The 288358-nt window shown below is 33.1% G+C and overlaps 6 protein-coding genes across 6 annotated transcripts; 3 read left to right on the forward strand and 3 right to left on the reverse strand.

Moving 5' to 3' along the window:
- The first annotated feature begins 501 nt into the window (after window positions 1-501).
- LOC123657475 (guanylate cyclase 32E-like) lies at window positions 502-103472 on the forward strand. Its single transcript, XM_045593018.1, has 23 exons — window positions 502-505; window positions 3895-4472; window positions 8229-8374; window positions 10193-10304; window positions 19080-19265; window positions 25135-25252; window positions 39966-40112; window positions 55393-55483; window positions 57478-57562; window positions 68409-68561; window positions 73496-73633; window positions 75218-75472; window positions 75862-75999; window positions 84817-85114; window positions 86150-86341; window positions 91314-91491; window positions 92976-93116; window positions 97198-97321; window positions 99460-99528; window positions 99769-99928; window positions 101818-102020; window positions 102950-103025; window positions 103255-103472. Exons 1-23 carry the CDS (start codon window positions 502-504, stop codon window positions 103470-103472), a joined length of 3810 nt encoding a protein of 1269 aa, XP_045448974.1.
- Window positions 103473-105861: 2389 nt separating this feature from the next.
- On the reverse strand, window positions 105862-107899 carry LOC123657323 (oxidoreductase-like domain-containing protein 1). The gene is made up of 3 exons (XM_045592891.1): window positions 107753-107899; window positions 106794-106916; window positions 105862-106156 (listed from the first exon to the last, which is right to left on the reverse strand). The coding sequence occupies exons 1-3, from the start codon at window positions 107756-107758 to the stop codon at window positions 105959-105961; spliced, it is 327 nt and encodes a 108-aa protein (XP_045448847.1). The 5' UTR covers window positions 107759-107899; the 3' UTR covers window positions 105862-105958.
- Window positions 107900-109138: 1239 nt separating this feature from the next.
- On the forward strand, window positions 109139-128253 carry LOC123657324 (rho GDP-dissociation inhibitor 1). Its single transcript, XM_045592892.1, has 5 exons — window positions 109139-109328; window positions 111923-112123; window positions 117403-117512; window positions 123184-123298; window positions 125057-128253. The coding sequence occupies exons 2-5, from the start codon at window positions 111931-111933 to the stop codon at window positions 125254-125256; spliced, it is 618 nt and encodes a 205-aa protein (XP_045448848.1). The 5' UTR covers window positions 109139-109328; window positions 111923-111930; the 3' UTR covers window positions 125257-128253.
- Window positions 128254-128504: 251 nt separating this feature from the next.
- Window positions 128505-131845, reverse strand: LOC123657476. Its single transcript, XM_045593019.1, has 5 exons — window positions 131727-131845; window positions 131084-131202; window positions 129577-129753; window positions 129303-129488; window positions 128505-128692 (listed from the first exon to the last, which is right to left on the reverse strand). The coding sequence occupies exons 1-5, from the start codon at window positions 131843-131845 to the stop codon at window positions 128505-128507; spliced, it is 789 nt and encodes a 262-aa protein (XP_045448975.1).
- A 3539-nt stretch (window positions 131846-135384) lies between these two features.
- On the reverse strand, window positions 135385-161446 carry LOC123657477. The gene is made up of 10 exons (XM_045593020.1): window positions 161442-161446; window positions 161268-161331; window positions 149641-149798; window positions 148632-148736; window positions 140741-140890; window positions 140288-140420; window positions 138780-139046; window positions 138053-138217; window positions 137467-137632; window positions 135385-136876 (listed from the first exon to the last, which is right to left on the reverse strand). Exons 1-10 carry the CDS (start codon window positions 161444-161446, stop codon window positions 135489-135491), a joined length of 2601 nt encoding a protein of 866 aa, XP_045448976.1. The 3' UTR covers window positions 135385-135488.
- A 475-nt stretch (window positions 161447-161921) lies between these two features.
- Window positions 161922-164334, forward strand: LOC123657478. Its single transcript, XM_045593021.1, has 2 exons — window positions 161922-161955; window positions 163727-164334. Exons 1-2 carry the CDS (start codon window positions 161922-161924, stop codon window positions 164332-164334), a joined length of 642 nt encoding a protein of 213 aa, XP_045448977.1.
- The last annotated feature ends 124024 nt before the right edge of the window (window positions 164335-288358 follow it).

Genomic DNA, 288358 nt, shown 5'->3' on the forward strand with positions numbered 1-288358 from the left:
TATTAAATTTCTAGTTTAATTGAGTATATCTCTAAACTATTATATTAGGCTTGAATACAATATTATTACTTCCAAAACTTTAAAAAACTATCTATCCCTTTGTTCACCTTCAGATACAAAATATCTTTTTTTTGCTTCACACTCAACGGTCTCCAGTAGGATTTTCTTCTGTGTCGGGGATCTCTAAAGGTTTATAAGTATCTGTTAGTCGATTTTTTTTCTCACTAAATATTTTATGTAATAAAATGTTCTCTAAAGTCAAAATCAAAATCAAAAATATCTTAATACAAATCGGCTTCAAAAGCACCTTTGACACACAGAGGCATCAAATGAAACCACAAATAGTACGTACCGATTATAAGCTCATAAAAAATTCAATCAAATAGAAGAAGTAGTTTAATTTCAATTGTAAGCCTACCATGTGCCTACACTGTTCCCTCTTTTAGATCGATTTTTTTTCTACAACATAGCTTCTAAATGCTATGTAATCATGTGATTAAAATGGGTATGTGGTTGAAGTTGTGTTTTACGTGCAACATCAGAAATTTTACTGTATTAGGTGATGTAATGTCTTCTAGTGTAGTCTCTGATAGCCTATCTGTCTTGTTTGCTAGATAAACTTTATTAATTATTTTGACTGAGGTAGGGCACAGCAGGAATTCCCTGCTCAAAATATAGAGCAGCCCGACTGGAGTAGTGCCTCGACCTTACAAAAGATCACAGCTAAATAATACTGTTTTCAAACAGTATTGTGTTCCTGTTGGTGAGTATGGCAACCAGAGCTCCTTGGGGGATTGGGGATTGGGGCGGCAACGCGCTTGCGATGCTTCTGGTGTTGCAGGCGTCTATAAGTTACGGTAATCGCTTACCATCAGGTGAGCCGTACGCTTGTTTGCCGACCTAGTGATATAAAAAAAAAAAAATTACAAACACACCGAAAGGCACCGTGGAACGTCCGAAAACCGGAATGTTTGGTGCGAGCTTGGGGAGCCCTAAGTTCAGCAGTGGACTTTGATATGCTGAAGAAAAATAGATAGTTGCTATAGTAAAGTTGAGCTCAAGCATGTTTTAGATGTCCACATCATTATTACGCTATTGCAGACGGGGTCAGTTCAACGAAATATCATATGGGAACGGTGACCCATATAATTGTTCGGAATATTCCCAAATATAATATCATATTTCGGTTTCTAATATACTATCATTTGATATATTCCATACATATTAACTGAGGTAGGGCACAGGAGGAAACTTCCTGCTCAAAATATGGACCAGCCCGACCCGAAATATGGACCAACCTTATGTGTGTGAGTGAGGAAGGTGACCAGAGCTCCTGGGGGGATTAGGGGTATGGTTGCAACGCGCTTGCGATGCTTCTGATGTTGCAGACGAGTATAGATTATAGTAATTGCTTACTATCAGGTGAGCCGTACGCTTGTTTGCCGACCTACTCTTATATATAAAATTCTCGTGTCACAATGTTAGTTACAATACTCTTCCGAAACGGCTGGACCGATTTTTATAAAACTTTGTGTGCAAATCGTGTAGGTCTGAGAATCGGCCAACATCTATTTTTCATACCCCTAAGTTATAAGGGGAGGATGAAGGGGGTTAATAACATATATGGCAAAACAACGGTTGCAATGGGTTAGCTAGTAATATGCAAAAAAAGGAAATTTTATACAAAATCGAAAAAGTAAAGACTAATTTCTGTTTATAAAAGAATAATTGTATTATGTGACTAATAGAAAGATGACAAAAAGCTTAGTCCGGTATTTGTTCGTGAAAACTAATGACATCTCGTTAAAAGTTATGTCTTATAGTTACGAAGCAATAAATTTAAATGTCAATCGCGTACAAATATATCACGACGTGATCAATATGACATATAATAAAAATTTTAATGTAATATTTTAGTATACTACTTTACTACTATACATTATAGTCTACGTGATGATTGTTATTATTATTTCAGTTTGCTATTATTATTATATCATTCGATAATAATTATTATATTTTGTTAAAAATCTTTGTAAATAAAATAAAGGTATTGAGATAATTTTGTAAAGTAATTTTTTTTATCGATAAAAATCATAATCAAAAATGTATACCCGAATAATTATTTTCTACATACGTCGAATAGAATTTGAAATTAATATTTTATAATAAGGGACTTCATTTCTATCTGGTTCCAACGACACCACACCCTTTTTTTTTCAAATACAATTGATGACTATTGAGTTCATTGAAATGAACAAACTCTTCATCTCAAATTGTATAATAATATAAAGTTAAAAAAAAAATCAATTTTTTGTCATTTTTTTTGTTATTATATTTTTATATCATTTATTTATATTTTTTAAATATATATATTCTATTGGTATATTTTTTTATTTGTATGTTTTTATAAATTTATTTTTTATGTATTTACATATATGTGTATATGTTTATGTAGGTATATATCGTTTAAATATATGAATATTATATTATATAACTACGTTTAGTACTATAAATTGATTTAATTATTTGTAATAAACTTGCGTTGTTGATTGCGCACTATTAGCGACATATTTTTGTTATACTACTTTTATTAAAGGTTGCCTGGAAGAGATCGCTATAAGCCTTTGCATACATTATTTGTTTCTGTATCTAATCGTAATTCTAAAAAGTATCTTCTTTTTTGTGTGTGCAATAAAGTTTAATAAATAAAAAATAAATAAATATTTTCTACGTTTTACAAACAAATCTCACAGGATACATTGTACATTGATGATAACACAATAGCTTTAGGATTATTTACCCAAGATGGCGGCTCGATTCCACAGACATTGAATCCCGTAACAAATTTAATATTTAATACATTTTGTAAGGAAAAACCATTTATAATGCCTTAGTAACTGATAAAAGATTGGTTTCCATGGTAAACATACTTTACACTGGATCTGATTGAATGTCGTATAAAGTAAAAAAATAATAATAAATAATTGTGTTTGCTCGCAAACGAAAAAAAACCGACTTCAATTACATCGATAAGTAATACAACGTAGATCGACGAAAAAATAGTCAAGCAACTACGCGTTATCAAAGATTACTCAAAAAGTAGTTATCAGATCTCGATAAAATTTATATGTGACCACATGATAAACATCAGCTTTCGATTAAATTAAAAATTATCAAAATCGGTACACCCAGTAAAAAGTTATTACGGATTTTCGAGAGTTTCCCTCGATTTCTCTGGGATCCCATCATCAGATCCTGGTTTCCTTATCATGGTACCAAATTAGGGATATCCCCTTTCCATCAAAAAAAGAATTATCAAAATCGGTACATCCAGTAGAAAGTTATGTAATAAGTATTAAATTTTGTTCGCGTTAATCCCCGTGTGAACATTAAAATATAATAATGCAACGCGAAAGTTTAAAAGTTGTTATGCACAGATATATATAGATTTTGCCATATTTCCATTTCTAGATTATAGATGGCGTTTGAATATCGAATTTACATATGTTTTAATAAATTATAATTACTGAGCCACAGCAAAGCGTGGCTGGGTCAGCTAGTTATTTTTAAAACGTCTAAACATTTTAGTTTAATTAAAATTTATAAAATGCTTATGATGCATTTTGTGAAGTAAAATATAAATAAAATAAAAACGAAAACGAACTAATCTAGAGATACATTAGTTTTGTATGTTACATTTTAAACATATAAAAAACAACTAATTAAAAATTTTAGTTTTAGAATAACAGTAATATATTTATTAACATTATCCACATTGACTCATTTTTATCATTCATTTTTCGCGTACCTCTATGGCCACTAAGTTTCCCTTCTGATTTAAAAATTGATTAGATTCTGAAAACTAAAAATGAATACAAACATTTCTTGTTACAGGACACGAAGTGAAACGAGGAAGAATATGTAGACATAAGAACCAATTAACGGAGAAAATGGCTAACGGAGCTACGTTAGTTTTCGTAATTACCATCGTGCTACACGTGGTAGTGGCTAAGTACGTAATTAACACCAAAAGTGATAACATATCGTACAATGAAAGTGTGGATTATGCCAATGCCATTAATATTACCAATATAATCATAGACGAAAAAAATTATACTGAAGTGACTAGTGCAACGACTGTTATAGATATTAATGTAAATGATGATGTAAATATCAGTGACATTCATTTTAATAATAAAAAATGTGAACTATTAAATGCGACAGCCGATGTACCAACATATGAAACAAAGCAACTTGAATCAACGTATCTAAATAACATGTTTACCGGTGAAACAATGAAACTGATACACGACAACGTTTCGATTGATAATTTAGAAGCAGATGGTGTAAACCTGTACAATCTCGTCAAGAGCAATTGCGGTAGTGCGAAAATTTGTCACAACGTCAGGGGAAATAGGAACGACACAAATACAATCACTATTGGATTTCTGAGTGCTTACGGATGGAGTCAGGTAAAATTTAGTATATTTTTCATTTACGTATCATAAGTTTATCAATTAAGTAAAGCCTGATTTCGTTTTAATTACTTTTAATAAAAAATAGGTGTTTATTATGAGATATTTCTTTTTTCTCTTAACTTGGGACTCTTCAAGTTAGAATGTTACTTTCAAATTTAAATTCGGATTCACCTGGAGCATCCCGAGTGGGGAAGCACCTCGATCTTACAGAAGATCACAGCTAAATAATACTGCTTTCAAGCAGTGTTGTGTTCTTGTGGTGAGTAAGGTGATCAGATTTCCTGTGGGCGATTGGGGGTAGGGTCAGCAACGCGTTTGCGATGCTTCTGGTAGTGCAGGCGTCTATAAGCTACGGTAATCGCTTACTATCTCAGTCGAACCTTACGTTTGATTGCCGAGCTAATTATAGTTATAAAAAATACTTGAGTATAGCTTTTTAAATTAGAAAGATACAATAAGATCTTTTTTGCAGTTATCGAAATCACTGAAACGTGACTAAGCCGTTGTTAAAGTATATTTATCAGAAGAACTTGTTTTCTATTATAAGCATTTTCAACAATCTGACAGCAATTTATATTTAGAGATATCCCGAATAAACAACAGCCTTAAAATCCACTGCCTTTACAAAGGAGAGGTAAACATCATGTAGGGCTGTACAAACTAAAATTTATGTTACGTTTCGTCTTTCTAGTTAAGGTCAGTTACTCGTACACACGTGTAAGTAACAATGATTATTATATGTAACTCGTATATAGAATAGAATGCAACTCGTAGTCGAATTGAGAAACCTCCTCATTTTTTGAAGTTGGTTAAAAGGAAATTGCATATTATATTTCAAATGCTAAAAATCTTAATTAAAATACATTATAATTCAAATTAAATCCAATATAATGTAATTTAAAACTTCTTTATTCAAGTGAGCTTCGAGGGACTTTTGAATCGTCATTTTATAAAGTAAATATTTTGTTTTTAATTAAGTTCAGATAATACGAAGCTACAAACGAATCGTAAAGTAAATTTTGTTCAGATAACGCGGCAATAGACTCAATTGTTTCTCTTTTGAAAATTTACACCACCTTCCTCTATCATCAATAATGAAACAAAGTCGCTTCCCGCTGTCCTATTATGCTTAGATCTTTAAAACTACGCAATGGATTTTGGTGCTGTTTTCTTCAGTAAATAGTACGATTCTAGAGAAAGGTTTATGTATAACATCAAAAGTTTTTGCAACCGTGCAAAGCCGGGACGGGACGCTAATAAAATTATATTCATTATATAAACTTAAATATGTATATTATATTTTTTATTTTCGTTAATTTATTGAAAAAATTACAATTTTGGAATATTAATTATTTTAAGGTAGAACATAGAATTATAATAACACTATATGTCTATATAATCCATCATTACAAAACCTACATATACATTTTCCTCTGGAATCACTCTATTTACTAAAGAAAAGTAGTTTTTAAGATCTAAGCATACAGGCACCAGGAAGCGACTATTTTATTATATGTAATGATACTAAAAAAATTACCAAAATTACTTATTAAATACAAAATTAGTAATTTTGTCTAGCCCGTTGCCGCAGTTTGTAGTGACCCTGCTTTCTGCTCCGAGGGTTGTGGGTTCGATTCCCACCCCGAGTCTGGGTGTAATATAAATATGTATTTATATATTTATATATGTAATATTTATAAGTATGTTTATCGAAAAAAAAATGAAGCTATATACCAGTAGGCTGTTACCTATAACACAAGCATTAAGTTGCTTACTTTAGGAACAGACGACCGTGTGTAATACACAAATATTTATTTATTTATTTATTACGTATTATTTAAAATGTGTAAAATACGCTAAAAGTTTTTCTTAAACTTTAATATCATTGGATAAACACTTACGACAAAAAATAAACAGACATGTTCGATTTTTCACTTATTGGGAAATAGATTGTTATTTAGAATTTTACATGTGTAGATGTTTACTTAAGCCTATAAAAATATTTGTTGGGACTAAAAGATTTTTTTCAAGAATTTCTGTTGCGCTGTGTAAACAGTTAAAGTTACGCAAAAAATATGTATGACGGAGTTGATCGCCATCACAAGTTCTAAAAAAAGTCTGCGTAAGGTTAACTCAATATGACCTTTTTTTATGGTAATCTTTGTTCTAAAATATTGCATTATACGCGAAGATGATTTAAGTTTTTATCCAAATAAAATGTTCTTGACATCATTTTATTTCAATGACTACCTTAGAATATATCATAGTTTCAATACCGTACGGTATAAACTAAACTAATAGTACAGATAACCACTCGATTACTAATGTTTTAAATGTTATCTAACTATATACATTATATATTAAAAAATGAGACAGACTGTCGACGAAAACCTGTTCAAAGTTCGTTTCTGTGACATAATATTAATATTATTTATTATCATTGGACATATATTCATTCTATTCTCAGACAAGAATAAAAGTAAAACTGAAAGTAATACAAAAAAGTTGTCAAGTATATACGTCGAAGAAAAGTACATGATGCGGCTCAGTTGAGCTGTCGGAAAGTTTAATACTGTTTTAGTATAAAACTTTTGTTAAAAAGAAAAAAGTATATGTGTGTGATATAATATTAATATATATCTTTTAGTGTCTTGATCAATTTTTACTTGTTATTCGATAGTCTTGGGTATTTTGAGAACGCCGTTAACGAGGTCAATTCAATGTTCAGATCATGATTATTATTAAAAATGAAATGAAATAAAATAAAAACATTTATTTCTCCATAAGGTGACACACACACTTAACGAAATTCCAAAATAATATTATTTACTAAAAAAAAAATGAAAAAAAAGTTATGTCAAAACGGTTTTTATGAATCACGAAAATTAAAAAATCCAAATAAAAATTAATAATTAAATATGCTTTAAAAGCAGTTATAGGCTATTTTCCCTAATATATATATTATATTTATTTTTAGAGAGAAAGGTTCACGTTAACAATTTAATTTGAAGTACCTAATAAAACAATATAGTGTTGTTCCCAGTAAATTTTTTCTATTATATATTCCTAATTAATGTAAAGAGAATCCTTTGTACGAGACCCACCCTCTTCTTAATATCAAATTACTGTTTTTAGGAAAAATTCTAACAATGTAAAAAAAAAAAAAAATAATAATAATAACATACTTTATTGCACATTTAAATAAAGAACAAAATTAAAATTACAAGCAATTATAGTAACAAATTGTACAACCAGGCATTTTAAAAATGTTTGTGACAAAAATTAATGGAAAATACATGTTCATTACGTTATTACTTAGTCTAGTAAAGGATCCGCGCGGTTTTATCTACGTTTATGCAATGCTGTTCTCATCTTCTTTTTATACAACAAGGTTGACAAACAAGCGTACGGAAACCTGCAAAACCAGAACCATCACAATCGCGTTATCGACCTTACCCCAAACCTCTACCAGGAGCTCTGGTCATCTTACTCACCACAAAAACACAACACTGCTTGAAAGCAGTATTGCTTATCTTTTGTAAGGTCGAGGAACTGCCACAGTCGGCCTGCTCCAGATTATATATATATTTCCTGCTGTGCCTTACCCCAGAGATGTCTTCGTTTGTATCGTAATAATTATTGCAATTGTGGCATGAACAGTAACAAAAAGACATTTCTAAAAATGTAATTTATATGTTTATATGAATTCACACTTTGTGTAGAATATTTACAAATTGTATTCCTTTTCAGACGGTACTCGGTGCGCTACCGCTAGCAGTAGCTGCTGTAAACCTGGAACCAACACTACTAGCCGGTCTTAAGCTGCAGTTTGTAACTGCCGACATCGGTAGACCAAGACCATCGCTATCAGTGGACAAGGACACCCTTTCTTTAAGGTGAGATTGACTAGCTTGCACAGCAATTTACATAGGAATTTTGATAAAAAAAGAAACCGATTAACACCAAAGCAAGTAACAGTAGATAGACGATTGATTTAAGCCATCTATTATCACTTTTATTGGAAGTTTATTCGAAGTTAATATTTGAATATCGTCGTAGTTCAGAACGGTATAAAATCATAATCTTTAAAGAAAATGTCGTTTTATCCCTGTTTTAATAAAGTTATAATCGCTCAAGTGGAAAATCGACCGCTCGGGATCGACTGAGAACACCACGGTTCAAATAATGGTTCATATTTTCAGTTCATATTTTTTATTATTATGTCGGCAAAATCGGAAAATACTATTCATATTTTATCAATATGTAATTCGTATTTAAATATGATTTCCAAAAAACACGATTTACTAAAAATAACGAGCTAAGCTCGGTCATCCAGGTACTATGTATAATGCATGCATAATATAGCAGAACACTGATACTTTTGCAACCGTGCGACGCTGGGGCGGGTCGCTAGTTAATGATGTAACTGTATTACCATGTAGGTATTTTGTTTAAAATAAGAAGTATAAAATTAATCCGCTACGCTACTCTATTGTGAATAAATGATTCGAACATGTTTCGAACTTCAAAGTCAGCGGAACATTTACATAATTAATAGATACATATTTTTAACATACTCACACGGTTATCTCTTCCTAAAATAAGCAAACTTAAATGCTCGTGTTGTTAGAAATAGTCGCATAATATACACATATACATATTATATTTTTGATATATAGCACACCCAGACTCAGGCCAGGAATCTAAAGCACCTGCCCCGAAGCAGAAAGTATGGTTACTGCATACTGCGTCAATAAGCTATTAATAAAAAAAAAATCAGCAAGAACTAACACACGATTTGATTATAACTGTTAAATTCTTCCAGCTACTAATCTAAATATTCAAAAAAAAGATGCATCTAGTTTTATGGAAATTTGAACAATAAAGGGCCGATGTCAATGCGAGTCAGATGTAACTTTGAAATAAAAATAAGAAATCTACCCAAAAAAAAAATGTAAACTGTTGATTTTTTTTTATAATATCTTTAGAAGTAAGAATTAGTTTGATACAATTAAATAAGAATATAATATGTTAAGGGACATATAATACGTCTAAAGAAGTGTTATGTGTACCTTAACATACTCGTATAATAATTTTCAGAATTTAAACATACATATTTTATATCAATATATATTTTACATTTATACACGTATATTATACTATCTTGATTATTTATGTATGGATACTTGTATATGTGTATGCGTATGTATTATTGAATCTATCATCCACTATTTTTATCCATCCTTAAGAATGAATATGAGAACACTTCCTATCTATCTGGAAGAAATCGTTCATCAGCGATAAGATCGCCTTTGTACATTTTTTTACTCACTACTGTTTGTTTATATTTTGGTGTACACTAAAGAATATGTTATTATTATTGTTTTCTAACATTCACGCGAATTTCACTCATTATAATAAAACAACTTTTAAATATAATTTTTTGTTCTGAAACAAAAGAAAAAGACTTCAAATAGAAGGAACAACTCAAAAACTACTCTCTTTAGGCTTCGCTCAACGAAACCACATGATAAGCACCATGAAATGAAGTTAAATGAAATGAAATGAAAACACGACGACTCCGATAACTGTGTGGCATTTAACGAGTTGTGAGCCCCGCTAGCTGTTTTTCTGTTATCCACGATAAATAACTATATTTTGAAATATATAACATTAATAATATAACAGCTTTTAGTCATTATTTTATTTTCTAGGGTTATGACACAAATGAGAGATCTGGGCGTGGTGGCGTTCTTTGGACCTGAAAGTACTTGTCACACAGAAGCCAAACTAGCCGCTGCATGGAACTTACCCCTCATCTCACATGTAAGTAACAATGCATATAGGTATCGCGCATAACTCGAGAATGGTTAGACCGCTAATTTTTTTTTGTATGCTATTTAAGGCCCACGGAAAGTTTTAATGCTAAAAAAATTGAAAAAATATATTTTTACTATTAAATTAAATATATAAATAACTAGCTGACCCGGCGAACTTCGTATCGCCTAACACAAACTTTATCGTATGGTATTAAAGTTCAAATTGACTTTTAAGTATTATCACAAATCTTTTGTATGGGAGTATAGAAAAGTGTTGTTTTTAGACTTTTTCAGGAAATTTAATTTTTTTTTTAATTTTTCTCTCCGTAAGAACCATCCTCGTACTTCAAGTAATATTTAAAAAAAAGAATTAGCGAAATCGGTCCAACCTTTCTCGAGTTTTGCGCTTAGCAACACATTTTGCGATTCATTTTTATATATAAGAGAAGATACATTAGTCTATACGAGTCAGAAATAATTTACCAAGCCGATGTTTCTTTACCACTCAAAAGTTTATAAATATTTATTAATATTAGAGACTAAACGAAGTCAGAATATCAAATTATTCAATTATTATGTTTAGTCTAAACCCAAATTTCTAGAAATTCAGGACTTGTATAAGTTATATACGAATCCTTCTAAGAAATATACGACGAGTAATACATAGAAATTGCTATTTGTTTTTAACCGACTTCCAAAAAAGGAGGAGGTTCTCAATTCGACTGTATTTTTTTTTTTTTTTTTTTTTTTTTTTTATGTATGTTACATCAGAACTTTCGACTGGGTGGACCGATTTCGACAAATTTTATTTTAATCGAAAGGTGGTGTGTGCCAATTGGTCCCATTTAAATTTATTTGAGATCTAACAACTACTTTTCGAGTTATATCTAATAATGCGTTTTTACTTGACGCTTTTTTCGTCGACCTACGTTGTATTATACCGCATAACTTTCTACTGGATGTACCGATTTTGATTATTCTTTTTTTGTTGGAAAGGGGATATCCCTAGTTTGGTACCGTGATAAGGAAACCAGGATCTGATGATGGGATCCCAGAGAAATCGAGGGAAACTCTCGAAAATCCGTAATAAATTTTTACTGGGTGTACCGATTTTGATAATTTTTAATTTAATCGAAAGCTGATGTTTATCATGTGGTCACATATAAATTTTATTGAGATCTGATAACTACTTTTTGAGTAATCTTTGATAACGCGTAGTTGCTTGACTATTTTTTCGTCCATCTACGTTGTATTACTTGTCGATGTAATTGAAGTCGGTTTTTTTTTTCGTTTGCGAGCAAACACAATTATTGTAATACGAAGTGCTTTTATTGTTAATTAATATTGATTACAAATTTCTAAGCTAACTAACCGGTTTCCATAATTAGAGATGGGAATCGCTAAGTACACAAGAATATTACTTCAGTTTAGAATTCATTAATAGTCTAAAATCGCGTTTTCAATACACGATCACTTTTCTATATTTGCGTTAAAACGCAATAATAAATTCTTGCATGGACTGTAAATATTCTCATTTCAATTTCGTTATTCCCAAGTCTTTTTTTAATGCTTTTATTAAAGTGCCATGTATGTAAGTATATATACATGACATGCATTATATATTTGTTAGGCTGGAATATTGTAACTCAGTTTTGAAGCATATATATTCAATCGCTAAGCGTTTACTTTGGATAACAACGCATGGTAAGCTACGTGACGTCATTCTAAATCCAACATGTCGTAACACCCAATAATAAAATTAAAAAAACTATTTAGAAAAACGTTTACGTAATATGAAACTGTTGTTGGGACATCCTTTTAATAATCCTTGTAATAGCAGAGAATAAATAACCTCGCCAGTGTAGTAGTGAGAGTGTCGGGTATGCGTCTAATCATCGGCGATTTACGTTTTCGATTTGTATTTATCTGAAATATATTTGTTTCGAGTTTTGAATATTTGATACGATTATGCTTTAAATTAAAAAAATCTGTTAGTTAAAACTGCCCCAGAGCCATACAAGTTGTATAATACGGGACCATTATAGAACTTATAAGTTCTCTGGGGCAGTTACACAGCTTTCATTTTACTAATCCATTATTTTTCATAAAATTACGTTTTATATAGATAATGATGATCCAAAATCCGTAAATCAATTGTTCTAGGATCACGTATTTGGTTGAAATTACTTTAAAACTATCACTAGTTTACCTATAACAATGGGACTGAACAACCGTTATCTTGTGTTTTTGATCAATTCCATCATCCTGCCCCTGTTTTGGGGCCGACAGTATCAAACGTGCAGCCTATACTACATAAATCTATCTACCACAACCCATAAATAAATTCTTCTACTTCTTTAATTGAAATTGCTTCAGACTTTCCTCAGGGGCTCAAATCGCGAAATTAGTTTAGGGTATATTATGAATTTCTCATTCTGTTCACACATCTATCTTCACTGACTAACAAGATATACATATAATAACGCTCTTTATATAAATCTAATATTAAATATTTAGTGTTGTGTTATTGTTTCAATTTGAGTTTCTTACCCCAAGGAGTAACATGAAAGTATGAAACGACCTCCATTCTGTTATGTCGTCTCGAATACGGCTTTGAATATATCATAATTATCCATCGAATTTATTATTAATTTAATAAATAAATATCTTTGTGTTTTGTTTTGTGTTTTGTTATGTTTTTATAGCATTATAGCAATATTATTAATAAAAGATTTTTGCTAGAAAATGGAGGCTAAATACAAAATGGCGTACACTTTCAATGTTAATAGAATATATCGAACACAACAAATGCATTAGAGCCGAACCAATCTTTATAGGAATGCATGTAAATTTAACAGCATTTAAATAACAAACATTTAATTTGCATCAATAACCAGTTACCCATAAATACCACAATATAACTTACACTATACTCGAGTAACCCTAATTTTCATCTCTATTTATTGAAGTTATGTGACATTACCATAAATATTACTATCGATATTACTTTCGTGTCTTATTTCATATGTATAATTATATATAATAATTATATATATACATGAATGAAAACGTAAAAATATTTATATAACAATGTGTGCGTGGACTATCAAGCTTCAGTACACGTATATTTTTGTGCAATTTTTTTTAAACTTAAAATCATAACATTTTACAGTCCGTTTTAATATATTTACATTAAAACGGAATATATATTATACGTTTTATATAGTTTTGTTTAATATACAGAATCCTCCTCGCCAAAACTTTTTGTTTGTAATGAAACCTTCATAATATTATTTCTTTATTGCTATAATCAGTCTGTGTTCTTTTTTAAACGACTTCAAAAAAGGAGGAGGTTACTCAATTCCGTATATATATTTAATGTATGTTCGGAGATAATTTCGTCGTTTATGAACCGATTTTGATAATTCTTTTTTTGTTAGAAAGGAGATATCCAAAGTGTGGTACTATGATAAGGAAACCACGATCTGATGATGGGATTTCAGAGAAATCAAGGGAAACCCTTGAAAATCCGCATAACTTTTTACTGGGTGTACCGATTTTAATGATTTTTAATTTAATCGAAAGCCGATGTTTAGCACGTGGTCTCACATTTAAATTTTATCGAGATCTGATTACAACTTTTGGAGTAATTTTTGATAATGCGTATTTACTTGACTATTTTTTCGTCTACCTACGTTGTATTACTTGTCGGTGTAATTTAAGTCGGTTTTTTTTCGTTTGCCAGCAAACACAATTATGTATCGCCAGTCCGTGGGTTCCGTTAGAAAATGAAACATAATTTATTAAATTAAGATACAATTTTAAGAGGTACATTATAATTTGTCTTCCAACATAATCAAATTACGTAGACTGGAAAACGGTATTTATACATTTATTACGAGTAAGCCAGCGCTTACTTTTTTTAAACGATGTTAACTTCATGTGATTTCTCCCATAAATAACATACATGATTTTATTTTTAGTTCAACTTGACGTTCCTAAAATCAACATGTCTAATTAAAGGATTTAAGGAAGATTATTACGAGCTATGTACCTATAATAATCTCTTATATACAAAATTTTCGTGTCACAATGCTAGTTACCATATTTCTGAAATTTTGTGTGTATATCGGGTAGGTCTGAGAATTGGCCAACAGCTATTTCTCATACCCCTAAGTTATATGGGGGGGGGGGGATTAAGGGGTTAATATATGGTGAAAAACGTTTGCGGGGTCATCTAGTCTAATATATAAAGTTCTCGTGTCGCGGTGTTTGTAGTTAAACTCCTCCGAAATGGATTGACTGATTCTCATGAAATTTTGTGTGCTAATCAGGTAGGTCTGAGAATAAAACAACATCTATTTTTCACTCCCCTAAGCTAACGGGGGGGGGGGGGGGGGATTGAGACGGTTAATAAAATATATGGCAAAACAACATTTGCGGGGTTAGCTAGTAATATATAATATTCTTTTAAATATATGGCAAAACAACATTTGCGGGGTTAGCTAGTAATATATAATATTCTTTTTGATAAGAAGGATGCCAGTAATGCTTTTGGAAGGCAAACATGCCTTGCTAATAATTATTAGATTAATGAAACTTTGTTTAATAAATTTTCGTTAACATTGCTTGAGTAAAATTATGATTTTAATTAATTATTGAACTAATGAACAGAAGCTTACTTGCTAGAAATTGCCTTTCTTGAAATAGAAACAATTATTTTATCTGCTTTCCATTGCGTTAAGCCCAGTACATTTAATAAGTTAAGATTGGTTTGAAATGTTTTTTAAGTATAAGTAGTTTTGGCTGATATACAATATTGTTCTTTAGCTTACCAATTCTTTATTCTTTCGTTATTGGGTTATGGGTTAACGAAAAAGACTGACGTCTTAAAAATTCTATTAAAGCCTCTAAATCGACCAATTCCCTTCGAGTTTTCAGCGTTCTACGTTATATTGCAAAATTATTGACAATTAAGGACATACATTTAGGTTAATTATGCGACACCCCGTTATATATGTATCTATACATTTTAACTTACATTCGATCTCTCTAGAGAATTTAACTAAATTTTGTTCTTTAGATCACTCGAAACGTAAACATACATACATACGCGTGATCATACGAAACGTAACTCTCTGTATTTTATATTCATTAACTTATATCTCCCTTTCAACTTCCGTTCGCCTCGCCCGATCACACTTTTCGTAACGCTCTCGTCATGCATTCACTAGCTTACTACTCAAGTCAAGCGTGGTAAAGAAGTTTTACTTTACTAAAACTACTCAGTGGTTTACTTTGTGATGTCAAGTCATGGTGTCAAGCTTATCATAAGTTTCAATCTCCGTGTACTAGTTTTAGCGTAACGTATGTTCAAGATACAAATAAACGGACAGACAGAAATGAGAAGTATAACAGTGCAATAAAAAAATTTTTAAAATTTAAAATGTTTTTAAAATATCATCAAGATGTATTGAACCTATTACAGTTTTGTTATACTCTACACACACACATTTACACTCTACACACATTTTTATTCAGATATATACATTATTACATTTTTAATAAATGCTACTAAAAACCTCCGAGAATTGAATATTCGCCATCGAGAGTCTATTTAAATATTATTTAATATAGACTAATTATATCTATGTGTAATAATAATATATATATTTATGACAGACTAATAATAATACCAAGCGAACTCAAGGTCAAATGTACAAAGTTGACCTAATAGTTACGTCTTCTAAAATTTTCCAATTTTTTTGGATGCTTTGTTAATTTTTTAAGCATTGTTAGTACCTTCTACAAAGTATTAAAGAACTTAAAAAAAAAAAATTGTGATGGCTCAAACCGTTCTCGAGTTAGCTCTTAGCCACACATTTATTTTTATACAGATAAAATAACGAAATTGAATGTGATAAGCAGGACAACAAAAATAACACATAGTTTTACAGTGTCAAAACGTAAAATTATTACAAATACATTACGTAATTGAATGTGTGTATATAATACTACAAAAATAAATAAAATCATCATCATGATCATTATTTCAGTCTATTGCAGTCCACTGTTCAACATAGGCCTCCACAAGTTCGCGCCAAAAATGCGTGAACTCATGTGTGTGTGGGTCATAAATAAAATATCTAATACATAAATAACAAAAAATAACTAACTCAATTTTTAAATGTACAATATTTATTTCAATTACCTTTTTAATTATTTATATATAATTTAAATTACAAATTATTACATAGTACCGTATTACATAGAGCAGTACAAATGAGCGTAGGCTTATTTTCTCTTTTAAATAAGGCTTAAAAGGATTTATGTGTATTTCGTTCAGAAATAGCAAGCTTAAAAGGTTTTAAATTTATCGGCTAACTTGTAAAAAAAGACTGATGATGTACAAAACAAATTTGTATGTACTATACAGATCTTTATCATGAGTGGGCTTGGACTCTAAGACTGCAGACAGAGTCGAATTTTTGACCACTACACTAACAGTCGATAATATTCGTTAAATTAATAAATAAATGTAAACATTTTTTTAATATCATATCAAAAATCGACCGTTCCTAGAGCACCGGCACGGTCAGTAGGAGATGCAGGTTCGATCCCCGCTGGAACGGTCGATTTTTGATATGATATTAAAAAAAATGTTTAGAATTCCTAATGTGTGGGTGGTGTAACCTAACACAAAAATAAAATCATACAAATTAAATAAATGCTATTAAAATTAAAATAGCTTTGATATTATTAAACAGATACTACACTATCAAAGTTCTCAGCGAAAAAAAAAACGACGTCAATTTGCTTCGTCAAATTTAGTACAATACACATTATTAGGGGTAACTACCTACCAAACCTACTGAAAAGGTCTCGCTCAAAACTTAAATGAGACCACACGACCAGACGAATACCATAATCAGCAGAAAAAATAATCAACAAAATCGGTACTCGAATACTCGTAAATCTGAATTCAGTCTATGGAATTGCGTATACGAACATACGATATTTTTTTTTTTTTTTAATTATTACAAGAAAAGGAATCATTAAAACTCATTCATAATTTAGAGAGTAATAACGTAACGAACTTACAAAAAAGAACGTACATTCGAATTGAGAACCTCCTCCTTTCCGAAGTCGGTAAAAAAAGTATAGTAAGTAGCTAGACTTAAGTGAAGAAAGTAACTTTTTTATTTTATTAGCTAATATAAACTATTAACTATGAGACAGCAACGCTACGGTACAATGAAACATCTTTTTCGTATTTTACTGCAATAAAATCAGAAAATTTTGTTTCTTATCGTGGCACGTTCCGCGTTTGAAGGTCGTATGGTACTAGGCAGGCTTGAAAGGGCAATTCGGATCCAATTTATTTTGTAATTATAAAATATATTACAGATGCTACCTTATATTTTTATGTATACCTTGTTACCCAAAATAATTTACTGATATGAGAGAACATTTCTCTTTTAGTCTGTAATTATAAAACCGCCTTGGTAGATGTTAAACCTCGAAGTTCTTATGAAATTTCATATTGAATAGCACATTGACAAGAAATTATTTGAACGTCTTTTATCGACTTTATAACTTTTTTAATAATCACCGCGAGTAGAAATATAAATAAAGCCATAATTATAAAAAAATGGCAATAAATGCAATGGCTTCACTTTTTTTTGTGTTTCCATAACCAAGAAGAATGGTAATATAAACTTGGAAATATATTTGAAGACTTTTACAGTACTTTAGCAGTATTCGGAAAAATTACACACTATCTGAGTCATCTTGAGTTTTATTTTTATTTTTTATTATATTTCTAAGTTGCACCAACAAAATGAAAACCATTATATTTAAAGTTTCGTGTACGTTTTAAACTTGCTGAGTGTCACCTCAATTTTAGGTGCATACGGCGGTTCCAGATGGCAATACAAAATTACATTTTAATAACATAAAAATTTTATACATTAAAGTATTAAAAAAAATTTCAAACAAACATTGATAACAAAAAAAAAATTATAATTGGTGTAAAATCTAAAGATCAAAAATCAAAAATTATTTTTTATAAATTTGTACATTAAGAATTAAGTTAATGTCAATAATGGTTAGTAAAAGTGATTTAAAATTAAAATGTCAACTTAAGATTAGTAAATTATAATAAATCATAGTTAGCTATTATTGAAATTCAGCGATAGGTAAATTTACAGAGTCATAAGCTAAATCTTAATATTTTACTATAACGTCAGCCCAATCTAGTTTTTGAATTTCTGAAGGGGATTGGAGAAAATATTTATATCCTTTGATATTATATCCTCCGCTTGAAATATTATTTGAAAAATTAAACAACAGGAACGAAGTTCCTTCGGATAGTATGAAAGCAATTTAAAAAATGTTGAATTTTATATATGTTTTCTAGTTCTTGATATTTTTTTTTTAATTTTGTTGATTGGTTTTTAATTAAGTACATAAAAGTATTTAGGAAATTTAGTATTTTAGATAATAACAAATACTGTAAAATAAAATTAATCAAACAAAATAATAATAATAATAATAATTCGAACTATTAAGTAAAATAAAAAAAAACATGTGTCTATTTATTTTTATCGACAGTATAAAATTACATAAATATTTAAAAAAAAGTTTACCAGTAATATTTTAGTTTTACTTTTTTTCAGTTCGGTCGCCCAGCCAAATGTCAAGCCTGCCGTAAGGAACTTCGTTCCAACTTCGTTCCAATAACTACTAAAATATAACTCATTTACTAATAATTTGTCAACAGAAATGCGCGGAAGCTCAACGTCCAGAGGTAGGAGGTCTGGGAGCGACATTTGCACGAACATTGCCACCAGCTCATAAAGTCAGCAAGTCTGTCGTTGCTCTGCTGAAAGCTTACGGTTGGACCAAGTTCGCTATTATCGCCGGAGATGAACAGACTGCAGCGGAACAGCAGATGCACGCGATCAAGGTAAAATAATTATAACTGTCATCTAGACACATAGATAGGTGAATTAAATAAAGAACTGTGCCCCATTTAAAGGTGGTTTTGGGCCATGGGCGTGCAGAAGTAAATTGTATGCTAATAAAAAGTACTAAATTAGCACAATATCAATCAAGTGTTCTTTTATCCTTGCGTCGAATGCGTGAAGTTTTAGAGGCGATCCAATTGTATGTTACTGAGACACCAATAACAAATTAAAAAACTATATTTGTGTTTGTTCACTAACGAAAAATAAAACTTCAGTTACATCGACAATTATACAACGTACCTTACCAGACGTACCGGTACGTTACCCATAACCTATACGAAAAACTAAACAAGTAAATTTATATGAGAGATAACTTAATAAGTACTCATTAGATATCGAACAAATTAAAATGGGACTAAATAACAAGTACCAGCATTCGATTTAAAAATAATTATCAAAATCATTTTAGTTATTCTTTTTTTGAAGTCGGTTTAAAATAACTATAGAAATGGCTTTGTGAAAATTCTGCATGTTCATTTGTCTAACATTTATCTCGTTTTCTTCAGCGCACACAGAGTAAATTGTTTATTTAAATCCTAATGTATTTGTTCGCTATCTGTGTTTATCGAATAGGATTAGAGTAACTTTAATGTTTGGTAAACATTGTGATATATAATTATTAAGTTCCTAGACATTAAGTTTATAAAACAACGATAATTAGAAAATTTAAATAAATAATACTCAATCCTTTTTCGGGTTGTCTGGAAGAAATGGCTAACTAGCCATAAGACTGCCTCTTGTACTACACATTCTTAAGTTGTCTGTATTATTATTTTGTATCTGCATATTGTGGTGTACACACTCACACTCACACACACACTTCAGCCTATCGCAGTCCACTGCTGGACATAGGCCTCCCCAAGTTCGCGCCAGACATCCCAGTCTTCCGCAATCCTCATCCAGCCGACACCGGCAATCTTACGTATATCGTCGGTCCAACGGGCCGGAGGACGTCCCACACTGCGTTTGCCAAGACGCGGTCTCCACTCTAGGACCCGTCTACTCCAACGGCCATCGGTCCTGCGACACAAATGACCAGCCCACTGCCACTTCAACTTGCTAATTCTGTAGCTACGTCGGTTACTTTCGTTCTCTCGCGGATAGTCTCATTTCTAATCCTATCTTTAAGAGAAACCCCAAGCATAGCCCGTTCCATTGCACGTTGAGCAACCCTAAACTTGTGGACCAGTCCCTTCGTCAGTGTCCACGTCTCGGCTGCGTATGTTAACACAGGCAGGACGCATTGTTTGAAGACTTTTGTTTTCAAGCATTGCGGAATCTTCGAAGTGAAGACTCGACGAAGCCTGCCAAACGCCGCCCAGCCCAACCGAATCCTCCTATCGGTCTCTCTCTCGAAGTTGTTGCGGCCCAGTTGGATAGTATGGCCTAGGTAAATATAATCCTGAACAACTTCGAGAAGGGTACCATCGACCGATACCGGTATCGGTATGACTTGGTTGTTAAACATGACTTTCGTCTTATCCAAGTTCATACAGAGACCGACACGTCGGGAGGACTCGTTTAGGCCGGCCAGCATTTGGCCTAACTCATCCAGCGTCTCCGCAAAGATGACAATATCGTCGGCGAAACGAAGGTGAGAGATGAATTCACCGTTGACGGTGATGCCTCGTTCCCCCCAATCTAAGGTCTTAAAGACATCCTCTAGCGCAGTGGTAAACAGGTTCGGTGATATTACATCCCCCTGTCTTACCCCGCGCCGGAGGGAAATAGGTCTTGTTCTTTGGTCATTGACATGAACGGTCATCGTCGCCGCGTCGTACATAGATTTCAGTACATCGATATATCGCCAGTCGATATGACATCTCTGCAGAGAGTCCAGGACAGCCCAGGTCTCGACAGAGTCGAAGGCTTTCTCGTAGTCCACAAATGCCATACACAGCGGTTGATTATATTCTTCCGTCTTTTGAATAATCTGCCGAACAGTATGGATGTGGTCCACGGTGCTGTAGCCATTTCGAAACCCAGCCTGCTCCGGTGGTTGGAATTCGTCGAATCTTCTAGCGAGACGATTCGTAACAACCCTCGAAAACAGCTTATAGACGTGGCTCAGAAGTGAGATCGGTCTGTAATTCTTTAACAGAGACTTATCGCCTCTCTTAAAGAACAGCACCACCACACTCCTGGACCACGCCTCCGGCGTGGTACCTCGGTGGATGACGGCGTTAAATAGTCTTGCCAAGGCTTTCAGGACTGGTCGCCCTGCGGCTTTAAGGAGTTCAGTGGTAACTCCGTCATCCCCCGGGGCCCTGCTGTTTTTAAGCTGCCCGAGCGCTGCACCAATCTCATCCTCTTCGAAGTCCGGGATACACTCCGAATAATGGCGCAACAATGGTGCCCGTGGATCTTCGGTGTCCCAAGTCGCAGGCTTGCGTGCGCTCAACGAGTACAGCTGTCCATAAAATTTCTCAACCTCTCCTCGGATCTGAGGGTGAGAGCAGACGGTTCTGCCATCCGCTGTTTTTAGCTTCGCAAGAAGGCTTCTCCCCAATGGTCTTTGGAAAACTTTGGACACCAGTAGCAATCTCTCTCGTATTTGAGCAGCGGAGGTCTCGGCGTACAAGCTTCCGTATCCTTTTGGAAAGAGCCCTCTGTTCTGGCGGAGCAGCCGGCAACTCGCGCCTCTGCCGCATCAGATCCAAGGCTTCGGGAGAAAGTTTGTTCTGCTTCATTGGTTTTGTTGGTGGAAAGTGCCTGTGACCCAGTGTACACACCGCCTTCACCACGTTGTCGGTTATCTCGTCCACGTCGCTAGTAGTTTCCAGCGAATCGAATCGGTTTTGGAGTTCCAACTGAAACTGCTCGGAGCCACATAGTATTTAGGCAGCGTAGGTCGGAGAGTAGATTTCATCAAGCGGGTCCGCTCCTTTCGGAGACATATATTCAGAGTGCCCCGTACTAGCCGGTGGTCGCTGCCGGTGTTAAACCTGTTAACCACTGAGACATCTCTGAATATATGCCTTTTATCCGCTATGATGAAATCTATCTCGTTCCTCGTCACAGTATCGGGGCTTTGCCATGTCCACCTCCTTTGGGGCTTCTTCTCAAAAAATGAGTTCATCAAGAAGAGCCCCCCCGATTCGAGGAAGTTGACAAGCGTCTGCCCCCTGTGATTCCTGTGCCCCAATCCGTGTGGTCCGATGCTCGATCCGTCGCGGCCTTGTACTCCCACTTTAGCGTTGAAGTCTCCCATAAAAACGCTGTAGAAGGTCGAAGTAGTGCCATGTATGGCCCTTGTAATATCTTCATACAAGGCTTCGACTTCATCGTTAGAGTGTGCCGAGGTCGGCGCATATACCTGTATCACTTTCAGGGAGTACCTGTCAGTGAGCTTAAGTACAAGGTACGCTACCCGGGTCGACACACTACTGACTTCCACAACGTTGTTAGTGAGAGTCTTGTGGACCAGAAAACCGACGCCACCTTGGGAAAGCCCATCACCTTCACGGAAGTAGAACAAGTGCCCGGAGTCCAGGATCATCGTGTCCTCTCCCTCTCTTCGGACTTCAGACAACCCCAGTATGCTCCACTTAATGTGACTAAGTTCTACCTCAAGTTCGGTGAGGAGATGGTCCAACCGTAGCGTGCGTCCATTATACGTAGCCAGGAATATTTTTCTATGGCAGCCTCCCGTACCCCGGTGATTCTTGGCACCCTCTACCCCACCGTTACCACGGCCGCTGCCGTAGCCGGGAATAGTGGGGCTGCCGGGAACTGAGGGCCTTATTTTTAAGTTCGAACTCATGGGGGTTTTTGCCCATAGTCACCACACTGGGCACGGCGGGTCGGTGACCGCAGGGCTGACTTTGTCGCACCGAAGACGCTGCTGCCCGTCCTCGGTCTGTGCATTTGAGAAGCCAGCAGTTGGATGGTTATCCCGCCATCGGTCGGCTTTTCAAGTTCCAAGATGGTAGCGGAACTGCGTTATCCCTTAGTCGCCTCTTACGACACCCACGGGAAGAGAGGGGGTGGCTAAATTCTTTAGTGCCGTAGCCACACAGTCGATTGTGGTGTACAATAAAGAGTAAATAAAGAAATAAAATAAATAATTTCCAGGAATACGGTTTAGATTACCAAACGATTTTAAGCGTCCATTTTGTTACTATTACCTTGTTGCTTGTGTCTAGACCTGTTTGTTGAAGAGGGTCTATAAGACGCATATGCTATCGACTTTATAAAGTATGTGTTTTAGCTCCAACGCACGACTCGAATTTACTCCTTCAGATCGACTATCTAAATAGGCACTAAAAGGCTTACTAGTCTAAGAAAAAGATTAATACCCATTTCAAATGGTAAACAAACGAATCAAATGACGCTATCTATCGGAATTCTATTGTGTTCCCATAGATGGCATATGACATCTTAATACTCACGCCTGAAAAGTGAAAAGTGCGTAGAATAGGCTGCGCACAAAAACATCTAGTCTTTACTCCAAATATTTTTTTCATAACTAAAATCGATTCTTAAAGAGTTAACTCCAATCATAAATATATAAATAAATGCTTCACACTTATCAGCTCTAGAATTTTCTCTTGTGTCGGGAGTACGCAAACAAACATAATACAAATGCTCAGACAACGACAGATATATGGCCAATACAAATATTCATCGTGATCGGAGCTCGAACCCGCGACCACCAGTGCAACAGTCAGTTCTATGACCGCTGCGTATATTGAACACCTTCCGATGGGGTGAAGATCTATGCTATGGAATTGTAATCAACATAATAAACAGAAACGTCCAGACTACGAAAAGCATATATATCTAGTATAAACATTTGCCAGAGGCAAGATCAAACTCGCGATAGCTAACGCATTACCCACTCGATTTGACCACTATGCCGACTCTAGTTCTAATAATGTTGTATTCAGAAATAAGTAATAACCAACAAAATTTCTGTCTCTAACCATAGTCATAAGCAAACTCTCCTCCTCTTCTATTTTGTTATTAAATAAATATAATATTAAATAAATTCATTTATATGAAGAGTGAAAGACATCTGCTCGACATCACTCAATAATATTAGTTTCGTTGAATCTTGTAACTGAGATTCTTACAATTCTAATATATTATAACGTTATACGTAGTTCAAAGAGAATGTTCTTATTTGTAAAGCTTTTCTGTAGCCTTACTAATTAAACACGATTTATAATTAAAAAGATTTATTATTTTTTTATAATATTCGTAAATTCGAATACCAATATTCAAGAACGCAAGAACTTCTTAAGATTTTTTTAAACTTTTATCAAAATAATTTTTCCAATTTGAATTGTTTTAAAAGCTCGTATCCGTTTAATTAACCTGCCTCATTCGACACAAAACTTGCCGGTTTATATATAAGTTCAGATCAACGGCAACGTCGTTAAAGTTTTAAGTAGTAAATCTGCTTAATATTTAATGTTACGAAGTGAAAAGTATAAGTAGAAATTTTAATTTTAGACGGACATACTGTAAAATAACTGGGCTGGCTGTAGTATCTACACTTATATTATAAAACTGAAAAATTTACTGATCCGATTTAAAAAATGATTTCAGTGTTAGATAGACCATTTATTGAGGAAGGCTTATAGACTAATATAATCACGCTAAAACTAATAGGAGCGGAGCTCCAATGAAGAATGTTTCAATATCGGTATTATTTTCCTTTTGAGAGAATCCATTGCGTGCGCTACGTAAACAGTTAAAGTTTCGCAAAAATCATGTATGACAATTGTTCCCCTTTAAAATTTCCACGTCAGCGAAGTTGCGGGCAGAAGCTAGTACCTGTATAAAAATTAAATATTGTTGCAGGAACTGTCAGAAAGCAACGGATTGACAATTACAGTGGAGCAGCGTTTCGCAGATTACATTCCTCGCCACATATCTCGTATGGAGCGTATCGTCGACCAGACCTATGACAAAACTAGAGGTACGTAATAATTTTTTTTATTGTCACTGGGTCGGTAAACAAGCGTACGGCTCACCTGATGGTAAGCGATTACCGTAACTTATAGACACCTGCAACACCAGAAGCATCGCAAGCGCGTTGCCGACTCAATCCCAATCCCCAATAAGCTAGCAAAAGTTTCATATTCAATGGGCCTTATTAGGGTAAAAAAAAAATATATATTTAATGGGCCTTATTAGGATATAAAATGTGTGTCGGGGATTTGGAAACAGGCGAGATGGTATTATAAGAACACAAGCATACAGACTAAAAGATATATCTGAATAAATTAGACAATATTTGTGGTAGACCGCAGCTGGGACTGCACAGCAGTCTACTTATAAACATTGCACCAATTTTGAAGCGTGTGGACGTTCACACACCGGGAATTTCAAGTTCGAGTCCTGCTCAGGAAGGATATTTGTATTTGTACCTATTATTATATTTATTTCCGGTCTGTTTGTCAGTCCTTTTGGGTCTCCAACCGTGCTTTGGTCAACACGTTAATCAGTCGGTTCTGGTTGTTATCACAGACAGCTGATAGCAATGGTTACTTGTAGTAGGGAATATATCCGACAACCCGCAGTGAAGCACTAAGCTCCGATCATTCTTCTACATAGAGAAAGAGGCCTTTGTCCAATAGTGGGATGTCACAGACTGAATCGTGGACAATAAACATTATATACTCTGTTTTCAACAAATTTAATTTTTTATTTTACATTTTATTATTCTGACGAAGCAAACCTTAATCAATTGGATTATTACTAAATATTTTGATGATCTCAATAATAATAAGACCCTCTAATTATTTCTTATTTAATTAATTTAGTTTTAGACGTAACGGAGTAAATATTCCAATCCAATTTTATCCAAAACTCCTTTTAATATCTTCTAGTTGGGTTTTAAGACAAGAATTTAATATCGTATACTAAATTAATATTTTCTATTTTAAGCCGAATTGTCAATATTTTCTGAGAAAGAATCTTCGAAATGTCGTTTGTAACTGACAGTGTCACAAATTGCGGTAGAAAATTTTCAACGTGGACAGTTTTATGTTGACTAGAATTATCTGAATAATCTAAAAGTATCGTTAAAAACAAGCGTCTTTTGTGGAGAATGTTAAGATTATGTCTCATAATATCACTTTTTCAATTACACGTCTAATAGGGTATCTCATTAATCATGTTTGCGGTTATCCACTTCATTAGATTATTCAATTAAACATGAAACATTATTAATTGACTCTGTAATTAATCACATGTGCAACGAACCATTAATTTCAAACTGAAAATAATTATTTAAATAAGTAATAAATTTCTGAGTCATTCTCTGATAAATCGGACGTTTTTTTTCTCCAAATGTTTAAAAATTTATTTCAAACCAATATAGATTAGTAGAAACAATCCATTAATAGTTATATAAAAAGTTGGTATATATGCATATCCTATTAATATTATAAACGCGAAAGTTTGTATGTATGGGATGTATGGATGTTTCTTCCTCTTTTACTGAAACAACCGAATGGATTTAAATGAAAGTTTACAATAATATAACTTATATATTAGAATAGGCTATAATTTATAAAGATAGTGTGTGAATTGTCCAAAATATAACGATAATTGTCAAGTAAGTCGGAAAAAAAAAAAAAAATTTGCATGGAAGTCCATTTCTGAAGTTATAAGATTGAAACTTTTTCTTAGGCTTTTGGTCACGAATATATAAATATTTATTTAATCATTTTCAAAATTGTGAGAAATCACTTACATATAAAATTATTTGCTATTTTGTCAAAATGCGTCTTGTTTTTACAGAAACCTTCATTACTGGTCTTCTTTTCAAATAATATTATTTTAACCTTCCTTCTTAGAGTCGGTTAGCTGTTGATTAAAGCTAGACTAGTAAACAAACTCGAAACTAATTTCAGAGACTCAGAGATCATTAAAAAAAAACCGTAAATCATATATCAAAATCTGATTCTGAGCACCCTGGACGGCAGTACTGGCAGTGCACTGTATAAGCATGTATGATATTTTGTTACCTATACGGTATGATTGTATTTAATTTATTGTAAACCTTATTAATAATAAATAAATCGCTTCAGCCACATATACCACTGCTGGACATAATAATAAAAAAGATTTATCAAAATCGGTTCATAAACGACGAAGTTATCTCTGAACATACATAAAAAAAATATATGTATATATATTCTATTTTTTTGGAAGAGTCCTAAATCGTAAACAAATATGGCGTACTTCCGACCACAGATAATAGAGTAATATTGTAAGTATAGTAAAGTGACACAAAGAGCAAATGAATGAACAATATTAATAAGCCATAGACGAAAGTAAAATTCATTTTATGTTCAAATATTTAACGCTAACATATTGCTAAAATTGTTTCAAAACCTAATAATATATTGAATATTTTTTCTAAGAATTAGTAGAGGTACAGAATTACGAAAAAAATATATATATATTAATTGAGCATCGAGCATAAAAGGCCACAAATTTATATTTCGTTTATGTAAAATAGTCGGTAAAAAAGACGTCAAAAATAAAATTTACAACAAAATAGGGCCGCCTGTATCTAGAAAAAAAAGTTGACCCTATTAGTATTATTGTTACATTATTTGTATTCACTATAAATATAAAGCCTTGCGCCGGCGGCACACTCTATAACATGTAAACAAAAGGATTGATAACACTGTTGCTCACGTAGCTCTCATTGGGTAATCCTAAGTCTCATACTAAAGTCCCACAAAATTTTCCTGTGAACTACAATAAACTTTTATGCCAATGCTATGTGCTTTTATATTATATTGGATAGCGTTAATTCAGAGTGAAATTGATATTCAGAAACATTCATAATATAAAATAAAACCCTTACAATAAACACTTTACTATAAAAGATTGACATTTATAATATTTTGTCAGCATTTTTTACGCTCAACATAAATTAAAAAAAAAAACAATATCTAAAACATAATAACAAATCGCTTTACGGTAACATTGTTTTATAACTTACTATCAAATTATGATTCGTGAAAATTTAAAATATAAGTAAAAACACGGCCCATTTTATCGCTCATGCCGTTCATTCTCTTATACTCATTCACCTCTAAAAATATTATGACCACATTCCTATTTGCGTCACAAAAGAAGATATTAAAATGTCATTTTCGAAAATATTAATTATCTGTACGCTCGAAATTCGTATTTTAATAATTTTTATGTGTTTAAAATCATAAATTGATATTTGTTTTTAGTGAAATAAATAGTAAATGGAGTTTTACAAGTGTCCGTTAGCTAATATGTTGTGAAAGTGAGTGATAAATGCGTGAAATACGATTGACAGGGGTTTGTTTACCAAATAAGACTCTTCCAAAAAAACTGAATATACATATATACGGTCGAATTGAGCAACCTTCTCGTTTTTTGAAGTCTGTTAAAAAAGATGTAAATGTAATCTCTCTTGAAGGTCTTGGACAAATTTTATAGGAAAATTCCGTAAAATTTTCGAGAAAATTTTAAATTTACATAATTCTAGGAAGGCAAGGTAATAATAATAACACCTCGCCTTCTTTGAAATATATAAATTAACATAGTAGTAAAATTCTCTCTGTACTTGATGGCTTAATTTACAAGGACTTCATAGTTAGCTTATATTATAGTTATAATAATATTAATATTTCTTGTATCTTTTACACTAGAATATATATTGAATATGTAATAATAAAGGGAAAATAGGTAAACATTAGTCAAGCAACCCAGAACGCTTGCTAATCATTCGTTTAACGAATAAAATCGGGTACTTACTCGTAATCGTCATTTCGCTTGGATATTAACTCAGACTCGTTTGCAAGCTCCTCTACTAACTTTGATGTTATTTACATTATAAATAAACTAACTATTTACCTATGGTCGTGGTATAAACTATGTTCTTGTAAATAATTCCGCTGCAACGCAATTCCGATTCCCTGAGCAGAAGATTGCTCTCTATTAATGTTATCTATCAGAAAATGTCGATCTCTGTAAATTTTGTTTCTTTGTTCATCGGATTGGTGATTTTATGTTTGAATAGGTAATTTTATATATTTACAATTCAAAACTTAAGAACTAAATATTTACAGATAGTTTTGGTATAAATCATGTCCGCGTGGAATTGTGCCAAGAATGCTGGCAGCATTTCCCCGTTGAATCGCTATGCCGATTCTCTGGGCAAAAAATGCACCAGCCCTCTTGTCACCAGTGGAGGCAATAAGGCGAGGTGTTATCTAATTTAAAAAATTTTTAGCACTGCTACTCTAAGGTCCAAGTGTTTCGACTGCAAACAGCACAAAGATGTAATTTGGAATTAGTGACGAATATTTGTGCCATTTAGTCGTTTCAGCTTTTTCCGCTGCGGCTCCCGCTTTTAAGGCTGTTTCCCTGACATGAGACGGAGCAAGTGTGTCAACGCAGGTTGCGTCCCACAAAAGCGCCCGTCCCCTTTCCCAGGGAACCAACGTCAATCCATCAGGTCTCTTGCCATCATTGCGACTAATTCCAGTTGGCTCGAAAAGAGCAGGAACGTCGATGGTGGCAAGAGCTCTTTTTATGGTATCGTTTAGGGAACCGTGGCGGGAAAACCTACCTGAACTCTTGTTACAGGAAAGGCCGTGTAGTCCGAAAGAATCGACCTCTTTTCCGCACGGACATCTGTGTTCAAAGCACAGTGGAGCTCCCAACCGGAGACCGAGAGCAATTCTAAAACTTTCATTGTCTAAAAGTGTCCCAAGATTTTTTGACGGCATTGCGTGTAACCAGTGACCTGACTCTTTATTTGACACAGCTAGAAGCCTGGCACGGTTTTTGTCACTTGTAAGATTTTGCGTCAAACTTATATGAATATTGTGAACTATTGGTATATCCCAAAGTTTTTGTTTTGTAACGTCCTTCGGGATATCGCCATTAGGACACATTAACTTCCAGTTTTCTATTGCGTCTGTAGCATCTGTAATTTGGACTGAATTAGATTTTAAGATGTCAGAACATAAACCTTTGATACTATGCACAGAAGCAAGAAACGCAGGAAGAGCGACACTCGAAATTTTTCTCACGCCGATGCCACCATCTCTAATTGGTAAAGTAGCTTGGGTCCATGAATTTTCATCAAAAGATAAATTTAGAATTTTTTCTAATGAATTTTTTAAAGTGGCATCAAGTTTTTCGGTCATTCCAGGAAATTTCCAAATTGGGCTTGCGCGTAAAATATACATAAATTTTGGGACAAATAGACAATATTTTAATATAGTGTAGGCAATATGAGAATTTAGAGTGCCCAATTTGTCAGTGTTTTCAACAAATATTTTAATTTTATTATCCAAAATGTGGCTAAATGGGTGCTGTGTGGCTACGGCACGAAAAAAAAAGAATATAGCCACCCCCTTTCTTCCCGTGGGTGTCGTAAGAGGCGACTAAGGGATAACAAAGTTCCACTACCACCTTGGAACTTAAGAAGCCGACCGATGGCGGGATAACCATCTAACCGCTGGCTTTGAAACAACAGGCCGAAGACGGGCAGCAGCGTCTTAGGTGCGAAAAAGCCAGCCCTGCGGTCACCAACCCGCCTGCCCAGCGTGGTGACTATGGGCAACACACATGAGTTCACGCATTTTTGGCGCGAACTTGTGGAGGCCTATGTCCAGCAGTGGACTGCAATAGGCTGGAATGATGATCCAAAATTGGCTGTATGCCTTCATCAAAAAGTGGTGCACCTAGAAGACAAAGTGTACTTCTTTGAAGTATTTTTAAATTAGGAGCAATTTTATTAAATAATTCCGTTGCCAAATTAATTTTGGAAAGTGATAGAAGATCTGTGAAAAAAATTTCACATTTTGAAAAATTTAATTTGAGACCAATTTTATCAAACTCGTTTTTAATTTTGATTAAGTCTTCAACGACATCGTCCACTTTACCTCCTATGGTTCCATCATCAAGGTACCATATGTTCAATTTTGATTTTAAATTTGAGATACATTTGTGGATACCTAGACTAAAAAGAGCTGGACCTAGTGGGTCTCCTTGCTAAACGCCGACATTAGAAAAAATTGTATTCTCGCCAAAAAGTAGCTTAGATGGTGAATTGTAACATTGCCAAACATAAGGATAAATTTCAGGAAGATGTAATGAAACTTCGTTAAGCAAGGTTGCTCTGTCTAAAAAAGCATTCTTTACATCAACTTTCAGCAGAACTTCAGCCTCATTACTTTTTAAAAAAGTAAAGGTAATTAATATATATATTTGTATATTTTACCAGTACACGGAAAGTCTCATCACACTCTTTGAATGTAGCTAAAATAATCTATACATATAATAAAATGGTAGGAAAGTCAAAACTGTACATTGAATATTTTTTTAAAAGAATACTTGGGGTGTGATCTACAGTCGATACCGAAGCCAAAAATATAGTTTTTAGAATTTTTGTCTGTTTGTCTATTTATCTGTATGTATATCCGGGATAAACTCAAAAAGAACTGCATGGATTTACTTCAAATTTGGCACGAATATTATTAAGAAGTCGTGTCAACATATAGGCTACATATTATCACGCTATCACTTACGGGGAACGAGCAGTGAACCTTTATTTCTTCAATGCATTCTAACAACGTGTAATCTAACGACGCATATTTGAATGTTGTTATTATGTTAATAACCAACCTATAAAGCTAGCTTCATACTATAAATAAAGACATTCTGTAGTATATTTAGTATCAGCATTGCACCCGTGCGAAGCCGGAACTCGCTAGTTATAGAATAATTATAGCTGTGTGGCTACGGCAGTAAAGAATATAGGCACCCCCTCTCTTTCCGTGGCTGTCGTAAGAGGCGGCTAAGGGATAGCACAGTTCCAGTACCATCTTGGAATTTATAAAGCCAATCGATGGCGGGATAACCATTCAACTGCTCGCTTTGAAATACACAGGCCGAAGACGGGCAGCAGTGTCTTCGGTGCGACAAAGCCAACCCTGCGGTCACCAACCCGCCTGCCCATCGTGGTGACTATGGTGACTACTAGTGGGGCAACACACATGAGTTCACGCCATTTTTGGCGCGAACTTGTGGAGGCCTATGACCAGCTGTGGACTGCAATAGGCTGAAATAATGATGATGATGAAAATAATTATAAATAAACTTCATGTGCACGTAAGGTGATCGTTTAATCTTCAATTATACTTCGATTTTCATCCTCAATATTATCTGTACTAATATTATATTATTATTATCAAGCTGAAGAATTTGTTTGTTTATTTAAACCCGCTAATCTCAGGAAGTACTGGTCTGATTTGAAAAATGCTTTCAGTGTTAGATAGCCCATTTATCGATGAAGGCTAGGCTTTATAATGTTTTAGTACCTCTTTTTCTTGAATTAACGTAGGTTAAGTCGTAAGGCACGTCTAGTGACGGATATGTTTACATATTGAGAGCAATGAGTTATGAAAAATGAAAACAAAAAATTATATAAAAAAAAATCTAAATGTAATTTAAAAGTTTTAATTTGTAAAAAGTTACCAACTTTCTTAATTGTTTCAAACAACGCAGCGGTGAAATGGGTCTTCAAATGGTTTAATTTGATTTAAATGAACTTAAACAATTTTCTTAAATGGCTTTAGTGGTCTATTAAGTTAGCTTATATCTTCGTCAAATTGACAAATTTAATAACAATAACGATTTGGAGTCAAATTAATTAAAAATATAAAAAATACGGATAATCTGGCTCACATTATGATAATAATTGTTTATAAAAATCAAAGCACTTTCTTGTGATGATTACGATCATTAAGGCGTCTTATGCGCTGATGTCACTTATCTGTCTTACTAATTCCTAAAGTTTCCGCCCTCGTCAAAGCGATTACTTCATTGGGTAGTTAATTGTTCGTTATTTACGGTACTTAGAATTGATTGGCTTTATTGTATCTACGTACTCAATTAATTAAAACTATTATTTGTACTGTTAGTTAACTCATGTACGAAGAGTCATTTATATAATAAAACATAAGACGAACAAAAATTAATCGAATTTCCACATAAAATATTTTTAATTGTAAACATTTACAAACTGAAAGTCAACTGTCTCATAACATTGTTGTGGATCTTTTCATTTCGTTGAGATCAGGTTTAATGTCTTGGATTAAGGTTTGAGCAGTGTTGTCGGCTAAGCTGTGTAGTTTACCTTAATGGAAAATGATTGTAACACTCTGAGATACTTATAGATTTATCTTAGTTAGTATTGTTAAAACTGTGTGTAAAAATTGAGTAGCAGCCTGTAATATCCCACTGCTGAGCATAGGCATCTTTCCCCACGTAGGAGAAGGATCAGAGTTTAATCCACTACGCTGCTCCAATGTGGTTTGGCGGATATATTCCCTACTATGAGTAACGATCGCTATTAGGTGTACATGATAACAACCGGGACCGACGGTTTATCGTGCAACCCGAGGCACAGTGGGGAGACCCACAAGGAATGCACAAACACCCAGACCATGGCAAACATTTGTATGGCCAATACAAATGTTTATAATGTGCGGGGATTGTGCGGGAACACGGAACCGCCAGCACAACAGCCACAAACCAATTTTGTAATCGTTGCGTTAACGCGTCGTCAACGTATACTACCTATGTCCAATTTAAAGTTTGTGGCATAAAAAAATAAGATTGGTCAATATCGCGCTTGCAATGCTTCTGGTGTTGTGGGCGTCTATAACCTAACATATACAATTAAATAAGGCTTCAGAAGCACTTTTGAATCATAATTTTACAAATTGAAATTATGTTAATTTTTCGTATTTTTTTTTCAATTTAAATTTATAAAACAATTTTTTATATCAGGTTTGACTATGATCGTTTCCTAACTTTATTATTTCGATAGTCACGTATCGACAAGTGCGTTTAAATAAGCACGACCTAAAAATAAACTAAAGGATTTTCAACGAAGCATATGTTTTCAAGCGTATGTTACAATTGTATTGAATTCCTGAATATACTTTCATTAGATGTCTATTTATATATCTCTATTTATTGTGATATTTCTGTGGATGTTTTCCAATGAGACTTGTGATAATAAATGTAGGATTGCAAATTTATTTACAAGTATCATATAATCCTAATTTATATATAAATAATGACTATTATATAAAAAATAAAATTAATAAAAAAAATTATTAATTATTTATTAATATAAAAATTATAAAAAAAAAGTTAAAGAAAATTACGAAAATAAGTATCATCTTCAAAAGTTTGATGGGGAGTAAAGCAAGTTACCTAACATAAAATAAACAATGGAGATAAGCCAAGTACGTTTAAATATAAACGAGAAATATTTTAGGGCGCTATAAAGTAGACTGAGGTAGTCGGAAGAGTTACACACACTACAGCACATAGCTGTATATTCATCTAACTCAGTATGATAAAACTAAACCACTTTCTTGATATCAAGTACTTTCTGTTAAGTGCAAATTAAATAAAAAATTACTTGTATTTTAAACTAGCTGCCCGGACAGACTTCGTTCTTCTTTGTCAAAAGTTAATAGCAAAAATTATTTTTTAATTATTTCAATTTTTTTTAGTATTAAAATCTTCCATGGGCCTTAAGGAACATTAAAAAAATAGCCAAATTGGTCGAGCGATTCATAAGTTATGCGCTTAGCAACATTCATTTTTATTTATATAGATTAGTGACTTTTTTTTTAAATTAAAATCTTTTGAATCGTCATGTCACAAAATTGAATTTATTTTCCATTATGAAACGTCATCTTGAAATTGGTATGTAAGTAGATTAGGATCCCTAAAAGGACAACGGCTAACTGTATAGCTACCATTAATTTCGCCGGCCGATTAAACGGAAAAAGGTTTTTGCCTACCAATGGAAGATTACAGATTGATCGAATCAATACAGTCGTAATCTAGTAGTAAGCCACGTAAAACAGTCCTCTGCCCTGATTGCTATCATAAACGCTTCTAACAGGTTAATTTGCATAAATTATCCCTCAACCCGCAGCGAAACAGAGCGGTGGATTCAACTCCAACTCTTTTCCTATACAGAGATATTTTCCCAGCAGTGAACGTATACGAACAACTCCGTTCAATATACTCTAGTAACTGAATCAATGAAAGAGCCTTTTAAACGAGCTAAAATAAAAATATAATTTTAAGTCAGCTACATGTAAAACTAATAAACAATATAGAAATACCTTTATTTGAAACTCTGTCATAATAGGTTGGGGAAAAAGACTTTTTGTATTTTCTAATAAAAATTTGTCAATGTGTAATATAATCTTTTTGGTTGTATTGTTTGTGACTGGCTGGTTTTGATATAAAGAAAAGGTAACATTTTAAAAAGGAAATTAAAAAGTAAAAAATAGTTTCCCGCCACTTTAATTTGTTTCTGTCCGCCAAAATGGGTGACTCCGACCAAGTGATTTGGTACATTTTAAAGTTTTTATGTTTTATTTTCTTTCTTAAAGAAAGAGAAAAGTGCCATACAAGCTGCGAAAATAACTTGTAACGTTTTTGGACCTAATGTAGTTAGTAAGATTAGCACAAAATTGTTTTAAGCGTTTTCAGTCAGGAAATTTAGATGTCAAAGATATATTTCGCTCTCCCAGTTACGAATTACCGTAACGACATTTTTGAAAAAGTTAAGTTAGATCGAAATTTGAATAGTTACGATATAGCTAAAGATCTGAGAATTGACCATAAAACAGTTTTGACCCATTTGAAAAAGGCTGGCTATACAAAAAAGCTCTATATGTGGGTGCCACATGAACTCACTTAGAGAAACTCAATAGACCGTGTACTGATGATCACTGGTGACGAAAAGTGGATCATCTACGTTAGTGATGTATAAAATAAATCATAGCCAAAAAGTCGGTTAAGCTGCACAGACTAACGCGAAACCCGGGTTGACAGGTAGGTTGGTAGGTAGGACAATAAGGTGATATTGAGTGTATGGTGAGATTGAAATGGCATCATCCCTTATGAACTTTTACCTTCGAGCAAAATCGATTCGAATTTCTAATGTCAACAGCTGATGAGAAAAAAAAATTTGAAAATAAATAGCCAGAAGTAATCAGCAGAAAAGCTGTGGTCTTCCATCACGACAACGCCGTCGGGCGTACACATACTACTTACGAGATAGCGCCAAGTTATTAAACTAAATGGTACATAATTATAAATAAATAAATAAATAAATGCTTCACACTCAACGGTCCCCAGTAGGATTTTCTCCTGTGTTGGGGGTCCGGAAACACAATACACATGCACAAACGCCCAGACCACGATAAACATCTATACTGGCCAATAAAAATCTGTCGTGAGCGGGGATTGAACTCGCGACCGCCTGCGCAACAGTCAGTACCTGTGACCGCTGCGCCAACGCGTTGTCAATAATTGAATATTACAAATTATTTAAATGAATTTTGTAAAATCTCATCTTGAATTTCTAAATGAAATACAAAAAAACTTTTTCCCCGACCTAATATGAAATGGTAACATCTGCTCAACAATGAGATGAATTCCGACTAATAAAAGCTTACCGTAATAATTTTTATAAAAAATAAATCTCTACAAAGTATATTTTTTCATTTATTTTAGTTAATGGCTTACAAAATGTATATCATTTATAATAAAAATAGGTAAAAAAACTTTTTAAGTTAAACGGTTTTATGTTAAACATACATTGCAATGTTTAAGATAAATGTACTAAAAACCAAAAAATAATAAAATAGATACAGTCGTGGGAATTATAAACATATGCATAGACTAGACTAAAATAAAACCGTGGGGCACGTCAATTGTCTTGTATTCTGCTTGTTGAGCCCTTTCATTTGATACCCATATTGATGGGATTAATAAAACATAAATTATCCGCCATTTTGTAGCGGCGGCCATCTTGAATTTATAATGATAATGAATAAACTTAATTGTATTGTCACCAAAATCCAAAGTGTATACAAAATTTCAGATTAATCGGTTGACAGGAAGAGGGTGAAATTTGAATTACTAAATTTGACCCAAGAATAATAAAAAATAAATAAAACAAACGGGGTGAGCTAAATAAAACCGTTTAATAAAAATAAATCTCTTTTTTTCATTTATTTTAATTAATGGCTTACAAAATGTATATCAAATACTTTTTATTAAAATCTTTTCAAATTCAATGTAGAAAATATCACGGGCACTCCTAAAATTGTTGTTTTTAGAGCGACAAAGTATTTCTCTTCGCAGTTCTTCATCACATCAGCCTTTCGCAGTCCACCACTGGTCATAGGTCTCCACAAGTTCACGCCAAAAATGGAGGAACTTGGGCAGGCGGGTTGGTGACCGTAGGGCTAGCTTTGTCGCACCGAAGACGCTGCTGCCCGTCTTCAGCCTGTGTATTTCAAAGCCAGTAGTTGAATGGTTATCCCGACATCGATCGGCTTTTTAAGTTCCAAGGTAGTAGTGGAACTGTGTTATCTCTTAGCCTTAGTTAGTGTGTATGCGTCGTGTATGTAGTGTCTGAAATTGATCCATCAGATGTTCCGTTAGTACATGACGAAACATTCAACAAAATAATTTTTTTATTGGAATAGCATTTTTACAATTTTTGTCTGTCTGTCAGTATATTCTGGCTAATTTCTGAAATGGCTGGACCGATTTTGAAGGGACTTTCACTGGCAGATAGCTGATGTAGTAAGGAGTAGCTTAGGCTACTTTTAATTTTAGAAATTTATTTATTTTACAACTCCGGGAACTTAACAAAAAAATTTATGTTAAACTCCATGCGGACGAAGTCGCGGGCACAGCTAGTATTTAATATAATCATCTTTTAAGTCAATAATAACAAAACCGATAAATTGTATAGAAATTATATAAAATATATCATTTTTATTGATGATTTCGATTTCAAGAAAGCTTCGTTAACGACATCAGACGGCTGACTTCCGTTCAAAGCGGATATTTGCCAAAATACACGTTAAAATACAATATTAATAATTTCGGTACGTATATATATATATTTATTTATATTTATGTCACTAGGTTGGCAAACAAGCGTACGGCTCACCTAATGGTAAGCGATTACCATAGCTTATAGACACCTGCAACACCAGAAGCATCGCAAGCGCGTTGCCGACCCAGTCCCCAATCCCCCCCAGGAGCTCTGGTCACCTTACTCACCAACAGGAACACAATACTGCTTGAAAACAGTATTATTTAGCTGTGATCTTCTGTAAGGTCGAGGTACTACCCCAGTCGGGCCGCTCCATATTTTGAGCAGGAAAGTCCTGCTGTGCCCTACCTCAGATAAGATAAATGTCTGATTTATATGTTTGGTCTAACGTGTATCCCATGCCTTGAAGAGTACTTGATTACTTGGTTAACAACACTTCGTAACAGTGCAACAGTATTCAACGCATTTCATCTCTCCTATATCATATTTTATTTCAGGTCCAAATGTATTTCATACAAAAAAAAAAAAATGGGACAATTAATAATGTTTTTAGTCTGTAAGGAATTTTAAATGAATATTCTAACAAAATTAAGGCCCTAAGACTCGTTTTTGGTAACTATCTCTTTTTTGGGAGAGAAAAAATAAGAAGATAAACAACTTATTAATTAGAAAACACAACAATAATTGTGTTTGCTCGCAAACGAAAAAAAAACCGACTTCAATTACATCGAAGAGTAATACAACGTAGATCGACGAAAAAATAATCAAGTAACTACGCGTTATCAAAGAATACTCAAAAAGTATTTAACAGATCTCGATAAAATTTATATGTAACCACATGATAAACATCAGCTTTTGATTAAATTAAAAATTATCTAAATCGGTACACCCAGTAAAAAGTTATTGCAGATTTTCGAGAGTTTCCCTCGATTTCTCTAGGATTCCATCATCAGATCCTGGTTTCCTTATCATGGTACAAAACTAGGGATATCCCCTTTCCAAAAAAAAAGAATTATCAAAATCGGTACATCCAGTAAAAAGTTATGCGGTATAATAAAACGTAGGTCGACGAAAAAAGCGTCAAGTAAAAACGCATTATTAGATATAACTCGAAAAGTAGTTGTTAGATCTCAAATAAATTTAAATGGGACCAATTGGCACACACCACCTTTCGATTAAAACAAAATTTGTCGAAATCGGTCTACCCGGTCAAAAGTTCTGATGTAACATACATAAAAAAAAAAATACAGTCGAATTGAGAACCTCCTCCTTTTTTGGAAGTCGGTTAAAAAGTTTACAATCACAAAAAGAACTTTGCTTCAGTCTGTAATATCCCCCTGCTGGCATAGGCCAATTCCTCGTGTAAGAGAAGGATCAAAGTTTAATCTACCACGCTGCTTCATTGTGGGTTGATAGATAAATAGGATTAGCATGTAGTTATTACGTCTATTAGAATGCACTAATATTCGTGATTTTTGAAACTAAAATACAATATACCATTTTTATTATTCCATTCAATATAAGCAATTAATTTATCCAATAAACGAGGGAATCGTTATGTTTGACGACATGAAAGTAATTAATATACTTAACTTTTACTTACAATTAATCTATTTACATGTCCAATAATATAACATTCAAAACATTAAAAAAACACAATCGATCTATGATAAAAAAACTTTTGTTTTTAACTCAAATTTAAATTTGTATTTTTTTTCATCAGTATACGTGTTCCTTGGCGAACACATTGCGTTGGTGGACTTCGTGAACGTCCTGCAGCGGCGAGGACTGCTAGCTGGCGGCGATTACGCAGTGATCGCAGTAGACGATGAAATCTATGACCCAAATGATGCTGTCATTACATATGCTGGTAAGTGATAATAATATACGACTCTAAATACGAGTCAGAATTACTATATAAAGTTTAGTTATTCTCTATCCTTGTTACTCTCTGTATGCAAATTGGTTCAGATAGTTTGTAAATATTTGGTGTTAGATAGGGCTAATTCTTTCATTAGGGTTAATTTTGGTGAAATTGACCTCTAGGTCCATTATTTGTATTTGTAATACGAAACTAATTAGATTTTACTTAAACACTGATTATGAGAGCAGTCTCGATCGTCACCTTAAAGCCAACACTTTGTTACGTCAAGGAGAAAAGGTTATTGACCCTGAACTGAATTAAAATGTGTAGTCACGATTCAAAGTTATTTACTTGTTTACTTACATTAAACTTATGTCTGAACCTAAGACGTAAGATTAGTAAAACGTGTATATGTGAACTAGAAAATGTTATCAGTAAATCACGGTCTCGAAGGTCGTAAGCATCATGTAAAACGCGTCGCTCATGCGTTTTAAGCAATAATGTATTCTATCTCATTCTTTCCTATACATTTATGTGCTTACTTCTTTATCGAGACGCAGTTACGTTTTACTGAGTTTCAAATCACGATTCTAAAAAAGTTTCAATCCAAAGAAAGTAAGATACAATGAGAACTTTTAACTTTGTAGTGTCTCGTAGCGCTTCGTAGCGCACACAGTGATTCGTAGCGGAGCGTAGCCGTTGTTTTAGTTACTGCCTGTATGTGCAAACTCATGATGGTTTCAAAAGGAAATCTATTTTAAAATAAAAAACAAATAAATAAAATAAAGTATTTTATTTACTACCGAAATGATTCACTGAATTTTTAACAATCAATGTAATTCTGTTACATAATTCTTATTATACAACTTTATATATGTAAAGTTTTTATAATTGTAAAAGAATCTTTTTATAATTGATTTGATCTTTAAGAAAAAAAAAAAAATTGTATCAAAATATCATTAACATTAAAATTTTACGACGTTACGCGGTGTTCCCAAACGGTCACCAAATCCGAGTACCGATCGTTCCCGACGTTGCCTTCATTTGAGCGATCGGACCAGAACTGAGGTAGGGCACAGCAAAAAATATCCTGTCCAAAATCTGGAGCAGCCTGACTGGGGTAGCACCTCGATCTTACAGAAGATCACAGCTAAATAATGCTGCTGAAAACATTGTTGTATTTCTGTGGTGAAGAAGGTGACTAGAGCTCCTTGACGGGATTTAGAGGCATAAAGACCTAGTTTAACGTGACATAAAGTGTGTTTCTATATGTGATAGCTTGTTATTAGCTTTTATTTTATTCATAATCTGTATGAGTTATAGTTATAATAAGCTGTAAGCTATCCAAATAAAATAAAATAAAATAAAGGCTCCTCTCATTGTAGTCTTCCAGCTAATAACATTTCTAAATCATAACAGTATTCCTGATGTGAATATATTTCATTTAAATCTAGCTAGAGATTCTTAAGATATGTACTTTCAAACAGACACAAAGACAAACAGACTCGCCAGCTTTGTGAAATTATTAAATACTGCGTTATTTGCGCAATTTCAACTGCGCTACAGTTTCATTATATTACCTCAGTCAACTTTCGTCAAAAGCAGGCTCTTATACCGAAAATTATAAGAATAGTTGTTTGCTCGCAAACGAAAAAAACCGACTTCAATTACATCGACAAGTAATACAACTAAGTTGACGAAAAAAAAAAATAACAAACGCACAAGTTGTCACTACGACTTCCGAGGGTTCCTGTTCCTTACCATGGTAACAACCTGGAGATATCTCTTTCCAACAAAAAAAGAATTATCAAAATCGGTTCATAAACGACGAAGCTATCCCCGAACCTACATAAAATAAATAAATATATATACTCCTTCTTTTTTAAGTCGGTTAAAAAGGTTTTCCTACAAAATCAATTTGAGTAAAAAATACGAAAAGAAAGAACATTTATTTATAAAACCATCCACAGTATCAAGTCACAAAAATAGAAATTCTATATCCCATATTCATTTTCACCCAAGTGGTAATAATAATGGAGACATGACGGAGATAATGTAATTTAATAAATAATTATGACAAAAGAAACAAAATTGTACTTGGAAATTATTTCCACTGGTAACGAGAATCGCTTCACTAAATTATAATAACTATGTGTACTTATACTAATTATAATCATGAAATTTTCGAGTGAATTTAGTTTATATATTTTCAACAGATGGCGCTGTTATTTTAAATTGACGTTGTTTTACTTACATGCTTCATATGTTTACTTGTCGTGGCCCTAGTATAGTTTATAGTGGCTCTGCTTTCTGTTCCGCGGGTTGCGGGTTCGATTCCCGCCTGAGTTTCGGTGTAATATTTGTATTTATTAACTAATAGCGTCCCGCCCCGGCTTCGCACGGTTGCAAAAACTATCAGTGTTACTCTACTATATTATGCATATATTACACATATAAACCTTCCTTTGGAATCACTCTATTTACTAAAGAAAACAACATCACAATCCATTGCGTAGTTTTAAAGATCTAAGCATACAGATAGCGGGAAGCGACTTTGTTTTATATTATGTAATGATGATGTATAATTATTAAAAATATATATTTAGTTATATCAATTAGCTATTACCTATAATACAAGCGTTAAGTTCCTTACCGTAGGAACAGATGATCGTGTGTGTATGTTATAAAATACATATTTATTTACTTCATAATGCCTGAGCCTTATGGTAAGCCAATATCGCAGCTGTCAATACCAAGAAAATCGCAAGAGCATTTCCAATTAGTTTAGAGGTTACAAAAATTATTTATGACACGTATCATTTCATATCGTATTATATCGTATCGTACGTGAAGCAAAAACTTTGTACCCCATTTTACAAAAATTGCGCGGACGAAAGAGTATTCATGAAATTTCGTACACTTATAGTTTATATAGAGAAGGAGTGTAGAATGCTTATACTTTTTTTAAATTATGTATAAAAATACATTAAATCAATTTTATCTATTTACTAGCGGGCCCCGCAAACGTTGTTTTGCCATATATAGGTATGAAAAATAGAATTTGGCCGATTCTCAGATCTACCCAATATGCACACAAAATTTCATAAAAATCGATCCAGCCGTTTCGGAAGACTATGGTAACTAACATTGTAACACGAAAATTTTATATATAAGATTTGACTCCTTATTACACGTAAATAAATCTACATACAATATCATATGTTATATATTAACTAATATATAAAATTTTCGTGTCGCGGTGTTTGTAGTTAAACTCCTCCGAAACGGCTTGACCGATCACACGAAATTTTGTGTGCACATTGGGTAGGTCTGAGAATCCTAAATGGCGTTCCACAGGGGTCGATTCTGGGTCTATTTCTTATTTTAACATATATATATGATTGCCATTTTATGTTAAATATATTTGTGATATAGAGTTATTTGCAGATAACACTTCTCTAATATTTAAAGTTGATAGGAAAAAAGTAAATTATGATGACGTGAATGCTTCTTTGTCGCGAATTCAGGATTGGTTTAAAATAAACAACTTGGTTTTGAACGCCAAAAAAAACCAAGTGCGTTGTGTTTTCGTTACCTAATGTTAAGCATCCAAATTATAATTTTATAATAAATAACGAGAGGCTTATTGTCAATGATGCTACAGTTTTCTTAGGGATACATTTGGAGTCAAAACTTCAGTGGAATTCCCATTTGTCATCCTTGAATGGTAGATTCAGCTCCGCAGCATTCGCAGTTAGAAAAGTACGACAACTGACCGACGTTGCAACTGCGCGCTTAACATATTTTAGCTATTTCCATAGTGTTATGTCTTAGGGCCTGTTACTGTGGGGTAATGCTGCAGATATTGGAACTATATTTATCTTGCAAAAAAGGGCTATTCGCGGCATTTACGATCTTTTAGCTCGAGTCTCCCTACGGGATGTTTTCCAAAAGGTAGACATATTAACAATTGCGTCGCAGTATATTTATAACAATATTATTTATATTCACCACAATATTCAATTTTTTGAAATAAATAGTAATAATCGCATTGTAAACACGAGAAGGAATAACAAAATTGTAACTCCAAGTTTCCGACTGCGCAAAGTAAACTTTTCCTTTCTTGGTCATGGTATTCGCATGTATAATAAAATACCACAAACGATTTTGGAATTGTCTCAACATAAATTTAAAGTTTTTATAAAAAATAATAATAATAGATGAAACTTATTACTCGGTGCAGGATTACATAGTTGATAAAGATATGTGGACTTAGTGACGCTGTATTTTATGAAACATGTTTCTAATTTTGCACTAAAACACAGATTATATATTATTTTTCAAAAGAGTAACTGCGTAGTTTCTTGCCAATTTTTTTCTGCAGAATCTACATTCCGAATCGGTGGTAGCTTTACTTCTACAAGTATAATAATTGATTTTTAAAGTTTTAATTTGTAAAATGACGATTCAAAAGTGCTCTTGGAGCCTATTTGACTAAAGTTATTTTTGATTTTGAATTTGATTTTTGAATCGAAAAACATCTATTTTTCATCCCCATAAATGTTAAGGGTAGTCCCACCTCAATTTTTTTTAATTTTTAGATAATTTTTTTATTTTTTATTTTATTATGATTTGGCGTTGAAAAATAAAACCTAAATTTTCATCCTTCTACCACCAACCCCTATTTTTAAATAGCGTTTAGCCGCAAGACAACGTTTGCCGAGTCAGCTAGTAACCAAATAAATATTGATCACTGAAATGTTTGTACGCCCGCAGCTTCCGAACGAGACTATTAAATTTGATATCTTCTTTTTTTTGTCGTTGTCATCAGAATGAGGTTTGTATAATAGAAAACTTAACAAAAATCGAACAAAAAAATTTGACGAAAATAATATAGATATGTATTTTACCGGAAAAGCTAGTATTATATAAAGGTTCAAAGCATTGCTATGTATGTACTCGTATAAAGGTATGCTTATTCTTGAAAGAGAATACCCAAGAAGGAAACATTACCTACAGAAATTAAACAAAATAAATATTAAAATAGAACCATTATTAGAGATTCCATTATAAATATTAAATTTATTGAACTTTTACAACAGTAAAATTTGACTTATAATTCTAAAAACAAAATTATTGTGCTTTCATCCATAACAGCGAATAATATTGAACATTATTTACATCTGTCGTCCCTTTGTCTTTTACAAAATGTAAGCCTGAGTACCATTTAAAATAATAAACATACTTTTGTATAAATTATCGAACAAATTTATAAATTTTATTTATATTTGATCTAAATAAGATTACATGACGCAGACTTGTAACATCAAATGTTATTTTAAAAACAATATTTGTATACTGAGTTTCAGTGTGTATATTCAGAATAAGTCAACCCTGGCTTGTAATCGTAGCCTCTTTTTAGTCTTTAATATGTAAATAAAGATTCAAATAGAAAGTTATATTCACGGCTTGTCTTTGATATAATCGTGTTTCAGCTCGACAAATTACATTGATATGATATTCAAAAATGTTTAGAATTCCTAATGTGTGGGTAACACAAAAATAAAATCGTACATATTAAAAATAGCATGGTGTCGTCTCCTGTCAAAGATTTTCATTGTAATATAAAACTTTGAATAGTTACGGGTTTCTGTAAAGAACTCACTATAGACGGCGCCACGGTTCGCTTAAACTGAAAATAAAATCATCATATCAAAAATTTCGAGCTAGCGGGTACATCGTTCCATAGCTTAATTGGCTAGAGCGCCGACATGGTCAGTCGGAGACGCGGGTTCGAACACCTCTGGAGCGGTTAATTTTTGATATGATATTCAAAAATGTTTAGAATTCCTAATGTGTGGGTAACACAAAAATAAAATCGTACATATTAAGGTCAGTTCTTATATTTGTTTACATGTTATTGAGATACCATTGTCTCATACATCTTTGGGTATATCATGTTACAGGTAAAACATCTTGTATTGTTTCGTATTTATACACTATCACTACTTGTCATTTTTCTTTCAGATATTTTCTATCATTCTATTGTTACTTGACTTTAAGTAATTAAATATTACAATAAAGTAGAAATTAAGTGGGATTAGGAATTCCATTTAGTATCAAATGTTTTAGAATATAAATTTTATGTAACGTCAGTAAAACACAGTAACAGTAGTAAATTAGTTAGGTTCAATAATAAGTGACACAGTTTTATTGTGAGTTGGTGAATAGATCCTATATCGTGTTAAAATTTATACAATCCCTGTGGTGCCTGCTAAATACAAATGTATTCACAATTGACAACACTCTTAATAGAATAAAGATTGAACTCCCAACGCGACTCGACTTCATAATCTACATTATTTAGTATTAAATTACGTCTTGCGACCAGCTCTTGGTTACAAACTTGTATGATTTTTTAATTTTTTTTATTATAATAATGGTAAAATAGCTTCTCAAAATAACGAATGTTGATATCTTAAGGTTCCTTTTTTAAATTCTAAAGAATTTTTTTTAGGGTACACTTTATTGTACCCTAAAAACAAACGAACAGCAAATATAAACAAAGATATACAAAGTAAAAAAAGTTTCTCCGATTTTTCAGCTATTTAAACTTGTATATCAGTTACATGGTTGTTGCGAATATCCGCATCCGCATTGGTAAATGTGGATCATCCGCATTGATTTAGACATCTGCATCGCATCAGTATGAATTGATGCGGATTTACACCGGCGTATTTGAACGCGATGACATAAAAAAGGCACATCTTTGTGTCAAGATCTTACGTTTTTTTTTTTAGTTTTTAACCGAATTACAGGAAGACAGGAGGGGGTATCAATTCGACTGTATTTTTTATGTACGTTTTCTTATAACTTCTTAATAGGTATACCGATTTCGATAATTATTCTTTGAATCAAAAGGTCGTGCTCGTCATATTTCTTAACTTATCTCTAATAATGCGTATTTTACTGAGATTAGTTTTTCGTCCACCTACGTTGTATCGTACCTTATTACCTAATACTGGATGTGCCGATTTCGATGATTCTTATTTAAATCAAAAGTTAATGCTTTTTATGTGGTCACATTTAAAGACCGAGATTTGACCAATGCTTTTTGAGGTATCTCTAATCATTTACTTGGCAATTTTTTCGCCTACCTGCGTTGTACTACTTCATCTATGGCCCATGTAATTGCAGTCGGTTATATTTTCGTTTGCAATCAAACACAATTATGTTTCAATTATGGATGTAATTTAAATATTTAAAATTAAACATTGAGTAAAAAATTGAATGAAAATGTCGGCACCAACAAAAAGTAGTGGATGGAGTCATTTTTATCATATTATTAGAGAGTAAAACAAGCTGGTGTGAATTTTTTAATGTAAAAAAATATTGAACATACATTTCTCGCAGTGGAGTGAAAGTTGAGACGGAGATATAAGATAGCGGAGATAGAAAGAGAGAGTTACGTTTCGTAAGTTTTACTTCAGTCGTGTGGTCTAAGGCACACACGTTTTTTTTTGTTTTTTTTTTTTGAGTTTTTATATATTTTATTTCTTTTATACTTTTTTTGGCCGCAAAAATTGTCGTATTAAATAGAATAAGTTTGCTTATTTCATATCTATCTGGGCGGTAGGTACTTGCGTGTGGTAAACGCGGGTTTTCCCACTTTAAGTCCTGATTTCGCAGGAATTCCTGGACAAATAGTATATGTGCTGTACACAATCTCCTCTATCTTCCAGTGAAATTCCCATAAAAATTGGTTCAGCTGTTCCAAAGATTTGCCCGGACAAACAGAAAGACAGACAGACAACCATTTTAAAATCGTTCGTTTGAGTTTTAGTATCTTGCAAGTAACTATATGCACTTGAAATAACAAAAATATTTTGAAATAGCAGACAGACACTTTAATTTTATTTATATGTATGGATGAATTACAAATTTTTATAAATATCTATTAATTTTTTTATTTCATTCGCATAGAACTCTATTCTTAAAATACTTATATTAGAAAGAAAAACTATTTTAATTTTATTCTCAAAATATGATTAAAGAAAGCATATTAAAATTTAATCCATTTGTTGAATCGATCCGCGAAACCAATATTAATTTGTTGCTAAAATATACCTTTCGAAAAAAATATATCACATGTTGTTTTGAACAAAATCTTTAATTTAAACCAGAATTACAATTTACAAATGCAATAATAAAGAAAATTAGTTAAACAAATTGAGCCTATTTCGCTTTAAAAATCCTGTTGCGAGTTAATTAAATTAAAATTACATTTTTGTAAGCGATGGGGAATGGAACTTGGTATTGAAAATATTTTTAAGCCGAGTAAGAATACTGCCTACTTTTACGTAATTTACAAGGTATATATTATTTATAGTTATATATTCGTTTCATTTCGTATTACCACCGCCTACGAGAAAGTAAATATTTTTATGAAAATTCACGACAAAAAGTACCTAACTTTCAGTGTTTAAACTCTTTTGTTCTGTGTGTTTTAATACTTTATATAACACAATTCTAGTCACAAAAAAAATTATAAGTGTTTAAGCATTTACGGTTACTACTAGTACTGTCACTTAAACGGAACTTACCGCCACAGGACACCCATCTTTAAGACCTTGAATTCGGGAGACCGAGGCATCAACGTCAACGGCAAATTCATCTCTCATCTTAGATAGATAGATAGATAGATAGATAGATAGATAGATAGATAGATAGATAGATAGATAGATAGATAGATACTCTTTATTGTACACAACAACAATCAACATAATAACATATTACAAATAAAAAAAACAGTGTACAAAGGCGGTCTTATCGCTAGAGTAGCGATCTCTTCCAGACAACCTTTACCTTCTCCTTTCTTTCACCTTTATTGGACTACGATAGGCTGAAGTATTAGCACCACAAGAACTTTGAGATTCCCGCTATTTTGGTGACATTGTAATTCCCAAAATGAAAATTATTGAATGAATAAAAAAATCACCTCCAAGGCATTTTTATACTAAATGTGGTAAGCAAGCGTATGTCCCGCCTGATGGTAAGCGGTCACCATAGCGTATGGACGCCTGCAAAATCAGAATTATTACAAGTTAGCTACTCGCCGTACGATCAACAAAGCTCAAGCGGGAATTGTGCGAGACATGGACGAATGGTTGTTAAGATGGCTACTTCTTATGTATGATTGGTGACTGTTGATTTTTATACATTTTAAATATGTTTTTTTTATATATTGGAATGTAACGCTTCTTTTTGCATGTGGTGTTCACCTTAATAAATTGTAACACTTAGCTCTAAAGTATTTATTAAGATTAGGTTTACGTTATTATGTAATTAGTGTTAACAGTTACTGGTGATCCTAAATAAATAAATAAATAAATAAATAAATAAACAATCACAAGGAGCGCTGGCTTTCTTTATAACCATAGAAATACAACAATTTTTGAGAGCAACAATATTTGATTGTGATTTTCATCATTCGTCACTTGTATGTCGTATGTCGACGTATTGGCAAATCTTCCGTTTTCTTGTTCTCGTCTTCGACAAGAAAATAAAAATTATTGTATAATTCAAGGTGCTTAAATAACTTGATGACAAAAGAAATTCTTTCATTAACTAGGTACAAAACAAGTACAAACAAGCGTACGGCTCATCTGAAATTAAGTAAGCGATAACCTTAGCTTATAGACGTCTGCAACACGCGAAGCATCGCAAGCACGTTACCGACCATATGCCCAATTTCCTCCAGAAGCTCTGGTCACCTTACTTACCAACAAGAGCACACACTGCTTGAAAGCAGTATTATTTAGCTGTGATCTTTTGTAAGGTGGAGGTACTACCCCAGTCGGGCTGCTCCATATTTTGAGCAGGAGTTTTACTGCTGTGCCCTACCCCAGTTACGTCACTAAGACATATTATTTTAAACTCAACTACATTAAATAAATATGCATTTAATCTCAATAAAGATTAAATTAAAATTTGTTATTAAGTTAACAGAACAAGTGTTGACTCTGAGTCGGTATAAAGTTTTCCGGGTCAGCTTGTACCCAAATATACAATTGTAAAATTGTAAATTAATTGCTATACCTATTATTTACCTACCTAATTATTTATGTTTTGCAATTACGGCTCGTACCCTCACCATGGCTTCGACTTAATTTTTATTGGAAATGAGATATGTTAAAGATCAGATAACCCATCCCTTATAATTTTGAAAGCAGGTTTCTGAGGTGACCTAATAGCGTTCGGACCTTTTTAAATAAAATTTAGTCTGGACATAAGCCTCCACAACGCGTGCGCGTGTGTGTGCGCGCGCGCGTTAGTGTGTGCGCGCGCGCGTTAGTGTGCGCGTGTGTGTGCACGTGTGTGTGCGTGTGTGTCCGCGTGCGTGTGCGAGCGAGTGTGTGTGTGCGTGTGTGTAAGCGTGTTTGTGTGTGCGAGAGTGTGTGCGTGTGCGTGTGTGTAAGCGTGTTTGTGTGTGCGAGAGTGTGTGCGCGTGTGTGTGTGCGTGTGTGTGTGCGAGTGTGTGCGTGTGTGTGCGAGTGTTTGAGCGAGTGTGCGCTTGTGTGCGTGCGTGTGTGTGCGCGCGTGTGTGTGTGCGCTTGTGTGTGCACGTGTGTGTGCGTGTGTGTGCGCGTGTTTGTGTGCGTGTGTGTGTGTGTGCGCGCGTGTGTGTGTACGCGTGTATGTGTGCGCGTGTGTAAGAAATCAAGTTTCTATTTTCGCAAAATAAACGTCTACCTTGACATTGACATAGAATAGGGCAATGTATTCGTACGAGAAGGGTTTAAAAGTGCTTTTGAAGCCTACATGACGAAAGTGGGTTTGAAGCCTACTCAAATAAATTGTGTGTGATGTTGAAATTTATCCATTTTCATAAATTACTAGTGACTCTTCCCGGCTCCACACGGGTGCAATGATGATACTAAATATACTACATATTGTCTTTATATACAACGTTCACTTGCCCCGGCCGGTACCGCCACAATCGCTAAGGCCCAGCCTTTTAAATTTGTAATATCTTCGAAAATATTCATTTAAATTACATGCTGTTTAGGGCCATATTGATTTATATTAAATGTACAATGTATTTATTTAATACAATGTAGGTACTTAATTGTATAGAGATTAATGCTGAATTGTTTTAAATAGCTTCGTAAATGAGCCATTATTTCTCGTAAAAAGTAAAGGATAAAAAGTAGTTTCGATTCAGGTTCGATACCCGCTGGAACGGATTTTTAATGTGATATTTAAAAAACATGTTTAGAATTCCCTAATGTGTGGGTAACACAAAAATAAACAATAAAAATCACATTATAAATCTCTAAAATTGTTTCTTTTTACTAAGATTTCTTCCTCTACTATATTATGCATGTATTGTACATATAAACCTTAAATTACTTTATCTATAAAAAAAACGCATCAAAATCTGTTGCGTAGTTTTTAAGATTTAAAATTATCAGAATTTAAACATACATACGCTTCAGCCTGTAATATCCCACTACTGGGCATATGCCTCTTTCCCCGTGTAGGAGAAGGATCAGAGCTTAATCCACCACGCTGCTCCAATGTGGGTTGGCGGATATATTCCCTACTATGAGTAACGATCGCTATCAGGTGTGAATGATAACAGCCGGGACCGACGGCTTAACGTGCTCTCCGAGGCACGGTGGGAAGACCCACAAGGACTGCACAAACACCCAGACCACGGCAAACACCTGTATGGCCAATACAAATGTTTGTCATGTGCGGGGATCGAACCCGCAACCGCCAGCGCAACAGGCACAATCCATAGCTGTAACCGTTGCGCCAACGCGGCGTCAAACATATATATTTTATATCAGTATATATTTTATATTCATGCACGTATATTATATTATCTTAATTATTTATATATGGATATTTGTATATGTGTATGAATTATTGAATCTATCATACACTATTTTTATTCATCCTTAAGAATATTGTACACTTCCTATCCGCCTCTAATATATCGTGTCCTGTGCTCAAAGGCTATCGGGAAGAAATCGCTCTTCAGCGATAAGATCGCCTTTGTACATCTTTTTTTTTAGTTACTACTGTTTGTTCAAATTTTGGTGTACAATAAAGAATATATTATTATTATTAAAGATCTAAGCATATATAGGGACTGAGAGACAGCGGGAAGCGACTTTCTTTTATACTATGTAGTGAAGACGGTGACATGAAAAATACTTCAATTGTCGAAGGAATTTTACCTAATGTAACTATAACTACTATTATAGTCAAGGGCAAAACAGGTTTTTAAGCTTTCACAGACAATCAACAATTTTACTTATACTTTGACATTTTTCTCGATTGCCATGCGAGAATCGCCCATGACTTTAACCTCATCGTCGAGACATCGGGAATTTCAAAATGAAAACTCACAACAATCACAGTTGGTCCCGCGTAAGAAAACGTGTATTGACAAATATTCCACAATCCCCAATATTCTATGATTCGTTACACACTCGTTTGGGTTATTTATATTTGCAATAAGCACTTGAAGCTCTCGTACCCAACAACCAGCTCCAAATTGCTATCCACTGAGGTACCTATGTAAATAATATTTATTAAGTATACACCAAATCCCTCTTCAAGGTTCATCTTTAAATTGACTTTTTCCATTTCAACTGTTTGATCAAGCATGATGGTAGAAAAAATTAGCGCAAATAAAGCTTTCGTTTTACTCAATATCAAAAGTTTTAGGGTAATATCAAATGTTATATGATATATAAACGTGTTGACCGATTCTCAGATCTATCCGATATGCACAAAAATTTCATAAAAATCGGTCCAGCCGTTTTGGAGGAGTATTATAACTAACGTTGTAACACGAGAATTTTATATATAAAAAAAAAAAAATAACAAAAATCAATGAATATGTCATAATATGGCAAACTAGAATAATTATTGTGTCATAATCATTCAGCATAGTAATCCCTTTTACAAATTTTGATGACGTCACGTTATCTTGTCTAGCTACTGCGAAACATGTGCAGTTGAAATAATCGCTAGATTTTCTGAAATTTTTCAATTCTCTTTGCAATTTTGTAATATTTCATCCATAACAACCTTAAATTATTTCTTTTTAAAATTTTTAACTAGAATTAAACCAGTTTTCAAGTATTGCTCTTAATAACAGATGTATCGATTAATTTTTATTTATATAGAAAACTAGCATCCTGACCTGTCTTCACACGGGTATTTAATAAAAATCCTATATTATTTTTTCCCAATTTTTTTTGAAAATATAATATAGCCTATGTCACCAGCGGATTGTGTAGCTTCCCAACAGTGAAAGAATTTTTCAAATCGGTTCCGTAGTTTCGGAGCCTATTCAATGCAAATAAACAAACAATCAAATCTTTCCTTTGCACGCATGTCTCCTTAATTGTTAAATTCTATATACCAGCTATTCAAAAATAACTGCTCTATCATCTAATACGATATCCCAGGTGACTTCAGCTACGTGTTGTTTTAGAATTTATCAAATTTCTGGGCATATTTGGATCTATGTTTATTATCTAAGACTGAAAGTCATAGCGTAATGTATTCCAGCCTATATTACTTCTTTGTAATGTAATTTTCTCAACATAATTTAAATATTAATGCACGAATGAGCAATACGTCTGAAAGAATTCAAGTCTTGAGTATCTTTAGACGTGTGATGACTTGCCTACCTTGACTTTTAAAACAGACTTACGGAGCCTAAATTTGAAAGTTTATCGCCTGACAAGATAAAATCAAAGAAGTTATTTTATGTCTGGTACTTTGAAATTATACACAATAAAACTTTGTGTTTTGATAAGTTTTAAATACACATGTATTAGAACGATTTTGTAACTTCAGTATTTCATGGCGTATAATGAGGCAAAGTTCAGAAATTTCGTCACTTACAGCCATAATAATTTTATTTTAAGTCTTTTTTATATAATCATGTATTAATATGATCATTAAATTTAATTTTAATAGGAATCTCTGGTATATGTATACAGAAAAGATAAAAGCGAGAGTATATAAAATAAACCACAAAGGTATTACTCGTATAATAGTATTACATTACTTTTTCCTTTTGTTAATGTTATTATTTCACTTAGTGAATGAATAAATTAAGTACAATTATATCGAGGATTTATATCTTCTTTATAATTAAAAATTACTAAACTATTTTACTAAACGTTTAACTCCAGAACTGCTAGACGGATTTTAGTCAATTTTTATCAAGTTGTCTAATAAGTATTTTGTAGAAGGTATTAGAAAATTATAGGAAATTAAAAAAAAATAACAGACCCCATTTGATTACTTAACGCGTTTGGCAGTTTGCAAGACTAAACAACGTCCGTCATGTCGGGAAGTAAATAAAAAAAAGGTTATAAAGACGTTAAAAATAAATGAACAATTGTCAGCCCTATTGCTCGTTAACCAATCTCTTTCGGGTAAACGGCTACGATTCAACAAATTAGAACGTTTGGCCTCTGGTTTACCATTTTAGCCTATATTGTTTCATTTTAAGTTATACCCCTAGCGTACACTCATTCATTATAGTTTAAATTTAGTTATAAACCTATTTTAGTTCCTAAACTACTGGTTCTATTTGTATGTAACTTATAAATAGTGTGTTGTATGTGTGGTTTCAACTAATATATCCAGTAGTTTTATTGTTGACAGATTGAAATATTATCATTTCAGCTTTTCAATATGACCTCCTGAAAAAGTAAAACGTAACGGAAAATTTATTTTGAGTTATAATAATTGTGTTTGCAGGCAAATGAAGAAAAACCGACTTCAATTATATCAACAGGTAATACAACGTAGGTAGACGAAAAAATAGTCAAGTAAATACGCATTATCAAAGATTACTCCAAACGTTGTTGTCAGATCTCGATGAAATTTAAATGTGACTACATGATAAACATCGGCTTTTAATTAAGTTAAAAATCATCAAAATCGGTACACCCAGTAAAAAGTTATGCGGATTTTCGAGAGTTTCCCTCGATTTATCTGGGATCCCATCTTCAGATGCTAGTTTCCTTATCATGGTACCACATCAGATATATCTCCTTTCCAACAAAAAAATAATTATCAAAATCGGTTCATAAACGACGGAGTTATCCCCGAATATGCATTAAAAAACAATATATATCGAATTGAGTAACCTCTTCTTTTTTGAAGTCGGTTAAAAATACTATTACACAAATTTTCAAAATTCTTAAATAATAAATAAACTTAACTTTATATGTTTTTTCTACAGATCATCTAATAAGAAACAGTAGCAATGACGTGTCGGGGTTTCGTGCTGTCTTGAAGCTAACGCCTTCCCATCCGGCGAACCCTTACTATCCGTAAGTAACATTAAATAAATAAGAAAACGCTTACACTACCATGATTTTCTCTTTTATCTGGGGTCCGGAAACACTCACAATTCACAAGCGCCCAGGCCTAGACAAACAACAATCAACAATGTGCTCATTTGGCACTATTGAAAGCCATTTTAAGAAGAAGAAGACAAACAACAAAACTAAACTGTTTGTCATAAGCGTGGATCGAACCGCAGCAAAAAGCCAGCGCTGTGATCACTTCGCCAACAACATACATATAGCAGATGTCATGTAAATAAGCAAAAAAAAAACATATCGTTATGTAGTTTTCTTTTATTGATAAAGCGTACCATAACAATGTCATTTTCTATTATCATAAATTTTCAGGCCCGAAAGAAAAAATATTTTACTTTTGATATATGGACCAGCTTAGGCGTTTTCATTTAGGTCATAAAATATACGGTCATGTTAGTATTATAACGTGTTTATATACTCGGTCTACTCGCCTACTGACTGTACTGACAACTTGCCTGAGTTCACAGACTGTTTCAGCGAAATTAATGCGGTTGTGGAGGACAGTGGAATTAGTATGGTTTTTGTGTTAGGAGACTTTGACGCTCAACCCGGTGAATTATTTTTTAATGAAATGCCGCAATTTTGTGTTGAACAAAAATGGTTTTGTGCGGACTTTGAACTTTTGCCAAACAATGGGGAGACGTTTACTTATTTTAGTGATGTTCATGGGTGTACACGTTGGTTTGACCATTGCTTAGTAACTAGCATGTCTAGGCGTTACATTGAGAATATAACCGTAAATAACAGTGTCTCGTAGTCTGACCACTATCTTTTGGAAATTGTTTGTAACCTAAATCCCTTACATACTCAGTTTGTTTCATCTCGAGTTACTAATAATAAGATATTTTGGGGGCAGAGAGATAGTAATTAAACTAAGCTATTTACGGAATTTTGTGATGAGAAGTTAAGTAAAATAGTTTTTCCTATGGAGCTTACGGAATGTTGTAGCAAAACCTGTTGTAAAGCTGAACATAAACTATTTATCGATAATATGTACTCTCATATTGTAAGCATATTGCAGTCAGGCACAATTTTCGTAATCATTCCAGCCTATTGCAGTCCACTGCTGGACATAGGCCTCCACAAGTTCGCACCAAAGACGCGTGAACTCATGTGTGTTGTCCATAGTCACCACGCTGGGCAGGCGGGTTGGTGACCGCAGGGCTGGCTTTGTCGCACCTAAGACGCAGCTGCCCGTCTTCGGCCTGTGTGTTTCAAAGCCACCAGCTTTCAAAATCACCTCGGTCTTAGGCGCTCATAGAATTCTGTAAGGAGTAGTTTACGCCTGCTCCTACAAGTATCTATAGCTTGAGATACACTGCGACATGGAAATATTGATATAATATAGTTTGAAACAGAACAACACAATCAATAATTTAATTTAAAGTTTTCAGTTATATATAAATATACCAATTTTATCAATTCACGTGAAATTGATAAAACTGGTAACATTTGATATAAATCCGTATTATAATTTCGAAAGTATCTCTATCTGTCTGTCTCGCTTTCACGCCAAAACTACTGAACCGATTTGAATGAAATTTGGTACACAGATAGTCTAGAGCCTGAGTTCTAGAGATAGAAGCTTGAAACGTATTTTTTAGGCTGTTGATTCGATATAAATAAGTATGAGATTCAAAGTTTATAAAAGTTTTACACTCAAGGGTGTAAAATAATAATAGGGAATAGAGGATAAAAGCTTGTATAGAAATATGTAAGGTTTATGTGAATGTTTTATAAGTTTGCGACAAGAGACAAAATATTAGAGCTATTCTGATGTCCAAAATAAACCAAAAGATATATCCAAAAAATGCTGTCGAAATTACAAAAACTGGTAACAATTGGCATCAATTTCACGTGAAATTGCTACTCAATAGAGATTAGTTTCGACTTCAAATAGAAATAGTAACTAAGGTTGTAGTAACATGAGTGTTTTGTCCCAGGGACCTCTGTCGAATGATCAGGAAGCTGTCAGCGGCGCCGCCATTTTGCGTGCCCAACTATCACAAAATTTTCGACGATACTTCGGTAAGTGTCTCTTTTTGCTGAACTATATCTGTATCTCTTAGACAGAGACAGATATACTCGCACAAACTCAAACTCATCTCTTTCAACTAAGAAAAAATATAATAAAGTTTGGGCGAAAAATTAGTAAATGAATTACAATATAATATATAAATTAACTCTATAATGTTTGCCCAAAAACGGGTCACACTGAGCATGTTGTACCAACTTATTATTTTGAGCTGATTTTAAGTGAGCTCAACGTAAACCACTTTCGTTTATATTACAAATTTTCTGTCCCTTTATTTTATACCTTCTTACTACTACACCAAGCTACACTCTATCCCATATTATTTTAATTTTACACTATCCTCTAAGAATTAGACTACTTATAATACCACCTAAAGAGGATGAAGACCTAAATCCTTAGAGTACAAAAAATATTATACATAAAAATACATTCGTTGCTTAAAACACTTCATAACATTTTTTCCAAATCTCCTATTTGTAAGTATATGCTTAAAATCTCATTCGTTACATATGTTTTACGAGTTCCTTTCTCCTTACTTACTTATTTACACAACGCAAAACGCCCCAAAATACACAGTAATAGTGTAGTGTTGTGTGCCATATATATAGGAGTTTGGGAATTCGATTCCTGCTCAGTATGAATATTGGTTGCACCTATATTTCTTTCCGGTTTGGACTCTTCTTTCTTTGACATTTGCACGTACCATCTCTCTGTACTCTGCATTCGAAAATAATCTATTTAAAACTATCTAGACAAGTAAAAAAATACAATTTTTGCAAATTCGTAACTGGCGCTTGTGTTAGGGAAAAATAAGTTAACAAAACTCACCCGCAGGGCAGACGAACAGTAAGGGACAGGTTTTGTACGTTTATTTAGACACAAAGTTTTAGTTACGCAGTTAAAAAGTTATAAAAGAAGATGCCACAGGGTGGGGCCCGTTTATAGGGTAGCGGTAAAGTCCACGGAAATGGTATAAAAAGGAGACAGGTCTCACGGAATCAGCAGATATCTTTAACATTTAATTACACTTATTTACCCCTTCGATAAGAATTTGAGCAGCCGCGTGCTTATCTTTGCGGTTTTTAATTGAACTACATGTAACGGCGAAAATCGATCATTTATTATAAAATGTCATAAAAAAGTACCAAAATATATAATATTGCGGTTTATCTTAAAAAAAATCAATTAATTCAATCAAATAATATAATATTAAGCCGGAGACGAAATACTGAAAGCCTTGGGCATGATATTGGCAATATCTTATATAGCCACGCATAATGTAACTTTAAAACTTAATCTACTATACTATGGGCAAACTATATGAGTTCGTTTTTGGCGCGAACTCATGTGCTTGAATGAACATTTGTGGACTGCATTAGGCTGAAGTGAGTGACTGTGAGTGAAAACTTAACCTTGTTAATATCTGTACATAGGAGATATTTTAAAAAAAAAGTGTTTGTGTACTTATGTATGCACGTAAGAATTTATACTTCATTGGCTAGCTAAGTTAGCGTTGCTAACTTCTTTTCGTTGACTAGCTAACTTCAGGGTGTCGGAGTTTTTGTGACGTTGTGCGCGCATCGTAAATATTTACTCTCAACATTTTTCGATAACGCACCAAAAGAATTATAACTTCAAAAATGTATGAATGATTTTCATAGGGCCAATAGAAGGTAAAAGGTAAAGGTAAGATTTTTGTTTTGTTGTCCGCACATCACGCAAAACTACTGAATGAAATTTAATATTTTTTGAAGTTGTATTGCTAGAGATCCAATTTAAGAAATTAGCTAAGAATATGAGATACTTAAATTATATTTATGAACAAAGTTGCGGGCGAGCTTCAAAATATACACCAAAATATGGGCTTCTCGTATATAAATTTTGTAACAGTCTCAAGGTTCCGCCAATTTTCTTCTGACACGAGTCCATAAGTTTCAGTGCCAGTATTAAAGCCACGTATGACGTTGATAGAGAGATATGAGTGGGTTAACACTAATAGAATTTTATATCAGATCATAAATACGAATATGATATAAGAAAAAGTTCCACGTCGACGGATTTGTTTGTAGCCCATTAAAAATAAAAATTGTAAAAATGTTATCTAAAAATACAAAAATACAACCAAGGTTACGTAATTATTATTTAACGTAAACTATATTGTCTGTATAAAGTGTAGGTTTAATTATTTTTGTACATTTTATCTAGAAATGATTATGTTTATGTTAAATATGTTAAAAGATACACAATTATTCGGAACAACAGAAAAACAGCTGATCGGGTTTACAACTCGTTTTATTCAACATCTGACAGAAATCACAAATCTACCCACATCCTCGATATTGTAAAAGACAGAAAATATACAACAACCCCTTCCCCTTATAACAACAAAACATTAAAAAAATAAGAAAATTTAAAAAAAACGCTTATAATCTACAGGCGGTCGCTCGCGTTTGGATCTTTGTCTCTGATAATCAGTGGTAGCTTTGCTTGACACAATAGTATCCTTAGCAGATATTGTGGTGGTGCTACTTGGCGTATGATCTGACCCACTGAAACCCGGTTCCATACACTCCGATGTAGAGGGAGGTGAAGAAGAGTCATCTCGATCGGAAACAGATACTACATCGGTGGTAACTGATGTGGTGTCATTTTTAATATCATCAATAACATCGGGGTCCCACTCATTCTCTCTTTCTTTGTGCCTTGAATTCAAAACCCTTGCAAGAATTTGATCAATGTGCCTTATAACTTTACCACCCAATTCCGGACAATCAATTTCGTACATTACATTTCCACATTTCTTTTTAATTACTCCCTTCACCCACGAAAATTTTAAATTACTTGCAAACTTCTTTACCCACACTGCTTGTCCAATTGTAAACGTCCTGAACTCACTTTTACATTTCTCCTGTAAGCACTGTTTATTGTTCACTGAGTGAGAAAAATTTGTGGATGTGGAAAGAACAGGAAAACGTCGCGTTGGAACAATTAAATCTAACCTAGACCTTAAGGGTCGACCATACAACAATTCTGCAGGTGACATGTCTGTGGTACTGTTTTTCGAGTTTCTATAGTCGAATAAAAATTTTGCGATTTGTGTCTGCATAACTTTATTATTAGGACTACTTAAAATTATACTTTTTATTCCCCTCTTTACGATTTTTACAAAACTTTCCGCCTGACCGTTACTCGACGGATGATATGCCGGTGATAGTATGTGTTTTATTCCATTAATCAAACAAAAGTTGGAAAATTCCTGTGACGTAAAAGATGTACCATTGTCGCTAACCAGTGTGTGCGGAATACCTACTCGAGACATTAATTCGCACAATTTCTCTATTACCGATCTAGACCCGTAAGACGCATTCATTGAGTAACATTCCACCCATTTCGAAAAAGCATCTACAATTATTAAAAACATTTGATTATTTATTGGACCTAAAAAATCTACATGTATTCTATAAAATGGGTGCGGTGGGGTAGGCCAAGGCGCCGGCGGAGCACGGGGAGGGGAGGGGCGAAGCGCAGCGCACACTCCACATGTTTTAGTCATTCGCTCCAATACTGCGTCGATCCCGGGAAACCATACTCTCTTTCGAGCCTCTGCTTTCATTTTGACTATTCCGAAATGACTACTATGAAGCTCGGTACATATTTTGTCACGCAAAGAAAACGGAATAACGACCTTATGTCCACGCATAAGACATCCATTTTCAACCGATAATTGTAACCTACAATTAAAATACGGTTTTAAATCAGGATCCAGTACTTTCCTAGGCCAACCTTTAATGACATAAGATATGACTTTTCCGAGTATTTTATCATTTTCAGTCTCACGGCATAAACTATTCAATGTAATGGGTAAACTACCATTCATTACAAAATTAACATAAGCTGCGCGATCCACACAATCAACGACTTTACTACTCGCGCAGGTCTCCCGTTCTAGGCTACATATAGATGAGCGAGACAGATAATCCGCATTGTTATTACAACTTCGAACAAACTCAATAACGTAATTATAAGCCGAAAGAAATATTGCGTATCGCTGTAACCTGTTTGCAGATATTTCCGGTATACCTCGATGCGGTCGAAAAATACTAATGAGAGGCTTATGGTCAGTTCGCAAAACAAACGGATCGGAACGTCCGTAAAGGTATTGATGGTATCGTTTTACACCAAATATTATAGCAGTTGCTTCTTTTTGTATTTGCGAATAATTTTTTTCTGATTTTGAAAGAGTACGGGAGGCGTAGGCAATAGGTCTTTCTATACCGTCGTAACATATTTGAGACAACACGGCACCCAGCCCCGTCGGCGAGGCGTCTACTGTCAAAATCAGCTGTGCATTAGAATCAAAGTGCGCTAATATTTTTTCTGAAGCTAGTAACCTTTTTATTTTTTGAAACGCCTCATCGTGAAATGATGTCCATTGCCATTTTGCCTTTTTATGCAACAAGTCATACAGTGGACTGAGTATCGACGCCGCATCGGGTACAAATTTCCTATAATAATTAATTAACCCTAGGAATGACTGTAACTGAGAAACATTTTCAGGCTTACGTGCTTTTAAAATAGCTTCAACTTTATCAGGTGATTTCCTTATACCATTTTTGTCTATTATGTGCCCTAAATAGGAAATTTCGTCTTTGAAAAAATCACACTTACTTTTTTTTAGAGTTAATCCAGCCTCCTCTAACCGTTCTAAAACTGACAATAGTCTATTTTCATGTTGCTGTCTATTTTTACCCGTAATTAAAATATCATCTAAAAATACTACCACCCCTTCAAGACCTGATAATACACATTCTATGGTGCGTTGAAAAATAGCGGGTGCGCTAGATAATCCGAAAACTAATCTAGTGTATTTAAATAAACCTTTATGAGTATTTATACAAGTGAGGCTTTGCGATTCTTCAGATAAGCACAACTGATTATACGCCATAGATAAATCAAGTTTGGTAAATTGCTCGCCACCGTGTAATTTTGCGAAAAGATCCTCGACCGTCGGCAACGGGTATTGTTCGATAACTAGATATTTGTTTATTGTAACAGAAAAATCTGCACAGATTCGAATCCCACCGTCTTTTTTTAGGACCGGCACGATTGGCGATGCGTACTCAGCGTGATCGACCGGCTTCAAAATACCTAAATCTATCAGACGGTTTAATTCGGAATCAATTTTATTTTTCAAAGCATATGCTACTGGCCTAGGCTTAAAAAACATAGGTCGAGCATCGGTTCTTAAGTGTAAAACTATTTTAAATTTGTTAAAGCAACCTAATGAGTCTGAAAAAAGCTTTGGAAATTTTGAAAATATTTTCTTATCGATAAATTCATCCCCAGCATGTAAATAATAATTAGTATCGTTAGCAGATACGGGTGCGAGTTCTAAGTTAAACTTCCGAATAAAATCACGACCGAGGAGCGGCGGCCCGCCATTCCGTACTACGTACATATCCAATACGCGTGTAACGCCGCTATACGATACGGGCACTCGCACTACTCCTAACGTCTCGATGTTTCCCCCCGTGTAATTTAATAACTTCTTATTTGATGTTGATAAAGTTAAACCTTTAAAATAAATATTAAATGTTTTTTCTGACAATACACTGACAGCAGACCCACTGTCGATTTCAAACTCTAAAACCGTACCACAAACATTAACCCGCTCCGTCATCGGTTTACCTTTTACGCATCGAATATTATAAAACAACTCACCGTCACAGTCCTCATCCACATTACTTTTCTCGATAAAGTGAACCTTGTTGCCGATAGAACACATCCTACGTAAATGACCTTTTTGACCGCACTTTTTACACTTATAGGACTTAAAACGACATTGGTTAGATTTATGACTCGTATAGCCACATACACTGCACTTTTCCCCTTTGAAAATTTTGAACACTACGTCGTTCGCTGCGCCGATCACTGCGGCTGAGCCGGCCGGTGCCGCCTGCGCGGCCTGGCGCGCACACCGCACGCTCTCTGCCAGCTCCACAGCCTTTCCTAACGTTAGCTCCTGTAGATCTTGAGCATATAACTTGTCACGCTCAGGACCTGCTACCATACCCATGACAAATCTGTCTAACAGTGCTTCTTCCAAATTTTTAAAACCACAATGTGCAGCTAATCCTCTAACCCTAGCCGCCCACTGGGTATGCGTTTCACCCGATCGTTGCGTCGCCGAATGAAAATGGTGTCTTTCTGCAAATCCACTTCGCCTTGGTGTGAAGTGATTATCCAACAGATGTAAAATTTCTTCGAAATCGCATTCTTCCAACTTTTTCGGCAGCGATAAATCACTTGCTAGCTTGTAAGAAGACTCGCTGAGCGCGCTGAGTAATATCGCCCTGCGTTTGACCTTTGCTTTGTCAGACACGTCGTTAATGTCATTTGCGATAAACCATTGTTGGATTCGTGATTTGTATGTATTCCATTCTTGCGACAGGTGATCGAAAGTTGAAATCACACCAAACGATAATGCAGCCGACATTTTTACGTAGATTCGCTCGTCGCCACTTGTTAAATATGTTAAAAGATACACAATTATTCGGAACAACAGAAAAACAGCTGATCGGGTTTACAACTCGTTTTATTCAACATCTGACAGAAATCACAAATCTACCCACATCCTCGATATTGTAAAAGACAGAAAATATACAACAGTTTAGTAATTAAATATATTTTTTTCGATATTGAGAAAAACAAAACTGAAATTTTCGCTTTTGTTTATTTATAATTTTTTTTTTAATAATTAAAGTAAATTTGTCTATGAAATTTGTTAACCCGGCGACAATTACGCTGGGTCATATTGACCCGAGACAATTTTAAAACTGGTTCGAACGTTTTTTTTTATTCATTTTTTATACATGTATATAAAAACACCCACGGTCTCTTAGTTGCTTATGCCATTTTTACTACATAAAATATTTATTACTAAACGGTGTGCGTTTATTTTTACAATAGTTTAACTTCAGACCAGCAGTTCTAAAACTATCTAGAATTGCTAGCATGGTCTGATACTGACTCGTCTTTTCGCAAGATTAAGAAGCTAATTCTACCTCAATTCATCATCGCACGTGGAAAAAATCCAAGCTCTTCAACCTTTGGTCATCAAAAAGATCTCTAATCTCATACATTCCGAAGAAAAGTAAAGTTGTTCTTTTGATGTCAAGCTTACACCATGATGCCGACTGATAATACCACTGGCTATAAACAGAAACCCGAAATAACTAATTTTACAATTACATCAAGAGCTGTGTAGATATAGCTGGCGAACTCAAGGCTAATTACAACGTGAACAAAAATTGAAAACAATGGCCACTGGCGATTTTTTATGCAATGTTGAATATACTTGGGATAGACGCGAATATAGGTTATCTGGAATAAATCGCTATTTAGCGATAAGATCGCCTTTGTACATTTTGTATTGTATCTTTCTTTATATGTGTCTGTACTTTGGTGTACATTAAGAATAAATAAATAAATAAAAAATAATACATCGGGTCTATAATAATGATACACGTCGTAAAAGACAAAATTAAAATGTTGGGACTCGCTCTAATACGCGAGAATTTACAGGTTCAAAAATGCGCGTCTAAATTTACCTCGTCAATGGCACAAAATAATAGCGGATTTCCTGGGTGACACTAGTGAAGAGTCTCCCTAAAAAGCTCCAGGAACTCGCAAGAGATGTCAAGTGAAATGTCGTCACGTTTATCCGTAATTGGGCGTCCAGAACAAATACATCTTTGACATTAAAATTTCCTGACTGTAGACACTCAAATTAATTTTGTTCTACTCTTACAGACACTTGAGTCGCAGTTTTCGCTTTTTAAATTAAAACTTTAAAATGTACCGAATTTCTTCAGTGGATTCACTCATTTCGACGGATAGAAAAATAAATGAAAAGTGGTATTTTTTAATTTCATTTTTAAAATGTCACCTTTTCATGGTATCAAAACTAATCAGTTACAAACAATACAACCATTAACATTTTCTTGCAACTTTTTACTAGAAAATACGAAAAGACTTTTTCTCCGACCTTTATTATATTTTAACTTAATTACAAACACAAAAGCGACGTTTACTAATTAAGTAATTAATAAATATAATTTTATTTCACCTGAAGAGAACGTACTCAAAATTTATGACTAAAAAATAATTTGCTATTAATTTTTGTAAATAAAAATAAGCCAAAAAACTATTTGAAGATGTGAGTCGGCGTTGTTTAAATAATATAAAATGGTTTTTTTTTTGTAATTTTTTCTCATTCTTTTCTCTGAGGGTTGTGTGTTAGAATCTCGCCTTGCATCTGTGTGTAATATTTACATAGTTATTATTATAATTATGAAATATTTTTTTATAAATTTTGCTACAAGAAATACATATTTGTTTAATGAATTTAAAAAGCCCGTGAAAGCCTTTAGTGAAATGACTTATTTTAATTTACAATAATTTAAGCATAATACTCTTCGTAAGAACTGTAATAAATATAACAAAACAGGTTTCAAGCGTTGCTAAAAAAAGTTTATCAATATCAAGATCGCAACGTTCTCGAAGGAAATAAATAGAGTTTGTTAAAAAGGAAACTGGGCCCTAACAAACGTGCCAGGTTTTATAGGATCATCAAAGCTAGCTAACAAGCTTAATAGGACCCTTAGTTGTAATATACGTAGGTCAGATTATAAACGTCGTTATTTTTTATTTTGTATTTTGTAATAATTGTGCGTTTAAATATTTGACGAATAATTGTTGCAGCGATTATTGAAGAAAGAGTTTTCTTATGAGAGTCAAGTGTTATCTGTGACTTATACCAAATATTTGTATTAGACTATCTAGTATGTGTCGTATTGTGTATATTTGCATTTATTTTTTGTAGTTAAATGAACTTCAATTTCAGCTATAAGTAGCATAAAATATTTCTCTTAAAATCCGTAGTAGCGCTGCTAGGAAAGTACGTCAATCTTAAACAAGATAACACAGTTGAATAAGGCTGCAACTAAATAAGGCAGCCGGGGATTATTTTTTTATATTTAAAAATTAACATCCACGGGCTCAAAATGCCCATGCATTCTGTTAAACATGCATGCATAATAATACCACAGGCGATTTTTCATTAGAACTACAAATCGACAGTCCTGTGACTGCCGGGGATTCTTAGGGTGCGTTAGTCTTAAAATAAGGATTAAGTCGGCAACGCGCTTGTGATGCTGATAGTGTTTCAGACAGAGATAGGCAATTCTTAACATCGAGCAGACCGTACAAATGTGACCGTAAGATGCTTGTTATTATATCATTTGATGTTAGGTTGTACCCGTTGTTCCCAAACATTAAATAGTGACAGCGATAAATTCTTCCATACTTTTTTTAGTTAAATCATTGACATACAGTGAAGTAGCTTTTTTTAACATTTTATACTATAGTAAGAAAACGTTTGCCAATTTATACAAGTATCCACAATTTCTACCTAATGATTGGAAGAAATATTTAATGGTTTTAAATATAAAATTTAAAATGATACTTTTTATACACATGTTCATGATGTAGCTATTTTTACTTTATTTTTCTACATACACTGATAAATAATAATGACTAGTTAGTACTAAATGCAGGATATTAGCTTCTATAATACATGACCTACTGCTGAAGAAGGAATCTTGGATTTTTTTTGTCTAATTTTTTTTTTGTATTCAATTAAGAATGTATTGTCAAGTAAGCAGTCGTAGTATCAAGTAACGTTTAAGAAAACTTTACAAAATACTCAAGATAACGTCCTACTATTTTGAATTAAGGCAGTCTGTTATTTAGCTGTATCTTTTCATTTCCAATTGTGGTCAAGGTGTTTTATTTTATACATAATGTACAATTTTTTTTATTATCATTTGTTTATTTTTAAATATAAGTCAAAGAGTACGAAACGATTAAATTATATACACTTAAATTATTCATTTATTTGTGATGTCCACATATATCATCATATAAATGTGTTAAATTTATCCCTCCTTTGATTGGGTTGTCTGGAAGAAATGGCTAAATAGCCATAAGTCCGCCCATTGTACTTCACAGTCTGTAAATATTTTTTTTAAATGTGTTTATTATTTAAAATGTAGTTGTGGTGTACAATAAACTATAAATAAATAAATAAATAAATAACATATCTTTTTTCTTTATTTTTTTTATATATACTCTATTGTTTGTATAATATAGTCTCTTGTTTGTATTATTAAATGTCCAGTTTATTCCCGCTGAAAATAAACTTCGTGACATATATTTGATATGCAGCTCACGGAAGGTCCTGAGCTACGCTCATTCAAATTTTCGAGTAATGAGCATTGTGATCTAAATTTCGAATGCTATTTTTTTGTCCTACAATTTTTTTATGTAAATGTGACCTTTGTGAACTGTGAACCTTTTTTGTAACATGAGTGAAAAAAGTTCTTATGTCTCACAGTAATGTCGTAATATTCTAACGTGAAAGATTAATATAAAAATAGGTTCAGTGGTTTGTTTAGTTTGTCATTACAAACAAACAAAAAACTCAAATCTTTAATCTATACTAATTTTATAAAGAGGAGAGATTTGATTCTTTGTTTGTTTGCATTGAATATGCTCCGAAACTACTGAACCGATTTGAAAAATTCTTTCACTTTTGAGTAGCTACACAATCCGCGGGTGACACAAGCTATATTAAAAAAAAAAAAATTGGGAAAAAATAATTTTGTAATCTTTGTTAAATACCCGTGCGGAGCCGGGGCGGGATGCTAGTCCTTATAATATTAGTAAAAGTACAAAATAGTTTACAAATGAATACATAATATTTATTTATTTATAAAGGTACCGATAGAAGCAGCACATCTCTACGACGCTGTGATCCTATGGGCGCGTGCGGCGTCTGCAGCTATGCGTAACGGCCTCCCGCCGACAGATGGCGCTACTCTAATGAAGTTGCTGAGACCTACAACGTATAGATCGATTCAGGGATTTGACGTGAGTATCTATGACTATATGACTTTTTTCTGTGATATTTATTTAAACCTTTCTATTATTTTATGTTTTATATCTATTTTTTGAGTGCAATAAAGTTTATAAGTATTTACAAGTAATTACAAGTATATAGATTTAGGTTTAAAGAATATTGTATTATACAATATGGTTATTAAATATTTTTGTAACCTTCAAAAATATTTAATAACCTTATAATATTAATAATATTATATTTATTTATTTCTTTTAGCAAGGATGAAGGTAATTGGTTATTTAAGTTTAGAACTATAATTTCTAAAGTGCGTTTTCCGTATAAATTGTTATATTTTGGTTTGATAAATTCTGTCTCGTAAATACCTCTTAAAACATTGTCGATCTCTTGAACTTGTTGAACTGTTACACGCTCATCGCCGCGTACAGGAAATTGCCTTTTGTATAACAGCACAGCTGGATGTTCCTTTTTGTCTGCTTACGACATAATATGTATTGAATATAATATCAAATATGTAGAGATACAATGTTAAATTTAGACTGAGTTTTGAAATAGATTTTATAAATGGATTCAATATTTTTTTATTTCCTTAATATTTTTTTATTTTTTTATTACCTTATCTGTATGAACATAATATAGGTCAGAAAACTGTTTGATTGGTTGTATGTACTCTCACTCTTCGGAATCTATTTATAATCTGTGTACTATATAATCTATTCTCTAATCTAAATAAAAATATAAATCTTTATTCATAGAAGCTTATTTATGGTATTAAATATGATACCTTGCCTTGAATGATTCAACAGACTTATATATTTGACTGACAAAAAGTCAGAACAGAATCAAGAGGAAGGTTTTTGATACATAATAATTGAGTTTTGGTAAAATGTGAAAATTTATCAATAGCGTATTAAGGTGTTTTTAACACAATATATTAAAAAAAACTGGGTGTTTTTTAATCGAATCGGCTTGTTCTATATAATTTTAATTATGTAATGATAATTAAACTAAAAACCAAATATATAATTGAGTTGATTAAGATGCGGAATACTTAAGTTTACATTTCAGTTACACATACAGTTGATCAAGAGTTAGCAATTATGATATGAAATTCCTATTCAGCACTATCGTCTCATTAACTTAAACTTTAGATTATTATTCACTAGAACTATTATGCAAGCTCTCTCTTGGTAAAACTGAAATTATAAATGACTGATGTATGTACGTTCATCATCATCATCACCAGTTTAGCCTATTGCAGTCCACTGCTGGACATAGGTCTCCCAAGTTCGCGCCAGACATTCCAGTTTTCCGCAATCGTTTTTTTTTGTTATCGCAAGGTAACTTATTTACGGGTGATATCCAGGATGCCCGGGTAGGCATTCCTAGACCGTATGTCGGCTTCAGCACTTGGGGGTGCACTACCGACCCAAACCCCTGCAGGAGCCTTCAGCTGCTTTAATAGGAGGGTCCCGGATCTGCAGGCAACAGGATCCCTCGAGCTACAGGCTAACCTCGGCGAAAAGACCAGACTTCTTCTCCATGGGGACTGTCCGGCTCACCTCTGAACAATCCCGACGACGCCATGTCTAGCAGAACCGGGTTCCCATCCCGGCCCGACCTACAGCAGTCCACTGCTGAACATTGGCCTCCCCAAGTTCGCACCAGACATCCCGGTTTTCCGCAACCCTCATCCAGCCCACACCGGCAATCTTACTTAGATCGTCGGTCCAACGGGCCGGAGGACGTTCAATCGGTCCTTCGACTTTTTTTTACAATTTTTGTCTGTCGGTCTGTCTGTCTGCCTGTCTGTTTGTTCCGGCTAATCTCTGAAACGGCTGAACCGATTTTGACGGGACTTTCACTGGCAGATAGCTAATGTAATAAGGAGTACCTTACGCTTTAGCCTGTAATATCCAACTACTGGGCAAAGGCCTCTTTCCCCACGTAGAAGAAGGATCAGAGCTTAATCCACCACGCTGCTTTAATGCGGGTTGGCGGATATATTCCCTACTATAAGTAACGATCGCTATCAGGTGAACATGATAACAACCGGGACCGACGACTTTACGTGCTCTCCGAGGCACGAAGGAGTAACTTAGGCTAATTTTATTTTAGATATTTATTTATTTTGTAACTCTGCGAACTGAACAATAATTGTTTTTTAATTCCACGCGGAGAAAGTCGCGGACACAGCTAGTTCATAATATGATTATACACTTCAAATTATTGCCGGGGAAGACAAACTAATAACCCGATTAAACTCAATTGATAGTAGTTTACTTACGTCGGTTTTGTTATTGTTCGATTGGTAGTATGATCAGTGTTTTGTACAACTTTTTTGTCCCGTCGAGCAATAATTTGAAGTATATAATCATGCTATTTATTATAATATGCCATTAATTACTGCTAAAATGTTGAGCGTAGGTACATTATGTAATACGGACAAGTTTGGCTTTCCCAAGTTGAATGGACGCCAATTCTATGAAATGTACACATAGTTAGCTGCACGTGCCCACTGAAAATCTAAGCTTGTTATTTCCTATGCTATCTGGGTCACCATTCTACTGTTACAATCGCGCCATAATGACGTAATAAAATGTTTATTGACACATGATATCATGATAATGGAGTAATAGCTTCATAAAAACTTTCCTTAAAGAAAGAGAATAACATCTTATAAATTACCTGGATTGATGAACGATGAATCTTATAAGGTTTCACAGCTTAGAAAAGGCCTATTTCTCCATATACCACGCTGCTCTTTTGTGGATTAGCGGATAATTTATCTAACAAGAGGAAGGATCGGGATCGAAGGCTTTACGTGCTCTTCGAGGCACGATGGGATCGTACAAGGACATACATACAGACCAGAAACAAATATTAATACAAATACAAATATGTATACTGATCGGGAATCGAACTCCCACAACCGCCGGTCTTTAGGCAACTATATGCACAACTACACCATAACGGTTGTCATTGTTAAATATTAGAAGTGCAATAAGACCCTAGCACTAAGACGTTAATATTATTCCAAAGATTTACTTTCTTGTTCTGATTGACGTTTCATTATTAAGGTCAAATCCGATATTAATAGACTTTTAATACTTTTTGCAAGTTTATATTATTAAAATTGTATTTGTTATCAAATTTTCTCGATTAATATTTTTGTTTAATATATGTCGGTATCTGCGCTGTCGTAGGTAATTGGCAAGGAAATTATAAACAACAGATGCACCGATCACGCCACTTAGTACATCGTTCGATTGTCACCTACCCTCACTCATTCTATATTACTCGAGTCTTCTGACGTGTATAAAACGATCGATGCAGTCTTGGCCAAGCACGGTGAGAGCACGGTGCACTTGTTGTATCCTGCTAGTAGCTTAACCTAAACTCTTTCGATAGTTAATTCGTGCAGATGAATTAATTTTTAGATATTATATTACGATCTATAATTTGGCTAGGCGGGGTGGGTAACTTGAGAAGTGAAGGTGAGCGTTGATGCGCATCTCAAAGGGGGGCTCCTTAAACCTACACCTAGGTCGCAAGTCCTAAGAACTGCTCTGAGTTTCTCCCTCTGCCTTACGATGGACCCGGTACCCGCACGGTTAATCCATCGAATGCTAAGAAGTTCGTCTCCCCCCCGTTAACTAATAACTATTTTGTGTAACCCTACATTGTTATTAACCAGTCTAACCTCTTTTTCCTATATATACATTTGTCTGTTGCTTTTTGAAGTATAGAATATACTTATTCTGTATACCATTGGGATTAGACTAAATTATTTGAGATACATATATTATTTGTTAGTAATATTATTGTGCCTTTGACATACAAAAGAATTGTGTTACCTTTCAATATAAGAAGTAATTTATTAATTGTACAGTTTTGTTTGAGTTTTGAAACGTCATATTTTCGAGTCAATTTGCGAATACACTTTGTATTTAAAAAACCTGAATTAAAACAAGCCTATATGCTATAATATAACATAATAATTGTGTTTGCAGGCAAACGAAGAAAAACCGACTTCAATTAAATTGACAAGTAATACAACGTAGGTAGACAAAAAAAATCTCAAGTAAATACGCATTATCAAAGATTACTCCAAAAGTTGTAATCAGATCTCAATAAAATTTAAATATGATCACATGATAAACATCGGCTTTCAATTAAATTAAAATCATCAAAATCGGTACACCCAGTAAAAAGATATGCGGATTATCGAGAGTTTCCTTCGATTTCTCTGAGATTTCATCATCAGATCCTGGTTTCCTTATCATGGTACCAAACTAGGGATATCTCCTTTTCAACAAAAAAAAGAATTATCGAAATCGGTCTATAAACGACGGAGTTATCCACAAACATACATAAAAAAAACATATATACGGTCGAATTGAGTAACCTCGTCCTTTTTTGAAGTCGGTTAAAAATATAACAACTCTAGCCATTTTACTCGATTTTATTTGTTTATTCTTTTTATATGCGAAAACTACATAATATAAATTAAATATAGTTTTAAAATTTATTCAGATAGTATAGTACGATGAGTGGACTTATGGCTAAGTAATAATTTATTCGAGATAAACCATAGGTTTTTTTTTGTATGTCACTAGGTCGGCGAACAAGCGCACGGCTCACCTGATGGTAAGCGATTACCGTAGCTTATAGATGTCTGCAACACAAAAAGCAACGCAAGCGCGTTTACGACCTTAACCCCAATCCCACCAGGAGCTCTAGTCACCTTACTCACCAACAGGAGGACAACACTGCTTAAAAAACAGTATTATTTATCTGTGATCTTCTGTAACCCCCCCACCAGTCCTTTCGGGTTGGTCCATATTTTGAGCAAGAAATTCCCTGGTGTTATCTCAGTTAAAGGTACGAGAGTATACTTAAACTAAATATATGCAATTCTCATTAAAGCTTTGTCCTTACCCAGGTGTATATGGATAGTGCTGGAGATGCTGAGGGCAATTTCTCAGTAATAGGAGTAGTGCAAGATCCTAACGCTCCAAGTGGTTGGAGCGCTCAACCAGTTGCTGCTTTTCACTACGCGAACTCCACTGACTTATTACCTGTAAGTAAAAAGATAACCAAATAAAATTAATATGTTTATTTAAACAATGGTAATAACTGAATGTCTTAATTTTGGATTTTTCCATATTTTTTATGGGAGAAGCCAGCACATAAGTAGAGCTGATTTCTGATATGTTGGTTGATCATAAAACTTTGTCAGCCTGTAATGTATGACTGTTGAAAAAGCCATTTTTGCATACAAGAAAAAGATTGGAAATTATTTATAAACCGCGGAATTTTACTACGAATTGGCTAAAATATCACTGAATTTCTTCCGAAACACACAGTTTTTTACAAATTATGGATCACGTAGATTTCTGAATAAATTATCCAACTTCTGTGACAATACAACAGAATCAATAAAGAGCTGTTATTTTTAAATTTTATATGAATAGTATGTACATAATTAAAATAGTAACTGTGAAGATTCTAGCTGAATCTTTTCAGAATTTACATTCTGAATAGGCGGTAGCCTCACATAACTATAATTAATTTATAAAAGCAAATATAATTTTATTTTGTAAAATAACGATACAAAAGTGATTTTAAAGCTGATGAGTAAAGTAATTTTTAAATTTAAGTAAAACCCTGAAACACACAAACACCACCTACGCCAAATTACGATAAACATCTGTTAGACCTAAACAAATATCAATCAAGAGCAATGGCCAAATATGTGACCGAAATTACAATTACAATAGCGCGCAAAAATTAAGAGCAAAAATACCATATTATCATTTTTTATATCATTTTATACATAATTATTAGGAACTAACCATTAGGACCGAATCAAATCGTAACGCCGATCACGAATCTTTTTAATAAATAATCGTTCCGACAAAATACTCGCAAATATTAAATAATACAATTCGAATCACGATTTGTGTCATAACTGCACCTTGATGGTATTAAATGAAGAATCTGTGACTGCTAAGACCCGCATGAACAAAGCTGCCTAATCGACTATCAACCCATTATAAATGTATTTGTAGATATAGACTTATATAACTGTTTGAGGGGTTTAAACCTTGTTTCAATATAATAAATACACATTTCTGTCAGTAAAACACGTTCCGTCTAGTTAATCGTAATCCGAAGATTCTGAAAGCTTTGAGGATAATAATGTGCTAATGGGATTTCTTTGATTTTTTTATCGCATTTTAGGATGTTAAGTATTTTATTGACTAGTGGATGGTGTAAAAATGGTGTGATATTTGGAATAAAAATAAGGAAATCTAATCGGTAGCAAGGTAGTTACTTCTAATACGGGTTACTTCTTTTCCACGAAACCAACTTTTGAACTGCATCATTTATGCCAGTTATTTCAATGGCATTTCAATGAATGGCTACTGGGGAAGAATGCCAATCTTATAGAAGCCAAATAATACTGCTCTCGTGTTGCGGTTGTATTCCAGTGTTGAGTAAGTAGCTCATATCCTCTGGACAGAGTCGGGTGTAGGGCCTACAGAAAGCACTTTGCAGGTTTTGGATAAAGGCTCTTATCGTGAACTGGACCGTAAATTCGTTTGAAATCCTACTGATATAGAAAAATCAGTTAGATATCAAAATTACTTTTACTCTTTAGGAACTGGTGGGTGGTTCAAAGATAGCTTGGATAGGAGGGAAGCCACCTGTTGCAGAACCGACTTGTGGATTTGATGGAAGGAAGTGTTCGCTGCCCCACGACCCCGTAGTACTGTCAGCGGCGATCGCTGTCGCCGCTGCCGCAATCCTTGCTGCTACACTCTTAGTCCGCCATTACAGATACGAACAGAAGCTAGCATCTGTAATCTGGAGGATAGAGGCTAAAGATTTGACATTTATAACGACTTTTAATAAGGTTTGTAGGATCTACAATAGATTGTTGTTTTAATGATAAATGTAACATTTTATAAGATTTGATCTGTGGACGAATGGACCCTAAAATTGAACAGGGTTTCATATCTATGTTTTGTAACACGAGTTTAGTTGTATAGAGAGGATAAAAATAAAACGATAGTACAATAATAATTATATTATCTTCACTTGTTTTCAATTAATTTGTCGCTAATTTAAGTTAAAGTCTTTGCCTAATAGTCAGATATTTACATTAAAGTAACCTAGGTATGTTTTCGATTTTATAAATAATCAAGCTAACAAGGCTACAATCTACACGGAGTGGTCATTTGCACAGAAGTGGGACGTTACAGGCTGAATAAATAAACTGATCATAAATTTCTTGGTTTCTAGAACTCGGTACCGCAGGAGGTTGACACAAAGCGAGCTCATACAACTATAGCAACTTACCGCGGTAATATCGTTGCCGTGAAAAGGCTTAAAAAGAAAAATATCGACGTGACACGAGCGGTCAAGAAAGAGTTAAAACAGGTGAGTTAAGTCAATTTCTTAAACTGTAACGTATGATTCCTTTTTATTATCCCATTTCTGAAAAAAGGAAGAGGTTCTCAATTCAATTGTATTTTTTTTTAACATAGGTATGTTAACTCAAACTTTTTACTGGGTTTACCGATTTCTATGCTTGTTTTTAATCAAAAGGTGGTGCGTGTCGTGTGATCCCATTTAAATTTAATCGAGATCTGACAAGTACTTTTTGAGTTACATCTAATAAAGCGTATTTACTTGACTATTTTTTCGTTGACCAACGTTGTATTATATATACCGCATAACTCTTCAGTGGGTATACAGAATTTGATAATTCTTATTTAATAAAAAATACAAAAGATTCCAAAAAAAGTATTTTATCTAGTCTGCTAAGAGAAGAATCCACTAAGAGAATAAATTGTTTTATAGTGCCCTCTTTGAGCAATATTTATTTTTCTAAGTCTCTTACCCCCCTTTAGTACTGCAGCGCCCACAAGACACGTTATCGCCCACTTTGGGAAACACTGCAGTATACTATAGTTAATTTATTTAAATTAATTAAATTCAAAGCCAAAACTAAATGATTTTAATAGCTATGAGATATAAATATTTTAGCGGGAAAATGAACAGTCAAAATATTTTTAATTTTTTTTTTAAATAAACGCTTCACATTCAACGGCCCCGAGTAGGATTTTCTCCTGTGTCGGGGGATCCGAAACACACAATACACAAGCACATCGCCCAGACCACGACAAACATCTATATGGCCGATACAAATGTCTGTTGTGAGCGGGAATCGAACCCGCGATCGCCAGCGCCAACGCGTCGTCAAAAAATTTCATTTTTTGTAATATATCATCATCATTACAGCCTATCGCAGTCCACTGCTAGACACAGTCCTCCACCAGTTCGGGTCCAAAAAATGGCGCGAATTCATGTATGTTGCCCATAGTCACGCTGGGCAGACGTTGTTGACCTCAGGGCTGGCTTTGTCGCACCGAAGACACTGCTGCCCGTCTTCGGCCTGTGTATTTCAAAGCCAGCAGTTCGATGGTTATCCCGCCATCGGCCGGCTTTATAAGTTCCAAGGTGGTAGTGGAGCTGTGTTATCCTTTAGACGCCACCGACGACGACGACACCCGCGGGAAGAGAGCTGGTGGCTATATTTTTTAATGTCGCAGCCACACAGCAAACAGCTGTTTTAATATCTGTAAAATTTCATATTTTTTGAAGTTGATGTGACATTTTTGATTATCCTCCCTCGGTTTAAATGAGATTTGGTGAGTATTCATTGGACCCCCCCATTTTGATGTTCCCTTTACATATAAAAATATCACTTTTTACATATCTATATAAATCAATGCCGTAGTTGAATTACGTCTACTGAAGTATATCGACACGTAATTTACATATGCAATGTAACCTTTTCCGATAATTTATAATGAATTACTAATATTTAGTGCTCTATTTCTCTTTGTAAAGTGATACTTACTTAACATTTAACCTTTTTCAAGAATCAGGTTTTCACACTACACTTAAATCGAGTGGTTAACTAAATATTGCTTTGTTTTGGCAATAAAGAGTTATATGTATTCGTACTAACGTACAAATAAAAGGTTATGTATTTATAGTCAGGTAAAGGTCGAATCTTTTCGACTAATCTTACTTCGTATGCAGTATTTGTTCTTTTTTATAACATTCGAAATATTGTGTAGAGTTTCTATCTCTCCCTTCTCTTTGTTTTTGTCTTTCTCCTTCACTGTATGATATATATATATTTGCTGTGTGGTTACGACAATGAAGAATATAGCCACCCCCTCTATTCCCGTGGGTGTCGTAAGAGGCGACTAAGGGATAACACAGTTCCACTACCACCCTGAAACTTAAAAAGCCGACCGATGGCGGGATAACCATCCAACTACTGGCAATGATATACACAGGCCGTAGACGAGCAGTAGCGTCTTCGATGCGACAAAGCCAGCCCTGCGGTCACCAACCCGCCTGCCCAGCTTGGTGACTATGGGTAACATACAGGAGTTCACACCATTTTTGGCGTGAACTTATGGAGGCCTATGTCCAGCAGTGGACTGTGATAGGCTGAAATGATGATGATGTATAGAAATAAACATAATGTTTTCATGTTGCAAAAAATAAACATTATAAATTTCGTTAATGAACTACTATTGTAAAAAATAATGATTGAATAGGATAACGAGAAACAAAGCTTAATCAGAGCCGCCGCAAAATATTTACATCTATTTCTTTTAGACGCCATAGTCATATTACGAAACAGATAATAAAATAATACACAGATAATACGAAAAATATAAAACACCTTGATATAATTTTCTTTATATTCATTTGAAATTTACGCAAAATACGTATCACGTTAATTACACGGAGTCAGCTAAGTCTAAACCACACAAAAGTATTCACACAATGATCGTGTAGTCCTGAATCACATGAAATTATTCCAGAACACAATACGAGTTTTGGAACAGTTGAGACGAAATCTAGTTACGAAACATTTGAACACGTCCAAATGTCACATGTAAAATAAACTAATTTATATTGTATTGTAATGTAACGCATTTAAATTTATATAACATTACGCTGTATTCTTCTAATACACGTGAAACATAATATATCTATAATATAAAAATAAAAATAGGTAAAAAAACTTTTTAAGTTAAACGGTTTTATGTTAAACATACATTGCAATGTTTAAGATAAAAGTACTAAAAACCAAAAAATAATAAAATAGATACAGTCGTGGGAATTATAAACATATGCATAGACTAGACTAAAATAAAACCGTGGGGCACGTCAATTGTCTACAATCGTTGATTAAAATGTTTGTTTTGTAATGTTACACTATAATTAGGCAGTTGTTCAACCGACAACGATGGACGTGTGATAAGTAGGGCTAGAATGTGGAAACAAGCTAGCAAGCTCGATTATAAGCGAGTTTTAGGGTTTCATAGTGGTGAGCGAGTAGTACTTTTATCATATGTTTTGTCGATTAAAGACCAACTACGAGCAGTGAAACGATTCCTCGCCAGCCAGCAGTGTGAATGTCCAACGATAAACTAGTTGAAACATCTATTTTATTTACATGGAGTGTATAACTATTGGAATTTCCATGAGCAAGAAAATAGTAAGTAATTTCCTCACCGTCTGCGGGCCAACTGCCTATTTTAACGACGAATTAAACGATTCTTCTATCGCACATTAAGTCGATAATTTGTAGACAATTGACGTGCCCCACGGTTTTATTTTAGTCTAGTCTATGCATATGTTTATAATTCCCACGACTGTATCTATTTTATTATTTTTTGGTTTTTAGTACTTTTATCTTAAACATTGCAATGTATGTTTAACATAAAACCGTTTAACTTAAAAAGTTTTTTTACCTATTTTTATTTTCTAGTTTTTAGTTTTTATTTCGCATTCTGTTTAATTCATTTAGTGCTTCATTATTGCAAGGCCCATCTTAAATATTGAGGTTGTATAGTGCACTGTATTCTTCTTGTCAAGCCCTTTTATTTGATACCCATATTGGTGGGATTGATAAAAAATTGTTATCAGACATTTGGTAGCGGCGGCCAGCTTAGATTTCAATTTTGCATAGTAAATTGTATTCTACTTGTTGAGACCTTTCATTTGATACCCATGTTGATGGGATTGATAAAACCTAAGTTATCCGCCATTTTGTAGAGGCCGCCATCTTGGATTTTAATTTTTTATAGTATATTGTATTCTGCTTGTTGAGCCCTTTCATTTGATACCCATATTGATGGGATTGATAAAACATACGTTATCCGCCATTTTGTAGCGGCCGCCATCTTGGATTTATAATGATAATGAATAAACATAATTGTATTGTCACCAAAATCCAAAGTGTATACAAAATTTCAGATTAATAGGTTGACAGGAAGAGGGTGAAATTTGAATTACTAAATTTGACCCAAGAATAAAAAATAAAACAAACGGGGTGAGCTAAATAAAACCGTTTAATGAGTCGCTGAATGTGTTGCTAAGCGCAAAACTCGAGAACGGTTGGACCGATTTCGCTAATTCTTTTTTTAAAATATTCCTTGAAGTACGAGGATGGTTCTTACGGAGAGAAAAATTCTAAAAAAAAAAATTTTAAATTTCCTGAAAAAGTCTAAAAACAACACTTTTCTATACTCCCATACAAAAGATTTGTGATAATACTTAAAAGTCAATTTGAACTTTAATACCATACGATAAAGTTTGTGTTAGGCGATACGAAGTTCGCCGGGTCAGCTAGTTAATAATATTAAAGACCATTTCGTGGCATTGTAATAATGCAATACATTTACATTTGCAGGATTCGATTTGATAATGCAATTAGAGTGCGATATTCATGTTCAATGGAATTAATGTTACATTTTGTATTAGTTTGACAAATAAATGCGTGTGTAGAAGGTTGGGCTGTGTTGGGACGGATGACGACGGGGTGATGGCGAGTAAGACGTGTTTCCTATAAAGCGCTTGTAACTCGTCCAAAGGCTTTAAAGTAAGTTAGGCGTTTTGTAAGTTCTTACGATTCGATACCAAACCAAAATATTTGACAAGAGGTCATTCTTTCTGTGAAATAAAACGATAGCGCGAAAAAAAGGAGGGGGTTTTTCAATTCGACCGTATATATATATTTTTGTATGTTCACGGATAAGTTCATCGTTTATGAACCGATTTGAATAATTCTTTTTTTGTTGCAAAGGAGATATCCCAAGGGTAGTACTATGATAAGGAAACCAGGATCTGATGATGGCATCCCAGAGAAATCGAGTGTCCTCTATGAAAATTGTAGTGGTGACTAGTGCGTTCGTTATTTTTTTTTCGGCTTATTACGTTGTTTTACTTGCCGATGTAATTGAAGTCGGTTTTTTTCGTTTGCTAGCAAACACAATTATGATGTGGGTTTTTTAAATACTATCACTTAAAAAAAATGTATCATACGTTAGAATAAGAACCGGGCGGTGCACTCACGTCTCTGTTGGAAACATTAAATTAGTCTAACTTAAACAATGATGTTGCTGAATAACGCCTACCTTGATTAAAAAATATCATGTTTTGTAAATAAAAAAGGACATGGGTTTCAAAAGCCCGTGGATGTATATTAATTATATATATATAAAAAATACTATTAATTTGAAATAAGCTTAAATCGAAAATTATTATCTAGTTTGCTATTTACGTCTCATATAAAAGGAAATTGAATTAGAATTTGTTGACACTAATTTGAATATTGAGCTAAATTGACGTGAACAAGTAAACAATTATCTAAAATAATTAACGATAAAAATGTTTTAGCGTTTCTGTTCACAAATATACATCGTATAGAAGTATTTTGAACAGAATCAGAAACTGAATTGACTCTAATAATTTATTGATGGCATGTTATACATTATTTTCTCTTTATTACATTGTAAAGATATCGGCACAAACTTGTACCAGTTCTGTATTATTATTTTATGAAAGGTACACAAATAAATGTCAAATGATTTTCTAAACTAGAAAATATATTCAGATACGCAATATGTCTCTTTCGATATCTAAATATAAAATGTTTTATACATCTTCAGAAATCAGAGTAATATTAAATTTGAAAAATTGAATGTGAATATTAATATACGTAGAGTAGCTGTTATCGGCAACAGGAAAACCAGGCTTAATAGTATTATATAGTACCCCGCGGCTTAGCTCGCATTGTATTTTTTTTTAATAAAAAGTATCCTATAATACTTCTAATACCTACAAGAATATATATACAAAGTTTTATGATGATCGGTTAAGCAGTTCTCGCGCGAAAACGTAACAAACCTACTTACATTCACATTTATAATATTACTAGCTGACCTCTCAACCATAGGTATATGCATAGATCAAGTAAAAAGAATAGATAACGCACTTAGAACAAAAAAGTGAAGCCACTTTTTTAAATATGTGTGAGTGAGTGAAGTGTTGACACTTTTTAAAAAAAGTCCCTGAAAATTTTATTAAATGGGATTAAATACAATTAATTTAATATAGGTAAAATGGGTATGCGAAAATAAAAATCTGTTTATAGTTTTAAATATATTTACTCCTTTTTTGCTTCAAATTGTTAAATAAATCTATTGCAGCCATGTTTTGATTTAATGAATTATATAAATCTGTGTCAATGAAAATTGCGTTTTTAAGTAATTGATGATTCCTCTGAAGGGCAAGTTCCTGTTTTAAAGACGTCTAACTCTTTGCTGTAATGATTTAATTTTTTTACATTTTTTTTAAATAAAGTTCCTGTTTTTTTAACTTTTCTCTTAGTTTATGTTTTCTAGGTGTATCAAAGATTGAATCTTGGTTAACGACTAATTTAAGACTCATCCGGTAGGTCCTAGAACAAAAAATTCAACATTAAAATACCTAGTAGTAAGTAGTAGTATATACGTGATGGTACTCTGCGAAGTCCACGTTTTGTACCGTACATGTCAGCTTTATCAAAATGGTTTGAACAAACCACACTAGATGAGGATGGCTGTCGTTGTAGTTCATTTTAGCTCAGTCGCACAGCAGCTACCTATTCTATCTATCTCCTATTAAAATATTCGTTGGAAACCTAAAATCATGATATTTAGTAGTAAAATATGAGTAGTTAATTCACAAATTTAAGCAGACAAAAACGAGTTAAAAATTCATATTGACTTCAATTTAGGTAAAACATAAAATCACACGATAAAAAAAAACACAATAATGATGTCCACTTTCTACTTAATTATTTTTCTATGATTGCCTACAATTTACTTACCCGCATTTTGGGCTAATGGAAATAAAAATTACTGGTAACACTCCCTCGGTACGTCATTTCGGAGCATAGAAATTATAAGTTCCGAATAACCTCAATATTATTTTGGAATAACAAAAAATATAAAGTTTTGTATGTATTTACGTGTGAAACGATATTTCTTCAGACTTTTTGTTCACTTTGGTATTGTTTTTGCACCATTTAATTACAAAAGAACGGCATTTTAGAGGCAAAGTTACTGTACGAGGCCTCGTGAGATACTAACGAAAATGAGCGTAGTTTGATGCATATGTGTGCGTGATCGCGTGTGTTTACTTGAAGGAGCCGAGTTTTGTGGCTTCACTAACAACAAAGGCCGCGCATTATCTACTTTTTTTTACTTCATCTATGGGTATATGTTACTAACTCCCTCAATCCCCTCTCTTATAACTTAGGGGTATGAACAATAGACGTTGGCCGATTCTCAGACCTACCCTATATGCACACAAAATTTCATAAAAACCTGTCCACCCGTTTCGGAGGAGTATTTTAACTAACATTGTGACACGAGAATTTTCTATATGACTAGTGACCCACCCCGGCTTCGCGCGGTTGCAAAAACTATCAGTGTTAACTTACTTTATTATATTATGCATGTATTATATAAATCTTCCCCTGGAATCACTCTGTTTACTAAAGAAAACCGCATCAAAATCCGTTGCGCAGTTTTAAAGATCTAAGCATAAACACAGCGGGATACGACTTTGTTTTATACTATGTAATGATATTAGGAGTCAGGGATGTAATATATAATAGAGTTATGTCAAAGTGTACTCAAACTTAGAAGCAACTTGGTGTTTACCTGGGGGCAGTGACGTAATTGGCCAGTTATTATTCCTTTATAAAGTGTATACGGAACCTTTTAGCTTATTACTAAAGTCCAGTCAAACACAAAGGTAGAGTTACGATATCTGTAATTTAAACAAACACATTACAAAAAGACGTTACATTAACAAAATATATTAGAGATACCTATATGTGTATATGTGAGTTTTAATATATAAAGTTTTATAAATATATGAAGGCGTGGTTAATGTGCGAAGAATTGAATTTTTACTTTGCAATAAAGCTGAGATAGGCCACCCAAACCGCCGGGCGAGGTGTCGAATGCTAGCGCGGCCCCATCTCGCCCCACCCAGTCGGACGACTACTCACACGTGGTGGTTTTTTAGTCAGTAGGAGTCTGACATAACACTCTGGCGCCCCCGTGCTGAAGGGTATCCATGATGGATTTTTCCCACGAAAAAAAGCCACCCAAAACAGGAAGTATACTGCTTAAAATCTGGAGTAGTCCGACTGGGGAAGTAACGTCGACCTTACAGAAGTTCACAGCTAAACAATAGTGATTTCAAAAAGCAGTGTTGTGTTTATGTAGTGAGTAAGGTGACCAGAGCTCCTGAGATCTTCTGGGATCTGGGGTAGGGTCAATAACGCGCTTGCGACGCTATTGGTGTTTCAGGCGTCTATACGCTACGGTAATCGCTTACCATCAGGTGAGCCGTACGCTTCTTTGTCGAATTAGTTGTACAAATTTTTTTAAAACCATTATTAATAAGTATTGTATTTACTTATTGTCTACATCAGATTAATAAACGTAATTGAATTAAAGATTCCGGCTTGCTTAATGTCTCTGCCTACCATTCTCTAGCGTTATACAAGATGGTATGGTAGAATGGTATTACTTAAATTATAACTGCCTTTCCTCTCGTTGAGTGTGAAGCGTTTATTTCAGACCTTAAAACATTTTATATTACAAACAAAAATAAAAAAAAAAACCAATTTAAGCCTAACTTAAATATTTAAGGTTGTATGTTTCGATCTATAAATTTTCAAAAAGGGCATAATCAATGAAATTATTTACAAATTCTTCCATTCCTAAAACCATTAGCACGGTAACAACACTTAATTTTAAATTTTTGTATAAGTTTTATTATAACATTTGTAGTAACATTAAATATGTTTTAATTAAACAGATGAGAGAACTGCGTCACGAAAATCTGACGCCGTTTGTTGGAGTCTGTATCGAGACAGGCGTAGCTTGTATCGTCACAGCCTACTGCTCACGCGGTTCTTTGGCCACGGTACTGGCTGACAGAGACCTGCACTTGGATGATATGTTCGTGGCAAGCCTGGTCGCAGATCTTCTCCGGGGTCTGACGTACCTCCACGACTCGGCTCTAGTCTCACACGGGAACTTGACTTCCAATAACTGCGTGGTGGACCGACGCTGGGTACTCCAGATCACGGATTATGGACTGCATACTTTAAAAAGTAAGTTAGTTTAAAAATGATAAACATTTGGCTAGAAACGTACATATTTACAAATTAAAATGACGTATTTAAAAAAATTAAATTTCTTTCAATTAAGAAATAAACCTTTTGGCACTCAAATTTACCTAATAAACCGGTTCGTTTATGTTTTATATATACCCTACATACGTTTTCTACAATTATATAAATGAAAAATATATTTTTGCTGGTTAATAAATCGTGTAAGCGTGTCTAAATAGTTTCACTAACTCATTTCAACAGTTTAATCAAAAGCAATATTCCGAAATAACTTTTCAGTTTGCCTATAAACGTTCCACTACAGGCTTTCATTAATACAACTACACAACAGGCTCACCAGACGGAAAGCGAAAACCGTAGCTTATAGACGCCTGCAATACCAAAAGTATCCATCCCCAGAAGTAGTGCTTGAACGCAGAATTATTTAGCTGTGATCTTCTGCTAGGTCGAGATACTTCCCCTGTCGAGCTGCTGATTTTGAGCATGGTATTGACTACTGCGCCGTACCTTACTGCTCCACTGCGAATATGTAAAATATTTCTCTATCAGAAGTAACAATTACTTTCAATGATCTTTAATAACAACCGCTATTGAAAGCTCACGTACTCGGCAAGCCAAGCGTGACTTACAAGTTGCAAAGCCAATTCAAATATTTGTATACAAACTGAAAAGACTTTTCAAGTGGAAATCAAAATTCTGAACAGCTTTTAGAGATAATAACTCATGCTTTAATAGTCTAACGGCTAGAAAATTTATCATCGGATATTGTAATAACAAAACAAAAACTCAAAAAAATTATCGTTTCTAAAACTCAGTAAGATGAGAGCACATTAAGCTGCCGGTCCTGGTTGCTATCATAGAATCTAATAGCGATCGTTACTCGTGGTAGGGAATATTTCGGCCAATTTGCAGTGGAGTAGCGTGGTGAATTAAGCTCTGACTGTTTTCCCACACGGAAAAATAGGACTGTGGCCATCAGTAGTGCTGGCTTAATCAGCTATTTAATGTATTTTAAAGGTGGTTGTGCAGACACAGAAGACGCTCTACGCATGGAGAAACGGATGCTCTGGTGTGCACCAGAACTCCTGCGAGACCCCAACCCACCCCCGCGAGGATCGCAAAAAGGAGACGTGTACTCCTTTGGCATCATCCTTTACGAAATTTTGGGGAGGAACGGACCGTGGGGCGACACTGACTTGACCAACGCTGGTGAGTAATAAAGTAATTTCATGATTATTAAATATTTGATCCAAAAAAATTACTACTCTTGTATTTTCGAAGCAATAGAGGATTAGATTTTTTAGAAAGATTAGTTAGTTTATACTTACTCAGTCAGTGAATTCACGTATTTTAAAATTATTTTTTATGAACAGATTTACCAGTTAAAAACTTCATTTTAACTTGATATATTCAATTAAATATAAAATATTTAACATTGTTCCGTCATTCATACTTAACACGAGTCATATTATCCATTAGTCAAGAAAAAGCATTACTTAATTTGATTTTTGATTAGCTGTACCCTGCGCGCGTTGCTACGCTTTTTTTGGTCGAACTAACTCAGAAACCTTTGTAGGCTCATGCATAACACTTGCTGAAGATCATGACAGGATCTAATGCATATTTTAGGATTCTATCAAGGACATACAGACGATTATTACCTATGCGTGTTGCATGAGCTCATAAAGGTTTCTGAGGCGTAAAAAAAGCGTAGCAAAGCGTGCAGGGTACTGCTTGAAATAAATAAATAACAGGTGCTTATTGAAAAAAAAAAGTTTTCGTGTACAAAAAATACAAAAGCAAATACCCAGAAGATGACAAACATAAAATTTCGTCTAAAAATTTTCAAATAAATACAACATATATTCGTTTTTCAGTATATACATGTTTGGGGATTATTTCCAGATAACAGAGAAAAAATTCATTATTTATTCCATTGTTCTGTCATATATTACAAATAACAAAATACAAAAACAAAAGTTCAATAATTGTGTTTGCTGTCAGACGAAACAATCGACTTCAATTTATATTGACAAGTAATGATGACGTCAGCAAGATATGTACTTGAAAAAATAGTCAATGTAATTCACATTATACGTGATAATTCAAAAAATATTCATCAGATCATTCTCAAATGTAAATGGGGTCTCTACAACAAGCACAAGCTTTTGAATAATCGTCACAATCAGTACACCTAGTAAAAAGTTATAAGGTACATACAAGAAAAAACACAATCAACACAATGCTGTCGAATTGATAACCTCCTCCTTTTTCGAAATCGATTAAAAGTAAACTTAAACACCGTGTTGTGTATTTGTGCCTTGCTCACCTTATTTTATATATATATCTAATATATAAAATTCTCGTGTCGCGGTGTTTGTAGTTAAACTCCTTCGAAACAGCTTGACCGATTCTCATGAAATTTTCTGAGCGTATTGGGTAAGTCTGAGAATCGAACAACATCTATTTTTCATTACCCTAAGTTATAGGGGGAGGGGTGATTGAGAAGATTAATAAATATGGCAATACAACGTTTGCGGGGTCAGCTATATATGCTATTTCGTTTTTCTGTTACACGTTAACAGAAATATGAATATCCTAAAAGGAAAATATAAGATTTGGAAACTGACTAAGGACTAGTCTACAGGTTTAAATTCACTCAACGTGCAATAGAACGGGCTATGCTTAGGTCTCTCTCAAAGATAGGACCAGAAATGAGACTATTCGCGAGAGAACAAAAGTAACCGACATAGCCTGAAGAGCAAGTTGAATTGGCAGTGGCCTGGTCACCTGTGTCAAAGAACCGATGGCTGTTGGCCCAGACGTGTCCTGGAGTGGAGACCGCGTGTTGATAAACGCAGTATGGGACGCCTCTGGCTCGCTGGACCGATGATCTCCGTAAAATTGCCGGGGGTACGGAAAACTGAGATGTTTGGCACGAGCTCGGGGATCCCTACGTCCAGCAATGGACTGCGATAGGCTGATATGAAAAGAAAAATAACTACATTGTTTTTTATGTGTTCTGCACCCTGAGGGTTTCAATGAAACTCTATTAATTATTAATAAATACTTCATTGTCATTCGGTTCATCTTTATTCTATTTTAGAGCTTTTGTAACTTATTTTTTAAATAGAAAACGAAATAAGTTTTGTGAAAGAAGTAATCTAAAAGGATAAGGAAACCGCCTCCAATGAAAACTTTCAAGAATAAGTTATAATTTATCTCAAATCAGTCCAGTATTAATCCTAAGGTCTGAATTGGAATAATTTTATATCATGTTTGAATAAATAAATATATATAGAATAACACGGTCAAGCTGTCGATCCAGGTTACTATCATATAAACCTGATATCGTTACTCATATTAGGGAATATATCCGCCACAGTGGAGCAGCGCAGTGGATTAATTTCTCGTTTTCTCTTCGTTTTGTAAAAAGAACACACAAAAATGATATTTACATAATTCATCACAGTTTTCGTAAAGCATACATTTAGATTGGATTTTTTATGATAGTTTTTAGTTTAATCTTTGCAATGTATTCTCATGCATAATAGTAGTACTGAATCCTTTTTTGACCCACGACAAATCCCTTACGGATACCCACGGCCCGGGGAGCCGTTATGTCCGATTCAAACGGACCTAAATCCCTGAGGTGTTCTTTCAACACGCCGCCGGGGCGGAATTACGGGGACGCGATAGTACTGAATACTTCGCTTATGAGCCTGTGGTTTTGATAAATTTGGTCATTTTTTTAAACATTATGCTAATTTTTAATAGGCCGAAAAAAATCTGTATATCATTTAAGATATTTGCCTCAAGTCGATTGTCAATCTACAAACCTCTATCGTCCTACGAAGATTTTACTATGTATATCAAATTTAATATTTGATAACCGTAAGAATCTCTACGGACACTGATTTTATTATTAACTAGCGACGCGCTCCAGCTTCACACGGTTGCAAAAACTATCAGAGTTCCTCTACTATATTATGCATGCATTATACATATTAACCTTCCTCTGGAATCACTCTATTCATTAAAGAAAGCCGCATCAAAATCCGTTGCGTAGTTTCAAATTTCTAAGCATACATATTACAGACAGCAGGAAGCGACTTTGTTTTATACTATGTCATTACAGCCTAAACAGTCCACTGCTGGACATAGGCCTCCACAAGTTTACGCCAAAAATAACGTGAACTCGTGTGTTTTGCCCATAGTCACCACGCTGGGCAGGCGGGTTGGTGACCGCAGTCAGACCGTCTTCGGCCTGTGTATTTCAAAGCCAGCAGTTGGATGGTTATCCCGTCATCGGACGGCTTCTTAAGTTCCAAGGTGGTTGTGGAACCTTGTTATCCCTTAGTCGCCTCTTACGACACCCACGGGAAGAGAGGGGGTGGCTAAATTCTTTAGTGCCGTAGCCACACAGCACCCGTAGCCACACTATTACATTATACTACTACTACATTATACTATGTAATGGGAGGTAATTTGATCTGGCGAAGTCGAAAACATGTTGCTGCTATTAGCCCACTTTTTCTTCTCGTGTTTATTTGTTTATGAGGATTGATGGCTTTCAATACAATTCCACGAATGATATCGCTTAAATTACGTAAGATGGAAAGTTACATTTAAACTACTAGGGTACGGTAATAAACAAGCATACGGCCTACTTGATGGTAAGCAGTTACCTTAGCTTATGGACGACTGCAACACTAGAGGAGGTTCTCCAGCTCCCCGAGATCGCTGGCCACCTTAATTACAGGGTTACAACGTTGCATGAGAGCAGTATCATTTGGTTGTGATGTCTTCTAGGTTGAGGTACTTCCCCGAAATAGGTACTCGAAATTTTGAGCACGATATTTCTAATTATACTTCTACCTCAAGGTAAAACATAAAATACATATTGTTTTAAATATAAATTTCTATAATTGATTAATGGTAACATCATATATTTTTTTATTATTTTTTATATAGCTATGAAATTTAATATTAAGATCAAATATTGTTGCATTTTATCTCATGTAAGTAGTGTTTATTGTTGTTACCAATATTTTTTTTAAATGTTCATCAATTTTTCAGGTATTAAAATATTTGTGATTTTATATTTTATAACTTAGAACAAACAAATTCGTTTTATAATCTAAATGTGTGCTACAGATGTACATAAATTTACATATTTTTGTGATGTCGGTGTCAAGTTATTTTATCCTTGTTTCGTTGAAAAATAAAAACAATATCTCAATTGCACTTTAGTAATAATAATCTGTAGGACACGATATTGTGTGCCAATTTATTTGGGTTATTTTTATTATACTAATTATAATAAAAGAATAATTGTGTTTGCTCGCAAACGAAAAAAACATATATATATATATAGTCGGTTAAATTTAAAAGTGACATTTCTGAAAATGTTCTAAAAGTAATGTTATTACTGGATAGAGTCTGTTAACAACATTATTTTTATAATGTATGAATAATAAAAAATAAAACAAACGGGGTGAGCTAAATAAAACCGTTTAAAAATAGAATCACGATTGAGGCAGTAACATCTTATTTAAAATCATAATCGAAAATGATTTTATTCGAATAGGCTTAAAAACACCTACGTAACCAAATAACTTTTAAAATATCGGTAAAAATAAAGCTACCACCGGTTCTAAGTATAGAATATTAAAAAATAAAAAAATAAAAACGAGAAGGAACTCCACAGTTACTTTTAAAAAATAATAAACCTTGTTTTAATATAAAATGGGTAATATCTTTAGAGATGTTTACTTTGCGCAGTCGAAAATTTGGAGTTACAATATCATCGTTTTTATACTGCGATTATTATTATTTATATAAAAACAATCGATGTGCTTGTGAATATACATAATATTGTTAAAAATATACTGAAACGCAAATTTTAATGTCAACTTACGAAAAAGATCCCGCAGGAAGATTCGACCTCCAAGATCATAAATGTCACGAAATATATTCTATTGACTACTAAGGATTATCAACCTTAATTTAATGGCTCCTAATACTTAAGCGTATATAATATTTCATATAAACTAAAACAATGTAATGAACAGCTAGAACTCGAACTAGAAGAAAGTTGAACAAACTAATCCTAAAAGCTTTATTGATCCACTACACCATACTACTAATTTTACATTAATTCTCATTTTATTCACCACAGAAATAATAGGTAGAGTTCGTCAACCAATTGGCGGAGTTCTGTTCCGTCCCCCTCTCGGCGGATTGGCAGCGCGACCATCTGTACTCGCGGTCTTAAAGTCCTGTTGGAGTGAGCGACCAGACAGGCGACCAGATGTGCGGCTAGTCAGACTTCGCCTTAAGGATATGCATGCTGGCATGTATGTATAGTATTTAAACGTTAAAAATAAAATAATTGGAATATATCACTGATATATAGGCTTAAATGCACTTGATATTAGGCTTAAATGATGATGAAAAAATGATGATAAAAAAATGATGATGAAAAACTGATGATGATGATGATGGTGAATATATCACTTGAAATTTGAAGCAGCTCGACTAGGGATATACCTCAACCATACAGAAGATCACAAATGAATAATACGACTATTATGGATTACGTTTCTTTGGTGACTAAGTTAGACAGAGCTCTCGAAGAGGGTCTGGGTCGACAACACTCTTGCAATGCTACTGATACCGTTGACGTCCATAACCTACGGTATCTTCTTATCTTAAATATTTATCACAATTCACATATATTACTAACATATCATCATCATCATCATTTCAGCCTAATACAGTCCACTGCTGGACATAGGCCTCCACAAGTTTACGCCAAAAATGGCGTGAACTCATGTGTTTTGCCCACAGTCACCACGCTGGGCAGGCGGGTTGGTGACCGCAGGGCTGGCTTTGTCGCACCGAAGACGCTGCTGCCCGTCTTCGGCCTATTTATTTGAAAGCCAGCTGTTGGATGGTTATCCCGCCATCGGTCGGCTTTTTAAATTCCAAGGTGGTAGTGGAACTGTGTTATCCCTTACTCGCCTCTCACGACACCCACGGGAAGAGAGGGGGTGGCTTTATTCTTACTGCCGTAACCACAAATTGTATTATATGAAATGCCAAATTGTATTATATGAAACATTTCGGTACTACTTCTGAAGTCACGAGTTATTAAAGTTGAAATTTTCGTCACTTATTTAATTATTTCATGTTTCGAAAACCATTTAATTTATACCCTTTTAATTAAGTTATACTAAGAACCTTAATGTACCGTATTTAGGCAACAAAATAGCTTTTAGATATTTAAATCAAACGGAATAAAATTTAGTTTAATATAGAGAGTTGGTATTGACACATCAGCATATGTAAATACATCCGTACTACATTTTTCCAATTTTGCTATTAATAAACCTAATGGTCGAAGGAAATGGTTTATCTCTTTTTCATAACGTATAAAAAATTCGCATCCATTTTTTTTACGCTTCCCACTTAACGGCTCCAGTAGGATTATCTCCTGTGTCGGGGGTCCGAAAACATACACGATACACAAGCACAAACATCCAGATCACGACAAACATCTGTATGGCCATACAAATGATTGTCATGTGCGGGGATCGAACCCGCGACCGCTAGGGCAACAACCAGCGATGTGACCGCTGAGCCAACGTGTCATCTTTAAATTGAATTCCATTACTATATTTTTAATATTCTTTTCTTTTATTTAAAAATAACATTCACGGGCTCAAAATGCCCATGCCTTGTGTTTATTACAACATAAAATATTTTATCTTACCTTTTTGGACTTCCTACGTTCTTCAAGCTAATACGATTATAAGTTTTCAATCATTATTTCAAACAGGAAGACAAATATCTTCGACAATATGCTGTCAATGATGGAAAAGTACGCATCGAACTTGGAAGGCCTGGTGACGGCGAAGACAGAACAACTCTTGCAAGAAAAGAAAAGAACCGACGATCTTCTAAGTAGGATGTTGCCTAAGTAAGTAATCTTTCTACAATCCCATATACACACCATAAAAAACACATATTGGTGCAAATTATGTGTCAAAATAGGATTTCGGTAAATAATTCGTAACATTCTCATAGTTGGAGGCGATATTATTCCTAAAACAGATGGAAATTGGATTATGAAGCAGCGATTTAGTGCCAAAATATAAGCTATGTGATTTGTTTATTATTGAAACTGATTATAATGTTCTGCAACATCTTGTAAATCGATTAACTGCTAAACAGCAATAAGACTACTCTGTTATTATTTTCTCTCGATTTTTGTCAATATTAAAATAAAAATTAAACTTCAGGTAGACTTTAAAGGATATTTTAATCATTATTGTCGATTGATTCCTTTTTTGTTATTATTATTATTATTATTTCTCGCTTGTTTCTTTTTCTTTTATGCTATTTGTATTGTTTTTGGTTGTACAATAAAGTATATTTGTATTGTATTGTATTGTATTGAAGTCTAAATTCATTAGTAAAAAACTTAATAATTGAAGTACAACTTCTTTACGCACGCTTTACTTGGGGAGCTGGTGAATGCGTGCGAGAGCGGTACAAAAAGTGTGATCGGGCGAGACGAACGGAAGTTGAGAGAGATATATAAGTTAAATGGAGCTAAAGATGTTTTACTTCAGTCATGTAGTCTAAAACACTCTCGTTTTTTATGGTAAACAGCTTAAAAAAGGAAAAAGTAGTTTGTAAAACTTCTATTCGGCTTCGGCAAAGTCATAATTTATCAATTGGCAATCCCTAAGCCAGGAGCCTACTGTGGAATTCCACTGGGAGATGAGGTATAGTTAAAGTCTAATAATTTATCACTAGACGTTCAGGGTTTTCTGAATTCAACGTACATTACCGAAGCAGATGAAAGGACTTTTTTAAAACAAACTAAGTATTTTGAACCTGATGTATTTTTAGACCTACAATATTGTACTGCTGCAATCGCGTATTATCTCGTAGAAGCAAATTTTGTAACCGGATATTAATTTAAAGTATCTTGTGTCAGACATTTTATGTTCAAAATTGCATTTTATCTATACTGGTACTGTAAAGCTGAAGAGTTTGTTTGTTTGTTTGTTTGTTTGAACGCGCTAATCTCAGGAACTATTGGTCCAATTTGAAAAATTCTTCCAGGGTTATTAGATAGCCCATTTATCGAAGAAGGCTATAGGCTATTTTTTTTTCAAATTAACGCGTGTGTAACCGCGGGCCACAGCTAGTTTGTTTGTATACTTATTTATTTTATTTTTATTTATGTAATACACTTATTATTCAATTTTTCTTTTCCATATTGTAACTATAATACCGTAGAATCAAGACTTAATACTTGATAAATAATAAATGAAAATCGGTTGACAAGAAAAATCCACAATAACAACAATATACTTGTACAACGGTCCGATGCTTTATTGTGAAACCTAGTCTTAAAATGACAGGATAAACGATCTCACGATAAAGTTCGAGACATGGAGGATTTAGTTACGTTTAATACATTTCTTAAAATTCGCAGCAGTACTCCGTTTTGCAGTTTAAAATATTATTGATTCTTATTAATTTATTATCACTGAATAACAAAAAAAAAAAAAAAAAAAAATAGTAATTCGAGTAATTTGTAGTTTAAGCAATATTGACTATAGATATATAAAAATTAAAAAAAAGTGTGTGGGTCAGCTCCGATGCTTGACTAGAGTTTACTAGTTCAGATCGATATATATATACTGACGAATTGGGTAACCTCCTATCTTGAAATCGGTTAAAAAGGGACAAAATGGAGTAAAAGTTTTGCAAAACATGAGGCAATTAATTTATGAGTATAAAATTTTATTTAAAAAAAAATTTGTTTACTAAAAGGCGAATAAAAATTTTTGACGACCTTATTCACGTTCAATTGTACTACACACTTAAAATAATTAAAGAATTTTTATTATTTTTAGAATTATATAAAATGAAACACTTTCTTTTGGACTGGCTCACAATTTCTGTGTATCCGTTCTTATATGCACGACCTCCACTGCGCCAGATGTCAGTCACACAACTATATTATTTTGTCTTCCGTAATAACACATAAATAAATATAACTTATTACAAAACTGAAATAGGTAATTACGCACTTTGTAAATATACCTACAACATCTATACTAAGAATAGTCAAGTCAAGAACCGTATTGATAGCTTAACGTTAAAGGTTTATCTGGTTATAGACTAACACCTATTATATAAAGATTTTTCATAATTAAGCTGAAAGTTAAGAGACAGTTACAATTAGAAACAAGGATGACGACATTGCTCGCCAAATTAAATTCGAGTGAATTTGACAATTGAAATGGACAAACGTACCTTAGAGTGAAGATATTTAAAGCAATGGAAATTTATTCAGCATTTTAAGTGAATTTGCTTCCTGATATTTTACTTAGTGAAAATAAGAAAATGAATTAGCTAGACATAAATATTAAAGTAATTGTATTTGGATCCTTCTAAAAGACTTTATTCTACAAAAGGCCTTTTACTCTTTTAAGTGTTAAGAGTTTATTTCTATAGACGGTTCAAGAAAAATGTTGAAAAAATATTAAAAATAATTTTCTTATATAACACATAGTGGGATCCTCAGGACACAACCCAGTTCAGGACGCTTGCGACTTGTTTGTACCCCTTACTATAATCAATAAACTACTTTGTTTTTTGTACCTTCTTCAAAAAGAAGGGGATTCCCTGTTTGACTATATTTTTTATGTGCATTTACCTCGTAACTTTTTACTAAGTATAGCGATTTTGATGAATTATTTAAACTCAATCATCAATCTTACTTATGTAATTAGCACTTTTTAAATAATCCTTGATTGATTGATAGATTAATTGATAGATTTAACTGTCTTCTGTTGTGCCAGTGAAGCATGGTAGATTCTCCTTAGTAATGCATATTTAATTGATTATTTTTTTCAAGTTCCTACGTTGCATTACTTGAAGATTACAACTAAAGTTGTTTTTATTTTCGTTTGTAAGGAAACACAAATTCCATTTTAATTAAAATTTTGTATTAAAATCATATATGTATATATTTATACACCAGCGGTCGCGGGTTCGATTCCTGCTCGGAATGGATATTTGTGTTTATACAAATATATATTTCCGGTCTGCTATTTAATCCTTGTTGGTCTCCCCACCATGAATCGGCGAGCACGTTAAACTCTCGGTCCACGTTGTTATCATGTACACCTGATAGCGATCGTTACTCATAGTAGGGAATATAGTCGTCAACCCGCATTGGAGCAATTGGATTGAGCTCTGTTCCTTCTCCTACGTGGGAAAAAAAGCCTATGCCCAGCAGTGAGATATGATAGGCTGAAGCGGTTTCGTTATTTATGCCAGCTGACGTATGATGATAGTCTCGAGAGTTGTAAATGTATTATAACAAAATGATATATCTATGTATCTGACATATAAGCCATATAAGCTGATATCACTGTATTTTAAACCGGTTTAGCAGATCGTTCGACTGCTGCGACAACTTCACCAATTTCAGTAATATATTTTCTAAAATAATAACAAAAAAAAAATGTTAAAATATATTTATATTATACTCGTAAATAATAGATTATTCGACTAACGCTATGTGCATTTACCTAATTGTTTTACCTATATACATATAAGTCATATTATGATGATAGTAATAATAATTATGATGTACCTAATTGATTCATTGATTTTTTTAAATCACTTTATTCTTAAAATAATCTTTTCAGAAGGATTCAATTTAAACTTAAAAAATAATCTACAACGTAGGTATACAATATACACATATACGTATACAAACCCGAAAGCCTACGTAAACACAATACCCGAGAGAAATAAGGTTATATACTAATAGTTGATCCTAAAAAAAGTAGCTTGCCTTAAAAAAAACGATTGGTTTATAACTATATAAATATCGCCTTAAAAATATTTATATTGACTGTTCCATGTTAATATTAAGACCAGTGCAAAACATCGTCCCCTAGTCTAAATTCACGGTCGTTTACGGAACTGTCAACTTTCCCAGTTTGCGAATTCAATTCAATTTCCAGATCTGTGGCTGAAGCACTGAAACGCGGGGAGCCCGTCCAAGCGGAAAGTTACGAATGTGTTACCATTTACTTCAGCGATATTGTCGGATTTACGAAGCTCGCCGCTACTAATACGCCGATGCAGGTACCTATATACGTCTAATTATTTGTATTTAGGCACATTTTTCGTAAATGTACTATAACTTTCTATAATTATATGTAAAACGATATTATTGTATACTAGCTGACCCGGCGAACTTCGTATCGCCTAACACAAACTTTATCGTATGGTATTAAAGTTCAAATTGACTTTTAAGTATTATCACAAATCTTTTGTATGGGAGTATAGAAAAGTGTTGTTTTTAGACTTTTTCAGGAAATTTAATTTTTTTTTTAAATTTTTCTCTCCGTAAGAACCATCCTCGTACTTCAAGGAATATTTTAAAAAAAGAATTAGCGAAATCGGTCCAACCGTTCTCGAGTTTTGCGCTTAGCAACACATTCAGCGACTCATTTTTATATTATAGAGATTTGTAATATCGAATTAAGCTCCAATCATTCTCGTACATGGAGACAGAAACTTATGCCCAGCTACGGGACGTTATACTTACGCTGAATGGTAAACATCTAAGAAGAAATAGAAGAGACAGAAGGGTAATACAGTTAAAAAGAGAATATTAATAGAGTTAATTTTTAAACGGATAGCTTTGCCAGTAAATTACCAAGTTTGCTTGTGTTTATTTTATTAATTTACTTTTTATATTTAAATTTATATTTGCTCGGGTGCTTACCACTTTTATTTTTTTGTTGAGGGCCCTATATTAAAAAAAAAACATAATACAAAAGACAAAAAAAAAAATGAATTTCATTTCTCTTTTGTATTTTTTTTTATTGTTTCCCCGTGATCATGGCGATTGAAACATTGCTTAAAATATTTGGGTACCTATGATGGATGGATTACATTACATAGATGGACAAGCAATTTGTCTAGAATGATTATTAATTTCCTCCAAGATATACGCATCGTCTTCCCAGAAATCCTATTAGTGCACTGAATATACTATAATTCTCACATTAATTGAACAAGATAGAAACTATTATAAATTTAAACTTCCTGTTAAAGTGTCGAAAATAAATACGCCGTAAATAATCAATTTTTGGTATAAATAAACGCTTGACACTATACTATGGCTTATATGTTTGCTCGTGCTATTTGACAATATAGCAAATTTTTATCAAGGATAAATAAACGTAATTTTGTTTCCTCATATCAACGTATAAACCCTTTGTGACTTTTAACTGTTAGTTTCTCTATATACTTTTTTTCTTTTTTTTGGAACTTTTTACAGCAAGTCAAAGAATGCCAGTTACATTTTACTCAAAACAATCCATTCTCCTCTCATTATATTCTTAATGTATAGTTTAATTAAAACTATAAATTATCTTCTCTGCTTCCGATATTGGAAGTCCCCTAAGAGATGTTTTATAAATAAGAAATAAGGTTCTATAGAATAACCTTGTCCAACACTTTAATGACTCTCGCTGGCACATTAGAAACAAAAAAAAAACGTTTTAGGTTTTTACGTAGTTTTTGAGCTATCCATAATAATGCTTATGTATATTATATTTTCGACTACCTACGTTGTATTACTTGTCTCATCATGTCTGATCTTGATCTGACCTAGACCCATGGTCACAACGAATAAATATTTTCATTTTCTTAACATTGCTTTCATAAGGCTTATTGGAATGCTTTCAAATTTTCTTTAACGTTACTTGTTATTTTGTCAGAGGCTACTGTTACAGTAATGTAGTGATTTAATAAAACATAGCAGTTTTTCTTAAAAAAAAAAAAAAAAAAAAATTGCCAATTTCGTAAAAGTTTTCGTTGCCGAAGAATCTTTTACAGTGTTTCCAACACAAACTTAGAAAAATGAGACGAATAGGTCCTGTCGTTTTCAGAATTGTCACTTATCTAACAAGTTCAGCGATTCACTTTTTCTTACATACTAGCAAACCCGGCGAAATTTGTACCACTTTCAATTACTAAGAGAATACGCAAAAATATAAGAATATGTACATTCCAATTCACAATTTCTGAACGCCGATTATTTGCCGATTCTTTTCAGCAGAATTTATATTTCGAATTATTTTAACTACACTAAGTATATAATTGCTTAATTATTTGTAAACCGAAAATTCTAAGTTATTTTTGAAGATGGATTGTTTTTTTTTTGTTTTTAATTTTATAAAATAATACCGGGACATTACTTTTCTTTTCAGGTTGTGGAAATATTAAACGACTTATACACGTGCTGCGATTCGATCATTTCATACTACAATGTTTATAAGGTAAGGATAAATTTGCACACTTTACTGACACAAAATAAAAACACTCCTTAATTATTAAAATTTCAGCAGATCCTCAAAAATTGTCAAAACAGTTGTAACGTAAGCGTGAAGGCTTCGCTGTACACATGAGATATAATATATTTTGAATTATTTCACTACTTTCAGAGGAACTTTCAGTTTTTGTTTCTACACATAGAAATAAGATTTATTGCAAATTGTGATTATTCACATTAAACTCAGGTCGAAACTATTGGCGATGCATATATGGTAGTGGGTGGACTCCCAGAGCGATGCTCGAAACATGCTGCGGAAGTGGCGTCTCTGGCACTCCACATCCTGGACGCAGTGCCCAAGATACGAACCAGACATCTGCCAACGTCTAGACTACACATTAGAATAGGTTTGTACAAATTGCTGTGGTTTTATGGCTGTATGTACAACAAAAATGTAGCAATTCCAATTCTGTACATTTGGCAATAAGAAAAAATAAAACGAATGTGCTTTAGACCACACGACTGAAGTAAATCTTCTTTAGTTGCCCATACAGCAACGAAACGTAACTCTCTCTCTTTCTATCTTCACTAACTTATATCTCACTCTCAAATTCTGTTTGCCGTCACGCATTCCCTAATTTACTCCCCAAGTCAAACACACGTAAAAAATTTTTACTTCAAAAATTGTTTGAGGGCACTATAATAAGAAGTAGGTACTAAAAAATTTCTTCACTAAAAAAACTGGGCACGATTTGAATTCATACCACGAACTACACATTTCATCCCAAAATTCAACACGATCCTTTTCGAAGAGAGAATTGAATTCAAACTTTGTCCTTCTTTGTAATTCAGTACCGTTTCGTCCGATTTCATTAATTCTTGTTTTATTATTATTAGAAAGGGCAAAAAAGGTGAGGGTAGAACAAAGGATAGATAACATTTTATTAAGATTGCTCGATATACTTCAAGATTTTGTTTGTTCCTCTGGAATTTATAGATATCACTACTCTCTGTAATACCTAGTCCAAATAATTTAGAACTTGGAATGTACCTCTGAACTCGACTCATCTTAAGCTGACGAATGTAAATGCATAAATTTTTAGTTTCTTGATACATTGATCTATACCTTGCTATTTTTAAGAAACTTAATATAAAATGTCATGCTTGTAAATTCGAGAAGTAATACGGAACTATAAATTCTGTAACAGCTTAGTACGTTCTATTAATAGTTTGTTGATTTATCCAAGTTTGCACACTAGGTATTACGCTTAGATACACATGAATAAATATGATGAAATAGGCCACACCCTCCGCCTGTAATTAACTTGGATCAACTGTAAATAATGTTTAGCGTATTGAGGATGTACTCGTGTATTAACGGCGCCTTGGTGTAGCGGTCACAGCACTGACTTTTGGCAGTATCGCTGGCGGTTGTGGGTTTGATCCCCGCACATGGTATACATTTGTATTGGCCATACATATATTTTACGTAGCCTGGGCGTTTATGCTTGTTTACCGTACGTATTTTCGAACCTCCGACACAGGAGTTAATATTAGTGGGGGCAGTTGAGCGTAAGGCGTTTATTTATTTATATTTATTTATTTCTTACTGATTATTCAAACGATTATAAACGATATTTCAGGGCGTCATTTCAAAACTAGTTAAGTCCACTTTTTCTCAATTTCCACCAACGAAAACACTTAAAAATAAATAGCTATTTTTTTAAAAAGGGACAAATTAAAAATACTTTTGTAGTTAATCACATGATATTAAATTTGGTTTGAAAGTAATTCAATTAGCCCATTCAGAGGTGCCCAAAAAAGAGAAAATGACCTTAATTATTTATTTCTTTACACTTTCGTACACCAATACAAAGTTTCAATATGACAAATGATAGAAAAAAAATAGGAGTTGCATCAGTTGCAACAGGCAGTTCCGTCGTGTCTTCTGATAAATAAGTTACATATAATTATTTCTTAGCTACAATTGTATTTTAATTAGTATACAAAAATCCCAACTTCAGGGACGCTTTTGCCTATAGTGTAGGACGTGCGGTGCACTAGATTTAGGGACGGACGAAAGCCGCATGCAAGGACGCATAGTATCCGATATATTTAGTGTGTAAATGTAAAAATAAACAATTGATAAATGTCGTCAATATTTGTTTGTCACACGTTTTCAGCTGACCTTTTTGTACCGATTTTTGTATTACGAAACTGATCACAATAATATTGGATATCTAACCTTTATGCTAGTCTAAAATATAGTTAAATGCCAATGTTCGTACTTCTTCAGGTATTCACAGTGGCCAATGCGCAGCTGGTGTTGTGGGAATTAAAATGCCAAGATACTGTCTTTTCGGAGACACGGTAAACACTGCAGCTCGAATGGAATCCACTGGAGAACCTCAGAGGATACATATCAGTAATGAAACGTACAAATTGTTGAAGCAACACGGAGGATATCATTTTAAGGAGCGAGGAATGATTAATATAAAGGTATGATAACGTAGATGAAATGGCTAGAGTGGTCATGTTATTTATATTCTTAATATCATCATTTCAGCCTATTGCCGTCCTGCTGGACATAGACCTACACAAGTTGGCGCCAAAAATAGCGCGAACTCATGTGTGTTGCCCAAAATCATCACGCTGGGCAGGCGGGTTGGTAACCGCAGGGCCGGTTTTGTCGCGCCGAAGACGCTGCTGCCCTTCTTCGGCCTATGTATTTCAAGGCCCAGCAGTTGGATGGTTATCCCGCCATCGGTCGGCTTTATAAGTTCCAAGGTGGTAGTGGAACTGTGTTATCCCTTAGTCGCCTCTTACGACACCCACGGGAAGAGAGAGTGTGTCTATATTCTTTAATGCCGTAGCCACACAATACATTCTTAATATGGATATTTTTACGGTTACTGCCATGGATTGTACCTGTTGCGTTGGCGGTTGCGGGTTCGATTCCCGCTCATGACAAATATTTGTATTGGCCATATAGGTGTTTGCCGTGGTCTGGGTGTTTGTGCAGTCCTTGTGGGTCTCCCCACCGTGCCTCGGAGAGCACGTTGAGCCGTCGGTCCCGGTTGTTATCATGTACACTTGATAGCGATCGTTACTCGTAGAAGGGAATATATCCGCCAACCCGCATTGGAGCAGCGTGGTGGATTAAGCTCTGATCCTTCTCCTACATGGGGAAAGAGGCCTATGCCCAGTAGTGGGATATTACAGGCTGAAGCGTATGGATATTTATACGGAGACGCGGGTTTGAATCCCGCTGGAGCGGTCAATTTTTGATATGATATTCAAAAATGTTTAGAATTCTTAATGTGTGGGTAACACAAAAATAAAATCGTACATATTAGATACTTATAGTTACAATAATTAATTTATCAACATTAAACAGCATTGTAAACCTATTTTATACTTTCACTCAGGGTAAAGGGGAAATCAAGACATGGTGGTTAACTGGAGAAGATCACGAGAGGCGAAAAAGTTCTCATTTTCGTGACCGTAAGTTTACCATTCGTATTTTAGTTTTGATGTAGATTTTATACTGCTACTTAAATTTTAATGCCGAAACTTGTTATCAATATATATATATATATATAAGTTGCGGCTCAGATTAACCCAAAAATTTATTATAAACAAAAAGATGTGAATGAATTATTTTAAGACGTTCTACATACTTTTCTAGTTATTTTTATGTGCTCAGATAATAAACGCAATTTTTATTTTCCAGAAACCTTCAGTCTACTCACAGACGGTGACACGTTCGAAGACTCTCCATGGAACTTGGGTCGATCAGCCTTCAACATCAGGGAGCGCGCCCGTCTGTCCTGCGGAGGATCACTGGGCCCGGGTTCGGCACTATCATCCCCTGGCCCCCCAGTTTGCGCCTGCTTCGTGCCCCAACGAGACCACCACTCGGCCCCAGTCGTATCCTTCTGCGAGGACTGACGCTAACCAATCAAAGACTTTCATCCCAGGGACCATGGACTGCTTCAATGGAATCAATAGGGAAGTGAATGGCTTTAGAGGATCGACTTGTAGCGGTCTCTCTAAGTATTTTACGGATAGGACTTACAGGGTGTACGATAGTAGGGATTCAGATTTCGAGGACCGTGCTAAAAGGGTTAGGATTATGGCGGCTATGAGGCGACTGTACTGTCTAGATTACGATTACAACAATTTGGTTTTTAGCTTTTAAAATTGTGACATCTATGTTGTCAATGTTTTTCGATGTCTTGTCTATTTCTAGATGTTATCACGATCGGTTTGTATCGATCGAATAGGTACAATAACGTACTCATAATTATCGCTTAATTATTGACATAATTGTGAATTTCTTCTCTATAAAAGTATTATATAAATAGATACATATTTATGTAAATTAATATAAGCACAAGACAATTAGAACAAAAAATGTGTTAAATGAATGGCCTATATGTATACTCGTAGCAAAATTTTAAAACTAGATTTAATATTACGAATGTATGAGAACTGAGCATTGAAATAATGGGTACTAATATACTAATATTTTACGTATTATATATAGTATCTAAACTAAGTGTTTAGAGTTACTTATTATTATCTGTATTTCCTCGACCGTTTTGGTATAGTGGGTTGTAAGTTTCATAGCACCAACGACCTCGGGTTTTGCATTTAGGTATACAAATATTAGTTCCTAGGTTTTGTGAGTGAATCTCCTCACCGTGCCTAAGGAAGCACGTTTAAACTGTGGGTTCCGATTGTAACCCCTGTTAAGGATACCTAGAGAATATAATCTAGATGAGTAAGAGGCCTATGCCCAGATGTGGGATAGACTGATTTATTTTAATTCAGTACATATATCTATTTATGTGTAGGTAGGTAGATATTGTTGTGAATAATGTTGAAATTGCTGTTAGGACAATTTTGTCACGTGTGTGAAATGATATGGTGTTAAAAGTTGCCACATAACGATTACACATAAAGCAAATTGCGTTTTATTGTACGTACATGTTTATAATATTAAAAAAAAAAACGATTAAAGCAGAGTTAAGACGGTTATTCATATTTAACGATTAATTATATATTATTAAATAATGTATTACGAAAACGAAAGACTACATTAGTTGTAAAAATTTAATTTCAAGTCAAAGACTATAGAACTGACATTAAAGAAGGCGGGATACAAACGAACATGTTTAGTATAAAAATGCGTAATTTTAAATTTAATAAATAACGAATGTTTTTATACTATTTACATTACAAATGATTATCTACAATCTCTAGTCAAAATTTTATTCTAGTCAATAACTTAATTTATGTATAATTTCATAAATGTAATTTATGTCCAAATGTATTTTATGCGATCTTGATGTTAATAATTAAGGCCTAAACAAATAGTGTTGCTATTGATTGTTAAATATACACTCTTTTTTAATAAAGCATACAAAAAATATGAATCTTTTATTCTTTTCCTACGTACCTATATCATTATATATAATAAAACGTAAGTTGATAAAATGTGCGTGACGATAAAAAGGAGTCTCGACACTATAAAGGGACTTGTATAGTGTGATAGCCCTTTATCCCCCCTCGAACAAGAAAGTTCCCGTTTTAACCTAAACGGGTCTTTTTAAAGATATAGGGCTTTTCCAACCCTTCAACTTGGAAATTAAGTGTAGTGGCGCCATCTGTTGTTAAGTATTTGAACTTCATTCAGAAGAACGATTATTTGGGGTGAATTTCGAAAGGCGCTGCGAGCAATTGCAGAATGTGTAGTAATGTCGCGAAATTTAAAATTCCAATTTCAATAAAGTCTTAAATTACATTTGTTACTATAATAAAGTTATTAAATTTTATGTATTTATACAGCAGTGGTTAGAAGTTATATTTTGGAGTTAAAGCGACATAATTTTAGTTATTCAAATTAGTTCTGAAAACATTTTAAAATTTAAGTTTTTAAATTTCGCGCCTTTACTACGTATGCTACAGCTGCAGAACCTATTGTTACGGCGGAAGATAATGTCGAGAACGTTCTAGAAGGTGTGAGAAAGAAAAACAAAACTTTCTCGAATATCCTAGAGCCTAGCTCTCTGAATATATGAGCCCGGTGTCGCCCGCCAGAGTTCGTTCAATTAGAACAGCGAACAAGCGATTTCAAAACGAAAAGGAAATAAATTGTTTAAAAAAAATTTGGGATTGCAAATTTTTGTTAAATACCCGTGCGAAGCGAAATAAAATTGGAGTGTCTGTTTGTTATATTAACATAACCGCTTTTTATAAAAAAAATAGTTAAATTGAAAACCTACTTTTTTTGAAGTGAGTTAAAAATAAAATTCAAATTAAAAACAAACTTATATTTTTACTTATTAACAAAAATTTGTATTATTTATATATTTTTTGTCCTAAGACTATATATACATAAACTATATTTCATACATTGCAATAAAAACACACTATTTCTTTAATCGCATCCTTAACTCCATTTCTAAAAAGGCTCGCATCGAAGGATCATCTACAGTCTTCAATATTTTATCTATAATTTCTGGTCCAGCATGTTCTAACTTTGAAGTTAATGCTTCCGCCCACACAATGAAGACACAGTTAGCACATCCAGAGCGACAACACGCTGTTGGAGGCTCATCAATGGACGCCTGAGAAAAAAAAAAAAAGAAATCATTGTCTGTATAAAACAATTCAGGTTATAAGTTGTGGAAAAGGACTAGGCCCATAGTAAACCTTACGGTGACTCTGCTTTCTGATCGAGGGGTAATGCTAATGATTCCTGACCTGAGCCTGGATGTAAATGTATATGTTATTGTATTGTATGTTGTTATGTAATATGTTTATTTATATGTATAGTTATTTTAAAAAAAGTTGGCTGTTACTTATAATACAGGCATTAAGTTTACTATTAAGACTGTGTGTACATATCAAAGATGATTATTATTAAAAACTTAAAAAAAAAAAAAAAAAAAAAAAACATAGCTATTGAATTATTCATTATGTTATCTTTATTAATTTAAATCAAGTTATAGATACATATGATTTAAATTTAGAATAGGATACTTTTCATTTGTATTTGTACGTTATGTGTATGTTTTTGCTATGTACATTACGGCAAAAAAATATATTTTCATTTCATTTAGTATTATTTTTTACATATAAATCACAATATTAGTAGAAAATGGCTGTTTAAGACTTTAAATATACCTCTGAAATAAAAAAAGAAGACAAGAAGTTTACTGTTATATTCCTGTTCCAATAATAATATAAATCAGAAAAACATACATTTTGTTTTATTTTTTCAATCTCTTTTTCTTTTTCCTCTTCTGCGGCATTTGGATTATCACAATAGAAAGTCTTTTGAAAATATCTAAGCCTTTGAGGTCTCAATGGTAGTAGTCTTAATTTCTGTAAAACACAAAGAATAGTTCAATAATAAATATATTGAATATAATATAATATAATATAATATTATGAATTCACAAAAGCTGCTTTATTTATTATATGTTATGGTTAGTGGTTGTTTTGGTTACAATATTTTAATATTAAATGTACTATTGTATTAGGTAATAAGCCTTTAACGATAATATATTTAAGGCATTTTTTTTTTTTTTTTTTGTTATGTTTTCATCTGCAATCAGTCCTTGGACTATAAGCGGATAGCTGGTGCGATACTTTTATTTTATTTAAGGCAATAAATAAATAAATATTAAATTATCACTCCCTGTAATAACAAAATAAGAAATCAATAATATAATACCAATACTGGCTACTATTATAAACTCAAACTTACAGAAAGAAAATAAAATTAAAAGCATTTAAAAAGAAATTATTAAACGAATCTAGGTTAAAGGTTACAGGATTAATTAAATTGGTAGTTTAAAATAGATTTTCGAAACAATTACATAAAATAACTTACTGAATAATATGTTACAGTAGGTAAATTAAACAGTTAACAGTTCCACTACCACCTTGGAACTTAAAAAGCCGACCGACGGCGAGATAACCATCCAACTGCTGGCTTTGAAATACACAGGCCGAAGAGGGCAGCTGCGTCTTCCGTGAGACAAAGCCAGCCCAGCAGTCACCAACCTGCCTGCCCAGCATGGTGACTATGGGCAAAACACACGAGTTCACGCCATTTTTAGCGTGAACTTGTGGAGGCCTATGTCCAGCAGTGGACTGTGATAGGTTGAAATGATGATGATGATGACGATGAGGTAAATTAAAATTGATTTACTTACAAACATTATTTTGCATTATAGATTGCCAATCATTCTGTGTGACTTTGGCCTTGTAAGATACAACTTACAACACATATTTGTTTATTTCTTATTATAACAATTGCAAAAGTAATAGCAAAATAATAAAATCATTCTTTAATCAAGAGTACTTTATTTTTAACTATACAGACATTTAAATTTACATAATCACATAACCATAACAAATAGTTTTATGTCAGTGTCAAACTCATACACAAATAAATACACCGTCTTATACATAGGTCGTGCAACTACAGTAGTGGGGGGGGGGGGCTACGACGGCTTCATAGCTTACGGCTTTACGTCCGCTAGAGGCATGACGATCGATGGGTACGCTATGCAACGAAGACAGAATAGCATTTCGTCTCTTTTTTTATCACAAATAACGCATTTATATTTTAAAATATAAGTAATTGCAATGGAACGTCACTCAATATAACCAATTAGAATGAAGCTTCATTCCACAGGCGTGCACAGTGCGCACCGCACCTCGTGACCGCAAACATCGATAGCAGTGATATAAAGCGGCTTTAATGCATACTTCGTGCTTTTAAGTACACATTTATTTAAGATCAAACATCTTTTAAAATGTAGTGTATCACTTTTATATAGAAAGGTTATTTTTTTTACTGACATGTTCTTCACATTTTATTCAAATCAGTACATACTTTTACCTTAACTTACTTTTATAACATGGTATTGTATAATAAGCCGTACATGTTTTTGACTTTTTGATAAGAATTTTAAACTCAAAAACTTGTAAAATAAAAAAATATATCGAGAAGGTATTCTCATACAAAATTATTTTGTTTCTTATTTATTTATACTTTTTTGTACACCACAACTACAATAACAAACTGTGAAGTACAATGGGCTTGGCAGATTTATGTCTATTTAGCCATTTTTTCCAGATACCCCAAATCAATGAAATTTAAAATTCAAATTAAACGTTCGTTTTCGACCTGTTTCGAGTTTATGAAAACGGACTTTAGAATTTATCTAACTACATTTAATAGGTTTTGTAGATATATTTTTTGTGTATGGAATGGATGAAGGTTTTCTATTCCAGTTATTGTTAAAATATCAAATTGATTAGAATTTGCAATGTTTTAGTCCAGCACCATAACTTTTATATTTTATCTTGCTTTTCATTTTTTTTTCATATCAGCATTTTTTACGTTTTTCGTAAAGATATATAATTATTATTATAAACGTAAAATTAGGGTTACAAAAATTAAAGAAATAAACATACTATTTTTAGATGAGTTTTAGTATAACTAAATAAATTATTTATTTTATCGTACACAATTACGCATTGAACATATTCAATGATTATTCTTGAATGTGTAGATGAGGCATAACAGAAAGATGCGGAGTTACCGACCGGAAACATTAAAGTCGTCGCCCGACTGTCATTTTTGATCTATAGATTTTTTACAAATAATTTGCTAATCGCTATTGTACCTACGTGTATTCTTTATTAACTTTAATGTTACGTGTTCTTCTTTAGTAGAGGAGATCGTTGATTTTCTTCTTATCCTACGTTATATATTTTAAGGTATGTGAGATTCCTTCATCTATGTCCGTCACGATAAGCCTAAAGCTGGAATGACGAAGCCGATAATGTCCTCTGTTATTGTATAAAAGGCGTGTATTAGTGTCGTTGCATCCTGGTTATAAATATCCATGTATCATTTCTGTTAATGAAAAATTTTGAACTCACGCGTTGCAATGCAACGCGTAGGGCGGTTCCACACATCACGTTAGCGGCAACCAAAGCAGCACAAACGAAAAAAATCTTTACGCTAAAAAATTTATGATTCATTATGAATCGATTTTATGTATGGTTACTTAAATGCGAACCACTCATTGTATTATGTTTTGTATTTGTATGGTTTCTGATGCTATCAGCTATATAATCAGATACCGCGATAGGTAACTGAAGTAAGAATATTACGTACGCTAAACAAAGTACTACATAGGTATATACTTTTTCATTTTTGTAGTTTTAAGGCTAAACTAATAAATACCCAAATTAGTTATTAAGTTGGGCAATTATATAATTGCTCATATCAGCTTATCAATTCTCAGTCAGTGTTTGAAATTTTTTTCAATGATTTTTATATAAAATTCTTCATAACTATCATATAAATTGTATAAAAAAAACATCTGCATACAGACAAAAAACTCATTCTTCTTATGTTTCAGTATTTATGGCTTTGAAGACATTTTTTTTTTAAATATAAACTAAAAAAGATATGCCAACCAACAATTTGGCATTGTGACATTTAATTTTTAAAACCTTCTCCTCATGAACCTTATCTCTTTTCTAATAGATTTTTCCTATAGGAATTTGACCCCTTTGACAAGCGAACTTTTCAAAGCTTGAACAAACAAGCCTTATAAAATGAAATACAGTCTCAATAATCTATAATTCAGCAAAAATACATTAAATATAATAATATTAAACTTTTCGTTAAACATTACATTTAATTTAAAAATTTAACTTCAAAATTGATACACAAACACAATTATACAAATACAAATTCAAAATTAATAACAATTAAATTAATCCTATCCTTTTTTTACAGACGACTCAGTTAATGTTAATTATTATGATATTGTTTTGTAAAAGCTTTTAAAAACATTGACAAAAATTTATTCTATCTAATTTTCTAATATGAAATAGTAAAGAAACAAATAGGAGTGACGGATACACTCTATACTAATCATAATAAAAGTTAATACCTAAAAGATATTAAGGCATTGGTTATTTTTCAAACAATATGCCAATAAACAATTATAATTAATTAACAGCAGAAAATGAGTTGAACAATTAACAACAATAAATTAACCTTAACATTCCTATAAGCATTATCTACATTGCCAATTTACTGTTATTGTTAATTTACTGTAATTAGCCTGGATGAACATCATGACACAAGATTTATATATATCAGTCAGTAATCATCAGTTCAGCCTAATACAGTCCACTGCTGGACACAGGCCTCCACAAGTTCGCACAAAAATGGAGTGAATCCATGTGTTTTGCCCATAGTCACCATGCGGGGCAGGCGGATTGGTGACCGCAGGGCTAGCTTTGTCGCACCGAAGATGCTGCTGCCCGTCTTCGACCTGTGTATTTTAAAGCCAGCATTTGGATGGTTATCCTGCTATCAGTCGGTCTTTTTAGTTACAAGGTGGTTGTGGAACTGTGTTATCCCTTAGGTCCTTCTTGTGACGCCCACAGGAAGAGAGGGGGTGTCTATATTCTTAATGCCGTAACCACACAGCATATTTATATCGACTGTCCCTACGTATAATATCGAAATTGAAAAAAGGCACTTTACATTTTTTACGCTGAATGATTTTAAGATGATTATGATTAAGTATCAATAATGAGTATAAACTCATGAAAAATGTGATTTTATGTGTATTTTATAGCATTTTTTCTTTTTTTCTTTGAAAATATACATAAAAAGTAGTTGTTTCATGCAATAAAAAAATCAAATAATTTCAGTTTTGATACTGTACATAGGGACAGTCGATATATATATAGATTACTAATAATGATATATCGCCTCAACTATAACTAAACTATGAAGTACTGAACATATTTCCTTATGATACTATAGAGGCTAAATTCTTCTGATACTAAAGAATAGTGAAAATAATGGATTGCAACATAATAAATCCATTCGACTAAAATTACATTAAGAAAAATACTAAAGTTACCTTACTGCTGGGCATACGCCTCTTTTTCCATGTAGGAGAAAGACCAGATCTTAATCCACCACACTACTCCACTGTGGATTGGTGGTTATCACCTTATTCATTTCATTTATCTCTCTAAAACTCGAGAATGGCTGAGCCGATTTGGCTAATTGGATATATTTATGAAAGTTCAGGGTAGGTTTAAATGGTGAGAAACATAAATAATGATTACGGGAGAATACTAAAAACGAAAATTTAATTTTCCTATACAAAATGTTCCTAGCTGCTAAACATTTGATGTCTTTTTCCAAAAGGAAATTATCACATGGTTGTCAAAAATTTATTGGTGCGTTCAGAAAGTATTTTGTCCATATTCGCACATATATATGTAGGGTGATAGTTCACCCGGTCATCTAGTTATTAAATAAATTGCCTCAGGGTTCAGAATGTCCGGAGAGCCAGAGGTAGCACGCACCCCTGAGGAAGAGGAGACTGAAGAGGAAGAAATCAAGTCCTCATACAAACCTCCCCCAGAGAAGACGATTGAGGAGATCCTAGCCGCCGACCAGGAGGATGAATCCCTTAGGAAGTACAAGGAAGCGTTACTCGGACAGGCTCAGGCGGGGACTGTTATAGTTGGTAAGCTGTTTTATTTATGTATATTTTTGGTACGCTTCAGCCTGTAACAAACCACTCCTAGGTATAACCCTCTTTACTCACATCGGAGCTTAATCCATCACGTTTCTCCACTGCGGTTGGCGAATATATTACACTGTTTGGTATTTTAGCCATGTGGGCAGTTCAAATTGGTGTTCTGTTTATGATAATTCATTTTCTCAGTTTCTTTTGTTAATAGTAAATGTATAAGTACTTAAAATATGTCATTTGTCTAGGTACTTATTATAATAAAACAACGTTTTCAGATTTTATCGAGGTTTATTACGTTTTTGCACAATGTTTTGGATTCTTTACAGGAACCATGGTCACGGGAGGACCTAAAACCTAATAAACCTCGATATAATCCGAAAAAGTTGTTTCATTATAGTGAGTTAAATTCGAACGAAAACGTTACAAAACAATATCAAGGTACATACTTAGGGGTCGTCGTAATTACCTGTTCTTTTTTAGCAACTTTAACACCCTACTCCCCTTGGTGATATCTGGTGAGGCTTTAGACTAGCCCATACCCAAAAATCACGCATATTTTTTGTGAAAACTATTTTGAAAGTATCAGAATAATGTTTTTAAATATAGGTACAATCTGATTAAATTTTGGAAAATTTTGCATCGTTATACGAATTTTTTTTTGGTTTAGAAATCGCGCGTTTATCTATCTCTCTTTTTCTATCTTCACTAACTTATGTCTCCTTCTCAACTTCCGTTCGCCTCGCCTCTCGTTCTCGTCACGCATTCACCAGCTTGACTTGTGGTCAAGCGTGCGTAAAGAAGTCTTACTTCAAGGAGATCTTACTATAATTTTAAAGCTCTTAACGTACATCATTTTATACATAGTTAACATTAAATTTAAGTCCCCTTCAAATATTCTGTAAATGATTAATTTTGCTCATGAACTGTTTAATTTTAAACGCAAGTTATTTGAGAGATAAGACTTAAAAGATTAGAAATAAAACAGTTTCCGAGCTTGCCAGTTACAAATAATCTATCTGTATTAAAATATTATAAGGCTGAAAAGTTTGTTCCTTTGTTTGATTTGAATTTTTTTTTGTGACGTATAGCCATTTTACCGATGAAGATGAATGTAGACAATTTCTTTTTTCAATGTAACGAGTGTGTAACCGCGGGTCACAGCTAGTTATCTTTATGACACTATTACAAGTTATAAATACCTATTTTTAATTTATAATCTAAACTTTAAAAGTTTCAACACCTGAAGACTGTATGAGCTAGATATATTTTGGTAACAGGATGTTTGTTTGATTGACCCAGAGCTAAATTTAGATATTTTTACATCGGTACCATCTAATTGTATTTTTTTTGTTGTTGCAAGAAGTACGCAAATTCTAATTAACTAGCTTTGCCGCTCGGTTTCACCCGCGTTAATCTGAGATTAAAAAAACGTAATAAATATTATATTGCCTACATACAGTCTTTCTCGGGTAATGGACTAGTTAACGCAAACATAATTTTTCAATTCGAACCAGTAGGTCCTGAGATTAGTGCGTTTATTAAACAAACAAACAAACAAACTTTTCAGCTTTATAATATTAGTATAGATTAAAATAATGAGTTTAAAAAAAATTATATATAGGTACCTACATCTTACATAAACAACTAAAAGTGCTGTAAAATGTCATTCAGCGCCACTGAGCGGCAGCGTCAGTTGTTTCACACAATTTTACTACCCATAGTTTTTTTTTTCGTACCACGTAGCCTTATACAGTTTCTAAAGGAGTAAATTCCAACAAAAATGTAAGAAACATTTTTACTTTGTAAGTGTGATAAAGTTATGAATTCCTTTTACTGATTTTTAAAATAAACAGCGAAGAATTAAAAATAATATTCTTAATTTTATTTTTATTATTATTTTATTTCCACCTAAAATGTCGTCTTACAAAACTAATCATATCAAGATATCAAATAATCTCACAATCTCACGAGATATCCAATAAAAATGTGTCATAACTCAGTTCCGCGAACTGTAGACAAGATCTCTAGAGAGAAAATACATTACCTAATACAGGTGTACTACATATGTCCATTACTTTGTTCGTATAGGAGTGTATATCCCTATCATAATGTTTATATCCAAAAAAACCGACTTCAATTTATAACTCAGAATATGGTGAAATTATATTATTCTTATTATTATTTTCAAAAGAGTAACTGCGGAGTTTCTTGCCAATTTACTTCTCTGCAGAACCTACATTCCGAATATGTGGTAGCTTTACTTTAAAAAATAATAATCACTTTAAAATTTTAATTTGTAAAATGACGATTCGAATATGCTTTTGAATCCTATTAAATAAAGTTGTCTTTGATACGATTTGAAAAAAAAAGATATCATTATATATTTAAAATTTCTATTAGTTAAATTTATAAAAACAGACTGCCTAGTTAGACCCTACGCCATAGTCACGTGACTAGAACTATTATGACGACCTCACCTCATGTGTTACAATCTGTCAAACAGTTTAGCCAACAGTCAGCATGCCAAGATTAATACACACAAACAAATATACTTATATCATATAAATATATTTATATCATATATTTACCTAGAAATATTTTTGTATAAACATTATCTTGGAGAAGATCGCAACCACTGCTCTCTAGTAGAGCTCTGTTCCTGTGGTGAGTAAGGTGACCAGAACTTCTGGGGAGGTAAGGTCGGCAACACGCTTGCGACGTTCCGGGTGTTGCAGGCGTCTAAAGACTACGGTATCCACTTAACATCAGGCGGGAAACCCTTGTGGTATAAAAAATATATGTTAGTCATCATCATCATCATCATTGGCCTAGACAGTATCAGACAGAAACTGTGTCGCCTAGGACACTCTTCAGGAAAACGCAGAGTTGCCTAAGCTCTGCGCCACCCTCTCGCGCCGCAGGACCTCACTGGCTAGGCCCACAGAAATGACGAGTCGATACGTGTGGAACCAGTTCGGCTGCAGGAGTCTTTCGAATTTTAGAGCTATGCCACGAATGCTTGACGGAGACCCCATTCCGGGTTTTAAATGAAGTTTTCCTTCTCCAGGACCCTGATGATTTTGAGCCAGGTTTATCCCTCGGTCGCCGTTTACGACCCCAACGGGAAGAAAGGGGGTGGTGCTATTCTACTCGGCCGACACCACAGGGCATATATTAGTATATTCCCACAAATATGTATTTTTTGTTAAGAAAGTTTATCTTTATTTCTTGATTCTGGAATGTGCTATCGACTCTGTTATCACGATCCATTGGCTTGTTATCAATTACAGTATTTGAAAGATGAAATTGTGTCGCTTCATAAATGTACTCGTACATTCTATTCAGTATAATATTACAAATAATTCTTGTATTTATTATTATCTGTTTCAACGTATTTTTTTCTTTAATTTATTTCTGTCATGTCAAGACTCCCAAAAAAGGTGGAGTTTCTCAATTCGATTTTATATGGGTGGACCGATTTTGATTTAATATAATTATAATGGTAAATTAACGAGCTTTAGAGGTAATTGATTTTCAACCTTAAAAAGGGGAGGATCCCAGTGACTACTTTTTATGTGTTACATACTGTTACCTCATAACCTTTTACTTGGTGTACCAATATTGATTTTTCGTTTCTATCGAAAGTTGGTACTGGTTGTGTGATCCCATTTAAATTTGATCGCGTTCTTTTGATAGTTACTTGATTTTTTCGTCTATTTACGTTGTATTATTTGTTGATGTAATTGAAGTTATTAAGTACTATTCAAAAAATGAAATTTTATTAAAGCTTTATATTATTTCAGTTAAAGATTAATCTTATCTAAGGAACTTGACTAGTTTTTAGTGTTCTACCACTGGTATTCGCTTACAAAAAAAAAAAAAAACGATATATATACGGTACTAAAATATACTAAAATAACAATTTTTTTATAATTTTTGTCTGTCTGTTTGTTCCGGCTAATGTTTGAAACGGCTGGGCCGATTTTGACGGAACTTTCACCGGCAGATAGCTGACGTAATAAGAAGTAACTTAGGCTACTTTTAATTTAGAAATTTATTTATTTTATAACTCTGCGAACTGAATAATAACTTTCTGTTAAATTCCACGCGAACGAAGACACAGGCACAGCTAGTTCAACATACAAAAGTGAACCTGTTATAGTTTCGTTATAACTATATATATTAGATATTTTATTTTGACAATGTTATAAATGATATTTTAAGCTCATTTTTCCTGTTCTTCATTGACCGTATATATTTTATTACATTGTAAGCGCCCGTCGCGCGCGTGTGTAATTATAATTTGTATTATGTGTTATCAAATTCTTATTTAACCACAATACGTAATAATTTCCAATATTTTAAGGATGAAGACGCCGCGTTGGCGCAGAGGTCACAGCCATGGATCGTACCTATTGCGCTGGCGGTTGAGGGTTCGATCCCCGCACATGACAAACATTTGTATTGGCCATACAGGTGTTTGCCGTGGTCCGGGTGTTTGTGCAGTCCTAGTGGGTCTCCCCACCGTGCCTCAGAGAGCACGTGAAGCCGTTGGTCCCGGTTGTTATCGTGTACACCTGATAGCGATCGTTACTCATAGTAGGGAATATATCCGCCAACCCGCATTGGAGCAGCGTGGTGGATTAAGCTCTGATCCTTCTCCTACATGGGGAAAGAGGCCTATGCCCAGTAGTGGGATATTACAGGCTGAAGCGATAAGGATGAAGATAATATAATGATGAGTTATATAAAATATTCTTATTTTGTCTCAAAATAAATATTTCGAAATTAAAGAATAAATAAATATAAATGTCTTTTACATACACACGTGGTCGCTTGTTCCTAAGTTAAGGCGTTATTATCCCGTTAGCTATCCCGATAAGCTAATTTCATTTACTCGAATATATATTTTTTTAAAGTTATATTTCATGTTTATTTACTTAATCGTGCAATAAGTTTTTTTTTGAGAAATAAATGACCTTTAGTCAAATACTTTGACTGGCCCGTTGGCATAGTTTGTTGTGACCCTGCTTTCTGTTTCGGGGATTGTGGGTTCGATTGGGTGTAATGTTCGTAATTGTTTGTTGTTCGTATGTGTAAATATATCAAAAAAAAAAAAAAAAACTTAGCTATAGCGGTCGGCTGTTACCTATACCTAACAAATGTTAAGTCGCTTACAGTAGGAACTGACGATCGTTTGTTTTATAAGTATTGTATTTAATTAGGTACGTAGTTTATTTTGTACTAAAAGTGTTTTATGTATATTTTAGAGCCGGACGACCCTCGTAAGGTTATAGTGAAAAAGTTGGCGCTGTGCGTGACCGACCGCGACGACCTCGAGCTAGACCTCACCGGCGACCTGACCGATCTGAAGAAGCAGGTGAGCTGGAATAAGTATTATCTAGGTTCCTAGCTATGCTGCGTGGTTACGTATCGTGGTGATTGCGTGGCCGAAGACGGGCAGCAGCGTCTTCGGTGCGACAAGGCCAGCCCTGCGGTCACCAACCCGTCTGCCCAGCGTGGTGACGATGGGAAAAACACACGAGTTCACGTTATTTTTAGCATAAACTTGTGGAGGCCTATGTCCAGTAGTGGACTGCGACAGGCTAAAGTGAGTGAGTGAGTGAGGTTCCTAGCTAATAGCTAGGTAGCTATGTCGACATTTCTTACGGGCGACCGTCTAGCGACTCGGTAATTTTGTATCACGAAGTACGGTATTTTTTAACATAACTTAAAAAATAAAATAAAATTTGAATTAATTTTGTGACCGTTTGACACTCACTGTACTAGTTTATAAGGTTTTATAACTATTTTACACTCATTTTTTTTTCGATGTTGATTCTGTGGAAAATAATATAAATTAAAAAAAATGTAGAAATGGATGTTTTAATTAATTTAATTTATGGTGTGAAGTCAAGATAACGACGCAGTGAAAAACTAGTGTCGTGTCGTTTCATTCTTATTAATAGTAAAGCGTCGTTTGTAAAACTACTTGTAACAGGGCAGTTTTGTAATATATTATAGTTTGTCAATGTTATCGATATCTATCAGAGCGATAAAAGTTTTAAAACATAGACAAACTTTGACACTTCCTACCTTATTAATCATTTCTGAACTAAATTGACAGATTGAGATTATTTGCTCGAAGTTTGGCTGTAATTGCCTTTCTTTTCCTTGCCTAAGTTTTACTTTTCTTAGAAAACTTACTGAACTCTTTTCTCACGTTTAAGACTTGTTAGGTAATGTTGAAATTCTTTGAATAGTAAAAAAAAAACGAAAAAAAAAAAATACGATTTGGAAAGTAAACATACCATATTTCTCTATAATTATACATACCACTTTTGTAATACTAAAAATATAATGTATTATTTTAAGTTATGATTTGTCAAGTAGCTCGACCCAAATTAAATACGCATTTAAAAAAAATAGCTTAAAAAATTATAATTATTTATTTATAACGATTTTTTTTTGTAATGAAAAATTATGATTGTCATATTTACTAAAATTTAAAATTCAAATCCGTATTGTTTTCTTGTGTATTGTAGTGATTCAAATCCGCAATGATTTAAGCTTACTTTTTCCCTTTGATTCTTGAAACGTTCTTATCAACGTTCTGAACTATTACTAAACAAGCTGTGCGGTTCCATTCGCATTTTTAATTGTTCCGATTAAACGACAGCAAGATGTTTAATAGCCTAAATACACTTATTTGAGCTGACTTTGTACTGAAATTTTTTTGCTTCGTTCAAGTAAATCATAAAATTAACGTATTGAAATACATAAAAGATATATTAGTTAAACCGTTAGAATACGAGAAGTACATTAGTTAGGAAAATATGTTTGTGAGTTAATCTTGAAGGTTTTTTGTTATTAAAAATTTGACTGCGTTGTGACGTCCCGTTGTCTCAATGATATCGCCAACTGATTAACGGCTAGCGGTCGCCATTTCGATTTCTCTACATGACAAAAATCTGTATAAGTCATCAAAATATTTGTATTTGTTGTGCTTTGAGTTGTGCTGCGTTGTTGTTCTAGGTTCCTTTGAGTTTGAGGTGTTTGCTTAACGATTAGTAAGGTTTCTCAATAGTAAGTCACTCAGCCTTAAGATTTTGCAAGGTCTTACGCAGTGATGCAAGGTGTACGTTAAATTCGTAGTTTCATTATGATTAATTAAAATACCATCATGTTAAATAAAATATATTTAACCTAATATATTTTTGTTTTAATATTATCGTATTAATATTATAAGTGCGTTATATTGTCTGAATGTTTGTAATTCTTTCCCGCAAGTACTACTAGAAAATAATTGTAGTAAAATTTGTTACGTATTTCCGAAATTGATCGATAAATGAATATCCAGAATAAAAAATATACTCTATTCTCAAAACGAATTTACACTAGATCAGGGATCAGAAATTACGCGGGTACAACTATGATCGCTTAATATAAGCTCGAATTTTCCTTACAGTTTTCTATCAATTCGGTAAAAATCAACTGGTTTGGTGTGTGTATGCGTACTATGCGAAGTTAATAATAATAATATTCTTTAGTGTACACCAAAATACAAACAAACAGAGTAGTAACTAAAAACAGATGTACAAAGGCGGTCTTATCACAGGATTAGGACACGATATAGTAGCGACGGATAGGAAAGTTTTTTTCGAATGTAACATTCGAAAATTGTGTTTCTATTAAAATAAAAAATAGTAATCAATTCAGAAAATTACATTTATATCTGTGTCCAAGACGCTCTAAGATATCCGATCAAAGATAACATTTGATTCAATTTTCATAATTTACTGATATTCAAACACATGTTTAAAGATTACTATAAATAAATATTGATATAATTTGTTAAATAACTGTGAACTAATCTTTAATGACTCATTTACAAATTACGCATCACTTCATTCAAAGGCGATGTGATTGTTAAAGAGTGTATTCCAGACAGCATTTTATATAGGGCATGATATCGTAGCTAGAGTTAAGTCTCTAGCTGTTGTGATCAAGGTATTATATACGTATACTAGCTGACCCCGCAAGCGTTGTTTTGCCATATATGTTATTAACCCCTTTATCCCCCCCCCCCCTCTTATAAATTAGAGGTATGAAAAATAGATGTTGTTCGATTCTCAGACCTACCCAATATGCACACAAAACTTCATAAGAATTTGTCAAGCCGTTTCGGAGGACTTTAACTACAAAAACCGCGACAGGAGAATTTTATATATTAGATGACGAAACAACGACGAATTCTTACTGAGGTAGGGTATAGCACGAAATATTCGGCTCAAATGTTAGGTTAGCTCAACTCGAGAAGTACCTCAACATTACGGAAGATCACAGCTAAATAACACTGTTTTCAAACAGTTGTTGTGTTCCTGTTGGTGACTAAGGAAGTCCGGGTGTCGGGGTAGGGTCGGAGATAAGGTCGACAATGCATCCTGATACTGCTAGCGTCCATTAAGACGCGATATCCGCTTATCATCATGCGGAGTGTACGCTTGTTTGCCACCTAAGTAATAAAAAAAGTGTGTGTGTTAACTCCGACGCACGACTGGAGTTTACTCCTTCAGATCAACTGTCTAAATAGGCACAAAAATGGTTTACTATAGTAAGAAAAAGATTACTACCACATCAATTGGTAAATAAACAAATCAGATAACGGCCTGGGTTCCGATAGATGGCGTTAACAAAAACGTAACGAGGTAATTCTTTCAGTAGATTTTACTCCTCATATTTTTTGATTGATTCTAAAAGAGTAAACTAAAAAAAAATCCTCCTTTGATTGCTGTAAAGTATCCAAAACGTCGGGCATTTAAAACACTTAAATAAAACGCGATAACATACGAAATAGTTGTTTCATTATAAAGGTAAAAAGTTCGAAGTCGTTTTTTAAATATGACGCTTAAGCGAGATCAATAGTAAATTAAATCCATACTATAGATAAATTAGTATTAAAATAGATGAATCGTATCTAATAATGCAGATATCTCGGACAGATGTAACGGTTTTGCCATATGTTTATACTTATAAAGTTCCTCGATATAATTCCATTGGACGTGTGCCAGCAGACGGTTTATCAATCAGATCTGAACTCTTGCGCCTTCTTACTATAAATCTCGTGTATAGTCTTAATTCACCATTATAGACAATTTAGTAGTCACGGTGATATTTTATAATGTCATGTCATATCAAATGTTTAGGGCTTATGACAATGTGTTTGTGTGGGAGATACAGATGTATAGGTTGTGCTTGTGGTTTTCGGACCTCGGACACAGGTGACAATCTTTCTGGAAGTCGTTTAGTGGAAAGCGTCTATTATTCTTATTGGTATATTAATTAATATCTTTCTGTTTTTTTTTTTTTTTTTATATATACCTAGGTCGGCAAACAAGCTACGGCTCACCTGGTTGTAAGCGATTACCGTAGCTTATATACGCCTGCAATATCAGAAGCATCGCAAGCACGTTGCCGACCCTATACCCAACCCCCCCCCCAGAAGCTCTGGTACGTTACTCACCAGCAGGAACACAATACTGCTTGATAACAGTATTATTTAGCTGTGGTCTTCTGTAAGGTCGAGACCTTTAGTCGGTTTGGTCCATATTTTGAGCAAGAAATTTCCTGCTGTGCCCTACCTCAGTTGTTTTGCGGCGTATATAAAACGTAGCATTTTCCTCGTGAGAGATTTTATATATATATATATATATCATTTACACGAAACAACATAGCTAATATGCAAAATAATTTCCATGATTTAATGATACGTCATGAAAAAATATATAACTTAATGGTGTAAATCTTAGATTTACCTACACTACGAAGTTAACAAAGCATAGGTAAAGGGCTGGGGGACAAAAAAATCAATAAAACGTCACTAATTGGAGGAACATTAATAGAACCCTTACTCAGTAGACGACCTATTCACACTCTTAACAAAAATAAAAACCGACCAAGTGCGAGTCGAACTCGTGCACCGAGGGTTCCGCAAAAACAAAATTATTAAAATTATTTTTATTATATGATGTAACTAAAAATTTTATGCTTTTTGCAATTTTTCCTTTATCTGTGCTACTTTAAGACGTTGTTTCGTACCAAATTTCAAAATTCTGAGTTCACGGGAAGTACCCTGTAGGTTTTGATTCCCTTGCCAGTGTCGATACTTTGCAGCATAAACGGATGTATCTTTTGATTGCTCTGGCTTAGAAGTTTGATTTTTTCACAGCTTCAAGGTACAGTAGACCTGAGTATTCGTTATGAATTTCAGCTCGATACCTCCACGCGTTTCTTAAAAAAGGGTCTTGACAGACAAACAACAAAGTGATCCTATAACGCTGCGTTTTTTCCTTCAGCTCGATACCTCCATGCGTTCCTTAAAAAAGGTTCTTGACAGACAAACAACAAAGTGATCCTATAACGCTGCGTTTTTTCCTTTTGAGGTACAGAACCCTAAAAAGGAATTTTATCTCGCTTAAATTTTAATGGGAACACATGGCCTAGTATTAGCTATCGAATGAAAAAAAAAAAAAAAACTAATCAAAATCATACACCTTGTATAAAGTAATGAGGTAACAAAAAATAAAGTCAAATTACTTTGTACCGAGTACTTAGTACCTAATCCTTTTTTTTGTTAAAAATATAATAGTCTTGTTCCATCCATGTTTTATCCTAGTTACAATTTAGTATGTATGAGCGTCTGTAAGATGGTGTTTATTGTAGGTTAGCGTTAGTCACTCAAGATTAATCGCTTCCGCGGTGTATTAGCGTTCGTGGCACGTGGTGAATTGAAAATTAGTAGGAAAGTGCAAATAATACTGTTTCCTCGTATACTCCATCTTTATTAGATTACAATTACGATTAGACCGTTTAAAGCAGTTTGCAACATGCTTCTTGCTCCAGGATATGTCGGATCGATTGCTGACCCGAGTCTGGGTATTTTTAGTTGAATATGTATTATTTATATGTATATTTAGCAAAAAAGTAATTATATTAGTAGGCACGTAAAAAAGTTAGTATATATTTGTAATTATAAAATTTTTCGATTTCAGGTGTTCATAATAAAAGAGGGCGTGCAATATCGGATAAGGATTGATTTTATTGTGCAACGTGAAATCGTGCACGGATTGAAATACGTGCAGAAGACCTATCGCATCGGAGTGCCAGGTGACTAACATTACACAAATACTTATTTCGCTATGCCATTTCTAATGATCAACACGTCTCATAGCCACAGATTTCTTATCTTTTCTTATTTTGTACAAAGTATTTTTTTTAAATTTATTAATATTATTAACGTTGTCGAAGAGAAACGTGTTTTATCACATATGAAATTGAAGATATATAGAATTTAAACTATATTATAAACTATTCAGAAAGATAAAATTTAAGACTAAAGCCCTCTTATAACCAAGCCTTTTCTTCCTAAGCTCTTAAAAATAACATTTGAGACATTCTAATAAAGACTTAATTATAAATAATTGTGTTTGCTCGCAAACGAAAAAAAAAAACCGACTTCAATTACATCGACAAGTAATACAACGTAGATCGACGAAAAAAAAGTCAAACAACTACGCGTTATCAAAGATTACTCAAAAAGTAGTTATTAGATCTCAATAAAATTTATATGTGACCACATCAGCTTTCGATTAAATTAAAAATTATCAAAATCGGTACACCCAGTAAAAAGTTATTGCGGATTTTCGAGTTTCCCTCGATTTATCTGGGATCTCATCATCAGATCCTAGTTTCCTTATCATGGTACAAAATTAGGGATATCCCCTTTCCAACAAAAATAGAATTATCAAAATCGGTACATCCAGTAGAAAGTTATGCGGTATAATACAGCGTAGGTCGACTAAAAAAGCGTCAAGTAAAAACGCATTATTAGATATAACTCGAAAAGTAGTTGTTAGATCTCAAATAAATTTAAATGGGACCAATTAGCACACACCACCTTTCGATTAAAACAAAATTAGTCGAAATCGGTCTACCCGGTCAAAAGTTCTGATGTAACATACATAAAAAAAATACAGTCAAATTGAGAACCTCCTCCTTTTTTGGAAGTCGGTTAAAAAATATATGTATCCTTGCCTTCCTAGAAGATTCTTATTAATTACCATGTCTCATATATTTTATATGCTTTCGTTGCACGCATCTGGACAGTGCCCGGTATGTATTTATGAACCTACTTATTTATATTCGTACAATGTTATTATTACGCATACTATAAATATGCATGTCGCATATTCTATTCAATAGTATCACTAAATATATACGTCCTAATTGTGATCGATATTAGATCCAATATTGCTTATCAAGGTAACATAAATATCGAAGTGATATATCGAATTTATTAGCGTGACACACTGTACTGGTGGTGTAAGATTTGTACGTGAAATAATTAGAAGGGCAAATATATACTCGTACTAGGACTAGGTTACCTGATGCTGTTCTGTCTTGTAAACGAAGCAAGAAATGACTTAAAATGATTGTTTGTTTTTTGAAATTATTCAATTTGAAACTCGATGAAATGGTGCGTCATGATAAAGAAAAAAAAAAAAAAACACAAATGTATGAGAGATAATGAGATAGAATACATTACTCATTATTTTATATTCTCGCGGAAAAAAATCTCTTATAGGCTACTTTTCTGAAGGTGCACTTATGTCATGTGTGAATTGCACACAGACATTTTTTTCTTAATTTTTCATTTCGTCTTGTGTTTAATTTAAACTATTATTCATGATATATTAAAGGAGTTGATCAAATGTGAAACAGCCAATTTTTCATAGAATAAAAATTAATGTTTAAGCTACCCAATCCCATTCTGTGTCCCTATTAGCCCAAACGTGTCAGTCAAGAGATTTATTGAAACAAGTACCTATATAAAATAAATTAACGATGAACATTTTAACGTTACAGTGGACAAAATGACCCACATGGTCGGTTCCTACCCACCCAAAACGGAGATCCAGTCGTACACAACACCCCCAGAAGACGCTCCATCAGGTATGATGGCGAGAGGGTCCTATACAGTGAACAGCTTGTTCACCGATGATGATAAGAACATCCATCTTCAATGGGAATGGAGCTTCGAGATCAAAAAGGATTGGAAAGATTAGAATTGGCTTCGTTTGGATTGGATGCGCAGGTCAGCACCTTTTTAAAGTATTTGTCGAGCGGATATTGATGCAAATTGTTACTTTTCTTGACTATGTAACCAATATTTCTGTAATATAATTTTGTAATTTGTTTCAATGGAATTGATGTAAGGAACTGTATTAATTACTTAATAACAATTGTAGTACTATCAAATAATTCAGTCAACATTAAAATTGATTGTTTTAGTATCAATTAAAATGAAAGGTAAAAAATAAAGTTTTGAAAAGTGTTGTGTTAAGAAAGACTTGAAAGTTTTCCACCAAAGTGATTTGTACTAATTCTATTGAAACAAAATATTTACTTTAAATTAATTATTTTCATAAATATCTCTATATGATAAAAATTCTCTGTTCCGTTTCAAAAAACGCCATTTTATTATGTGTGCCATAGTCTACGATTGTCTATGACCGCGTTGCTCAATATCCTTCGATTGATACAAAAAAATTACGCACAGTGCTGACGTGCCTCCAATCCAAATAAGTGTCGATAATGTTATCGATGGCTGACTGAGGTTAGCAAAACTAGTGAATAAGCTAATCTCTCATTTATATGAAAAAATTTTACATAATACGCATTTTACACTCGTATAGAAAATGTAACGTTATCCTTTCAAAACTTCTCTATAATCTTTGATACTACTTAAAAAAATAATTGTACTGAAATTTTATTTTTTAATCTGTCAAATCCATCACTATTTTTATACTGTCGATGTAATCTGTACATTATAACGTAAAAAAAACATGTTTTCGATATTGATAATAATCATTCATACCATAGAGTAAGACGGTTTAGTGTAGACTTTATTTCGAGATTAATAAAATCCTAGCGTTTATAATAATATCAGTATAAATAATCTTAATAAATATTCTATAGATCACCGTAGTGCCGATCGCGTATCTCGATAAATTTTCCAGATTTCTATATTTTATAACTACTCGTATTAGCTACGAACCGTTCAACGTAAGTTCTAAAACGAAGGGTTCCTTAAGTAAAACTGACCGTTTTTGAATTAAGAAACTAGTTTTTAGTCAGTCTCAGTCGACACTTCATGCGTTTACATCAGCATTCCTGTACCGAGCATTTTATAAGCCACGTTTGTATCGAATTTTCTTTCAATTTAAAATAATCTTTGACTATATTGTCGAACTATTCAATATTTAGTACTTTGCTGTCCCTCTCAGGCTCAGCGTTAAAGCTAGAGATAGCAATCCATAAAGGTTAACAATCCAATGATAGAGATAGGTCTGTTTAAAGAACATCTAAATTTATTCCTTGCCTGTAAATATAACTCAAAAAGTAAGAAAACGTAATCCGATGTCTCACCGTCTCGTCTACTGGACATTGACGAAGACATCGTGCTAATTCATTACTATCGGAACTTATCGATTAAAATGTATGAATGTAGAATAATTTTTAATGTAATCCTAAAGTTAGCATTAATAACAGTAAAACGGTATATTATGAATATACTTGAATACTTCGATCAGTTCAAGAGATGTAAAACGTATTAGAGGTAATAGCGACTCTAGCATTTAGGGGTAATAGCAGCTCTATATTGAGTATCGTTTGATAATTTCGTTCCGTAAGGGAATATCGATACGTTGTAAGTTATCTCTTTCGTATTTCGTATAAATCGTTAAGAGAGAGATATGTATATTAGCGTCACATAATATATATAGTCATTGATGTTTTAGAGCACAGAGCACTAAAAATGAAATCTATTTTTAATACCTAGCATCTAGATACAGTGCCAGTGACGACGACGTGGCAATAATTATCGGAAAGTATTAAAAAAAATTGTTTTTTTTCTTTGAATGTATGATTTCACAACTAGTGTAATTTAGAGGGTAAGCGATAAAGTACATATATAAAGGTAATCGGTGTTATAACGTGAGGCGATGTCGCTTGTTGCTGATTTGGAGGGTAGAATGAGGTGCTTCAGTGTCATCACTGGTGCTTCGTACGGACTGGACACACGGACTTTAGATGAAATTATTCTTAAACAATCATTTTACAGTTTTTATACGTAAGTTATCAAATAGGTAACTTATCAGGGAGATATGTATTTTTGCCATATCGACTAAATTAGTTGCAAATTTGTAAGATTTCCTGAAAAGAAATCTGATTAAAAAAACTAGACATTATCGTTCTGTGTTCGGTATTATACTTTAAATGAGAATCAATTAAATAAACTTATATATCCTTACTATAATCCTACAAAAATCGTCCCGTGTGTTCAGTCAACAATATTAATTAAGGCTTCCCTTTTGTAAAATTAGAATTAGTACCCCATTTCTTAATAATTTACAAATCTGATAATTCTGACGTCATTACTATGTAAAGTTCTGATCAATAACGTTTCCTTGTCGGAGAGTAAAATAAAATTATAAATTATAATAATTATAAAGTATACTGTGAATTTAAGAATCCCAGAATCGTTGTAGCGTTTGTTAAATTAACAAACGTAGCAAGAGAATGAAGAATAAAAAAAGATTTTAACATTTTGATGTTAATATCACTATTATTAATGAATTGTATTAAATTAAAGGAAACCAGTTTATACTAAGATCGTCGCTTTGGATTTGCGTTTCGCAATTGACTCAAAATGTTTGACGTGACAAAGCAATGCGACAATCTTAGCTTAAATCGACGCTTTATTAAATTAATAAATAAAAAATAAGCTTCAAGAATAGACGTCGAAATTTTTTTGAGTTTTTCATATTATTTAATATTCGTTTCATAATTCTTTAAATATTGAATTGTATATTGTATGTATTTAGGTTGATATTCGTTCGGAGCTTGTCCTTTATTATGTTTTATGGTACGTTTATATTCCGTGCTATATATATTTTTTATTTTATATTATTTTGTTACTTCAGTAAATGATTTTTATTACAATAGATGTAAAGTTGTATGCAATGTAATAGTTTGGCCAAAAATAAAGCTTATTTATTCAATATACCTTGTTTCATTTCATATTATACATAAACTGACCGCACTGCTTAGATTAATTTAATAATACTTAATCTATAGATACTAATAAATGGAGAGCCGGTTTTTTTGTTCGGTTATACTACGAAAATATACTGAACCGATTTTAATGAAATTTTGCACAGAACAGCAGCATATTCTATTTCGATATATATAATTATTTTTTAAAAGGTGGTGCGAAGATAATTAATTATACAACGATAATGAATAGTTATAATTAATTAAATATTTCGTTCAAATCGACGTCCTCATCTCTGCTGGCTGAGTGTGTTTGCGTCTGTTTCTTCAAGGCGACGCTAACGCGCCGGTCGCTGTGTCGAGGCGGACACAAAGCGGTCAGACGTGTTGGTACATAGCTTGCTTCTAGTAGCTTCAGCGGCATAGCTATTGTCATGCATCCACGCTCTGTTAATAATTATAGTTCAACTGAAATGGATGTATTATACAAAAGCCTGATTTCCTAAATTAAAATAATTGTGTTGCGACAAGTAATATAACATTGATAGTTGACAAAATAAATACGCAACATTAGGGATGGCTAAAAAAGTACTCGACCAATCAAATGGGATCACATGATAAGCACCAGCTTTCGATTAAAAAAAGTGTCATTAAAATCGGCACAGACAATAAAATATACAAGTAGTAAAGTGTATATAGTAATATAGTTAAGTGTATATTTTTTAATAGTAGATTTTAGTTGGTGATTTTCAATATATAATAATCAAACTATTAAAAAGATACGATAACATCTTAAAATATATATATATATAAATTAGGCGTCATGTTGTTTGTTGACTCCTAAACTACTTAACCGATTTTAATCAAATTTGCACACCGTGTGCAGTTTGACTCAACTTGAAAGATAAGCTATATTTTATTTCGATATAAATATTTATTACCTATATTCACAAAAAAGCCGGTACGTAGTTCGCCAGACCAGCTAGTATGTTTATATGCTTTCATGTTATTCAAGCAATTACTTCAACAAATATTTAAATTCTATTAAACAAACTACCTGGTAGTCGCCTCCGTATGTTGACATTCTCTATCATGTAGACACCACTTTTTCCGAGTACGTTGGAGACTGTTCTCGCAGTCAGTTCCCTGGTCTGGTCTGATTCTAGAGTAGGCGCATCAGTCGCCACGCCAACTACATGACTTAAGTTAGCCGCTATCCATTCTGCTAACTCGTAACTTAGACCTGAATTGGTATCATGAATTTGAATAATCATCTTAGGCTATATTCTATTCCGCTGTGCAAGTGGTACAATAATAATTATACTACTAACCAGGTATTTTACAAACACATTTTCTATTTTGATTTGTATCTGTCCATCCAAATTTGAATAGAACTAACGTCGGTTCTCGAGGGTCATATTTGAGGGTAGTCCATTGTAACGCCACGTCAAGAGTAAGGACGAAATTGAGGTCTTGTTTTGATAAGTAGCTCACGTCTACTATTTCCACTGAAATAATGTTTCTAAGTAAGTAGAAAATAGTAGTATTCTAAGTATTCTAAGTAGTAGTAAGTAAAATACTTGGAAAATTGGAAAGATATATGAAGCAGCCCGCGGATTGATTGTTTTGGGATGTATAGCGTTTATTTTAATAAATCGACTGTCCCTACGTATAATATCGATATTGAAAAAAAGGCACTTTACATTTTTTACGCTGAATGATTTGTTAAGTATCGATATTGAGTATAAGCTCATAAAAATGTGATTTTATGTGTATTTTATAGCATTTTCTCTTTTTTCTTTGAAAATATACATAAAAAGTAGTTTTTTCATGCAATAAAAAAAAAAAATTTCAGTTTCGATACTGTATACGGACTGTACACACGAAACAGTCGAAATATGAAACATTATACGAGGGAAAAAATTTCAACAATATTATAGTTTTTTATTTGTTCTGGTGAACTTTAAAATTCCATTACGTCTTCTAAGCTTGAAAACCGACGCATGCATAAAAAAAGTAGAGTTTGATTTTAGGAGTACCTAAGCTATTGACGTGACAAGAGCGCTATGAAAAGTGTGGTCGGTGGGGGGAACGGAAGTTGAGAGGGAGACATAAGTTAGTGAAGATAGGAAGAGAGAGAGTTACGTTTCGTATATTACTGTAGGAGCAACTAAAGAAGTTTTACTTCAGTCGTGTGGTCTAAAGCACGCTCGTTTTGTTTGTTCAACTTAAGCCATTTATAAACGTAAAAGTTATAAATGGGTTAGATTTAAAATTCATATCTTGTAACAAAAATAGTATTATTTTAATATTAAATGCTTTTGTTTAATTCTTAAGACAGCTTATCGTCAATGTAAGATCCATTTTAAACCTTCCATTCCATCCCATTCTTCTTATTTAAAAAAATCATAATCATAATAATAAAATAAAATTATACGTGATATACAGAACCAAGTTATGATAAAGACTTAAAAAATTGTCGCAATATAGCGCTAGTGCGAATTTATTATTAAAAAAAAATCCCTTTCTTCCCTCGTCTATTAGCGTACCCACGGTGGGACAAGGTGACATTTGCCCCACAATGACTCAAAGGTAATAATAATAATAATAATAAAGTCAATGAAAAGTTGCAATAAATAAAAGGATTTAATTTTCTACTACTTCTCGAGTTTTACATGTATTTGTCTCTGACCCACCTTTTCAAAATTCTGGGAATGCTTATGTCTTCGTCCCTTATATCTGTCCTTATTAGATAAATAAAAAGACATGTGTAAGACGTGTTGATAGAAAACTTGATCTAACTTCTAATTAAGATAAATTCTTAAATTTTTTACTTACGACGAGTAATAAGATACTCAGAAGGAATAATAGCCGGTTGCATAGAACCCGACGCTCCTGCGTGCTCTAAATGAATTCCAGTACCTAAGCCAGGTATACCACAATTTACGCATATTTTCCTAAAAATATTAAACGTAATTATTAAGCCATATATAATAGGAGTTGCTTTTAAAAAAAAATTGTCTTCACGAAGAGCGAGCGAAATTTTTTATTTTTTAATTCTAAACTAGGTATGTCCGCGACTTCGTCCGCGTGGAATTAACAAAAATATTGTTCAGTTCGCAGTTACAAAAGAAAGTTCTAAAATAGAAGTAGCCTAAGTTACTCCTTATTTATCGGCTATCTGCCAGTGTTAAGTCCCGTTAAAATCGATCCAGCCACTGCAGAGATTAGCCGCAACAAACAGACAGACAAACAGACAAAAATTGTAAAAAAAATGTTATTTTGGTATATGTAACGTGTAGACATTCATATGCATTTAGTAAAAAGCGGTTATTTTAATGTTACAAACAGACACTCCAATTTTATTTATTTGTATAGATGTATCATAATTAGGATTTTTTTACTACTACTATCAGCCTATTTTTTTGCTAAAAAGAGGATTTAAACTATAAAATACTTAGACAATATTAGGAGACCTTACCAGTTTTTTTCAATCGCTCCGTAATAATCTTTAACACTACTCCAAGTCGTCGGATGAGTTAAATCAAACACGTGTATAATAGAAAGATCTTGATCATCTAAATACCGTTTACTCGACATCACGAAAAACTCAAATTTCACAATTATTATAAAATACATTAGAACATGTGTATTCATTTTGGAGTTTGAATAGTCATTTGATTTAACACTGCTATGATTGAATATTTTGTTTTGCTCGTCATTAGAATAGATGTTTAGAATATATGGTATAGGTTTAGTGCGTGACTTCTCTTTACGCTGTAGAATAAGCGAGTGTAATTATTTACGTTTTTAAAACAATTGTAATTATTATATTATTGCAATATTTATGTTTTTTAACCTAGCATTTTATAAGAATAGCAATTTTTATACTTTTTTTGACTAGTTTTTTTTTGACTGGCCCGTTAGCACATATGATAAATATTTCTTTCTTGTGTTTTTTGATGATATTGATTTTTTTTCTTACAGTCTGTCTAGTTTTTTCGTTTTTTAGTCAGTTTTTTTTTTCTAATTAAATGTATTTACTTATTATTTATTATTATTTCTTTATTTTTGTTTTTGGTGTAATACTGTCTGCGATTTGTGTGATGTCACATCAGGTTTATGCATCCGATTCAACGATACGAGAATTGTCGAAACAAAGGAAGTTGTACAAAGACGGTATTATCTCATATTGGGTATAGGATACAGAACATTAAACGTGGCGAGGTAGTTTAAAAAGAAACGAAAAATAAAATTTATAATTATTAACGTTCTCGTATCAACAGATAAACTAGCCCGTTGGCGCAGTTTGTAGTGGCCCTGCTTTCTGTCCTGCGGGTTGCGAGTTCGATTCCCGCCTGATTCTGGGTGTCATATAATATTTGTATTTATGTATTTATATATGTATTATTTTTATGTATGTTTGTAAAAAAAATATAGTTATAACAGTCGGCTGTTACCTGTAACACAAGCATTAAGTTGCTTACCATAGGAACAGACGACCGTGTGTGTTTGTTTATTTATTATAACAGATAAAAATAGAAATGAAAGCCATAAGTACTAAATAACATTCAATTTCCACATTAAAATCTATATTATACATATTTAATATTAATTTGATATCACAGACGGGTAAGCATGAGAAGTTTTATATTAAACGTTGGTATAGGTTTGTTAGTAAACAACTCTGAAATTAAGTAAACAATAATGTTTAGATATGCTATTATTTTACTGAAGACAATTGAATAGACGCATAACACAAGGTACATATTGTTCCATAGAACGCTTTTTATTCTTCGGGACTTTTAACGCGATTGCTATTGAAGTGAAACTTTTTCAGAATCGCCGATATGAAAAATCAAAGATAAAAAAAACGTCATTCAAATAGCCTTAAAAACACTTTCGAATCGTCATTTTACAAATTGTAATTTTAATAATTGTGTTTACAAGCAAACGAAAAAAAAAACGACTTCAATTATATCGACAAGTAATACAACGTAGGTAGACGAAAATATAGTCAAGTAAATACGCATTATCAAAGATTACTCCAAAAGTTGTAATCAGATCTCCTTGCAATTTAAATGTGACCACATGATAAACGTCGGCTTTCGATTAAATCGTCAAAATCGGTACACCCAGTAAAAAGTTATGTGGATTTTCGAGTTTCCTTCGATTTCTCTGGGATCCCATCTTCAGATCCTGGTTTCCTTATCATGATACCACACCAGAGATATCTTCTTTCCATCAAAAAAAAAATCGGAAAAACATCAAAATCGGTTCATAAACGACGAAGTTATTCCCGAACATACATAAAAAAATATACGGTCGAATTAATTATTCGGTCGGTTAATTATTTTAAAATGTGAAGCTACCACCGATTCTGAATGCAGATTCTGCAGAAATTAACTAGTAAGAAGCTCCACAGTTAGTCTTTGAGAAATAAAAGCAATAAATAAAATATAAACTTTGTTTTGAATCACACACAACACACACACGCGCATGCGCACGCACGCACACACACACACTTTTTTTAAACTCCCAATATTTCGGCGACGCTGCAGGCGCCATGTTTGTGGGTAATCTGTGAGTTCTGTAGAAACCAAAGCGTTCATAGGGACCGTGAAAGTTTACAAACTTATAATTCTCTTTAAATTATCTGATAGAAAAATGACAATAAATCTTGTAGAATTTCTTTTTTTATCTGCTTCACTTATTGCTGATAAAGGCATCTGATATATCTAGATATGTCACTAGGTCGGCAAACAAGCGTACGGCTCACCTGATGGTAAGCGATTACCGTAGCTTATAGACGCCTGCAACACCAGAAGCATCGCAAGCGCGTTGCCGACCCAATCCCCAATCCCCCCAGGAGCTCTGGTCACCTTACTCACCAAGAGGAACACAATACTGCTTGAAAACAGATAAAAAGTTATGTTTATTTTTTTTTTATTGAAAATCTATTTTTTTTTTGTCAAATATTTTGTTCTCGCAAGCTTTGAATTCAGCAGTAAATGGCCCTCTACGATCTGTTTATAAGCCTTTCAATTACATATTGAATGATTATCTGTAATTACATACTTTCGGTTTGTACTACTAGTTTTCTTATTATTATATATTGTTACCAAATGTTATATTTTGTATAGTTCTTGGACATTTAAAAAAAAAAACAACATGTATTTTAAGGATATTTAAATAAAAACCAAATGATAATTGTTCAATCTTTAATGATATAAACATTACACATTAAGAAAAAAATATAACTTATACAGTAAATAATATGTACAGTCTAACGCTAGAGTAATACATGCAAATATAAATAGGACAGAACATCAATGAGACATACAACTTTTTTACTGTATGCAGCGGTCACATATCCGTATAAAATATATTTAAGCAAGATGCCATTTTCACACGACTCAAGTAAAATTTCTGCACAATAAGCCTGCACTGTGTCTTAGATTTGCAAAACGGCTATGAGAGAGAGAGGGAGAGAGAGAGAGAGAGGGAGAGAGAGAGAGAGAGAGAGAGAAAGAAAAGGTGACCTCGCACCTCTTGCTCCGTTCGTCTCACCCGATCACACTTTTCGTAACGCTCTCGTCACACATTCACCAGCTTGTTCCCTTAGTAAAGCGTACGTCATATAATAAGTAACAAATTTTTGAGATTTTTGTTAATAAATTTTATTGTAAGCCAAATGTTGAAAATGACACCTTAGACAATTTCTGATGTTATCTATTAGGAAAACTATCAAATATGAATTAATTTTTTAGCTGAGATGTAGCAATAGCTTAAGTTTACCATAATTTGCGAAGTTGTGACCGCTACATAAGAACAATTTGACATTTAACTTGACATAACTCATTTCCCTGGCATCTTCAGCATCGCGAAGGCAGTAGACGTTACAATAATAAAACGTAAAATCTTAAGAGAATTTTGTTTCATACAAAATTACCAAGATTTCCTTGACAGATCCCACGCAAGATTCGTTAAAATAATTAAATCTAGCAGGATATTGCACTAAACGAAGTGATTAGGTACAAAAAACTTAGATTAGTCGTTGGTTTTACGAATTATAGGTACCGGCACGGATGTTGAGCGCTCAGCGACGCAATGAATCGTTTAGGCATCGTGCAGGGTTCAAAAACAATTTTGTATATCCATAAAATGTCAAAGTCAAGTTGACGATCAGCGCTCAACACTCGCGCCGGTAACTATAAATTACTGTAAAATAATAAAAAACATCTTAGTATAGTCCCGAAGGCATATCAGTTACTTTATTCATTCCAAAACTACCCACAGATCCTACTGGCGATATTGTTTTCTTCAAATCGCCGTAACTATGTGTGCCCGTCATCACCAAACTAGTCATACTCGCGGGCGCTTCTCTAAGCAAAGTACCCGAATAGAAAACCGAATTACTACCCCTTTTCATAATAAACGCGTTATTAAAATTAGTATTATCAAAATTCTTCTGTGGCAATAGCTTGGGTTCGATTTTCTCATTCTTGAAACTCGATTTGGTATTGTAAGTCTGTATTTTGCTATTCGATCTCGTTAGAGGTAGGAGAGGAGATTCGTTGCCAGCGTCACTGCTTGTTCTGGAACAAGATCTCTGTCTCCTTTCGTACGACCAGATGGGCTTCTTGGGCTCCGACGTCATGACAATATCGACCATCGAGTTTAAGCCTTCATCGATTCTATCCAAACTCTTGGTCAATTTCTTTGATTCGATCAAATTAACTATTTCGTCGACACGGTTGTTCGATCTCTGACCGGATTCAGTTGGATTCTGTGTTTCAAAGAACATGCTATCTATGTATTCCCTTTGACGCGATCCTTTTTCCGAATTTTGGAAGGACTCGCTCCGTTTAACACTCTTCTTATCCTCCCTAGATCTAGACTTAGTTCTTTTGATTTTAACATCGTCATGTTCGACGGAATTAAATTTAGCCCGACATTCGCTGAAATCGAAACTGGTTATCGATGTTTTTTTAGTTACATTATTTTGGCAACGGGAAGCACTTAGCAAGGAATCGGATCCTTCATCACTTGAATAGAAGTTGTTATCTTCTAAAAGATCTGGAGCTTTACTGTATAACAATCCTTGTTCTACCGGTGGGACGAATAAGTGTATTAAGCTTTTGGCTTTTCTCGGTGGATGGGGTAGTATTTTGCTAGGCACTATTTCAGGTTCGTTGTCATTTTCATCGTCTAAATCTTTGTTCGTTATTTGGATGCTGTGTCTTGTGCTCGTGATTGAATCTTCTTTATCAGACTTTTGTTTCTGATAGTCCATCGGCATCGTTATTTCTGAATCATCATTACACCTAGACCTATCATCGTATGGTCTATCTCTATACTTTCCTGTTTCCGCATGATTGACTATGTTCCTTAATTCTTGTATAACTTCGTCTATAGTGGTTTCGTCGTCTTCGTCGGATGATTTCTTTTCGTTCTTTTTAGCGATCTCTAATTTTTTGTGTAGAGTACGTTTGTTACGCATCAGATCGAATGTTTCGTTTTTAATGTTAAAAACTTCGTAGACACTTGAATCTCGCTGTGGGTCGGCTTCGGGGCTTAAGGAGCGTTCAGAAGAACTTATGCCTTCGTCTTCCGGTGGAGATGATTCGTCTGAAAATATATTATATTGTAAAATGTGAGAATTTATGTCATTTTAGGTTTCATGTCATTCCAACAACCGCTCTGGTGCAGTAGTACGAGTGGTCGTCTAAAAAACGACGATTTATGGGTTCGATTCCCGCTAGGATATTTGTATTTGTACAAACATTTCTGTCCGGTTTGAATGTCTGTTCTTGTGGGTCTCCCCACCGTGCCTCGGAGAGCATGTTAAGCCATCGGTCCCGGTTGTTATCATAAATACCTGATAGCGATTGTTACTCATAGTAGGGAACATATCCGCCAACCCGCAGTGGAACAAGTGGTGGAGCTCAAATCCATCTCCTACATAGAGAAAGAGGCATATGCCCAACAGTGGGATGTTACTGTCAAGTGTGTGTTAGTGTCAAGTTCTGTAAGTGTAAGCATTTTGATTTTTTAATATAACTTTCTTTTTAAATAGTATATCTTTTAAAAATGAAAAACATTATATAATATTTGACACCAGATTGCACTGAACAAAAAATACTGATAAAATGACAAAAGGTAATTCTAACTAAAGGTGACCCGTTATCGTCTCCCAAATGTAAGTAAACCTAAGTTACCTCTATTTTTATGCGTCGAGTTTTTTTTCTTAGTAACAAAGCTCTTCTTTCTATTAGGATTGCCGTGTTCGGATCTAAGCGTGCTGACTTCCTCTTGTAGTTCACAGCACTTCTCTTGGAGACATTTTTCTAAGGACAGTAATATTCCTTTCTCTTCTTGTAGTATCTGCAATTATATAAAATTATTAGACGAATGTGAATTGTGAATTATGGCCCATGTCCAGCAGTGGACTGTGATAGCCTGAAATGATGATGATGATGATGATGATGATGATGATGATGATTAGACGAATTGTTGCATAGCCTTTAAACTTGCATTTTCTTTTGTTTTATTCCTGTCACAATTTCATATTAACAAATATTTACTAAAATAATTTGAATTGTAATAAAAATCTTATTGGAATATTTTGGCTCGATCTAATTGTATATTCTGCAGACATTTTGAAAATGTTTTTAACTTATGTGGACCTAAATATTTTATTTACCTATAAATTTATAAGACAAGAGAATCAGACGTATAATGTAAGCAATTTTTTTGGTTATATTTAAAATTATTTTTAAAGACTTTTTTTTCTTACTACCGTACCTTGACTCTTTTTTCCAGTAATTCGAGTTTGCTCCTAAGATCATCTTTTTCCTTGAGCGCCTCGTTAGCTTTTTCATTGAGCGTGTCAATATCGATCAGTTGCTTTTCATAGTTCTCTATCTCAGTGCTAACGTTTTCATTTATATTTGGCAACTTGGCGACAGTCTGTAAAAAAACGACACATTTTCAGATTATTTCGTTTTTTGAAGTTAAACTTCTATATGCACGCTTGACTTGGGGGGTAAGCTGGTGAATCGTGACGAAAGCGTTACGAAAAGTATGATCGAGCGAGGCGAACGGAAGTTGAGAGGGAGAACAAGTTAGTGAAGATAGAAGAGAGAGAGAGAGAGAGAAAGAGAGAGAGAGAAAGAGAGACGTTTCGTAAGTTTTACTTCAGTCGTGTAGTCTAAAGCACACTCGTTTTTTTTCTATTGATTCAGTCTGTGACATCTTACTGCAGGGCAAAGGATCAGAGCTTAATATACTACGTTGGCAATTTTTTTTCAGTTGGGAATTTTGCAATATTCGACATTCGAATTGATTCGACATTGCAATGTCACTACACATACATAAGTATTATCATTACTTTTGGCTCTACCACAAGTCTACCCACAGTTGATTAAGAGTCCAACCCTCTTTTATATGGAGAAGAGGTTCTTGTCCAGCTGTGGGATATTTATAGGCTTATTCATTAACTAATTCACAAATACACAATACATTCACTAACCTTCTTCAAAGTGACAATATCGAATCCAGCTTGCTCCAATTCTGCCTGAATATAAAGCTTTCTTTGAGGGGTAGGTGCACTGGCTAATAGTGCATTTATGAAGGCTAAGCCCGCTGCTTGTAAGTCACCGGATCCGGCAGCGCTTTGCAGCATCCCAACTAAGAATCTGAATCGGACCGGCTCTCCGAAACGGAGACGTAATGTAGATAATGCTTCCGATATCATACTGTGACCGCTTGCTGGTGGGTAGCACGCTTTTGTTAGGAGCTGGAGAAAAATTGTTTTGATTAACAACTAATAAGAAATATATGTTAAGCTGAATATAAATTTTCACTCGAATTATGGTAAAGCATTACAGTAAACATTAACAAAACAAAGATAATGAGATTAAGTCATCATGTTTTTATTAATCGGTCATCATGGATCATACAAATCGGCTCTTGCGCTAGCGGTCCTTTTCGGTCTCCACTCGCGACAAATATTTGTATGAGTCATACAGACGTTATGGCGACAATCATGTTTGTATTTCGTGTATGTTTTCTGACACAAAATTCTCATCATGTTAGAATTACATAGGGTCATTGAGACGTTTACGTAACTTTTTCCCTATTCCAACCAAAATTGCGCTTGCGAATTCACTTATGCTTTCGATTCTGGACTACGCTGACGTATGCTATCTCAACCTCACTGAATATCAGTTAAATAAACTTGAGCGACTTCAAAATGTTGCGATTCGGTTCATATTTGGCTTGCGTAAATATGACCACATTTCGGAATTTCGTAAAAAACTGAACTGGTCACCCATTCGTCTTCGCCGGAATTCTCATATATTGTCTCTTCTGTACTGTGTACTATTTCATCCGTCAACACCTGTTTACCTAAAGGATAAGTTCGAATTCCTTGGTTCACATAGTGGGATTTTAAGGTCATCAGAAAACCTTAAGCTGCGTGTACCCCTTCACAGAACAAACTTTTATAAAAACTCCCTTGCTGTGCAAGCTGTTTTGCTATGGAACGACTTACCCGTGGCCATAAGACGAGCTGAAAGTTTGTTTCTGTTTAAGAAGCATTTGAAAGCATATTACCTCAGTCTATAATTATTTTAAACTCACTACATTCAATTGATAAAAGATCATTAAATTTGCCATGAATCTATATATTATACGATTACAGTATTTATATATTAGTGTGTATCTAAATGTTTTTTTTTAATATTGTGTACGTATGTGTATAATGTATATGTATATATAATTGTTATATATTCTATTTTTTTTCTTTTACTTATTTAAATCTGTATACCACCTGCCCATCTGAAAAGCAATATCCCTTTCATTATCAGGTTGTCTGGAAGAGATTGCTTTTTAGCAATAAGATCGCCTGGTTGTACAATTTGTTACTATAATTGCTTGTAATTTTAATTTTGTTCTTTATTTAAATGTGCAATAAAGTATATTATTATTATTATTAATTACTTAATGTAACGGATTAACATTTTTTTTGACATTTACCTGCAAAGCCAGTACTCTGGTCTTGTTAACGGTGGACATAATGCAGACTGTAAGTGCGTAAACCCCATTTGAACAAGCCACGAGACGTCTCACGCAGTCGGAGTAACGAGTGCAACAGCTCCAAAGGCATTGTCTAAGGAATTAAAAAAATAATAATATCATTATTATCATTTCTTTCGCTATATACACTAACATGAAATTTAAGTTTAATAGTTACATTGCTTTTCTGGTCTGTAACATTTTTCGAAGGAATCAAATTAAAGATTTTAAAAGTATTTTGGAATCGTAATTTAATAATATTTAATTTATCATGTACTTCATTCAATAACATCATATAAAAATGTTAATTGACTAGTCTTTAATTAAATATTTTCTAATTAATTATATATCATTATTAGTATTTCCCAATAAAAAATACACAATACAATTTTTATAAATACTTTTTCAACTTACAGGCAAGCCAGTTCATCTAACAGTGGCCTTCGTCTCACTGCAGGTGGACCCCGTGCCGCATCTCCCGTTTGACTGAGCTGAATGTTTCGGAGTAATTCCAGTAGCAAAGTAACGCCATCTAGCGGCTCACACGCGAACTCTTGCACGAAACTAGATTTTAAAATAGAAAAATTAGAATTTTTAAATCTACCCTCCAAGTTTAGTTAATAGAAGATGATGCGATGATAAAGGAGAGTAAGCTGTTATTAAAATTTATCGGTATAGAGGTTTACGCCTAAGTTTTTTTTTTACTAAGCTTTAATTATAATTGAATAAGATGATAGCGTTTTGAAATTTTACAATTGATCGAAAATATATGAAATTAAAATCACTACATAAGTATTTGCACTCTTGTTTTGTTTTGATTGATTGAATACGGACACATAACATATTCTTCTAGGTCCTACTGCGATGTTGATGTAACTGACATTTGCTTCCATTGATAATGAAAATCGCAATTGACAGTCCCACGGACTCTTAAGACATTTTAAATTTTATTTGTAAACAAAAGTAACCTTTTTCTGTAAATGCATAAAATACCCTACAATAGTGATGGGGTTTTGGAGAAATGTAGAACCAAGCACCCGAGTCACGACAAACGCCAAACATACAAATCTAAACCACGAGAGAGGATCGATCACGTCAATAGGTCAAGCGAGCCCCAGTAATCATTATGAGAAATAGTCTCTTGCATAATATATTTCATGCTGTGCGGGCAAGAGCAAGATCGTGAGAAAAGTGTAAAACGTGAATAAAACAAAACATTAAGTAAAATTAATCAATTATAAAATACTTTATTTAAAAGCAATCATCAAAGTACGCCGCGTCGCATGCGCAAGCCATAAAAATAAAATAAATAGTGGACCCATTAACGTAATGCCCACGAGTCGCATCAGAATGTACGAGTAGGAGAACTATATAATCTGGCTGTATAAAGAAATGATTGTCGCAAATTGCAGCCACTACACGCGGATTCGCTCCAATCGTCATAACTATTTTAGTTACCTACGAATAAAACGCGTGGTCTGAGTTTAATGCTGTAGCGTTATTGCCGATTGTCGCCAAGAATTCATAGCCAATCTATATCTATATATATATATATATATATATATCCATATAGATTTTCCATTTATTAGTATATATATATACTAATAAATGGAAAGCCGGTTTTTTTGTTCAGTTATACTGCAAAAACTACTGAACCGATCAGCGTGTTTCGGAGAAGATTTTAGTATATGATATGTTGGTAATTACTTATCGCGTAAAAAGATATGGACGGACAGAGGTCGCTAGTATATAATAATTTCTTCTGTAAGTAACACACAATACACAGGTACATACTCAAATATATTTTTTAACTCTTCCATGCTCTAAAATAGAAAGAAACAATAAAAAGTAGTGGGATGTTTCAAGACAAAGTACAATAACAGCTATAGTCTTATGCAACAATCAAATTACCTTTTCGTACGACCCTATATAAAAAGTTTATGTATGGTGGGAAGTATTTAACACAGTCCAATGTTTCCTTGTATTTTTCTGCCGCGCTTAAGTCCCAAAATCTCTGTATGAGCTAGATACTGCCATTATAAAATAAAACGCCGTTGTTCTTTTTATATAACTAGGTCGGCAAAGTAGCACACGGCTCACTTGATAGTAAGCGATTACAGTAGCTTATAGACGTCTGCAATAACAGAAGCAGCGCAAGTGCGTTGCCGGCCTATTTCTTAATTCCTCCCAGGAGCTCTGGTCACCTTAATCACCAACAGGAACACAACACTGCTTGAAAGCAGTATTATTTAGCTGTGATATTTCGTAAGGTCGAGGTACTACCCCAGTCGGGCTGCTCCATATTTTGAGCAGGAAATTTCCTGCTGTGCTTTACCTCAGCTAAAGCAGACAGTAGACTTTATATTATGTAGTTTTTTCTTTTTTTTTTTAAATTATAATCATTTAGAAATATATATTTTATTTTTTATCCACTACCGCTTATGACTTAACACGTCCGCGAAAGCAATGCAACTGACCGCAACGCGATGCAAAAATAAGATGTAATTGAAAAAGATACTTGTCCATGCGATTTCATCTTTTTTCTTTTCTTTTATATCAACATGGGAATAGTTTTATGAGTTTCAAATGGACGCCATTAGCGTAATTATCAACGAATGGAAGGATATTAGTGCTTATACTATAAATATATACGTACATAATGAATAAAAAACCTATCTTAATACAACACAGAGAAATATAAATGACACATAATAACAACTAGCTGATAGCTGCGACTTCTGTCTGTTTCACACGTGTTAATTTGGGGAAAAAATAGCCTAGCCTTTCCTCAGCAAATGCGCTATCCATCACAAAAAAAAAAAAAAATTCGAACCAGTAGCTTCGTGTTATGAGATTAGCGTTTTAAAACAAATAAACAAACTTTTCAGCTTTATAACATTAATATTTTCAGTACAGAGGAAAAAACATAAAAAATCATTCATAAATGTTTTAATTTTGTTTGCTTGAGAACCAAAAAGAATCGACTTTAATTACATACATAATACAACGTATGTAGACCAAAAAATAGTCAAGTAAACACTCGTTATCAAAGACTACTCAAAAATTATGCGGTATAATACAACTTTATATATATATTTATTTAACTTTATATATATATATATATATATATATATATATATGTACATTTATTTTTACTATACGGAAGAAAATAGTCAAGTAAATACGCATTATTAGATGTAGCTCGAAAATTACTTCTCAGATCTCAATTAAATCTAAATGGAACCACGTCACACGCATCACCTTTCGATCCAAAAAATATAGAATTCCATCCAATCAGTCACAAGTTCTGAGAGAACATACCTAAAAAAATACAACAGACTTAAGAACCTCCTCCTTTTTTGGAAGTCAGTTAAAACTGTCAGAGATATTGTGTAAAACCCACAACGGCATATTAACAAAAGAACAGAAACCGAACCGTCAGCTGAAATAGAACTTCCTAACCGCTAAACCATAAATTAAAATGATTAGAACATAAGGTTGACAGAGTGTTCGTCTTTGTATTTAAATCCATGTGTTAATAATATTCATTAATTTTTTTTATTCATTAAAAAGGTTAGTGTCAACTAGGTCGTTGTCAAAGAATTTGATGATGTGCAAAATTGTAATGTTTTAGTAACTGTATTCGCTTAGTAATTATACTTTTACTTAAATAACCGACTTAATAAAGGAGGGGGTTCTCAATCATGCTGTATTTTTTTAACGTGGATAGACCGTTTTTTTCGTTTGCGAGCGAACACAAATATGTTGTCATAGTTTTTCCCCGCTCACGACAGACTTGTATTGGCCATATAGATGCTTGTCGTGGTCTAGACTTGTGCTTGTGTATTGTGTGTGCTTCCGGACCCCCAACATAGTAGGAAATCCTACTGGGTACCTTTGAGTGTGAAGCGTTTTATTTTATTTATTTATAATTTTAATTATACATAACACATCTATTTTTAATTATACTTATCTGTATTTCAATTTGTAGATATAATATTTTAATAATACTAGTGTTACATCTCTTTTTGTGCATGTTGAGACAACTTAAAATGTTGCGCATTTAAGCTTAATTGTAGTATCTATAGTTTTTATGTGAAAATTGTAATGTAGCAACTACTGTTTGTCCAAATGAAAAAATAAATAAATAGCAATCGTTACTTTTGGTAGAAAATTTATTTGTCGACTGGCAATTCAGCAGTTTAGCGGACAAGTTAATAAGTTATAATCAACTCTCTTTATGGTGAGCAGGCACTTTTTCAGCAGTGGAATATTTACAGGTATTACAAGTTCATTTTCTTTTTTATTGTGTAACTGGCCCAACAGACGTCGGCCTGTCTTGCGAAAAAATGAGCAGATAAAATAAGCAGTGTCAATGGTTCAGTTTAATATGGCGTGTATGGGGTTAAACATGCATTGGCTTTTTAACCAAACCAGATCTGCAACTGCTATAACCGCATTTCGAACAAACACAACAAACAGACAAATACTCTAATAACAATGTTTTTTCTTCTATTACCCCTATGAATACTTCATTAAATTTTTTCCAAATATCTATACATAAAATACTCATACATAAAATATTTTTTTTACGAAATCAATACAATTAAATATATTTTAGAGTTTACTCCCTAAAAAACTATGAGGAGTAAAATCTACTCAACGAATGACCTCGTTACGTTTCTCGTCACGCCATCTATCGGAACCCAATAGGGTTATTAAAAGCATTTATCGATAATAGGTGGCGTTATTTGATTAGTTTATTTTGCCATTTGATATGGTATTCACCTTTTACTCTCTTCTACTCTTAGATTAGTGAGCCTTTTTTGTGCCTATTTAGACAGTCGATCTGAAGGAGTAAAGACCAGTCGTGCGTCAGAGCTGACACACACAACCTTTTTTCGTGCAGGACATTTTGCGTGATGTTGGAACAAACGTACAAACGGGCGGACATTTGTCTTAAAAATTGATTTTGCATGGAATGCTCCTGTAAGGGCTCTTCTTATAACTAGTTATTCCTAATCTTTTTACTGCTATATATAGACATGTTTCGATATATTTTTATAGGTACATATTTAAGAAACCACACAACGATAAATGCTTTTTAATAACGAATAAGAATATCTGATTACATTGATTCAGAATATTAGTACAAGAGGGTTTACAATTGTATTGGCAGTGTAACGACAGTTTTAATAAGGTTTCTCATCGGCGATAACAGCATTAGTACTCAGACCACTAAGTCACCTAGATAATATTACATCCGTATACTTATATTAAAACTATTACGGACGAAACAGTAGTGAAGTACTAATACTTCAAAAAAAAAATTGTGTGCTTTAGACCACACGACTGAAGTAAACCTTCTGCACAACAGGCCTGCACTGTGTCTTAGATATATGAAACGTAACTGGTTATGAAAGAAAGAGATAAAGAAAATGTGTGCTCGCACCTCTCTCTCTCTCTTACTTAGTTCGCCTCGCCCGATCACACTTTTCGTAACGCTATCGTCACGCATTTACCAGCTTACTCCCCAAGTCAAGCGTGCGTAAAGAAGTTTTACTTTAAATTTCTTTTTATTATACTTATGGATACTTTTGTCCCTTGTACATTTTTAAAAAAAAACCGAATGTATAACTAATTTATGTAGTAGGCACCTAGCCTTGTGTGCGTAACAGGCCGTGCTACGTACTAGTAAAATTCTGTACTAAAAATGTAGGAAATAATAGCATGGAAATATAATTGTTTACAGTTACTGCCAATTTCTATACGCTGCGTGTATACAGCTGCGTATGATAGCTTTTAATATAATTATTTTATTATTTTATGTTACTGTACATTTATACATTTTTTTATTTTGCATCGATACATCTAAACTAGGCATAGCTTTTACTTTAAAAATACTTAATTAATAACTTATAAACAAGATAGCAACTGCGTTAATATAAATCGCCTCACATTCAATGGGACTTACTCTCGGACTAGGACTAGACTTACTAGGGCATACTCTCGGAGGTCCGGACACTACATAACAATACAGAAAAAAAACCATTTAAAAATTCGCGGCCTACGAAAGCTAATGTACATAAAAAAATCTACATATAAATATTTATTATACTTCAGAGGTTAATGTTCTAAGTCAGCATTAATGAAATGACGTTTTGTCTAACAGTAAGTTCATAGACCGCTAATAGAAAGACGGACAGGCAAATGGTCTTAAACGTAAAGTAACATTGTTTAGACTTAATGTAAGGCCAATTATACACTCCTTAAATCTCTAATACCCTATAAGATGATGCTTTTAATTCAATTTGCGTGTATAAGTATTCAAGGTTTTAGAGGTGTATAGGTACTTCAATAGAGTTAGACCTTAACCCTATACGCTTTTTTATTGCAGGTAGACGAATATTTTTTTTTCAGTATCTACAAGGTGTTTATAAGGTTACTGACAAGTGAGAAATTAATTGTGGGACAATGTTAGCACTTTGAAACCGCAGAAGCACTTCTCAGTAGACATTACCTCGTTACACAAAAAAATGTGTTAGAACGAAGTTCTTTATGGGACGTTGTAGAGGTGTACTCTAGCCGGTAAAAAACGACCGTAACTTAAAAAAAAAGCGTAATTTTTTAATCTATGTATAATGGCTATATAGTGTTTAATGGCAAATCTACGTGATGACTTTTATTAATATTCCAGTTTGCTATTATTATTATATCATTCGATAATTATTATATATATTTTATAAATTATTGTAAATAAAATAAAGGTTTTACGATAATTTTGTAAAGTAGTTTTTTTTCTATTTTTATCGTTAAAAAGATCATAATAAAATGTATACCCGATCAAATATTTTTTTTTTTTATACCTCGAATAGAACTTGAAATCAATATTTTATAATAGTTAACTACATTTCTATCTGGTGTCCCACGACACCACACGGTTTTTTTTAAATAAAGAATCTCAGTAGTAATAAAACTTTCTTACACAAAAACAAGGTTTTTTTTTAGTTTGCATGTAAAATTGTGCCAACGTGACGCTATTACTAAGAATTCGCTGTCTATCTGTCTGCTTGTCTATCCGTCTGTCGCGAGGCTGTCAGAATAACAAAGTGGACCATCTTTAGAATATATGTTATTCACGTATTTTTTTTAAAGTTTAGCTAACTTACAAATAAAATAAATAATACAAATAAAAACAGTAATAAAGTTTTATAAATTACATAATTATATATGTATACGATAAGACACTTACGCCGAGTTGCACGAAACAAAATTAAAATTTAAGTAAGAGATTAAACTAATTTAATCACAAGAATTTCATACAATTCTTTCGATTAAATTAGTTTAATCACTACTTAAATTTTAATTTATATTCGTGCAACTCGGCGTCAATTCAATAATCGTTAACGAATAATTAAACTCTATATAAATGATTGACAGCTTAAAATTGTTAAAAAATAATTTAGCCCCACCTAATAAACCGCTAATCGCTTCCGCTCGTGACATAGCCCTCAAAACTCAGTAAATACCTTTTGTGCTAGAATCGATTGTGATAAAGCGAATCCGATTACCGTTCGTTCGAATGGCTTTCTCAAATCCAATATATAAGTTAAGTAATGTGTGAAAATTCCTGCAAACTTACGACTGTTTGCGAACAATGTACCTATTTTTCATAGAACGGTACGAAGATTGTCTGTTTAGATGAAAGTTCGTTGATCTCGAAAGCTACATTTGACTATAATATCTCCTTATTTTTCAAGTCGGATAAAACATTCTTTACCCCAGTTTACAACTTTTATACCCAGTTCTTCTTCAATCGTCTGCGTTGCTTGTTATAATAATTATTAACAAGGTTATTTTTTTTTTCAAAAAGAAATAATCAATAAAATTGGAGCAAAAATCATGCTACATATGCTTAAAAAAAGGCCAGAGCGTAAATCTAATACATAAAATTCTCGTGTCGCGGTGTTTGTAGTTAAACTTCTCCGAAACGGCTCGACCGATTCTCATTAAATTTTGTGTGCATATTGAGTAGGTCCGACAATCGAACAACATCTATTTTTCATCTCCCTAAATGTATGTATGTATTAAGGTCGTCCACCCCCAATTTTTTTTAAATTTTTAAATAAATTTTTTATTTTTTATTTTTTATAATACAACATTAAAAAATACATACAACCCTAAATTTTCAACCCTCTACAATCAACCCCTATTTTTAAATAGCGTTTAGCGGCAAGACAACGTTTGCCGAGTCAGCTAGTAAAATATAGTTTTGTTCTAATTTTTATTAAATAATTTATCTTACCTTGGAAACGAAAGCCTGAGATCTGCTCTTAATTTGGTAAGTAATTCGCTGGGCGTGCCGAACTGACGGAGACTCATCTCCTCACTGAGGTTAAGACATGGATTCCTGAAATGTGAAATTGGTATACAGAAAGGATACAAGAGAGGTCTTTACCACATATGCTACATACGATTTGTAAGGTAACAAGCGTGAAGCAATTGTTTAGACAAAAAGTTGGTTTTTAATTTATATAAATAAAACAAATTGACAAATGTACGACTGACGACCTGGTGCAATGGTGAGTAGCCGCGTCGGTGGCGCCTAACACCGACGTGTTCGAATCCGCTCGGTGTGGATAGTTATGTTTATACAAATATTTATTTTAAGTCTAGCTGTTAGTCCTTGTGGGTCTCCTCACCGTGCCTCGGAGAGCAAGTTGAGCTGTCGGTCCCGGTAGTTATTATGTACATCTAATAGCAGTCGTTACTCATAGTAACGAAAATAGCTGCCAACCCGCCTGTAATATTCCACTAATGGGCATAGGCTTTTCCAATGTAGGCTTTATTTAAGCTTATTCCTGTTCAATAATCCTGTATAAATACTAGTCTATTTGATTGATTTATGACACTTGAATATTCTGTTTTATAATCTTTGAAATTCCATGCAACACAGAAGCGGATGTCATAATTATAACCTTCCGAATAAAACATACTTTCTAATGCTTAGAGAATACAATTAGGAACAGTAGATAGTGAAATTAGAGAGTTCTAATAACGAAACGAATCAGTTTAAAATGGCAATAAATAAAAGTTCCTTGTTTTAAAAAAAAACAAAATTTTTGGATTAGATGAAAAATTGGGATCATAAAATTCACCAAAAAACCTTAAATCTACTGATAGACCCAAAAGAAGAACGAGTGTGCTTTAGACCACACGACTGAAGTAAAATGTCTGCACAGTAATTTATTGACCCCTTTAATTTTTTTTGCTAATAAAATTGTGTCAAGTCTAAGATAGTAGCCGAAAGATACCTGAAATCCTTACTGCCCGGCGTGGGTAGTGTTCTTGCCTTATTTGGATCCTGTCCGGGATCCAGGTCATATAAACTGCCTGTTCCTGTCTTCTTGCCCCATTTTTTGAGGGACGTCGCGTAATCTTCTGGGTTGTAAATCGGTGGTCGCTGTTTATCCTATTAATGAAAAAAAAAGTTGTTAGTAAAAATGATTATTGATTAAGTAAATAAAATAAAAAATTCTATCCCAATATTTTGAGCTCGTTAAGTTATAGTATGAAGTAACTCAATTCGCTGCTAATTGTGCCAACGGGCTAATCAAAATGGAATGCCTTTTAATAACCCCATACGATTTTTTTTCTCCTCCGTGTAATCTCCATTCTACGTATAATAAGCAAATTAATCTGATGTTTTTTGGCACTATTGAATGCCATTAATCGTAAAGACAGCTCTGGTGTAGAGCGTGCAGTTTATGCGCCTAAACACCTGTGATTACGGGTTCAATTCCCGCTCGAAACGTATATTTATATTTGTATAAATATTTGTTGCCAATCTGTGTGTCTCTCATTGTAGGTCTCCCCACCGTGTTTCGGAGAGCACGTTAATCTGTCTGTCCCGGTTGTTATCATAGATACCTGATAGAAATCGTTACTCATAGTATATATACGAACCCGGAGTGGAGTAGTATGGTGGATTAAGCCTTTCCCCTACTTGGAGATAGAAACCTATGCCCAACTGTGGAAAGTCTCTTACTTTGAATCAATCAATCCTCAAGTAATCTTAAAGGAAAAAAAATGTTTAAGCCGGTTCCGTTATATTAAGATTAAGTTGTTAAAAATAAAGCAAGTTTTCCGCTTTCTTCTCCTAGTATAATAAAGTTTTTGCCGACCTAATGAGAATTTATTATGGAACGAACTTTCATAGTTTTATAATCGCTATAAAACTCGCTAACAATAACGCCATGCATTATTGATGTTGATTTTTTTTCTATATTGACTTTACTATTTACGCGGCTGTCAATGGGAGCAAACAGTTGCGGTACAGTGAAAGTATTGTAGATCTGTTGTGTGCGAAATTTCGAATTTTTTCTATTTATCCCTAATTAAGGGTTGCTGCTAGTCTGTGCCTACTTTATTGTTAATTATTACAAAAAATAGACTGAATAAATTAAAAAAAAAACTTAAAAAAACCGTTTATTTTAAACTAGCTGTGCCCCGCGATTTTACATGCATTAATTAAAAAAATAGCCTATAACCTTCCTCAATAAATGGGCTATCTAACACTGAAAGAATTTTTCAAATCGGACCAGTAGTGTCTGAGATAACTGTTCACACAAACAAACAAACAATCAAACAAAGTCTTCGGCTTTATAATATTAGTATAGATGCGCTTAAAAGATGAAAATATTTTTTCCGTAAAACTTTTATTATCAATATAATGTCATTACACAAATTACACGATAAAAAAGCTTGCCGCGAAATTCAAGGTATGGATTTGAGAATCCAAAATATTGTTTTACGAAAAATTGCGAAGAAACTACTCGAATTTATTTGCCAAAAATTATAATGATAATCTTGATAAAAGTAGGGTAAATTATTTAATACGTTTCCGTTTTTCTCAAGCATATTAGTATAACATGAAATTTGGATTTACTTTGTTCGAGACGTAAAATCTAAAAAAATGTCTCTGGCAATAGTTTTCATATATAAAAAAGAATATATAAGCTAGTTTTTGGACATAATTACAGAGAAAACTGAACAATATACTATATATTACTCTATATTGTATAGAGGAACTATTTGATGAAGTTAACCAAAACTACTTCACCAATTTTAAAGATTCTTTCGTCCAGCGAATGCTACGTTATCACTTAGCGACATAGGTTATATTTTAATAAGATAAAATGGAAGAGCACAAATCATGTAAATCCACGCAGGCGAAACCGCAGACGGAAAGTTAGTTATATATATTTAAAATTAGCTGTGCGCCACGCGACTTCGCGTGGAACTTAACAAAAAAGTTATTGTTCAGTTTGCAGAGTTATAAAATAAATAATTTGTTTTGAATAAAAATAGCCTAAGTTACTCCTTACTACATCAGCTATCTGCCAGTGAAATTTCCGTCAAAATCGGTCCAGCCGTTTCAGAGATTAGCCGGAACAAACAGACAGACAAACAAAAATTGTAAAAAAAATCATTTTGGTATATGTACCGTGTATACATCCATATGCACTCAGTAAAAAGCAATTATTTTTATATTACAAACAGACACTCTAATTTTATTTATTTGTATAGATTTCGGCGTCATTTTGCATCACATCGGATTGCATTCGACATTTATTGTCCACGAACGACAACGGATACCACTTTTTTGACTGTGAACATCTACAAATAATTAATTTCACAAATTCGAAAAAAATTATTAACATAAATATAATGAACACATAAAAAACTGTCATATTAAAATCTGCCACATAAAAGTCAACATAGTGTTACATATAACATTATAAATTCTTGTTTATAGTATACATTTACATATGAGGTGTAACAAATAGAGATGTTAGCTCTTATGAATATGTTAATAAGATTTTTATCTACCAATCGTGTTAGATGTCAATATGAAAGTTGCGATATGATTTTCCTGTATATTAAAATATTTTTTTAATGATTAGGATGTTTCATTTCATTTTTATTATTGTTTTTAACTTTGAAGTGGGTTATTTTTGGATTTAGATTTGAAAGCTTTAAAACGATAGTGGTATCGCTTTCAAATGTATAGGATTTTGCGTAAGGTTTTAATGAAATTTGACGTCAAAATAGAAATCAATAAAGAAAAATTTATTTTTATTTTTAATATTTGAAGCTTCGAGTGCTGTTAGCATTATTCTGTACAAGCTTAAATACTAGACTTTGCATGAAATTAAATGAACATTAATAACAATTATTTATCGTTGTGTCCATTTATTATAAATATTCTTGACGATTAGCAGGAAAGTGGACATAGGGTGCCAATCAAACCACCAATTGCAAATTCATGCGACGTTTCGATCCTTTATTGGACCATCATCAGGCATCTTTACATACGGTAGTCAAAAGACATCTCCCCGTCAAAGTTCTTTAAGTAAGATTCTAAATTCCAATACATTATATAATTATTATTTTTTTATTTTAAGTTATATTCGAAACTGTAATCTCTAAATTTTGAAAATTTAAACTACAACACTTGAATTTAATAGGTAACAATATGCACACTTTTAAGTTATTACGTTTTTGATTTTACAATTTCAAGGCATCAAATTCTCCGAACTTGACTATTGAACTGCATCTTTACATATGTTAATTAAATTTATAATTTTTTTCCTCCTATTTTGGTTCCTTTAATTTATATTATTTCTACCCACATGTATTTTTCTTCAATTTTATATATTAATTTTTATTATTCATTATTTAAATTGTTAAGATTTAAAAAATATTAGTCATTTCTTATCAAATTGTCATTAAAATTATGTCATTTAAAATTGGCTAGTTACAAAATTTACATTACAATTTCTATTTTGTAGTTATTGCTCTTTACATTTACATTTTGTTCTCCAATTTCTTGTATTCTCGTGTATATAGTCGCATCAATACATCTTTGTGATTATTAAATTACATCCTCCAATTAGTTTTTTAATTTTAATTTTTTGTTAACGGCCGAAAACACGTCACTCCACATGGATCCATGGATAATATTAATAACAATTTCATTATTAACTTAGTGTTGGTAAAGAAAAATGTCCATAAAACGAGCTTACGTTCCATCTGATGGTAAGCGTTTATCGTAGCCGATACACGTTTGCAACACCTTAAGGTGCATCGCAAGCGCTTTGTCGGCCCTATCCTCGAATCTCTCCAGGAACCCTAGCTACCTCACTCACTTACTTCTTCTTCTTGCCGTCTCCTTGCAAAGGTTGGTAATCATTAGGGCGATTTCAACTTTTGAGACCGCTGCTCCAAACAATGATCTTGTACTCCTCCCGAACCACTGGCGCAAGTTCTTTAGCCACGATATCCTTCTGCGGCCAGGCCTTCTTCTGTCTGCTACTTTCCCCCGAATGATAAGTTGAAGGAGTTCATATTTTTTGGTGTTGCGCATCACGTGTCCAAAATATTCCAATTTCCTGCTCTTTATGGTTGTAAGTATCTCTGTGGCCTTCCCCATTCTTTGTAGCACAGTAGTGTTTCGTACGCGGTCACTCGGTTACTCACTACAGGAACGCAAAACTACTTCCCCAGAGTGCCCCAGATTTTGAGCAGGTTATATTCTGCTGTGCCCTACCCAACCCCAATAAATCTTCCCACTCGTTTGTCAGTTGTTCCGTTATGAATGCAGAAAAAGTTTAACAAGATGTATATTCAGGATTCAACATCATAAGGTAAATGAGGCTTAGGTGGTTTCAAATAAAACCATTTTGCACATAATTGTACAGTAAAAATAAAATACATAATATTATCTATTGATATAATTTCTCATGTTATGTTTCTAACTGTTAGGTCAAGTTTTACATTAAAGAAAATATTAGGTTTAAAATATATTTTCTCATTACGCCACAGTCATTTACATGAGAACTCAAGAAGCTAAAACAATAATATGTACAACAGGTGTAGAACATGACATAATGATATAACAGTAGCTACTTAAAGTCGCTTTCTTAACGAAGATTGATAAAAAACTATGAAGTAAAATTTAAATTAAGATTTTTCTAGTCAGTGGCAGTGTAAGCACCTGTTGGCTATCCTGATAAATAAATAATTAATTTATTCAATGAAACCCATCGTAAAAGCCGTAACAGCTGATGTAGGGCATAGCAGGATATGTCCTGCTTAAAATCTGGAGCAGACCGACTGGGGAAAGTACCTCGACCTTACAGATCACAGCTTAATAATACTGCATTCAAGCAGTATTGTGTTCCTGTGGTGAGTAAGGTGACTAGCGCTTCTGCGGGGCTCCGGGTAGAGTCGACAATGCGCTTGCGATGCTTCCGGTGTTGGAGGCGTCTCTAGGCTACGGTAATCTCTTATCATCAGGTGAGCTGTACGCTTTTTTGCTGACCTAGTTGTATAAAAAAATCAATAGTATTTTCGTATTAAGTAATTACAAATGTAATATCTAATCATTATAGTTAACCCTATCATGTTATCATAACAACAGCACATTAAAAATTACTGATAGACAACAAACTCAAAATAACTTTACAAATCAGTTTATATTATAACATAACTTCTACACCAAGAGTTTTTTATTATAATATAAACTAATTAAATATCATTTCGCTTCAATTTCATAGTTAAAAAAAACATACAAGTGAATTTAAGGTGGGTACTACTTCCCTGGTAATAAATATAATTATATAAGTCTGTGTTGACAGGTTTACAAGAAAAATTATAAAAAAAAACAACACATACAAACTAAATTTTCACGCATTGCATCATCCATTAATTTACTTGTCTTTAATGTTTTACGTGCAACACTAATGGCACCATTGTTAGGTACCTCCCAAGATATTTATCTGAATATTTTATTATGTAGCGTGTGTCTTTTGACAGATGTATTCTGGCATCATAACTACTGGGCGAAGTTTTATAATCAAAACACGAGTACGACGAGAGAAAGGTTGCTATAATTAGAATAATCATAGTTAATTAAAGATGAAAACAATTTTTGTCGAGATTTCGAAACAGGGTAATCTTGTTATATATTTAACTAGCTACGGTTTGCGGTTTTAAACGAACTTTCGATAATGGAGTTTTTGTTCGCATTGTGTTCTGAATCTTTACTTTTGCATGTAAATATTTTTATTGTAATTGTTTTAAATCTTTATTGATTCTTTTCGACATGAATACTCTGTGAATGTCAATAATATATCGCGTCAAATAATAATATAGTTAATTCTGTTTATTAAATAGCACTAAACTCGGGCAAGTCTAAAATACTTATTCGTGATGACCCAGTATTATCGCTTGATAACAATCACGCGAAAGATCCGATGGAATTATATCCGGTTAGCAACCCGTCCAAGCGCAAAATTTTTTGTCTTTAAATTTTAGATTTTGTATACTGGTTAAGGAAAAAATGTGGAAGAAAAATTGTCGGAAGAATGATCACAGGATAGTAGTAGAAAAAAACACCAATTAAACGGGTATTATTAGGGATGGCTCAAAATATTCGACAGATCACGATCAAATTTATATTTTTGGTCTCCACATGAAAAGCACCGATTTCCATGAACAAATTCTCAAAATCGGTATAACCTGTAAAAATTATGAGGTAACACAAAAGTCGAATTGGGAACTTTATCCATTTTTGATTTCGGGTAAAAATAATTGACATTCGACGAATAGATTGCTTATCACATTTATAAAATCATTAATAAGGATATATACATATACTAGCTGGCCTCGCGGTTTTATCCGCGTTGATTTGAGGAAAAATAGCCTTCCTTCTTCTTAAAGCAAACCTAGCCTTCCCTTTTGAATAGTTGAAATTTTTTGGTTGTGGATACAGGTAGAGCATGCTTGCTTTACCGGCATCCACAACTAAAAAAATGTCTATAAAATGATATTTAATTTATGTGGAATAATTATGTATAAAATGATATATCATTTATATGAAATAATTGTGAGGCTTTTTCTAAAATTAGCCACAAACAGAGATCAATGGCGTAAGAGCGTGAAGGATGGTCAACAACATCATGATGAAGCCTGGTTTGGACTTTTGTCGGGCAGGAGAAACAAAAAATTTTACGGCAAAGCAAAAACCTCACACCTCATATATACAGTGTTCCAAAATAAATTAATTCTAGGAATAACTTCACATTTCTTTCAACGACTTATATCTTTGTATGATTTCTGTATATATGGAGAAAAGTAACGAATCAAGTCAATACATAAATACCTACATGAGTATAAATAAATAGTACAGTACTTTTTTTTTAATTTAAAATGTTTAGTTTCAGTTCAGTACTAAACGGCCATTTTGTGTAACTGACGTCATAAAGCTATATTTATATTTCGATACTTATGACAATTGATGTGACGCCGCGTTGGCGCAACGCTCACAGTCGTGGATTGTACCCGTTGCGCTGGAGGTTGCGGGTTCGATCCCCGCGCATGACAAACATTTGTATTGGCCATACAGGTGTTTGCCGTAGCCTGGGTGTTTGTGCAGTCCTTGTGGGTCTCCCCACCGTGCCTCGGAGAGCACGTTAAGCCGTCGGTCCCGGTTGTTATCATATACACCTGATAGTGATCGTTACTCATAGTAGGGAATATATCTGCCAACCCGCATTGGAACAGCGTGGTAGATTAAGCTCTGATCCTTCTCCTACATGGGGAAAGAGGCCTATGCCCAACAGTGGAATATTACAGGCTGAAGCGACAATTGATGTGGTAAGTTTATGTAAATTGAAGGCAGAAAATAAAAATTATTTACTCAAATTTATAGCTTAAAATTCCATTATTCCATTATATATTATATTTATATTCCTATTACGTATTTATTTTGTACTTAACGATAAGTAGACGATGTCGGAAGATCTAAAACATGCAATTATACCAAAGACGGCAAGACGCCGTTGTTTAGGAGTACTTAAGAGGCTATTATTGACAAAATAATGAATAATACATACAAACATGGACAGTGAATTCCAGGTTTAAAATAAAGCAAGGTAAAAATGGTAAGGCAAGTAAGCGACATGCTTAAACGGAGCATGTAGATTATGGAGCCGTGTCCTAAGGGTTTTTACACTGTTCGATACATTATACGATGTCGTTGTAACATTTATTTATTTATTTAGATAAGCTATATATTAGCATAACCTATTCTGTATAGTATTTAGATAGCATTTATGTCAATTATGCGTAATGCGTAATGTACATCACTCTCAATTGATTGATGCTGATTTTCATACAATTAAAGGAAAAAAAATGCAAAATAGGTGAGTTTATATTACATTTTCTGGTATAGTAATAGCAGTAAAGTTATATGCCAGGTTATGAACAAATGTGTAGTATATTTTTTTTCTAAGGCTGGAATCATTAAAAATATTGACAAGGTGGAGCGGTTGTACTCAGAGCATATTCGCTGTATTGGCGAACCCTTAGTAATGAAACATAGTACATGGACATTGTACGATATTACTTGTACTGTTATAGTTAATCTTTAGTGCACGAAGTTTAGTTTTAAAATAACATATTAGATATTTCGATAAAAAGGAAATGTTGGAACAGATCTTCTAAAAAAAAAACAAAATACAATAAAATTAAAAAAAAAACATGGCATCCTAGTTTGATTAGATTAGCTTAAAGTTTTCATTATACTATTTTATTAACCGACTTCAAAAAAGGTGGAGGTTACTAAATTCGACCGTATTGGGATAACTCTGTCATTTATGAACCGATTTTGATAATTCTTGTTTCGTTGGAAAGGAGATATCCCTAGTTTGGTACCATGAGAAGGAAACCAGGATCTGATGATGGGATCCCAGAGAAATCGAGGGAAACTCTCGAAAAGCCGCATAACTTTTTACTGGGTGTACCGATTTTGATGATTTTTAATTTAATCGAAAGCCGATGTTTAATAAATATAGATTTCATCACTGATTTCAGATCTGATTACAACTTTTGGAGTAATCTTTGATAATGCGTATTTACTCGACAATTTTTTTGTCTACCTACGTTGTATTACTGGTCGATATAATTGAAGGCGGTTTTTCTTCGTTTGCCTGCAAACACAATTATACTCTATTAAAGTTGTTGTTCGTATATCTCGATATTTGAAGACACAACATCGTATCGTAGGTTGTAAAAGCGCTGTCAAGCGGTCAGATCAAGACATTGAACATAAATAGTCATTACGGGACCAGCTCTGATAGCGAAGTCTTTACGACAATCGTGCGGTGTGCTCGTAAATGTTTCGGACAGACAATAGGGTTTTATATATAGACAATATTTGTTGCTTGCGGGATGTACGCTTTTGAAATAATTGCTCGTTTTATGGGTTATGAAATTGTTTGTATTTTTAGTATAATTAATAGTGCTAAACAAGTGTCCTTAATTTTTTTTATACAACTAGGTCGGAAGAAGCGTATGGCTCACCTGATGACCTGGTGAGCCTGCAACACCAGAAGCATCGCAAGCGCGTTGCCGACCCTACCCTCGGAGGAACACAACACTGCTTGAAAGCAGTATTATTTAGCTGTGATCTATTGTAAGGTCGAGGTACTTTCCCAGTCGAACTGCTTCAGATTTAAGCAGGACATTTCCGGTTGTGTCCTACCTTAGTCGATAATTTATTGAAGGGGAAAGAGAAGACTCAGTTTAAATATTGTAATAAAGATTTATTTATGATTGTTGGAATTTTTGTTCATATTTTAGGGATATTTTTATCTGTACGATAGTACAATTTAAATTGTGACAAAAACTTCGTTACCATTAAAATAATATTATAAGCTAAATATGATATTTTATGATTTATCGTGAGCAAACGTTTGAATCGATTTTCTATTTTAATGGAACATTTCTTGCTTCTGTTTCATATCTTTTCTTTAAAAAGAATAATAAAAAGCTATTTTAAAGATGGAAAACAGTATGATTTTAACTAACGCGATAGAAGTTTGAGTACCCTGCTAGCGTGTACGGAATATCAATTATTCAGACCGTTGATACAATAGCAGGAACTTAGGGATCGTACACGTAATGTTTTTAGCAAATATTTGATGTCCTCAGTGAAATTTGGTGAGGTTTTAGACTCACCCCAAATTTCGAAAAAAAATTGAAGGAAATTTCAGAATATATCTTTCAATATAGGTACAATCTGATTAAATTTTAAAAACTAAGCATGGTTATACAAGCGCGTTAAACGAAAAATAAATATACGTAATATCTCAATATATCGCCCTTTAGAGCTTAACGTGATTAATGAACGATTCCTTATACAGGTGTCCTAGAACTCAACATCGTGCCGAAAAGGGGTGACAGGATTGATTGTAATCATTATGATAAAAATTAGAAAAAAAAATTATCCCATGCAGTTTGAAAATTATGGGCATGGTTTAGTTCATAGAGTTAAAAAGTTAATTAATTTCTACAATGAAAGGAGCCTAAGTTACTCCTTATTACATCAGCTATCTGCCAGCGAAAGTTCCGTCAAAATTGGTCCAACCGTTTCAGACATTAGTTGGAAAAAACAGACAGACAGACAGACGGATAAAAATTGTAAAAAATGTTATTTTGGTATATGTAACGTGTATAGATCGATTTGCATTTCGTAACAAGCGGTTATTTTATTATTACAAACAGACACTCCAATTTTATTTATTTGTATAGATGTATAGATTAATAGTTTAAAAAAAGCACGCACGTCACTAAGAATCGCGGTTTTATTTTTTATATAATCAAAATGGACACAGTTTAACGAACTGTTTTTAGATATCTCGGTCAAAAAATATTAATAACCTAGATTTTTAAGTAAAAATTATTATAAAAAATTAAATAGTTCTTACTGCAAAATCATCTTGACTTTATTTAAATATTTTAAAGTTAAATTATTATACATTTTTTTGTTGTTTCTTATTCAGATTCATTATATGATAATTTTATACATATATAAAATAACTGTGTATTTTAAAAACAATGGTTAGTTTTATTTGCATTATAGCGTAGCGGAGACATTAGTTTTGTAAACTATGAATAACGCAGCATGAATTTCTTGATTTTTGAAAGTATAATGTCATAATTAAAATGATTTAAAACGGGAGACAAGTCTCGTGAACAAGAAAGTCGTAAATAATTTCAAATATCGAATTTCGCAAAATAAAAATAAAAGACACGGTAAATATCCCGTTTTAAATCATTTTAGTAATGAAAATAACGATATTAATTTAAAATCTTATAGAATGTCATTCGCTTGTCAATTCCTCGTAGAACTCCTATTCACTCAGTATTGAGCTATTTACTGGCTTATTCAGTTCATTTCAAATATCATATACAGTAAAGATATACCTATATTTTTTCATTTTTTTGGCCTAAGGATTGACTATGAGGGAATTAAAAGAGAGGTTTACTTAAAATTATTTGTCAATAAAGTGTTTAAATAAATAATAATAATAAATATTTACACAATACACACACGGTCATCTGTTCCTAAAGTAAGCAACTTAATGTTTGTGTTATAGGTATAACATAAATAAATAAATAAATAGGTAACAGCCGACTGATATAGCTACATTTTTCTTTCGACAACCATACATATAAATAATACATATATAGTACACCCAGACTGGGGATGGGAATCGAACCCACAACCCCTGGAGTAGAAAGCAGGGTGACTACAAACTGCGCAAACTGGCTAGTCAATGTTATCTACAAGATTATTATATTTATAACAGTTATCTGTTACCTATATATGACACAAACATTAACTTGCTTACCATGTGATTAAACGACCGTGTGTGTATGTATAAGATATTTATATTTATATGTTTGTATATTATTTAAATAAATTTAATTAATTTTACAACTTTTATATGGATAACATTAAATAATACTTATTATTATTATATTGTCTATTTTCATATATTCATAAATTGACTGTATACAAATTTCATACCCTGGATACAGGTTCCTCGCTCCAACCCCCGCAATTAGCCATTCCTTCCAGTAAAGTCAGCTCACTGTAACAAGAGAAAAATCATATTAATACATTTGTAGCTACAACAAAAACTATTTTTAGCCGACTTCAATAATTGAATTCTCAATTCCGACTGTTTTGTATTTGCGTTACCTCATAACTTTTTATTGGTTGGATCATTTTCTATAATTATTGTTTTAATTGAAAGTTTAGTGCTTGTCATATGGATCCAGATACATTTGAATTTATTTGAGATATGACTAGTACTTTTTGAGTTATCGCTAATAATACGCATTTACTTGATTATTTTTTCGTCTATCTACGTTGTATTACTGGTCAATGTAATTGAGGTCGGTATTTTTTTCGTTTGCTAGCAAACATAATTACAAAAATTAATATAGGCAGTGAATACAATTGTTTACAAGTCTACCGGTCCCACTCTCTGTTTCGTCTTCTTTGCTTTTTATAGGAATTAGAACACGTGAATTGAAGTAATGTATATCTTTTTCACTCTCTCTTTTAGTCCTTCGTAAGAGATAATGTAGCCAACAGAAGTTTGTAATTGTAAATTCAAACATAACACAGTAATGTAACATTATTTGATTGTATTTACTTTTCCGTAAAGTTATAATAATGGCTCGTTATTTCAGACCAAGGTCCATATTGGGTTAGTAAGACAAACAAAATATAATGAAAAAACCATTAAATGAATAATAAATCAAAAATCAAAATAATGTAATGACACAACTCAATCACAAAAACATTTTCTTTTGTAAGTTTTTTGGCACTTCCTTTGAATGTATAGCGATACATATCTAAATTTAATTATATCTCGTAAAGTACAAAAACACAGTAAAACGGTAGTTCCTCCATGCGAACAGAGAAAGTAATTTGGCTATGCTCGGGTAATTTCACAGGGACAGGTGAGCCACTGCCCCCTACCGTTCCGTATATAATCATTTTGTAAGCGATTAGACAAGGATACGGCGATCAATCTTTTAACCGACATTTAAAAAGTAGGCTCACAATTTGGGCCGAATATTACTTATAGGGCTAAGGTAGTAAAGAAACGTATGGCCCATAATATGTTATTACTGGACTATAAAGAATTAAAGACGAGGAGGAGGAGCTCTGGTTACCTTACTTAAGGTTAAGGTACATATCTAATTGTATATTTTCTGCTATGCCTTACCCCAATAGTGTTTTCATTATTTAAAAGATTATGCTTTCAAAGGTAATAATGGGAGTATGAAGGAAATTTGAGCTTTACGACGTGATCCATTGTCCTGAGATTACGGAATATACCTAAAGGAAACGGGAGGTGACTCGACGTTACGAAAAAATATCCAAGGCTTTTATATATAGTATATGTATGTATATAATGATGAGCGTTTTTTTATTAATAGCGTGTTGTTATGCTTAAACAATGTTACAAAAAATAATTATTAATTCATTAAAAATTATAAATTAAATCACATTGTTTTTATTGCAAGTCACCATTATACAGGATGTTTGGTGGGGTGTTGGACAAACGGTCAGGGGGGTAAGGGAGGGTCATTGCCAATATATCTGGCCACTTAACTTAAGTCATTGCCCTTTTATTTATTTTTTTCATGCAGCATTTAATTGTTTTTTACAAAATCTCCAGAATTCATCATTCAAACTCACAAAAGACAAAAAAAAAAATGTGTTACGGACCCAAATTATTTTTATTTCTTTTTTTTGAATAAATTGCCAACCTTTTGAAACTATATTTGTAAGTGTAACATGAAAAAATACGAAAATATGGGCCTTCAAAGTTTTTAAGAGTTGCAAAATTTTACCAAACTATAAACTTTAAAGTGATATAAAAAAAAAACCAAACACGATAGGGTTTTAACTATTTTTTTTAAAATATCCTGCATTTATGTCCTTTCTAACAATGTATCATTTGCTATCAAAAAAAAATTTTGAGTAGAGATATTTACCAAAATAACGCGCGGTCAAAAATCGCTTACTTAAATAATCATAATTGGTAAGTAAAGTCATGTGTATTTAATAAAGAAAACTAAAAAGGTTTTCTGAATTGAGTTTATAAAAAAACAAGGGATTATTAAATTTCTCTAATGACGACCAAGAACCAGTATCACGCTTGTAGGCAGGCCTCCCTCGAGATGGACCGAAACGACGGTGGACAAAAAACTAATAATAAAATTTGTTTAAAATGATACAATGAATCAGTCTCTAGTTTCTATCACGCAGTTAAAAAAACCTGTTTTTATTTAAACCCCTAGATTACTGTGCTGTGATTGGCTAAGTAGTTTTATGTCTCGTTCGTTAGAGAGAGTAACAAAGTTCCTTATCTATTTCTGTCGATCAGTCCGTCTTCAGATCGGTCAGATTTATTTTGCACACCGATATTAAAAATGAAAACTTTTTAAAAAGTATCTTATGGACAGACGAGTCTAAATTCACTCGTGAGGGAATACTCAACTTACATAACCTACATCATTGGGCGCGGAAAGGTGAAAATCCTAAATTAAAGAAACTAACACGCTTCCAAAGAAAGTTCTCAGTAAATGTGTGGGCAGGAGTAATTAGAAATAATGTGATTGGGCCGCATTTCTTACCAGACAATTTAAACGGAGATAATTATTTGGAGTTTCTCCAAAATGATTCACCGGAACTCACATGTAATTTGCCAATAATAGAAGAAGATAGGCCCATCATTTTCCAAAATGACGGATGTCCTGCCCACTGGCGCCTGACAGTTAGGGAATATTTAAACGAAGTATTTCCTAATTCCTGGATTGGTCGCGACGGTCCTATACCATGGCCTCCACGCTCCCCAGACCTTACTCCAATCGATTTTTATGTCTGGGGACGTGCGAAGGAACTCGTCTATACGGAAGAAATACAAAGTCGCGACCATTTGAGAGAGAGGATTATTGATGCATTCGACCTTTTGAAGCAAGAAATGCTGATGGCCACTACGACGACGGAAATAAGAAAAAGATATCGTGTTTGTATTAGAAATGGTGGCCAACAATTTGAACAACTTTTATAATAAAAGTCTTGTTTTTAATTTTGTTTTGTTTTTTTTTAGTGTTTATTAATGCCAAACAATGCTAGGAGGTCTGCCTACAAGCGTGATACTGGTTCTTGGTCGTCATTAGAGAAATTTAATAATCCCTTGTTTTTTTATAAACTCAATTCAGAAAACCTTTTTAGTTTTCTTTATTAAATACACATGACTTTACTTACCAATTATGATTATTTAAGTAAGCGATTTTTGACCGCGCGTTATGTTTTGGTAAATATCTCTACTCAACATTTTTGAATATCATATCAAAAATTGACCGCTCCAGCGGGGTTCGAACCCGCGTCTCCGACGTACCGTGTCGGCGCTCTAGCCAATTAAGCTATGGAACGATACATACAATCTCTACTCAAATTTTTTTTAATAGCAAATGATACATTGTTAGAAAGGACATAATTGCAGAATATTTTAAAAAAAATAGTTAAACCCCTATCGTGTTTGGTTTTTTTTTATATCACTTTAAAGTTTGTAGTTCGGTAAAATTTTGCAACTCTTAAAAACTTTCAAGGCCCATATTTTCGTATTTTTTCATGTTAAACTTACAAATATGGTTTCAAAATGTTGGCAACTTATTCAAAAAAAAGAAATAAAAATAATTTGGCTCCGTAACACATTTTTTTTGTCTTTTGTGAGTTTGAATGATGAATTCTGGAGATTTTGTAAAAAACAATTAAATGCTGCATGAAAAAAATTAATAAAAGGGCAATGACTTAAGTTAAGTGGCCAGATATATTGGCAATGACCCCCCCTTACCCCCCTGACCGTTTGTCCAACACCCCACCAAACACCCTGTATAATCAACGTTAATTTTATTTATTGTGTTTATTTTAGAAGTTATGTACCTAGTTACTGTAATAAATACAGGGAATAAATAACAATGAATAGTGAATAGTACCTCAACAGTTATACAGAACCAATGAATCATAGCGAATACAGCAGGTGAAGTCAAGTGAGTCTGAGAGCTGCTTAATATAAGTAATGATATATTCAAAGTTAAACGAGTGCTTTTTTTGAAATAATATTAAATACAGCAAAGAGCTACTTAATAGATTTACACAAGTAAATGAAAATGGAATTTTCCACTCAGGACATATACATATTTGCATTTATACAAATATTTGTTTCCGGTCTAGGTTCGGTTCCGAATGATTTTGAAACCGACAAGTTGATAAATTAACAATTTTGAGCGGTACGATTTTTTTTTTAAATTAGAATCCGAGTTATTTACTCGTTGGCTCCTAGATCACAATCGTGTCGGAGCATCGTACGGCCATAAAGTATATTTTATTGTCGCCACAGATATTAAGATCGTGGTGGTATGTCGGTTGGATGCGGATCGCATAAAAATAACGCTTTTGTTGTTCTGTATCGACATCAATTATTCATTACAAACAAAGCTATGATATTCATTGTTATGTAATATTAAAATATATTTATACTAGTTACTGGCATATCTAATTTAAAAAAAATATAAGTAATATTTTGGTTAATAGCTGTGTATTATACTAAAATTGATAAAGAAAATATTTAAATTCGAATTGTAAATCATTCGAGAACCAATGGCGTTACTTTTACTATTGAAAATATGAAATAAAAAAAAGTATATTGAAAAAACATTCTTATCTATATTTTACTCCTTATGCAGTTGTGTTAAGTAATATGTTATTAATTCAATAATTATTTACTCGCATTGACTTATCATTCGGAATTCTGACATTTGGGGGAAATATAAACAAAGTAAATATCCAGTTATTTTTAATAAAATAAATAAATTGTAATTTCTTTAGAAACTAAATTACAATATTATTAACATTATTTCTATACTCATGTAAAAAGTCGAACTGTTTATTTCAAATCGCTAATTTTTCTCCTTATTTACTTTAGAAATCCACGAATCCGATATTATATTTTTACTAAGCCGCTTAATTAAGAAATTCTATAAAAAGATTAACGTCTATCAATTTGAAGAACATCAAAACTGGTTTCGAGTGAAACCGTATAGTTATATCATAGCAATAAATTACGATAGTGGGTGAACTCCTTTGACGTCACTTAAAATGCCGACTGACTAATATCACTAGTTGTGTCACGAATTAATAAAAATGCTTAGTAAATTTTAAAATGATAACTAGTAACATCAATATCGTGAATCACTTCTCAGTTACTAACTAACTAATATTAAGGAGTAACGTCTTAAGTATGTCACAGTAGCGTATAAAAATAAAAGCATTACGCTAAACGGTCTAGAACTTTTACAGATATATAATATGTTATATTTACAGAGTTTCTTTGGTCACTCTGAGATCCCTTTATTATATCTTTACATGGTGAGGTCAATTTAGCGAAGGTGTGACAGAAATGGGACAGCATATTTACCATATTGTTGATTTCAAGCGTGGTATATGTACGAGTATATGCCCGTCGCGTCTAAAATACATACACAGTAACCGAAAATCCGGTCAAATGACCCAGGTGACACACTATTAGAATTTATACTACGTTTATATCATATTCATATAAGCTATTATGCAGGCATATCGTAACAGAAAAGTTGTGAAAAAAATTATAAATATATTTTTATAAAAGTAGATTACGAATTACGTGTGATAAAAACTTTTATTTTATCAAAATTTTAAACTATTATTGTAATATGTTATGCAATGAAATGAAATGTAAATATTCATTTCGTCATAAGGTGATTAAACACAGTTAATGAATGTCAAAAAAATTTGAAATTAAAAAAATAAATATAATGGGGGCAAATCAACTAACAATTTCAAAATTGCTACAAGTAAATATCACGTAATTAAATTTTAAAAATTTATCATTTATTTTATTGTTATTAAAAAAAAAAAAAAACAAATATGGAAAATAAGGGAATAGTCAGTAATTTGCAGTTGATGATTTCGGGGTCGTCAATAATCTTTTAAACCATGTATACTACATCCCTATTGGGCCAATAGACGTTTACAATTTCTCTGCAGACTTACAAGGTTACATTGACATAATATATATATATAATTATCTATCGTGCTTTTAACAGTTTTTATTGTAAATAATTATATGGATGTATGTTTAATTTATATATCACTTATCAAATTACTTATGGTCTTACAATAAGTAATTTGATAAGTGATATATAAATTAAAATATGCTACAAGACTGTTTATTGTCCCAAATAAAGTATATATATATATATATATATATATATATATATATATATAAATACAAACTTTGAATGTACACAGTGTTATGGAGTAAATAACAATATTATATTATTTTGCTCTATCTCTGGTGTCTCGGTACACATTGCCTTTCTATTCATTTCATATCATCTATGCTCAATTAAATATTACAACAAATTACTTAAGCTAATGGATCCTAGATCCCTAATGTTGTCCGAGAGGAAAGAAGCTGGAGCAAAACAATCTTTTGGTTCTGTTTCCCAAATTTAATTTCGTTATAAAAAAACAGAAAAAAAAATATAGTATATTCTAATTATTTGTTGTAAATCATAGCCATGTTTACGCGCTGACGAAAGAGAAGATCATGCGAAACGAGTGTATCAAACTTGCTTCTCTATTTAAACATTTTTATATTCTTACTAGCTGACTCGGCATACGTTGTCTTGCCGCTAAACGCTATTTAAAAATAGGGGTTGGTGCTAGAAGGGTGAAAATTTAGGGTTGTATGTATTTTCCAACACCTAATCATAATAAAATAAAAAATAAATAATTTATCTAAAAATTGAAAAAAAAAAATTAGGGATGGACTACCCTTAACATTTAGGGGATGAAAAATAGATGCTGTTCGATTCTCAGACCTACCCAATATGCACACAAAATTACATGAGAATAGGTTCAGCCGTAAACACCGTGACACGAAAGTTTTTTATATTAGATATAGGTGGGGTAGTAGCGCTATTCATAGCGATCACGGTCCATGCAACCAGATCGAGATATCGATTATTATCTATTAACAACCTATACCATTTAATGTACTCGTTTTTAAATTAAAATGTTTCGTCGTTCCAGTCGCTATAGTAATACTTGTACCCATTTCATGTTTCCTATTACTGTTACACAGACATCAGCCTATTTATTGGATATATAGCGGAAATTAAACGTCATGTGGTGTGATAGGGCTTTGCCTTTTATGACATCTTATATTGACTAGCCCGTTGGCGCAGTTTGTAGTGACCCTACTTTCTACTCCAGGGGTTGTGGGTTCGATTCCCACCCCGAGTCTGGGTGTACTATATATGTATTATTTATATGTATGGTTGTCGAAAAAAAAAAGTAGCTATACCAGTCGGCTGTTACCTATAACACAAACATTAAGTTGCTTACTTTAGGAACAGACGACCATTTTTATATGTTGCAGATATTTATTTATTTATTTATATGAGGCTGGTTCGAATGGGGTGTACAAGTCTTAGCGAAAATGAGTATGAAATGGTTACCATAGCAATTTTCATCTAGATGAGTTTTGGATCTTAGAGTCGACAGTTCAATGAAATCAAGCATTAGTAGCATAGTATAATACAACACTAATAGTACTAAATAATAAACTGCTGTGTGGTTACGGCATTAAAGAATAAAGCCACCCCCTCTCTTCCCATGTGTGTCGTAAGAGGCGACTAAGGGATAACGCAGTTCCACTACTACCTTGGCACTTAAAAAAGCCGACCGATGGCGGGATAACCATCCAACTGCTGGCTTTGAAACACACAGGCCAAAGACGGGCAACAGCGTCTTCGGTGCGACAAAGCCAGCCCTGCGGTCACCAACTCGCCTGCCCAGCGTGATGGCTATGGGCAAAACACATGAGTTGACGCCATTTTTGGCGTGAACTTGTGAAGGCCTATGTCCAGCAGTGGACTGTGGTAGGCTGAAATGATGATGATGAATAATAAACTGAAACAGAATGTAGATTACGTTGACAGGAAATAGCATTTAACGTTTTTTTTTAATTAATAATACAAATATATTCGTATTACTATACCAATTTAGCGCTGAAATAGCGGGCATTCATGAGTTATTTAACGAATGAAGAAATATTGGTGACCCCGACTGTACTGCAAAACTTGCGATGGTGACAGATGCCTCCGATAAGGCAATCGGTATAGCCCTGCAGCAACACAAGGACGGAGCATGGCAGACACTAGCCTTCTTTTGGCGGAAGCTGAGTCCATCATAGGTGAAATATGTGTGTTGTTGCGTGTGTGACAAACATATGTGTGACACATACGCAACTTATTTTCTATCTTAAATATTTCAAACATATATAGATGTAATGATAGGTATCGTCTGATTATAAATTTATTATTTATATGTAATTTTTTTGATTGTTGTGTGCGGGGACGTGCCGTTACTAAATATTTATTTAGTGTTAAATCTACTAAGTAATCTTATCGTATATTAAGAATTTGAAACTTCATAATAAGTACGAATTTTTCAAATTTATAAATCTATCAAGACGAAACTAAAGATATTCTTACAGATACGTTAAACAAGGTCACTAAATCATATCAAAAATTTTATTTCAAGGGAGACGAGCATTATGGAGTAGGATGCTTACAATTGACATTGAAAGTTTTACTAAGATGGAAAAATAAATATTGATAAAAATTGTTTGGGAAATTAAATTTGGGTAGGTGATAGGTATTTCTGTTCACACCTACATTACATTTGGTGCCCTCGCCGAATCCATTACTATCTCTGCATTTACATTTTTCTAAGTAGGTATATCATGAATTATGATTATGAATTACATAAATAAATAAATGTTTTTGAAGTGTTTGTGTGTAAAACTAAATTAGCACGTACAACATATCGAAAAGTAGGTATAAACAAACAAACTCCAAATTTTTTGAAGTCGGTTAAAAATTCAGGTACGCTATCACATCGGGTACGATTATAAAATTTTCAAAACTCCTAGTAAATTAAAAGAGTACAAAATACAGAAATAGAAGTAAATACGTAGTATATGTTGAAAATTTCGTATTTTACCCGATTGCTTCGGTATTTCCGTGCAGTACCGTTATTCGTTACAGACTTGGACGTGACCTACCGCATTCTACATTTACACCTCGCTTTCGTTCAAATATTATTTTAGTATTCATTTGGTAATAAAAACGAGTTTGCTTTAGACCATACGACTAAAGCAAAGTTCTTTAGCTCCATCTAACTTATAGATCCCTCTCAATTTCTGTTCGAAAAATCGACCTTGAACTTACAGAACAGAGATCAAAGCTAAAAATAATGTTTTCAAGCAGTGTTGTGTTCCTGTTTGTGAGTAAGGTGACAACTGGGGATTAGGTCGGCAACGCGCTTGTGATGCTTTTGGTGTTGCAGACGTCTAGAAGCTACGGTAATTGTATACCATCAGGTGAGCCGTACGCTTATTTGCCGATCTAGTTGTATAAAAAAAAAGTAGTTATTTTCGGGGAGACATATATCTTTATTAAATCTTAACTGTCTCTTAAAAGCCTAGATCATTATAGTCATTTATTACATAATTGTTACGGTTTTCAAATAAGACTATAGCTATTTACGAATAACTATGATTAAAGGTAATAAAATTAACATATTAATAATAAACGTCCACCAATTAGTCTATAGTTATAGTAAATTAACTACCAAAGTGTCAATAAAATAAATTTATAAGTTAAAATTACTAATTATGTATTGTAGGTAGTACTAGAGAGAGGTTGTTTTATTATTTAATGTTTCACAACTTTACAGCGATGTTATGTCATCGTAAATAAGCCCTCCACTCGTAATTATGCTACACTAACGATGAACGCTGATTTCAGATGATAAATTCTATACAATATTAGTTGGATCCAATTTTATATAAAAACTAGTTGACCATGCAAACGTTGTTTTACCATATATTTTATAAGCCCCCTTTATCCCCACCCTTGTAACTTAGGGGTATGATAAATAGATGTTGGCCGATTTTCAGACCTACCAGATGTGCACACTTAATTTCATAAAAATCGGTTCAGCCGTTTCGAAGGAGTATGTTAACTAACATTGTGATACGAGAATTTTATATATAGGATATCAGAAAGTGTAAAATTGTTCCTAAGGTAACCTGGTGTCAGTGAAATCATCATGTAACAGCCGACTTATATAGAGCTACTCCTACTTCTAGACCCGATACTAAACATGTTTTTAAAGGAATTATCTCATCCTCAACAATATCATCGATCAAAATTAAGATATCAAATTCAGAGAACCTTTGCGCACACAGATGAGCAAAAAATTCCAATTTTATTACATATATTATTAAACTCGTAACCCTCTCTACACGTCACCACACACCTCTATTATCTCGTAACAGCACTGTAATTGAGTTACGGGATCCGTCACCAGACAGTGAATCTAATGTGTCGACCCCATTGGCGATTCGATTCTCGACTTGGCGATTGTTAAAGCTATTTACGTTTTCACATAGGTACATTGTATTAACGGTTTCTGTAACAATATTATGTGTCATACTGTTATGATTTATAGCCTACAGCACTATTAATCTATTGAAGCACAAAACACAATTATGTCCGTTTTGTCTTATGTGTGTGCAATATTTTTTGTGCTTTAATTATATAACGAATTATTATAAACATATATTAAGAATATATGTTTTAGTATTATGGACAGGAAGATTTTTCAGCTGTCAGCCTTCTTACTAGTAGGTATAATAAATTATTGATTTTGCATTCAACGATAAATGAGTTCTAATGGATTAAGTTTGGCATAAAATCCCATGACTTATCAATATTGAACTTTATTAGCATATTACTATTTGGTCGTTTTACGTCTTTATAATGTTTAATTGAAGTGTTCCAAAACACATTTATTACAATAAAACACATAATAATATTTATAATCACAAACATCCAAATAGGCTTTAATAAGTAAAGTTCTATTATTTATTTTACTATATACTATAATATAAAAATATACTATGATTTTGAATAGAACTTATACCAGCAATAAACTATATATTCACTTCAACATTGATTTAAATTTGATTGATATGAATAAAACTTGTACAGATTAAAGGTATCTAATATTTATTTATCTATAAGTATATTTAATACTTAAAATATTTACAATTAACTATAAATACATAAATATTTTATAATTCCATTTCTATGTAAAACATTGCAATAAAACAATTATATCATTGAAGAGCATGACGGCGACGTATGCGATATTAAGAATTCATTAAACCGCCCTACGAGTTAGTTTAACAGTGCTTTCTACATTAATAACACTGCCAGTAACACCACGCCTCAGGCTCTTTGGACCACTGACTGTATTCGCTTATAACTTACTCACGATCTTCAATTATTTTATAGTATTTAGATTTTCTTGTTACAATAATTATATTGTTTTCATTATCAGCTACATTACTGTTTTACATTTTTTTTTATCATTGAAAGTTGATAGAATTATTTTGTGATAAAGTGTGTGTGTACTTATGTACGCACGTAAGAAGCTATACTTCATTGGTTAGCTAACTTTACGTTGCTAACTCCTTCTTCGTCGACTAACTAACGACTAGCTAACTTCAGGTTGGTTGGTTTTTTCGTGACGGTGTGCGTGCGTACCGTATAAAATTACTCCCTTCATTTATCCCTAACGTACCAAAAGAAGTATGACTTCGAAAAAAATATGTTTATAAGAAATTTCTGACCTCTGCTCGTCTATATTTTTTTATACGATAAGTAATCACCGACATATATACTAAAACATTCTCCGAAACACGCTGCATCTTCTGGTATAAGTATTATTCCGATCGGTTCAGTAGTTTTCGCAGTATAACCTAACGAAAAAACTGGCGCTCCATTTATTAGTATAGCTATAATAACAGATTAATCTCTGGTATGTATTAACAATTGTTATTCTTGTTATAATAATTAAATTATCATGTCTTTATTATTAAAAGTTATACTCAATGTAGTTGCGTAACTTTTCGAGAGATGGCGCTACAAGGAACAAAAGTAATTTTTTTTTACCAACTTCGTTACCATTTTGTGTTTTTATTGTTAAAAGTAAAATAGTGATATTTTGAAAATAAATTTAACAACATTCGTTATAAAATACTATTCCATTTACATGTTAACTAATATTTTTTTATAATCTTATATATAATGCACATAATATAGAATATACAAATTCCTTTTCAAATTCTTATCGATGTCATTACTAGGTATAATTTATCATTACCACTATTACTAGGTATATTTTACATTAAAATTATTTGTAGTATATTTATATATTTTGTTTTATATGTATATGTATAATTTCTATGTATATTCATATTGAAAAATAAATAAGGATTAAAAAACGGGTGTGCTTTAGACCACACGACTGAAGTAAGACTTCTTTAGTTGCCCCTACAGTAACGAAACGTAAGTCTCTCTCTTTATGTCTTCATTAACTTATATATCACTCTCAACTTCCGTTCACCTCACCCTATCACACTTTTCGTAACGCTCTCGTAAGTTTTACTAAGTCGTACTTAGGATCAGACGACCGTGTATGTATCTTATAAGATATATATTAAATATTAAATACATTATTACGATATAATTATAATTATTTTCATTTTATTATAACCCGCTACCGCTCATACATATGACCGAGAGTCACGTAATTTACCGACGGTACCGTTGTCGCCCGAGGCCCGCTCACTGCTGACTGTAGGACAGCGTCCAATCATAGCCCATTACTCTTTATCCGATACGATTATTTGTGTTATTTAAGTTAATTCTAATTTTTCTTACGCGTTAAGAAACGCTCATTGATAAATTAGATTTATTATGCTTTCATTGCATTAGTGTAATTAGGGCTGTCAAGACAAGCTGTATAAAATATTCTTAAATTTCTAATTTCTTTCGAATTTTTACATTGCTAAGGAAATTATATTAGATTTCTTAAGCATAAAGGAGATAAAAGGTGTATGATTTTTGATACTTATTTAACGTTGTTTTTGTTGTATGTTATTTTCAATTGCGTCTTTCTACCGTGCCTCGAGCGCGTTTAGCCGTCGGTCCCGGTTGCTATCATAAATACCTGATAGCAATCGTTACTACTGTGAGGAACATACCCAACAAAAAAAGGTGTATGCCCAACAGTAGGATGTTACAGGCTGAATGTGTCTTCTTCAACTGGCCCTTGGACAATATTTCATTTCGTTGAAGAAAAAAAAACACGTATAGCTTTATTACGATACCATACAATGTGCGATTACATTAAAATATTACATAAATGCTTTAAAAATTATATTAGACATAAAAATAACACTGCCAACGCCTGCCCAGCGTGGTGACTATGGGCAAAACACATGAGTTCACGTTATTTTTGGCGTAAACTTGTGGAGGCCTATGTCCAGCAGTGAACTGTATAGGCTGTAATGATAAAAATAACACTATTTCTATAAACAATGATAAAGTTTATATGACTCTTAATTAAAATATTTTATAAATTAATTTTTAATTTAATTCTAAATACATAAATAAAACTGTAAGTTACAGTAAGCTAACAGTTCAATTTATAATAACATACATACCATAAAGTTTAACTTAACTGTACTATGACTATATTATAACAAATTTAGTTAAAATATTCTAATTCATATTGTAAAGATGACTTAAAAATTATTTTATGTATTTACTTTGTATACTTAATCAAATTCCGAAATGTATGTATGCGCATAACCTCCAAAAGAATGCAACTTATATCTATATAAATATAACGTAAACACATGGTCGTCTGTTCCTATGGTAAGGAACCCAATGCCCATGTCATAGGTAACAGCCGACTGTTATAATTAATTTTTTTGATAAATATACATTTGAATAATTCATATATAAATACAAATATTACACCCAGACTCAGGCGGGAATCGAATCCGCAACCCGCGGAACAGTAAGCAAGGCCACTGCAAACTGCGTCAACGGGCTAGTCAAATAATAATCTATAATAATTCTTTTTTCTGTGTTCGTTACTTTCAGGACGAAGTTTGTATGAAAAGTTAAAAAATATTTGCCTATTTTCGAAAAAAAAAAATGGTGGTTCTAATTTCGCCAACTTTGGAATCTGACCAAGTTGCATACGTGAATATTGTTTTGACCTGGTTATGAATTAAAAGAAACTTCCGTTAGTAATAAAAGTCGTGTTTTAATTAATTATTATATAATTGGTTATGAGACTTGTTTTCGGTAAATTGACTAAGACATCTTCCGTCTGGTTCGATTTCCATGCGTATGATTTATGATTATTCTAATTTTAACACAAATTCTGTATGATTAGAACTTAAAAGATATTTTTAAATGGAAACGCGGTTTCGTTTTCTTTATATAAATAAATTCACATGCCTTTGCCAAGGAAATTTTGCATTAAAACAATGTTTGTGTTTTAGTGTTTTAATGTTGAAGTGAAGTACAGGCTATAATGATGAGCAAAATCTTATGAGAGAAGCAGTAATCATAAATAGATATGAAACCGGCTTCCGAATTACACTCGCTTACAAAATTACCTACTAAATATTACTTTACCGTATTTTTAACCGACTCCCAAAAAACGAGGAGATTTTCGATTGTATTTTTTTATGTATGTTATCTTAGAAATTTTGATTGGGTAGACCGATTTCAAATATTTTTTTTAATCGAAAGTTGGTACGTGTCATGTAGTCCCATTTAAATTTATTTCAGATCTAACAAGTACTTATAGATTGTTTAGGACTGCTTTTCGCATGAGATTCATTCTAGAAACATCTCGATTTTCAGGCAGCGACACGCATGTTTTATTCATTGAACCGTTGCAGCTTACTGTGCTCGGTGTAGGTGTGCTTAACACTTGTAAATTCAACGATGGCCCAGATAACCCGTGGCATTTTGTTTTAGATGCGCTTATTATATCCAGTGAGCTGGTTCAGCTCAATGAATAATGAACTTGAAAATTATCCTCGCTTATTTGTTTGTTTAAACGCCCAATAATTAATGCTCTGATTTGAATTGAAAAATACAAGAAAAATCAACTACTTTAAAGGGTGTTCGATTCCTAACAGTGTTCCTTCATATGGAGGTTTCTGTCAGGTCTGGAGGTAGTAGACAACGTTCCTTGCAAAAAACAATTCTTAGGCCTAAAAATAATCGATAAAGTAAAAATATTAATACCAACTGACGCATACAACTAAAGAAACGCATATGGAAACGAATTCTTTTAACTCGTAGAATGTTATTTTTTGTAAATTATAGCGTAGCATGCTCACGAAAAGTATGATACAGAACAAATCAATCAAAGTAACTGGTCTATTTAAAAAAAAGCCAAATTTAAAAATGGTGAACTACGAACGGTACTCTATTACATCTACACAACCCCCCATTTGAAGGAAAGCAGTTAGGAGTCATACACTTTATGTAAATAAAATATAAAGATCTGCCGTTGTGCGAATATCACAAAAACTATTGGAAAAATTTTAATTAAGGCTCTATTTTGTTACCTACTGATAAAGCTGATCTACTTGGTTCAGTTCTTCTCGTTTCAGTTCCGTTCAGTCTATTGCAATCTACTGCTGGACATAGGCTTCCCCAAGTTCGCGACATACCAGTTTTCTTAATAACTACAGGATTAAGATTCATTTTTGCGAATTGAAATACATATCTCATAAATACAGTGAAATTCGTTAGTGAAAAAGAATAACACATCAAAATCACTTATCTGTTGGATATCGTCATCCATCTAATAGCGTTATTTATCTATAACTGAAAAATAGGCCATCAAAGTATTTTTTGACAAAGTTAGTGCCAAACGCAAGTGAAGTCACGTTTATTAGCTAGAGCTAGAGTTATATTTAATATAGAATAGAAAACGTAATTTTCCGCAAAAACACCACAAATAATTCATAACCACAACACTAATTTATATAAAAGAAAGCGGGCTACGAAATCACTGATCCGGTTTTTAATATCTAGCAAATATTTCTATCAAATACGACAATTTAGTGGTAATGTTTGCACAGTTGTCACAGGTCTAACAGTCGTAGGTTTGATATACAAGCATACAAAATGATTACATCTGAATTGATTGAGTTAGGCTTTAAAAAGTGTAGAGTTCTTTTCTAGAATTAAGGTTTAATAAGACTGAACTGAAATTTAAGACTTAGATACTCAATTACTGACCGATCTGAGTCGATCGCGGGTTCAAATTCTAATTTCAAATTGTATTCGTTAATTTTATCTTGTATTTACTAGTAAAGAATAGCAATTTGAAAATTCTCTTTAGCAGCTTGCTCTGACGGCAATCTACCAGTCTAAGCTACACCTAGAAACCTGGTAAGAGCTACTTACCTACTAGACTTCTAGACTTAAGAAATTCAGCGACTAGTCAACGCCTTTTATATCTGATATGCCTACATTTCAATATCTAGATGTATTACAGTTTCCGCATTTAAAATTAATAATTCATTACGATTCACCGCATAACCGAGGTCTCTATTGCCGGTGATTTGGTATTCAAATATGTGTAAGCAACAATATGTGCACCACGTTATTAAAGTGTGGGAATACCACGCTTGGTGTTCTGGGTAACGCGTGAGAATGAAGCATTGTTTTATGGACTTGCTAGTGGTGTCCTTGTTTTAATTATCAATGCATCGATGGAATTGTTCGATTTTATAAGTTACTAGCAGTAACCTACGCGCGTTGCTACGCTTATTTATTTTTTTGACCGTACCAGCTCAAAAACCTTTGTGGGTTCATGCACAACATTTTGCTGAAGATCATGACATGACCATTTGATAGTTTTAATGTATTTGCATAGTTTACGATTTTATAAAGGACATACAGACAAACATTCATTTTTATTTATATAGATTGAAGTTGCAAATAGCAAATGAATTTTACCGAGAGATTGATATTAGTGTTGCACAAGTTCACGCCAAAATGGCGTGAACTCATGTGTTTTGCTCATAGTCACCACGCTGGGCAGGCGGGTTGGTAACCGCAGGGCTAGATTTGTCGCACCAAAGACGCTGCTACCCGTCTTCGGCCTGTGTATTTCAAAGTCAGCAGTTGGATGGTTATCCCACCATCGGTCGGCTTTTTAAGTTCCAGGGTAGTAGTGGAACTGTCTTATCCCCCTCTTACGACACCCACGGGAAGAGATGGGGTGGCTATATTCTTTACTGTCGTAACCATAAAGAGAGACATTGATTTGAGTGACATTCGCGTAAAAATTAGAAAACAATAAGTTACGATAAAGTTAAGCAATTCAGTGATAATTGTCTTTGAATGGTTGAGAGTTTTAGCAGTTACTGCTCGCGTTTTCACAACTACTCAAGGTTACAAAAAAATATCCAAGGTGTTGAAACTTCATCAATTATTACATAATAATTACAAACAATAATTCTCGATAATTTTTTTTTTTAAAACAATCATTATAGTCTATCAATATAGTCTATCGATATAGTCTATCGATATAGTCTATCGATACAATTACATCACTACCGCCCTCTTAGACCCTCTATACAATTGCTCACGTACATATCGGTCGGCAGATGAAAACAAAATGTGTGTACATGTTTCAAGCACGCCATGTAATTAGAAGCCATTTTTACGACCAATATATATATAATTATTTCGGTAATATATCAGTATCTATATCTATCGTCTATCAAAATGTAATTCATTCTAAACAACTAGTAAAAATCGATCATAGGACGACTACCGAAGCTGTGCTATGACTTTGTCTGTACATGTGCAATAGTACACTCTTAGCTACCAAATATAATTTATAACATATCTAGAAAACATAAAATAATAAAAAAAAAACTTTGTTTATATCTGACATGAATATTATTTAATTTATAACAATTATCAGTTCTTTTAGTTTTTATTCGAATCACATAAATAGCTAAAATGATTATTTTATTTTTATATTATTAATTAATTCATTTATAATAAATTTGTGATCGTACATTAAATAGCTTTAAAATATAAAAATACTAGCTACCCGCCCCGGCTTCGCACGGTTGCAAAAACTATCAGTGTTTCTCTACTATATTATACATGTTTTTTACATATAAACCTTCCTCTAGAATCACTCTGTTTACTAAAGAAAACCGCATCAAAATCCATAGCGTAGTTTTAAAGATCTAAGTTCTAGACTTTGTTTTATACTATGTAGGTAAATGTTCTTCAATACGGACGTAAATTTTTTGGTTTTATAGACAAAAACAATACATAAGAATCACTTAGAAATTCATTTCATTTTTTTTTTCATTCAGTAGTCTCTTAGAAAGACCTATATCTTATAATTCATCATTACAGCCGATACAGTCCACTGCTGGACATAGGCCTCCACAAGTTTACGCCAAAAATAACGTGAACTCATGTGTTTTGCCCATAGTCACCACGCTGGGCAGGCGGATTGGTGACCGCAGTACTGGCTTTGTCGCACCGAAGACGCTGCTGCCCGTCTTCGGCCTGTGTATTTCAAAGCCAGTAGTTGGATGGTTATCCCGCCATCGGTCGGTTTCATAAGTTCCAAGGTGGTTGTGGAACCTTGTTATCCCTTAGTCGCCTCTTACGACACCCACGGGAAGAGAGGGGGTGGCTAAATTCTTTAGTGCCGTAGCCACACAGCACATCTTATAATTACAGTGACTTAAATAATAAAACAAAATCTACAATTAAATCTAACGCTTCTTTTACATAGTTTTAAAATTATAATCCTCTATGTGTAGGAAGTTAATAAATACAGTGCAACAGTGTCGTAAACTAAACATATATATACAAAAAGGGCTCAAGTAAAAACAGAACAGACGTATGATAGCAATTTTCTCATAAACTAAGTACCAGCTACTACGAGCCACTAGATTACGCCTATTATCACGTGAGTTCATCTCTTACAGCGCTTCTCAAATATTGTAGCTATATACTTTTGTTTTTTGATATTTGTGTATCGAGGTTATTAAATGTATAGATGATTAATATTAATTGTCCCATTATTTATTTTCTTTATTAAAAAAAAAATATTACTTTGAAATATGTGTATGTGATGTTTAGTGGTGTCTTGTATCAGTTAAACTTTAGGCTGAACAAAATTATCATAATCTATAGTGAAAGTAAGCTAGTTACGTAACATGACTGAAATCTTATAAAATGAAAAAACAAACAAAAAATTATATTGTAAGAAAAAAAAACATAATGAACTAATAGAAACTTTTCAAAAAATTATTCGAAAACACCTTTCTCTTACTGCATGAGGAGAAAGAGCCTTGTGCCCAGCAGTGGGATGTTACAGGCTGAATCGTAAATTCAAAAACAAAAAAAAAATGTATAAAGCTGTAAAAAAGCTTAACTCTTGGTTGCCAGATATTGTAACTTTCTAAACGAAGGTATGCATAAGTGTAAATATAATAAAAATAATTATTATATAAAAATATAATAAAGCAATAGGTAGAATAGTGTTGATCAGTGGACTCGCGTCGACTTTTTAGAAATTTTAAAACTAGCTATTAAGGCTTCTGGATTCTTAAGTTGCGGTGAAGTACCGATGCATGTTAAAAATAATAATAATAATAATAACATAATAAGCCTGTGGATATATAACATAATTAAAAAAAAACGAAGGTATGCGCAATAATATACGAACCAAAATTTCACATAGAAAATAAATTCAAGTCTTCGAATACAGAACGATTTGGGAGCCAGTGGTCTAAACCGGTCGGGCACATTGTACGGTAAGTGTTAATATCGCATTAAGCGGTTGGTTCTGATAACCATACCGCCACCCTCATTATACCATGAATGCTAATAAAACCGGCAAAGTTAAAGTTGTTCTCTGACATATAGGGTTCTGTACTATCAATTGATGAACTTTTTTTAAATTAGATTATTCTTTTTTCTTTTTTTTTTGGAAGTAGTTTGGTCACTTAGTGACTATGTCTGCCTTATTGTTCAGCATATTAAAATCATTGTACTCTAATAATATATATTATTATAATTAGATTAAATTAAGACACTCTCTATAATTTAAATATAAATTTAGGGACTTACAAGATTTCTGGAGATGGCAAGAAATTAATAAAAAAAAAAAACAAACAGATAACTAACAAATCGAACTTTTTAAAATTAAAAAAAAAAATCAATTCAGGAATTGTCAAAGTAAATATAGTTTACTTTCGTGAGCGTTCGAGAGTTCTCGTTCAAGTGCTTAATTTGTAATTGCTATTTGTCACGCTCATTAGAAAACATGGAAACGGCATTCTAGAAACGGTCGTCAGTTCCGATTTCTTTTGTATGTTGCAAACAAACATTGTAGATATTGTATGGTATAAAAATATAATACAATAATTTATATTTACTTTTGTTGGTATTTTTTATTAGCTGTTTTATTTACAAATGCATTTTTTTTTTCTAAAAGCAATGTCTCGCATCCTGTTATCAAGTTATCACTAACATTCTATGATAGACATCAAAATTATATTAAAAATCTATCAAACCATTTAGCATTAACAACATCATATAGATATACATATTATAAAAGGTCGAAACTATAGAGATACTAGCTGACTCCGCAAACGTTGTTTTGCCATATATGTTAATAACTTCCTCACCCCCCCCCCTTTATAACTTAGGGGGATAAAAAATAGATGTTGGCCGATTCTCAGACCTACCCGATATGCCCACAAAATTTTATTAAAATCGGTCGAGCCGTTTCGGAGGAGTTCAATGTTTAACACCATGACACGAGAATTTTATATATTAGAGAAGCATTTTGATCTGGGCGCTAGTGTTTGTTTCTCGACCACCGAAGGATTATAACCTTACGAGGGGGTCGTTAAATGTGTTAATGTTTTTTAAAACAGGTACGTTAACTATTTTGTGTGGACAAAATAATACACAATGCAGATGATTAGCTAAAAAAAAATACTATTCAATTTAAAGAATAGTCGTTTCTGCTGACGTATTTCTAGACCGTATGCTAATTTACGTCTATCGGTTTTCTAAGGTGCGCTGGTTCACTGATCTGAATTTACACGTCACACTAATAGCCTTCTGATTGAAAAAAAATATGCGTTAAAAATGTTTTGTGATCGAAAGATAAGATGCAATTTATTTACATTTTTTTAGAAGATATTCCGTTAGTTAGTTTATATTATTATGAGATAAACCTACCCAAATGATGCTAATTAATTATACATTTAAAATTTCCAGAATTAATACAAAATACTTGTGAAGATTTTATACAAAATACTTGTTACATTTTTAGCTTAACAATAAAAATATTATTGTTAAACTAGCTGACTCAGCAAACGTTGTTTTGCCTCTAAACGCTATTTAGAAATAGGGGTTGGTGGTAGAAGGGTGAAAATTTATTGTTGTATATATTTTTAGACGCCAAATCATAATAAAATAAAAAATAAATAATTTATCTAAAAATTAAAAAAAATAGGGATGGACTACCCTTAACATTGAGGGGGATGAAAAATAGATGTTGTTCGATTCTCAGACCTACCCAATACGCACACAAAATTTCATGAGAATCGGTCAAGCCGTTTCGGAGGAGTTTAACTACAAACACCGCGACACGAGAATTTTATATATTAGATTTCATAGTGGTAAGAAATTCTTACCGTGACTACAAATACTCGTAAGTTGTGAATTGTAAATATGTATAATGTTTGATAAACTTTTGTTATATCATTTAATCATTCATTACTTACGTAAAATGTGAAAAAAAATACTCGTAAATACTAACTTGCATATTTTTTCGTCGCTGTTGCTTACCTTAACTTACAGAACACTTCCTTCTTATATGTTATCCCATCATGTTTTATAGTCTAAATTACAACGAAATATATAAACTTTAATTATAGTAATATTCTTATAAGCAAAAAAATAGACTCAGATGAAAATCTGGAGTTTACCAAGTTCTTATTACAACCAATCAACGATCAGAAATGATATCCTTGATTACTAGTAGCATGGAATAAAAACCATAACAAGATGTGATGTAGTTATTAATACGAGTATATTGGAAACCGGTTCTATGTTCACCAATACATAAGGATGTGTTATATATTAAATTGCCCCTAGTGGGCTCTTGTGTCCCGCCCACTGACCAAGTTTATTGATACCTTTGCAAGAAAACAGTTTTATACTATAAATATCGAGATAGTGACCATAACAACAAAAAAGTATTTATTAATCATCTCCTCAACACAGTTAAACAGAACATTTTTATAGATATAACCAATAACTTTATCTTTTTTAACCGACTTCCAAAAAAGAAGGAGGTTCTCAATTCGACTGTATTTTTTTTTATGTATGTTACATCAGAACTTTTGACTGGGTGGAGCGATTTCGACAAATTTTCTTTTAATCGAAAGGTGGTGTGTGCCAATTGGTCCCATTTAAATTTATTTGAGATCTAACTACTACTTTTCGAGCTATATCTAATAATGCGTTTTTACTTGACGCTTTTTTCGTCGACCTACCTTGTATTATACCACATAACTTTCTACTGGATATACCGATTTTGATAATTCTTTTTTTGTTGGAAAGGGGATATCCCTGGTTGATCTGATGATGGGATCCCAGAGATATCGAGGGAACTTCTTGAAAATCCGCAATAACTTTTTACTCGGTGTACCGATTTTAATAATTTTTAATTTAATCGAAAGCTGATGTTTGTCATGTGGTCACATATCAATTTTATTGAGATCTGATTACTACTTTTTGAGTAATCTTTGATAACGCGCAGTTACTTGACTATTTTTTCGTCGATCTACGTTGTACTACTCGTCGATACAATTGAAGTCGGTTTTTTTTCGTTTGCGAGCAAACACAATTATTTATACTTATAATACTGATGACGCGTTGACACAGCGGTCACAGCGCTGGCTGTTGCGCTAGCGAACTCGTGCTCGATCCCCACAGATGAAAACATTTATACTGGCCATACAGATGTTTACCGTGGTCTGAGCGTTTGTGCTTGTATATTGTGTTTCCGGACCCCAGACAGAAGAGTAAATCGTACCTTTTTATTTACGTTTATTATACTTATTACCTATATAACAACGAATACATACGTACAATATACAAACGTACAAAAATAATTCCTAATAATTATATTTGTCATGGAGACTAACGTATAATGAGTGAGATTATCATTATAAGAGATTTCTTCCAGCACATCCAAAACAAAAACAAGTTAATCAGATAAAACAATTAAGAAAATAAATAATACTTATTTCATATTTCTAACAAACATGTTCTATTACATATAACCATAGCATAAAACCATATCGAAATAGTAATAAAAAACTCCATATAATGTATTTACAATATTAACTTGTCGTGTATTCAGCATCTGAACTTCATAAATAAGTGTATAAATAAGTGTATAATCCTATAGGAAAGTAGAGACTCAAACATGCAATCATGTGAACCTAACGAACATTTTACTACTAAATACAATTATTTATAACTTGCAAATTAAACAAGCACTACACGCAGATGTGGTCACCAATAAATTTTATTAATTTATTTAAGTACAAGCAGGATATGCTTTGATTAATATATGTAGAATGGAAATATTCCTGGAATATGCATTCTGTTTGCTGCAATTTATAAGTGAGTAAAGTCAAGATTATCATAATTAAGCATTATTTCAATCGTTATTTATTTGAAACTTTTAATATTCTACAATAATAATTCATAATTTTTTAAACATTTTTTAATATCATATCAAAAAATATTAAAAAAAAAATGTTTAGAATTCCTTAATGTGTTAGTAACAAAAAAAAAGTCGTACAAATTATAATTTTTTCTTAATGTTTTCATACATAAGTTCGTCGTAGTTGTTTCAACGTTTTTTTGAGTTTGTTAGAAGATTTGCAAAAACAATTTATATACTTGATAATTACGTTATTTAAATACTTTTAAATAATGTTGGTTTTAATGTTATTAGTTTGTATATAACAAGTTAGAATTTATAGTTGTTTTAATCTTTATGGTAGTACCAATCTTCGTATCCAAAGAATGCCAACGTAGTTTACTATCTAAAAATGTTAAGAAAAATGCTTGTTAATCAAATAAGTATATATAATATTTTCACATTACTTATGTTGGAAAAATAAATATAAATACGCAAAACGAATAAAAAATAATTATCAACCTTAACGAATTAAAAGACACACTGTTAAACACTGCAGTAGCATGGAATACTTGTATTCCAATCTCAAAACTGTTTACTAGGTGTACCGATTTTGATGATTCTTATTTTCATCGAAAGCTGATGATTGTCTTATGGTGGCATCTAAATTTGATGAAGATCTGATGACTCCTTTTTGAGTAATCTTTGATAACAAGTATTTACGTGACTATTACGCCTACTTAGGTTGTATTACTCGTCGATGTTATTGAAGTCGGTTTTTTACGTTTGCGGGCAAACAATTATTTTTAAATGTGCTTGACCATCTTATTTCTAACCACATAACTCAACGTCAAAGTGTATTCATCTTACAATACACCTCATATGAACATACATCTATTACGTATCCGATATAATCTTGAAACATTAGCTAGGTTGTAATTAAATAGCCTAGGTAATGAACTAGCCTCTTATCAGACCCTAGCTATCTGCGAGACGTATGTATGGCTTGGACGGGAATAATCTTTACAAGTATTAGTTTTAGCTCGTGTTTTATTATTGTTGATATTACATTGACATTGATATTAACGTGAAATTTTATTTGACGATGTTTAAGGAGTTTCAAGTATAGTAAGTTTATCTGCGAATCAAATTGTATAATTTTATATAATGTAAAGTCATATCGCACATTTACGCTTACACTTAAGCCTGTTATATTATACTGCTGCTGTTATTATGGGCATAGGCCTTTTTCAATATGTAGGAGAAGGATCAGAGTGCCTAGTGCGAGTTTTATTCACAGAAACATGACAGAAACGCGTTTATACGTGAAAATTATTTGTATGGGAATTTAAACAGTGCAGCCTAGATGATAAAGACTAGTATACGATACAATCGATACAGAGTCATCTAGCGGCAAACGCGAGAACTAGGTTGAAATCCCGAATTTCCCATACAAAATGAAGTTAAAATTTACGCTCGTTATTGCGAGACAGATTAAACAAAACTCGCACTAGGCACTCAGAGCTTAATCCACCACGCTGCTCCAATGCGGGTTGGCGGTGGGCTCCAATTTAGACGTGTTTTTGAAAAAAACGACTATGGGGTATTTTAATAAATATAAATAAGCTACAGCAACATTTTTGACGATTTTACCACGAAATCCAAATACGATTCGTGGCTGTGATCAAGCATTTAACTACACCTTGTGTTTAAAACGCCGCGAGACAATGCTAAATAGTTCTGTCATAAATATTTTAAAATATTTTTAATATCAGTTAAAAAAATACATATTAATGACGATATGTATTTTTTTGAATATTTATTTTATTCATATCTTAAGTCTACACTGTCACATTTTTTGTAACTTTATGATTAAGAAAAACAAAGTTCTTGAAAAACTGAACAACTTCTTAATTATAAGCTCGATTAGATTGAACAGCGCTTACGTATGTCAAGAGTATTAAAAAACATGAATAACATGAACAAGCTAATTGACTTGTTTATAAACAAACTTGTTTCATATAATGTGTAAGCAGGACAACTATATACGATCTATTGTACTCGTATACCATTGAAGTGGAGGCAAAATTCGGAAAATTAAATGCTCTTCAGGATGATTGCGAATTACAGATTAAATATTTCCGCATTCTAATTTTAATAATTGTGTTTGCTCGCAAACGAAAAAAAAACCGACTTCAATTACATCGACGAGTACAACGTAGATCGACGAAAAAATATTCAAGTAACTACGCGTTATCAAAGATTACTCAAAAAGTAGTTATCATATCTCAATGAAATTTAAATGTGACTACATGATAATCATCGGCTTTCGATTAAATTAAAAATCATTAAAATCGGTAGACCTAATAAAAATTTATAGCGGATTTTTTAAAATCGGTACATCCAGTAGAAAGTTATGCGGTATAATACAACGTAGGTCGACGAAAAAAGCGTCAAGTAAAAACGCATTATTAGATATAGCTCGAAAAGTAGTTGTTACATCTCAAATAAATTTAAATGGGACCAATTGGCACACACCACCTTTCGATTAAAAGAAAATTTGTCGAAATCGGTCCACCCAGTCAAAAGTTCTGATGTAACATACATAAAAAAAAAAATAAAATAAAATACAGTCGAATTGAGAACCTCCTCCTTTTTTGGAAGTCGGTTAAAAATATTTATAAAATTACGACACTATCTAATTGATTACGCAAGCGTAATACTTTTGTATACTAAATTAAAATAAAATTATTGCGTGATAGCGGCGTGATTATCGCAAAATTTTTAGTAATTTTGTTTAATAGCCACCAATTTTTTCCTACATATAATAGTTAAACTGAGTGTTCATCTATTTATTATTTAAATAATGACATTCTTCACAAAACATACTTACCCACTAAGTTACAAAAACATAGCATAGGAGTGACTACAATTATTTTTCTGAAAAGAGAAAGGGATATTATAATATATTACTTTTTTTTTTGTTATAAAATCAAACACTGTGAAGCATTTTACGATATTAAATCTTAAATGAGGTTACATATTATATTATTTAAACATTTCCTTTGAATTTTATATTAATTTAGATCCTTAGTCACTAATCTCGGATCTCGTGTGTATTACACATACATATGTAAGATATAATAATACACGCTGTCGGTGCTACTGGTTAAATATGTATAACCTGTTCACTCCAACAGGACATTGCGTTCTTATTGTGGAATGCTTTAAACATAATTCTATGCTACATATATAACGGTAACTGAATTTTATCTATGTTAATTTTTTTAATAATAATTGTGATGACCGACTGGAGAAGTACTTCGACCCTATAGAAGATCACAGCTAAATAATACTGCTTTCAAGCTGTGTTGTTTTTCTGTGGTGGGTTAGGTGACCAGAGCCTAGAGGGGATTGGGAGCAGGGACAGTAACGTACTTGCGATAATTCTGGTGTTGCAGGGGCTTTATAAGGTACTACGGTAACCGCCTACCATCCGGCGAGCCTTGTTAACCGACCTGGTTATAAATAAAAAAAGTTCAAATACTCTTAGCCACAAGGTGATTAGCCCGTTGGCGCAGTTTGTAGTGACCCTGCTTTCTGCTCCGAGGGTTGTGGGTTCGATTCCCACCCCGAGTCTGGCTGTAATATACAGATTTATTTATATATGTATCTATTATTTATATGTATGTCTATCGAAGAAAAAAATGTAGCTATACCAGTCGGCTGTTACCTACACAAGCATTAAGTTGCTTACTTTAGGAACAGACGACCGTGTGTGTTTTGTGTAGATATTTACTTATTTATTTATCTTACTCTGAGTAAAACATTAAATGGTCATTTCTAATAATTCCAAGATCAAATTTTATTGCATTTCCTTGATAACATTTCGCATACCATTACCTCAACGCAGACGTACATTAAATGAACATTATAAACTATCGCGTCACGTAACTTAAGCTCTAAGTGTGTACTTACCAGAGCTTACTGAAATAAGTCTTCGTCTTACATTGATGATAACAGATTAGGTATATTTATCTAAACTACGTCAATTAAGATGTCTGAAATCCACTATTCTGTGTACGTGCTGATGAATATTTTTATGTCTGTTCTAAACCAGTTGCTTGATTGCACAGTTTTTTTTTTATAAAAAAGAGATGCCAAAGCTGGTTTTAAAGGAATTTAAGAAAAAAGTTAAGAAAAAAATTGAAATCTTCATATTTTATTCTCAGTAATTTAATTTAGCGAATATGCAAGTTTTCATAAATTAAAGATTTTCAAATAAAAGCTATAAATTTAAACGTTAATGAAATTGTTATTTCATCATTCATTTTGAGTTTGCTGGTCAAATTTTTTACCATTATTTTTTACGTCTTATGTTTTACAAATAATAGTTATTAAATCTATATTACTGAACATTTTTCAAAACTTAGTAAGCAGTTTCAAAGCTATTTTAATTACTTTAACTATTTCTTACGACCTAATCTTATATATAAAATTCTCGTGTCGCGGTGTTTGTAGTTAAACTCCTCCGAAACGGCTTGATCGATTCTCATGAAATTTGTGTGCATTTTGGGTAGGTCTGAGAATCAAACAACATCTACTTTTCATACCCCTAAGTTAAAAGGAGGGGGATTAAGGGGGTTAATAACATATATTATATTATCATTATTAACTATAAATTCATATATTTTTTTCACTCAGTAATTTAAAATATTCTAGTCTCCTAAATTAATTGAATTGTCAGCTCCAAATGTAGTAAATTTAAAACGAGCAAAAGATATATTAATAAAAACCTAACATGACATCGAAAACGAGAAGTTCTACAGCGTTAATAAATCAACGAGAATTAAACGAAGGAAAAAGATAAGAACATAATATTCTAACATCCGCAGAAACGTAGTCACAGCATGTCACTTGCAATAAAAAGTAAAATCTCTAAAGGATCGTTTACACTTGGCTAGTATGTTGGTCAAGTAGCGGGTAACTTAATAAATTTAATATAGGCAAAACGAGATAAATCTCAAAAATCTTTCAATATTCGATCACAATGTACCCAAAATGCAAAAGCGAGTGAAATTTTGCTTAAAAGCTGACCAACATATTTAATTCATTCCATATTTAATGTTTTTTATTTGACTAGCCCGTTGGCGCAGTTTGTAGTGACCCTGCTTTCTGCTCCGGGGGTTGTGGGCTCGATTCCCACCCCGAGTTTGGGTGTAGTATATATATTTATTCATATATGTATTATTTATTTGTAAGTTTATCAAAAAAAATATAGCTATACCAGTCGGCTGTTACCTATAACACAAGCATAAAGTTGATTACTTTAGGAACAGATGACCGTGTGTGTATGTAGTAAATATTAATTTATTTTATTTATTTTTTTATTTTTTATTTATTGTTTTATAATGCATAAAGAAGTTTTTCTCTATGGTGTATTTGTATGTGTTTCTAATTTGAGTATTTTCGTAGCCCCGACATTTAAAAGAACTTTAGCCTAGAGGAGTATTTTCAAGAGGTGCGCTCGGAATGTTGAAGACCGAGGCAGAGTCAATAGAGAAACAAAGAACCACGGTAAGATAGCATAGTTATATATATATATATGTACTAGCTGTGCCCGCGGCTTCGCCCGCGTTGAAATCAGTGTGTCACATAGTTTTCCCGGCAAACTTCCAGTGAAACCCTCATCAGAATCGACTTAACTGTTCCGTAAACCTTCCTTTTGAAGCCCTCTCTCCATTGGTGAAACCGCATGAAAATCCGTTCAGTAGATTTTGAGAGAATCGACCACATGCGCTTTTGGGGAATCTGTTGCCCGCGACTACGTCCGCGTGGTTATGAAGATATGCATTTAATTACTATTAAGATGTTTAACGCAAATTATTTTTTTATTTCAGTCACTTGAAATGTTGTTTACACTGAGTAACTTTTTAAAAGGCACAATTTAGTATAATTTAATAGTTATTTTTATAAAACCTCTCTATACACCACATTTTTAGCTTTATTTTCAGGCTGCAGTATAAATAACCTATCAGGCGAACTTATAGCTGCTGTTTATGTTTCGTAGAAACTATCATCCCCAATTAAACCCTCTAGCGGTGGAATATCGCAAAATCCGTTCTTAGCGGACGCCTACTTACTATAATCTACCTACCTACCAAATTTCATCTTTGTCCATCCTGGATGGATTAAAAACCACTGGATGGTCCCAGCGGTTTTTGAGTTCTCGTGATGAGTGAGTCAGTGACCTTTCACTTTTATATATATATATAGATTACGATACATTATTTGGACACCTCCTCACCATCTATAGAGCATACATATTAAATTTCAAGTCTCTTACTCAAAAACATAGGACTTTCATATAAACTTCCAACCCCCGTTTTATCTCCTTAAGGGTCAAGTTTCGGAAAAGCCGGTCTTAACAGATGTTTACACCCTATAAGGAACCTACCTGCCAAACTCCAAGTTTGTGGCTATTATAGTTTCGGAGATTTCGTGATGAGTGAGTCAACCTACCATCCCCCGTATTAACCCCAAAAGGGAGTTGATTTCAAAGATACGTTATTTGGACACATCCTCACTATCTATAGAGCACACATTTTAAATTTCAAGTCTCTTACTTCAAAAACATAGGACTTTCATATAAACTTCCAACTCCTGTTTAACCCCATTAGAGGTCGAGTTTCATAAAATTCCTTCTTAATAAATGTCGACACTTTATAAGGAACCTACCTGCCAAATTTCAAGTTTGTAGCTGATAGAGTTTCGGAGATTTCGTGATGAGTGAGTCAACCTACCATCACCCGTTTTAACCTCAAAAGGGAGTTGATTTCTAAAGATACGTTATTTGAACGCCTCCTCACTATCTTTAGAGCACACATTTTAAATTTCAAGTCTCTGACTTCAAAAACATAGGACTTTCATATAAACTTCCAACCCCCGTTTTACCCCTTTAGGGATCGATTTCCGTAAAATCCGTTCTTAACGGATGTTTACGTCTTATAAGGAGCCTACCTGCCAAATTTCAAGTTTGTGGCTATTATAGTTTCGAAGATTTCGCGATGAGTGAGTCAACCTACCATCCCCCGTTTTAACCCCAAAAAATGGAGTTGTTTTCTATAGATACATTATTTACACACCTTCTCACCGTCTATAGAGCATACATTTTAAATTTCAAGTCTCTTACTTCAAAAACATAGGACTTTTATACAAACTACCAACCCCCATTTTACCCCTTAGGGGTCGAGTTTCGTAAAATCCGTTCTTAGCGGATGTCTACGCTCTATAAGGAGCCTTCCTGCCAAATTTCAAGTTTGTAACTGTTATAGTTTCGGAGATTTCGCGATGAGGGAATCAACCTACCATCCCCCGTTTTAACCCCAAAAGGGAGTTGATTTCTAAAGATACATTATTTGGACACCTTCTTATCATCTAGAGAGCATACATTTTAAATTTCAAGTCTGTTACTTCAAAAACATAAGACTTTCATACAAACTTGCAACCCCCGTTTTACCCCCTTAGGGGTCGAGTTTCGTAAAATCCGTTCTTAGCGGATGTCTACGTCCTATAAGAAGCCTACCTGCCAAATTTCAAGTTTGTAGGTGTTATAGTTTCGGAGATTTCGTGATGAGTGAGTGACCTTTCGCTTTTATATATATTATTATAGATTATAGATTATAGATGTATTAAAATATTTTAATTAATACATATTTTTAATTCATTTATAACACTAAAAAGCTGTCAGTGTTGGAACATTCTAGCGATTCTAGACGTCTTAGATCTGCTGGTTTCAAGTTAAATTATTGTAAAAAAATGCACGCCTAATAAAACAAATATTTTATATAGTACAAACGGCATGGGCAATAGAGAGCCCGTAGATGTTGTAAAATATAATTAAAAAATAAATAAATAAATATCTACACAAAACACACACTGTCATCTGTTCCTAAAGTAAGCAACTTAGTGCTTGTGTAACAGCCAACTGGTATAGCTTAATAATTTTTTTTTCGATAAACATACTAGTGTAAGGCATTTAATATCGCAAATGATTTGGCCAATTTGACAGTTGGTGATTTATTATAAGTAACTCATCACTAAAATTTAAATCAAGTTACACATCCAAAATACAAAATTTAATATCTTACGCAATCAAATTAATATCTAAGTGTATAACAGCCTTAAGGGAACAGGGAGTTGACCGGAAACGCACCGTCGTGCAGCGTGTAATGTCGTCAGAACCAGTTGTTAGAACCTATATTTTATCCTATTTATTTGTTCCAAGATGTCCTCCCGATAACTCGGGAATTCTTAGAAATTCTAGCCTCGCTATTGCGACACGCTTTTTATATTTATTTTTATTTTGCATTTTAAGATTTCATATGTGATAGCAACTATAAAAAACATAAAATTGCAAGTATTAATAGTGTAACAGTTATCTGTATATGATCAGACGTGTTGCTAGAAAACAAGCAGGTGAGTGATTAAAATATAAAATTATATTAATTAACTACGAATAGAACTTATGGGCAGTCAGTATTGGGCTTTACGATTATTGCAAATTACGTATAATTTGATCCCCCCCCCCCTACATGGAGAAAGAGGCCTATGCCCAGCAGTGGGATGTTACAGGCTGAATCGTGAGGCGTGACCTTTAATTTTTCATTATTTATTTACATATTTATTCAGTATCGACGATTTCTTTTTAAAAAAAACAAAATTATTTACGATGTTCAAAATCAATGAAAGCCTACTAAGCCTACTAAACCTACTAAAACCTACTAAGTGTAGGATAATGAATTGGTTCTTTTAAGAGAAACATTTTTCACACATTAAGTATTGAAAGAATATGTTTAACAGGTTTTATCACTTGAAACGTCACCTAGCTTAGATTTAATTTCACCTACTTCATCATCATCTAGTGATATTACAATGAGTGAATATGTACATGCGGTTCTATTGAAATGTTTGGATTATATCATGAAAGTACAATCAAATGCGTTTGACACGTGTGCTAAACCCGACGAGCCATTCAAATGCCTTAACCGACTTTTCAATAACTAACTGTTAAGGATTGTATGATATTTTTTAACTTTGCGAACAATAAAGACATCTTGTGATTATAAAAATTATAAAAACAATTCTCATGAAGTTATACATATATGTTCTAGTCATCCAATTATTGTAAGGGTCAGACTTTTTGATTTTTAACATCAAAACGAAACTAATAGACCAAGTTCTTGTGGTTGTGTTAAAGAATAATGTCTGTTAACGTCCTTCAAGAGAAAATGCGAAAGGCTATGAGTATAATAACTATGGCCAGCTTAATCATTGGCGCCGTAAACTAACTGGACAAGATAACGAGGTAACTTGAGTAAATTTTCCAATATCTCTACTACCGATAACTGTATTAACAGCATTAATAACTAAAACAGTAATTTCCAGACCAATGTCACTTAGTCAAGGGGTTAGTGAAAGTATTTAGACAGGCAGGTAACTCTAACTTGTCGGCTTGTGAAATAGTGTGTTAATAAATACAGGAGCAATGGCTCTATGATTAAAATCTTTAATCTTGAGAAATCTGATGCCGACAGCCTCACAGGATGTCAGATGAAACTGTCCAGCATAGCTCGTTACGTTTATGGAGCGTTTACGATTCTTTGTCAGTTGATAATTCTAGAAGGTATGAAGATTACGTTTAATAGCAGCGGTTAACTTGATCAAAGCTAAAGATGAGACCAGACTATCGTTTTAACCATAACAATGAACTTTTTAATTCTAAAAGCAACGTGAACTTTATTTATGTTTAAAACAGGAATCATTACATAGATTGGAAATTCTGACCCCGAGAAAATGGCAACAGCATATGCTATACAATATGGTACCTATTTTATGACAGGAAGTACTACCGTTTAGAAATCAAGACAAATGTGGGAACAATGTTACCGGTACTTTAGATCATGATGAATATGATTAATACTTTAGGGTTATATCTGCAGACTTTCGAGAAAGTAGTTTGGATCAGCATTACATCTAAATTAGCATTAAAAAAGACTGATAAAATTTGACCTAAAATTAAGTATAATTATGAAATTCACTTGGATTAATTTGACACAATTCTTTCTTGTAAAGCTTTGAGTTGTGTCATTTTACACAAATTATTTCGACAATTTTTGTTTCGGCGTATATAGTTTTATCATCAAGAACTTAACCTCAGTTAAATGTTTAAAATGGTAGGTATAATGTATGCAATTACCTATGATTACTATGATTTTAGGATTAGCTTCACTAACATAAACTTTTTGTCTAAATAGAATAATTTTGTCATACGTCTTTAGAAGTCGTTTCAAAACTGATGGACATCTTTTCAATCGTTAATTTAACATCTGAATTAATGGTAGGAAATGATTAATTTTACGTATGTTTAAAACACTTCTCTGTGACTCTAATAAATTGAATGTCAGCGGAAAGACGGTGAGGAGCATCATTAGTTACAAATAACTCACAGATTCGAATATAATTTATGTATGTTAGATTAAAAGAGCTAGTCTATAAGAGTTATTGATTTTCTCGCTATTTCTTCTCATTCCAAATCCTAAAGTGGCTTCATGTATTATTATAACGCGTTTTTCTAAGTCGGTTCAGAAGTACATTTGCTTAAATTTTTGATTAGTAGAAAATGCAATAATATATCGTAATCTAATTAAACATTCTTCTAAATTTAATAGCGCTGTCGTTACATGTGATCAGGTGTTAGTTCATAATAAAGGTTACATAACGGTAGATTGTTTTACTATTTTTAAGCATTTGAATAAATTGGGTATATATATATTTTAATTTCTAGGTCGGCAAACAAGCGTAAAGCTGACCTGATGGTAAGCGATTACTTTAGCTTATAGACGCAACTCCAAAAACATTGTAAGCGTTTTGCTGACGCCACCCCCAATTTTACCCAGGAGTTCAGTTACCTTATTCATCAACAGGAACACAACACTGCCTAAAAACAGTATTACAACAGATTTTTTTTTATAAGAACTTTTCCGGTAAAAACTAACTCATTGAGATACCATATTCAACTTATTACTTCCTCCAGCTTAAAAAGAATTTGTAAGTAATTTAGCCTTAGAGTTAAGCGACTGTTTTCGGAATATAATCTTCAGATTTAGGCTTAGACATTTTCCATACAAACTAGAATAGAACCCTAGCTTCAATCCTTCATCTTGAATCTAGATGACTAAGTCTATATTGCAGAACAAAATACAATCTTCCACAATGTAATGCCAATGAAAACCCTACAATTCCGTTTTATTCTAATCCAATGATGTATTATTTCAAGGAATTTTCCAACAAGATCGAATTTATCTTCTCGGTCAGCTATCATTATGCATTGATCTACTTTCACGTAATTATATTGTCGTTATTATTGTACATTTTTTGTAGATTTAGATTTAATCTCGATTATTATATGAATCAATTACATTTTTTAGAATTGTAATAGTCTTTATTGCACACCATTAAAAGAAATGTATAGTGACTCCGTTTTCTGCTTCGGAGATTGTGAGTTCAGTTCACATCCAGAGTAATGGAGTAATATATGTTTTTATTCATATGTATACTACTTATATGTGGTGACTGACTGTGGCATTATGGCACTGACTAAAAAAATAAAATAAAATCGAATAAAAAAATAAAAAATGATGCTATGTCAGTCGGATGTTATTTTAGAACAGACGACCGTGTGTGTATGTTTAATAATTATTTATTTATTTACATTTATCTATTGTAATCTATTCTACAAAGATTTATACATACTTATAAAAAAAAAACGAACAACATTAAAAGTTAATACTGTAAAAAATATTACTTGCGTAAAGTTAAGACTCACTGGGATAGCGTAGTAAACGGGACATAGCCTAAGCTTTTGACATTTACTTCAGAATAGATGATGGAAATTTATTACGTATTGTTTATTAAGTTATAACTTATTGTTAGAAAGTTTTAGCAAGTATTAAGTTCTAAGATATATTGATATTATGTAGATATATAAATGCCTCTCAGTTTTACTTGAATTAAAATAAAATAAAAACTTATAGCCTTTTAAATTTTTCAATCCTATTAATCGAACAGCATATTATTAAACACATATTTATTTTATTTTACACAGCAGGAAATACCCTGTTCGAAATCTGGAGCACCCCAACTGGGGAAGTACCTTGGCCTTACAGACGATTACACCTAATCAAGCAGTGCTGTATTCCTGTGGTGAGTGAGGAGAACAGAGCTCCTGTAAGAGATTGTTGCTAGGGTTGGCAACGCGCTTGTGATGCTTCTGGTGTTGCATGTCTATAACCTACGTTTATCGCTTACCATCAGGTGAGTCGTATGCTTGTTTGTCGATCTAGTAGCATAAAAAAATATTTATTTAAAAATAACAATATATCCTTTTGATACTTGTACATTATTATGTAAGCAATATTGGTTTCAATTCGTGACACAGATGCAACTCGACATCTTTCGATTGACCGCATAAGCGCTTCGCAAAAACTAAAGAGACAATAATAATGGTACTGTACCGTTATCAAGTAATTAACGACCTGTTTATACTCAATCTTTAAGACAAAAAAAAAAAATTAAAACAAGATTGATAGTATGAAATGACAGAAATAAATTCAATAAAAAAATCAGCCAAGTGTGAGTCGAACTCGCGCACCGAGGATTCCGTAATCTGTACAGACTAAATTATTAAAAATATTTTTATTATATGATGTAAATAAAAATTTATTCTTTCCGCAACTTTTCCTTTATCTGTGTAATTTCAAAATTCTGAGTTCAGTGGAAGTACTGTAGGTTGAGATTCCCTTGCGTGTATTTTTTTTTTTTTTGATTGCGTTGGCTTAGAAGTTTGATTTTGTCACAGCTTCAAGGAACAGTAGATCTGAGTATTTGATATGAATTTTAGCTTGATATCTCCACGCGTTCCTGAGAAAAGGGGTCTTGACAGACAGACGGACCACAAAGTGATCCTATAAGGGTTCCGTTTTTCCTTTTGAGTTACAGAACCCTAAAACATGGCATCTATATAATGTTAATAGGGAAATTATTCAATTAGTGTATTTTTTATGAATTAATCTGATGCAAATAATTATATCATTATCGAAGTTAATGAGATGTGAAATGAAGTTATTAACGAATGTAAAAGATTTAAGACTAAGAAAACCACTGTAATGTAAGAACGCAAGAAATAGACTGCACTGAAAGACTAACTTAATCAAATAAATATTGTAATTAATAGTATTCGATATTGATAGTCTCATTTAAAATTTATATTTGTTTTGATAATTATGAAGAAAATTTATCTGAGTAGTAAAATAAACATCAGACAGGCACAGGAAGAAAATATCAAACAATCGAAGAAGAAGCCACACTTATATCAGAAGTACTACCAAATATAATATACAATACTTATACTAAAACCTACGACAACAGAGTTGTAATAAGTGGAACAAAATAAACATAATATTAACAACGAGTTTCCAATAAATATCGTAACGGTACGATATAAAAAAAAAAACGTAAGTGAAATAAAAACGTAATGATCAAACAATTTAGCGTCCATCATCACGTAACAGTCGCTCCGAGTCGATGTAAACGGGACATAACTGTCGCGACCGGTCGAGTAATAAGCTATGTACGTACTGTGCGGTCCTGGGCACGCGTAGTCAAGTACGCGTACAATGGAACGAGATTTTCGTACAAGAAGTCACGCGTCAAAGTATATCCTATATATTAATGTGCACGTTTGTTGAACATTTTTCGTTGCTTTAGATAAGCTGAACGTAGTTGAACTGAAAGAGTCTGTAAAGGTACCACGGCTGAGCGAACGCTTGTTTTCCTTTTTACTGCAGGAAGATGGATAATTTTCCTGTCAGAAGTAACCTCTTTCTCATAGGTAGGAATTAGTAGTAATGATATTAGATTCTTTGAGACATGATTTGGAGACATTAAACCAGACACTAAACCAATATTTATATGAATACAAATACGTGAAATAAACAAAAATCGAACCGTTGAATCAAATCCTCGCATATCTTCATCAAAACGAGTGCCAAAATTAAAGAGATTTTTATTTTTAATATATTTAAATTCAATATATATTCTTAAATACATTTAAAACATAACCCTAAAGGATCTTTGAGATTCTTGTCAGGATCTTTGAGGTTGTAATGTGTCAGGACATTTTATTATTGGACTTTGATTTAGACTCGCGCAGTCAGACCACGGCTTTACACATTCAAGGAACATTGCACAAAAACCAATGCTTATTATGGTGAAAAGAAAAAGTTTTCAACGAGAGAATTTTACGAGCGCAGGAGCGTAAAATTTTTCTAAGATCCAGTTGGTTCCGTTAACATCTTAACTAGACGAGGCGAGCTTTTTATCTGTAGTATCTTAGCCATTTTCGGAAATCCCATGACGGGAATAATGTTAGGAATTCATCTTCTTAGATAAAGTTTCGTGTAATAAAAGTCGACGTAAATGTTTTATCTTTATTGCTGTTTGAGGATGCGTTTTACAAATTAATCTCTTTATTTACGGTAAGACATTCAACGCGTTTTTCTGTGTTAAGCTTTTTTGTCTCTTACTAAATGCCTAATAAAGTATATGTCATACGTTATTCTAATTAATTCATTGATCTTAATTCGTATCGATTGAAAAAATATATTTAAACGAATGACGCAATAGACATATAGAATATACTGTATTGTAGTGAAATTACTATTTAAAAAAATGATTGAATAATTTCAAATCCAATTACTTTCACTGATTGTTATAATTATAAAGAAATAGAAAACTCTATCAAAGTGTGAATGTGTTCCGGTATATGACGTCTCAATTTTTATTAAACATTTGTTGAAACTAGCTTTCTTCTCGCGGCTTCGCTCATATGGATTACACGATTTTAGCGACTCGGTTCTCTTCTATTAAATAAAATATAGCTTATATCGCTTATCGATTATCGTAGCCTTCCGCTCTCGAAAGAATTTTATAATCTGTCCACTAGTATTATATTTGAGTTTATCTATTTCAAAATCAGAGAAAAATTAAAAAAAAAACTTTCCTCTGGCTAATTAGCATAGAGAAGTATTAAATATTTTGCGATATTGTTTGAAAGCTAACGAAGTCTGATACAGATGGTTAAGAATATAAAACAAGTCGTAAAGTCTTTATTAATATGTACGAAGATAATGAACATCTTGGTTTTAATTGAGTTTTACTAAACAACTGTTATTACTGTTCCCTTTATGTTATATTAACTATATCTTGCTTACAATTATAAATGTTATGAGTTTGCTTTTGTGTACAAGATAATCAGGATGTTCGAGTATAAAAATAATGTTCGCGTTAGAAAGCGTAATTTTAAAATATCTTTAACGTGTACATAAATTGTCACAGGTAATTCACTCTTCAAGTTAAGTTAGTTTTTAGTAGTGTTATATGTACTTAAAACCTTTTTATTTTACTTTTTAGTTTAAATTTTTTAAATACAGTTCGCACTGACAAATGTTAAGTACATTTAACGTTGTACGTACTTGTTTTATATTAATTTACCTAGAGATAAAAATATCATTATAGAACTGTAGTATTGTAAAATTCAAATAATGAGTAATTGTTCAACCACCCTAATAACAAAACAAGTTGTGTTAGAAAAACTAACACATTAAGTGTGTTTGTGGGAGGTATAAAAATGTACTGAAAACACAAAGGTACGGAAAAGGTTATATTTGGCCGTCTGGCAAACAAAAACTTGTTATTTAAAAAGAATTATTGAGAGAGTCATTAAAGAAAATTAATGAATAATCTATAGCTATAATGTAAATCTAGTAGTAGAATTTATTCGTAACTAGCTGTCCGGACAGACTTCGTTCTGTCAAAAGTTAATAGTTTTTTATTTATATAGGATTTTTAGCTTTTTTAATTTTTTTTTGTAGTATTAAGATCTTCCGTGGGCCTTAAGGAACATACAAAAAAATAAATTACCCAAATTGGTCGAGCCATTCTCGAGTTACGCGCTTAGCAAAATTCATTTTTATTTATATAGATTAATAATTATTTTAGATTAATTAATTAATTTATGGAAAATTAACTCTTTCTTATATTCAAAGGTAGCTTCACAGGCAACATTTTGTTTGATAGAATATTATACAATTTCGTAATTAGCAATATCTTCAATCATCTATTTAGTTACATGGTAAGGGCGGGTACAGAAATATTACGAGAAATAAGCCTTTGATGTTAATAAAGTTTTATTAAAAGAATTTACGTCATCGATAATTCATATCGAAGCCATTAAAGTTGATATATACGTATGATAAGAGTAATTACATCTGCATGTTATTTTAATGTTGTTAATTATTCAAATGGAGCGGCTACTCTATCCAATATGAGAAATATACGTGTGAAATCAATCTAATAACTTATTTTTAATTAAAATTGTGAAACTATGTTTATCTCATATCTCTTGTCAAAGATCATACGTGTAATATTTATCATATTATTTGTTTCTACATTATCTGTTATAATTTTTCTAAATTTGAGTTTTTACAAAGATTACATCTGTTATATAAAACTTTATAATCTACGCACGCATCTTTTGCTCGCATCGAGTGTCTTATAAAATAAAAAAATAAAAACAATCTAAAAATATTAGAGTAGTTTAAGACACTCAAAAGCAATTATCATAAAGATGCCAATGATGTCATAGCATTATTGTGCAACATTTAATAAGCATACTTGTATCTGTTATTTAAAAGATTATTTGTTTACTTAGCTAAAGATCTACAATACCACACGAATTCTATATTTATCCTGACATTTTAACGGTTTTAGGAATAACGTAGTTAAATGGGACACACCCAAATATAAATTAGTAGTTCTAGTGAAATGCTAATAATCTCTAAAAAATATTGTTTCTACAACACTCATTTCCACTAGCCACATATGTTGATAATTAAAAAAAAATCTCCTTTTCGCCCTCGCCCAAATCTTCCGTGAAAAATATTTAATAACTTTTTATACAACCTATTAAACAGTTCTATAAGAAAAATCAAGTGAAAACACATTATATAACTCAAAATATAAAATATAAAAACAGTTCCAGAAGTAAAATTGAAGTGAATACTTTTAACTATAACGTTGATTAACTACGCAACTTGAAAAAAACCTTACAATTTGATGATTTATCGTCAATAAGATTATCGTACAAATACCGTCACGATCGCACAAAGATAGAATTTAGAAAGTGTTCTTGTTATGAATAACATAGATTCAATATGCGAAGATTTATAAGTTTCCGTTCTCGTTAATTATTCTTTGCGAACGCACGCGATATGTCGTTTATCGAACATCACGTAAGAAAAAGTGTTTCGGGTTTTCATTTGATTGCTTGTTTCGATTTATTTTTGAAAATTAATTAATGATTGTTTAAATTATATTTATTATAATTATTAGGAAGTATATTAAAGACATTTGTTAGTTTCTCGTAGACACGAATGAAATAAAATATAGGTCCCAGTAAATGTCCTTTGGGATCATTTGATATTTATTACCTTTCATTCCTCCATTCTTCTCTGATTTCTTGTTTCTTTCCTTCTTCCATAAAATTGCTGTCATTTGTACAATATAATATAGTAATACCACATATAGGATCCTTCAAATATAATAAATATTTCCACATTTATGGTTTATAATTAAAAGCTTTCATAAATTTTTACGCTTTGTTTTTGTATTTGAAATTACTACAGCTTCATTACTTGCTTACGTTTTATAATAGTTATATTGGTTTTGTTTTTTACTATCGTCCGCTAGAAATACTCTTACCGGTTCCTTTAATCTAACTATTGATGATTTAAGATGACTTCGCGTTCTGCGAGTTCATTTTATTCCAATATCAATTGGAATGGAATGAAACGATTTTACAGAATCATTATGTTGATATGTTAAATAATGAAAAGAGAAATTGTTTCTAAATAATTTTTATCTATAACTGTCATTATAAGTAATTCAACTGCTTCCTATTAAGTGATATATTAAATTAAATTATTACACTTTAATTTTGTGATTTATAATTCAATAGTAACGTCATTCAAAGACTGCAAAATGTATAGGGTGTTCGACTCCTAACTGCGTATCTTCAAATGGTTCAGTGGAATTTGTGGATGTTATAGATCACGTTTCATTGCTCGATTTGTGGCTTAATACAAAGAAACTACTGTAAGTGAGGTAGGACACAGCAGGAAGTCTGCTCAAAATCTGGAGCAGCCCGACTGGGGAAGTATCTCAAACTACAGAAGATCACAGCTAAATGTGCTTTTAAGTAATGTAGTGTCCCTATGATGCGCAAGATGACCCGAACCCCTGGGAGGGGAGATTAGGGGTATGCGAACCCCGCTTGTGATGCTTATGGTGTTGCAGGGATCTATAAGCTACAGTAATCGCCAGGGACCTATAAGCATCGTAATACCATCACTTGAGCCCGAAATGAAACAATGAGTTCACTTATATGAAAATACCAGCTGTACTCCACGGCTTCACCCAGCTTAATTTGAGGGAAAGTAAATTCAAAAATTCTATATAGTCTATAGCCGTTCTCAATAAATAGGCTTACCAACACAACAATCATTTATCAAGTCAAGCCAGTAGTTATTGAGATTAAGGTGTTTAAAAAAGAAATAAACAAACTCATCAGCTTTAAAATGTTAGTATATAAAGATAATAAACATCATGACAACGCTACTATTATATGAGATAAATATGAAATAAAATACAATTGACACGTACCTCGAGGTAAGCATAAAGATAAGCACTATATTAGAATATTCGACACGGTAGATGTAATACCGTAAAGCTTAACGACACTTGGGTACGCTGTATACGAGAGATAAAATGCTGCTGCATATATTAATATAAAAGTAACAACAGCTTTCATTTGTGGCGATAACATGACTATAATTGTTGAATTATATAAGACTAGATATTCATTGTTTTCGACTGTATTGACATACACGTGTATCTTTACTATGAAAAAATGTTATTTGTATGGACCTATTAAGGTTTAAAGAACTTTATTTTTCAAGAACATTACAGTTCATTATGAGTATTGTACATATAGATACTTTATTAAATATGTAACAAACAGTTCGACCGTATTTGTTTCAATAGGCAATGACTCAAAAAAGGGAAACGTAGCAATAAAGAATCAAGTTTATTTATTTGTTTAATACGAGTATTATCAATTTTAAGCATGGTTTAAGTTTGTGTTATCGTTTCATTGTAAGCAGTTTACTAAGATAATGTGCAAGTTTATGAGTAATCTATAATCTATAATATATATAAAAGCGAAAGGTCACTCACTCATCACGAAATCTCCGAAACTATAACACCTAAAAACTTGAAATTTGGCAGATAGGCTCCTTATAGGACGTAGACATCCGCTAAGAACGGATTTTACGAAACTCGACCCCTAAGGGGGTAAAACGGGGGTTGCAAGTTTGTATGAAAGTCCTATGTTTTTAAAGTAAGAGACTTGAATTTTAAAATGTATGCTCTATAGATGATGAGAAGGTGTCCAACTAATGTATCTTTAGAAATCTACTCCCTTTTGGGGTTAAAACGGGGATGTTAGGTTGACACACTCATCACGAAATCTCTGAAACTATAACACCTACAAACTTGAAATTTGGCAAAAAGGCTCCTTATAGGGCGTAGAGATCCGCTAAGAACGGATTTCACAAAATTTGACCCCTAAAGGGGTAAAACGGGGGTTGGAAGTTTTCATGAAAGTCCTATGTTTTTGAAGGAAGAGACTTGAAATTTAAAATGTGTGCTCTTTATATGGTGAGAAGGTATTCAAATAATGTATTTTTAGAAATCAAAATGCTTTTGGAGTTAAAACGGGGGGTGGTAGGTTGACTCACTCATCACGAAATCTCCGAACTATAACAGCCACAAAGTTGAAATTTGGCAGATAGGTTCCTTATAAGGCGTAGACATCTGCTAAGAACTAATTTTACGAAACTCGACCCCTAAGGGGATAAAACGGGGGTTGGAAGTTTGTATGAAAGTCCTATGTTTTTGAAGTAAGAGACTCGAAATTTAAAATGTATGTTCTATAGATGGTGAGGAGGTGTCCAAAAAGTGCATCGTAATCTATATATATAAAAGAGAAAGGTCACTAACTCACTCATCACGAGAACTCAAAAACCGCTGGATGGTCCATTCATCTAGGATGAACAAAGATGAAATTTGGCAGGGAGGTAGATTATAGTTAGTAGACGTCCGCTAAGAACGGATTTTGCGATATTCCACCGCTAAGGGGGTTTAATTGGGGTTGATAGTTTGTATGAAACATATACAGCAGCTATAAGTTCGTCGATAGGTTATTTATACTGCAGCCTGAAAATAAAACTAAAAATGTGGTGTATAGAGAGGTTTTATAAAAATGACTATTAAATTATACTAAATTGTGCCTTGCAAAAAGTTACTCAGTGTGATAAGCATTTCAAGTGACTGAAATAAAAATAATTTGCGTTAAACATCTTAATAGTAATGCATGTCTTCATAACCAAGCGGACGTAGTCGCGGGCAACAGTTAGTGTATTATAAAACCAAGTCCCCAAAAGTGAATGTGATCGATTCCCTCAAAATCTACTGAACGGATTTTTATGCGGTTTCACCGATTTCGATGAGAGTTTCACTGGAAGTTTGCCGGCAAAACTTTGTGACACACTGATTTCAACGCGGGCGAAGCCGCAGGCACAGCTAGTTTTTTATATATTTTATTTATTTATTTATTAATTACCCTATATTTTTTATATTTATTTTCTGAAATATTGTATTATATAAATTAAAGATATGACGCCAAACGAAATGCATCTTTGTGATCTGTGACCATTTTAATGCAGATTTCTTTTCCTCACATCGTAAAGTAAAATTTACGTCAACCGACAAGACGGGCGAACTCAATGTACGTATTATAACTGGCGGTCTTCAATGACCGTGCAAGATCCTGATAATGTCATTGCTCTCCAATCGTAGACTTTTATTAGATGTTACATCATATAAGCATCTGATTGTAATATCGATTCATTTGAATTTCCGCTTCACCAAGACCAAAATAACATGTATGCTAAGTTTAAAAATGATAACTCGTAGCATGATGTGCGAGTTATTCAAATGTAGACTTCTCAAATAAAGAACTTCAAATAAGATGATAAGACCTAAAACTAAAGCTTGTAAATTGTAAAACTAAGCTTTTAATAATTCAAAGTATGTAGGAATGACGCGGCATTGGCGCAACGGTCACAGCACTGATTTGTGGCTGTTACGCTGGTTGTTGTGGGTTCGATCCCCGCACACGACAAACATTTGTATTGGCCATACAGATGTTTACCGTGGCTGTGTGGTGTTAGTGCAGTTCTTGTGGGTTGCCCCACCGTGCCTCAGGGAGCACGTTAATCCGTCGTTCCCGTTGTTATCATGTACACTTGATAGCGATCGTTACTCATAGTAGGGAATATATCCGCCAACCCGCATTGGAGTAGCGTGGTGGATCAAACTCTGATCCTTCTCCTACATGGGGAACGAGCACATGCCCAGTAGCCCAGCTGTGTGACATTACAGGCGTTAGGAATGAAAAACAACGTGTTAAGGTAACGCCGTTGTTCATGCAGCACAACTTATAACATACGCATTTATAATTGTTGAGCAATTTATTCATCATCATCTTCATTTCAGCCTATTGCAGTCCACTGCTGGGCATAGGCCGCCACAAGTCCGCGCCAAAAATGCTTGAACTCATGTGTGTTGCCCATAGTCACCACGCTGGGCAGGCGGGTTGGTGACCGCAGGGCTGGCTTTGTCGCACCGAAGACGCTGCTGCCCGTCTTCGACCTGTGTCTTTCAAAGCCAGCGGTTAGATGGTTATCCCGCCATCGGTCGGCTTCTTAAGTTCCAAGGTGGTAGTGGAACCTTGTTATTCCTTAGTCGCCTCTTACGACACCCACGGGAAGAGAGAAATTTATTGGAGACTTTTAATGGAGTTAAACTTACTCATCTTTAAAGATATACTCATTAAAATTACTTTACAAATTGCTTGTTGTTTGACAAATCAAACCTAAGCCTATCTTCTTCATAAAGGTAGCATAAAAACAATATTTACATGTATTTAAAAATGTTAAGGTGTAATATTGTTAATGATTATGACTTGAAATCACATCATATGACTAACGATTTCACATGTCGAGATAATAGCCTTTCTATTAGTAAATAGTAGTACAACGAGCAACGCATGTTCACACTAAAAAGGTACTAAAACCTCGCGAGGAAAATATATCGCAATAACTTGAGCAGCTGTTGTCGCCTAGTGTACAATACATGCAAAAGAGTAAAAAACAATCTAGACTTTATTTTATAGCAATAAGAGTGTTAATTGAATGATATTTTTAATAAGGCGAAAGTATTCTGGTATTTTGATTGGATGAGCGAACACCAAGTATGATTTTTCTAACATAATTGTAATGAGTCGATAATAGACATTTCTTGTCAGATCTTGATAATTATAAAATAGCTTCGAATGAGAATTTTTACTGTTACATTGTAAATAATGAAAAATATTTGCCTGTTTGGTTTTTCAGTTCAAGTAATTGAAGAAAATTGTCTAAGTAATTATAGACTGATACTGTTACTTTGGTTTCTAGTTTAATTTTTATTTGTAAGAAGTTTGTATTTGTATGTAGTCACAATTGGAGTTGCCATAGCAAAACTAATAAAATAAATATAATTATACTTAAATTCGTACTTAAACCACCAATTATAATTAGAAAAAAAAAACTAAACAATTCTTCACACATATAAATTAGATTACAAAAAAATGTTTATATACATATGTATTTTATTATTTCGTTTCCTAGTAAACGAAAAAACCGACTTCAATTTCATCCACAAGTAATTATACGACGTAAGTAGGCGAAAAAACTTAACAAACGCACTAGTCGCCACTACGATTTTCAAAGGTTCCCCGCAATTTCTCTAGGATACCATCATCAGATCCTGGTTTCCTTATCATTATTATATTCATTTATTTCCTTTTCCTTATCCTTAAGATATCCCTTTTCTAACAAAAAAAGAATTATTAAAATCGGTTCATAAACGACGAAGTTATCCGCGAACACAAACAAAAAAAATATATATATACAGTCGAATTGAGAAACCTCCTCCTTTTTTGAAGTTGGTTCAAAATAACTATTATTTCAATTCATAAATGTCACTGTTTCAAGTTTGAAACAAAAAGATCTTTATCGATACGATATTTCGCGTGACCGTCCTTTGTTTAAATGTTTTGCAACAGAAGCTTTGATTTTGACACTTGAAGTTCTCGAGGTGAATGCAGCACTTAAACTTAAGCTACTGAATCTAGGTGAAGTGTTTGAAACTAATTCATTACTAATATAATTTTTTTTTATATCCTAAGATTGGCATTTGATGCATGTACTATAGGGTATAATAGTTAGCCAAATACTTACCCCTTACCCCTTTTTACGAAAATTGCGCGGACGGAGGAGTATGGAATTTCGTACACTTATAGTTTATATAGAGAAGGAGTGCAGAATGTTATTTTTAACCGACTTCCAAAAAAGGAGGAGGTTCTCAATTCGACTGTATTTTTTTTTTTTTTTTTTTTTTTTTTTTTATGTATGTTACATCAGAACTTTTCACCGGGTAGACCGATTTCGACAAATTTTGTTTTAATCGAAAGGTGGTGTGTGCCAATTGGTCCCATTTAAATTTATTTGAGATCTAACAACTACTTTTCGAGTTATATCTAATAATGCGTTTTTACTTGACGCTTTTTTCGTCGACCTACGTTGTATTATACCGCATAACTTTCTACTGGATGTACCGATTTTGATAATTCTTTTTTTGTTGGAAAGGGGATATCCCTAGTTTAGTATTGTGATAAGGAAACCAGGATCTGATGATGGGATCCCAGAGAAATCGAGGGAAACTCTCGAAAATCCGTAATAACTTTTTACTGGGTGTACCGATTTTGATAATTTTTAATTTAATCGAAAGCTGATGTTTATTATATGGTCACATATAAATTTTATCGAGATCTGATAACTACTTTTTGAGTAATCTTTGATAACGCGTAGTTACTTGACTATTTTTTCGTCGATCTACGTTGTATTACTTGTCGATGTAATTGAAGTCGGTTTTTTTTTTCGTTTGCGAGCAAACACAATTATTTTTAAATTATGCATAAAAAATATTTTAAATCAATAAAGAAAACATTACACACACTACCATTTATTTGACACACTCACGCATATATACTTTTTTGTTTATTATTATAGAAGTATAGTCTTTGACTACTTAATACTGTTCAAATATTTAAAATAATTTTATATTAAAATTTTAATAAAGGTTGTAAACTCGACCGTACCGACTTCTGCCATGTTGGTTGGTATTCTTTATCCTACGTTACGTTGGCGAAATCATCTTTTGACACAATTGAAAGTCATTAAATTAATTCCACTAATAAGTAAATGGTTACTGAAGTTAAATTATTTAAAAATCATTACTTCATTAAAATTAATGGCTGTCACGACTATCAAGAAAGTTATGTGTACAATAACTCCGTTGATGCAGAATGATTGATTTGAATACCTTTAGCTGTTATTGTATTTGAGAATTTAATAAATAATGAGCACAACTACAGACGCAATTTTTTTTATACAATTATGTCGGCAAACAAGCGTCCAGCTGACCTGAAGGTAAGCTCTTACCGTAACTTATAGACGCATGTTAAACCAGAAGCATCCCAAGTACGCCGTCGACCCCACCCCAAATCCCTCTTAACCCTAAAGGCTCTAGTCACCTTACTCACTACAGGAACACAACACTGCTTGAAAGCAGTATTATTTAGCTGTGATCTTCTATAAGATCGAGGTTTTTCCCCAGTCGGGCTGCTCCGTATTTTACCTTAGTAAACGAGTCAATTGTAACTTCTATATACCAGTTAAAGTGGACTATAAAAATAGGTAAAGCGCAAGTAGGATTCAAATGATATATAAATTAACACATTTCTTCTTTATTTGTTTTTTTTTTTAATTTATTTTAGATATTTTTTCTTTATCTTGTTGGTGCTGATTGTATTTGTAATAAAGTAACTTTACAAGTATATGCCTTTAGGGTATTGGTCCAAAGATACAGTAACAGACATAAATAAGGATATCATTCGTCAATCTAGTATAATGACACCTAATGTGTTCAAAGCTGCCAAACCGGTACCCAAAGAGCGTATCAAGGTTAAATGTTACATATCTAATTATATAATATATAGATAAGTACCCATACTTGAACAATACAACCCTACTTCGGCTTTTGGCTGCAAAAAAATTGTCCAAAAAAAGCTTGATGAAGCTTCAATTTCGTAGATACAAAAGAGGCCTTCGCAAGGGTTTAAAATGCTGGCAAACTAACTTTGAAATGAGTTACCGAGTAGGCTGCTATATGAATCGCGAGAAATTTAAAATGTCTATTACAAAGCATGTAAATTAAAAGACTCTGAAATAACACTACACACCTCCTGAATTTTTTCTCTCAAAATAAACATCATAATAGTATCATCATATTTACAAACAGAACAATTCAGTATAACGAAAGGTCATTGTCCTTAAAGCCTATATGATATTAGCCATACAAATTTAGATTGTAATATGAGTCATATATGGATTTTTAGTTACATTATGTATGTGTAATACTATATGTATGATTATTACATTTATGGCATTCGAATCTCGTATTATAATTTGATGTTTCGATTAGGTTTTTACGAAATGTAAGCACCGGTCTGAGAAGTTCATACCTCAGATTAAGATATAGAATAGAAATGATATCAACTTTAACACACATGTCGTAAACATCATGAAATTAATTTGTTTGTAACCTTTATATGTACAATCTTACAACAATAGTATGTATTTTTTTTGAAAGCGCGTGGTTAATAATATCATGATTTATAATGCATATCTATCAATATTTCAGGTGTTACGGGAGACCCGTTCGTAGGCTTGTTTACTAGATCGCTAGTTCTATGAAAAATAGTGCACATATTAAATTTAAAATTATTATCTTGCGAAGTAATTATAATTTTATATTACATATAAATATAATTATCGCCGACAATATGCTTTGAAAAAATATATAATGTATATATGTAAAATAAAAATAAAAACACACACACGCAAAATAAATGTCAGGAAGGATTTCTGTTAGTCTTTACTCTGTGCCCCCATTATACGTATAGGTCTTAAGTATTGCATGCAATTTTTTATCTCATAAATTTAACTTTAATTATACACCAGATTTAATTATTTCGTATAGTATATCCCGTCTGGCATTCAACACTTGATCGCTTAAATTGTAACTTACTGCATGTAGGTGTATGTATAATGTATGTCTCTGTGTGTGTGTGTGTTAGTGCAAACATTGTCGAAATACAAATATTATTATTTCCTCTTAAGAAATAAGATATAAGTTAGTATTATATTAAAGGGATATTAAATATTACTTTTTGACTTCCTTCCGATTTCACTCACGATACATTTTTTATGTTTGTTAGACTTTTGACGTTTATAGCTGTTAATCAGAAGTGGAGCATTAATAAAAACAAGATGTTATCGATATCGAAAAATTTCTTTTAACGTTCTACATCAATCAATCAATGTACTACGCATCTTTACTTTAGAGAAGATGACTATCTTTTACCATGTTTTGGCACACATTTTTTCAGTTTTAGTAGCGGATTTAACGGATTTATTTTGTAATAATAAAAATCCAAATTCTTTTTTATCTCTTCTTTCTCACCTAAAAAACGACTAACATATTAAAATAAGGATTACTTATTACACAACATTACTATTACTGTAGGTACAGTAAACATATAAGGCAGGGTGACGAGCATATCAAATATTTTAAAGCAATACATATAAAACTTTGTATAAAGTATATATATATATTTTATTTATTATTTTATTTAACAATTTATGTACACTAGGATAGCAAAAGGAAAGCTCTTAAAAACAATGCTGGTACGAACGCACTGCAGCTGCAGCGATCGTTACTTATAATAGGGAATATATCCGCCAACCCGTATTGGAGCAGCGTGGTGGATTAAGCTCTGATCCTTCTCCTACATGGGGAAAGAGGCTTATGCCCAGTAGCGGGATATTACAGGCTGAAGCGTATTCTTTATTGCACTTAAAAAAACATAATTACAAGTCATTTTTACAAGGGATGTTGGCAAGGGCGAACTATATTACCTACTGTATAAAGTATTAGTTTTAAGAATATATCTTATAAATAATCAATAAACTTAAAAAAATATATATTAAAATTTTTACTTTTAATTTCAGGGCTGTACCCAAAAATGTCCTCCTCCAAAATAACATTGATTGACAATCAACATTTTTTAAAAGTGTTACTTTTAAAAAACAAGACGTGAATTCGATGACCTCAACCTAACAGTTCAATTGTTCTCCGCTAATCTTCCCACGAATGATGAGGTACTTCCTCCAGACATGGGAGTTCAATTAAGTTTATGGGACACACTTTGATAAAACAAGAGATAGGAATAATTTAGATACATAAAGATTGTCTTATTTAAGCCCTTGAAAGCATTGATTATTTTTTTTTTATAAAGCTTACATCCGCAGACTAAAGCGTTATTCTTTTATACTTTATCAGCATTACTGCATAATATAAAACAAAGTCGCTTCCCGCTATCTGTATGCTTAGATCTTTAAAACTACGCAACGGATTTTGATGCGGTTTTCTTTAATAAATTGAGTGATTCCAGAGAAAGGTTTATATGTATAGTACATGCATAATATAGTAGAGCAACACTGATCGTTTTTGCAACCGTGCGAAGCCGGAGCGGGTGGCTAGTTTGAAATAATTGACAATTTGTTTCATATTTTCATACATTTCTTTGCTAAAAGTTCTAATATATGAGAATAACAAAGTGAATTAGAGTTAATGAAACCTTGTTACATACTTATCTGGTCGAATTTTCCAACGTCTTGCTTTAACGACTACTTAGAGAAACTTAATTGCAAAATTTTATCTTTATAACTCCTTAGAGTGGTTTAGAGATTGATATGTAAAGATGAAAGTGACTTTTTAAAATATAATTTACATATTTTGTTTTTCATAGGAGGATATATATATACCTTTAGTTTTATTTATAATTTTTAATAGAATGAGGAGAGGTTTCCGAAACTAAGCTGAGTTGACAGCGAAAGCAGGACTGCTAACGCGCTTGTGATGCTCCTGGTGTTGTCCATAGGATAACTGCTACTATCAGGCGAACCGTTCGATAGGTTGTCAAATGCCAGCGTAGTGCTATTATAAAAAATAAAACTTCTGCCCTCAAGGATGTATAATAGGAGTACAAAAATTTGTATTGCAACTCTTCGGTATTCCTGCGTTCTTGATAACGTCCTTTACTGAACGGTGATGTAAAAGTAAGAAAGTTGCCATGCAAATAACCACCAAATCGACCGTTATATCATTTATGCAACACTTCACATATTAACAATTACTACTAACATTCTTATGTGTTATTTTTTAAATTACAGTGATTGTGGTGATATTAGTAACGGTAGCGATTTAGAAAGCGACCATCTGTCTACTTGATGCGGTGTATCATATACTTTGAACGTAATATATAATGGAGGACTTGAAACAATGTAATTATTTTTAGATTATGTTCGACAACACTTTTACGAGTACTCGATTGTAGACTACTTTTTATTGTTAACAATACAAAGTTGTTTATTTATTAATTCTCTTGTGAAATTTTCGGAACTACATAAAAATAATTGGGCAAATTATCATTTTCCAAAATAATTTTAAGTTGGTTTCACAAAATTTTGCCCTATATATTTGTATTTGTCAAAGCAACTTTTTTTAATGAAAATAATATTATTATTTCTATAACAAACGGCCGCGGCTAACAGATGTATTTCCCAAAAATATTTGGACGTCAAAAATTGAATTTTCTTTTTCAATCTTAGCGGCCTGTTTCTCTTTGTACCTTGGTCGCGCACTACGACAAAACAGTTTGCATTGATTTAAATGAAATTTGGTAGGATTTGATTTTATACAATAAATTAGGACCATGCATTTTTTGCACCCTAAAATTCAGTACAGTTCTCATGGGAAAGATAAAAAAAAAACTAAAACATAACTGCGCACGATGTCACGGATAATAGACAAACTATATTTAACAATATACTCTACATATTAAGAAGATCGCACAAATTATTCGTGACATACTTTAATTTTTTTTCTCAAATCAACAACGCCCGTTACCAGCCGGCCTAGCATGCATACAACGAGATATCTCTTGACGAGAGAGAGAGTTAATGTCTACATCGAGTATTTTCTCGATTACCCTAACATGCGCACTACGAGAGACAAAATTCTCTTCCGAAGACTTCGCCTTGTCGAGTAGAGAAACATTATCAACCATAATCCCAACTGAATATCATTCTTATATCTTATGTCGTAAAGTTTAATTTACAAGGTTATTGACCAATTTCAAACGAGTGACACATGTTTTATTTAACAATGTTCTCGGCCTTTTGGCTAAGATAAAAAGTGTATATCTAATTTAAAAAATCTAATATGGAAAATAAAACGGCGTAAGTAAATGAATTTAATTATATATGTAAAACAATATGCTCGTGTTGTGCTTTATATCTTGTCGCACATTAGATAATTGTAATTCTATCACGCATTGTTTTTTTTATTTTTTTTTATTTTTAAAATTTTTAAAATTTTTTGAATTTTTGAATTTTTTTTTTTTTGATTATTGATTTTACTTTTATTCTATTTAATTTTATTTTTAGTTATTGATTTTTTTAATATAATTTTGTTTTGTTTTTTATTCTGAATGTTGTCTTGTCTTGTTGTACTAACCCAATATGGACTTATACTTTGGTCTGAAATAAAGTATTATTATTATTATTATTATTTAGAATAAGAAGCAACAGGGCGCAAATACGTTTTTTGTGTCATTATATGGCACACTTCACTCGACTTTTCGCATTTTCCGCTCTTCGTATACCGAAATTATATAATTATAATAGGGAAACGCCATGGTATACAAAAAATAGGCACCCGGTTTTATTTATTTTTTATTTATCGTCTTTCTCGTCGATAATATTGAAGACGAGAAGTTTCTCTTCCTAAAACGACAAAATTCGACAAAATTTCGATGTCATGTTAGCTTCCGTAGAGATAAATATCACAGATCACTAAAATTTAATGATTATCTCTTCTTGACGTAACGAGAAGAGTATCGCGTGCACGCATGTTAGCTACTGTAGACATAGAGAGATAATACGAGAAAAGGGGTAGACAAAATTTTGTCGTGGCGCGCATGCTAGGCCTGCAGGCTAGCATAACGTTATAAGAGGTAGTTGACCGCCTCAATACGAAATAATGCTTAGCTATTGTATACTCTATCCCAATAGCGTAGGGTACGTTTATCTATTTCATTTATGTACATAAATATCGTTCTGCTCAAAGATTATTCAATAAGCATAATTGAACTGGTTCAAATGGAGAAATAGAGGAAATTGTCTGATTCAAGGCCAATTGATTAGGACGGATGAATTGAAGATAGCATCGAGTTTTATTGTACCTATTATCAAATATCTTATAACTTTCTTCATTTATTTTAAGTAGTGCAATTCATATAATAAAGTTAACCATCAAACAAAACAAAATCCAATTCAGTCTTATTACAAGAATTAGATTATCAATAAAAGTAATGGAAATAAAACCTTGATAATAAAGCGCGAATCTGTCCAGATATTATTAAATCAGTAATATTATTTTTAACCGACTTCCAAAAAAGGAGGAGGTTCTCAATTCGACTGTATTTTTTTTTTTTTTTTTTTTTTATGTATGTTACATCAGAACTTTTGCCCGTGTGGACCGATTTCGACAAATTTTGTTTTAATCGAAAGGTGGTGTGTGCCAATTGGTCCCATTTAAATTTATTTGAGATCTAACAACTACTTTTCGAGTTATATCTAATAATGCGTTTTTACTTGACGCTTTTTTCGTCGACCTACGTTGTATTATACCGCATAACTTTCTACTGGATATACCGATTTGGATAATTCTTTTTTTGTTAGAAAGGGGATATCTCTAGTTTGGTACCGTGATAAGGAAACTAGGATCTGATGATGGGATCCCAGAGGAATCGAGGGAAACTCTCGAAAATCCGTAATAACTTTTTACTGGGTGTACCGATTTTGATAATTTTTAATTTAATCGAAAGCTGATGTTTATCATGTGGTTACATATAAATTATATTGAGATCTGATAACTACTTTTTGAGTAATCTTTAATAACGCGTAGTTGCTTGACTATTTTTTCGTCCATCTACATTGTATTACTTGTCGATGTAATTGAAGTCGGTTTTTTTTTAGTTTGCGAGCAAACACAATTATAAGTCATAAATATTTAATTTATAACTAGAGTATATATTGAAACAAGTCGTAAAGATCGAATTTATTGCTGATTGGTCTCAGAATCAATTTCTTAATTGACAAAGTTTAGTTTGAAATTAATAGATATTGTATAATAAAATCACAGTAATAAAGTTGTAGTTCATTAAAAAGGAGGTGAGTAGTAAGTACTTTTATTTTGTTCTATGTAGAAATAAGATTACGATTTATTATTATTATACTAAGGGATATTATTAGACTAAGGGATAATACAGTTCCACTACCACCTTGGAACTTAAAAAGCCGACCGATTGCGGGATAATTATCCAACTGCTGGCTTTGAAATACACAGGCCGAAGACAGGCAGCAGCGTCTTCGGCGCGACAAAGCCAGCCCTGCGGTCACCAACCCGCCTGCCCAGCGTGGTGACTATGAACAAAACACATGAGTTCACTCCATTTTTGGCGCGAACTTGTGGAGGCTTGTGTCCAGCAGTGGACTCTAATAGCCTGAATTAGGAATAAGAAGAAAGTGAGTAGGCGAAGAAACGCCGTGAAATATGTAAGCATGTGTGTTTGTGTATAAACGGTCATCTTCAAAGACCACTTGCAAATTTAGGACTGTTATTAAAGCATTGTTGTCTTCGACATTAACCTGTCCACTTGATATTTATATCAATAGTATCAGTGATCTAGGAAAGTTGTTTGCAAACGCAGTGTGGAACGTCCTTCGCTGGACTGACGACCTGCGTAAGATCGAAATGGATAATCGAATGGAATGGTTGAATGACGATAGGCCGTGTGTGTATCTAAAACATGTTTATTTATATATTGATCTAGTCTTTCTGAAACTCTGTCTGTCTGGTCTGTATGTCTGGAAGTCTACGACAGCTCGATTTTTGCGCCATTTTCTGCCACGCACGACCCCTCTATGGAACCAGCTGCCACCTACGGTATTTCCGAACCAATACGACCTAGGGACCTTCAAAAGAAGAGCATATTCCTTTTTGAAAGGCCGGCAACGCGCCTGCTAATCCTTTGATGTAGCGGGTGTCTGTGGATGTTGGTTTTCACTTACCATCAGGTGAGCCAACTGTCCGTTTGCCCCCTATTCTATAAAAAAATAAAATAAAAAAAAAAACAAAAAAAAAACACAAGATTGTGATTACCTGCATGAAATTTCTTCAAAAATAAAATGTTACTGTTATTGTTTAAGAAAGTCTTCATTTTGCTTATATTACATGTATCAACAATCTCGACAGACGGTTAAATATTTCTGAGTTATCAAGTACTGGTGCCGAACGGTCAAGATGTACGTCGAGTTATGTCAACACACGTGACAACTTCGCCTTCCCATGAAATATTATAGAACAAATCTATACCAACGTTATAGATATCAACTGTCGGACGTAATAAGTCTTATATATTGAAGATGATTTGACATATATTAGTTAGATGTATATATAGTGAAATTTTAGTATAATGATTTTATTATTTAATATTTTTTCCTGGCTCTTAAGAACTATAATAAAATATACCATCTCATTATTCTCGACGCCGCGTTGGCGCAAAGGTCACAGCCATGGATTGCGACTGTTGCGCTGGCGGCTGCGGATTCGATCCCCGCACATGACAAACATTTGTATTGGCTATACAGGTGTTTGCCGTGGTCTGGGTGTTTGTGCAGTCTTTATGGGTCTCCCCATCGCGCCTCGGAGAACACGTTAAGCCGTCGGTCCTGGTTGTTATCATGCACACCTGATAGCGATCGTTACTCATAGTAGAATATATCCGCCAACCCGCATTGGAGCAGCGTGCTGGATTAAGCTCTGATCCTTCTCCTGCATGGAGAATGAAGCCTATGCCCAGTAGTGGGATATTACAGGCTGAAGCGATATTATTTTACGTTTTAATACTATTCTGGAAAAAACAGTGTACTGTAATTTTTGTTGCATTGCTTACTAGTTCAATTGTAGTTGTTTAACGGCTTTCAATTTTTAGTTGTGATAAAAAGAAAGTAAAATTTATTTCTTTATTACGAATAACGTTAACTTGTACCCCTTTTATTACGTTTTAGGGTCCTGGCGAGCATCTGTGTAATAAATTCAATATTAAAAAAAATACTATAGCTAGCTAGGTCGACAAACAAGGCTAGTTCAATAAATATATTACAGGTTTATAGAACTGACAAGATTTAACATTATTTAACAAAAACAAAAAGAAAAACTTGACAATCTAAGAATCTATGATAAAAACATAAATAAAAATAAATTACTTTACTCCGTCGTTATTTCATAGATAACAAATCATAGACTAAGATAAATGATATGCAAATAAATTTTTATGGACTAAACTAGTTAAAACCGGTTACCGCTGAGAAGAATCTTTGTTTTCTATAGAAATTTCTAAGAAGACAAGTTGTTAATATACCGTGTGTTTATCTGATGACAGCCCTGTTCAAAGGCTCTTGACACCAGGACAACAGGAGTCTGCCAGATGTTTATCTTAGCGTTCTTAGAAGTAGAGGAGTTAAGGGAAAAATAATACAAGTATAATATGAATGACTGGACGTACATTTGTCTTTGACAGTGTAAACGTGTTAAACGAAAGAGGGTAAAAAGTAATTGCAAAAATTCATCTGATAACAAAATAAAAAAAAAACTTGAGTTGTCAGCTTTTATTGTGATAGAAATTTGAAAACTTGCTGTTTCAACCGCATGGAAGCACTTCACAGAGTTTTTCATTAGTATTAGTCACGACTCAGTCTGTAACATCCCTCTTACTCCATGTAGGAGAAGAGTAGTAGCTCAATCCACCACGCTACACTGCGTGTTGGCGAATCTTATGTGTTGGATTTGTATTTTTACGCCAATGCGGATTGCTGAATATATTCCTTACTATGAGTAACGATCGATATCGGTGTAGATGATAACAAGCGGGATCGACGGCTTAACGCGCTCTCCGAGGTATGGTTAGTAGCCTAAAATAATAGAATAGTCATAACGACGATAGCGCAGTTGGCAGTATCCTTCTTTCCGAGTCTGGGTTATGGATTATATTCCCGTCCCGTGTTATACGATGTTAGATCAGACGGCTGCTGCCTTAAACATCATCATTTACTATCTTTTTGACGGTCAACCGTATGTGCACATTGAACAAATTTATGATTAGATATTTATATACTTAATATTAACTGGGGTAGGGCATAGCAGGAAACTACCTGCTCTAAATATGGAGCAGCTCGAATGGGATAGTACCTCGAACTTGCAGAAGATCACATTTAAATAACACTGTTTTCAAGCAGTGTTTCAAGGTGACCAGAGCTCCTGGGGGGAATTGGGGATGGGGTCGGAAACGTGATTGCGATGCTTTTGGTGTTGCAGACGTCTATAAGCTACTGTAACCGCTTACCATCAGGTGAGTCGTACGCTTGTTTGCGATCTAGTCATTTATAAAAAAAAAATTCAAGAAACAGATTGAGTATACAATATACCAGAATTTCTTAGCAAATCGGACCGATTACACTAATTGGGTCATATAAATTCAAAATGATTGGTAATTCCACGACCCAATTACTCAAAAAAAAAAAAAAAAAAAACGACGTAAAACTATAGTAAATAACTAGTCATTAAAATGTTACATCTTGTAAACAATACCAGTAGCGTTACTTTCAATTGAAACAAAACAAAGAACTTCTCAGAAATCTCCCATAGGATTTCTATAAAACGTACAATTAGCTCGGCTTTTGTTCGTATTTCAATCACTTCGTTATGTACCGGAAACGGTATCATATTAAAATTGATCAATTATTGAAAGTGATTATTTCAGGCGTTTCTAAAATATGACAAGCGCAAATTATGGCTCAATGAACTGATTTACGATCACGTGTAAATCTATGAACCAATTTCAAAATAAAATTATGCACTCAAATAGGTAAGACATTATTATTATTGTATATGATTTACAGTTTCAAGACGAAATATAAACAAAGGAATCATCGTTTCAGAGGAATTTCAACAATACATTAAATTAAATACAGCATGACCCTTCCCCTCCAATTTATATGAAGTCAAATTTTTTGAAGTAAAACTTCTTTACGTACGCTTGACTTGGAAAGCTGGTGAACGCGTGACGAGAGCGTTACGAAAAGTGTGATCGGGCGAGACGAACGGGGTAAGTGAGAGAGTTGGAAGCACATAGTTTCTGTCTCTCTTACTCTCATAGTCAGTTACGTTTCATATATTACTGGAGGGGAAACTAAAGAAGTTTTACTTCAGTCGTATGGTCTAAAGCACACTTGTTTTTTTTAGTTAATGACTCATGGTGCAGACTAACAAAATGCATCATATAAATTATAAAATAATAAATATTTAAACACTTACGAATATCAAGTACACTATTCATCTTGACTTTTTTCGATTTTTTTTCCATAATCAAAAAACAACGTACCTGAAAAAAAACAATGTGATTAAAATATATACCCTGATTGCAAGATTTCAAAATTTTGATGACAGGACAGGCACCACCTTTCGAATAAAAAAGTCATCGAAATCTGTCCACCCAGTAAACAGTTTGAAATACAGTCGAATTGAGAACCTACTCCTCTTAACCGACTTCCGAGTTCTATTGACACCCATTAAATATAAAACTCTAAAATAAAACGAAGTCTTTTGCTTTATAAGTATTAATGTAATACGAACATCTTTCAAAATAATAATAATAATAATAATAATTTGGTGTACTAAATAGCATTACCATTTTATTTTTTATTATTAGTACCTACCAAGATCGGACGCAATGAATAAAACATATAAAACCTGCTTAATACATTTTAAAAATATAATAATAAAATCGAAGTATCGTAATTATAAAATTTTATTAAACAAATAACGAATCTACATTTAAATATTGCGTAAAGGTATTCAGCTATCAATTTTGCAGATGGTTTTTATTGAGGTAAGAGTAAAAGTTATATGAATTATCTTCAATCTCACTAAATATAAAATCGAGGTATTAATGTTTGAATGTCCAAAATAAATAATGACAGACATCAATAACGAGTTTATTATTTTCATTATATTACTTTAATATAAAATGACTTGTATTAATCACGCGGTATGGAAAATTAATTTATGCATATTTTATTTTGCTGTCACTTTAAAATTCTATAACTTTTCCCGTAGCTTTAATGCTTGATAAATTGACTGAGAACGGGTTAGCACCTGTGGTCTGAGGAACTAGCAGCGGCTGGTTCGAACTCCGCTCATTCAAAATATTTGTATAATCCACATAAATGTTTATAGTTGTTGAGTGTTTGCGTTGTGTATGTGTGTGAGTGTGAAGTATTTGTTTTGTAGTAATTACTTTTCTTTTATGAATAGTATATGAATAGTACGAGCCGGATATTTTCTATGTTTTGTCCATCTCATATTTTGATAATTAAATTCTACAGTATTTAATGAATTCAACGAGTATTTCTTTTAAATTCGGTTTTTATTTGTCACAGTCATGTCGAATTCGTTTTGTAACGCTATTGGTTTTCAAATAAATAAATAAAGAAACAGCAGTCATAAATAAATATCTTATGGCAATGCTACTATACACACAGTCTTTTGTTCCAATGTTAAGCAATTATAGTTATTTTTTATAGTTATTTCTTTTAATGATTATACATGGAAATAATACGTATATAAGTACAAACATCACACCGAAACTCAGGCGAGAATCGAACCCGCAAACCATGGAGCAGAAAGTACTACAAACTGCGCCAATCGGCTAGTCAAAAATGTAAATAAGAGTAGGTGTTTCGGACAAAAATCTCCTTTCTATATTAAACATGTCCTGACCACGGGCGATTCAAAACTTCAATAGCGGTAAGACTCGTATAAACTAAGATAGTTTAAAAACTTATATATTAATACGTATATTACAAACACAAACATCGATTACCTGGTCTGATGTGATCATCAAATGTTAACTAAAAGCTATCACTCTTGTATTTCATATTTCATGTCTTCAAGATGATACCATCTAAAATCATTCATTATTTTCAATGAGTAAGAGAGACGATGAACAGAACTTATCGATGGATGGCGAATCATAAAGCTGTGATTGAACTATCAGAAAATATACAGTGAACATGGATTCGATTGAAACAAGTATATTTTCTTGTTTGGATATTAATATTTTCTCGATTTTAGTTAAGCAATAGAAGCATGATTTTGTAACAGTGTTTTGGAATGCGCATATAGTCATTGGACTTTTTGTGACCTTTAAGATTATCCTTTTAAATTACAAAGTCGCTTTGAATCCATTCGATAATAAACTACGTATTCATTTTTCAAACTGAATTTGATATTCTGTAGACTATTAAAACTATTATTATTTTATTATAAAAAAATATTTCGAAGTTCAAGTATTAATTGATAATAATTAATTTAAAATCTTGTACTAATTAACGATAAATATATCCAACGATCAATTGAAACCATTTAGTAGTACAGCCGTGCAAAATTGGAAATCATTATCTAGCATGGAAAGTTAATGTAATGCTAATCAGTAGAATCATAATTAAAAATATTAAAAGTTTATTTTATATATCAATATATTATGATATATGAAATATTTAATATGTAAATTAAGTAGCTCGTAACAAGATCGTCGCATGCGAGGACCTCGAAATGAGATTCTGTGATGATAATATTCCATTAATAGATAGTATAGGTAATGCATTTGCGATGCTTCTGGTGTGGCAGGCGTCTAAAAGCTAAAGATTTCCGGTAAAACTACGAGTCTTATCAAAATTAGTTCAAAATTGGTTTCATCCTGTTCTAATTTCTATAAGGCTTCGGCACTGGACTGTTACAGATGTTTATCACCCACGCTTTCACCTTTCACATTCATAGATATTATTGATGACCACACTATTTTATGTGTAAGCATGATTTATGACTATTAAATATTTTTTTATACGACTAGATCGGCAAACAAGCGTACGACTCACCTGATGGTAAGCGGTTACCGTAGCTTATACATGTCTGCAACATCAGAAGCATTAAAATCGCTTTCCCGGCCCTACCTTCGTCCCGGTTACAAAAACACAACAATATTTGAAAGCAGTGCTATTTAGCTGTAAATTTCTGTAAAGTCAAGGAATTATGATATAAGCGCATTAAAAAATTAAAACATTACGAGAACTTTTTAAAGAGGACAATATGTTAGGTGATGTCAGCTTAGCGATGCAAGTTATTGTCACACAACGTCATCGAAGACATTAGCCTCCCATCATATCATTGTTAACACAGTATTTCTCAACGCTTATTGCAAGTAGGGCAGATAATATCAATTACTAACTATATGATGTGAAACAGCCCTGTTCGCCATTATACTCGCGTGACATTTAAGCATTCATGCGCAAACGTGTCACGGGTATTATGACAGGGTGACATAATCATGTCAAGACTGAGTTAGAGAAAGAAGACTGAGTTAGAGAAAGAAGAGTCCAACTAGGTGAGATGTATGATACGGTGTACAAAACTTACTTTAACTGAGGTAGGGCGCAGCAGGAAATTTCCTGCTCAAAATATGGAGCAGTCCGACTGGGGTAGTACCTCGACCTTACAGAAGATCACAGCTAAATAATACTGCTTTCAAGCAATGTTGTGTTCCTGTTGGTGAGTAAGGTGAGCAGAGCTCCTGGGGAAATTGGGGATAGGGTCAACAACGCGCTTGCGATGTTTCTGGTTCAGACGTCTATAAGCTACGGTAATCGATAACATAGTCAATAATTTTTACCCCTAACCTAATTACAATACTATTAGCCATAGAAAGTTGGATAGAAAGTTGAAGTCGAGATATCAATATAATCTGCTCCTACCTCATAAATATCATATACGGGTATATAAATAAAATATTTATTAAGTAACAAAATTCAAACAAGGTGAAGCCGCGCGTGAATTCTGGTTTAGTTACATTTTTTTAACCTATTTGTCGCGGAACCATTAACACCCATATGATTTCTTTTTTATATTTAAACAAATAGAAATTCTTAACTATATTTATTTCTTTATTTTATAACTGTTTTAAATTATATATTTTATAGTTGTTTTAAAATTCAACTTCCGTCGTAAAATTCGACTATAATTTTGCGATTGCGTATCTAGGATCGTATGATGTTTTTTATATCATTTATACGTATCTCGACATATGAGGCGTGAAAGTGTTTATTACTAATTTTATGAAGATTTACTAGCTGCTGCCCGCGATGTCGTCTGCGTGAACGCTATACAGCACCAAAAATACCTACGATTATACCTTTTAAAATAACATTCATTTACCCTTTTCTTCTTTACATTTCATATCTACAGACAAATCTCATAGATGGCGCTGCTTTAAAATTGTCTTGTCTACTTATATTCATTTAATTATGTTTATCGGCTTAGTTACTTATATTGCGTGATTTTTATAGTGTGAAGCTAGCTTATAAAGCATGGTTATTAACATAATAACAAAAACATTCAAATATGCGTCGTTAGATTACACGTTGTTACAGAATGCTTTGAGAAAATAAAGGTTCACTGCTCGTTCCCGGTAGGTGATACCATGACAATATGTAGCCTATATGTTGACCCGACTTCTTAATAATATTCGTACCAAATTTTAAGTAAATCCATGCGGTACTTTTTGAGTTTATCCCGGAAATACATACAGACAAACATACAAACAGACAAAAATTCTAAAAACTATATTTTTGGCTTCGGTATCGTTTGTAGACCACACCCCAAGTATAAGTTATTAAAGCGCAAGTAGGATTCAAATGATATATAAATTAACACATTTCTTCTTTATTTGTTTTTTTTTTTAATTTATTTTAGATATTTTTTCTTTATCTTGTTGGTGCTGATTGTATTTGTAATAAAGTAACTTTACAAGTATATGCCTTTAGGGTATTGGTCCAAAGATACAGTAACAGACATAAATAAGGATATCATTCGTCAATCTAGTATAATGACACCTAATGTGTTCAAAGCTGCCAAACCGGTACCCAAAGAGCGTATCAAGGTTAAATGTTACATATCTAATTATATAATATATAGATAAGTACCCATACTTGAACAATACAACCCTACTTCGGCTTTTGGCTGCAAAAAAATTGTCCAAAAAAAGCTTGATGAAGCTTCAATTTCGTAGATACAAAAGAGGCCTTCGCAAGGGTTTAAAATGCTGGCAAACTAACTTTGAAATGAGTTACCGAGTAGGCTGCTATATGAATCGCGAGAAATTTAAAATGTCTATTACAAAGCATGTAAATTAAAAGACTCTGAAATAACACTACACACCTCCTGAATTTTTTCTCTCAAAATAAACATCATAATAGTATCATCATATTTACAAACAGAACAATTCAGTATAACGAAAGGTCATTGTCCTTAAAGCCTATATGATATTAGCCATACAAATTTAGATTGTAATATGAGTCATATATGGATTTTTAGTTACATTATGTATGTGTAATACTATATGTATGATTATTACATTTATGGCATTCGAATCTCGTATTATAATTTGATGTTTCGATTAGGTTTTTACGAAATGTAAGCACCGGTCTGAGAAGTTCATACCTCAGATTAAGATATAGAATAGAAATGATATCAACTTTAACACACATGTCGTAAACATCATGAAATTAATTTGTTTGTAACCTTTATATGTACAATCTTACAACAATAGTATGTATTTTTTTTGAAAGCGCGTGGTTAATAATATCATGATTTATAATGCATATCTATCAATATTTCAGGTGTTACGGGAGACCCGTTCGTAGGCTTGTTTACTAGATCGCTAGTTCTATGAAAAATAGTGCACATATTAAATTTAAAATTATTATCTTGCGAAGTAATTATAATTTTATATTACATATAAATATAATTATCGCCGACAATATGCTTTGAAAAAATATATAATGTATATATGTAAAATAAAAATAAAAACACACACACGCAAAATAAATGTCAGGAAGGATTTCTGTTAGTCTTTACTCTGTGCCCCCATTATACGTATAGGTCTTAAGTATTGCATGCAATTTTTTATCTCATAAATTTAACTTTAATTATACACCAGATTTAATTATTTCGTATAGTATATCCCGTCTGGCATTCAACACTTGATCGCTTAAATTGTAACTTACTGCATGTAGGTGTATGTATAATGTATGTCTCTGTGTGTGTGTGTGTTAGTGCAAACATTGTCGAAATACAAATATTATTATTTCCTCTTAAGAAATAAGATATAAGTTAGTATTATATTAAAGGGATATTAAATATTACTTTTTGACTTCCTTCCGATTTCACTCACGATACATTTTTTATGTTTGTTAGACTTTTGACGTTTATAGCTGTTAATCAGAAGTGGAGCATTAATAAAAACAAGATGTTATCGATATCGAAAAATTTCTTTTAACGTTCTACATCAATCAATCAATGTACTACGCATCTTTACTTTAGAGAAGATGACTATCTTTTACCATGTTTTGGCACACATTTTTTCAGTTTTAGTAGCGGATTTAACGGATTTATTTTGTAATAATAAAAATCCAAATTCTTTTTTATCTCTTCTTTCTCACCTAAAAAACGACTAACATATTAAAATAAGGATTACTTATTACACAACATTACTATTACTGTAGGTACAGTAAACATATAAGGCAGGGTGACGAGCATATCAAATATTTTAAAGCAATACATATAAAACTTTGTATAAAGTATATATATATATTTTATTTATTATTTTATTTAACAATTTATGTACACTAGGATAGCAAAAGGAAAGCTCTTAAAAACAATGCTGGTACGAACGCACTGCAGCTGCAGCGATCGTTACTTATAATAGGGAATATATCCGCCAACCCGTATTGGAGCAGCGTGGTGGATTAAGCTCTGATCCTTCTCCTACATGGGGAAAGAGGCTTATGCCCAGTAGCGGGATATTACAGGCTGAAGCGTATTCTTTATTGCACTTAAAAAAACATAATTACAAGTCATTTTTACAAGGGATGTTGGCAAGGGCGAACTATATTACCTACTGTATAAAGTATTAGTTTTAAGAATATATCTTATAAATAATCAATAAACTTAAAAAAATATATATTAAAATTTTTACTTTTAATTTCAGGGCTGTACCCAAAAATGTCCTCCTCCAAAATAACATTGATTGACAATCAACATTTTTTAAAAGTGTTACTTTTAAAAAACAAGACGTGAATTCGATGACCTCAACCTAACAGTTCAATTGTTCTCCGCTAATCTTCCCACGAATGATGAGGTACTTCCTCCAGACATGGGAGTTCAATTAAGTTTATGGGACACACTTTGATAAAACAAGAGATAGGAATAATTTAGATACATAAAGATTGTCTTATTTAAGCCCTTGAATGCATTGATTATTTTTTTTTTATGAAGCTTACATCCGCAGACTAAAGCGTTATTCTTTTATACTTTATCAGCATTACTGCATAATATAAAACAAAGTCGCTTCCCGCTATCTGTATGCTTAGATCTTTAAAACTACGCAACGGATTTTGATGCGGTTTTCTTTAATAAATTGAGTGATTCCAGAGAAAGGTTATATGTATAGTACATGCATAATATAGTAGAGCAACACTGATCGTTTTTGCAACCGTGCAAAGCCGGAGCGGGTGGCTAGTTTAAAATAATTGACAATTTGTTTCATATTTTCATACATTTCTTTGCTAAAAGTTCTAATATATGAGAATAACAAAGTGAATTAGAGTTAATGAAACCTTGTTACATACTTATCTGGTCGAATTTTCCAACATCTTGCTTTAACGACTACTTAGAGAAACTTAATTGCAAAATTTCATCTTTATAACTCCTTAGAGTGGTTTAGAGATTGATATGTAAAGATGAAAGTGACTTTTAAAATATAATTTACATATTTTGTTTGTCATAGGATGATATATATATTTACCTTCAGTTTTATTTATAATTTTTAATAGAATAGGGAGAGGTTTCCGAAACTGAGCTGAGTTGACAGCGAGAGCAGGACCGCTAAAGCGCTTGATGCTCCTGGTGTTGTCCATAGGATAACTGCTACTATCAGGCAAACCGTTCGATAGGTTGTCAAATGCCAGCGTAGTGGTATATTATAAAAAATAAAACTTCTGCCCTCAGGGATGTAAAAAAGGAGTACAAAAATTTGTATTGCAACTCTTTAATTTGCAAAGCTAAACTTTAAGCATTTTAATAATCGGTATTTCTGCGTTCTTGATAACGTCCTTAACTGAACGGTGATGTAAAAGTAAGAAAGTTGCCATGCAAATAACCACTAAATCGACCGTTATATCATTTATGCAACACTTCACATATTAATAATTACTACTAACATTCTTATGTGTTATTTTTTAAATTACAGTGATTGTGGTGATATTAGTAACGGTAGCGAGTTAGAAAGCGACCATCTGTCTACTTGATGCGGTGTATCATATACTTTGAACGTAATATATAATGGAGGACTTGAAACAATGTAATTATTTTTAGATTATGTTCGACAACACTTTTACGAGTACTCGATTGTAGACTACTTTTTATTGTTAACAATAGTTGTTTATTTATTACTTCTCTTGTGAAATTTTCAGAAATACATAAAAATAATTGAGCAAATTATCATTTTCCAAAATAATTTTAAGTTGGTTTCACAAAATTTTGCCCTATATATTTGTATTTCTCAAAACAACTTTCTTTAATGAAAATAATATTATTATTTTTATAAAAAACGGCTGCGGCTAACAAATGTATTTCCCAAAAATATTTGGACGTCAAAAAATGCATTTTTTTTTTCAATCTTACCCTCCTGTCTCTCTCTGTACATTGGTTGTGCACTATGACAAAACAACTTGCATTGAGTCAAATGAAATTTGACAGGATTTGATTTTATACAAAAAAACTAGGACCATGCATTTTTTGCCATTCTTATGGGAAAGAAAAAAAAAAAAACTAAAACGTAACTGTGAACGATGTCACGAATATAGACAAACTATATTTAACAATATACAATTTTAATATGTATTAAGAAGATCGCACAAATTATTCGTGACATACTTTAATTTTTTTTCTCAAATCAACAACGCCCGTTACCAGGCTAGCATAACGTTATAAGAGGTAGTTGACCGCCTCAATACGAAATAATGCTTAGCTATTGTATACTCTATACCAATAGCGTAGGGTACGTTTATCTATTTCATTTATGTACATAAATATCGTTCTGCTCAAAGATTATTCAATAAGCATAATTGAACTGGTTCAAATGGAGAAATAGAGGAAATTGTCTGATTCAAGGCCAATTGATTAGGACGGATGAATTGAAGATAGCATCGAGTTTTATTGTACCTATTATCCAGTATGTTTTAGCTTTCTTCATTTATATTAAGTAGTGCAATTCATATATTGAAGTTAACCATCAAACAAAACAAAATCCAATTCAGCCTTATTACAAGAATTAGATTATCAATAAAAGTAATGGAAATAAAACTTTGATAATAAAGCGCGAATCTGTCCAGATATTAATAAATCAGTAATATTATTTTAAGTCATAAATATTTAATTTATAACTAGAGTATATATTGAAACAAGTCGTAACGATAGAATTTATTGCTGATTGGTCTTGGAATCAATTTCCAAATTGACAAAGTTTAGTTTAAAATTAATAAATATTGTATAATAAAATCACAGTAATAAAGTTGTAGTTCATAAAAAAGGAGGTGAGAAGTAAGTACTTTTATTTCGTTCTATATAGAAATAAGATTACGATTTATTATTATTATACTAAGGGATAACACAGTTCCACTACCACCTTGGAACTTAAAAAGCCGACCGATGGCGGGATAATTATCCAACTGCTGGCTTTGAAATACACAGGCCGAAGACGGGCAGCAGCGTCTTCGGTGCGACAAAGCCAGCCTTGCGGTCACCAACCCGCCCGCCCGGTGTGGTGACTATGGACAAAACATATGAGTTCACTCCATTTTTGGCGCGAACTTGTTAGCCTATATCCAGCAGTGGACTCTAATAGGCTGAAATGAGGAATAAGAAGAAAGTGAGTAGGCGAAGAAACGCCGCAAAATATGTAAGCACGTGTGTATAAACGGTCATCTTCAAAGACCACTTGCAAATTTAGGACTGCTATTAAAGTTTGAAACATTGTTGTCTTCGACATTAACCTGTCCACTTGATATTTATATCAACAGTATCAGTGATCTAGGAAAGTTGTTTGCAAACGCAGTGTGGAACGTCCTTCGCTGGACTGACGACCTGCGTAAGATCGAAATGGATAATCGAATGGAATGGTTGAATGAGGATAGCCTGTGTGTGTATCTAAAACATGTTTATTTATATATTGATCTGGTATCTCTAAAACACAGGATTGTGAGTATCCGCTTGCATTTTCTTCAAAAATAAAATGTTAATGTTATTTTTGAGAATTTCTTCATTTTGCTTATATTACATGTATCAACAATCTCGACAGACGGTTAAATATTTCTGAGTTATCAAGTACCGGTGCCGAACGGTCAAGATGTACGTCGAGTTATGTCAACACACGTGACAACTTCGCCTTCCCATGAAATATTATAGAACAAATCTATACCAACGTTATAGATATCAACTGTCGGACGTAATAAGTCTTATATATTGAAGATGATTTGACATATATTAGTTAGATGTATATATAGTGAAATTTTAGTATAATGATTTTATTATTTAATATTTTTTCCTGGCTCTTAAGAACTATAATAAAATATACCATCTCATTATTCTCGACGCCGCATTGGCGCAAAGGTCACAGCCATGGATTGCGACTGTTGCGCTGGCGGCTGCGGGTTCGATCCCCGCACATGACAAACATTTGTATTGGTCATATAGGTGTTTGCAGTGGTCTGGGTGTTTGTGCACTCTTTGTGGGTCTCCCCATCGCGCCTCGGAGAACACGTTAAGCCGTCGGTCCTGGTTGTTATCATGCACACCTGATAGCGATCGTTACTCATAGTAGGGAATATATCCGCTAACCCGCATTGGAGCAGCGTGGTGGATTAAGCTCTGATCCTTCTCCTGCATGGGGAATGAGGCCAGTAGTGGGATATTACAGGCTGAAGCGATATTATTTTACGTTTTAATACTATTCTGGAAAAAACAGTGTACTGTAATTTTTGTTGCATTGCTTACTAGTTCAATTGTAGTTGTTTAACGGCTTTCAATTTTTAGTTGTGATAAAAAGAAAGTAAAATTTATTTCTTTATTACGAATAACGTTAACTTGTACCCCTTTTATTACGTTTTAGGGTCCTGGCGAGCATCTGTGTAATAAATTTAATATTTAAAAAAATATAGCTAGCTAGGTCGGCAAACAAGGCTAGTTCAATAAATATATTACAGGTTTATAGAACTGACAAGATTTAACATTATTTAACAAAAACAAAAAGAAAAACATGACAATCTAAGAATCTATGATAAAAACACAAATAAAAATAAATTACTTTACTCCGTCGTTATTTCATAGATAACAAATCATAGACTAAGATAAATGATATGCAAATAATTTTTTATGGACTAAACTAGTTAAAACCGGTTACCGCTGAGAAGAATCTTCGTTTTCTATAGAAATTTCTAAGAAGACATGTTGTTAATATACCGTGTGTTTATCTGATGACAGCCCTGTTCAAAGGCTCTTGACACCAGGACAACAGGAGTCTGCCAGATGTTTATCTTGGCGTTCTTAGAAGTAGAGGAGTTAAGGGAAAAATAATACAAGTATAATATGAATGACCGGACGTGCATTTGTCTTTGACAGTGTAAACGTGTTAAACGAAAGACGGTAAAAAGTAATTGCAAAAATTCCTCTGATAACAAAAAAAAAAAAAAAACTTGAGGTGTCAGCTTTTATTGTGATAGAAATTTGAAAACTTGCTGTTTCAACCGCATAGAAGCAATTCACAGAGTTTTTCATTAGTATTAGCCACGACTCAGTCTGTAACATCCCTCTTACTCCATGTAGGAGAAGGGTAGTAGCTCAATCCACCACGCTACATTGCGGGTTGGCGGATCTTATGTGTTGGATTTGTACTTTTACGCCCATGCGGGTTGCCGAATGTATTCCTTACTATGAGTAACGATTGCTATCTAACAATATAAAACAATAGAATAGTGATAACGGAGATAGCGCAGTTGGCAGTATCCTTCTTTCCGATTCTGGGTTATGGGTTATATTCCCGTCCCGTGTTATAAAATAAAATATACGAGTATACCTATGAATATGTATGTTAGATCAGGCGGCTGCTGCCTTAAACATTTTTACTTTCTTATTGACGGTCGACCGTATGTGCACATTGAACAAATTTTTGACTAGATATTTATATACTTAATATTAACTGGGCTAGGGCACAGCAGGAAATTAACTGCTCTAAATATGGAGAAGCTCGAATGGGATAGTACTTCGAACTTGCAGAAGATCACATTTAAATAACACTGTTTTCAAGCAGTGTTTCAAGGTGACCAGAGCTCCTGGGGGGAATTGGGGATGGGGTCGGAATCGTGATTGCGATGCTTTTGGTGTTGCAGACGTCTATAAGCTACTGTAATCGCTTACCATCAAGTGAGACGTACGCTTGTTTGCGATCTAGTCATTTATAAAAAAAAAAATTCAAGAAACAGATTGAGTATACAATATACCAGAATTTTTTAGCAAATCGCATCGATTATACTAATTGGGTTCTATAAATTCAAAATGATTGGTAATTCCACGATCCAATTACTCAAAAAAAAAAAAAAAAACGACGTAAAACTATAGTAAATAACTAGTCATTAAAATGTTACATCTTGTAAACAATACCAGTAGCGTTACTTTCAATTGAAACAAAACAAAGAACTTCTCAGAAATCTCCCATAGGATTTCTATAAAACGTACAATTAGCTCGGCTTTTGTTCGTATTTCAATCACTTCGTTATGTACCGGAAACGGTATCATATTAAAATTGATCAATTATTGAAAGTTATTATTTCAGGCGTTTCTAAAATATGACAAGCGCAAATTATGACTCAATGAATTGACTTACGATCACGTGTAAATCTATGAAGCAATTTCATAATAAAATTATGCACTCAAATAGGTAAGACATTATTATTATTGCATATGATTTACAGTTTCAAGACGAAATATCATTACAGCTTATACAGTCCACTGCTGGACATAGGCCTCCACAAGTTTACGCCAAAAATAACGTGAACTATTGTGTTTTGCCCATAGTCACCACGCTGGGCAGGCGGGTTTTTTTTTTTACGACACCCACGGGAAGAGAGAGGGTGGCTATATTCTATTGTACCGTAGCCACACAGTACCGTAGTACACCGTACCACCGCAAGAGGAAATATAAACAAAAGTTTTTAGAAGGGTTCTTCGTTTCAAAGGAATTTCAACAATATATTAAATTAAATACAGCATGACTCCTCATCTCCAATTTATATGAAGTCAAATTTTTTGAAGTAAAACTTCTTTACGTACGCTAGTCTTGGAAAGCTGGTGAACGCGTGACGAGAGCGTTACGAAAAGTGTGATCGGCGAGACGAACGGAGTAAGTGAGAGAGAGGTGGAAGCACATATTTTCTGTCTCTCTTTCTCTCATTGTCCGTTACGTTTAGTATATTACTGTAGGGGCAACTAAAGCAGTTTTACTTCAGTCGTGTAAAGCACATTTGTTTTTTTTTAGTTAATGACTCATGGTGCAGACTAACAAAATGCATCATATAAATTATAAAATAATAAATATTTAAACACTTACGAATATCAAGTAAACTTTGCATCTTGACTTTTTTCGATTTTTTTCCATAATCAAAGAAACAACGTACCTGAAAAAAAAACAATGTGATTAAAAAATATACCCCGATTGCAAGATTTCAAAATTTTGATGACAGGACAGGCACCACCTTTCGAATAAAAAAGTCATCAAAATCGGTCCACGCAGTAAACAATTTGAAATACAGTCGAATTGAGAACCTACTCCTCTTAACCGACTTCAGAGTTCTATTGACACCCATTGAGTATAAAACTTTAAAATAAAACGAAGTCTTTTGCTTTATAAGTAATCTTTATGACGAACATCTTTCTGAAAATAATAATAATTGTGTACTGAATAGCATTACCATTTTTTTATTATTAGTACCAAGATCGGACGCAATTAATAAAACATATAAAACCTGCTTAATAGATTTTAAAAATATAATAATAAATTCGAAGTATCGTAATTACAAAATTTTATTAAACAAATAACGATTCTGCATTTAAATATTGCGTAAAGGTATTTAATTCAGCTATCAATCTTGCAGATGTTTTTCATTGAGGTAAGAGTAAAAGTTATATGAATTATCTCCAATCTCACTAAATATAAAATCGAGGTATTAATGTTTGAATGTCCAAAATAAATAATGACAGACATCAATAACGAGTATATTATTTTCATTATATTACTTTAATATAAAATGACTTGTATTAATCACGCGGTATGGAAAATTAATTTATGCATATTTTATTTTGCTGTCACTTTAAAATTCTATAACTTTTCCCGTAGCTTTAATGCTTGATAAATTGACTGAGAACGGGTTAGCACCTGTGGTCTGAGGAACTAGCAGCGGCTGGTTCGATCCCCGCTCATGCAAAATATTTATATAATCCACATAAATGTTTATAGTTGTTGAGTGTTTGCGTTGTGTATGTGTGTGTGTGTGTAAAGTATTTGTTTTGTAGTAACTGCTTTTCTTTTATTTATAGTATATGAATAGTGCAAGCCAGATATTTTCTATGTTTTGTCCATCTTGTATTTTGATAATTAATTTCTACAGTATTTAATGAATTTAACGAGTATTTCTTTTAAATCCGGTTGTTATTTGTCGCATGTTGACTTCTTTTGAAAACAGCAACATTTTGTAACGCTGTTGGTTTTCAAATAAATAAATAAACAGCAGTCATAAATAAATATCTTATGGTATAATATGCTATTATACACACAGTTTTCTGTTCCTATGGTAAGCAATTAATGCTTATGTTATAGTTAGCAGCCGACTGTTATAGTTATTTCTTTTAATAAATATACATAGAAATAATTCATACATATATAATACACATATAACAAACAGACTAAGGCGGGAATAAAATCCGCAACCCGCAGAGCAAAAAGCAGGGTCACTACAAACTGTGCCAATCGGCTAGTCAAAAATGTAAATAAGAGTAGGTGTTTCGGACAAAAATCTCCTTTCTATATTAAACATGTCCTGACCACGGGCGATTCAAAACGACAATAGCGGTAAGTCTCGTATAAACTAAGATAGTTTAAAAAACTTATATATTAATAGGTATATTACAAACACAAACATCGATTACCTGGTCTGATGTGATCATCAAATATTAACCAAAAGCTATCACTCTTGTATTTCATATTTCATGTCTTCAAGATGATACCATCTAAAATCATTCGTTATTTTCAACGAGTAAGAGACGATGAACAGAACATATCGATGGATGGCGAATCATAAAGCTGTGATTGAACTATCAGAAAATGTACAGTGAACATGGATTCGATTGAAACAAGTATATTTTCTTGTGAGGATATAAATGTTTTTTCGATTTTAGTTAAGCAATAGAAGCATGATTCTGTAACAGTGTCTTGGAATGCGCATATAGTCATTGGACTTTTTGTGACCTTTAAGATTATCCTTTTAAATTACAAAGTCGCCTTGAATCCATTCGATAATAAACTACGTATTCATTCTTAAAACTGAATTTGATATTCTAGACCATTAAAACTATTATTATTATATCATAAAAAAATATTTCGAAGTTCAAGTATTAATTGATAATAATTAATTTAAAATCTTGTACTAATTTACGATAAATATATCCAACGATCAATTGAAATCATTTAGTAGTATAGCCGTGTAAAACTGGAGATCATTATCTAGCACGGAAAGTTAATGTAATGCTAATCAGTAGAATCATAATTAAAAATATTAAAAGTTTTATTTTATATATCAATATATTATGATATATGAAATATTTAATATGTAAATTAAGTAGCTCGTAACAAGATCGTCGCGTGCGAGGACCTCGAAATGAGATTCTGTGATGATAATGTTTCATTAATAGATAGTATAGGTAATGCGTTTGCGATGCTTCTGGTGTTGCAGGCGTCTAAATCTAAAGATTTCCGGTAAAACTACGAGTCTTATCAAAATTAGTTCAAATTGGTTTCATCCTGTTCTAATTTCTATAAGGCTTCGGCACTGGACTATTACAGTTGCTATCACCCACGCTTTCACCTTTCACATTTCACATTCATAGATATTATTGATGACCATACTATCTTATGTGTGAGCATGATTTATGACTATTAAATATTTTTTTATACGACTAGATCGGCAAACAAGCGTACGACTCACCTGATGGTAAGCGGTTACCGTAGCTTATACATGCCTGCAACACCAGAAGCATTGCGATCACGTTCCTGGCCCTACCCTTGACCCTCCTCAGGAGCTCTGGCTACCTTACTCAGTTTTTTTCTTTTTCTTTTTTATGTCACTAAGTCGGCAAACAAGCGTACGGCTCACCTGATGGTAAGCGATTACCGTAGCTTATAGACACCTGCAACACCAGAAGCATCGTAAGCGCGTTGCCGACCCAATCCTCAATCCCCCCAGGAGCTCTGGTCACTTTACTCATCAACAGGAACACAACACTGCTTGAAAACAGTATTATTTTGCTGTGATCTTCTGTAAGGTCGAGGTACTACCCCAGTCGGGCTGCTCGATAATTTGAGCAGGAAATTCCTGCTGTGCCCTACCTCAGTTAAAAAAACAACAAAAACACAATAGTACTTGAGAGAAGTTTTATTTAGTTATGATCCTCTGTAAAGTTGAGGAATCCCTATTAATATTATAAATGTAAGTTTATTTGTTACGCTTTCACGCGAAAACTACTTAACCGATCATCATGAAACTTTGTACGCATATTTTTTAAGGTACTACAAGTATCATAGGATACTTTTTATTTAAAAAAAATAATGCAAGCGAAGCCGCGGTTAAAAGCTAGTTACGATATAAGCACATTAAAAAATAAAACATTACGAGCACATTTTTGAGAGGACAATATGAATATGTTAGGTGATGTCAGCTTGCAATGCAAGTTATTGTCACATAACGTCATCGAAGACATTAGCCTCCCATCATATCATTGTTAACAAGTATTTCTCAACGCTTATCGCAAGTAGGGCAGATAATATCAATTACTAACTATATTATGTGAAACAGCCCTGTCCGCCATTATACTCGCGTGACACATAAGCATTCATGCGCAAACGTGTCACGGGTATTATGACAGGGTTACATAATCATGTCAAGACTGAGTTGGAGTAAGAAGACTGAGTTAGAGAAAGAAGAGTCCAACTCGGTGAGATGTATGATACGGTGTACAAAACTTACTTTAACTGAGGTAGGGCGCAGCAGGAAATTTCCTGCTCAAAATATGGAGCAGTCCGACTGGGGTAGTACCTCGACCTTACAGAAGATCACAGCTAAATAATACTGCTTTCAAGCAATGTTGTGTTCCTGTTGGTGAGTAAGGTGAGCAGAGCTCCTGGGGAAATTGGGGATAGGGTCAACAACGCGCTTGCGATGTTTCTGGTTCAGATGTCTATAAGCTACGGTAATCGATAACATAGTCAATAATTTTTACCCCTAACCTAATTACAATACTATTAGCCATAGAAAGTTGGATAGAAAGTTGAAGTTGAGATATCAATATAATCTGCTCCTACCTCATAAATATCATATACGGGTATATAAATAAAATATTTATTAAGTAACAAAATTCAAACAAGGTGAAGCCGCGCGTGAATTCTGGTTTAGTTACATTTTTTTAACCTATTTGTCGCGGAACCATTAACACCCATATGATTTCTTTTTTATATTTAAACAAATAGAAATTCTTAACTATATTTATTTCTTTATTTTATAACTGTTTTAAATTATATATTTTATAGTTGTTTTAAAATTCAACTTCCGTCGTAAAATTCGACTATAATTTTGCGATTGCGTATCTAGGATCGTATGATGTTTTTTATATCATTTATACGTATCTCGACATATGAGGCGTGAAAGTGTTTATTACTAATTTTATGAAGATTTACTAGCTGCTGCCCGCGATGTCGTCTGCGTGAACGCTATACAGCACCAAAAATACCTACGATTATACCTTTTAAAATAACATTCATTTACCCTTTTCTTCTTTACATTTCATATCTACAGACAAATCTCATAGATGGCGCTGCTTTAAAATTGTCTTGTCTACTTATATTCATTTAATTATGTTTATCGGCTTAGTTACTTATATTGCGTGATTTTTATAGTGTGAAGCTAGCTTATAAAGCATGGTTATTAACATAATAACAAAAACATTCAAATATGCGTCGTTAGATTACACGTTGTTACAGAATGCTTTGAGAAAATAAAGGTTCACTGCTCGTTCCCGGTAGGTGATACCATGACAATATGTAGCCTATATGTTGACCCGACTTCTTAATAATATTCGTACCAAATTTTAAGTAAATCCATGCGGTACTTTTTGAGTTTATCCCGGAAATACATACAGACAAACATACAAACAGACAAAAATTCTAAAAACTATATTTTTGGCTTCGGTATCGTTTGTAGACCACACCCCAAGTATTCCTTTAAAAAAATATTCAATGTACAGTTTTGACTTTCCTACCATTTTATTATATGTATAGATGATTCGATTTCAACTTGTGTTATTAAACGAGTTTTAAGGCTGGACACATATCAATTGACTAGCCCATTAGCGCAGTCTGAAGTGACCCTGTTTTCTGTTCTGGGAATTATTGGATTCATTGTTTGATTGATTTGATTCGATTTCCGCCCTTAGTCTGGATATAACATATTTTTAAGTAAAACTTATTTACGCACGCTTAACTTGGGGTGTAAGCTGGTGACGAGACCGTTACAAAAAGTGTGATCGTGCGAGGCGAATGAAAGTTGAGAGGGATATATAATTTAGTGAAGATAAAAAGAGAGAGAGTTACGTTTCGTATATTACTGTAGGCGCAATTAAATAAGTTTTACGCCTGTCGTGTGGTCTAAAGCACACTCGTTTTTTTATACATACGAGTATAAATGTATTTAATATTTATGAGTACATTTATTACAAAAAAGGTTAAGTTCAAGTTAAAAAAACGTTAAAGGCTTACGATAGGCATAACCAAGCCAATATGATCACCGTATCAATTTTCTGATGATATTTGAAAACTTTCAATACGAAAAGTATTGTTGAAATTAGGTTCATAGATAAAAATTTCGGTACCACACAGTCTAGTTTGCTCATTGAAATGAAATCTAATGAGTTTAGTTTGCTGTCATTTGTTTTTTTTTAAATCTCACCTCCAATATCGTACGAAACTATGTTAGCGACTATATCTTTCACGCCTTTCGCGCTACCGGATACTGTGAGGCCCGCTCTATACGGATATTTACAAATATTAAATTACACATACAATTTAATTAAATATATATTATATTTCTTAACCAATTATATAGTTTATTTATATTTTATGTTCATTTTATTATTACAGTATTATAAATTGTATTTTTATAATTCTAAAATTTGAAAATTAGTTAAAATCTGGTAAATATCTGGAAATGTTAATTGAAGAGGTAGAAAACTTTAGTGAGATACTCGCGGTCACATAATTCACTCAAGTCATCGACTAAACGCCAATATTTAGCTAAAATAACTGTTATGACAGCAAATAAGTTTACGGTCGCATAGTAATATTTTCACGAAATATTCTCATTGTTTGTTTTTACTCAAGTAAAAAAAGTATATTTTTTTAGATTTTAAGTTTTATTTGTTGTACTTTTCATATAATTATCTAAAAATATTCCAGACCACTTTTTTTATATAATGTCAATTAAGATTATTGAATTAAAAGTACTAGTATTTTAACCAATTAAGTCCGCTAGCTAATAGCCTATATGTGTATTATATTGCAAAACTAAAATCTCACGATAAAGAGCCGTTATAAGTAATTATTAATAATATCAACCGATATATAATGATGAAGATGAAAATTACGATATGAAATAATCGCGTTAAATATTCACGCCTAAAGCTGGGTCTCTATGTTACCTCATAGCAATATTGTATCAACCTACGCTAATTGTTTTTATTGCTGATTTCTTGAGTGATGTTACATTTGTGTAATGTAACTTTCTATTGGTGAATTATTATGAAACTCGATTTAATACTTTTTGAATTTATCGGTTATAAGGAAATAATTAAACTTGACAGTGACGTAGCGAGCTTAATTCGTGCCCGGGTCATAAGACCTTTCAGCCCCCCTCCCCCTTTCGAAAACCATATATGTCCAGTAATTTTTTGTTTTGCGGACATTTAGCACCACTGTTTGAGTAGTGCCCGGGGCATATTGTCTCCCCTTGCTCGCTACGCCACTGAAACTTGATTCTTTTATTAAAAATGTGACACACAAGCGTAGGACCTACTTGATTGTAAGCCGATACGATAGCTTATGAACGCCAACAACAACAGAAACATCGTCAACCCATTGCCAACCCTATTCCTGACCCTCTTCTGGAGCTCTGGCTACCACAAACACCACGTGAACACAATACTGCTTGAGAGCAATGTTATTTAGCTTTGATATCATGTATGATTGAGGTACTTTCCCAGTCAGGCTGCTCCAAATTATGACCATGATAATACCTGCTGTACCTCAATTACAAATAAGATTCCTGATAAATTTACTAATAGATGGACTCAATAACATTAAATATATGAAATTATGTTTGTTATTATTCTATGTACTTATTGTTATCACGGCCCACTTTTCGGTATACTTTCTCCCATACGAAGTGTCAAGTCACTGAAGAAAAAAATGATGAGTCAGTATTGATTGAGAATAGCTGACCTTTGAAAGAGACGACAATACGAGGATGGTACAAAATTGAAAGAGATAGAACGATTTCTAAGCCCATAGTGAAATTTTTCGAGCCTTTAATTTCTCCGCGAAATAAATGTTTTGTTAAGATAGAAAACAAGATGATATATACTTACGATGTACTAAATACTCAAGCGTCGTGTTTTTCGTTCAATTAGTGAAGGTTACTGCTCAACATTTATAAGCCAAGGTAACGTACTTATTATACTAGACTCATTCAGAAAGTATCATTATAATTTGATAAATAGTACGCTTATTGACAGGAACATCATAAGCATTTTGTGACTTGGTCTATAAACTATTATCTATAATCTACTAGCTGATCCAGCAAACGTTGCGTTGCCGCTAAACGCTATTAAAAATATGGGTTTATGGTAGAAGGGTAAAAATTTTGGGATGTATTTTTCAATGCCAAATCATAAAAAAAAATAAAAATAAAAAAATTGTCAAAAAATAATAATATATATTTAGGGATGGGGTATGAAAAATAGATATAAGCCCATTCTCAACCCTACCCCATATACACACAAAATTTTATAAATTCCGTTTCGGAGGATTTTGGTAGCAAACACCGCGACACGAGAGTTTAGTGTTTTAGGTATAATTTAAAATTAAATCTCGCGATTATTTCAGTAATTTTAAAATACGAGTCCCATCGTTGAACGCTTGTTAAACTCAGTGATGACCGAACTGACTCACATAGGCTGACATATCAACTTATTTAAAACTAGTGTCTGCAGTATAATTCAATAGCTAAGCAAGTCGACGAGAGTTCGTAATGACACGACAATGTCGTTGTATGTAAATTGTAGCTATACAATGGGTTTATTAAATGTCACCATGATAATTTTCGTGATGTGGTGTACAAAGGGTGGTCGCCGAGCGAAGGATAGGAATAAAAATGGTAAGAAATGGGTTATAGGTTATTAGCCAACCCACATTGGGGCAGCGTAGTGGATTAAGCTCTGATCCTTCTTCTATATGGGGAAAGAGGCATATGCCCAGAAGTAAGTTATAACACAGGATTAAGCGTGGTTATTAAACCTGAGAAGATATCAGAAAACGAAATCGTTTTTTGAAGTCGTTTCATTAAAACTCAGTTATAATTTCAAACTCTTATTTCTTTATCATTAATTTTTTATTATACGTATACGGTACCTATTTAATTTTTTTAAGAATTAGTAATAATATTCCTTAAACATTAATACTTTAAAACAAAATTATTCCCGAGACAATGTCGAATTGATTTACTTTCACCATTGTAAAAACAGCGTACAAATTTGCAGTAAATAATTAGTTCTAATTAAATTTCCCAATTCATTATCATCAATACAAAATATTTATTCTAAACCTTATTACAGGTGAATAAAATGCAATTTTATTTATTAGTAAACTATTTACCATAGTAAACAATCAATAGCGTAGCATTGCAAAAAGAATTAATATTGGTTTTAATTATTTTTTATTGCCGCATCAATTGGAGTGAATCTTTTAACAGTTGACTTATCTGAGAGGTGCGAATGTAAAAAACTCCCAAATACTCCACATAAATTATATATCATTTTATAGATAATTGCTTGCTCTACCGGCATCCACAAATAAAAAATAATAATATTGCTTTGTTTTTCTAAATTAACTATTATATCATTCCAGCCTATTGCAGTCCACTGCTGGACATAGGCCTCCACAAGTTCGCGCCCAAAATGCTCGAACTTATGTGCTTCGCCCATAGTCACCACGCTGGGCAGGCGGGTTGGTGACCGCAGGGCTGGCTTTCTCGCACCGAAGACGTTGCTGCCCGTCTTCGGCCTGTGAAAGCCAGCAGTTGAATGGTTATCTCGCCATCGGTCGGCTTCTTAAGTTCCAAGGTAGTGGAACCTTGTTATCCTTTAGTCGCCTCTTACGACACCCACGGGAAGAGAGGGGGTGGCTGTATTCTTTGGTGCCGTAGCCACACAGCGTAGCCACTAATATATATGACGGCTTTAATTTTGAAACAACGTCAACATGATTGACGATCGGTAAATTTTTTACTTATTTAGTGCGAATTATTCGCACATGTATTGCTAGTTAATTATATTTTTGAAACGTTTCTTATTACTCTACAATTTATATTAAATAAAAACGATACTACACAACTCTTGTACCTAATACAGCGTTAAAAATATACTTATATTCTTCTAGCTTGTAAAGCAATAAACTTTACATAAAAATAGACGGTACAAAAATAAATTAACGCACAAAAGCAATAGCATATGCATTCATGCATGCAAGCATGCACAGCCTTTAAGGACGACAGATGCACCATTCAAACATTAACATATAAATTGCGTTGTGTCCGTCTGTTTCAGTCATTTGCTATTATATTCAAATGGCAAATTCCTGATGATATTAAAGACTCACATATCTAAAGTCTAAAATGTGTGATGTACTCGTACATATTTTTTATTGATATATTTAATTACATTAAAAATTAAAAAAAAACCGACGCAATATCCTGAGTTGCCTTTAAAAAGTAAAAAATAATTATAGAAACTCAATCTTAAAGTACGTACGAGTATTAATAATTCCAAAAAAATACATCGCGTTGGGGGACCTAACTGGGAAACCTACTTCGATTTACATCGAGTAGTAATATAAAGCGGGTAGTCGAAAAAATAATCAATTAAATACATATTAAGGTTGAAACGAGTTATGTTTTGATTAACTATTTTTTTTTTTTTTTTTTTTTTTTTTTTTTTTTTTTTTTTTTTTTTTTTTGATATCGCAGGGTAACCCATTTACGGGTGATATCCAGGATGCCCGGGTAGGCATTCCTAGACCGTATGTCGGCTTAGCACTTGGGGGTGCACTACCGACCAAAACCCCTGCGGGAGCCTTCAGCCGCTTTAATTGGAGGGTCCCGGAACTGCAGGCAACAGGATCCCTCCAGCGACAGGCTGGCCTCGGCGAAAAGACCAGACTTCTCCTCCATGGGACTGTCCGGCTCACCTCTGAACAATCCCGACGACGCCATGTCTAGCAGGACCGGGTTCCCATCCCGGCCCGACATGGGCACAGGGGCGTTACTGGAGACGCATTAAGTAGCGCCTCCTACGCACCCCCGTTCGTCGCCTGCGGACGGAGGCCTCGTCGGCGGCCCCCTCTCTCATCCGCTCGTCGTTCTCCTTCTGGGACATTACTGTCTCGCAGAAGCAGACCATCGCCTTCCAGGACTCGTCGTCACCGAGCATCGCGGTGATAACGATCGGTAGTGACAAGTCCCCTATGTTTTGATTAACTAGTTTTAATTTTTCCTAATATTCATTTGACTTCATCTACGTTATATTGTATTAATTTTTGTTTTACAATCCCTTGAGCCTTTAGCTTCTCTCTTTAGGTGTGTTTGATATCTTGCAGTGTAGGCGTGAACATCTCTTTGCAATTTAATATAACATTTCTTAAGCTGTACTTTTCACGTGACTTGACGTATGGGAGATAACATTTATAACGATGAACTTTATTTAACAGTGTGTATACTACTACTTAAAATAAAAACGCTGAATGAAATGAAGGCACCAATAATAACTAGAAAAAAAAAAAAATACAATTTTTTTTATGATAATTAAAAGTTTTAGAAAAGGTAGTAAAATCTTTATCCTAACATGAAAATTTATATATGTTACCTAATATTTGAGCTACTAATATATGAGATATTAATTTTAGGATTATGAGTCGGAAAAGATATCTACTTTTTGTGAGACTAGAGTGCCAAATAGGAATATAGTTCTATAATATTCTATAATTAAATAAAGATCTCTAAGATTATATATATATAATCTTTTTCTATATAAATAGCTGCGACTGAGTCCAGTATGGTCAACAATTAAGACTAGAATACTACTTGGTACTTTATTAGTAAAAAGATCAATAAGTCTGAATTCCGACATTCCTTCGAACAAACGCACTGACTGTACGCTTAGTAAAAGTTACTCTTTCCGGAGGTTATGAACTAACATTTCTCAGTGAACTTGCTAACACATCGTTGAATAGATTATGGAAAATTAAACTTTTCTATGCTCTATGTGACACGTTTATTTTCGGTATGCGAAAGGAAAGCGGAATGTCGTCATATTACTAGCAATCAATCAATATAATGTTTATACTAGAGGATATAAAAATTTATTCCACGGTTTAAGTTTTGCAGTGACGTCCGTTCTATTATTGTGAGAACGAAAATTCCTTGAACGCTTATTGCTGTGAATTTTATTCGTAGTTGGAAGTGTATTTCTGCCTGTTTATTTCGAAATGAGTATGACGTTGGCTTCACAAAGTCACCGATTGGGTAGGCCTGGTTTCAGAACCAGGAGGTTCCGTCCTGTTCTTAATAAAATCTGTTGTTCCCGTCATGGTAGGAAATTTCGTATGGATTGTAGACAAAATAGCGGTTATTATCAGAAACATCGATAATGATGATTACTGGTAAGTTATTACCAAACTCGCAATCAAATTTCGTCATACTACCCCATATTTAGTTAGGGATAAATAAATTACAAAAAACTTAAAATAAAAATACTATACCAGATACAAAATAGCTATTTTTGGCGTGAACTTGTGTAGGCCTATGTCCAGCAGTTTACTGCAGTAGGCTGAAATGATGATGATGGTCCAAAAAAATCTTATTAGCAATCCTTTTAAGAATAAAGACCATCAAACCAATCTTTCCACATAATCACGACCGATAAAATGTATTTAAAAAGCATAATTCCATTTAATTAACAGCAAAATTTCTAGCATTTTATCGTTTCCATTAAGAATACTATCAAAGGATGCCTTTTAGAATGCGAAGTTTTATGCAGGTGCAAATTTTTTTGTAAGACCGGACACGATCGACATTCTTAGACTTGTATGTTAGATTTTTTTTAAATGTTATAAATACGTAGTGTTTTTATATCTTACGATAAAAATAAATAGATTCTCTAATGGTTATAGCATTTAATTCTGTTTAATGATCTCGTAATAAAATGATTATAAAGTTATTATATAATCGAGAATATCCGGTCATGAGTTTATTTTATAATAGTTTATAATTAGATAATTATCATATTAATGTTTCATTGGCATCACTTTTATTGTAAGGTTATACGACGAGCTTTGCAAGGTCGGGGCACTGACTGTTGTAATGGTGGTTGGGAGTTTAGATGTTTGCTTATGAGAAGTATTTGTATAAGCTATATCGTGATCTGAAAGTGTCTTTTTTTAATTTTAAAATTAACATGGCTTTAAAATACCCTTGTCTTTTATTAAATTATGCATCATAATTAGGTGTGTTTATCCCAAAGGCGTTTTATTGTGAACACGTTTTTGTATTCTACGTTTTCAGACCCCAAAAATTTGTATTGGCCATACAGATGTGTGCCGTGGTCAGAGTTTTTCACCGTGCCTCGGAAATGTGGGTCTCCCCACCGTGTCTCGGAGAACACGTTAAGCCGTCGGTCCCGGTTGTTATCATGTACCTACACCTAATAGCGATCGTTACTTATAGTAGGGAATATATCCGCCAACCCGCATTGGAGCAGCGTGGTGGATTGAGCTCTGATTCTTCTCCTACATGGGGAAAAAGGCCTATGCCCAGCAGGGGGATATTACAGGCTGAAGCGTATCAAAATAAAACTTGGCATGTTCTGTGGGGCAAACGCTTTTATTACTTCGATATATTTGCTTTAGTTCATAATAATTTTGGATGAAAAATATTTTAATAATCTTCCAGGAAACTACAATTATTGGATAGTTGTTTTTTAGCAAAACGGATATGTATAACAATTTATTAACACAGAAGCGATAAGATCCTAGTTTCGCATGATTAATATGTTAACACGCCTAAAAATGCGTGAAATCAACAAAATTAAGATAGCGACTATCTCAAAAATGTTTAAGCAAAAAACTAAGAAGATAAACCTAAGTAAAACTGGAAGCTGGCTTCATTTATATATTAAATCTATAGAAAGCGAGTTACACCTGCTATCAACTTTAATTAGGTTTACTGCTCACTGTAAGGGTAGTTTTTGATTTTATTTTTTTATAAGATTGATGATATTCGGGACGGATATTGTATTTGTACAAATACTTCTTTCTCATTGGGACGTCTGTCATTGTGGGACTACCCAATGTGCCTTGGAGAACACGTTGAGCCACCGGTCCCGGTTGTTATCATAAATACCTGATAGCGATCGTTATTCATAGTAGGGAAGTTATTCGCCAAACCGCAGTAGTTACGTTACACACGTTTGTTAAAATTTATTTATTTACTTATTAATACTTTATAGCACAATACATTAAAGAATTGTACAATTACGGCGGGCTTAATGCTAAAAGCATTCTCTACCAGCCAACCTTAGGACGTACAAGAGCAGACGTTTGTAGGTGTGCAAAATCGGGTATTAGTAAAAGTTCAGATAAAGAAGAAGAAAAAAGGAGGAAATATAAAGTACAGTTAGTGGCTTAGTATATACATGAGCAAATAAATTCATATATATATATACCATAAAAATATAAACATACATAAACAGTAAAAAAAAATTAGGCTATATTTTATTTATTTTACAAATGGTGAACTAGTTTAAGATTGTGACTTTAAAATGTGTATGTATTTTGGAACGAAAAATCATAATAAAAATGTATACCCGAATAAATATTTTTTGCACACCTCGAATAGAGCTTGAAATTAATATTTTATAATAAGGAACTTCGTTTCTATCTGGTGTCCAAGGACACCACACGGTTTTTTATTTTTATTTCTAATTCATACCGTGCGTTCTAAAAAATTAATCCACGTCTTTCATTTTCCAATTATGGAAATAGCTTCGCTTAGTTTTTGAAATGTAAATATTATTAGCGATGGTTGTTTAATTATACTAGCTAATTTTTAGTAACATTAATAAATAAGATGACAGCTTGACGAATCAAGAATCAAGGAACGATACTGAAAGGGACAACACAGTTTGATTAAAAGATGATTATTACGTTTCCTTTATTACGAATTATGTACTTATTCGTAATATAGAAAATTTATACAATGACAGTACTCTAATAGACGCCGCATTGGCGCAACGGTTACAGCCATGGATTGTACCTGTTGCGCTGGCGGTTGCGGGTTCGATCCCCGCACATGACAAGCATTTGTATTGGCCATACAGGTGTTTGTCGTGGTCTGGGTGTTTGTGCAGTCCTTGTGGGTCCCCCACCGTGCCTTAGAGAGCACACTAAGCCGTCGGTCCCGGTTGTTATCATGTACACCTGATAGCGATCGTTACTCATAGTAGGGAATATATCCGCCAACCCGAATTGGAGCAGCGTGGTAAATTAAGCTCTGATCCTTCTCCTACATGGGGAAAGAGGCCTATGCCCAGTAGTGGGATATTACAGGTTGAAGCGTAGCGCTCTCATATAATACTATGCACAAAAAAAATTACATAGTCAATTAAGGAATCCTACTAATATTATAAATTTGAATGTAAGTTTGTTTGTTATGCATTCACGCGCAAACTACTTAATCGATCATCATGAAACCTTGTACACATATTCTTGGAGGTATTAGAAGTAACATAGGATACTTTTTATTACAAAAAAATATCAATGCAAGCAAAGCTGCGGGTAAAAGCTAGTATGATTATATATTAACGTCTCATGTCAAGACTAACAGAAACAAGCATCTAGCAAGATTTTAATCATGTGAGAAAAAGAAGTATACGTATTTGAGCGAGTTGAAAAATGTGGAATGGAATTATTCGTTAATTACATTATTATCAGTCGACTTACTTTCGGAACAGTATAATTGTACAGTTACTTGCGCATTTTGTAAACAAAAGTGGAACGTCCGAGTAAAAAATCTTTGTGTACGGTGTGCGCGTTCGTGCCATAATTACACCGAAGCGTGCTTCTAGTGCTGCATGCGTACATTCAGGATATTGTTTATGCTTCTTCAAGTTTGCGACGAGACGTTAGCGCAACTCTCACAGTACAGGATCATGGCTGTTTCCCTGGTGGGTTTTATCTTCGCATATGGCAGACGTTTGTATTGGCCACACAAATGTTTGCAGTATGTGTGTGCTGAATGATGTGTGTATTGAATGTATTTACAGAGCCAAGACTATTTACCGGCGTTTTTTTTTCTTCAAAATTGCTTAACTTCTCATTTGCTAGAACTTTTGTTCTAGATGCTGCAGGTACATGTTCAAAAGTATGAAATTGCAAGTATATTATGATATTATGAGAGTACCAACGCTCCAGTAATCTTTGCTAATATTATAAAGCCGTAGAGTATGTTCGATATAATAATCTTTGCTAATATTATGGAGCCTCGATATAACGCACTAATTCCAGAAACTAACTAAACCTAAGTAGATCGAACTGGCAAATCGCCTCAGTATTTGATATCCCGTTTATTGGGCAAGATTATAGGCTATATAAAACCACGCTACGACTAATGAAAGAGGAGTTATTATCCGCAGCACTCATTAAGTGCAGTGCTCCTTACTAAAATTTTTAAGAATATATAAAAGAAACACTAAATCCGCCAGTTCACTCATTTACATAACTATTATAAAGAATATTTACGTGTGTGTGCGCATAGCGGTTTTGTTATCGTTGGAAAATAATGAAAGCCAATTTTGATGCTTTTTCCTTTTCTGTTACGTTTATTGATTTAGATTGATGTGGGTGTATCATGCGAGATTTGATTACGAAATTTACGATTTTGAAATGTATACATATGAAAACGAGTTGTATAAAAAAATAAAAAATCTTAATTGAAATGAATGAATGAAATGAAAATATTTATTTCGGCGTAAGATAACACAAATTAGCGAACGGCAAAAAATAAAATTTTACATTCACAAAAAAATTAACAAAATAAAAATAAAAAGTTAAGGTAGCAAAAACTGCAAACAATAAAAAAAAAAAAAAATTAAACGCAACAATAGCTACATTACAAACTTAGTAAACGTACCTAGTGTTATCCAGCAATCTTAAATTAGTCACAATATTTAATGAACACTAAATTCTATTGTCTTGGTAGACATTACTATCCTATTCCATCACAAACTTATTTTCTGCTTGACGGTAAACAGTTACCATAGCCTATGGGTGCTAGAAACAAACGGAGCTACTTAACTACAAGAACGCTGCGACTATACCTACTAGGAACACAGAACATTCAGGAGTTCTGACAATCTTACTCATCACAGGAACACACTACTTTAAAGCGATATTACTTGGCTATGATCTGTAAGGAAAAGGTACCTCAGTAGTCAGGCTGCTCAAGATTTTGATCATGATATACACTATTGATTCTTGCCTTATTAAAAACTGTGTATTTGATTCCTTATTCCAATTTAATATCTACGAATGGATTAAGTAGTTTATAGAAGATTGATTTCAAAATATGAATTTCAGATGTAAGTCACTCTTTTCATGACTTCATGAATTTACTAGAAAACTATTTTATAACTTAAAACTTCATTATACATATAGAAATTATGTTAGAAGTACCTTTTAAAAACAGAATTGAAGATGTTAAGCATCTTTAGATAATATAATCTATAGCCCTGTCTATGTTTACTAATTAAGTGAATCAAGTATGCATAACGGTCGACGAACTATCAAAAAACACGTTGTTATTTATACCGGAAATCCGACGTGTATATTAAAAGATGTAATATACATAAGATCTTCAATACCGTTATATGATAATGTTAGAATTTGTAGGTTATGCAATGTATAGAAGCCCTTTGAAAATTCCGTTAGGTGACAATTTTTGTTTAGTTTTATATCTAAATACAATTTTATTATTGTCACGATGTGTTGACGCAGTGGTGCACTGACTGGTTGTGGGTCCAATCCATGCCTATAGCAAACATTTTTATAGGCCTGACGAAGAAGTGTTTGTCGTGAGGGCCGTAGAGTATGACCCTATGGAAAAAATTTCGTAACCCTTGAGAATCTACGAGAATTTCATCTGTATTTGTCCATGTTTTCATAAGGCTTTTGATGTTTTTTTTCCATACAGGAGTCTTTTTTATTTAATATTTTTTTAAATAAACGGGCAGTTGCGTCTTCGGTGCGAATAAGCCAACCTTGCGGTCACCAATCCGCCTGCCTAACGTGACTATGGGCAAAACACATGAGTTCGCGCTATAATGTTTGGCGCGATCTTGGGGAGGCCTATGTCCAGGAGTGGATTGCGGTATGTGAACATATTTAAAAAAAAATCTTTTATGTTCTTTCTACACTGTTACTAATGTTAAGTTCAACTACGCTTAGTATATTCTTCATTTCAATATCCCAGTGCTTTTACAGCGAGTTTTGCGAATCATATCGATATTTCCATTTCCGTTTTATTTATTTATAGCAAATACATATACCTTGCGGATATAGCTTGTAAAAGGTGATTAATATATCATTTGACCAAGGTCAAAGAAAGTGAATTTTCTATATAACACGTGCATTGAGAATTTCGTAACAAGATTGTGAAATGGAAACTAAGGTTTTGTACTGGGATACTATTTGATGGTGCAAAGTCACGCTAACTCTTACTTTAATACATATGTTTTCGTTTGTTAATACTTTTAGAGTGATATAGTGGCGAAACATATTCATGGTCGTAAAGGTAATCTTTTGCACTTATTTATTACACATATTATAGTTATTGTATTTGGCAACCGTTTTAAGTATACAAACAACACGGGTTAAGGGTTGATTTTTGGTCAGAAAAGACATTTGTAATAATATAATTTTTAATACATAGCAAATGCGTTTACGGTTTGTATTGTTGGATTTGGTTTTGTATTGTCACAAAGTACAAAAGAGTTTTCAAAAAACTCATTTATTTTTTTAAGTCATCCTCGATAAGGATCTTGGTAACTCAAGCTCCAACCTGTTGCGAGAGAGTAGGTAATCGCTTAGCAGTAGAACGATTAGAGACTGCTTCAGTTCAATGCAATATCTATGAATGACCACAACAGCACCTGTTGTGGTCACTTTTGATTTGCTTTTCCTTCCTGATCACATAAAAGGAAATGATACAACCACCTTGACTATTATGGTGAAAGTTACAAAAAATCTCTATCTATTCAAGCATAGTAAATAAAATTATCATAATTACTCACGTGACCAGGAAAATGACAAGCAATTAATAACTTCTAATTTATTTTAATCGTATGTTGAGACATTGTAAAAGATTAGTTCATTTTGTTAAAATGCAAAGCTGAAGCGGCAATAATATTTCGGAGAATTGATATTTATTGGGGACAAAAGGTGGTGACATATTGATCCGCCGTTAATGGGGATTGAAAATGGATTGATAGCGTAAGACTTTGCATTATTTATAGTGACGCGAGAACGTTTATTTGGCTTATGCAGGAGTTCTGAAGTAGAAGATGATCATCGATAGAAACAAAACGGATAACTTATTTACATCACTACAGTAGAAAATTATTTGCAGCAATCAATTCAACGAGACTCTTGTTGAGGAGATTCTGACTCGGCAACTCATAAATATAAGAGAGTCGATTTAAGTCGCTGATTTAGTGATACAAGACCAAGTGTTGATGATCTATGTAAGATGTCTAAGAACAATATTAAAGATACAATATTAAAAGATCAGTGATAACAGCAACGAAGTCAAGTTAGTTTTCAAGAGTGCTACATAGTGCACTTCAGATATTACAATACTATACTGTCTGTTACTAAATACAGATAATATTTATGAACATAGCTATCAAAAGAAAATACTCGTTTGAAGCATTATCATCGTAAGCCCAGAAGGTGTAAATCTCCATTCTACTTGATATTGGGAGTTTTTTTGAAATCATTTTTAAGTTCTTGGCACTATGGGAAGCCATTATAACTAAAGGAATTAATGAATGTTAAACCAGAACTGATAGAAATGCGTGGCTGATTTTAATTGGATGAAGTGGAGTGGAAAGAAACTATAAAGGGGAATTAGCTTCCCAGTTACTCAATGTGAAACACATCTATTAATAGCAGCTACTGTATGCCGATTGTTATAGTATTAAAGTTGTAGTTGTATTATTAATTCATAATTTTGTGTCCATATCTTATACTTGGGTATAATATATGGACATAAAATTATGATAATAGATATGGTGTTAGTAGAAAAATAAAATGTAGGTAGGTATGTATATTCGTATGTAAGATGGTTTGTTCGAATTCGCTACTTGCAACATACATGGGTGGTTTTTAAATTATTTTTGCGACAAAAAGTCTATTTAATTGAGTTATAGCATAAACAAAATTGTTTACGATTTCACAAAAATTGTAATTCGACGGTGCTTACATCGCGAAGGTTTTATCAAAAAAAAAATTCAAATAGTGGTGAATAATGTTTAAAAAAAAATGAGACAAAGAATCAATATGCCTAAAAAATATTCTAAAAAAATAGTAAGTACCTAAGTCATGTATGAATTCTTTCGCAATGACGGGTTCCAAACCAAACCTTATTAGTGGCATTAAACCCTCTTCGATGTCGAATTATAATTAGAATAATATACACGCAAAAAAAAAAACAATTATAATGTACATATCATCGTAATATTTTATTGAATAATTTCATTCGCTTTTCAAGTAAGCATTAAATAGATTAAATAATAAAATGAAAAATATAAATGTAAATCAATGTTTGTGTTTGACGACGCGTCGGTCACGCACATGACAATATTCGTATTGGCCATATAGATGTTTATCGTCTGAGTATTTGTGCATGGGTGTTTCTGGGTACAGGAGAAAATTCCACTGGGAACCGTTGAGTGTAAAGCATTTATTCATTTCGACACAAACAATTTCTACTACGCCAATTCGACTTTTCGTAGGTTTGTTTTTCTAATGCGAACTTGATAAAATGTGTTTTTTATATGTAATAAAAAAAATGTGAAATTGCAATGAATAAATTAACTATTAAAGATACCAAATTTCAGAAAGGTTTCTTAGTTAATATAAAAGGTATCACGTTTTTCCCTTTTATACGCCTCTATTGTAAAGTTCACTTTTAAGAGTTAGCTTAGTATAAATTGCTGCTGTCGATTTATAACATGTTTGTCTTTATGCGTTTCGAAAACATTGATCAGTGAAATGACTTTGGTAGAGATTTGCATTCCCGTACAACGCCGGGGCGGTTCGCTAATTACTTCAAAATATGCCCTGACAAAGTGACAGCTTAAGTATCTGATGTCAAGGGTGCCGAAGTAGGCAACTTCACGCATGATTTTCCTAGCTGATCTAGAGCCTCTATCATTAAAGATATTCATGAAATTTGTCTACTAAAGTCTTATCTTCAATGTATAAAGCCATTTAGAAAACTGATAATCCTAGGAGGGTGAAACTTGGAATGAAGGGCTACGTATATTTCTATATTTAATGTATGTATGTATGTATATGTAGCTAAATATACAATTGACTCTATGGGACATAACGCGATTGTAATTTTGAAACTCCCGAATTTTTTTATTGAATCAAAATTGTTAATAATGACCGTGAAAGCTTAAAATTTTATAAACATAAATATACAAAAGTAAGTCATTTAAAATTTATTTTAGCTAATTAACTCTTAAAAGCGTACGCTCATAATATTAGTTGCCTTCAATTTATTATTATTATCTTCTCTTAAAATTAAGGTCGTTGAAACGAAAGCATCTCGCAGTTAACACATTAATAAAATTATATTTATTATTGATATTGATGATACTTAGTTCATTAAATCGTGCTTAAGTTATAAAAACAAAAAACAAAACTTAAATTAGAATTTCAGTACGTTATTGTTTATTAGTTATAAAATGTTTATTAATTTCCTATAATATTAAATTGAAATAAATTATAATTATAAATATATTTTTTTGCGTATTGTTTATTAACATTCACATAATATTTATTATAAGTAATATTTAATATTAATAGTAAACAGCGTAATTTTATGCTTATAAATAATCTTACCGTAACAAAAGCCGATGTAAAACTCAAATCCTTGCCATAAATAACACAAACACAATAATTTTTATAAACACAACCACATAGTGAAACTTTTCAAAGCAAACGTAAAATTGTTAACAACAGACTAGCACATTTCCCGCCAGTCGCGAGCGTACTGTCACAGACCACAGAGTCAATGCAGTGTTGGCGCATGTTTGAACTTGGAAAGATTCAAGAGCGCGGGCTTATTCTGATTGTACATAAGACATATTTATAAGTTAATTTTGTAAGATTTTTGTTTACAATATCAAATGTAATTAATATTTAAATTGTACTTAAGAATTTGTCGAAGTATATGTTGAAAGATTTTTTTAAACGTTAAGTAATTTTTTTGTTAAGTTTATCCAAACCTGGCCTACTCATTTAGAAAAAAAAAAATGAAAAAAATGTGTCAATTTAAATATCAAAAGTCTGCGATTAAATAAATTAAATTGTCAAAAGTTTGTAAATTTAAGTGTAAACTATAAAATTATTATAACAATCTTTAAAAAGTTTATTATACAATATAAACTAATATTTAAAGCGTAAAAACGTGAAATCTCTTTTACAAAGCTATCATAAATATCAAAATAAACCGATACATAAAAGCTTTTATGAAGCGATGTATTCGAATAACCCAATGTCTCCATTGATTACGGTAGCTACGGTAGCGTAACCACGGTCACTCACCCGCGCCTCGATTGTAACCACGATTTTTTTCGCCTATTTAACTAGAGAGTACATTTTATAACGCAATATATAAATATATATTGTTATCTAAGACGTTAATGTATTGTAGAATGTGCGATTTATGCACGTTTTTTTTTCACTTTGTTTCCGCTTAATTAGTTTTTGTATTGTAGTGTTGGCTGAAAAGCGTTAGCTTGGCTTTAAGTTTCTAAAACTTTATAAAATTATTCAACAAAAAAAGCAGCACACTAAATATAAAAACATTCATCATCATCATCATCATCATCACTTCAGACTAATACAGTCCACTGCTGGACATAGGAAAAAAAAATAAAAAATATATATAAATAAAACATATAAATAAATAAAAACATTATAAATAGATAATTATTAAAATTGCTATGAAGTGTTTAGTTATGCACGTATTGTTATTTAAATATAGCATAATTATTTTTTTCTCAAAGTATAAAGTTATGTAACACATTTCAGTTGACATTTGAATTCCCACACGTACGTTCAAAGGTGTGCCAGTTTTTTTTATATGATGCATAGCCATACACCAGCTGGTCATTTACATTCAATGACAATAATATGTTTTGTACAAAAATAAATGATATATATTGAGTTTAAATATTACTAGAAAAATAATATTTTTAATTATATTTAATTATATTTTTACGCATTCCTTTTCATTCAATGTTCATTATCCATAGCGTTCTCAGTTTCCAACCCACACAAAAACTATTAAGTGTAGGATTCCACTGTCCATATGTTACTGTGCTGTTGTGTAGGAATGGTGTACCTATGCGTAGTAAGACACTATATAACGATAACTTTCAAAGGTAAACGTTCTAACGTGCTACAGTCAAAATAAAAAATACAAATTCAAATAAAATTTTATTCAATCAAACTCAATTATAAGTTAAATTCAATTATAAGTAAAAGATGTTGCTATTTAAGAAAAGTGGTAGTGTGCATTTTTTCGATTCTTATATTATTCGATTTTTAAAAATTAATAAATATATTGGACGAGTAAAGGAAGTATAAAAATTTAATTTATTTATTTCTTTATGGCAAACGTTAAAAGGAATTATAGAAAATCACGATAGTGAAAAGCATTTTATTCTTATATTTTTTACATGTTGTTTTGATATAGATTTCATATAGATTTATTAAAAAAATGGAATTATTTGCGTAGTTAGGAAAATTTAATTAATTCATTCGGATTTAGCAGTTTTTGTTATTTTAAAAAAAGGGATGGAATTTAATTATTTTGTTCATTGAAGTTTCTAAATTTAAAAATAATAAAAAGCGTCTGTGTGTCTATAGATATAGCGATATGCCCAGAAATACTTTTTCGCTGTAATCAATACAAAAGGTAAAAAAAAAAACGTGTCAACAAGATCACGATTGCTTTTTTTTTACTGCAGTAACTACCTACTTCGAAAACTAAAAAGCAAAATATAACTAATTAAATATTTAATTTGAAATACGTCTTCTTATCCAAACCTATAATTTTACTACCTTTAATAAAATACTATTATTTGTATATGCTACTGATAGGCTTGTAATCGATGCCGGCGATGGGCAATCGCGTCGTAATCGATATGCATAAAAAAATACTAACCGAATCGATAACCTCTTTCTATTTGAAGTCGGTTAAAAAGTTAAAATGAATTTTGCCACAAGATAGCTTCGTGCTCCGTTATATTATTCTACAAATAATATAACGGAGCTATTATTATAAAACTAAAATTTTTGTTATCTTATAGAGCCTATTATGTACGAGATTATAGGCTATAAAACATCAAGTTATGGCTTATGGTGGTAGATAAGTAACAATAAACTTGACTTTAAATTGTAATAATGCGAGTCTATGCCTTTTATAACAAGTAATAAAACTAAATAATTGAAGAGAACTCGTACAAGTATATAATTATTAACAAAGGTCATTTGATCCAATTTAAGTTTATCGATATCTCAGGCTGGATTAATGGCGCGAACTTGAAGAAGCCTATGTCCAGCAGTGGACTGAAATAGGCTGCACTGACTAACTGACTGCTATCTCAGAAAAATCTAAAAAGCCAGTTGATTGTGGTACTAGAAACTAGACATACATACTTACATTAATAAACGATAAAAAAATCGTATAAATATTTCTTATTACGACACTAATATGAACCCTGAAGGTAGGTAGCTAACACATCGCAAGTTTCATTTTATTTATACCTTCAGTATCTTCAAGAGCAGTCTCTTTTATTGGAGATTTGTAAAACATGTTGATCATCGATTATAATTTATTTCAATAATTAAAATTTATACGCTTCAATCTGTAAAATCCCATTGCTGGGCATAGCCCTCTTTTCCCCATGTAGGAGAAGGACTACCACGCTGCTCCAATGCGGGTTGGCGGATATATTCCCTACTATGAGTAACGATCGCTATCAGGTGTACATGATAACAACCGGGACCGACAGCTTAACGTGCTCTACGAGGCACGGTGGGAAGACCCATAAGAACTGCACAAACAACCGGACCACGGAAAACATCTGTATGGCCACAAACCATGCAGTGCTGAAACCGTTGCGCCAACGCGTCGTCAAAATTTATATAATTGTTTATTTTTAAGATGTTAGTTGTTCAACATAAACATGTAGATTTTCTACTAGTCTAAGATCCGAACTAGATATGATCTTCACCCATTTGCTTAATGGATAAAAATGTTTTAATGTCTACTTTAATCTGTTAAAAATAAATCGTGAAAGGCTTGCTTGAAAAATTCTGGACTGGCTGTATTATATTCGACAACCGCCATTAAAATCCGATAGCCCTATGTCATCGTATTCGCAATGAAACAATACTCATTTTAATGTAAGATTTATTAAACATGTGGGTGAAAGTAACTAGAACAATATATATTATCTCTAATATATATAAAAGCGAAAGGTCACTCACTCATCACGAAATCTCCGAAACTATAACACCTACGTACTTGAAATTTGGCAGGTAGGCTCCTTATAGGACGTAGGCATCCGCTAAGAACGGATTTTACGAAATTCGACCCCTAAGGGGGTAAAACGGGGGTTGCAAGTTTGTATGAAAGTCCTATGTTTTTGAAGTAAGACACTTGAAATTTAAAATGTATGCCTTATAGATGATAAGAAGGTGTCCAAATAATGTGTCTTTAGAAATCAACTCCCTTTTGGGGTTAAAACGGGGGATGGTAGATTTACTCACTCATCACAAAATCTCCGAAACTATAACAGCTAAAAACTTGAAATTTGGCAGGTAGGTTTCTTATAAGACGTAGGCATCTGCTAAGAACGGATTTTACGAAACTCGACCCCTAAGGGGGTAAAACGGGGGTTGGAAATTTGTATGAAAGTCCTATGTTTTTGAAGTAAGAGACTTGAAATTTAAAATGTAAGTTCTATAGATGGTGATAAGGTGTCGAAATAATGTATCTTTAGAAATTAACTCCCTTTTGGGGTTAAAACGGGGGATGGTAGGCTGACTCACTCATCGCGAAATCTCCGAAACTATAATAGCTACAAACTTGAAATTTGGCAGGAAGGCTCCTTATAGAGCGTAGACATCCACTAAGAACGGATTTTACGAAAGTCGACCCCTGAAGGGGTAAAACGGGGGTTGCAAGTCTGTATGAAAGTCCTATGTTTTTGAAGTAAGACACTTGAAATTTAAAATGTATGCCTTATAGATGATAAGAAGGTGTCCAAATAATGTGTCTTTAGAAATCAACTCCCTTTTGGGGTTAAAACGGGGAATGGTAGGTTGACTCCCTCATTACGAAATCTCCGAAACTATAACAACTAAAAACTTGAAATTTGGCAAATAGGTTCCTTATAGGGCGTAAACATCCGCTAAGAGCTGATTTTATGAAACTCGACCCTTAAAGGGATAAAACGGGGGTTGGAAGTTTGTATGAAAATCCTATGTTTTTGAAGTAAGAGACTTGAAATTTAAAATGTATGCTCTATAGATGGTAGAAAGGTAATCAAATAATGTATCTTTAGAAATCAACTCTCTTTTTGAGTTAAAACGGGGGATGGTAGGTTGACACACTCATCACGAAACCTCCGAAACTATAACAGCTACAAACTTGAAATTTGGCAGGTAGATTCCCTATGGGGCGTAAACATTTGCTAAGAACTGAATTTACGAAAACCGACTCCTAAGGGGATAAAACGGGGGTCGGAAGTTTGTATGAAAGTCTTATGTTTTTGAAGTAAGAGACTTGAAATTTAAAATATATGCTCTATAGATGGTGAGGAGGTGTCCAAATAATGCATCGTAATCTATATATATAAAAGAGAAAGGTCACTGACTCACTCATCACGAGAACTCGAAAACCGCTGGATGGTCTATCCATCCAGGTTGATAAAGATAAAGTTTGGCAGGGATGTAGATTATAGTTAGCAGACGTCCGCTAAGAACGGATTTTACGATATTCCATCGCTAAGGCGGTTTAATTGGGGTTGATAGTTTGTATGAAACATATACAGCCTGAAAATAAAACGAAAAAGGTGGAGAGGTTTTATAAAAATAACTATTAAATTATACTAAATTGTGTCTTTTAAAAAGTTACTCAGTTTGATAAGCATTTCAAGTGACTGAAATAAAAAAATAATTTTCGTTTTTAAACATCTTAATAGTAATACATATCTTCATAACCACGAGAACGTAGTCGCGGGCAACAGTAAGTGTATTATAAACAAAGTCCCCAAAAGTGTATGAGATCGATTCGCTCAAAATTTACTGAACGGATTTTCATGCGGTTTCACCATTGTAGAGGGCTCCACCATTGGCAAGAGGAAGGTTTAAGGAACGGCTAAGCCGATTTTGATGAGAGTTTCACTGGAAGTTTGCCGGCAAAACTTTGTGACACACTAATTCCAACGCGGGCGAAGCCGCGGGCACAGCTAGTAAACTAATAAAATCATCTCGTAAAGAAAATAAAAACATAGTTAAACATATTTAAATAGCTTTTTATTTTCAAGTATCTATATCTATAATATAAAAATGATGATACAATAATTTACAAAGTTATCCCTTTTTCATTCTGTCGACATTTCTTCGTATTTTATTACGAGAACGATTCTCGGAAAAGAACAATGTAGTGTTTGCAGTATCGTATGATACATACTGTTTTGACCTGTCTTCCTGTTCCTGCGATGAAAGAAATTGTTTTCTTTTTCTTTTTATTGAACATTATTGAGTATTTACTTTTTGAAGTAAACTTAATTACGCACGTTTGACTTGGGGAGTAAGCTGGTGAATGCGTGACGAGAGCGTTACGAAAAGTGTGATCGAGCGAGGCGAACTGAGCAAGAGAGAGAGAGGTTCAAGCACACATTTTCTTTCTCTCTTTCTCTCATAGCTAGTTACGTTTCGTATATCTAAGGACACGGTGGAGGCCTACTGTGATGGCCTATTGCTGAAGAAGTCTTACTTCAGTCGTATGGTATCAAGCACTCCTTTTTTATACATGTATCTAATTTGAACTTTGTCTCGAAAATACGTTTGATTTTTTTTTGGATAATTTAATAAGTTAATTGACTGATATTCAGCTAAATCTACATTTCAAAGCTTTAGTGTTAGCTTCACATCTACACGATCTACACAATAAGTTACTTACAATTTACAATTATTTGTTGCCAAATCAAAGATACTTTTATTGTGTTATCTTTAGCCTAGACTAGCCCGTTGGCGCAGTTTGTAGTGACCCTGCTTTCTGCTCCGAGGGTTGTGGGTTCGATTCCCACCCCGAGTCTGGGTGTAATATAAATATTTATTTATATATTTATATAGGTATTATTTATAAGTATGTTTATCGAAAAAAAAAATATGTAGCTATAAACCAGTCGGCTGTTACCTATAACACAAGCATTAAGTTGCTTACTTTAGGAACAGACGACCGTGTGTGTATTGTGTAGATATTTATTTATTATTTATTTATTTATTTATTTATTATTTACTAGAATGTGGCAAATTTGGATTTTGAATAACGTGGATTCCGCACCACTGTCTGTCTAGCTTAATCATAATTACGTATTTACGTTTTTATAATATTACAATAATGGTCTAAAATAAAAATGAGATAAATCGACACCAGCAATTTATACTAAGCTAACTCATAAAAGTGAACTTTACAATAGAGACTTATAAAAGGGAAAAACGTGATACCTTTTATATTAATTAAGAAACTGATTTGAAATTTGGTATCTTTAATAGTTAATTTATTCATAGCAATTTCACAATTTTTATTATTACAAAAAGAAAACAAATTTATTCAAGTTGTATTAAGAAAACCAACTTATCGGAAATTCGAGTTGGCGTAGTATAAATTGTTGGTGTCGAAATAATGGAAATATAGTAATAGTTTTTGAACCTTTTAACGGAATGCTTACTTATTTATTAAAATTTGAATCTACGAAATAGTGACATCTATCATTTCGTTTTTATACTACTATAAGTTGCAGTACAAACTGCAGCAACGCTATTTAGTTGCACTGTTATATTTTAGATGGCAGCACTCTACATATAAACAACGAAGCAATGAAGAAAATTATCATACTTATATTAATAAAGTCAATTTCACATAACATTCTTCAAGTAAAATAAAATTAAGAATACATAAAAAGATAAACAAAACATTCTGTTACTCATAGCAATATTGTGTTTATTCCCTTGTCGAAGTGACATCTATTAACAGCTTTTGGAATTAAGTATAACTCGGTTGTTTTGTTTAACTTCACTAGATGGCAGCATTGTCAACAAACTGCACGAAAAATAATCTCATTATATAGCGAAACTAAGGCTTTTTTACTATCTGAAGAAATATTTATTTTAATACTATTTTACACTGATTTAAGAGTACCAGTTTAATTTAATTTGGAAATAGAAACTAAATGTAAGAAATAGTTTTATATAGCAGCACTGTATTATATATTTATTATTTATAAGTATGTTTATCTAAAACAAACCGTGTGTATTGTGTAGATATTTATTTATATTTATTTATTTATTTACATGGATCGTCATTGACGTATTAAGATTTTTTTAGATGTTTATCACAACGTAGTATGTATAATATATGATTAATTAAATCTCTAAGTTTTAATTTGTAAAATGACGATTCAAAAGTTCTTTTGAAGCCTTACGGAATAGAGTAATTTTTTAACCAACTTCATAAAAAGAATAAGTATCTCAATTCGACCGTATATATTAGAGATGCCACGAATATTCGGCAATTATTCGGTATTCGGCTATTCGGCCTCTTTTTTCGCTATTCGGTATTCGGCCGAATATGGTTAACCATTTGGCCGAATACCGAATAGTAATTTTTTTATTTCCTACGAATTGTTTTTCCGCGACTTCGCGTAAATTATAGCCCATGTCCTTTCTAAGGCTCTAGAGTATCTGTGTACAAATTTTATTAAAATCGGTTCAGCAGTTTGGACGTGAAATCGTGATAAACAGATTTACTTCCTTATTTATGATAAAATACAGTAAGGATTACCAAATAAATTATGGAAAAACTCAAAATATTACTGACAAAGATTTTTATTTAACCAAAAAAGAACTAACAAATTAATATTTAAAATCTACCAGTCGTAAGAAACAAACACAACAAACAAACTGCCAGTTTATTGTCTTCATTATAAATTTCATAAAAGTTCCAAATAGGCGATTTCTTATAATTGGATTCATTTAACTTTACTCGAATCAACGCTGATATTTCTTATGGTAATCAATAACATTAAATGTTATATTTTAGTAGGTATAGAGTACGTACGATGCACCAACGACCAACAAATAAAGCAGGTTGTAACACGACCGTGAAGTACGTATAACTTCAGCGATGCAAGTTTAAACTCGTACGGTGACGAGTTGTGTCTTGTCGCCCGCGAAAAGTACTAAGTGTGGCCGAATATTCGGCTGTCGAATGTTCGGCGCTTCGGCCAAGAGCCTCGCCGAACATTCGGTATTCGGTATTCGGCCAAATTACTATTCGTGGCATCTCTAGTATATATATTTTTTTATGTATGTTCGCGGATAACTGCGTCATTTATTAACCGATTTTGCTGATTCTTTTTTGTTGGAAAAGAGATATTCAAAGGATGGTATCATGATAAGAATACCAGGATCTGATGATAGCATCCCAGAAAAAACGAAGGCAAACTTCGAAAATCGTAGTGGCGACTAGTGCGTTTGTTATTTTTTTACGTTGTATTACTTGTTGATGTAATAGAAGTTTTTTCGTTTGCTAGCAAACAAAATTATTTAATTTGGTTTTCTTTAGAAATTCCAACAGCACTAACAATAAAAATTGTCATACCTGTTTATTTTCATATCTATTAATTTTTTATTTTTATTTTTTATGTCACTTGGTCGGCAAACAAGCGTACGGCTCACCTGAGATGGTAAGCGATTATCGTAGCTTATAGACACCTGCAACACCATATTCATCGCAAGCGAATTGCCGACCCAATCCCCAATCCCCCCAGGAGCTCTGGTCACCTTACTCACCAACAGGAACACAATACTGCTTGAAAACAGTATTATTTTGCTGTGATCTTCTGTAAGGTCGAAGGTACTACCCCAGTCGGGCTGCTCCATATTTTGAGCAGGAAATTCCTGCTGTGCCCTACCTTAGTTAGTGATATACCTACTAGCTGACCCCGCACACGCTGTTTTGTTATTAACCCTCTTAATACCCCCCCCCCTCCTTTTAACTTAGGGGTATGAAAAGTAGACGTTGCCGATACTCAGACCTACCCGATATGCACACACATAAAAATCGGTCCAACCGTTTCGGAGGAGTATCCCGAGTAGAAAAAAGGTCAGGCTCAACCAGATCATGTATCTGGACCGGATCAGGATAGAATAAGGCATGCCTGATCCGGCAACCTCTATCAGGACCAGGTCCGGTCCAGACAAGGATAGCCTGATATAAAATATAATCAAGTATGGTAAGGCATAGTGGATCAGGACCCGGTCCGGTCCAGACAAGGATAGCCTGATGTAAAATATAATCAAGTATGGTAAGGCATACTGGATCAGGACCAGGTCCGGTCCAGACAAGGCTAGCCTGATGTAAAATCTTACCAAGTATGGTAAGGCATACTGGATCAGGACCTGGTCCGGTCCATATCAGGATGGCCTGAAAGAAATGACGCGAACTGAGCCTGAATCGCGCTATTAATGTTTTTAAGCGCACTTAGTATATATACAGTTATCAGGACAATCTAGCAGGGAGTCCATTTCTACACAGTGGAGCAGTCGTAAGTAATAGGAAATAGTATTTAGTAGTTAATCATTAGAAGTTAATAAATAAAATTTAATTAATAATAATAATTAATTAATAACATAAAAATAAATAAAAATAATTAATATTTAAAGTAAAAACATAAATAAATAATACATTGGAAAAAATAAACGGTAATAAATATTATAATAATTATGTTAATACATATTTATATCAATTCCCTATTTTTTCAAAAATATACATTCGTGTTTTTTAAAAGGACTGAACCGAACCCGCTGATCAGGATGAGATGAGATTTCCTGATCAGGTCCAGATCAGGAAATCTCATCTCATCCTGATCAGGTCCAGACCAATCATCTGCGTTACATGCCTTATCTAGTCCTGATCAGGCATGCCTGGTCCGGTCCTTCTAAGGAAGACGAAAAAATTTCTACTCGGGTATTTTATACCCGAGTAGAAAAAAGGTCAGGCTCAACCAGATCATGTATCTGGACCGGATCAGGATAGAATAAGGCATGCCTGATCCGGCAAGCTCTATCAGGACCAGGTCCGGTCCAGACAAGGATAGCCTGATATAAAATATAATCAAGTATGGTAAGGCATAGTGGATCAGGACCAGGTCCGGTCCAGACAAGGATAGCCTGATGTAAAATATAATCAAGTATGGTAAGGCATACTGGATCAGGACCAGGTCCGGTCCAGACAAGGCTAGCCTGATGTAAAATCTTACCAAGTATGGTAAGGCATACTGGATCAGGACCTGGTCCGGTCCAGATCAGGATGGCCTGAAAGAAATGACGCGAACTGAGCCTGAATCGCGCTATTAATGTTTTTAAGCGCACTTAGTATATATACAGTTATCAGAACAATCTAGCAGGGAGTCCATTTCTACACAGTGGAGCAGTCGTAAGTAATAGGAAATAGTAGTTAGTAGTTAATCATTAGAAGTTAATAAATAAAATTTAATTAATAATAATAATTAATTAATAACATAAATAAAAATAATTAATATTTAAAGTAAAAACGTAAATAAAAAATGCATTGGAAAAAATAAACGGAAATAAATATTATAATAATTATGTTAATACATATTTATATCAATTCGCTTTTTTTTTTGTTAAACAATTTTTTCAAAAATATACATTCGTGTTTTTTAAAAGGACCGAACCGAACCCGCTGATCAGGATGAGATGAGATTTCCTGATCAGGTCCAGATCAGGAAATCTCGTCTCATCCTGATCAGGTCCAGACCAATCCTCTGCGTTACATGCCTTATCTAGTCCTGATCAGGCATGCCTGGTCCGGTCCTTCTAAGGAAGACGAAAAAATTTCTACTCGGGATTGTAACTTACATTGTGACAAGAGAATTTTATATATAAGATATAAAATATAATCCTTTACTTTAAGCTCTAGCTTCTCACATTCACCTATCTAAGAACACTTGGATTATCAAGACGAAACAATACCAACATTTGTAAAGAATATTACATACATTACAAAACAAGATACGCGCGAAAAACATAATCCTTCTTAGAAGTCGAGTAAGAACACTAAACTGTTCGATATAAAATTATATAAATAAAGTTGAAAAAGTTCAAAAGTTGTAATTTTCGAGTAAACCCGCATGACGCAGCTAGCACAATAAAGAATATCAGGTGACTTAAAAACTGTCAACAAATCTGACAGCTGTCAGAATTCACCTCTACAGTGTAAGCTTCGAGAAATTTCCAGTTAAGATAATAGCCATAATCCTCCCTTTGTGTGACGGAGGATAAGATATACGTCACGTTCTTAATACATTACTTCAACAAGGCTTTGGGAATTATGACGTCAACACAATAAACAAGTTGGGTCTTGCGGTCTTACTTATAAACCGATTTCAAAAAATTAAGGAGGTTCTCAATTCGACTGTATTTTTTACGTATATTAATTACCTTAGATCTTTTTACCTGATGTATTAGGATGGATTTTGATGATTATTTTTTTTTAAATTAAAACCTCACGTGGCCATATTTAAATTTGAACGAGATCTGACAAATACTTTTTTAATAATCTCTAATACTTTCGATAAACTGCAGGTTTTATTTCGTTTGCAAGCAAATACAATTTTCATGGATATTGTTTCACTGCGATTATCTATGTACGACTATACGATTCACAGCCAATGACATAATGGGGTACAGCAATATACTTTTATTAAAATTATGTCATTCATTGGACCTAAAAAGCTTTTTCTGGTATCAGAAAACTAGATGATCTCGCAAATGTTACTTAGAATAGAGATGACACGAAGGAGATTGATCGGTGCGTTCGAGATTACAACCTCAATAATATTTATAAGACCGAAATAGAATTTATAGATTAGAAGCATATAGACGTAAATATGTCTCTTATTCTTTGTATAAATGTAGAAAAAAATTATATAAAAATAGTTAATGCGTACAGAAAAAAAAATATAATTTTAAAATTTTTCACAATATAATTGAGCTTTATATGAGTTTTTGTCATGCAGTGGGAATGCACTTTACACATTCAAAATTTAATGAAATGTCATAATATTAACTTTTTAACATTAAAGTTTCACTTTTACTTCAACTTAAGTTTTTAAATTAAAAAAATATATATTTTTCTAAGGAAGTACTCCAAAATAGCATTTTTGAATTGACAGGTTAGGTATAGAAATAACCAACAGATAAAGCGGAGTTTTGATGATAAAAGGAAAAATATGTTACGTAAAGTGTGATCGGGCGAGGCGAATGGAAGTTGAGAGGGAGATAAGATAGATAGAGAGAGTACGTTTCGTAAGTTTTACTTCAGTCGTGTGATTTTTTTGGTGCATAAAGTGTTTTCAGATCTGATCACTATGATGAAGGCGATTGAAGCTCGAGTTCCATATTAAAATAAAATTTTAAATTCCGTGTCATTAGCAAACCAAATTATTTTTAACTGACTTCAAAAAGGAGGTTCTCGATTCGACGGTATATCATGTTTTGTGTGTTGTTGCCTTATAACTTTTTATTGGGTGTACCGACCATTTTTATTTAAATCGTAAGCTGGTATTTGTTATGTAGTCCCATGTAAATTTGATTAAAATCAAAAGAGTACTTTTTGAGTTATTTCTAATAATACGTATTCATTTGATTATGTTTTCGTTTGCCTACGTTACTTGTCGATGTAATTGAATTAGGTTTTTTTTTTCGTTTGCGAGCAAACACAATTATTTAGATGTAAGAACCGGGCTTAAGAGATCGTTTACCGACGATTTCAAAAGAGTATTTAAGTAAAATGATACAAACAGCTGTGAACGACAAAGGTTTTATTCTCGACGAGATTCGTATTTTCAATAAATACGGACGCTCAAGCTCGTCTTAGCGGGATTTTAATTGTTCAAGAGGCATGCGGGTTCCGTGCTGTTCTACTAGCAGCGACTATTAATAAAACCGCTATTAAGAATATTTATATGATTTATGTAATCATAATACTAAAAAAAAAAAAAAAAAATAACTTACCACATCGCTCATAATTTTTCTATAAGAAAATGAAGCCGGTTTTTTTATGTTACTAGGTCGGGAAACAAGAGTACAGCTCACATAATAATAAGCTATTATAGTTTATAGACGCCTGGAACACTAGAAGCATCGCAAACGCGTTGCCGACCCTATCCCCAATTCCCCCCAGGAGCTCTCGGTTAAAAGTATATCAAATTAACGTGAGAAATGAGGTTTAACTTAATTTAAATATATTAATTATACCTTGATATCCGACTGATGATGACGCCGCGTAGGCGCAACGGTTACAGCCATGGATTGTACCTGTTGCGCTGGCGGTTGCGGGTTCGATCCCCGCACATGACGAACATTTGTATTGGCCATACAGGTGTTTGCCTCCCCACCGTGCCTCGGAGAGCACTTTAAGCCGTCGGTCCCGGTTGTTATTATCTACGCCTGATAGCGATCGTTACTCATAGTAGGGAATATATCCGCCAACCCGCATTGGAGCAGCGTGGTGGATTAAGCTCTGATCCTTCTCCTACATGGGGAAAGAGGCCTATGCCCAGTAGTGGGATATTACAGGCTGAAGCAAAGCGACCTGATATCCGTCTATTGTACTATCCATTTCTAGTATATCCATAGTGACCGTGTAACTTAATTTTAACCAAATTAAAAGAGGAAGAGATTCTCAATCCAATTCTATTTTTTTAATGTGCGTTATCTCATAACTTTGTACTGCGTAGACCAATTTCAAGGATTCTTGTTTTAACCGGAAGGTGGTGCTTGTCATGTAGTCTCAATTAAAATTAATGTAGGATGAGTACTTTTAAAGCTATCTTTAATGCGTCAACTGAATACTTGACCATTTTTTTTTCTACCTAAGTTGTACTACTAGTCGATGTAATTGAAGTCGTTTTTTTTTTCCTTTGTGAGCAAACAATATTGTTCAAAATAATTTTCGTTAAAATGTTTTTATCACAAAACGTTGCTAGTGGGACATACCTCAAATCTGATTCTGGAAATAAAAGAGTTACTTTAACGAACTGAGGCGTTACTTGATAAGTTGGAAATGTTTCAGCACTCTACGAATTAAAACTTACCGATTGTTTAAAGTAATTCGGAACAAGGAAAAAGGTAAGTTATTATTCATCCAGAATTGAGTTTCGTATTACTTTTACTTTTAATCTTTTGCACTTCTAGGAGGTCAAGGGTAATATTATATAATTCACTACCCTTCTTATAGGGTAATACTTCTTACAGGGAATACTGAATGTTACAATTTTTGGGACAAATGTTCGTTTTTGTATAAATATTTGTTTACGGGCTGGTTGTATGTTTTCATGGGTTTTTTCATCGTATTGCGGAGAACACGTAAAACCATAAAATCGGTCTGGTTGTTATCACTGGTACTTGATAGGGATCGTTACTGATTATATGGAAAGTATCTGCCAAGCCAGTGCGGTCAAGAAGGAAGGTAGCTTTGACTAGCAGTGGAGTGTTTACAGGTTGCTTCAGTTTTCAGAATTTATGTATAAATTTTGTATATAAACGTCCTACGAGGTCTACTGTTAAACGAAGTCTTGAATATTCTTCAAGGCTCTCATATATAATCCCCAAAATCCCTGAATTTTCAATTTGAAATGGTTATTTGTTTACCTTGATTGACGAAGCTGTAGGTATCCCATCGTTTATGGTATCAAATTACTGATGTAACTATAAATACATATATTGTGTATCATTTAAAACATTGGTAGGAAAAATTGAACGTCCATCCACAGATGAACAGAATTGCATTACAATTTTAGCTTTTCTCTTTACAAATTCATCTATGTTTTTATACTTACTTTTTCGAAGGCTAATTCCATAAAAGTATCTTAATGGTTTTCAAATATAATCCGATAATAATAATATTCCGATAATAATATAGATATTGATGCTGTGTGGCTACGGATGCTGTGTGGCTACGGCATTAAAGAATATAGGCACCCCCTTTCTTTCCGTAGGTGTCGCAAGAGGCGAATACGGGATAATACAGTCCCACTACTACCTTGGAGCTTAAAAAGCTGACCGAGAGCGCGATAACCTTCCAACTGCTGGCTTTGAAATACACAGGCCGAAGACGGGCAGCAGCGTCTTTGGTGTGACAAAGCCAGCTCTGCGGTCACCAACCCGCCTGTCCAGCGTGGTGACTATGGGCAACACACATGAGTTGTGGAGGACAACTTGTAGAGGCCTATGTCTAGCAGTGGACTGCGATGGGCTGAAGTGAATATAATAGATATTATGTCGAATAAATTCGCAAATACGCGTATTTGAATTAAAACTATAAATATAATATCGTATTAAGCGAACTGAATCTTAAACATCTCTATGCATGAATCATGTTAAAGTTACTATACTATAGTATTACGTAAACCATGATTTCAAAGAAAAATCAAATTAATCAAATAACGAAAAGTAAGTGAAATGTATGTTGAAATGTTTAATAAAAATGTGTTAAAACATTACTCTACTTCCACATTATAAGTAGGATAAATAGCTAAACTCGCCTTTTTTAATAACATTTATTTAAACAGTTTCAGCGGTTGTGTGAGGCGAAAAAAACTAAACGGCGAACGTGAAAAATATAAAGAATGCCTCTTAACAACTAAGAATACACATTTATCACTCGACCGCTGCTAAGAATTTAAACACGCAAAAAAAATTGTATTCATTTAGTATTACAAATAAATATATATTTATGTATTCTATATATTTTTGAAGTTAAACTTGACTTGGGGAGTAAGCTGGTTAATAAGTAACGTGAGCGTTACGAAAAGTGTGATTGGGCGAAGTGAACGGAAGTTGTGAGGGAGATATAAGTTAGTGAAGATAGATACGTTTCGCTGTAGGGGCAACTAGTTCTAGCTTCTTAGTTTTACTTAACTCGTGTAATCTAAAGCAAGCATATTTTTTTTATTAAAAGTACACTCTTCATTTATACACGATAATTATCTATCGAACGATAGATACGAACGATATAATTATACCGAACACTTAAAAACTAAGGTTGAATAGAGCTCCAAAAGTATAAAAAGTAAAAAAGTTACACACCTACTAACAACTTTAAAGTTTACTTCTTAAGAATCGATGTAAGACGAGCGTCATGAAAAAATGGTGAGTGAAATCGTTTGAAACGACGAAACAGTATTGACGCTGAAAGCTTTTAACTGCGAGATATAGGTATAATAATATATCAGCATTCACTGTATTGATACAATTAGCAAGCGCCAATTAATGTTTTGATAGTAAACTCCAGTCGTGTTGTAGCGAAAAAACATATTTGTAACTAACGTCAAAAAAGGAGGAGGTTACTCAATTCAACCTTATATATATATATATATTAATGTCTGTTCGGGGATAACTTCGTCGTTTATGAACCGATTTTGATAATTCTTTTTTTTTATTTGAAAGGAGATATCCTAAGTATGGGATCCCAGAGAAATCGAGGGAAACCCTCTAAAATCCGCCTAACTTTTTATTGGGTGTACCGATTTCGATGATTTTTAATTTAATCTAAAGCTTATGTTTATCATATGGTCACATTAAATTAAACTTCATCGAGATTTGATTACAACTTTTGGAGTAATCTTTGATAATGCCTATTTACTTGACGATTTTTTTGGTCTATCTACGTTGTATTACTTTTCGAGGTAATTGAAGTCGGTATTTTTTTTCGTTTGCCAGCAGACACAGTTATTGAAGTGAAAACTTCTTTTGGCGCCCGGCACACACATTTTTTGTAGGTGGTAAGTTGGGCTGATCCGTCACGCTCTGAGATGAAAGGCTCGATCGGGTGAACTCGGAACTCATTGCGTTATTGCTTGATTGCGATCGCCAATTAAGTTTTCACCTTTGCCGTGCGACCTTAAGCACACACTCTATTTTTTTTCTTTTTAAATCGGATCGAATTTTTAAAATTTCCAGAAACACTGTATCAATATATAGCAAAGTTACAGTACACAGTTACATTCCTTTAGGGGTCGGATTGTTAATTAAACCGTGTTTGTTTTGAACCTTATTAAATATACAAATCAACTGAAAATATTTTTTATATTTAAATTGAATCGGATTTAGGACGAGTCAACAAATAAAATCTTCAGCAATACTGATCAATGTATTACAAATCTATGGGCTTCAGTAAACAGCTATATTCGTCTAAATGAAGGATTATTAATTAAACTCCGTTTATTTGAGTCGTCTTCAAATTGACGCTGTAATTTCAGCCGCAGTGTTCAATCATCTCGTCTGCTGTCACGTCGTTATTATCTTCCCTCGACGCAAATGAAAGCCACTAAGTAAATAATTCAAATTGAAATTAGACTGGCACGCGTAAGAGAGGTAATAACATGACGCATTCACATATTACGGCAAATTTTATTAGCGGTTTCGCGTTTATTTGTCTTGTCACAATGTATTTGTGACATTATGGGCTGTACTTAACTGAGGTAGGGCACAGCAGGAATTTCCTGCTCAAAATATGGAGCAGCCCGACTGGGGTAGTACCTCGACATTACAGAAGATCACAGCAAAATAATAGTGTTTTCAAGCAGTATTGTGTTCCTGTTGGTGAGTAAGGTGACCAGAGCTCCTAGGGGGATTGGGGATTGGGTCGGCAACGCGCTTGAGATGCTTCTGGTGTTGCAGGTTTCTATAAGCTACGGTAATCGCTTACCATCAGGTGAGCCATACGCTTGTTTGCCGACCTAGTAACATAAAAAAAAAACTTCTTTCCTATCGTTTCAGCTTGTAATATCCCACTGCTGGGCATAGGCCTCTTTCTCCATATAGGAAAAAGATCAGAGCTTAATCCACCACGCTATTCTAATGCGGTTTAGTGGATATATTCCCTACTATAAGTAACGATCGCTATCAGGTCTATCCTTTCCTATAAGTAGCTTTAAATGTAAGTTTTATATAAGTTTAAGCCTATCGCAAGATTCTTTGTAATCTAACTAGTCTTCATAATAGAGCGTATTTTTGTAGTATTAATTAAATTATTACTTTTTCCATTTTTTTAATTTTTTATTTCCATTTTAACCTTATCTTTCTTATTCTTTATAGATAACTATTTCATTTCAGGCCCATGTTAAGGGGGTGCATAAATTATAATGGTACGTCATTATTGGCAGTCTTCCGCATTGGATTAAGAATTGAAGATTCGGTCCATACACTAGCTAATACAGGCTTATTGCCATCAAAAATTAGTAAGGTCTTAAAATTATTTAAAGTAAAAAGTATATATAATATTTATATATATATATATATAACAATGTTTTGTACTTTTTGTTTATAATAAAAAGCTTGTATTGCTTATTAATAATGAGTCCATACTCAGACGCATTTCGTTTTTATAAAATAACGGAAAGTATAGGATTGTTTCAATAGAAACAACAATAAAGCATTGTTGTTACATAAATATTCAAAACTATTATACTTTTATTAAAACCAGAAAGTGATCAGACAATGGTATCTAGAAAGTTATATATATTAATTTTATGATAATAAAAATAATAGCAAAAAAAAGCACAACACCGAAACGGGTATATAGACTTCTACTTATCAGAATTTACTAAGAATTTCTACAACAACACACACATAGATACAACTAGGTTGGCAAGCGTTAATTACCGTAGCCTATAGACGCCTGCAACATCGAAAGCATCGCAAGCGCGTTGCCGACGCTATCCTTAATTTTCCCAGGAGCTCTGGTCACCTTACTTACCACGGGAACACTGCACTAGTAGTGGTGGTAGTTCCCCAGTGGAGCTGCTCCAGATTTTGAGCAGGATATTTCCTGCTGTGCCTCAGAAAAACTACTTTTAATAGTTTAAAATATAATATTTGTGTAATGTATTACGATTCTTAAAAGAATGACCGTTGATTTCAATATTAATACCTCTAAGTAGAATCTAAATTTCAAATCGATAGTAGCTTCACATTAATTACAATTAAATAATTGAAGGGTATCAGATATTTGATAAAATAATGACACAAAAGTACTTTATGATAGGAAATAATGATTTGATTAAAATTTGAGCTATTCCCAAATGTTATCTAAACTTCATTTCGAGAGTACTTGCTCTAAATTAGCCAATTCCACATATTGGAAAGCAGATAAACTGAACCGGTAATCGAATCTAGATTTTACTAATAACCTAATGGAATGTTGCAGTATTTGTAGTGATGCAACGGAAAGCACTTGTAATAATTTAAAAATCGTGCCAGTCTGAGATGATATATATATTCTAATATGAATAAAGGATGTTTGTTAGTAAGCAATGTGCTACTAATGTTACTTAATTTATAATAATTCATTAAACATTATAATTAACATTATTTATTGGGGGTAGCTGCAGATGGTTCAATTAATTATGGCACTCTATTACATGTGGGCTTGTATTCATTGATGCGACAGCCATCGTCCGAACAAGACGTGCGCTAGTACTTTTTATGCTTAATACTGTGAATAAAACTAAAATTTAAAGCATCACACATTGTATCGAAAATGCAATCCTAAATGCCAAAGACGAAATTGTGAGGAATAATAAGTTTTCATATTATTTTTATGCTAATATTTACAAATTTTATTTAAAAAAAAATAGTCAATCTATAATATAAAAATGAGTCGCTGAATGTGTTGCTAAGCGCAAAACTCGAGAACGGTTGGACCGATTTCGCTAATTCTTTTTTTAAAATATTCCTTGAAGTACGAGGATGGTTCTTACAGAGAGAAAAATTCTAAAAAAAAAAAAAATAATAAAATTAAAGAATCGACTGTTAGGCGATACGATGTTCGCCGGGTCAGCTAGTTTGAAATAAAATTTACGATTTTAATTCAAGTTGGACAAGGGACCTATGAAGAATTTACTATGGTTGGTATATATATTTATACTTATCTGAAATATTTCTATAATTAGTTATAACAGTCCTAAATACTATATTTCGAATCAATATTGCCAAATATTATTAATATTCGAGATACATACATGTGCATTTAAATTCTTTCAAATTTTAATATCATAAAAAATATCATTACCTACTAGATTAAACTTGTAAAGGTAGATGAAGCTAACAGTTGAGTCTTAAAAATTCACTTAATTATACGATTCAATCTTAAATAAATTTTTCATTTTATAAAAGAACTTTAATACGCATCTTAATTAAAATTCATCTTATCTGCTGATAAGTTTTATCATTTATCAAATAACTTTTTATATCAATCACAAAGTGGATGAAAGTTGAACATTTATCAAGATAATTCTACTTATACTTTTACTATATAGATTTATTAGAGTTATATTTAATCAAGAAAATCAAGTGAAAATAATCGTAATAGTTAGTATTCATTTAATTTAATATTTTGACAACTATGGTCACAGTTTTACTGTTTCTGGTTTAGTGTTTGGGCGTACTAATGTCATGATCTTAGCACACTAAAATCATGACGATATATTCATGTAAGTTATCGATTTTTCGTAGATGACGTATGGCGTACATCATAATCAAATAATCTATGATTTTTGCCATACTAAAAAAATCAATAAATACGGCTACGGATAGTAAAATTGTTGTTTATATTATAAACTTGATACATCGATATGTATCGAGTAATACCTATTACGGGTCAGTTTCATAAGCCCTTGCATTTGCAATGCACTCGCTCATCAAGTTAAATATGTATTATATAATGTCACGTGACGGGGCTCTGAGGAGCAGCAACCATAAAGTTAATGAAAAAATTAGTCATTTAATCTATAAAATATTTGTACCGAGTCTAATTTGTTGTGTGCTGTCACGCTTTGTTTGAAATTCGTTAAACGTTTTCGTTGTTGACATACCTGAAAATAGAGAAAAAATATTAAAAAAAAGTTATTACTATTAAAATAAACAAAATAAAATTTTGTTATTAATTTCTATAAAAAACTAGTTAACTGGTTGTCAGTTTTGAAAACTAATCTCATCTTAATGGGATTGGGACATTGACGTTTTTGTCGATTAACTCAAATTAGTTGTTAATCACTAAAGTAATTCAGTTGTTCCAAACTTTCCTTATCGCAAAATATTTCTGTCATTAAGGCTAATTTTAATTTCGTTTTTTATTAATTGTCATAAAATATCATCTTCTTACTTACATATGATGGAAATACATTTACATGTTTTGTAAAACATAATTATTTACAATTATTCACAAAAAATTATAAAAGAGGATAAATTAAATTGGGACGAAACCAGTATATATACTGAAATTTCATATTGTTCCAGCATTTTATTGTAATTATGATATAAGTTTATTTACTCCTTCTTTCTTACTATCTGTAATATTATGCATATTGTTTGCTTCTTTGCAAATGAATCATAATCGTCATGACAGATTATATTTCTATTGTGAAAAAGCTTTCAGCGATTTCAAGGTTATTTTCAATATTATTATGATAATCATCAAAAAACGTTCCTAAAATTTCGCAAAAGTTACGCGTGTACTGAGATAACAAAAAAGAATATAATTTACCTGACTGAGTCATGAGCGCAGTCCCGGAGACGGCAGTAGCTGCAGCTACAGGCTGAGTAGCACGAACCGGAGTCCAGGGTCACGGAGTCGAAGTGCTGGACACCGTCGAAACTAGGAGCGTGAGAGCCGCGCCACCTGGAAATGGTTATGGTACATTTGTTCAAGAACTTTTGATAAACAAGTTTGTTTGTGTGATAAGAAAAAATCAGAACGATTATACTACAATAACCATACTGTAACAGACTCTGTACATTGACTATATTAAGAAAAACAAATTTAGGAGACAATCGTAACGAAAATTAAAACCACTACCACTTTTATTTTTTGTCTCCCTGTTTGTCTGTGTTTTGGTCAAGTGTGACGCAGAAACAATTAAAAAGAAAAATCTATTTTAATAAATCTTGGCATGACTGAGTCATACTGAGAGCAAATATCTTGGATTTTTGCCCTGAGTTTCAATATATATATTGTGAGAGGTGATGGAAGTGGAATGTAACCACAAAAGAAATCAAGCACTAAATTTTGAAGCAAAAACTATTATTTATCAATGAATACCTTGTACTTTTTGAATCCATATGTTCAACAACGATATTCCATGTCCTATGTATGAGGTAGAGGAGAAAGAGTATTCTAGAAGACTCTGGGTTCGGAGCATCCTTCCTCGCCCACTTTCGGCTGTTGGCGCTGCTGAAACCTGTCCCCATTTCGAGTTCGTTTTCAAGGCATTTGAGTCACTAGCGTTGTACGGTGAATAGGAGTTCTGAAAATATATACAGTGGTACTTTTACATACAATATGCATGGTATTGTTTTAGCGATTATAGTGAATTTTTACATAGTGCTCTGTTAATTAGAATTAGACGCCACGTTGGCGCAACGGTCACAGCCATGGATTGTACCTGTTGCGCAGGCGGTTGCGGGCTCGATCCCCGCACATGACAAACATTTGTATTGACCATACAGGTGCAATGGTCTGGGTGCATTGCACATTACATTTGCAATGGTCTGGGTGTTTATGCAGTCTTTGTGGGTCTCCTCACCGTGCCTCGGAGAGCACGTTAAGCCGTCAGGTATCATCTACGCCTGATAGCGATCGTTACTCATAGTAGGGAATATATCCGCCAACCCGCATTGGAGCAGCGTGGTGGATTAAGCTCTGATCCTTCCCCTTCATGGGGAAAGAGGCCTATGCCCAGTAGTGGGATATTACAAGCTGAAGCGAATTAGAATTGTCAAATTATGAACGATCTCTTAACAATATCTTAAAATCAAGCTAGGTTTATTATATTTGATAAGAATAAACTTTAAAATTAAACGTAAAAATTATCGTAAGAGAAACTAATATCTAAAAACGATATACGTATCACATCGTATGGTTTCTAAAATAAATTTTAATAGTTCTTCGAGTGGTGAAGGATAAATGATAAAATGGAAAAAACAGAAAAATTAAAGGTGCTGCGGTTAACTATTTTAACTATCATTTACAATGTAGAACATGCTATCTACAGCCAATAATAAATCTATAAATGTGATTTTAGTTTTTTTTAATATATATTTGTAAACACATTATATATATACATACATTAATACACGTTGGTCTGTAAGCAACTTACTGCTATGCGATAGGTAACAGCCGATTGTTATAGCAATTTATTATTGATAAATAAACGTAGAAATAATATATATAAAATACAAATATTACAATTATGTCTGTATTTATTTGCTTACAAAAATATATATCAAAATTTTGCTTAAACCTCTTTCTTTTTAAATATTATCCATTCTCTCTTATGTTACCAAATAAAGAGATATGTATGTATCGTTAGTTACAAAGAACGGTATTTTTATAAGACTATTCTATTTATTATACAATATAAGAAAGGAACAATTTATCTTATTTTAATTATTAGCCAGAAAAATATGAACGAAATAAACAACATTCGATGAAACCCCTCGTACGGTTATACCAAGAAAACAGACAAATGTACTCGAGAAATCCGAACACTTTATTTCGGATACACACGAAATTGTTTCTCGTGAGCCACTTGACTGAGAGGCTCCAGCGTAGATAGTATTAACTCAAATTTATCTCAGTCCGAAATACGTTGTAACGTTTTTTATTACTGTCGAGTTTTTTTCCAAGTCACATTAATAATGTCTACTGGAATAATGACGCATTTATCATCAATTTCTTGCTTAGATACGCCTTTGTTGCCTTACTGACTTACGCCACTTTATTGGATACGATAATTTGCTCATAGATTTTTTTTTGCGTAATATTCTTTGCTTGATTAAAACGCTGGAGCGCAATTTTTTTCTTGTGAAACTCGGTTCTGTACTAATAATTAAGATACACATATAACCTATTCTTTTATGTTGTGTAATCTTTGGTTTATAACTTAAATTAATTAATTGGTCTTTAACTTAAAGCCTTTTTAATTATTAAACATTTTTATGGATGTTATAGTCATATAACTAGCTGTGTGTATGTGTGTGTGTTCGTGTGCGTGTGTGTGTGTTTAGTTCGCATTTATAAAAAAATCTAAAATTAAAGCAGCTTAAGATATTCCTTATTACATTAGCTATCTGTCAGTGAAAGTCCCGTCAAAATCGGTCCAGCTGTTTCAGAACTGGAACAAACAGACAGACAGACAGACAGACAGACAGACAGACAAAAATTATAAAAAATGTTATTTTGGTATATGTACCGTGTATACATACATATTTTAGTAAAAAGCGGTTATTTTAATATTACAAACAGACACTCCAATTTTATTTATTTGTATAGATAATAGTCGCAGTCTAGGGTCGGGAATAAAAACCACAGCACTTGAGCAAAAAGCAGAGTAAGCGTTGTGCAAACGTGTGAGTCAAAAATCGCAAGGCAATATCACAGAAAAAATTTGCACATTATGGGCGTCACATCATAAGAATAATCCGGGTGGAAAACTTATCGCGGTTATCTGTGTTTATAACACAAACATCGCCACTACTTCAAAACAAACGATTTTATCTAATAAAATAAATTATACAATTTGATTGATAATCAACTACGTCGATAGTATCAAAGATCTCATCTTCACGATCATCTTTAATCTAATAACTCTAATAGAGTACTTACAATTTGGAACTCCAAAATATAATGACATAAATAACACAGGTAAAAGTTTATCCTTCGAATACTTTTACGCAATCATTGTTTGAAAGAAATCTCGGAACAAATTACTACTAACAAGTAAGGCAAAAGATCTTGTTTTCAAATAAGTCATCTCTATAATAATGAAATCTCTTATTTATCAAGTTCTCGTGTCACAATGTTAGTTACAATACTCCTTCGAAACGGCTGGACCGATTCTTATGAAATTTTGTGTGCCAACATCTATTTTTCATGCCCGTAAGTTATGGGGGTTGGGGGATATATAGAAACAACGTTTGCGGGGTCAGCTAGTACGTCTAGAAATCAATCACGCTCTTTCATGGTTAGCTTTATTTAGGAGCAAACAGATTTCCTCGTTATCTCTATTACTGATTATTAATAAGTAGTAAAACACAAAAAAAAAATACATTTTAATAACGAAACATTTTAACACAAATACTATTTTCTTTTTTACCGAAAACAAAAGGAAGTTCGCTGTTTCATCATCATCATCATCATCATCTTCATCATCATCATCTTCATCATCATCATCTTCATCATCATCATCATCAATATCATCATCATCATCACCATCATCACTTCAACCTATCGCAGTCTGCTGGATATCCCCGAGTTCGCGTCAAACATCCCGGTTGTCGGCAATCCTCACCCAGCCACCACCGGCAATCTTACGTAGATCACATTGCGTTATGCCTACACGCGGTCTCCACTCCAGGACACGTCTGATCCAGCGGCCATTGGTCTTACGATAGACGTGACCAGCTCACTGTCACTTCAACTTGCTAATTGTGAGCGCTGTGTTTATTACTTCTGTTTGACATTAACTGAATTGCAAGTTTTGTGACACTTCTTGCTCTCTACTTTCCATTTTGAACATTGTTTTGTATACCCTCCATTAAAATAACATTTCTCAATAATATGGCTGTATATTAATACTAATTTTTTTTTTGTATTGGATAGCCCATTCACTGAGGACGGCAAAAGGATATATTTTTTTTAATTAACGAGTGTAAAACTCCGGACCACAGCTAGTATTTTATAAGAGGCTTCATTAAGGAAATTCCTTTATAGAACTTGTAAGCTAGTCTACTGGTCTTGTATAGTCATTAATCTTTGCTCAACGTAATAGATTTACCGGAGAAAGTACGAGTAATTAATTGTCGAATCGATATTAAACGCGAAGTAATTAATTTTGCTTTACAAGAGTATTAAAATAACTTGTAATTAGAGAAATTAAATACAACATTATTAATTTTATAAACTATCTAGTTAGTAGTAATAAAAACTAGCCTATAGCCTTCATCGATAAATGAGCTATCTAACTCTGACAGAATTTTTCGAATAGGACCAGTAGTTCCTGAGCGTGTTCAAGCAAACAAACAAACAAACTCTTCAGCTTTATAATATTAGTCCAGATGTAGCTGTTTAGAGAGTAAAGACAGCTAACTAGTCTACATACGATTTGAATATTCATTGATTAATTAATTACCATTAAAAAGTTTTACGATTATTTTGTCGTATTATAAAAACGTGACATCTGTCAAACTATCACAAAACCGAATATGCCAAGCATTACTCCTCCTAATTGTCATATTCTAACAATATGATAAACAATAAATCTATTAATGAAAATAGTTACCAGGATACCCAATAATAAAATACGTCCAAGCAAATCCGTGGCGGAAGGCTATTATAATTTATATGAAATAATTGACTACGCTATTGGCGATCCCATACAATACACCGCATAAATCTCTCCCCACAATGACCGATAAATCTCTATTCAATGGTTTAGGCTCTAGTGGAAATTAAACTTGCAAAACTAACCTGTATTTTTATTGATGGTTGTTGATGTCTATGATTTTAGGAATGTGTGTGTTTAGTTTTTGGAGTTTACTACTTAATTTGTTCCTTAAGAATTGATTTTTATATAAGGCGCCCGGTATGGCAAAAATATGAGGAGTAAAATGTACTGAACGCCATCTATCGGAACCCTATTTGATTCGTTTAGTTACCGCTTGATATGGTATTGTTCTTTTTCTTTTTTTTTATGCCACTAGGTCGGCAAACAAGCGTACGGCTCACCTGATGGTAAGCGATTACCGTAGTTTATAAACGCCTGCAACTCTGAGCTCTGGTCACCTTACTCACCAACAGGAACATTATTTTATATTATTTTGCTGTGATCTTCTGTAAGGTCGAGGTACTACCCCAGTCGGGCTGCTCCATATTTTGAGCAGGAAATTCCTACTGTGCCTTACCTCAATTACTTTCTTATTTGTTTTCTTAGACTAGTTAGCCTTTTTCGTGCCAATTTAGACAGTCGATCTGAAGGAGTTAACTCCAGTCTCGCGTCGGAGCTGACACACACATATTTTTTTTTTGTATTTTACGTAATGTATGAAAAAATACGAGTAATTTGTAAGTAATACTAGAAATGAAAAATATTAGTGACATTGCTATATGAGTTTAAAAATGGAGTTTGTGCAGTCGTCATCGGAACTGGTTTATTCTAGTTAGAGAATTTGATCCCCGTACAGTGCAAATTGTTCTATAGGATCTGTTTTTTATTGCGTTCTGGAAGTTTATTGTTGTGTCGTTAGTGTGCCCAAACCCTCGACACAGATCGCAGCCAATTAACACTGCAATAAAGTAGTGTTGTGTTCCTGTGGCGAGTAAGGTGGCTAGAGCTCTTAGAGTGGGTTGGGAGTATGGTTGATAACGCGCTTACGATGATTCCGGCGTTGCAGGCGTCTGTCTTTAGGCTTCGGTAACTGATTACCATCAGAGGCGCCGTATGCTTATTTGTAAATCTAGTCCTATATAAAAAAAATATCATCTACTAATAGTTGTTGACAGTGGAGAGTGAATCAAGTATATATTGCGAATAAAAATATTTTCTCATTGACTTGCTTTGAAACGCAATTATTTAAAAATGAAGATGCTGTTGATATGATTTAGCTCGAAACTGAAAAGTTACCATTTTTACTAGTCAACAAAATTTATTTTTCTTTAGATACATAAAGATCCGAGAAGTTAAACGAGAACTAAATAAATTTACTTAGTGTCTCAGTCATTCCGCAAGGAATACTATTTATAATTTAAAACAAGTTACAAATTAAGGTCACAAAACAACAATATTTCTGGCGAGTTTTGTTAAGGGAACGGGTACTTAACTGTTCGAGTCAGGAAACTTTAATTCTGCTAAGTCTAAAAGTTGGTGTTTTGTACTGTATTTCGTTTTAATTTTCTGGCCTTAATAATGTTGGTTACACCAAACATTTCTATGCATAATATTGTGAATGACTAAAATAATTTCAATTCCTCTAAATCAGGCTGTAAATTTCCTGCTAATAGGTATGCATGTAAAAAAACCGATATCGATGAAACCGACAACCGACGGTAAAGCAGTCAAATACGCGTTAATAGGGATAACTCAAAAATTACTCATTAGACCTCGATTAAATTGTAACAGGACCACATGACAAGCATCGCCTTTCGTTTGAAATAAGAATCACCAAAATCGGTATACCCACTAAAAAGTTATGAGGTAACATAGAGTTACTCCTATTTTTTAAACTTAGTTTAAAAGAAGGTTTATCGCTCCTCCAAAATGTTAAAATCTATACTAATATTATAAAGCTGAAGAGTTTGTTGGTTTGTTTGAACGCGCTAATCTCAGAAACTTCTGGTCCGAATTGAAAAATTATTTCAGTGTTAGGTAGGGCATTTATCGAAAAAGGCTATATAGTATTTTAGTATATCTTTTGTTAATTAACGTGAATGAAACCTTGAGGCAAATCTAGTTTACTTTATATAATTATATAGAGGCGTACATGCGTATTCAAGCTTGACGCACACACACTTGATCCGTGATATCCGTGATATCTTGAAACATTAAATCGTATTAATAACTAAATATACTAAACATTTTTGAATATCATATCAAAAATTGACCGCTCCAGCGGGGTTCGAACCCGCGCCTCCGACGTACCGTGTCGGCGCTCTAGCCAATTAAGCTATGGAACGATGCACCCGCTCGAGCGAAATTTTCGATATGATAATTTTTAATTTCGGTTTAAGCGAACCGTGGCGCCGTCTATAGTGAGCTCTTTACAGAAACCCGTAACTATTCAAAGTTTCATATTACAATGAAAATCTTTGACAGGAGACGACACCGTGCTATTTTTAATATCTAAGATTTTATTTTTTTGTGTTACCCACATTAGGAATTCTAAACATTTTTGAATATCATATCAAAAAATTGACCGCTACTAACTAAATATACTATTCATAATTTTTATTATTTCTAAATTAATATTTTTGTTGTAAAAATTTAATTTTGAGCTATATCGTTATGTTTTTAATTTGTTCTATAAAACTTAATTGTAAGCTATATTGATGCATATGTAAATATAGCTATCATTTTTAAAAGGATGGTAACACTAAATATTTCATTGTATTGTAAGCCTTTCTATATTAAGTATACTTTACTAGGGTTTTATAAAAATTGAGACATATTTGGAAAATCCAAAAACGCACACCTCCACGCTATCTTCTTTATTCTTATAAGCTACCTTTTAACAAGCTACTGCTTGTTTATGAACTAATGATCCATCGTAAAACGATTACAGGTTCGATTAGTCGATTTGGTTCTTGCAGATAATCACAGATGGCTCTGATTCATTCACATTACAATATTTTATTATGGTAGAAACTAAGAATATTTATTGTAAAAAATTGCAGAATTTTTCAGTCTTAATACTTAGTAAGTTTCATTATTAATAGTTTCCTGACGAAATAAAAAACAGCTTATTTCATCAAATGGTCCCTGCATTATGCTATCAACAGTACATTCAAAATGTTGACACCCAACACAATGTTTATTATTTTATTTAATCAATTATTTTTACTATAATAATAAATAAAAAAAAAAACTTCAAATGATATTTAATTTATAGTTTCCTGTATATTCTGTCGAATGAAAAGAAATCAAAATATAGAGGTTTAAGAGTAAGCGTTTCCCGTATTTATCATTTCGTGAGTGTAAAGCACAGCCTCAGGTGTGCAAAAATAGCATTTCAGTTTTTCCCAAATCATTAAAAGCTAAAAATATCTAAGAAAAAAACAGTATACGAGTAAATTGCCTTTTTATCGATTTCTCAGAAGAGGACAGAGCCATCATGTTTTCATTTTATTAAACATCTGAACGAATAGTGCTCGTCTAAGTCAACACGAGCGTCCCAATTGGGACGGACAAAGTTGCATACGAATCAATATCGGGACATTGGGTTCTTGTTTTCTATAGTTTAGTTTGTAGTTTTATCTTTTAACCTATCTAGATAGGCCTTACATATTCTAAGTTTAAAGGGTTTATTGAAAAGAAATTAATAGATAAAGCGTATTATTTGGTGCAAAATACAAAATATAAAATAGTTTATTAATAATAATAAGTTTTAACAAACAAGTCGCAAGGGCCCCTGTACTGGGTGGTGTCCCGTATTACTGGGTACCCCGCTCACCCACCAAGGCTTACATACAATATTAATCAATATCAGACAAATAATAATCAAATAAAGAAAAAAAAAATGACAATTTTTATGCGTGTGTTCATTTGTGTGTAGGTGTGCGTGTGTGCGTGTGTGTGTCTGTGTTGTGTGTATAAGTGTGTAAGTAAGTGAATAAACGAGTGGTGCAAGATATAGATGATAAAGATGTGTGGACTTAGTGACCTTGTATGTCATGCAAGATATTACTCATTTTGTATTAAAACACGGTTTATACATTACTTTCAAAAGAGTAAGTGCGGAGTTTTTTGCCGATTCTTCTCTGCAAAAATTACATTCTGAATCGACGGTAGCTTCGATTTTTAGAATAATAATCACTTTTAAATATTTAATTTGTAAAATGACGATTTGAAAGTGCTCTTGAAGCCTATTTCATATTCTAAGGCTATATAAATTGCATTTTATTGTAGAGTAGCTTTTAGTTAAACTGAAAACTAAACTATTTCACCTAAGGGTATTTATTTTTATAGGAATGATGATAACGTCGCGTCGTAGAAATGTTGACTGTTGCTATGGACACAAGTTAGATTTAATGATACTAAACACATTTGCCCGTCCTAATCAACAAGTTACACTGTACATAATGGGTGCTGTGTGGCTACGGCACTAAAGAATTTAGCCACCCCCTCTCTTCCCGTGGGTGTCGTAAGAGGCGACTAAGGGATAACAAGGTTCCACAACCACCTTGGAACTTAAGAAGCCGACTGATGGTGGGATAACCATCCAACTGCTGGCTTTGAAATACACAGGCCGAAGACGGGCAGCAGCGTCTTCGGTGCGACAAAGCCAGTACTGCGGTCACCAACCCGCCTGCCCAGCGTGGTGACTATGGGCAAAACACATGAGTTCACGTTATTTTTGGCGTTAACTTGTGGAGGCCTATGTCCAGCAGTGGACTGTATAGGCTGTAATGATGATGATGACATAATGGGTATATTAATTGTATAACAGATAACTTAAGACTCTTAGTGATAGCGTGAAAACGTCATAAGAAATGGACTTGTAATATTAGTCGAATCAAACAAATAAAACATTTCTCTTTACGATATTAGAAAGAATTGTATGACAAATCGAGCGTAACGTTTCATAAAAAAGTACTAAGAAATACTATTAAAGTAACAGTAACGCGAGGCGAGTAGCGGACAATGTATATTAACAGATATTAACATAAATAAACGATTAGCATATAGGAATGTTCGTAAATATTACGATGGAGAAAATTAATTGAAATTGATAAAGCATTTACGTTGACCAACTTTAGAATCGACACTGATTTGAAGTGTTTAATTGATTTTAATAAAACACTTTTTTCGGATTTTATCGCGGTTTATTATTACATTTTGATTCCCGACGTTTCGGATACTTTACAGCAACCATGGTCACGGGAGGACTGTGTCTAAAAAATTTAATAAAGTGTTTTATTAAATGAGTAAAATTCGCGTAAACATTAGAAAACAATGTGTTTAATTGATTTAATTAAAATCATATCAAAATATTCATCATTATTTTATAACTAGATGTGCTGCGCGGTTTTACATGCGTTAATTTGAGGAAATCTATAGCCTTGGTAAATTTACTATCCAGAATAAAAATATTTTTTAAATTCAACCCAGTAGTTCCTGAGCGCGTATAATCAAACAAACAAACTTTTTGGAACGAAGTTCCTTACGGCAGGCTTGACATTTGGCTGGGCGGCCGAACTGAAAAAAAATGTGATACTAAAACCGTAAGAAAAATATATAACGGAAGTGACGTAATATCAGTCACATGACTGTATAATATGACGTTTGTAAACCTTTTTTTTTTAAATTATTTATGTAATTTTATACTGTCGAAAAAAATAAATAAAGACATTGTATGGTACAGTCTATGGTTGAGTGAGAGATGACATGTGAGGGAA

The sequence above is a fragment of the Melitaea cinxia genome, chromosome 10 (assembly GCF_905220565.1).
Source record: "Melitaea cinxia chromosome 10, ilMelCinx1.1, whole genome shotgun sequence".
Classification (NCBI taxonomy): domain Eukaryota; kingdom Metazoa; phylum Arthropoda; class Insecta; order Lepidoptera; family Nymphalidae; genus Melitaea; species Melitaea cinxia.

Coding starts and splice junctions, on each gene's coding strand:
- LOC123657475 (XM_045593018.1), top strand. Junction 8,375..10,192: donor AAGGACACCCTTTCTTTAAG/GTGAGATTGACT, acceptor TTTATTTTCTAG/GGTTATGACACAAATGAGAG. Junction 55,484..57,477: donor CCGGCGAACCCTTACTATCC/GTAAGTAACATT, acceptor GTTTTGTCCCAG/GGACCTCTGTCGAATGATCA.
- LOC123657323 (XM_045592891.1), bottom strand. Junction 106,157..106,793: donor TTGAAAAAATAAAACAAAAT/GTATGTTTTTCT, acceptor TTTTTTTCTCAG/GCGTCCATTGATGAGCCTCC.
- LOC123657324 (XM_045592892.1), top strand. CDS start 111,931: ATGTCCGGAGAGCCAGAGGTAGCACGCACCCCTGAGGAAGAGGAGACT. Junction 117,513..123,183: donor TGACCGATCTGAAGAAGCAG/GTGAGCTGGAAT, acceptor TTTCGATTTCAG/GTGTTCATAATAAAAGAGGG. Junction 123,299..125,056: donor CTATCGCATCGGAGTGCCAG/GTGACTAACATT, acceptor TTAACGTTACAG/TGGACAAAATGACCCACATG.
- LOC123657476 (XM_045593019.1), bottom strand. CDS start 131,845: ATGTCGAGTAAACGGTATTTAGATGATCAAGATCTTTCTATTATACAC. Junction 131,203..131,726: donor GGAGCGATTGAAAAAAACTG/GTAAGGTCTCCT, acceptor TAATATTTTTAG/GAAAATATGCGTAAATTGTG. Junction 129,754..131,083: donor TGAGTATCTTATTACTCGTC/GTAAGTAAAAAA, acceptor ACATTATTTCAG/TGGAAATAGTAGACGTGAGC.
- LOC123657477 (XM_045593020.1), bottom strand. Junction 148,737..149,640: donor CCGGGCAGTAAGGATTTCAG/GTATCTTTCGGC, acceptor TTCACATTTCAG/GAATCCATGTCTTAACCTCA. Junction 139,047..140,287: donor CCAGAGTACTGGCTTTGCAG/GTAAATGTCAAA, acceptor ATTTTTCTCCAG/CTCCTAACAAAAGCGTGCTA.
- LOC123657478 (XM_045593021.1), top strand. CDS start 161,922: ATGGCTCGTTATTTCAGACCAAGGTCCATATTGG. Junction 161,956..163,726: donor CAGACCAAGGTCCATATTGG/GTTAGTAAGACA, acceptor TCTTATGGACAG/ACGAGTCTAAATTCACTCGT.